Source organism: Chiloscyllium punctatum, chromosome 41, assembly GCF_047496795.1.
Source record: "Chiloscyllium punctatum isolate Juve2018m chromosome 41, sChiPun1.3, whole genome shotgun sequence".
NCBI classification, from domain to species: Eukaryota; Metazoa; Chordata; class Chondrichthyes; order Orectolobiformes; family Hemiscylliidae; genus Chiloscyllium; species Chiloscyllium punctatum.
The window spans coordinates 54,460,641-54,748,998 of NC_092779.1; the positions used below are offsets into that span (position 1 = coordinate 54,460,641).

At 40.7% G+C, this 288,358-nt stretch overlaps 1 protein-coding gene across 4 annotated transcripts; it reads left to right on the forward strand.

The window, feature by feature from the left end:
• Positions 1-42,592: 42,592 nt before the first annotated feature.
• LOC140465081 (endonuclease/exonuclease/phosphatase family domain-containing protein 1-like) lies at positions 42,593-197,854 on the forward strand. 4 transcript variants are annotated; one of them, XM_072560933.1, is made up of 9 exons: positions 42,593-42,704; positions 50,851-50,953; positions 95,411-96,989; positions 127,263-127,314; positions 161,815-161,925; positions 177,637-177,771; positions 181,707-181,851; positions 187,885-188,079; positions 196,740-197,854. In XM_072560933.1, exons 3-9 carry the CDS (start codon positions 96,127-96,129, stop codon positions 196,937-196,939), a joined length of 1,701 nt encoding a protein of 566 aa, XP_072417034.1. In that variant the 5' UTR covers positions 42,593-42,704; positions 50,851-50,953; positions 95,411-96,126; the 3' UTR covers positions 196,940-197,854. The 4 variants fall into 4 exon arrangements, with proteins under 4 accessions (XP_072417034.1, XP_072417038.1, XP_072417036.1 ...); XM_072560937.1 differs by having other exon boundaries at positions 181,725-181,851; XM_072560935.1 differs by lacking the exons at positions 42,593-42,704; positions 50,851-50,953 and adding an exon at positions 51,067-51,151.
• Positions 197,855-288,358: the final 90,504 nt, after the last annotated feature.

Genomic DNA, 288,358 nt, shown 5'->3' on the forward strand with positions numbered 1-288,358 from the left:
TCAACACCCTACCAGCCAGTTTCTCTGTTCTACTTCATTGTAAAGAGGCCCTACTCATCCATCACCACGTGCCTTTGGTTGAACTTGTTCTCACTCTCAGCAACTTCAACTCCACTGCTTTCTAAATAAAGAATGGTGCCATGGTACCAATGTGAAACTGTTATGCAAAACACTGTGGAATGTTCTTTTCTAGTCCTACCTCTACCCTTTTTATTTTCTTTCTAGAACATTGGCTGTATTATCATCTGCTCTTGAGGTGAACTGAAAAATATTATGGACTTAGTCTCCAATTTTTGTCTTTTCCACTCCTAAATCTGATCTCATCATACGTTTTCATTTCTTTTCCCTGACTTCCCAGTGGGGAAAGAGGAGGACTTGGAGATATTCCCTTATGCACTGTGAGGTGCTGGGACTACATCAAAGAAAACCATAAGAAAAGAAAATGTTGGTAAATGACATCACAGGATAGTTGTAATTTGCTTGTTGAGTGACTGCTGTTCGGGATTGTTTCAATGACAGTAAGTTGGGGGGAAAAAAGACTATTTCTAAACTAGCACAGGGAAGGGAAGGATCCAATCTGTGAGTGTAAAAATATTCTATTTTCCACTGGTTTTAGGTGAGGGGTTAAAGTAACTAACTTACTACCTTCTTAGATATGGTGGGGCAGCTCAGCTGAGTCAAGTAGAATGGCATGGATGCTTATTATGACCTGTTAGTGTGTAGGAAGTATCACTGGCTTCATAAATTGAGTTGCAGGTTTTGGAACTCCCAATGGCTGGAGCCACTAAGTTGCATCTGAGAGATAGAGAACTGTGTAGCTAGCACATTCAGACGGATGGCCACTGCATATTGGGGGCAAGCGTGAAGAATGGGTGACCGCCAGCAGGATAAGTGAAATGAGCAGGTAGTGCTGGAGTCCCCAGAGGTTCTACTCAGTAACTGGTTTTCCATTCTGGATATTGGTGAGGAGGAGTTCAGTAAGCGACAGCCTGTGGCACCATAGGTGACCCTGCTGTGCAGAAAGGTCGTACCAATAAGCAATTCTTTAGGAACGTACAGGTGTTTCTGTGGACATCAACTTGACTCCAGAATGCTAGGTGGAATGCATAGATGGAAACATTATGCAAGAAGGAGGTCTTTAGGTTCCTAGAACAGTCAAGAAACTGGCTTTAAGGGCGATGGCACCTGTAATCGAATAGGTTATATCTTAACAGAGCAAGAATTAAGTTACTTGCGAGATGTTTTGAGTTAAACAAACTCAGCAGAGGTGTGGTGGAGGCAGGTTTAATTGAGGCATTACAGATGGTATTGGATGACTGATTTTATTTAAATAATATGCAAGGATACAAGGAAATGGTAAGAGATTGGCACTGAGTTAGCCCAAATAGCCGACTGCCCCATAACAATTTTATGGTAAGAATAACATATGCTGAATCCAACATTTTCTAATTTTCCATGTCTGCAATTGTGCATGCCTTGCATATTAATGTATTGAAATTTTTGAAGCATTGCAGTATTCTAATATTTCAAGTTCAATAGTAGGAAAGCTGAATTAAAATCCTTAAGCTGTATGAACCGAAGACATGGTTCCATGATTGTTAACTTTAAAATAGGTATACTAAAAGCTTTAACTGATATAATTATGCGCCATTATCTGTGAAGTTTGGTGTAAGAAAAGACTTTCAATAACAATTTTCACTTATATAAGCACCTCTTTAATATATCAATATATGTAAAAGCACTTTAAAGAAGTTTAAATCAAAATTGACATTAAACCAAAGGAGATATTGGGATGGGGATCTAAAATTGTTTTTATTTACAAGAAGAGGAAGAGATGTATTCTTGTTTTTTTTTGAGAGAAGAGGTGGGGTTGAGATCGCAATTGCAGAGCTTTGAGCATAGAATGTTGAAAGTAAGAATGGAAAGATTGCAGAAATGGGGACTGCACAAGAGGTCAGAGTTGCAGGAAAAAAAGGTTTTGGAAGGTTGCAATCTGGATGAGCTCAGAATGATACATATCCATTCAAGAGTGTTCAGAATCTCTTCGGCATAGGATCATAGGAAGTAGAAGCAGGAGTGGGCCATTCGACCCTTTAGTTGACTTCACTATTCAATACGTTCATGGGTTATCCAATTGTGGTCTAAGCAGCACTGGCTGAAATCCTTGATTCTCTTGTGAAAAATCTGCTCAACTCCTCCTTGCATTGATTTAGTAACTTAGCCTCTACTGCTTCCTGTGGAAGAGGATTCCAAATAAACCTTTGAGAAAAGAAATTCCTTTCACATCTGCCATAAACCATAAAAACAAGGTTCCTGCCTCATTAGGTAAATATGGAAAACCAAAATCTCTCGATATTTGGTCAGTTTAAAGCTTGAACTGTGGTAAAGGGCCACAAATCTTGTGCCTTTTGAACGAGCGAAAATCCAGATGACTTTCTCAACTGGATCCTTGCTGGAAAGTTTATGCAAGGATTGGATTTTGGTTGTGATTCTTTTGATAACTGAGTAGCCCATAGATAACATCTGGGCTTGTGATTAAAGAATGGTAGCATAGAGCTTTACAAAGTCACTGCCAACCTTTCAGGAAATATTGAGGATAAGAGTGAGAATCTGAGTCCCTGGCTCTGTGAAGTAGCGGTGTTAATTGCTAACCACTGAGCCACACTACCACCCGCAAAGATACCACTTATGACAAAAATTTCTCATTGTTTTAAAATTGTCAGTCAATCGAACTCATTTAGCTTTTGAGGGAGCAGGTTCCAGCTTTTAATAGAAACATAGGAAAATAGCAACTCAGAAAAGAAGTAAGTTACTTGGCCATTCAAGCCTGCTCAATCATGGCTGATCGTCTACCTCAATGCCATACTCCTACTTTCTCCCCCTTCCCCTTAACATCTCTAAAATCTAAATAAGTATCTATCCCTTTCTTGAATGCATTCAGTGACTTGACCTCCACAGCCTTCTGTGATAGAGAATGTCATTGATTCACTACTCTGTGAGTGAAGGAATATTTACTCATCTCAGTCCTATGCAATCTATCCTGCATCATGAGTGTGTCTCCTGGTTCTAGACTCCTCAGCCAGAGGAAATATCCTCCCTGTATGTAGTCTGTTCAACCCTGTTAGAATTTTATATTTTTCAGTCAGATCCCCTCTCATCCTAAACTCCAGTGAATACAGGCCCAGTTGAACCAATCTCTCCTCATACAAAAGTCATGCCATTCTTGGAATCAACTTAGTGAAGCTGTGCTGCACTCCCTCTATGGCAAGTGTATCCTTTCTTTGATAGGGAAAACAAACTGCATGCAATCCTTCAGACATGCTCTCACCAAGGTCCTGTGTAACTGCAGTAGGACATTCCTACTTCTGAACTCAAAGCTCCTTGCAATGAAGGCCCCATTATACCATTTGTCTTTCGAATTGCTTACCATACTTCGTGGTCTACTTTCACTAACATGTGTACAAGGATTCCCAGATCTCTTTATATATCCAATATTCCCAATATATCATCATTTAAATAACACTCTTCCCTTCTGTTTTTCACATCCAAGTCAATAATTTTTCATTTGCACACTCACTTGTCTTAATAACTCCGAAATCTACTTGCATCCTCCTCAACACATAATCCTAACCAATTTTATACCATCAGCAAACTTGATAATGCTACATTTGGTTCCCTCATCCATGTCATTTATATATTGTGAACAGCTGGGGCCCAAACACTGATCCTTGTATACTCCACTAATCACTGCCTGTCACTCAGAAAAAAGATCAATTTAGTCATAGAGTCACCGAGATGTACAGCATGCTGACCATGACTTCTATACCAAAGACTGATACCTAGAACAGATGCTTTTTAGCAGACCATGAAAAGGGACAAATCATTCACAAGGGCTTTTTAGGTATTTTCATGACATGGGTTTCCTGGATGACTAAAGCCAGCGCTCCTGAAATATGTAAGCATATGTAGTTAAGCACGGTGTTCCATTCTTAGGCAAGTGCTAACTCATTTTTCATGAGATTCTTCAGCCAGTTACTGGAGAAGAGTTGGTTCCCATTGTCTTCCTCAAGGCTAATCTTTGGAGTACCTTCTCAGAGAAAGGGAATCGTCCAATCTAAACCTGTGGAACTGCCAGCTCGACCAAACTTTTATTAACAGGGCTGGGTACTCCACCCGTATTTGCAAAGTACTCCTATTCAGTATAAATATTCAGAGCTCAATAAAGGCAACATCTCTGATATTGTGAGACTCCCTTATTACAGCACTGGTGCCAATTTAAATTCTGTGCTAAAAAATGAACAGATAGACAGGAAAAGACAAAATGATCTGCATCATGTACTCTTCTTAACCCACCTGAAACGTTTTGAAGAGCTAAAGGATTTTTAAGGACATATTGTGCTTAGAGTCATAAGGTATTAGAGCTGTACAGCACAGAAACAGACTCTTCAATCCAACTCGTCCATGCCAACCAAATATCCTAAATTAATCTAGTTCCATTTGCCAGCATTTTGCCCATGTCCCTCCAAACCCTTTCTATTCATATACCTATCCAGATGCCTTTTAAATGTTGCAATCATACCAGCTTCCTCCATTTCCTCTGGCAGTTAATTCCATACATGCACCACTTCCTGTGTGAAAAAGTTGCCCCTCAGATCTCCTTTAAATCTTTCTTCTCTCCAGTAGTTTGAGTATGCCGTCTTTGTTGATAGGTTCACCGTCCTGTTGTCTGTTCTGTATGTCCAGCAGGTTGGCTATTGTTTCTCTGGTTAGGGTTTTGTCGATATAGGTGAACAGTGCCGTTACATCGAATGAGACCATAGTTTCTTCCTTGTCTATGTGTATATTTCTGATGATGTCCAAGAATTCCTGTGTTGACTGTATAGAGTGTCTGGATCCACTGATCAGGTGTTTCTGATCAGACAACGGAACGAGGACATGCCGCAACCCAAAGGACTAGCCACACTACCATACATCAGGAGCACTTCTGACCTGACAGCCAGACTACTGTGACCACTAGGACTCATAACAGCACACAAACCAACAGCCACTCTCAGACAACAACTCACTAGGACGAAGGACCCAATACCCAGCATGAACAAAACCAATGTAGTGTACAAAATCCCATGCAAGGACTGCACAAAACACGACATAGGACAAACAGGAAGACAGCTAACAATCCGCATCCATGAACACCAACTAGCCACGAAACGACACAACCAGCTATCCTTAGTAGCCACACACGCAGATGACAAGCAACATGAGTTCGACTGGGACAACACTACTATTATAGGACAAGCCAAACAGAGAACAGCCAGGGAATTCCTAGAGGCATGGCACTTATCCACAGATTCAATCAATAGGCACATCGACCTGGACCCAATATACCGGCCACTACAGCGGACAGCTGGAACTGACAACCGGAAGCGGCAGAGACAAACCACTATAAATGCCGGAGGAAACATCACAGAATCGCTTCACAGGAGGCTCCCAAGCACTGAGGATGTCACCTAGACAGGGGACAAAATTTCTACAACACAAATTCCCAGCTCGGCGAACAGAACCACAACAACCTTATTATTGTGGTGTAAAAGAAAAACTGAGGAGACCAAATTAATTTAGTTTGTTCTCAATAGAGATGTAGGTGTGAACTCCCTTATTAATTTCTCAGCAACTGTTAGAAGCAAGAATGATTGCCAGATAAAATGTTGGCATAAAGACTGAACCTAATCAGTTACTATTGAAATTACAACAGAAATAATTCAGGTGAAGGTCTATAAAATTGCTGACCCATCTCCAAAGTTTTCTTTTTTCACATGCCAACATAAATCAAGCCAAGTCCCTTATCGCTAGTGAGGCTTGACTCCAATTGTACTTCAAAACACACCCAGGCATTCCAATGAAAGAAATCTCAACCTGCATAGAATCTGACTGCAAAATAGGTGACTGTATAGTCCATTGTGCTCGTCTAATATTTTTCAAGTAGAATGTACCACTTCCATCAATGAAAGTCCATCTTGCCAAAGCAGTATTTTGGCAGTTTATTTAATACCTAAAATCTACTGAGAAGATTGCCAGTTGATATCCAAAGAGTCTCTGCCATGGCTCAGTGAGTAACTCTCTCACTTCTGAGTGAGGAAGTGACGAGTTTGAACTCCTACTTCAGACACTAACTGCATCATCTGGACTGACTCTTCATTGTAGCACTGAGGCAATGATGCATTTTTGTTGGTGCTAACTTTCCAATGAGACAATAAAATCAGACTGCTTTTGCATTTCAAAGTTCTACACTATTTCAAAGAATAACAAAAGAGGTCTTCCTGGAGCCTTTGTTTTTTTTATAAATGACATCACTAAAATGGTTATGTAAGAAAGGGATTTATGCACCACATTGTCACTGTGAAGGAGATTTCAGCTGATTGACACAAAGGTCAAGTGTGTGAATTGGAAATTTGGTTCAAGTGGGAATTCAGTGCAAAGGGTGTGCACTAGTGCTTTAAGGCTTACTGCAAGAAGGAAATGGTAAAAAATGTGAGGTAAGTGAGAGACGAGAAAAGGCGAAGATCAAGGGGATGACCCAGAGTGAGACCAGTGGCAAAGTAACATCACAAACCATAGCGTGATGTAAATCAGGGAAAGCAGCTGACTGGTGAGGAGGATTGGTCAATATTGTTATGAATCAGATGCCTCCTTCAAATATGTCAAGGCAATAGCCTAGAGCCTATTTTTTTTCTTATTTAAAGGCAAGTGTAAGGTGCTGTGCTCCAGATATAATTCGATTGGCATATTGCTTGGTTTTAAGCAAAATCTTTATTCTTATATACGGTTAAAATACAAACCAAAGAAAGAAGAATTTGTATATAATTAACTACATTGGAAAACTTAACAGGATAATAGATTATTTAATTACTAAACACCAGTTGTTCCAATATAGCAACATCACATAAACACACCCTTGGCAAAGGCAAATTCAGTGCAAAGGGAGTCTCAAATGCAATGTTTCTCCAGTCCAGAAGAAAAGTACACAAAGAGAAGATTCTGGCAAAGAAAGGGAGCTCCAGGTTTTTGCTGTGGGTGAGAGAGATGTATAACAGCATCCACAGCGACTTCAAAACCTCAATAGCTGTAACCTAAACTAAAACCCTGGTTCTGTGAGAACCTGGCTCCACCCATTCATGCTGTTTTTATTGTTATAACTTAAAAAACACCCAAGGCCTCACAAGCTGTTTCCTTCACTGGCTTGGAAGAGACATCTTTGTACCTCTGGCTCATATGTCTTCAAAGAAAAAGACAAAATACATTTCTCAAAGCCATCACAATCTTTCTCGACTTCAAAGAAAGAGTAAGGTCTTTAAGTTTCCAGTATTTACTTTCGTTTTCTTAAAAATAGCTGGTTAAGTGTAAGATTGATACTGGTTATTTACTTTCATAGAAAGTATCATTTCAGTACAATGTAATATGGAAACCAGGAGCTGGAGTAGGCCATTTAGCCCATCAAGCCTACTCTGCTATTCAATATGTATTGACTGATTAGCCAACTTAGTATCCTGTTCTTGTTTCCTTCCAATATGTTTTGACCCCTTTAGCCTTAAGAATTAGATCTAATTCCTTCTTGAAAGTATTCAATGTTTTGCTTTTACCTTCTTTCTTGTGGCAAACAATTCCACAGGTTTACCACTCTTCGAGTGGGGGGTGGGGGGGAATGGGGAATGGGTGAGGGGAGGAAGAGGGAAAAGGAATAGAGAGAAGGAAAAGAATGGGCAGGGGCAGAGAGAATGGGAAGGGAGAGGGGAGGGCAGGGGAGAAGGACAGGGAAAGTTGCGGCAGGAGGCAAATGAAGAGAGGTGAGAAGGAGGGAAGAGAAGGAGAGTGAGGAGTGAAAGGTGAGGAAAGTGAATGGAGGAGGAGAATGAAGAGGAGGAAAAGGAGTCATGGTGAAGAAGGAGGCTGTGAGGTTGAGGATGAAGAAGGAGGAGAAGTAGGTAGAGGACCAAAGGTTAGGCAGAGAGGGGCATTTGTGACTGTAAAGGAATCCAGTGTAGCTAACTTACAAATGAAATAAGTATGATAGTGGTGATTGGATGGGCAGTGTGTTGCTGCTGTAGCCTGTGGAAGCTGCTGGACATCAAGCTGACCAAGTGTGAACCCATTCATAGTAAATGCTTGCAGCAGGAGGAACCTCGGATCCAAGTTGAAGATCTGGAGTTTGATTGGCAGATGTTGCACCACCTCAGGGAAGGGGAGGAAAGTGGCCTGAACACTGTCCTTCACAGGGCAGTCACATTCATTAGACAAGCTAATTTAAAATTAGGGACAGATGGGTGTGACTGCAGGTGAGGCAGGTAATCGCAATTCAGTAGATTGCATTTGAGAAGCCTCAGCTCCTGTGACTGTCCAACATTTATGAGGTTTGTGCAAGGAAGGGGTGAGGGCTACAAATTGTTCCCTGCAGCTATAAGTGAGAGTCCTGAAGCTTGTGTTGGCACCCAGTACCAGGATTAAAGGATTTCTCCATGGGCCTGAAGAGGAAGCTGGAATGGAAGGGAAGGGATCCAGTTGTCATCATCCATGTTGGTATCAACAATATTGTTAAGAACAAAGAACAAAGAAAATTACAGCACAGGAACAGGCCTTTCGGATCTCCATGCCCGCGCTGATCCAGATCCCCTATCAAAACCTGTCGCCTATTTTCCAAGGATCTGTACCCCTCTGCTCTCTGCCCATTCATGTATCTATCTAGATACATCTTAAATGATGCTTTCACGCCTGCCTCCAGCATCTCCGCTGGCAATGTGTTCCAGGCACCCACCACCCTCTGCGTAAAGAACATCCCACGCATGTTTCCCTTAAACTTTTCCCCTCTCACATTGAACTCATGACTCCTAATAATGGAATCCCCCACTCTGGGAAAAGGTTTTGTGCTATTCACCCTGTCTATACCTCTCATGATTTTGTCGATCTCAATCAGGTCCCCCCTCAAACTCCATTTTCCTAATGAAAATAATCCTAATCTTCTCAACCTCTCTCCATAGCTAGGACCCTCCATACCAGGCAACATCCTGGCAAACGCCCTCTGCACCCTCTTCAAAGCATCCACATCCTTCTGGTAATGTGGCAACCAGAACTGTATGCAATATTCCAAATGTGGCTGAACCAAAATCCTATATAACAGTAACATGACCTGCCAACCCTTGCACTCAATATCCTGTCCGATGAAGTAAAGCATGCCATATGCCTTCTTGACCACTCTATTGACCTGCGTCGCCACCTTCAGGGTATAATGGACCTGAACACCCAGATCTCTCTGTATATCAATTTTCCCCAAGGCTTTTACATTTAGCATATAGAATTAGATCTTCCAAAATGCATCACCTTGCATTTGCCTGGATTGAATTCCATCTGCCATTTCTTTGTCCAACTCTCCAATCTATCTATATTCTGCTGCATCCTCTGATAGTCCCCTTCACTATCTGCTACTCCATCAATCTTAGTTTCATTTGCAAACTTGCTAATCAAACCACCTATACCTTTTTCCAGATCATTTATGTAAATCACAGTCAACAGTCGTCCCAGCACAGATCCCTGTGGAACACCACTGGTCACAGGTCTCCATTTTGAGAAAATCCCTTCCAAGATTACTCTCTGTCTCTTGCTGCCCAGCAAGTTCTCTATCCATCTAGCTGGTACACCCTGGACCCCATGCAACTTCACTTTCTTCATCAGCCTACCATGGGGGACCTTATCAAACTCCTTACTGAAGTCCATGTATATGACATCTACAGCCTTTCCCTCATCAATCAACTTTGTCACTTCCTCAAAGAATTCTATTAAGTTGGTAAGACATGACCTTCCCTGCACAAAACCATGTTGCCTATCACTGATAAGTCCATTTTATTCCAAATGTAAATGGAACCTATCCCTCAGTATCTTCTCCAGCAGCTTCCCTTCCACTGACACCAGGCTTACCGGTTTATAATTACCTGGATTATCCTTGCTATCCTTTTTAAACAAGGGGACAACATTAGCAATTCTCCAGTCCTCCAGGACCTCACCCATGTTCAACAATGCTGCGAAGATATCTGTTAAGGTCCAGCTATTTCCTTTCTTGAGTCCCTCAGTAACCTGGGATCGATCCTATCCAGACCTGGGGACTTGTCCACCTTAATAACTTTTAGAATACCCAACACTCCGTCCCTCCTTATGCTGACTTGACCTAGAGTAATCAAACATTTATCCCCAACCTCAACATCCATCATGTCCTTCTCCTCAGTGAACACCGATTCAAAGTACTCATTAAGAATCTCACCCATTTTCTTTGACTCCAAGCATAACTTTCCTCCTTTGTCCTTGAGTGGGCCATCATTTTCTCTAGTTACCCTCTTGCTCCTTATATATGAATAAAAAGCTTTGGGACTTTTCTTAACCCTGTTTGCTAAAGATGTTTTATGACCCCTTTTAGCCCTTTTAATTCCTCATTTCAGATTGGTCCTACGTTTCTAATATTCTTCCAAATCTTAGTCTGTTTTCAGTTGCCTACACCTTATGTAAGCTTTCTTTTTTCTCTTAGCTAGTCTCACAATTTCACCTGTCATCCATGGTTCCCTAATGTAGCCAGTTCTATCCCTCATTTTCATAGGGACATGTCTGTCCTGCACTCTAATCAACCTCTCTTTAAAAGACTCCCATATCAAATGTGGATTTACCCTCAAACAGCTGCTCCCAATCCACATTTCCCAACTCCTACCGAATATTAGCACTCTTCCTTTAGGGCCACTCTCGCCTTTGTCCATGAGTATTCTAAAACTTATGGAATTGTGATCACTATTCCCAAAGTAATCCCCTACTGAAACTTCAACCACCTGGCCGGGCTCATTCCCCAACCCCAGGGCCAGACTGGCCCCTTCCATAGTTGACTATTTACACACTGCTCTATAAAACCCTCCTGGATGCTTCCCACAAATTCTACTCCATCTAAACCTCTAACATTAAGTGAATCCCAGTCAATGTTGGGAAAATTGTAATTTCCCATCACCACCACCCTGTTGCTCCTACACCTTTCCATAATCTGTTTACATATTTGTACCTCTATCTCATGCTTGCTGTTGGGAGGCCTGTAGCACAGCCCCAACCTTCTTGCCGCATCCTTTCTATTTCTGAACTCTGCCCATATTGCCTCACTGCTTGAGTTCTCCATAGTACCCTCCTTCAGCACAGTTATGATATCCTCTCTGATCAATAATGCAACTCCTCTACACCTTTTACCTCCCTCTCTATCCCATCTGAAGCATCTTTATCTTGGAATATTTAGTTGCCAATCTTGCCCTTCCCTCAACCAAGTCTCAGTAATGGCAGTAACATCATACTCCCAGGTACTAATCCAAGCCCTAAGTTCATCTGTCTTACCTACTACACTTCTCACATTAAAACAAATGCATCTCAGACCATCAATCCATTTGCTTTCATCATCTGCTCCCTGCCTACTCTTCCCCTTAGCCATGCTGACTTCATTATCTAGTTCCTTACAGGCTTTATTTACTACATCCTTACTGTCTACTAACTTACTCATTTCATTCCCAAACCCTCACCACATTAGTTTAAACCCTCCCCAACAGCGTTAGCAAAAGTGCCCCCAAGGATATTGGTTCCAGTTCTGCACATGTGCAGATCATTCAATTTGTAACAGTCCCACCTCCCCAAGAACCAGTTCCAATGTCCCAAAAATCTGAACTCTGCACTATCTCTCAAGCCACTCATTCATCTTGCCTATTCTTTCATTTCTACTCTGATGAGCACGTGGCACTGGTAGCAATCCTGAGATTACTACCTCTGAGGTCCTATTTTTAACTTGGCTCCTAACTCCCTAAATTCTGCTTGTAGGACCTCATCCCATTTATTCCCTATATCACTGGTGCCTATATGCACCATGACAGCTGGCTGTTCACCCTTCCCTTTTAGAATGTCCTGTAGCCATTCCTGACCCGTGCACCTGGGAGGCATCATACCATTTGTGAATCTCGTTTTTGACTACAGAACTGCCTATCTAATCCCATTACAATTGAAACAACCATGACTATAGCCCATCCACTCTTTTTCCTGCCCTTTTGTACAGCAGAGCCAGCCACGGTGCCAAAACCTGGCTGCTGCTACCTACCCTGGGTGAGCCATGTCCCCCAGCAGTATCCAAAATGGTATAGCTGTTTTGGAAGGAGTTGACTGCAGGGGACACCTGCACTGCCTTCCTACTCTTTCTCTGCCTTTGGTAACCCATTCCCTTTCTCCCTCAGCAATCCTAATCTGTGGTGTGACCAATTCGCTAAACGTGCTATCTACAACCTCCTCAGCATCGCAGATGCTCCAAGGTGAGTCATCAGCAGCTCCAGAGCCATCATGCAGTCTAACAAGAGCTGCAGCTGGATTAGTGATGCTGGAAGAGCACTGCAGTTCAGGCAGCATCCAAGTAGCTTCGAAATCGACGTTTCGGGCAAAAAACCCTTCATCAGGAATAAGGGCAGTGAGCCTGAAGCGTGGAGAGATAAGCTAGAGGAGGGTGAGGGTGGGGAGAAAGTAGCATAGAGTACAATGGGTGAGTGGGGGAGGGGATGAAGGTGATAGGTCAAGGAGGAGAGGGTGGAGTGGATAGGTGGAAAAGAAGATAGGCAGGTAGGACAAGTCTGGACAAATTATGGGGACAGTTACTGAGCTGGAAGTTTAGAACTAGGGTGAGGTGGGGGAAGGGGAAATGAGGAAACTGTTGAAGTCCACATTGATGCCCTGGGGTTGAAGTGTTCCGAGGCGGAAGATGAGGCGTTCTTCCTCCAGGCGTCTGGTGGTGAGGGAGCGGCGGTGAAGGAGGCCCAGGACCTCCATGTCCTCAGCAGAGTGGGAGGGGGAGTTGAAATGTTGGGCCACAGGGCGGTATGGTTGATTGGTGCGGGTATCCTGGAAATGTTCCCTAAAGCGCTCTGCTAGGAGGCGCCCAGTCTCCCCAATGTAGAAGAGACCACATTGGGAGCAACGGATACAATAAATGATATTAGTGGATGTGCAGGTAAAACTTTGATGGATGTGGAAGGCTCCTTTAGGGCCTTGGATAGAGGTGAGGGAGGAGGTGTGGGCGCAGGTTTTACAGTTCCTGCGGTGGCAGGGGAAAGTGCCAGGATTGGAGGGTGGGTTGTTTGGGGGCGTGGACCTGACCAGGTAGTCGCGGAGGGAACGGTCTTTGCGGAAGGCAGAAAGGGGTGGGGAGGGAAATATATCCCTGGTGGTGAAGTCTGTTTCGAGGTGGCGGAAATGTCGGCGGATGATTTGGTTGATGCGAAGGTTGGTAGGGTGGAAGGTGAGCACCAGGGGCGTTCTGTCCTTGTTACGGTTGGAGGGGTGGCGTTGTCTACATCCCGCACCTCCGCCCTCAGACCCCACCCCTCCAACCGTAACAAGGACAGAACGCCCCTGGTGCTCACCTTCCACCCTACCAACCTTTGCATAAACTAAATCATCTGCCGACATTTCCGCCACCTCCAAAAAGACCCCACCACCAGGGATATATTTCCCTCCCCACCCCTTTCCACCTTCCACAAAGACCGTTCCCTCCGCGACTACCTGGTCAGGTCCACACCCCCCTACAACCCACCCTCCCATCCTGGCACATTCCCCTGCCACTGCAGGAACTGTAAAACCTGCGCCCACACCTCCTCCCTCACCTCTATCCAAGGCCCTAAAGGAGCCTTCCACATCCATCAAAGTTTTATTTGCACATCCACTAATATCATTTATTGTATCCGTTGCTCCCGATGCGGTCTCCTCTACATTGGGGAGACTGGGCGCCTCCTAGCAGAGCACTTTAGGGAACATCTCCGGGACACCTGCACCAATCAACCACACCGCCCTGTGGCCCAACATTTCAACTCCCCCTCCCACTCTGCCGAGGACATGGAGGTCCTGGGCCTCCTTCACCGCCGCTCCCTCACCACCAGACGCCTGGAGGAAGAACGCCTCATCTTCCGCCTCAGAACACTTCAACCCCAGGGCATCAATGTGGACTTCAACAGTTTCCTCATTTTCCCTTCCCCCACCTCACCCTAGTTCTAAACTTCCAGCTCAGTAACTGTCCCCATAACTTGTCCGGATTTGTCCTACCTGCCTATCTTCTTTTCCACCTATCCACTCCACCCTCTCCTCCTTGACCTATCACCTTCATCCCCTCCCCCACTCACCCATTGTACTCTATGCTACTTTCTCCCCACCTCCACCCTCCTCTAGCTTATCTCTCCACGCTTCAGGCTCACTGCCTTTATTCCTGATGAAGGGTTTTTTGCCTGAAACATCGATTTCGAAGCTACTTGGATGCTGCTTGAACTGCTGTGCTCTTCCAGCACCACTAATCCAGAATCTGGTTTCCAGCATCTGCAGTCATTGTTTTTACCAAGAGCTGCAGCTGGACACACTTCCTGCACGTGAAGGAGCCAGGGACATCAGCCACGTCCCTGAGCTCCCACGTTGAGCAAGAGGAGTATAACACAGTTCTGGGATCTCCTGCCATTTTTACTCTTAAGCTTAATTTATTCCAACTATAATTTCAAATAATGGATAAATGAAATAAAAAGAATTTTATCAATCACACTACTGACTAGCACATGATAAAAAAGAAAAACTTTACCTTATCAACACACCACAAAGTCTTTTTCTTTTGGTTAGAGGAGGAGGAGGACGGGTGGGAAACATCACACGTGTAGTGTCTCACGTATAGCCATTTTCCAAATATATCAGTTCACTCACCTTCCCAGCGTGCAATTCAACTTCTCCCACTCAGTTCCTCCTTCTCACCACTCCCGCTGCTGCTGCTGCAAAACAGAGGCTGATGATTCCACAAGGTAAGTATTTAAATGTGAAATTTACCTTCCCAGCAGCCTCCTGGCTCTCACTTTCACCACTCCTGTTGCTGCTGCAAATGGGAAAGAATTGGACAGTTAGGAGTAAGGTAAAAAACAGAACCTCCAAAGTAATAATCCAGAGATTCTTAACCACTGGCAAACTGACATAGGGTAAACAAGTCAAGGAGTTCAATGCGAGGCTCAAAGATTAGTGTTGGTGGAATGGGTTTTAGTTCATGGACACTGGCACCAGTATTGGAGTAGAAGAGAGCTGTTCCAGTGTGATGGGCTTCATTTGAAACATACTGGGATCAGTTTCCAGTCAAATTAAATAACTAGGGCTGTAGAGAAGGCTTTAAACTAATTGCGGATGGGAATGATTTGGCAGAGAGGAAACATAGGCTTACAAAGCAAAAGGATGTGATAGCATTCCGCGTAGCTATTTGTATAATGATACCCTGAATGGTACAGGAAGGGACAAAGTGTACAAATAAGTGGCAAAGCAGCTCAGTGGTTATCACTGTTTCCTGACAGTGCCAGAGATCTGGGTTCAATTCCTTAGGTGACTGTCTATATGTAATTTGCACGTTCTTGTCATGTCTGCGTGTGTTTCTGCCGGGTGCTCTGGTTTCCTCCCGCAGTCCAGAGATGTGCAGGTTAGGTGGATTGGCCAAGCTAAGTTACCTCATCGTGCCCAGGATGTGCAGGCTAGGTGGATTAGGTTAGGGGGCTGGGTGGAATCCTCTTCAGAAGGTTGGTGCAGACTTGATGGGCTGAATGGCCTGTTTCAGCACTGTAGGGATTCTCTAATATAGAAAAACATCAGTAAATAGGGTCAAAGGAGAAAGCAAATTTGTAAAAAGGCCAAATGAATGCCGTTTTACTTGAACATATGTCGTACTTGAAACTGCACAAATTGCACAAATAGAGGTTAATGGGTATGATGCAATCAAAAGGGAAAGAAGCAGAAGTAGACCATTCTGTCCATCAAGTTCACTCCACAATTCAATGACTAATCTGATAAACCTTGAACTCCACCTTCATGCCTTTCCCAATTATTGCTTAGTCGTTATGGAGACATGATTACTTTAAGGTCAAAGCAAAGAACTAAATATTCTAGGGTATGTAACTTTTCAAAAGGACAGGTAAGAAGGAAGGGGTGGTGGGTTATTTTTGTTACGATATGATGGAGAAGTGTGGAGGCAAAAAATAATCTTGGATTAGAAGATGTGGAATCCATAATAGGAAGAATCACTGGTAGGGGTAGTCTAACGGTAGACAGACAGTAGGAGACAGATTAAATCAGAAGATAATGAAGAAATGTGAAAAAGCACTATAATAATTGTGGGTAACTTTAACTTTCATGTAGGTTGGGAAAGTAGATGGGCAGAGACACTCCTGAGAAAGAATTAATGCAGTTTATATTTAACAGCTTCTTAGAGCAATGTTATTGATCCAATCAGGAATTAGGCTATTTGTATTTGCTAGCGTATAATGAGGCGGGTTTAGTAAATGATGTCAGGGTAAAACATTCCCCAGAAAAACATGACCATAACATGGTACAACTTAGAATTTAATTTAGAGTGAGAAACTTGGTTTGGAAACAACATTGGTAAAGTAACTAAGGAAAGTTATGAAGAAAAGAAAACAGAGCCAGCTGGAGTAGACTGGAGAAGGAGTGTAGCAGCAAAGGTGGCTGAGGAGTAATGGCAGATGTTAAAGAAAATAGTTAATGGCTCACAACAAAGATATATCCCAGTGAGAAAAAAAAGATTCTAGGAAGGGAATAAGCCAATTATGGTTAACCAGGGAAGTTAAGGATAGCATTAAATTGAAAAAAAAACAATATTGCAAAGATTAGTGCTAAGCCAGAGGATTGGTAAAATTTTAATTCAACACCAAAAAAGTGATTCAAAAAAGGTAGAAATAAACTTACAAATATACCAAAAGGGACAGTAATAGTTTCTTTAAATATATATAAAGGAAGAGAGAGGTCAAAATGTACATAGCCATTTAAAGCAAGAGGCTGGGGAAATAATAATGAGAACCAGGAAATGGCAAAGGATTGGATAAATATGTTTTTTCAGTCTTCACTGTAGAAGACACTAACAGGATTACAAAAATACTAATCAATGGGAAAAAGGGGAGAGGAAATAAATGCAACAATTATCACTAGAAATAATGTCGTTTGGAGAATAATGGGGTTAAAGATATATAGGTCCTAGAATACACCCTTGGGGATATTGATATATGGTGACAGGGATTGTGGTAGTAATCTTCCCAGAATCTTTAGGTTCTGGTAAATGTTGGATGATTGGAAAACTGACAATGTAAAAACTTTATTCAAAAAAAGGAAAAAGACAGAAAAAATAGGTAGCTACAGGCCTATAAGCTTACCATTTATTATTGGGAAAATGTTGGAGTCTATTATAAAGAATGTAATAGCAGAGCATTTAGAAATGCATAATAAGGTCAAGCAGAGCCAACATGACATCATTTTAAAAGAATTCTTTGAGGAACTAACAAGCAGAATACATGAAGGGAAAGCAGTGGATGAGATGTATTTGGATTTCCAAAAAGTGTTTAATAATGGTCCACACAATAAGGTAACAACCTATATTATTGGAGGAAGTATATTAGCATTGATTGAGAATTGACTAACTAATAGAATACACAGAGTTAGGATAAGGGAAGGAGGGGCATTTTCCCACTGATAGCTTTTAAGTAGTGGTGTACAACAGAGACAAGTGCTGGGACTACAATCATCCAAAATAATTGACTTAGATGAGGAGAGTGAACAGCCAAGTTTGCTGATGACACAAAAATAGGTGGGAAGGCAAGTGATGAGGATGACATTAAAGATTCAACAGAGGAATATAAACAGGTTAAGTGAGTGGATAAAACCTCAGCAGATGAAATATAATACGAGAAAATGTGAGGTTATTTTTACGACATGGAGGCTGAACCCCTCTGATAATTAAACTAATACCTCAGAAAACTTCGCCTTGCCTTGTAATCTACTAAAAGTGTGAGAGTGAAAGAAAACCCCTGATTTCCACTGTTTACAGAAAAAAAAATTTTTCTAACTCTAACAGTGAACACTAAACAAAAACTATTAACAAACCTTTTTTTAAAACTAATCACTATCTGACCCCAACTCTATAAAAATGCTGCTCCAATAATACAATTACTAAACATAAAATTAATCTCTCAAAATCCATACAATCTCTTATCTTGTCTTCTTTCTGGTCTTCTGAATCTGTTGCTTTCTTCTGTCCTTCCAGATCTGCTGTTTCCTTCCATCCTTCTGACATGATAGGTTGAATACCTACTTCTGTGCTGTAATCATTCTATGATTCTATGACTGTCTAATTTACACTTGACCTGTAGATGAGACCCTCTTCTATAATTACTTCCAGCACCTGCTACTGCGAGAAGGCATCTTTCCTTTGAGAGGTGCAACGATTTTAAGTACGTGAGATACTTAAAGGGCTGCCGACAGAGGTGTAGCCACTTTTCCATGCACTTAGCTGATTGTGCCATGCAGCTCTATGCTAACAGGCAACACCAAGTCAAACTTGTAGCCCTGTATGTGATTTGATGCACTATTTCATGTAATCATTTTACAATAGCTCAAATACACCGTACATAAAGCAAAATCAATCTACTTGAAAATACTACAATCACATATTACAAATAACACAGTCGGGTATGTTTTTTTCTGCACGCTTGGAGTATCCCTTGTCTCATCGTATATAGCTTATTTTCTATGTAACTGACCACTGATGCAGTCATATGTTTTCATCAACTAATCATACAACACTGGTGCACACTATTCCAAACCTGAAATAACAAGATCTCTTATTCAATACATTTCTTTTATCTTTCATGTGCAGGATAATTAGCAGCATCATTACATGTCATTCATGTGGATTTTAAGTAAGGCAAACAGGATGACAAACCCTACAAACAAAACAGTTCTTCATTTCGGTAACACAAACAGTTTAAATTAAGTCCTTGATAAATATTTTGTGAGTGACTGCATTTGCCCTGCAATGAACTGCTGATTAAGAGAATAATTAGTAAAGAATGAGAGGGGAGGCTAGCATTTGAAATTAGCCAGCCCCTGCAGACTGAAAGTCGCAGTTTATTAGGCAATATGTCGTATTATTCCGACACATAAAAGGAGAATCGTTTGGTCATTGGCTCCACTGCTTTCCATTCCCATTTTATCTGAATTGGGAATGCTGTGCAGCAAGTGTTGCACATTATCATCTCATGTTAGAAGATGGAACATAAAACATAGAACAGGACGGCACAAGAATGGGCCCTTCAGCCTGCGATGTTGTGCCAAACATGACACCAAATTAAACTAATCCCTTCTGCCTGCTATTGGTCCATATCCCTCCATTCCTCGCAGATACATATCCTTATCCAAAAGTCCATTAAATACTCCTATCTCATCTGCCTCCACCATCATCCCTGACTCCACATTCCAGACTTCTATCAATCTGTGTAAAAAACCTGCCCCTCACACCTTCTTTGAACTTGCCCCCTCTCACTTTAAATGTATACCCCCTGGGTATTAGAACCCTCTTGCTCTTCAAGCTGGATCCATAGGCATTGAGTCGTGAGCATAGTGCTGGAAAAGCACAGCAGGTCAGGCAGCATCCAAAGAGCAGGAAAATCAATGTTTCGGACATACGTCCTTCATCAGGAATCACCATTCCTGATGAAAGGCTTATGCCCGAAACGTTAATTCTCCTGCTTCTCAGATGCTGCCTGACCTGCTGTGCTTTTCCAGCACCACCCTCTCGACTCTGATCTCCAGCATCTGCAATCCTCACTTTCTCCATAGGCGTAGAACAAATTACATCACATTTAATTTCATCATCCTGAAATGCGATGATACAGCTTTACTAAGAGCTTTATTGTTTATAAATTCTGTGTTCAAATAGTAGTAAGTTTAAGACATGAAGATCACTCCACAATAGGTTGTCTGCGCGAAGTCCACATGTTGAAATTTTAATTTAGTTTGAAAAGTACAGTTTCTTTGTAACAGACCCTGTAAGATAGATGATAACTTGAGATCTGTTTGAAGGAAGTTTCTAATTATTCAGGCATTATTCCTTGCAGCTCAGAGGAGAAGGTTACTGTCATTTATTACAATACAATCCACAGAATAAAAATACTACAAGTTAAAAAGAGCTTCCACTTTAGTGAAAAGTTTAGTTTGTCAAGACTCATTTTTGCAAAGATTTATGCCAAAAAGTTTAAGTACATAAAAAGACAAAACAAGCAAAGACACCTTAATATATTTGATGCTTCCTTTCTTGAGGTTGGATACAATAGTTTCCTGGACTTTATTGTTCAATATCAATGGTAAATTGCAAGAAATAGTTCTGCTAAATTTGTTCTCCTAAAGCAAGTGTCCGGACATTGAACTGAAATAAATTAAAAAGATGCCATGTTATTACAGCACCAATTACTGGCCAGGCCATCTTTGGGGTCCTGCATTCACTTTTGGTTCTCCACCTGGTGAAATAGATAGTGAAATTGGGAAAGGTCCAAAAGAGGGAGTTACTAGAATAATCGTTTTCTTAAAGAACCCTGACAACATAGTGTTCAGTCGTGATGTACTGGCCATTATAACATTGGGTGGAGGAATGGGGAAGGGCAGCCTTTTCTGACTGAGCTTTTCCTGCCTTTCAATCTTGTATATTTGTAGATGACATTATTCAATATTGGGCAGTTCCATTTTACACTATGTGCCGAACATGCTGGGCACTCAGAATTTCACCAATGCTCCTAAGACAGCACCTTCTAAACCTTTAAAAGATGTCATGAAGATCGGTAAAACTGGCTCATTCGAACTGGTTGTAGCCAAATTTAAGATCGGCAACAGCAATTTCTTAACACAATAACAACAGGAGCAAAATCAGAAGTTAGATGATGTCTTTAATGTAATATAATTTTTATTACAGGAGCATTATCAAACACTGACATCTGAAATAAAAGCAAATTACTGCGGACGCTGGAATCTGAAACCAAAAGAGAAAATGCTGGAAAATCTCAGTAGGTCTGGCAGCATCTGTAAGGAGAGAAAACAGCTGATGTTTCGAGTCTAACTGACCCTTTATCAAAGCATCTGAGACTGAGCTTAGGCTTATTTCATTTCCTTCAGATCTTCAGCACCTACTATATGTTATCATCTTAATAAAACTCCTTTTAGTTTTGACATCTTCCTTAACGTAAACAGAACATCAGAAGAATAGGTTTACCTTCCCTATCATTCATTTCGTGAGTGTGAATTGGGTTATAGTGGACCAAGATTAACATGGAAATTAAACTTTATTACGAATTTTACATACATAGTTGGAACATAATTTTTAGTTTTATATGTAAAACACTCAGTTTGAGAAGCTGCTAAAGAGAAATAAAAGCAACTGCAAATCAAAGGGTGGCCAAATGTTAGTGGATATATGAAAACATTAAACAATGGGTCGACCTTCCCTGAGCTTCTCGGTGGTGACTGGGAGTGTACGGGTATCTCAGTAAAGGTTTTAAATTATCCATATGGTTTCTCTCAACAAAGGATGCCGGTTTGGGAAATGGAATAATCAGTTTATGTCTCTATCTGGGACATCCTAGATGTTAGCGAGTTTTGAGAAGATTGGAACATCCAACTCGAACTCTATCAACAAACATATTGAGTTAGACCCCATCTACCACCCCATGAGAAAAATAACAGGAAATGACAGCACCCCAGGAAATGACATCACCAACCCAAAGAAACCCAAACATATAAATAGAAAGCAGGAATTATCAGCGTTGCTTCGCCTGGAGACCCACTGAAGACGTTACCAAGTACGGTGATGAAATGTCTGGAAATGAACCTTCCAGCTCGACAAGCAAACCTACGTTCACATCCTAGATGTGTTACTTCACCATGGAAATTTCATTAGAGTGACTTAAAAAGCAGTAAAATCATGCATATTTTATTTTCCATGACCATCTGTATAGTCTGCGTTTTGCAGTCTCTCACAGTCCTTCTCTTTTCCTTTTGCTCCCTTGCTCTATCTCTGAATTTATTTTTGACCTGTGGCATTTTCCCTCATTCTGCAGAACTGCTCTATGCTTTTACAGAAAATACTGGAGATAGTGTCTACCCTATGAATGCTTTTTTTTGTAACAGACAGGTACCATTTGGCAGTGGCTTGGCACTTCAAGGCTTTGTTTCTGTGCATGCATGCTCCAAGCTCTACCGACTAGTGGCATTGCCCATAGATACTATCATGTGGAGGTGCCACTGTGGGACTGGGGTGAACAAAGTTAAAAATCACATGACATCAGGTTATAGTCCAACAGGTTTATGTGGAAGTGCAAATTTTCAGAGTGGTGCTTCTTTGTCAGGTACCTAGTGGGCAGGATCATAGGACACAGAATTCATAGTAAAAGATCAAAATGTCACCCAACTGATGTGATGTATTGAACAAACCTGGATTGCTGTTAAGTCTTTAATCACTTAAAATGAGGGTGCCGGTTTCGATTGATTAATATGTAAATCCTAGTACTTCTTTCAAATCATAGTCCCAAGATAACGTAAGGTTTTATCAGTATAAAAGAAAGGTGTCATCTCAGCTCAGACAATGCATTAAAAGTGTGAGCTTTGAGTCTGTCAGTATCCCAACCTTGAGTCAGACAGGTTCTATTTCCAAAGTAGGAATTTATAAAATGCCACATTGACAGATTGTATGACATTTTGATCTTTTACTATAAGTTCTGTATCCTATGATCCTGCCCCACTAGCTACTTGACGAGGGAGCAGCTCTCTGAAAGCTCGTACTTTCAAATAAACCTGTTGAACTATAACCTGGTGTTGTGTGATTTTCAACATTGCCCATAAACACAGCCTTAAACCAAACAGTATGATGAATGTAATCACCAATTTTGACTCCTAGCCTACAGATATCTGTCAAAGTCTGTTGTTTGCATCTAATTTGGTAAAAAAATTGTATCTTCCTAATTTGGTTTAATTATCACAGACTGACAAAATTGGATAGACTTTTCTTCAACATCCACATGCAATATTTGTTCTCCATTTGGTGTGAGGAACGTTACCAGTTCTGAGGACCATTGCGGCAGTTCTGTCACTGATAATATGATCCTCATTTTTTATCACGTTGTCTAACTGATATTGCATCTTTTCCAATAATGGATAACAATTTTTTTTCTTGAAAGGTAGAGGCGAATGGGTTTAGCATCTATTTTTAGGGTATTGTGGTGTTCTTGGTTTAATTTGCTTTTGTCTCTGGAAAATGTTGGAAATCCCTGGCAAAAGATTTATCTGTTCTTCTCTTGGAGTACTGTGTTTCCTCTGTCCTATAGACCTAGATAAATCCATACATTACTTCTCAGCAGTAAAGTGTACAGATTCTTCAGTATGTAGAGAGTCCATTGTGACTGAGTTTCTTGGTGAATTGACAATGCACCTGAAGTGCTGCACCCCTGGATCTTCATGTTTCACGCTCACAGGTAGAACATTAATTGACTTTTACTGCAGCAACCTATGATCCTGTACTGACACAATCACCCTGTGTTAGATTTAAACTCTGTTTCAAACACTTGTACCTTTAAGATGGTGAATCAGAGTCTTTGGTGGCTGTCTTTGGCCTCGTCTAGAAATATTGGTCTACTGTTTTGTTAATCATCCTCAATTTTTTGGATTTTTAAAATTCCAAATAATTTCTCTTTGTCAGGATTTTTCCATTGGTAGGGCATTTCTGTGGTATTGGAGGTGATGCTGCTTTGTAGTATTTCTTGAAGCAATTGATTGATTTATTGTTATGTGTACCAAAGTACAGTGAAAAGCTTTGTTCACGAGAAGTACAGACTGATCGTAGTAAGCAAAGATGCACAGATCAGTGGTTGTAAGAGGCATACAGGCAACATCATCAAAGACCTATCGTAGCCTGGTAATAATCTCCTACAACAGCTTCTGTCAGGCAGAAGATACAGAGTCCTGAACACACACACACACACACACACACACACACCACACACACACACACACACACACACACACACAGACACACACACACAGACACACACACACACACACACACACACAGACACACACACACACACACACACACACACAGACACACCAACAGGTTCAGGAACAGCTTCTTCCTGGCCATTATTAGACTGATGGACTCTCTAATCTCAAATAATGCTGATCTGCTAATGTCGATCATGTCCAGTTCCTGAACCTGTTGGTGTGTGTGTGTGTGTGTGTGTGTGTGTGTGTCTGTGTGTGTGTGTGTGTGTGTGTGTGTATGTGTGGTGTGTGTGTGTGTGTGTGTGTGTCTGTGTCTGTGTGTGTGTGTGTGTGTCTGTGTGTGTGTGTGTGTGTGTGTGTGTCTGTGTGTGTGTGTGTGTCTGTGTGTGTGTGTGTCTGTGTGTGTGTGTGTGTGTGTGTGTGGTGTGTGTGTGTGTGTGTGTGTGTCTGTGTGTGTGTGTCTGTGTGTGTGTCTGTGTGTGTGTCTGTGTGTGTTCAGGACTCTGTCTCTTCTGCCTGACAGAAGCTGTTGTAGGAGATTATTACCAGGCTACGATAGGTCTTTGATGATGTTGCCAGCCTTTCCACAGCAGCGAGCCATATAAATGGAGTCTATGGATGGAAGGTTGGTTTCCATGATGGTCTGGGTACAGCAGTTACTGTATCAGGCCATTTTGCACCCAGATAGTATGCTTTCTATGGTGCATCTGGACATGCCAGATTTCCTAAGCCGCCTGAGGAAGAGGCGTTGTTGTGCGTACCTGACCATCGCATCTACATGGAAAGTCCAGGACAGGTTGTTGGTTATCCTGACTCTGAGGAACCTGACCATCTCCAACCTCTCAACCTCCGCTCCATTGATGTAGATGGGGGCATGTTTTCCTCTTTTCTTTCTGAGGTTAATGATCAGTTCTTCCGTTTTGCCGAAGTTGAGACAGAAATTGTTCTTGTTTCACCCTGTCACCAAGCCCTCTATCTCCTTTCGGTATTTTGATTTGTTGTTGTTAGATATCCGTCCTACTACAGTGGTGTGGTCAGCGAATTTGTAGATGGTGTGCTTTCAGTATTTGGCAACAGTCATGTGTATATAGGGGGTCCAGTAGGGAACTGAGGATGCATTCTTGTGTGGGGTGGGTGGGGTCTAGTGTTGAGTGTTATTGTGGAGGATGTACAGTTAACTATCTTCTCTGCTTGCAGTCTGAAGGTCCGGAAGCTGAGGATCCAGTTGCAGAGGGTGAAGCTCAGACCAAGGTCACGGAGTTTTGAGACCAGACTGGAGGGGATAATAGTATTGAAGGTGAAGCTGGAGTCAATGAGCATGAGTCTGATGTAGGTATCCTGATTGTCCAGAAGTTCCAGAGATGAGTGCAGGACGAGGGATATGGCATCCGCTGATCAGCTGTTACATCAGAAGGCAGATTGTAGGGGATCGAGACAGGCTGGGAGATTAGAGTTGATGTGGGTCATGACTCAAAGCACTTCATGATTATTGAGGTCAGAGCCATGCGTGGTAGTCATTAAGGAACATTGCATGTGCTTTCTTAGGTACAGGGATGATAGTGGTGGCCTTGAAGCAAGTGGAACTTTAGCATATGGGAGGGAGAGGTTGAAGATATCGGTGAATATCTCCAACAGTCGGTCTGTATAGGATCTGAGTGCTTGGCCGGGAACACGGTCTGGGCCCATCGGTTTCCTTGGGTTGACTCCCAGGAAGACCGATCTGACATTCATAGTGGTGATCGAGGGAACAGGTCTGTGTGGGGCTATCGGGGCAGACATCACCACACCACTGACATTCTGCTCAAATCGAGCAGAGAAAGCATTGAGTATGCCATCCCAATCTCCAACATTCGATGCACTCATGTCCACCTGTTGGGCTCTTTTTGTGCTTGTGGGTTTACCCTGACTCACACCTTGAACAGTCTAATATGGTCAATAATCTTGATTCCTCCTCTTTTGCAGTTTTGTCCAAATTTCCACAGGTTGACAACACCATCTTGAGTCGAAAGTGTGGTGCTGGAAAAATGCAGCAGGTCGGACAGCATCTGAGGAGCAGGAGAATTGACATTTCAGGCAAAAAGGCTTTTGGCCAAAACGTTGACTCTTCTACTTCTCGAATACTGCCTGACTGTTGTGCTTTTCCAGCATCGCATTCTCGACTCTAATCTCTAGCATCTGCAGTCCTCACTTTCACCTAACACCATCTTGAGGCCTACCCATCCAAGCATGTTTCAAGAAACTCATGGTTTCCTTGAAGAGTACAATTATACTGAGCCCTAATATCTCCTTTAGTAGCACATTGACACACCTGTTCCAATATGAGGTCCTCTTTAGACTGAAGGAAATTTATCTCTGACATCTATAATGATGCAGTCTCGTTGAATGTATCCTTTACAATTCCACATCTTCAACTGCCTGCATATCTGTGTAAATCCATTAAAAATGCCTCAATTGATCTTCCATGTCAATGATATTATTGATTTAAGTCACGCTTTCTATTAATATTTTTTATTCGTCACTGCAGTACACATCGAATGCTTTAATTAATGCTTCAAAATTGGTACTACTTCCTCACATGCTTTTTCTTACCAGAAAGTAATTTGCTATGGGAGCTACAGCAGATATAAATGTGTTGACTTGATGTCTCTATTCCTGAGCATGCAAGCCTCTATCAGTTCTGTCGTGCTGATAGCACAGCTTCAAGAACTCTAACTTCTAGTCTTGATGTGGTGCCTCTGTAATTTTGAAAAGCTTAGGCAATAGCAATATCTCAGCAGGAGCTGCCAACCCGATTAATTACCGTATCACGTTGATTTGGTCGAGGTATTTAAATCTATTTTCCCACTTTTACTTCAATCTTTGGATTAACTGTGTTTGATCTCTGGAGTCTTCCTAAAGTGCTAGTTAGGCTTCAGAACTTTCCAGTGTTCTTTCCTTGCCTTTAGAACCTTCCTGCTTTTTCTGCTTCATGTTTGAAGTTTTCTGGTGTTCCTGCTGGTAATGTGGCATCTTCCTGTTTACCCCCTTTTGTCTCGTGGGATGCAATCAGACTTCAGATGGAAGCCTTGAAATTTTCCTTGCTGCCATCATGCTTTCTGCTATGTTTTATGCATACCCTCCTTCAGGCCTTCTTAGGTACTTCTCTTTAGTTTCATGGGTTGAGTGTCTCCACATACACACCTACAGCCTGCTAACTTTTACTGCATTATTGATCCTCTTGATCTCTAGTGTCCCTAGATCATTCTTACTGTAGAGTAAGACTCTCTCACTCTCCTCAACACATGGCTTCATTCACATTCATACACAGAGATTACTGAGTACAGCTCTGCAGAGTGGTGTTCAGGATCATTCTGTTTATGTGTTTCTTCGCATCTCCTTGATCTCTTCTAGGTTCACAGAGTCACAGAGACACACAGCATGGAAACAGACCCTTCGGTTCGACTTATTCATGCTGACTAGTTTTCCCAAACTAAATTAATCTTGTTTGCCTGCAGTTGGCCCGTATCCCTCTAAACCTTTCCAATTTATGCACCTGTGCAAATGTCTTTTAAAAGTTGTAATTGTACTCACATCGACCACTTCCTCCAACAGCTCATTCCACATATGCACAACTCTCTGAGTGAAAAGAGTTGCCTCTCAAGATCCTTTTAAATCTTTCCCTTTACACCTTATAGCTATGCCCTCTCATTTGGACTCCCCTCGCCTGGGAAAAAGACCATGGCTATCCACCTTATTTGTGTCTCTCGTAACTTTATAAACCTCTATAAGGTCACCCTTCAGTCTCCTATGCCACAGGGAAAATGTCCCAGCCTATCCAACCTCTTCTTATAACTTAACCCCTCCAGTCTCAGTAAAATCCTTGTAAAACTGTTCAGCACTCATTCCTGTTTAATAACATCCTTCCTACAGTAGGGTGACCAGAACTGTACACAGTACTCCAAAAGCGGCCTCACCAACGTCCTGTCCAACCACATGACATCTCAATCCTATAGTCAATATTCTGACCAATGAAGGCAAGCACACCAAATGCCTTCCTCACCACTCTGTCTACCTAAGATGCCACATTCAAGTAACTATGTACCTGCACCCCCCCTCAGTTTCTCAGTTGGACAATACTTCTCAGGGCCCTACCATTAACTGTGCAAGTCCCGCATTGGTTTGTCTTATCAAAATGAAACATCTTGCAATTATCTATATTTACATCCAAATCATTTATCTAAATGACAAACAACTGTGGAGCCAATGCCAATCCTTGCAGAGCACCACTGGTTCCAGTCCAAAACAACAGCCCTCCCCAATACCCTCTGTCTTCTACTATCAAGCCAATTTTGTATCCAATTGGCAGGTTCTCCCTGGATCCATGTGATCCAACTTTATTCACCAGTCTACCATGTGGAACGTTGTCAAAGGCTTTACTAATGTCCATGTAGACAACGTCTACTGCTCTGCCCTCACCTATCTTCTTGGTCATGTCTGTCAAATTTGTGAGACACAATTTCCCATGCACAAAGCCACACTGATTATTCCTAATCCGTCCTTGCCTTTCCAAGTACATGTAAATCCTGTCCCTCAGAATCCCTCCAACAACTTACCCACCACTGATGTTAGGTTCACTGATCTGTAGTTCCCTGGGTTTACCTTGCAGCATTTCTTTAATAATGGCACACCAGCCACCCTCCAGTTTTCCAGCACCTCTCCCATGGCAACCACTGTTACAAATATTGCTGCTGGGGCTCTGTAATTTCTTGTCTAGCTTCCCACAATGTATCAGGCCCCTTGAATTTATCTACCTGTACGCATTTTAAGACTTCCAGCACCTTCTCTTCTGGTATTATGGACTCTTTTTAAGAAATCATTATTTATTTCTCCAAGTTCCCAAACTTCCATATCTTTCTCCACAGTAAATACAGACACGAAATATTCATTTAGTATCTCAGTCAATCTTTGCCATTCCACACATAGACAGCCTCACTGATCTTTATGGGGCCCTATTCTCTCCCTAGTTACTTTTTTGCCCTGAATGTAAGTGTAGAATCTCTTTGGATTCTCCTTAACCTTATCTGTCAAAACTATCTCCTAAACCCTTTTTGACCTCCTGATTTCCCTCTTAAGTGTGTTCCTACTTTTCCTACATTCCTTAAGGGATTCACTTGATCCCAGATGTCTCTCCCTGACATTTGCCTCTTTCTTTTTCTTGACCCCAGTCTCGATATTTCTAGTCATCCAAAGTTCCCTGCACCTGCCAGCTTTGCCCTTCACACTAACAGGAACATACCGTCACTGAACTCTTGTTATCTCACTTTTGAAAGCTTCCCACTTGCCAGTCATAACTTAACCTGTGAATAGCCTCCCCCAATCAACTTTTAAAAATTTCTGTCTAATGCTGTCAAAGTTGGCCTTGCTCCAATTTAGAACTCTCTTCTGCTAATGTCAGAGTAAAATCTTCAGCTCTGTCACCAGCATTTGCATATTCCTTTGTACTAGACAATGAAGTCTCCAACTTTAGTTGGAAGTGTTTGATTGATCCTGCAGATCTGCCAGATTTCCATCAAGTTGCCTGTTTCTCAGACTGGCAAGTGTCTATCGACAATATGAAGATGTCTCTATTGTCAAAATGGTGATGGCACAGTGTGGGTGCATCATTCAAACTGCTCAACACTGGCTGATATGCATGGTTTTTAAAGTCATCCACAATGTTTCCACTGCAGCCTGACAGAGTAGTTTCTATGGAAGTAAGTGGAATGCTATTATATAGAGATGCCAGTATGGACCTCTTGGGCCAAATAGCCTGTTTCTGTGCTGGTCTTTCCATATAAGTTTATGTCTGCTGTTCCTTGTCCTTAATGATTTTAAAATCACCATAGAAATGGTCTGGTTGTACAGAAATTTATAGCTAACTATAACAGTACACAATAAATCATGAAAAGGAAAGTTACAAATTTAAAACAATCAAATCTATAAATACAGCAATAAGCAATTATGATAACGTACACTGTTTTTTGTCCTGAGATTGATTGGGTGCAATATCATGTTGTGAAAATCTAGTTCATAATTCATACATTTTAGAATATGTTTTCAATTTTATAAGATAACATTTAGATTTAATGTTGAAGTATTAAATATACTTTAAATGATTAAGAAATTGATAAGCAACCCTTTAGCAGGGGTAGTTCAAATAGATCCAAGTAATTTCAGTTCAAAGTGCTTGTTTACTGAGGTCAGATATAGAAAGGAGAGAGCCCACCTCTGGACCTTTTCCGAAAGCTGGGATGTGTATGGGTATCTCAAATGAAAGTAACACACCCAGGGAGTCCAGACAGAGTGCAATTAAATCCATTAGAAATGTAAATGATTTTTATTCAAATAATCAAAGAGTTGTGTCGAAGGCAGAAAAACTTATATTTCTGTTTGAGACCATTTCAAAGCAGGTAATGCTCTCATTGAGATGCCAAGTTTAAGTTATCAATATCTTTGTTCTGAAGGCAGACATATCTGGTTTTGCCTTGGGTGTAGAGAGCAAACAGAAGGTGATTGTCTGTCAGTGCCGCACACTAAACAGAGAAAATATTAACAGTCATGTTGGAATGCAGATAGTATTCAAACTTAATTTGTCTTTTGTAAAGGAAGAAGCAACTACATGATTTGCCTAGTTTGCAGTTAGAGAAAGCTGGAGAAAGTGAGGTCTGCAGATGCTGGAGATCAGAGTCGATAAGCATGGTGCTGGGAAAAGCACAGCCAGTCAGGCAGCATCCGAGGAGCAGGAGATGAAGAGCTAGTGTTCGAAATGTCGACTTTCCTGCTCCTTGGATGCTGCCTGACTGGCTGTGCTTGTCCAGCACCACACTTTTTAAGTTAGAGAACGATATTAATAGTTGTCTTCCTAGGGTCTTGTTGCAGAAAGTAGTCAGGAGAGTTGACTTAGAAGCTATCAGAATGCATTGAGGTGTCTTTGGCAATTGTGAAATTTAAATAAAAGTTGGAAGGTTGAACAAGAACAACCTGGTCTAGGGGTTCAGAAAAGATTAATGAGGACATTGCTAGGGTTGGAGGGTTTGAGCTGTAGGGAGAGGCTGAATAGGCTGGGGATATTTTCCCTGGAGCGTCAGAGGCTGAGGGGGTGACCTTATAGAGGTTTATAAAATCATGAGGAGCATGGATAGGGTAAATGGGCAAGGTCTTTCCCCCGGGGTGTGGGAGTCCAAAACTAGAGGGCATAGGTTTAGGGTGAGAGGGGAAAGATTTAAAATGGACCTAAGGGGGAACTTTTTCATGCAGAGGGTGGTGTGTGTATGGAATGAGCTGCCAGGTGAAGTGGTGGAGGCTAGGAAATTACAACATTTAAAAAGCATCTGGATGGGTTTATGAAGTGAAGAATTTGGAGGAATCTGGGCCAAGTGCTGGCAAAATGGAACTAGATTTATATAGGATATCTGGTTGGCTTGAATGAGTTGGACCGAAGGGTTTGTTTCCATGCTGTATATTTCTATGACTGTAAAAGCTGAACACTGAAGAGAATTGAAGTGAGTTTCTAGAGGAGGTATCACCACTTGTGTGTTGGTCCCTAAAAAGGTCAATGAGCTTTCAAAATTTTTACACGTACTTAGGAATTCCAGGAGAAACTAAAACAAAATAGAATGGACTTCATGTATAATTAATAATAAACTAGTATGAACTATTATTAAATTGATTTGGAGACGCTGGTGTTGGACTGGGGTGTACAAAGTTAAAAATCACACAACATCAAGTTATAGTCCAATAGGTTTAATCGGAAGCACTAGCTTTCGGAGTGCTGCTCCTTCATCAGATGGTTGTTCGGTATTGTGCAATTATTAACATTATTAAATTAGAAGCATTTGCTTTGTTTAATCCTTCTTATAGGAGAAAGTGAGGACTGCAGATGCTGGAGATCAGAGCTGAAAATGTGTTGCTGGAAAAGCGCAGCAGGTCTGGCAGCATCCAAGAAGCAGGAAAATTGACGTTTTGGGCTTGAGCCCTTCTTCAGGAATGAGGAAAGTGTGCCAAGCAGGCTAAGATAAAAGGTAGGGAGGAGGGACTTGGGGGAGGGGCATTTGAAATGCGATAGTTGGAAGGAGGTTAAGGTGAGGGTGATAAGGTGAGGGTGATATGCCGGAGTGGGGGTGGGGGCGCGGAGAGGTCAGGAAGAAGATTGCAGGTTAGGAAGGTGGTGCTGAGTTCGAGGGTTGGGACTGAGACAAGGTGGGGGGAGGGGAAATGAGGAAACTGGAGAAACTCTGACAAAGTTTTAATCATGTCTCCTGACACTTCCATCTTAAGGTCTGTATTGAGTTTTGTCTGATTGCACTCCTATGAATCACCATGAAAAAATATTAAAGGTACTAAAAAGTTGGAAGTTAATGTTATTTTGATTTTTTAAAAACCCAAAAACTATAGCAAGTTTCAGATTTGCCTCTTTTTTGCACCTTGAGACTTGGAAGGGCATTGACCAACTGAAACTTTAATAAATATTCACTGAATCATGTTTACATTTTGAGGAGATTGAAACATTCTTGAAAATTACATCCTGTAAGTTACATAAGAATGATGTCCGTAATACATAATCATTATTTGTTTAAGAATATCAGACACATTTGATTTCCTTCTAACATGCATTCATTGATCAGTTGGTTTGGAATTTACTTTACCAACCTTCAAAGTTTCCAACATGAATAAATTATCATGCCTTTTGACTTCCACCTAATGCAAAACAAATTATATTGATAATTATACCAAAGCTGGAACATTTTGTAGAGGCTGTGCTCCTGCCTTTCCTCAGCTGACAAGATGACTGGGGGATGAATACAACTCCATGTGGCCAGTAAACCCCGAGCTTACACAACATGTGTAGGGAATAGGGGAATGGGGTGGCGGGTGTCAGAGAAGTGAGCCCAATTGAACAGAGACCACACAAGTCAGAGCAGGTGAAATTGACAAACAGTTTCTTACCAGTGATATGGCTGGAAGTGAAATTGACTAGGCTGACACAGGGCTGACAGTTTGTACATGTAGATTAAGGGTTCTCTTCCCTGAGCTGAGAATCAAACCAGGTTTTATAGGAATAGTGTACAATGATGCCAATTAGAAATAGGGAAAATACAAAGGTCTTGATAATCAAAGTATTTAAGATGGTGATAATCACAAAGCAGTTATCAGAAGAATGTCCTGAATCTAGATACAATGAAGCATCCTGGCAGCATCAATCATCTCTTAATGGGATCAGAAGATTCCAGCTCTCTTTGAGGACAGGTTTTAGATTAGATTAGATTAGATTCCCTACAGTATGGAAACAGGCCCTTCGGCCCAACAAATCCACACAGACCCTCCGAAGAGTAACCCACCCAGACCCATTTCCCTCTAACTAATGCACCTAACACTATGGGCAGTTTGACATGGCCAATTCAGCTGACCTGCACATCTTTGGACTGTGGGAGGAAACCAGAGCACTCAGAGTAAACCCACACAGACACAGGGAGAATGTGCAAACTCCACACAGACAGTCACCTAAGGCTGGAATCAAACCTGGGTCCCTGGTGCTGTGAGGTAGCAGTGCTAACCACTGAGCCACCGTGCCGGTGAGAATGTCCCTTTTCTTGGCAGTAAGGTGTTTCCATTGTTGCTCTCCTGTGAGTGAAGTATTCTGGTGCTGCTCCTTCTGACCTGTCCTTTGTGTGGCTTTGGTATCACTGGGGTATGAGACTGCCCTTAGGGTTTTGGGACAGTTGTGTTGATCGGCTCCAGGAAGCCTATTGTCAGTTTGTCTTGGGAAGTGTATTCCCTGGTCTGCGAGTGACTACGGTCATGTCTGGTTTCATTTGTCAGCCTGTTTGGTCAAGGCTGAGGCATCTGGGTGTCTCTTGTATCATTTGGACAGGCTTGACTTTCTGTGTTCTGTGTAGCCGTACTGTGGGTTGGCAGGGTGGCAGCACAGGGGGTTGTGGTTCTATAGGTATGTTATTTCAGAGCAGGGCAACCTAGCCCAAAGAAGGGCTATCCTGAAGAAGGGCTTATGCCCGAAACGTCGATTCTCCTTCTCCTTTGATGCTGCCTGACCTGCTGCGCTTTCCCAGCAACACATTTGTAAGCTCTAAACCTAGCCCAAAGCCAAGCTACCAGGATTCACCTTGCCATAAGGTGTAACTGGAGGAGGGCCTGATATGACCATTGATTGGTAAAATTTCAGTGATGACTTGCATGGCACATCCTATAATGTCACCAATCTCGTGCTCTTCTCACCTGTCAACCTGCTCCCATGTGATGGAAGGATGGAAAGGATATACAACTCTCACTCTTGTGTTGAACCTATTGCTTTTAAACTTTGAGTATCGAGGCTATTCTTCTCCAATAAATTAGGTTATCTATTTGTTCACTCTTCTCTGTTTAAAGACTTCCTTTTTTCAATCCAATAACCTTGTTTCTATAGTAACATTTCTTTTTTCTATTTGACCAAGTTGCATTATGTTGTGGTCATTACTCCTAAATACTCACTCAATTTCAGTCATCCATCTGATCCATCACATTTTGCATAACTGGATGTGATATTGCCTGTAATTTTGCTAGAGGAAGGAACATTTTACAAATTCAATTCTTTTTTTCTCCATTTTCTTACTCCAGTTCCAATCTCTGAGTGGTAGTTCTTGAACAATAATTTTATTACTTGTACTTGGTATTTGTATTTCTTTAATTGGTCTAGAAACATTCTCTTCCATTTCCCTCTGTTAATCTGTGGATTTAGTTGAATCTTGTGTGACAATTCTAGCCTCAGGGTTCTTATATTGGCTTGTTTCATTTATTTATGATGTTAATGAAATGAAGAATTTAGCTTAAAACAAGTCTGGTTTGTTTTTAAAGCAATTAAAATCATTTTTGGAATTAATTTACATGCTTCAAATGAATAAACTATTGTGATAGCTTTAGACCAGTTGCTGGATTCACTTAAACTTGCCTTAAAAGTTTGAATTCTAATAATCCATGTATGAAAGGTAAGCACAAGAGCTTGAACTGCAAGGTATATTATTAAACCTGCATCGGTATCACCAGAAGAGGGAACAATCTCATTCGCTGTTAAATCTATCCCTATGTTCTTTAAAAAGTTACCCATCCTATTACTGAGGTCATACTAATCTGTAAGAAGCACACAGATATTCTCACAAAGTGACCATGTTTGACTGTATAACTGCAATTTGGCTTCTTGCAAATACCCATCTTGTCATGACTCCTGCATGTAGCCTCCTTGCTGTCTGCTCATACATACCTGCCTACACACTCTGCCCCCTCCCCTGTCACCTCCCCCCCCCGCCACCAAACCCCCATCTTGCATTAGCAAGCCACATCCAGACTCAGTTATCATCAGTCACAATGTACACTCCATTATTTTACAGAACGTCTGTTGCTGCCCACTTCAAGCCTTACCACCAATCATAGATCCAGCAATAACACTCAATGACCACCATTCCCCTCACCTTGCAGTTCTGTTCTACAAAGAGAAAATCCATACTTATGTGGATTCCTTCAGGGAAAATATATAAAACATTCAAATACACAGGTTAAAAATCAATAACAATCTGTCTTACTTATGTTGATTCATAACATTTCCCACTCCATTCATTAATATGCAAATACAAACAGAATGCTGCACCAACTCAGCTTTGTCATGATGTCAGATTGCAGAAAGCGTTCTCTCTTATTCATCTCCCTTATTTGTCACTTTTGTATTTATACATATTGAATGATGACCATATTGTTTTCTGTATGTTAGTGCATGTAACAAATCCCACGGGAATCAAATATTAAGAGGTCATACAGTCACAGAGATGCACAACATGGAAACAGAACCTTCAGTCCACCTTGTCCATGTTGACCAGATATCCCAACCTAATCTATTTCCATTTGCCAGCACTTGGTCTATATCCGCTAAACCCTTCCTGTTCATATACCCATCCAAATGCCTTTTAAATGTTGTAATTGTACCAGCCCCCACCACCTCCTCTGGCAGTTCATTCCATTCACACACCACCCTTTGTGTGAAAAGAATTGCCCCTTAGGTCCCTTTTAAATCTTATCCTATCTACCTGTGACTCCAGTTTCAAGGAAGTATGAACCTGCACTCTAGGTCTCTTTGTTGAGCAACATTCCCCAGGATCTTACCATTAAGTGTATAAGTCCTGCCCTGATTTGCTTTTCCAATATGTAGCATCTTACATTTATCTAAATTAAACTCCATCTGCCAGCCCTTGGCTCATTTATCTGATCAACATCCTGTTGTAATCTGAGGTTACCTTCTTCACTGTCCACTACACATCCAATTTTAGTGTCATCAGCAAACTTACTAACTATACCTCTGACGTTCACGTCCAAATCATTCATATAAATGACGAAAAGCAGTAGACCGAGCACTAATCTTTGTGGCACACCAATGGTTATAGGCCTCCAGTCTGAAAAGCAAACCTCTGTCTTCCATCTTCAAGCCAGTTCTGTATACAAGTGGGTAGTTTTCCTTGTATTCCATGTGATCTAACCTTGTTAACCAGTCTACCATGAGGAACCTTGTCAAACGCCTTACCGAAGTCTATATAGGTCATGTCCATCACTCTGCCCTCATCAATCGTTTTTGTTACTTCTTCAAAAAACTCAATCAAGTTCATGAGACATGATTTCCCATGCACAAAACCATGCTGACTGTCCTTAATCAGTCCTTGCCTTTCCAAATACATGTAAATCCTGTTCCTCAAGATTCCCTCCACCAACTTGCCCACCACCGATGTCAGGCTCACCAGTCTATAGTTCCCTGGCTTTTCCTTACCATCTTTCTTAAATAGTGGCACCACATTTGCCAAACTCCAGTCTTCCGGCACCTTAACTGTGACTATTGATGATACAAATATCTCAATAAGAGGTCCAGCAATCACATCCTTAACTTCCCACATATTTCTAGGGTACACCTGATCAGGTCCTGGGGATTTATCCACCTTCATCAGTTTTAAGACATCCATCACCTCCTCCTCTATAGTATGGATATTTTTCAAGATGTCACTATCTATTTCCCCACATTCTGTACCTTCCATGTCCTTCTCCACAGGAAACACTGATGCTAAATACTTGTTTAGTATCTCCCCCATCTCCTGCAGTCCTAGACAAAAGCTGCTTTGCTGATCTTTGAAGAGTCCTATTCTCTCCCTAGTTACCCTGTTGTCCTTAATGTATTTATAAAATCCCTTTAGATTCTCCGTAACCCTATTTGACAAAGCTATCTCATGTCTCCTTTATTGCCCTTCTGCTTTCCCTCTGAAGTATACTCCTACTGACTTTATACTCTTCTAAGGATTCCCTCGATCTCTGCTGTCTATACCTGGCATATGCTTCCTTCTTTTTCTTAACCAAAACCTTCATTTTTCTAGTCATCCAGTATCCCTACACCTACCAGCCTTGCCTTCCACCTTAACAGGAATATATGGTCTCTGGACTCTTATTATCTCATTTTTGAAGGCTTTCCATTTTCCAGCCATCTCTTTACCTCTGAACGTTTTGAAAGTTCTTGTCCAATACTGTCAAAATTAGCCTCCCTGCAATTTAGAACTTTAACTTTTAGATCCGATCTATCTTTTTCCATCACTATTTTAAAGCTCATAGAATTATGGTTGCTGGCTGCAAAATACTCACCCACTGACATCTCAGTCACCTGTCCTGCCTTATTTCCTAAGAGTAGGTCAAGTTTTGCAGCTTCTCTCGTAGGTACATCCACATACTGAATCAGAAACTTTTCTCGTGTTAATTCTTATATTAACACTTAAATTCCCCTCCATCTAAACCCTTAACATATTATCAGTCTATGTTTGGAAAGTTAAAATCCCTTAACATTACCAGACTACTATTCTTACAGATAACTGAGATTTCCTAACAAATTTATTTCTCAATTTCTCACTTACTGTTGGGGAATCTATAGTACAATCCCAAAAATGTGATCATCCCTTTCTTATTTCTTAGTTCCACTCAAGTAATGTCCCTGGATGTATTCCCAGGAATACCCTCCCTAAATATAGCCGTAATGCTATCCCTTATCAGAAATGCCACCCTCTCGTCTCTTGCGCCCCCCCCTTTCTATCCTTCCTACAGCATTTAGATCCTGGAACATTAAGCTACCTGTCCTGTTCATCCCTCAGCCACATCTCTGTAATTGTTATGATTTCCCATGCCTGAGTTCATCTGCCTACCCTATTAGGCCTCTTGCATTGAAATAAATGCAGTTTAATTTATTATTCCTTTCCCATTCTCTGCTTTGTTCCTGCCTGCCCTGACTGTTTGACTTGCTCCTTTTCCCAACTGTACCAGTCTCAGACTGATCTTGGGTCCCAACCTCAACCTTACTAGTTTAAATCATCCTGAGCAGCTCTAGCAAATCTCCCTGCCAGTATATTAGTCCCCTTCCAACTCAGGTGCAATCTGTCCTCCTTGTACAGGTCTCTTCTACCCCAGCAGAGATTCCAATGATCCAAATTGGAACCCTTCTCCTCTACACCAGCTCCTCAGCCATGCATTCACCTACACAATGCTCCTATTCCTACCCTGACTAGCTTGTAGCACTGGGGGTAATCCAGATATTACTATCCTTGAGAACCTCCTTTTGAAATTCCTGCCTAACTTCCTATATTCTCCCTTCAGAATCTCATCCATTTCCCTTTCTATGTCATTAGTTCCAAGGTGTACAACAACCTCCTGCTGGTTCCATTCCCCTTTGAGAATATTTTCAACTGTCTCTGAGATATCCTTGATCAAGGAATGAAGGAGGCAACACACCATTCTGATTTCTCGCTGTCAGCCACAGAAACATCTGTCCGTGCCTCTGACTAGAGAGTCCCCATCACAATCTATCTCTTGTTACATTACAGCCATTCTCGGTACCAGAAACTTGGCTGTTCTTGTCACATTCCCCTCAGAGTCCATCACCTCCTACACTTTCCAAAACAGCATACAGAAGATTCTCGATTTTACAGCATTTGATTAACCAAATTACAGATCATCCCAACAAGATCGCAAGGTCCCGATGTGTGGCTAACTCTGTTATCCGGCATCGATTATCCGGCATTCAATTAACCAAGCAAAATACTCCCTGCTCATGTCCTTCAGCTAATCAAGGTTCCTCTGTACTTGTTTGAGATAAGGATAGCCACAGGAGACTCCTGCAGTGCCTGACTGCATCTGCAGTTTTTTTCCTTCCTATAACTGCATCATCTCCCCAGCTCCTGTAAATTCCTCATTGTTTTTAACTGCTTTTCCAAACAATCCATGTGATCATAATCATCAGTAACTTGGAAATTCTCCCTAATCTGCCACATCTGACATAAAGAGCACATCACCCTATTAAAGGCCATCTTTGCACCTTAACAGATCCAGAAAATAGCACAGTCTTACTCTCTAAACAAAACACAGCTCCAAGCTAACTTAGTGCCTATGTTAGCAATTTTTGAGAATTTGTAACACCGATGTTTTATATTTTGAAATTTTAATCAAGTGACGGATGTCAATAAAACATATAATCAAAATGAACCCCACTCTACTCACTATTGTAGATTTACAAAGAAAAAGCAAGGTTACAGTTAAAAACCATGCACTTATATCCTCCCATGCTGTGAGCTCTCCCACACAGGTTCCTCCAGGGTCAGCTGTGATTTTTGCTGTTTGTTAATTTTTCTTAGACGCACTCCAATGTCCAGAAATGCTTGAACTCAAACAGCAAAGGTAATAGTTGTGCAGATTCACTGCCGTGTCCAGCAGCAGAGGTTTCTCTCTCTCTCTCACTGACCATCTGGTCTCTGCCTTTTTCTCTTTTCATCTTTTTTAAAGTGCTGTTGTTTTGATCTTTTTTCTCCCCAAAGTTCCAAAACAATATAACAGCTTATAACATTAATTATTGCTCCTTTAATTTGTGAAAATCAGCTCCAACACCTGAAGTACTTCAAAAAAGGAGCAGCTCTTACAGCCACAGTTTTTTCTGGTCCTCCATCTTGGATTACCCAGAAGCCATTGTTGAGTCAAATATCTGGAAGTTTATTAACACCAAACTATGTACACTGATATGACATATCAGACTCACATATATTGTCTATGTACTATGTTTACTTAGATTACTGTTAGATTAAGGATGATTTTTTTTGTCTTTCAGGCAATAAAGGAATACTGAAGTTGGCAGAAAAGTGAAGTTGATACAGAAGACTGTAAAATAATGGGTGAGCCCCGTGATACTAATGAACAGTGTTCATCAGCTAATATGGGACACAATTGGAACAAGCACTGACCATATGAACTTACTTGAATATACAGTGCAAGTCATTTATAAAAGATTGCTATTCACCAGTATGAGGACAGACTCACCTCTCCCACTAAATGGTACAATCTCACAACAAAGACTATCCATAATCACATTGAACAGGTTTGAGGGGGCCATAAGATTTACTTCAGCTTTTAGTATTTATGCTTTTCTTAAGGAAAATTGTGTTTGATGAACTTGATTTTTTTTCAATGAAGTTACAAAAAGCATTGATGATGTTGATGTGGTTCTTATGGCCTTCCAAAAGCCATTTCCAGAAATGCGGCATAATAGCAAAGTTGGAACCCATAAAATAATAGTAACAACACGGACACAAAGTTGATTGAGAAACAGGAAATGGAGAGCTGGGTGAACAATTGCTTTTCAGACTGGTAGATGACTGGAACACATTGGTGTTCCCCTGGAGTTGTTACAACTGTTTTCCTTGACATACATTAATGATTAAGACTTGGATGTGCAGGGCACAATATTTTCAAATGGCATAGTACTTGGAGTTATAGCAAACTGTGGGGAAGATAGTGATACTTCAAAAGTATCATTTCCTCTGAGCTATGTGGCTGCTGGTAGGTTCCATGCACTCCAGTTGAAATGCCGTGCATTAGCTTCTGCTTCTCAAAGCCACTGCCATTATACAGACCTTGGAAGATCTGTTGTTCATAGTCAGGCTGGTAGAATGGGCAGATATGTAGCAAACAAAGTTAAATACAGAGAAATTCATTTTGGTAGGGAAAACGTAGAGAAGCGATACAGGGAATGCACATACTGTTGAATTTGACAGGGCAGGTAGGGAAAGTGGTTAAAAGGGGTTGCATGATTTCTCTCACTGCTCTCTGAAGTCACCTCACTATCATGTTTCTAAGGTGCCCCTCTCGCTACTGGCAGAAGCACTCATGCCTTCTTTAGAATAGATGCATGTTTGATGGCAAACATGGATACGATAGACCAAAGGTTTTTTTCCTTGCTCTGAAACTATATGCAGAGTGTTTATTATTTAGAACTGCCTTAAAAAAAAATGGTTTGGAGACACCGGTGTTGGACTGGGGTGTACAAAGTTAAAATTCACAGAACACCAGTTTATAGTCCAACAGGTTTATTTGGAAGGGCCCCGAAAGTTAGTGCTTCAAAATTAACCTTTGGGACTATAACCTGGTGTGTGATTTTTAAGTTTTAAAAAATGGTGGAGATAGACCGTGTTGAGACTTCCAAAATGGAGTTGAATGAACACCCGAGAACATCTGCAGGTGTCAAAAGCTGCCAGACAGTGGGACTAGCTGAATTATCCTTGCTACAACTGTAAGGGCCAAATGCTGGAACTATTTTTAGTGAATTTGATCTGTGGGTCTTCTTTGCCTTGCAATTAACACCAGAATTGGACGCAGTAGTCAAGGTTCATCTGACTTCAGGATCATTTCATCCTGCCTTCCTTCCTCTGCCTTTTATAGAATTGTTTTGGCTGTGCCATTTACACTGTCATGGACGAGTTGATAGCTTCTCTGCATTGCTCTTTGGGCATATTAAACATCCAAACTACCGAGGTCTATCCGTTTTATTTTTCACAATATTCATGGCATGTTGTTTAGAGGTTTCATCCTATGTGCTGCATTTCGCAGTTAGAATCAGCCCAGGGCATCTATTTTGCCTCCTCTTCGAAAGAGATCTCAAATTAATCCCACTTCTTTTCTATTTATCCAAATCATTTAAGTGTATGGACGATTTGAGCTATAGTGAGAGGCTGAACAGGCTGGGGCTGTTTTCCCTAGAGTGTCAGAGACTGAAGGGTGATGTTATAGAGGTTTACAAAATTACGAGGGGCATGGACAAGGTAAATAAGCAAAGCCTTTTCCCTTGGGTCAGGGAGTCCAGAACTAGAGAGCATAGATTTAGGGTGAGAGGGAAAAGATATAAAAGAGACCCGGGGAAACTTTTTCACACAGAGGGTGGTACATATGTGGAATGAGCTGCCAGAGAAAGTGGTGGAGGCTGGTACAATTGCAACATTTAAGAGATATTTGGATGGATATATGATTAGGAAGGGTTTGGAGGGATATGGGCCGGGCGCTGGCAGGTGGGACTAGATTGGGTTGAGATATCTGGTCAGCATGGACGAGATGGACTGAAGGTTCTATTTCCATGCTGTACATCTCTATGTTGACTTTAATCTGCTGTTCTTAGTCCAACAGGCCATGGTATTAAATATTCTACACATCCCCTCTTCGCTCCAGTGTTTGTTTGGAGTATTTTTGACGAGTAGAGGGCGACAGAGTATGGAGAATGCAACGGAGAAAGGCGACGGGCGGCGGCTGGATGGGCAACTCACTGGAGGCCGTCCCTCACCGTAGAAGGGAGGCTGGAGCCGGCCAGGTGAGAGCAGTGGCGCTCGGTACCTCCACCTACAGCAGAGGGAGAGCGATCAAAGTGCACACCTACTCGACGGCAGGTAACGTAGGCTTTCACTTGTTTCTGAATCGGAAAGCATGTGATGTGAGGGCCCCCCAAAGGTTAGTGCAATCTTTTAACTTCATCGTGGAGTCGAGGCTCCAGCATTTACTGAACACTGTGTATTGTGATTCGTTTTTGAAAAATTGCTTCACAGTGGCTCCTTCCAATTGTGACAAGAAGAAAAAAAGCCGAGGTAGAAAGGGTGCAGAAAGGATGGCTTTGGATTGAAGTATTTCTCTTGACTGGCCAGAAACCTACTTATATGGGAGTGAATGGGTTTTCCTCACCCAAGGAACAAGTAAACCCTGAATTAATTGATAGTCACAAATATTGATTGTAATATCCAGCGTAAACGTGGAGCAACAAACGCCGTGTCTATAGGTGGGATTAGTTTTTGCATTTATAATTACACTAGGAACAGGCTGCAGTTTTAGTGCAGAAACTTAAGATCTGGCGCCAACTTTTCCTTTAAATAAGGAATTATTTGACGAATAAGTAACTGAGCGGTAGCATTAGAATTGTCAGCTGTCCAAGATTTCCCTAGACACTCTAAGAGTTAAATATTAAGATTTTACCCCTTTTGTCGCGGGCTGTTAGTAACTATAAGGGGATTTTCGGTTTAAAATTGTGCCTTTTCATTCCTTTTATTATATTGAAAAAGGACATTAATGAGAAAAGGCTGTTTGACTTGATGCACAGGAGGAAATATGATGATTCCTTCAGCAATATGTCCCAACGAAAAGTCTTAAGGAGAAGGTCTAAGTTTCACTTCAAAGACTTGACCACCTCCAAAGATGTTGCACTGGTGGCTGATAGGCACTCAATGTTACCTTGTAAGTTACAGAGAATTTTCTCTGTGGCCATAAAACCAGTGAGATTACTTATTGCCGAAACTGGAGTCACGGAGTTTCTACAAGTAGACTTTCTCAGAGTCCTTTCATTTTTGTTTCTCAACATCAGTCTGCTGGCTGGATCATTTGTGTTCCCACAGGTGCCAGGGTATGGTTGGAACACTGATGCACTATGGAACAGTGTGATGCAGGCTGGTGTGGAAGTGCTGGTGTTGAACTGAGGTGGAAAACTCAGAAATCACACAACAACCAGGTTATGGTCCAACAAGTTTATTTGAAATCACAAGCTTTTGGAGCATTGCTGTTTCGTCCTGACTTCTGAGTTTCCCCACTAGGCTGATACACCAATGAAGGGCAGACTGTGCGTGGCAGTAACAGAGATCCTTACTTCCGAGTGAGGGGATAAACAAAGACTCTCTCTACCCTGCTGGTTGGATGTAAAAAGCAATCTGTGACATTATTTCACTGCTCCTGCCCTAAAGTTCTATCCTCCAATCCAACTTCACTAAAGCAAATTATGTGTGAAAATATGTCATGTTTTCTACATTGTCACAGATACTTCACTTTAATTTACATAAATAGTGGTGAAGTAGTTTGAAATACCCTGAGGATAAATATTATGAATGCTGCCAAACAAATGTGAGTCTTCTGGTCTTTGAGTGTCAGTAAAAACATAAGTTATTCTTCCCCCTCCCTTTTTATAAACTTAACCTTTCATACCCGGAAGATGATTGAAATATTAGCTGGAATATATAAAGGATTCATTAACTATCTGATCTGGGAGGGTGCTGTGTTTGATGAAAACACAAGTTAGAGAACTGAACTGCAATGGTTGTGATCATATTTCTGATCAACACTCGCATTGAGCATTAGTAATTGGGAATTTGGTTCTGGATTTTCTAGTGGAGGAGAATTTGCAATATTCCTTTATGGGAGAACATGGAAAAATTGTGCTCGGCATTGGAGGCAAAGAAAATGAGATGGATGAAGAGAGCACATTAGCCACGGAAACTTGGATTCTTGTTGAAGGTGTTCCATTTGACTAAGATTTTGGAGAAGATGCCTGATGTAAAAGACCAGCATCAATTACATGTTACATAGATAATCTGTCTTTGTAGGATAATGTATGTGCCTTTGGGCAATTAGGGTTGGGCAATAAATGCTGCCCTGGCCAGCGATGCCCTCATCCTGGGAATGAATTAAAAATAACAAAAGAAGTGTAAGTAAACAAAAGGTATAGGATAGATAAAGTCAGTTTAAAGCAAATGCTGGAGAGGCCGAAAGATCTCAAAGTTTTTTGCTGCCGAATTGGTGTTTGAATATTGGTGTTAGAAACAGTTCTGAGTGCCCCACTTCAGAAAGAATGGGAATATATTGGAGTGAGTGCAGACGAGATTGGAAGAATGGTTCTAGAGATGAGAAACTTCAGCTTTGAAAAGTTTGGAGAAGTTGGGACTATTTGTCCTTAGGGACGAGAAAGTTAAGAAGCGATGTAATTAAAATTTTCAAATCATGCAGGTTCTGGACAGAGACTGTTGTCACTCACAAAAGGATCAACGAAGGCACAGACTAATGTGATGAAAGAAACCAAGTGGGTTCACATCTGGAATGTGCTGCCTGCAAGGGTGGTGGAAGTGGGGCAGATTTAATCAAGGCATTCAAGTGGTGGGGGTTGGGGGGGGGGGGGAGTTAGATATTTAAATAGAAATAATGTGCCACGGTAATGAGGAAAGGGTGAGAGAACTGCATGATGTTCATTTGGAGAGCTGGTGTAGACATGGTGTCTTGAATTACTTTCTTCTTTATCACAATAATTCTGTGATGTTTTGAAAGCTGGAAGGATTATCCTGATTCTCAGGGAGATTTATGCCATTATAATGATGAGTCTGTCATCAAAACCTTTGAAGGGCTCAGAGAGGACATTATAGATTAGGTGACTTTCAGTATCAATTAGGGAATTTTCCTCATTAATTAATAGACTATCATTTTTATGGTCATCACTCCAGAAGATAACAGTGATTGTGATTTTGCTGGCATCTCACTTTTTAAAATACTAACTGCCTCTTAGGTTTAAATATCATGGCATAGATAGTCTGGCAGCACTACAATTTGTAGCTTAAAAGAGAAATTCCTTTTCCTTTTTAAAACATTGCTCAAAACTGTTATCGTTGTGTCACATGACTACCAGGATCACTGGAGGTGAGCTAAATGGATCCTTTTTTTTGTCTAACGGTACCTGTATTGCTACACTTATGGTGTAAGTCGGCATTTGCCACAGTAGGCAAATCTCTGCTAACATTTATGTGTACAGAGATGTGCTGACTCTAATCAGGAAAATGGTCAGTCAGTATGCAGTTTTTGTGATTATTATAATATTTCAATGCAATCCAGTACTTGTAAATCTGATATTGATAGTTTTGTAGATTTGACTTCTATCTGGAGATTGTAAAATGATGGAAATTGTTCTGTCAGAGTTGGCGGTCATGTAAAATGAGTGTTATGGATAGACAGGATTTATTAATATCTTCTGATAATTTTGATGCTTTCCTTGTGATTGTACATCCTGTTTAAACAGTCAGCCAAGATCCACATTCCAAAAGCCATAAAATGAGTAGCGGAACCATGCAAATCACAAAGGTCCTAAGTTCAATCACTGATTACGTTGACAGGTGGATTTTGAACCACGGATGACAACAAAACCACTTTGCAAACTTTTTCAAATGTTCAAGCATTTTGTTGCATAAGGGTGGCAAGTAGAGAGGGAAGGCTTACACTGGATGGGCATACAACGTAAATCAAGTCAATTAAAGTGATAGCACACAGACCTTTGAGTCTGAGCTTGCCAAATCCCATTTCAGAACCAGAAGATAGAACTGAGGCTAATTTGAGTTCAATGTTCAGGGTCCAGTTCTGGTCAGCCTGTTATAGGAAGGATATTATTAAGCTAGAGACGGTTCAGAAAGGATTTACCAGGATGTTCTGGGTGTGGAAGGTTTGAGTTATAAAGAAAGGCTGGAATCTTTTCACTGGAATGTAGGAGATTGAGAGGTAACCTTCTAGGTGTTTATAAAATCAGAGGTAGAGACAGGGTTAATGGTAACTGTCTTTTCCCTAGGATGGGGGTTTCAAGATTAGAGGGCATATTTTTAAGGTGTAAGAAGAGAGATCTGAAAAAGACTTGAGGGGCAACTTTTTTGACATAAAAGGTGGCTTATGTTTGGAATGAACTGTAGAGGAAGTGGTGGATGCAGGCACAGTTACAACATTTAAAGACACCTAGGTAGGTACATGAATAGGAAAGGTTTGGAGGGGTATGGACCAGAAGCGGGCAGGATTAGTTTAGTTTGGGATTATGATTGGAATGGACAGGGAGGACCAAAGGGTCCATTTCCAGGCTGTATGATTCTGTGACTATTTTTGCAAGCTAAGACCCCTTCTGCCTTTTCAAGTGAAGATGAAAGAGTCATAATGTTTTATTCCTGAGATATCAGGGATACCTTCTAGTTTGCTGGAAAGCATTTGTCCTTTTTAACCATTACCTCCAAGACAGATTAAGTAACAGTTCTTCCTGTATGTTAGTGGGATCTTGTATAGAGCTGAAAATGTGTTGCTGGAAAAGCGCAGCAGGTCAGGCAGCATCCAAGGAACAGGACAATCAACGTTTCGTGCATAAGCCCTTCTTCAGGAATGAAGAAGAGCTTCCTGAAGAAGGGCTTATGCCCGAAATGTTGATTCTCCTGTTCCTTGGATGCTGCCTGACCTGCTGTGCTTTTCCAGCAAAACATTTTCAGCTCTGATCTCGGGATCTTGTTTAGTGCAGGTTGGGTTTGCCCTTTGGGCCTTGAGGGGCAAGATGTCATGTATATACAGATAGGTGTTTAGGAATTTCACTGTCAGGTCCAGGTGATTGGATTGACCTCCCATTGAATATATGGACACGCTAATCTGAATTTTCTGTGAGTCAGAAAGTTCTTTTTCTAGTGTTGATGCAAGTTACACATTTGGACCCCATGTGATTCCTATCATTGCAGATTCGAAAGGAATTACTCAGGAAATGGAATTTTCCACAGGGCAATTCTGCTATACAAGGAGCCCTCCAAAAACCTCCATTTAAATTGGCTAATTTGGAGGCTTCCAACTAAATTAAGTAAAATTGTTAACCAGGAGAAGTTATGCTGTTAAATATAAATACAACCAACTGGTACCCTACTAATCTGCCATCCCACCCATCTGGTACACTACCCTCCCAATACCTGAGCATCACAATTGACTTACGTACTTACCATTTCACAGCAGCTGACCACTGTGAAAAGGGGATGTGGTTTACCTCTCTTTGACTTTTCTGCTCTATGAAATAATTGACAGTATGTAAGTATTGCTCTGCATTTCTGAAGGAGTCCTGAGCGGAATGTCCTGTCAGAAATGTGGAGCTCCCTTCTTTCATTTTCAAAAAAAAGGAAGGGTTGGAATGGTAATCTGTGTGAGATTGTCACTCCTTGATTGCCATGCTTCAGAAAATCCAGCCCACTATTGCCAACCATTGTGGCTAAAACTGCTTTGTAGCGATGCAGAAGTTGATGTGTGAATGCTTCCTCGTGATTCATAGAAACCCTGCAGTGTCGAAACAGGCTATTTGGCCCAACAAGTCCAGACCGACCCTCCGAAGAATAACCCATTGCGACCCATTCCTCTACCCTATTACTCTACTTTTCCCTTGACTTCTGTACCTAACCTACACATCACAGGATACTATGGGCAATTTAACATGGCCAGTTCACTTAATATGCACATTTCGAGACATCCTTGAATCTTCTGTGTTCAAATTCATCCATTGAAATTGCTTTCTGCATTTTAAAAATATAACATTCTGACACACCATTTGGGTGGCATGGTGGCTCAGTGGTTAGCACTGCTGCCTCACAGCACCCCCGGGACCCAGGTTCGATTCCAGCCTTGGATGACTGTCTGTGTGGAGTTTGCATATTCTCCCTGACTGTGTATGTTTCTGCTCTGGTTTCCTCCCATAGTCCAAAGATGTGCAGGTCAGCTGGAATGGCCATGCCAAATTGTCCATAGTGTCCAGGGATGTATGTACTGGCTGGGTGGATTAGCCATGGGAAATCCAGGGTTACAGGTTCACTCCCTCCCCAGCTACATCTGGGATTCCTCTGACACCCTGCAACACATTGACAGCTTTCAACTCGCAGGCCCTAACCACCTTCTATTCACCATGGATGTGTAATCTCTTTACACCTCCATCCCACACCAAGACGGCTTGAAAGCTCTTCGCTTCTTTCTCGAAGAGAGGCCCAAACAATCTCTATCCACCACCACTCCTCTGCCTGGCTGAACTTGTTCTCTTTCTCAACAACTTCTCCTTCAACTCATCCCATTTTCTCCAAATCAAAGGTGTCGCAATGGGTACCCGCATGGGTCCTAGCTATGTCTGCCTTTTCATGGGGTATGTGGAACATTTCTTGTTCCAGGCCTACCTGGGTCCCCTCCCACAACTGCTTTATTGGTACAAGGATGACTATTTCGGTGCAGCTTCATGCTCTCGTCCTGACCTGGAAAAATTCATAAACTTCGCTTCCAGTTTCCGTCCCTCCATCACCTTCACCTGGTCCATCTCCAACACTTGCCTTCCTTTCCTTGACCTTTCGGTCTCCATTTCCGGCAATAGTCTAACAAATGATATCCATTACAAGCCCACTGACTCCCACAGCTATCTGGACTACAACTTCTCACCCTACGTCCTGTAAGGACTCTATCCCTTTCTCTCAGCTCCTTCGCCTCCACCACATTTGTTCCGATGAGGCCACTTTCCAAAGTGGTGCTCTTAATATGTGCTCCTTCTTCTCCAACCGTGGCTTCCCACCTACAGTTGTTGACAGGGCTCTTGACAGCGTGCGGTCCATCTCCCGCACCACGACCCTCACCCCCTCCCTCCCCTCCCAAAACAAGGATAGGGTCCCTCTTGTTCTCACCTTTCACCCCACCAGCCTTCACATGCAAAGAATAATTCTCCGCCATTTTCGCCAACTCCAACACAACGCCACCACTAAACACATCTTCCCTTCTCTTCCCCCATCTGCATTCGGTAGAGATCGTTCCCTCCAGAACAACCTAGTCCACTCCTCCATCACACCTAACACCTCTCCCATTACACACAGCACCTTCCTATCACACCTAACACCTCTCCCATCACACACTGCATCTTCCCATCACACCTAACACCTCTCCCATCACACACTGCATCTTCCCATCACACCTAACACCTCTCCCATCACACACTGCATCTTCCCATCACACCTAACACCTCTCCCATCACACATGGCAACTTCCCATGCAATCGCAGAAGGTGCAATACCTGCCCCTTTACCTCTCCCGTGCTCACCATCCAAGGCCCCAGACTCTCATTTCAGATCTGTACGCAATCAGGTCCCGGACCTTCCCGTGGCTTGCCACTTTAACACCCAATCCTGCTCCCATACCCACATGTCTGTCCTTGGCCTGCTGCAATGTTCCAGTGAAGCTCAACGCAAACTGGAGGAACAGCATCTCACCTTCTGACTAGGCACGTTACAGCCTGACGGTCTTAACATTGAATTCAACAACTTCAGATGATTATCCCATCTCGACCCCTCTGTTTTCATTCTGCTCCATAATTTTATTTCATTTATTTTATTTATTTTTTATATATTTTTTTCACTGTTCTGTATCTCTTATTTCTTGATTGTCTCTCTTTCTCTCGCTCCCCACACTCTCATCACCTTTTCCCCCTCCACTTCCCCCTTTGCTACCCTTCTCCCCTGTTTTCCATTTAGCCTCTGCTTCACCCTCCACCCCCCACAATCCCCCACAATCCCCCACATATTTTGTAACAGCACTGGCTTTAGCCTTGGTCATTCACAGCTCCTAATCTCCCTATAATCTCTCTATGCACTGTCATTATCACCTCTTTATTGCTACCTTTGCTTCTGGAGCCATGAATCACCTTTTCTCAGCCCAGTATAAATACCTCCCTTTTTCTAGCTTTGACAAAGGGTCAGTTAGACTCGAAATGTCAGCTCTTTTCTCTCCTTACAGATGCTGCCAGACCTGCTGAGATTTTCCAGCATTTTCTCTTTTGGTTACAGTGATAGGGTTGGTCTGGATAGGATTTTCCTCAGAGTTGCTGTTGATTGGACTGAATGGCCTGCTTCCACACTGAAAGGATTCTATGAGGTCAGATGTTTTGAACTGTAAAAATCAGCAAAGAAATGTTGCATGATATGTGCCTCTGTTTTATAGAACTGAGGCGCTTGAATCTGATGGAAGGAAGAACCAGATTCCAGTATCTTCGTGCAAGTAACAACTTACTCATGTTTTCTTGAGCTATTTCTCCATTAACATGGTGAGTTTAAAGGTGAATGACCTATTGTGAGATTTGATTAATAACTAGTGTTTAGTTTGCTAACCTCATGATGCATTTTGTGTGTATGTACAAAGTTCAGTTTTAACAGAACTGTTCTTTAAAAGACTGATAGTGATTTGCATTATCTGAAAATTGGTCTTTTATGCTGCAGAGAACAACAGTGCCTTGTAGATGTGGGTAAGGACTTAAAAGATTCTAATTTTTGACAGTTTCAATCAGGGTAAAGTAAATTTTATTTGCTCAATGTTCCCATTATATTTGTTTCTATATTTTTTAGTCTGGCAGATTCACATTTCATCTTTGATCCGCCTGGCCTTGTCTATTCTGTTACTGAGAATTCAGTCAAAGAGTTATAGCAGCTACTACTTGCTACCACTTTGCAGGCACAATGGGCTGAATGGTCTCCTTCTGCACAGTGAGTTTTGATATTCCATGGTTCAGGTCATGTGCCATCTGAACCTATATTCATTCTCAGTTTGCAGCTCTAAAGTGTAGTACATCAGTGGTTTCTAACACCAAATGTAAGTACTAATGGTTTGTAATAGCTTAGAATTGTATGAGTATATTTCAATCCTTTTAAAAACAAAATTTTAGTCAACTTTTTCTACTTTATTTTTTGCCCTGCAATACAGCCCTGAGGTGTTAACTTCTGGAGAATCAATATTACAACTATCTGATTATTGGTATTTGCAATCTCATCAACAACTGACATTTCAGTAAATGATTTTTCTTTGGTTTCATGCAGTTTATTTTACAGCAATTGCTGCATCAGCTTGTTTTGGAGGACAGGTAATTTGGCAGACATAACATCTTGGGTAAATGTGTTCCTCACAGAAAGTCCAAAGCTGGTTTATTAATTACCGATTAAGTGCTATATCTTGGTATAATAGATCACAAAAATAGTCACAGTTGTTTTGCTGGCTTTCTTTCAGCACATCTTTTAGGCTTCAGAATAATAAAATACTATGCTGTAGGTATGGGGAGGATCACTTAGAAACAAGCATATATCAGACCAGTGTTGTTTCTTAAAATGTCTCCATGTATTGGGCCACACTTTTGGGGTTGCAGTGTGTGCACAGAGCAGAAAGACCTTATCACATGGAGTGATGTACCTGAGGAATACATGACCGGCATTGTGATTGAAACAAAGACCATCAAATGTTAAATAACAGTTTAGATAGGTGGTTTTAAAACAAAAGGTGAGAAAGGAAGATGAAAATAGAACAGATGGATTAAGATAGGGGCTACTGCTTGTGTGAAGGATAAAAGGTGACACTGGATGGTTGTGTCAAGTGCTCTGTTTCATTTCTATAATTTCAGTGTAAATAATTATTTAAAATATACCTTTTGGTTTTGAGTAACTTAATCTGGCACTGTTGAGGAAATAGTAGTGCATCTTGTACAATGGTTAGGGTGCAACTTGAGGAGTGAAAATGCCTGCTTAAAGGAAATAATATCTTCTGTATCTTTCAACAGCTCAGCAATGGAAATTAACCTATTTTTTTCAGCATCTTGATGGCTGGCAAGAATAGTTAGATTGAGGAATACACTTTATCTTGTTTACTGCTCTCTGCACTTTGAGATACTGGTCTGAAGTATCTCAGACTATGCTATATGCTATACTTGAGGCTGCTTGTGCCTTTTCCTAAGTAAGGCTTTTCAGCTCCTGATGTACTGTAACTCTCCTTTGTTCACATCTGTACATGACACATTCTCCAATACAGTTTCAAACATGCATGATGTACCAGGACCTTACATGGCAAGCACACTGTGTGTGCAGCAAGCAAACGGCCATGTCAAAGGGGAATGGTGTCTAGGAGTTGAGGCACTCCTCAGTCAGGGGCGTGGATCCAGGCATGAGAAGGCAAGGGGAGCTTCTGAGGTCAGTCTGGGGGACGTTTGTCTTGTCAGGCATCTGGTTAGGATGTTCAGTCCATGCCTCTGCAGCCTAGCGAATGGGTCACAGGCAGCCCTGTGGCTACATCATGCCCAGTCTGGAGGCTGTTGCTTATACAGTTGGTGTGATGAACAGACATCAATCGGGGGTATGGGAAGTTCTCAGCCGGGCTCTGTGGTTAGGACGATGAGCCACAGTTAATCCATTAAGTCTGTCCAACAAAGGTAAGAAGTAAAGGGAGAGGGAGTGGAATGGGAAGATAAAGGGGTACGCTGTTGCATTGAAGGAAACTTGTGTGATTGGGGCTGCAGGCTGGGTGGTTGGGAGCAAGACAGTTGTGAAGGGTGAGTGGATGGCAACTGCATATGTAAGGGGGGGGAGTGGCAAACAGTAAACCATGGATAGGAAAGGGTTAGGCCTGTGGTGGGCTTCATCCACAATAATGATTACATAGCTTCTGGAGGTGGGGGGAGGGGGGAGGGGGAGATGGGCAGCTGCAGGCTAATGTAAATGGATTAGATAGGGACCTGGGAGATATGAAACCTACAGGGTTGATGGCGGAGTGGGAGGGAGGTGATGTGCGTGCTATCAGGAAGGAGTGCAGGTGTTGGGGTTGGGCCTGGAAATTACTGTCTGAGGGGCACTCGCGGTCACCTACCATTGTCTTGGAAATTGCAACCAAGCAAAGGCAAAGAAAATGGCTGCAACCACATCCAGAGTGAGCGGTGTAAGTGGCTCACCCTGTCCGAAAGGTGGCTGCAAATCCCAGTGATGTGAGGCCCTTTAAAAGGCAGCACCATTACACACAAACTCATACAGTATAGAGCGCACACACCTGTGGGCTAGTAATCCCTGGCCATCCTTATTGTGTCCTATACACTCTCCCTGCCCCAAAGTTTGCTGGCTGCTATATGTAAGAACAATAACTTTGGCTATTGAGGCCTCCTGGCTCAGAGGTAGGGTCATTACCACAGTGCTTCAATAACCCTTTAATGGATCAGACCCACACTTAAATAGTTCCATCTGCAGAACTATTGTCCACCAAACTCATCTCCATGACAGTTAAGTAACCCCACATAGTGTCATAGAGTTGTACAGAATAGAACTAAACTAGTCACACTTGCCTGCATTTAGCCCATTTCCCTCTTAAACTTTTCCTATTCATGGACCTACCCAAATGTCTTTTAAAATTTGTAACTGTACCTGCATTTACCACTTCCTTTGGCAATTCATTCCATGCATCACCTCCTGTATGACAATGTTGTCCCTCAAGTCCCTTTTAAATCTTCCTCCTCTCCCCTCAAAAAAAGAGCTCTCTAGTTTTGAACACACACCCCTAGGGAAAAGACATTAGCTGTTCATCTTATCTATCTCCCACATGATTTTATAACCTCTATAAGGTCACCCCTCAACCTTCTATGCTTGATATCCAAAACAATTCCTTCCACCACCATCAGCCCCCTTTCCTTATCATCAGGGTGGGTTCACTGCCATTCTGCTCCTGCCTCAGCGAAAATTAATTCCTTCATCTTTAATTCCATCAGAACAAATTCTCAATATCAGCCTCACCATGTGATTGAAAGAAGCCTGTCTATGTGATTGAAGGGCCAATCTTAATATCACTCTGTCTTGGGATCCTTCCTGGGACTTACATTTTACTTCTCTCATAACCTTTAAAAGGAAACCAGATTAAGAACTTGCTGAAACCACTATGGGTGAAAGTGCCAAACAATACCAAGGATGCAATTGAACTTTTGAAACGTAAAAGAAGTGTGTAAATGTTTAGTGCAATTTGTTTGATATTTAGGTTTAAATGGAGAAGAAGCTACGCTGGGTATTGACATCATTTTCACTGTCTGCGAAGCAGCCAGATCCAAATCAAAGAATCCATTGTTTAAAATGTGTGGCATTAATAGTCCAGGCATGCCTTGTGTTTTTTGCCTTTCTGTTTAGTTGATCAGGAGAAGAGACCAAGCAGTAAGAAATTTGGAGCAAAAATCATGCTCGCTTTATTTTCTCTGCTTCCCAAAAGTTGGACAGAGTTAGGGTGAAAATTAATTAGTTATTTGGAAATGATGCAAATACACTTTCTAGAAAAAGAGAAACTACATTTGCATAATGTTACAACAAATATGTGGTAGAAATGTTCTATATTTAAAGAAATGCATTCTTAGCAATTTCAAAATTAAGCACAAATTAATGTTGGGTCACTGGACAGGAAGAATGGGGAGTTAACAGTAGTTAATAAGGATATCGTGAATGAATTGAACATATTTTGCTCTTTCAGGATGCAAAAGCATCCTAGTAACGACTGTAAATTGGGAAGTAGAAGGAAGAGAGGAACTTGCTGAAATGATAATCACCAGGGAAGGGCAAACTTGTGGATCTGCAGTCATTGGGTCCTGATGGACTTCATCCTAGCATTTTAAGAGATTCCTAATGAAGTAGTAGGTGCATTAATTTGATTTTCCAAAGTTCACTAGATTATGGAAGATTCCATGAGAATGAAATGTAGCAAATTAAACATCTTTAATCCAAGAAAGAAAGAAGGAAGGCAGGAAATGATAGGCCAGTTAGCTGGATGGCATCAGGGGAAGGTGTCAGAATTGATCATTAAGGAGGTTAAACCTTGGTATTTGGAAAAAATTCCAGATAATTGGGAAGCGGCACCATGGTTGAAAGGGAAACCATGTTTAACCATTCCTTTGGAGTTCTTTGAAGAGGTAACATGCTTTTTGTATAGGGGAATCTGACATACCATACCTGGATTTCCAGAAAGATTTTTTTACAAGGTCGACATTACAGGTTAATGAGCAAAGTAGAAACACATTGCATAAGGGATAACATGCTGGCATGAGAGAAGATTGGATGGCAGGCAGGAGACAATATGCATAAATAGGTATTTTTCAGTTTGGCAGGATTCGACAAATGGAGGGGTTTGTGCTGGGGCGTCCACTTTTTACAATTTACATGAATTACTTTGATGAGGGGAATGAAGATAGAGTAGCTAAATTTGCAGACACTGTAAAGTAGATAGAATATGTTGTGAAGAGGTGGCAGACCTATGTAGATAGATTGTGTGTGGGTAAAAAGGTGGCAGGTGGATTGTAATGTGGGAAAATGTGAAGTTGTTCACTTTGGCAGGGAGAATAAAGAAAAAGCTGAGTATGAATGGCTGTAGAATTCTGAGGTGTAGAGAAATCAAGATATTCTAGTGTATGAGTCATTAAAAAGTATGAAGGTACAGCAAATAATTAAGAAGCCTTATCGAACCCGGGTCCAGTTCAACCAGAATGATGATATCTGGTAAAGCAGTCAAGGAACTAGACAAATCTCAGTCAAGGCACTGGTCAATCATCAGGTGGGGCTATCTTTTCAAGGCAGTCATTGAGGTGATCCATGTTAAATTTCTGTTCAGTAGGAACTCAAAGGGGTTATGAGAGGCTGTTGTAAAGGTGGGGATGCTGGGGAATCCAATTGTAGGAATTAGAGGCAGCATGCAAAGAGGATAATAATTGCAAGGAAGGCAACTCAACATATAAGGGTGGGAGGCGAAATGTTACTGTAGAAGGGTGGAGTCATCTGTCCCCACCCCATTGCTTCAATGAAGAGACAATGCGTGATTATATTTTCATGGATATGCTGTATGTCTAGGACTCTGAGTAAAATGGGGAGATGATCAGTTAAATGGGTTACTTATCTTTGTTTTATGTATAATTTTGGTTAGGTGATAATATGGGGAAGATGAAAGCCAACGGGATTGACCAGGAAGGAAAAAAAGAGGGAGAAAGAAAGTTTAAGGGTTTCCCTTGATTGAAAGGCCGAGCCTCCATCAAGTGTGTCTACTGTTGCCTTCCATCCTCATCAACATCACAAGTCATAGAATCATAGAGATGTACAGCACAGAAACAGACCCCTCCATCCAACTCGTCCATGCCGACCAGATAGCTTGGAGGATTTGAGCTATAGCGAGAGGCTGAATAGGCTGGGGCTGTTTTCCCTGGAGTGTTGGAGGCTGAGGGGTGACCTCATAGAGGTTTATAAAATCATGAAGGGTATGGATAGGATAAATAACAAGGTCTTTTCCCTGGGGTGGGAGAGTCCAGAACTAGAGGGCACAGGTTTAAGGTGAGAGGGGAATGATATAAAAGGGACCTAAGGGGCAACTTTTTCATGCAGAGGGTGGTGCATGTATGGAATGAGCTGCCAGGTGAAGTGGTGGAGGCTGGTACAATTGCAACATTTAAAAGGCATCTTGATGGGTATATGAATAGGAAGGGTTTAGAGGGATTTGGGCCAAGTGCTGGCAAATGGGAGTAGATTATGGAAATAAAATAGCTGCCACTACACCAGGAGTGGGGTGGGGGTGGTGGTGGAGTGAGGGTTTCATCCTTTGAGGGAGGGACTCCACCTCTGTGTGGTGAGGCCCTTCAAAGATCATTGGCATTAAACCTACACAGTACAGTTGAAAGTTATCACCTAATGCTCTTGCTGGAACTTACACATTTACTAACTTGTTCCTGGCCTCAAGCACTCTCAACTACATGATTCAACATTACAAATCTAGAACACTACTAAAGGCAGTGAGGCGCACACAATGTTTTGTGAGCTGGAAAAAGCCCCCACGTTGCCAAAGTCACAATCACTTTCCAAAGTTCCTTCGCCAGCACAAGGTACAGAAGCTGCTCACTTCAGACCTTGGATTATTAAATGTTCACGCCATCACTCTATATGCAACAAAGTCTTTCTTGGGTACAGTGGGGGTTGGGGTGATGGGCAGGGGAGAGAGATCCCCAATACTGCTGTCACACATGAAATCTGCTACTGGATATGCAGCAAGAGGCTTGAGCAATAGATGTATGACTCATGGGGAGCAATGTGCAATGTCCATGAGGATGCATCTCACCAGTCTGCTTGTTGGGACGCAAGGTCTTGAAGACAATGTCCAGATGTTGTTTGTGATGCTGCAACTACTGAATGATCACATGACAGTGGAGTTACATTGTGCCTGATATTGGCCACATTGGCTCTACTGGGAAAGGTTCCAGTGAGCCATACACAGAAGCAATGTGGCCTCTGCACTGAGGGCTGCAACATAAATGGATGAGGAGCATGCGCATTCACAAATGTAGGACCAACATCAACCTGCAGCTGATGGGACCCAGTCCCAAATGCAGAGCTTTCAGCCCCAGGTGCCCTCATGTTGGGGTGAAAATACAGGAGAGCCACACTTGCTAGTCTTTTGAGGGCGCCATAGTGTCTCAGTGGTTAGCACTGCTGCCTCACAGCGCCAGGGATCCAGGTTCAATTCCAGCCTCAGGCGACTGTCTGTCTGTGTGGAGTTTGCACATTCTTCCCATACCTGCATGGATTTCCTCTGGGTGCTCTGGTTTCCTCCCACAATCACAAAGATGTGCCAGTCAGGTGAACTGGTCACGCTAAATTGCCCATAGTGTTAGGTGCATTAGTCTGTAGTAAATATGGGGTAGGGGAATGGGTTTGGTTGGTTACTCTTCAGAGGGTCAGTGTTGGGCTGAAGGGCCTTTTTCCATACTGTAGGAAATCTAATCTAATCTAATGGACTGCTCTATGAGAAAGAGAGAGAGAGAGAGACATTACACTCTGTCCAGAGGTAGAGGTCATAACATCTTGTGATGTTGCCCAGTGTATCTGTGTATCTACAATACACCATCTCCTTCCTCTGGGGTCAATGAGGGCTGGAGCAGTCGCATCAGCTTTCCATGCAGGTCATGTTTGGAGCTACGCAGTGATACCATCCAGACAGAGGATGCTACTTGATCCTCAGAATCTCTGCTTCAAACAACTAGAAGCTGCACGAGCTGTGGGATGGATGATGGGGATCTGTGAGAACTGCAGCATTGATGTGAGTAAGAACCTGAGGACATTCCTGTGGACCTGGTGGAACAGCAGCTTCAGTATCCTGCAGCAACAGCAGCAAGGTCCACAACAACACCAGCAAGGAATCCTTTGTGAACCTGATTCAATGGAATGGAGTTACATTTGGTCATTTTTCACTGTCTATAGATATCCTAGTGCTGGAGAGGTCAGCATCCCCTGTGTAATCATAATGCAGCTTACCAGTTTCATCTTTCTAAGCTGTTCATGCTGTTTAGTCAATGTTAATGTTACAAATGGATAGAAGGCCTTAAAGCATTCAGTGCTTGCTCATTGAAACCTGACAGTTTCATGTTAGTGTGAAAGCTATTGTTCAGACAGCGTTAGAACATCATGTGCTGAGGATGTCTAACCTCTGAACCTTCATTCATGTCGTTACAGCTAAAATGACATTCAGTCCTTCAAATCATGATGAAAAGTGAACATTTATTTCCTGATGTGATAGTGTGTTTAAAATGATATCACCATGCCATCTGTGTCCTCATAAGGCCATCTTTCTTTTCTTCCCATTATACCTGAGTGCAGTCTGGGTGAAGATTGCACTGGCCAGGGTGGTAACTATAGACCAGAATGGCAGGGTCAGGTACCGTGGTCTCCTCTGCTGGTTCTTAAGAAAAAGATTGTCTCTACTCTGCACCACCTGTCCAACTCCCTGTCAGCAAAGCAGGAGGCCAAATCCCCTTTCTCACCATTTCTGTGGTAATTGGTAACAATAGGAACTGTGAGGGGCAACTCCTGACTAACAGCACTTGACCTAGACAACAGCTGTGTTTTAAAGATGGCACTAGAATTCTTTGAGGTTCTGGCATTAGTGAGTGTCAGAGAGATATGTGGTGCCTCTATAATGAGGCAAGCTGTGAAGAATTTTGAGATAATGGACTTCAGCTCAAAAAGAGAAACCCTCCATGAAACTCCCTTAAAATTGACACAGCCCATTTTCCAAAAGCCAATGTTTCCTCTAGTTGCTGAGTGCAAGACTAAGGCACAATGTTTTTATAATTATGGGTCATCCTTTTAGGCAGAGGTGAGGAGAATATTTTTTAGAGTTATGGCTTTGGAACTCTGTCTCTCAGAGGCAGAGGAGATAGGGTTCTTAAATATTTTTACAGAGTATCTGTTCCCAATGCTTTCACAATGGCATCTACAGCCATTGGCATATGCACCTGACGTCTGTGATGCTGCATTTGCCTTAATCTGGCCGCTGATGTGAATATATGGTGGAGCCTGTGCTCAAACTGAAGTAAATCTGTTTGCTGTTGCTTTAGGTGCACAGTTGTCCTTCCAACAAGGTCTTACTTTAAATTGTTTCAATGGTCACCCAATCGCAACTGTAAAACTCTGAGCATGGTGGGTGTAATTTTGTATATGCACACAATGGTACTCTAGCCTGCAGTGCCATTGGCCACGAACACATCCGTAATTTGTAAGATGGAGGTAGATAGATTGGGGGAAAAGGAGATAAAAGTTCCCTGATGTCCCTAGACTTGCTTATTTGAAAAGACAAAAACTGAGTGGAGATGAAAGCTGGTTATCCTTTGGGCTCAGGGAGGAAAATAGAAAAGGAAGTTTCGCATTTATGCAATGCTTTGAACGATCTCAGGATATCCAAACCAAAATACAAGAAAAAAAATGGAACTTCACTCAATTTTAGTTTATATGTTTATAGAAATACCTTTCCATTGCAAATGTACATATTGATTAAGTAAATTAGGATAACCTGGTTTAGGATAATTTCTTTCAGAATTGCCAATCTTCAGTTCATTTCTCAGTTGGAGTTATATGGCACTTGTATATTCACATTCAAACCTCTCTATTACTTAATTAACTAACGAGATTAACTTAGAAGTCTTTGTACAAAATTAAGAAAAAAGACTTGCGTTTATTTAGCATATTTCACTATCTTAGGCCTTTCCAAAATCCTTTACTACTAAAAAAAGCATTTAAAAGTGTATAGATTTTGAAATGCAGAAAATGCACCTGCTAATTTGCACACAGTAAGTTTCCACAAGCTGCAATGAAATAAGTCGCCAAATCAGCCACATTAGGTATTGGAGAGAAATAAACATTAGCCATGACTCCAATGAGAATAATCTGCTTTCCAACATAATGTTTGGCTGAGTGCTTCAGTTTCGCATTGCTTGGAAAGACAATTCCTCAACACTAAATTAGAGATTTGTGTACCCAGGTTTCTGGAGTGCATCTTGAACTCGTAATCTAATGCTTTGTAAGACAGTTCCACCTACTAAAGCCACAGTTGATACCTGATGTCATTTAGTAGGAACATGGCTGAAGATATTGGTGCTTATTGCAAATAATCAGTTTATTGTGAATATATTTCTGTAGTTATATAATCCATAGCTCACCTGTGGTGGTTAATAAATGCCATGGGTGATTTGGTGATGGGAAAAAAAAACATTCAGTTGTGTTTAAGTGCACTTCTGAATATTTTTTAAAAAGTTCATACCTTACCTAAGGCCTCATGAAATGATCCCTTTGGCAAAAGAATCATGTTATTCCCAACTATGAAAAAAATGAGCAACTCACCATTGACCAGCTGTAAACTGTCAATATGGTATTTCCATCAATCAGTTAGTTGGGTAACCTCGTCATTGTATTTAAAAACAAAATATTTTGTAGCTGGCCTTGAAAATTTAACCTGTAAATATTACGTTTATAGACTTTGGATAATTGTTTTCTGGGAAGAATTGTTGATAGTGACTGTGTGCAATGAAGAGTTCAAAATAAGTGATCTTAAATTAATCTAACTAGTTGTCAGCTTCAACCTCCAATCCTTTCTCATTGCTGTAATGTATTAGCAACCAGCTCACATGATTCATCATATTTTCAAGCAGAGATTAATTCTTTAATCGACAACCAGACTTGCATTTAAATGGAAATGATAAACATGATAAAGGATGGGCTTTAAGAATTGTGTTCTATTTGATGAACTGGAACCCGACAGAAAAGGAAAAAAAAAGTTTGTTTGGAAGTCCATTAGGTTAAAGAGTTTATGTACTTGCAATTGTACAAATCTGATGCTAATCTGCTTATGTCAGTAACCATAGGTCACAGATCGAGCAAACAGTGACTTATGATCAGAGTGTGTTTTGTTAGGCCCTGTCACAATCTGTCATTTCACTTTTGTTAGCCATCTTTGGTAAAGACGGCCTATTCCAGCTGCAATTTCTTTTTTTTTGTAGTGTTGGTATTGAGAATGCATCCTTTTTTCATGGTCTCAGAATGCCAGGATATTGGTGGATACTATCCCACTGTGGATTTTTCTGCTGACGTAGGATTGGATTATATAGTGTGATGAAGAGACAAATTGCGTTTTTAGCAGCAGAGTGATAGTGAAGGGATGTCATGACTCAGGCATATTTTCAAAGATTCCATTGACTTTAACCAGCATGGTCTCAATGCAGTGAGCAAGTTTAAAGTCAACCTGAAGATAGTGAGAACTACAAATGCTGGAAAGTCAGAGTCGATAAAATGTGGAGCTGGAAAGAAGCACAGCAGGTCCTGCTGAAGGATCCTGCCTGAAATGTCAACTCTCCTGCTCCTCTGATGCCCCTTGACCTGCTGTGCTTTTTCCAGCTCTATGTCTTATCAGCTCTAAAGACAACCTGAAGCTCTCTGATGTATTAAAGGTGTGGATAAGGGATGATGGTGTCTCTCTGCGTACAAGGACATTGGAGAGGAAACGGAGATGAGAGATGGGAAGATGGTGCTATGGTGAATATTTAGGAAGGAGGGTAATGGCACATTTGAGCAATTTGGAAATAATAGTTAAGCAAAAGGAGCAGATGACGATCTCAATGAATGTGTTTTGTCAGGAGGCTATTGATGAAGTAGGCCATGTGGAGGATATAAACCTGTTAAGAATTGATAGAGGGGTGGGCAAAAACTGCAGCATGATGAGAATCAGACTGGCGGAGCTCTCTGTGGTTCGGAGAGTCACCACAATATCATAGCCCATAAACTGTGATTGTCACCAAAAATGGGAAAGTGGTAAGGATGGCATGGTGGCACAGTGGTTAGCACTGCTGCCTCACAGCGCCAGAGACCCGGGTTCAATTCCTGACTCAGGTGACTCTCTGTGTGGAGTTTGCACGTTCTCCCCATGTCTGTGTGGGTTTCCTCTGGGTGTTCCGGTTTCCTCCCACAGTCCAAAGATGTGCAGGTCAGGTGAATTGGCCATGCTAAAATTGCCCGTAGTGTTAGGTTAGGGGTATGGGTGGGTTGCGCTTCGGTGGGTCGGTGTGGACTTGTTGGGCCGAAGGGCCTGTTTCCACACTGTAAAGGAATTAATCTAATAATTGGATTGGGGAAGGATTCAGGTGTGGAAAGAGAGCCCTCACTCTCCCCTCTGCTTCTAACTACTTCACTGTTTTCACCTCCACCATACATTGAGATTAGCCCTCTCCCCACTCATATATATATTATAGTAATTAGTACTTTCATTGCCGCAACACAATGTAATTACCATCCTAAACCCCACTCCCCCCAACGAAAGGCCCACAGAGTAATTAGCTCATCAAGTTTCCCCCCCTCTTTACATACATAGTAACTAGACTCCTCTGTTCCCCCACACAACAGGTGAGCATGACCAGAAAGAATTTGAAGCTGCTGCATTATAGTCCAGCATTGATTCTCAGTCAATGTCATTGCATTGATTCTGAGTCAATACAGTCCAAAGTCATTGCACTGACACAGGTGAAAATTGTAAGGTAGCTGAAGATAAGATAACTAGTTCCTGGATTTCAGAATTTGTGTCTAGGAAGTTTACAGGATGTGGGACAAAAGACATTCCAAGGAAATTTCGAAATGGACACAGAAAACATTAAAAATACTGTACAATTGCGTAAACTGAGACAGTGGCTATCACATTCTGGATTCAACATTGTGTTAATCAATTTTAGATCAAAACTTCTGCCCCTTTTTTTTCTATTTTTATTTTTATGATTTGTTTTGCAACTAGATGGCAGCTATTCAGCCAATTACACTTCATTTTGGCACTTTGTTTTTCATAATTTCTCCTGCCTTACACCCTATGTCAAATCTTCCCTTTTGTCCTTGCTCACTCCTGCTATCTTTCACTAGCTATGTAGTGCACATTGCTGTGAAATCCCTTTCAGTTCCTGAACACTCCTCCTCCTCCTCCCTGACCCAAGGTTTCACCACAATTCTCTCTCACTCTCACGCTCTCTCACGCTATCACACTCTCACTCTCTCCCCTTCACACACACCCCAATCTCCAGCAGTCGCCATGTCACAGACCATAAGCGGGTCTAGTTGGATCCCTGTCATAGATTGAGCTGAAATTGTATTGGTGGGGATGTGGGTGGGAATGCTATAACTCGACTCTGCTTCTAGAAGATTCAATCATGTTCCTGCATTTCATTCTCCCTTCCCATTTTTCCCTTCTGCAAGTTTTGGCATATTACAGTGCAGATGCAGACAAGATCAGGCGCCACTTTGCTTCTCCCCAATGTCATGGGTGAAACTTTGACTCATGGCATTTTTAGTTAAAGTATCAAGTATTGGCTCTGTAATTACCTTATAGATGTGATTTAATTTTTAAAAAATCACTTTAAATTGACTGAGTTAACCTCAATAATGTGTTCTTCAAAGCTTTGCTTTTTTTTTGAGAATCATTTCACAAATGCTGTTCAAATCCTGTAATGGAGATGAAAACCATAATTAACTGAGTGACTAAGTAAGAAGAATATGGATAATTGAGAAACATTTCCAATAAAAAGGTTATAGAAACTGCCACTTTGCAGAGAAAATTGCTTCCATGTTGTGAATCGTGTACAGATGGAGATTTGTGTTAAAATGCATATTAATTTTCTTACTGATAATGATGCATCCTTATAAATTTGAAGAAATGGCTGAATCTCTCTCCTTCTCTGCTTGGATCTTGTGGCTGTAATGGATGGTGAAATTGTCTGTAATTGCAGTCATTATGACTGTGAAATTGGCAGCAGTGTGGCACCCACACATGTGTAATTGAAGGAGGAAATCCAGAAACTGCTCTAAGTGATTCTATGCTGTGATGAAGTCTTCATGAACAAAGATCAATATACTAATATGGACTTGAGCTGATTGTTGACATTTTTCTGAATTAACTTTGCTGTGAAATGTTACAGCTTTACTGTGTTGACATTTTCATTTATACATGATCAATGTGGGAGGAATTTACTAGTATTAGGTAGCCTAGGTTATCTTTTTGTTCAAATTTTGTTCGCAATTATTTGGTTAAAAAGGTGTGTTCAAATCTATCTGGCCTTTTCACACTTTAGTCACATACTGGAATTGTTCAAGAAGGAAGCCTGAGGGGGAAAAGCACATTTTATGCTATATACGTATTGCTAGTGGGAATGTGACAGTGAAGAGAAGTCAGCTAGCCACCTTGTCAAAAGGCTGACTAGAATGAACATTTACCTGACCTAGTGAAGGTAAGGGAGCTGATGTTGGACTTGTACGTGCCTACTCTTCAGTAAAAATGAAATCATCCACTTTCACTGTTTAAAGAGATGACCTTCAATTAAATGTTGTAAGACCTCCACTGCATTTCCATTGACTATGAAGGATCCATGGCAATTTATGCATGCAAATAATTTCAGTCAGGCAGTTTTGATGAATGACATCACCCAGAATACTGTGAGGGCCTGTATTCACTAAGCAGTGGATGTCATATACTACAGGACTTCTGAGTTCATTTCCCTACAGCAATGGAGAGCTCTGTCCTGTAGGTTCACTTGCTTTCCAAAGTGCCTGATTCTGTCAATGAAACTCATATCCCATTGAAAACTCAGAAAGATGCTACCATGACAAATATAAACAAATATGTGCAAACATTTAGTATGATGATTCTCTACCCAACTGCGGATTCTGAATGCTGATATATATAATCAGTGGGGAAGTGCTCATGATACTTTTGTCCTCAGGTGGTCAGACTTGCGTGATTCCAATTGTTAAATTGCATCAAGTTGCTGCATGGATATTGAACCCACTGAAACTATGGCTGATGACACCAATAATGAAAAATATGACTGTGCAGGTGTATGTGCGCCACGTGGTGGAGAGGATGTTCAGCAGCTGAATTGCACCACGTGAGTGGACAGGTTAGGGGGAACCTTCCAGGACTTCACTGTCAAAATAGAGAGGGTTGTGACAGTCTGTTGTGCAATTCACAACTTTGTCCTGCAGGAAGGACTCACCCTTAACCAGCAAATCATATACTGGCAGAAATGAATGCAAGACAATCCTGACTGTGATATTGCTGGTGTGATGAACTCGAGGAAATTATTGCTGCAAAGTGAATAATAGTTAGAGAACTGCTGGTGACTCAGAAAGGAGTTTGAAAAGTCATCATAAGACAGTTGTTGATGTTATCACTGAACTTTGTACAAACATTCAAGTGTTCAGTACAAAATACTTAATATAAATTGAGTTAGTTAAGCTATTGTGAATTGCACAACAGACTGTCACAACCCTCACCACTTTCACAGTGAGGTCTTGGAAGGTTCCCCCTAACCTGTCCACTCACGTGATGCAATTCAGCTGCTGAACATCCTCTCCACCACATGGCTCACATACACCTGCACAATCATATTTGTCATTTATTGGTCCTGTAATAGGGTATCATCAGCCATAGTTTCATTGTGTTTATATCCATAGGGTTCACAAGTAAGCAGACCTGATTAAGTGATTAAATCAGTCTAGATTACATCTGACAGAGATCACTTGGACCTGGTTTCAACTAGGAGCTTCTAACTTTTTATTTATTTTTAAATTATAATCTTGGTGTTTTTTGAGTGTCAGATATAAAAGCATCTGCCACGATCTAGGACTGAAAAATGTCTGATATTTCCTTTTTCCTTGATACTCTGAATCATGTTTAAAGATGCCCATTGTGTCTGTTACGTCCAGGTATGTATAGATCGTGATCACATGATTTTACTAACAATTTTGTGCGCTGTACAGTGATCACATTTATCATTCAAAAATATACTGCAACATTAGAGTTAAGCATCAACTGTTTTGGGAAGTCCAACTGAAATATAAAATATTAATCGTTCTCAACTTTATGATTTCTGCTTTTAAATGTACATTGTAGCATAAACATCTTGCAGTTTAATTACAAATTGTATAAATTTACTTTACTGCTCAAAGTACATTGGTAGTAGAATATAATCAGGGATTCTTGCAACACATCTGAATCTGGGCTGGAACCCAGAAAAGCAGTGTCTGTACCATGTGAATAACCATGGGCTATCATTTGGCTTATTTGAGTCATCTCAACCTTTTGAAGTTTAATGATGTTCAAAAAAAGGTCCTGAATTTATCTCTTCTAGCTTTAATTACTACTTCCCCTCAAAAATGGTACAAAAACGTCAGGGTTCTTTGATTAAAAATTGGCTTTAAATATCCTAACCATCATCTTGTTGCTCATCAGGAAAAGCCACTTGACCAAGTGGGTGGCATGCTTTTTGTGACAGAACACAAAACCAAAGAATTTTATATTTATAAATCCTTAGTTTGATCTTGTGTCTGCCTTGTGTTATTCACTCATAGGGTGTGAGTGTTGTTGGCTGGGCAGACGTTTTGTTGCCCATCTCAAATTAGCCTTGAGAAGGTGGCGGTGAGCTGCCTCCTTGAATTGCTGCAGTCTGTTTGTTGTAGGTAGATCCAAAATGCTGTTCAGGTGAAACTACCAGGATTTTGATCCAGGGACACTGAAGGAACAACCAATATATTGCCAAACCAGAATGGTGAACAGCTTGAAAGGAAACCTACAGGTGGTGGCAATCTCTTATATCTGCTACCTTGTCTTTCAAGTTGGAAGTGGTCATAGCTTCAGAAAGTGCTGTCCATAAAATCTTGACGCATTTCTACAATACATCTTGTAGATTGTAGCTGCTGAACATTGGTGGTAGAGGGAGTGAATGTTTGTGGATGTAATGCCAATCAAGCCAGCTGCATTATCTTGAATGATGTCAAGCTTCTTGAATGTTGTTGGAGCCATACTCACCCAGGTAATCTCGGAGTATTCCATAACACTTTTGACTTGTACACTTTCTCTCTTCTTGGAGATGGTCAGTTCTCGGTTCTTGTGTATTGTAAATGGTATTTGCCACTTGTCAGCCCAATCTTGGATATTGTCCAGATCTTGTTGCATTCGGATATGGTCTGCTTCAGTATCTGAGGAGTCACGAACGGTACTGGAAGTTGTGCAAACATCCCCACTCTGACCTTTTGATGGAGGGAAGGTCATTGATGAAGCACCTGAAGGTGATTGGGCCGAGGACACAGCCTTGAGGAACTCTTGTGGAGATGTCCGGGAGCTGAGGTAATTGACCTCAAACAATCGCGACCATCTTTCTATATGCAAGGTATGATTCCAAACATTAGAGAGGTTTTTCACTGATTCCCATTGCCTCCAGTTTTGCTAGAGACAAAAAAAAACTGCAGATACTGGAATCCAAGGTAGACAAGCAGGAGACTGGAAGAACACAGCAAGCCAGGCAGCACCAGGAGGTGGAGAAGTCGACGGTTTGGGTGTTACCCTTCGAACTGCTGAGCAGATCTCATCCTACTTCGACTCCATCCTCTCCCCCTTGGTTCAGACACTTCCCACCCACATCTGTGACACCAACTACATCCTCCATCTCTTCAGTAACTTGCAGTTCCCCAGCCCCTAGTGCTTTATCTTCACTATGGACATGCAGTCCTTATACATATCCATAACCCCACAAGGATGGCCTCCAGGTCCTCAGTTTCTTCCTCTCCACCAGACCCAACCAGTCCCCCTCCACTAATACCCTCCTCTGTCTCACGAACTGGTCCTCACCTTTAATAACTTTTCCTTTGACTCCTCCCATTTTTCCACCAAATCCAGTGAGTGGCCCATGGGCACCCAGATGGGTCGCAGCTACGCCTAGCTCTGTCTGGCTATATTGAACAGTACCTCTTCAGTACCTACATAGGCAACTCTTCCACTGTTACATCGATGACTGCATCAGTGCAGCATCCTGCACTCAGGCTGAACTGGAGCAGTTAATTGACTTCACCCACAACTTCCACCCCGCCCTTAAATTCACTTGGTCCATCTCGGACATCTCCCTCTCCTTTCTTGATCTCTCCATTTCCATCTCCAGTGATAGTTTCCAAGTGGTCACTTACTACAAATTCTCAGCACAATTACCTAGACTACACTTCCTTCCACCCGGTATCCTGCAAGAACTCCATCCCGTTCTCCTAATTCCTCTGCCTTCATCGCATCTGCTGAGACGTGGAGACATTCCACTCCCAAGCATCTTGGGTGTCCACCTATTTCAAACAATGTGCTTTTCCTCCCTTCGCCGCACCACCTCCATTCCCTGTTCCACTGCTTTAAACCCCCCCCCCCCCCCCCCCCCCAAGCAACAAAGACAGAGTTCTCCTTGTCTTCACCTACCACCTCAATAGTCTCCACTTCCAACGCATCATCCTCAAACACTTCTGCCAACTCCAACTAGGCCCCATAGCCAAGAACATCTTGCCCTCCCCACCCCGCTCTGCCTTCCGCAAAGACTGTTCCCTTTGACAGTTCTTGGTTCACGCCACTCTCCCCACCAACTCCCCCAGAATCCCTAGGTACCTTCCCCTGCAACCAGAAAAGATGCAAAATCTGAAGGCACACCACCCCCCTCACCTCCATCCAGGGCCCCAAACACTCCTTCCAGGCGAGTCAGAGGTTCACCTGCCTCTCTTCCAAACTAGTTCACTGCATCAGGTGCCCCTGATGTGGTCTTCTCTACTTTGGGGAGAGCAAACGTAAACTCGGGGACTGTTTCGCTGAGCATCTCAGCCAGGCCCACAGGGGCTGGCCGGACCTCCCAGTCACTGCTCGTTTTAATTCCTGTTCCCACTCTCTTTCCAACATGACCATCGTGGGCGGCATGGTGGCACAGTGGTTAGCACTGCTGCCTCACAGCGCTAGAGACCCGGGTTCAATACCCGCCTCAGGCGACTGACTGTGTGGAGTTTGCACATTCTCCCCGTGTCTGCGTGGGTTTCCTCCGGGTGCTCCGGTTTCCTCCCACAGTCCAAAAATGTGCAGGTTAGGTGAATTGGCCACGCTAAATTGCCCGTGGTGTTAGAAGCAGGGGTAAATGTAGGGGAATGGGTATGGGTGGGTGCGCTTCGGCGGGTTGGTGTGGACTTGTTGGGCCGAAGGGCCTGTTTCTACACTGTAAGTAATCTAATCTAATCTAATCTAATCTAATCTTTGGCTTCCTCCATTGCCACAGCGAACCAAACTGCAAATTAAAGGAACAACACCTTATCTTCCACCTGGGCAGCCTACAGCCCAGAGGACTCAACATTGAGTTCTCCAATTTCAAATAACCTCCCTTCCCATCCACCGACTCCCTTCCCAGCCCCTCCCCCTCCCTTTCTCCCTGTCACCGAACAGATTCATTCCTCCCATTGACCAACCAGGTTGTACCCTCTACCTGTCTTCACCTATCCCCACTTCACCACCCTGCCCCCCCACCACCTTTATCTGCAGCTCCCTCCCCCTACACCCACCCCGAGTCCTGAAGAACAGTTACACCTGAATCGCCAACTTCTCCACCTCCTGTTGCTGCCTGGTTTGCTGTGTTCCCCCTCCCTCCTGATGTTGCCTGGTTTGCTGTATTCTCCCAGCCTCCTGATTGGCTACTCCAGTTTTGCTAGATCTCCTTGATGTCACACTTGGCCAATTGCAGCCTTGATGTCAAAAATGGTTACTCTCTTTTGACCAGGTTTGGACCAAGGCTTTAAAGAGTTTCAGAGCTGAGTGGGTCTGATGGAACCCAAACTGAACATCTGTGAGCAGGCTATTGTTGAGCACGTGTTGGTTTAAAACACTTACAGCAACAACCTTCATCACTTTGCTATTGAACGTAACTGTTTGGATATAATTGGCCACGTCGAATTTATCCTGGACAAGACATAACTGAACAATTTTCTGTATTGGCATGTTGTTGCCAGTGTTGCAACTGTACTGAAACAGCTTGGCTAGGGATGCATGGCTGGTTATTAAAAGCATAGCTGGTCTCAGGGTGCTATTTAAGCCATTTCTAGAATATCATGTGGAATGAATTGAATTGGCTAAAGAGTGGCATCTGTGATGTTGGGGACCACTAGAGGAGGCTGAGAGAAATCATCCACTCAGTACTTCTGGTCAAAAATGATTAACTTTGTCTTTTGATGTGCTGGGTTCCCTCTATCATTGAAGAAACACAATAAGTAGAGCCTCCTCCTGCAGTGAGTTATTTAATTGCTCATCACCACTCACGACTGGAAGTGGCAGGACTGCAGAGCTCGGATCTGATCTTGTTAATTTATCTGCCAACTTGCCTCCTGCCCTCACCTTCTCATGGTGCATCTTTGACTCCTCCCTTCCCTTCCTTGACATCCGGGCAGGCTATCAATATCTAATACAAACCCACCAACTCCCACGGATAACTGGACTACATTTCCTCACACCATGCTTCCTGTAAAGCACTCTATTCCATTCTCCTAGTTTCTCCCTCTCCATCACATCTGTTCTGATGATGCCACCTTCTGCAGGGCACCTCAGAAATGACCATTTCTTTCCTCAACTAAGGATTCTCCACCACTGGGGTTGACCTTTGCGCTTCAGTCTTCAGCTCTTCCCTCCTACAACAATGATTGGGTCCCTCTAGTCCTCACTTACTACCCCACCAACCTTCGCATCCAAAGGATTGCTAGCCACCATTTCCGCCATCCCCAGCAGGATCTCATGACCACATATATTCCCATCCATTCCCTTGTCAGCATTCCACAGGGGCCTTCCCTCTGGGGCACCCTGGTCCACCCCTCCTTCACTCCCAACATCTCCCCACACCATCACAGAATCTTCCCATGCAGTTGCAGAAGGTGTAACACCCGCCCATTTATTTCCTCCCTCCTCACTATCCAAGGCTCTAAACAGACCTTTCATGGGAAACAGCGATTTATCTGTACTTTGCTCAAGCCAGTCTTCTGTATTGACTGCTCACAATGAGGCCCTCTTTACTTTGGGGAGATGAAATGCAGACCGCTTTGCAGAAAGTCCATGTTCTCTCCTTAAAAATGCCCTCAAGCTTCCAGTTGCCTACCACTTCAGCAAACCTCTGTTCCTATGCCAATGTTTATGTTGTAGACCTGCTGCAGTGTTCCAGTGAGCCGCAGTGCAAGCTCAAAGAACAGCATCTCATCTTTCCCTTGGGGACCGACAGCCTTTAGGACTCAACGTAGAGTTCGACAACTTTAGAGCCTGATTCCTTCCATCCATCCATGCTTTTTACCCAATCCTACGTCCTGATCCTGTCCTTTTATGGGTTGTTTTCAGCAAGCCTACTATTTCTGTCCAACTCTTGGTTCTCGTTCGCACTTACCCAGCTTCTCTTCTATCCTGGCTTGATGTCAATAAACCCCCTATCTGCCACTCCCTTTCATATGTCTCACTGGGCTCCATCTCCACCTATCCACTCATCTCTTCACCTGAGGTATGGTGTCCAAAATCACTTACAGTACTGTAAATGCGGTCTGACCAGAACTTTATAAAGCCTCAGAACTACATCCCTGCTTTTATATTTTAGTCCTTTTGAAATAAATGCCAACACTGTATTTGCCTTCCTAACTACTGACTCAACCTGTAAGTTCACCTTAAGAAAATCCTGGACAAGGACTCCCAAGTCCTTTTGAACTTCAGATTTCTGAATTTTCTCCCCATTTAGAAAATAGTCCATGCCTCTCTTCTTCCTATCAAAGTGCATGACCTTACACTTTCCCACATTGTATTCCATCTGCCACTTATTTGCACATGGTTCTAACCTTTCCAAATCCTTCTGCAGCCTCCCACCACCTCAATATTCCCTGTCCTTCTTTGTATCATGGGCAAACTTAGCCAGAATGCCCTCAGTTCCTTCATTTAGATTATTAATGAATGAAGTGAAACGTTGTGGACCAAACTCTGACTGTTGTGGAACACCACTGGTCACCAGCTGCCATCCTGAAGTGAACAATTTTATCCCCACTCTCTGCTTTCTGCCAGACAGTGAATCTTCTATCCATGCTAGCAGCTTGCCTCTAACACCATGGGCCTTTACCTTGCTCAGCAGCATCCTGTGTGGCACCTAGTCCAGGTGATTTATCCAACTTCAGACCTTCCAGTTCTCTCACACCTTCTCTTTGGTGATGGCTACTGTACCCCCTTCTGCACCCCGACTCTCTTGAATTTTTGGAATATTACTTGGGTCTTCCACCATGAAGACTGATGCGAAGTACTTATTCAGTTCCTCAGCCATTTCTTTATTCCCCATTATTACTTCTCCAGTGTCATTTCCCAGCGGCCCAATGTGCATTTTACCTCTTTTTTGCCCTTTATGTATCCAAAGAAATTCTTGCAATCTTCCTTTTTATTACTGGGTAACTTACTTTCATATTTAATTTTCTCCCTCCTTATTTCTTTTCTATTTATTGGTCTTTGTAAGCTTCTCAATCCTCTAGCCTCTCACTGTCCTTTGCCACATTATATACTTTCTCTTTTGCTTTTATGCTATCCCTGACTTCCCTCGTAAGCCATTGTTGCCTCATCCTCACTTTCGTATGCTGCTTTTTCCTCGGGATGAATTTTTGCTGTGTCTCCCGAGTTACTTCCAGAAACTTCTGCCATTGCTGTCCCGCTGTCTTTCCTGTAGGCTCCTCTCCCAGTTAATCCTGGTCAGCTCCTCACTCATGTCTCTGTAGTTGTCTTTATTCAACTGTAACACCGTTACATCTGATTCCACCTTCTCCCTCTCAAATTGCAGAGTAAATTCAGTCATATTATGATCACTGCCTCTTAAGGGTTCCTTCACCTTAATCTCCCTTATCAAGAATGAATTTTCTGCAGCTTAGTATAAGATTTTGAACCGAATAAAGGTTAGAGCTGAGTCAGGCGACTGACTGACTGTGTGGAGTTTGCACGTTCTCCCCATGTCTGCGTGGGTTTCCTCTGGATGCTCCGGTTTCCTCCCACAGTCCAAAGATCTGCAGATCAGGTGAATTGGCCATGCTAAATTGCCCGTAGTGTTAGGTAAGGGGTAGATGTAGGGGTATGGGTGGGTTGTGCTTCGGCGGGGCGGTGTGGACTTGTTGGGCCGAAGGGCCTGTTTCCACACTGTAAGTAATCTAATCTAATCTAATCTAAAAACAGAAAGTGCTGAAGAAACTCAGCAGGACTGGCAGCATCTGTGGAAAGAGAAAACGAATTAACATTTCAAGTCCAATATGAACTTTCAGAGTTAGACCTGAGTATAGTTTAACTGATAAAGGCTAGGTGTAAAAGTTTAAAGAGATTTTGGGGCTAAGGACACAGATCATTAAAATGTAGAAATGAGATACAATGAATAATTGCCTGGATTTTCCTGTTAACAACATCCCCTAACAGTGCATGTAAAAGCTGTACCATGTCTATAACCTGCAATGGGAACTTCCAGTTCTAGGACCTAGTGTCAGGACAATCAAGATCGTATTTGTGTACGGCCCATTATTAATGGAGCCACATTCCCAGTGATGACATGAGCTGAAGACACATTCATTAAAGGCAATTTTGAACTCCACAAGAGGTGTTTTCTTTCATAGGTGTAAATTGTAATATTGAGAAACATTTTATGACCGTTTCAAAACTCAAATATTTAAACAGTGTTAAAAGTTTGCCGGAGTTTGCTGATACCCAAAGGACAAACCAAATCATCTTTGTCTAAGTTTTCCCCTAGGTTAAAGCGCTCTCAGCTATCTGGAGGAATACACAACACTGTAGGATGAATATCAATGACCTTCTGTATTATGCCAGGGTAAGTTCCATCTTCTCTCTGACACCTCATGCTCACTCCACCTCTGCTACTGTTCCCACCTCCTACAAAGGCTCATGCTGTGTCACTTTCATTCATGCCTGCAATCCTTTCCTCACTCACTGTCACGTGCCTTCAACAACACGAACCCTGTAAACCTGCTGTGCTGCCTCCTCCCTTACTTAGGACCTTTCTTCAAGTGCAGCAACAGTATTAGCTGGGACACGTGCTTCCATCTCTCGTTATACTGGCTTCTCTCACAGTGCATAAAGAAAGCTGCCCATGAATAGTTAGAAAGAGTCAAGAAGGTGCCTGTCATTCAACTCCTGACCACTTAGCAGAGGTTCCTGACTCAGACCATTGCGAGCAGGGCACAGACTGGTATCAGAGGTTGCCTTTACCTTACTGTGCTAGGATCCATTGAACGATAGCTATCCCCCTTGACTTGACTGTTGCCTCCTGATAATATGTCAAGTTTCCTAGCTTTGTGCATGCACAAAATGGTGGTATGGTGGCTCAGTGATTTGCGCTGATGCCTCACAGCACCAGGGACCCATGTTCGATTCCAGCCTTCGGTGACTGATTGTGTGAAACTTTCACATTCTCTCCCCGTCTGTGTGCGTTTCTTCCAGGTCCTCCCACAATCCAGAGTTGTACAGGTTAGATAGTTAGCCAGGCTAAGTTGTCCATCATGTCTAGGGATGCCTAGGCTAAGTGGGTTAGCCATGGTAAATGTGAGGTTACAGGGATAGAATAGGGGTCTATGCTTTTCAGAAAGTTAGTGCAGACTCAATGGGCCAAATGGCTGCTTTCCACACTGTGGGGATTCTATGATTCTAAATGGCACAGCAGGACAGCAGTAATATGAACCTGGTCTCTTTGGCTGAGAGTAAGGCAAGGATGTTGTGAGCATCTGAGTAGTGAGTGAGGGTAAGTGAAGAGCCCAGAGATACAGCCTGGTCCTGACTATAAGCTGGGCGCGTGTCCCTGACACACTGTGTTCTTGCTATAGCATTGGAATGATAATTGGCATTGCCCCCTGAGGTACAGTATTGAAGAGCTGAAGTGTCCTATAATTACATCGCAGATATACCATGTTGGAATCTGATATATGTGCACCAATGGTCAAAGACATGGGGTGTAAGTGGCTGGTGTTCATGGAGCATGTCCTGAGATATTGGGCCCAGTTTCCAACATGGAGGTCATTCAGACAAGTGGCAAGCTGAATCCACCCGGATCTTGCTTTTGGTTTTCTTGTTTGTTGAGCTTGGTAAGATGGGAGATTGATTATTAATGAGGCACTTTGGGATTCCAGAAGATGCTTAACAGTCATTAATGATTGTCAATTGGGAGCTTACAACTATCGAGCGAGAATCTTGCTACGTTGCTTATAAAACGCGGAAGAGATGGAAAAGTTGCTCCTGACTATGAGATGGGCCACGCTACACTTGTCTATTCTGCTACATATCTCACCATCTGCCATATTGCTCAGACCCCCATAAGGTTTCTCCCGTTGGACCTTTTGAAGTTTGTTGGTGCCAGGGGTAAAGGGAATAAACAGTTTACAAATTAATAATTATAAATAAAAGTCTAGATAATGATTTGGAGGAAATGATATATCCAGTCAGTATTGTAGAATGATCTTGTACAAATTATTTTTTCTTTCGTTTGACAGTGTTATTTTGATACAAAATACTGCTAGGAATATTGAATTCAATGAAGTGCCCATGTATTTATTCATCTTTCTATTATAAAAGGGATTTAGGCGGTGCCAGCTTTTGATGTACAACACATTTTTTGAGTTTTCTACAATGACTTTGGGTTTAGTCAAGGAAAGTATATTGTATAGATTTGTTAATGATTAAGAGATGATATATATTCCTTTTGCCTGAGTGTCTGTGTTTTTATATTTGGATCAGAAGGAAATACAGATGACTTGCAGAAGTAACAGATGTTTGATGACTTGAATGGTATGTTGCATCATGTAAAAACCAGTTTGTTATAATTGTCAGCAGTTAATCTCCTGACCATTTCAGGTTGCAGTGTCAGTGAAATGATTATTTTCAAGTCTTGATACATTAGACTTTAACAAGTTCAACAAATTTCTACTTTTGTTCTTATTTCTTGTATGTGAAAAGTTTAAAAACATTGATCTTGTGGTCTGACATAATTGGTGGCTTGCATTACTTGTTGTGAAAGGGTGAACTTTAATTTATTTACAGCTCTCCAGAAATCATGTGCTCTGCAGCTAATAAACTGCAGTCTGGATTAACGCTCCCTTGCAAAGGCTGACATTAATATGAGGATGGCGTGTGTGCTTTGAATGAAAAATGGTTGGATCTTCATCGTATTGCACATAGTGGAGTGATTGAATCACCATCAGTGCTGTGTGTGTTGAGAAGCTATTTCAGAGAGTCATTTCTGGCAATGATCGGATCTAGCTGATATCTTAATCATCTCCAGGACATCTTGAGTTGTTTGTTCTGAAAGAAGGTATGAGTTATATAAAGATCATGGTAGCAGCAAAGTTCTGTGTATCTGTTCATTTATCATTTCACGGCCACTATACCTCAGGCAGGGGAACCTTGCCTCATGGTTCACACCCACTCATCTGTTGAAACCCTCTTTGTAGGCAAGGATGTTTTGACTGGGTAGCAGCACCATGCTCCTAATCGATCTTTCACCTCTGTAGTGAGTACAGCATTAAAGCAAAAATACTTCTGACTTAATTGGTGCTCACTGAGTTGAAAGGCAGATGGAGAGAATGGACTAAATCTTTTTTCGTTTAAGTGTCAAGTTTCATGGAGGTACTTCTCTCTGTGAGGCTTAGTGTATTTTCTCGCTGCATTTTACCAAGCCTGTATCATCAACTACCTCCCCTGTGTCTGTGGCGCCCCTCTCATCCCATTCTAGCCACTTTCTAGTAGCACATGCAATATCTGGAAGAACTCACCACTACTGAGATAAACCAGAATTGATTTGGCATTCCTTGTGTCATCTCAAAAGGCTGTCCTGCACGTGGATAAGCAAGATTAGTCTGGATTTCAATTAAAAATGTTTGACAATAGATTTTCTCAGCAAATTAATATATATTTAGCTCCAGCTATAGAAAGGTAGAAATATTGTGTGCTAATCACTAGATGGCTCTGCCTACGAGCCATGTAACCTAAATTGCACAGTTTCTGTTTCATGAATTACTCCTGTGATTAGTCCAGGTGGAAACCCTCTGAGCAAGTCTTGAGGGCACAGAATTCTTGTTGCATGAAGGGAAAGCACCTCCTCATAAGTGATCTGAGATAAGGTGAGCCAAAAACCAAACAAATGTCATCAATCCAAGTGCATGGAAACCGGTCTAACACCAGACTAGGGCTAGGGAGACTGGTGGCTGCTGCAATGTGGAGAAACAAGTCAAATAATTTTTGTGTGACTCAACCAAACCTGTTATCCAGTGAAATGTGCTCATCTGGAAGATGAGAGTGACGAGTTTTATAGTCAATATTCTGAGAGAATTGGAAGGTTGAAAAAATAAGAAGAAAGGAATAAAAGGAGATACTGATAAGATTAAATGACGAGACTATGTGAAACACATCCACTAACATTGATCATTTAATTAGAATGGCCCGATTCAGTGTGGTAGATTCAATGTAATTTATGTAGTCCCTTTTAAGACTATGCTAAAATGGCATTGTGAAGTTGGATGCCAAAATCTTGGTCAAAGAGAGCAGTTACAAGCAGTGTCTCAAAGGAGTGTCTTAGCTGAGGGACTACCAGCTGTCAAGGCCGAGATAGCTGAAAGCTTAGCTGTTAACAGTAGGTGATGGAATATGGCAACATGCAAAAGACCAGATTTGGAGAAGTGCAGAGATCTGACCATTGAAGGGTGGGGGAAGTTGCAGAGGTAGTCTGATAAGATTTTCACTTGATGCTGAAGATATCAACACTGCAGATGCCAGTTGCAAGACTAACCCACAACTTCAGACCTTTAGCTTAGTAGTTTAGATCATCAGTGTACTTTTGCCACTTTTAGTCCGCATGGATATTTCTCCCCTTCTCCCTGATCCCAGCCCCAGAAGAAACCTGAATATCAAGTTGAAATGTGATCAGATTCTCAGTTGTAAATGCAATAGATACCACCACCTTCCAGTTCTGATGAAAGGACATGAACTGAAATGCTAATTCTGTTTCCCACAGAATCTGTCTGACCCATTGATTTACAGCATTTTCTGATTTTATTTCAGATACCTTGCATTTGTTTCATTTTAAATGTATTCTTTCATGGAGTCTGGGTGACACTGGCAAGGTCAGTGTTTATTAACAGCGCCTGAACTGAATGGCTTGCTTGGCCATTTCAAACAGCAGTTAAAAATAATCAATATTGCAGTGGGTTTAGAGTCACAAATAAGCCAGGTAGGGGAAGAATAGCAGATTTTCTTAAACTGTAAAGAGCATTAGTGAACCAGATGGATTTTTAGAACAATAGATGAGAATTTCACGGTCACCTTTTTTTGAGACTAGGTTTATGTTGCATATTTTTGTTAATGAATTTTAAATTTGAACCCATGTCTGGAGAACTATAGCTTCTCAATTACTAAACAGTGTCTTTACTACAATACCATTATGTTCTTCATTTTTTGTTTATGCACATTAGAATTAATTGTATTCACAAACATGAAGGAGCTGCAAATTATTCCATCATGTGCATCCATGGTTTGCATTTGCTAAATTTGCGTTGCAGTTCAAACACTGAGATTTGGCACGACCATCAGCGTTTTGTACAAAACAAATGTTGCCCAAATCAGGTGAGCTCTTGTGATTGTTTCTACGGTTCCTTGTTCTTCTGCTTGAATTTATTGTTAGAGTTGCTTACGATTGGCCAGGACAGATGAAAGGAAGTGTGATGATGATTCACATTGTAGTCAAAAGTTTCTTCAAAGTGCACATTCCCACCATTATCCTTAGGTGGCCATCAGTCTACAATTGTGAGCCTGGATGATGACTGGAGGTAGAGTAGGGCATCAGGATAGGCAGCTGTTTTATGCCCCAGTAGGGGGACTCATAGATTGGTGGAGAAAGTTACACCACTCTGTGTAGAGTAATATTTTCTGTTATGGATATCACTATAGCAATGCAGTTACTATTTTAAACTTGGCAGGATGCAAGAACAGGATATAAACTCACACCCCTCCACTCTCTGCTGCAATGTCTGTTGGTTTGTCAGCATGAATATTCATCATTGCAGTTGCCCTTCCTTCACACCTCTTCCTTAAATTTTCTTTCTTTACTTTCAGTCTGTCTAGGTTCATCACCACCAACGTCCAGTTAAGCAAGGCTTATTGCTTCCACTGTCTTATTAATTTATTCTTTCCATGGGATATGTGTATTGCTAGTATTTATTATCCACCCTAATTACCTTTTTGAGAAGGTGACGATGAGCTGCTTTCTCAAATCTCTGCAGTCCTTGGTGTAGGGGACAAGCAAGGTATTAGCAAGGGAGTTCCAGGATGTTGACCCAGAAATGCTGAAGGAATGATGATATAATAGTCAGGATAATGAGTGGCTTGGAGGGGGCTTGCACGTTCTGGAATTGCCAAGCTTCTTCTACACTGGCCTTTCTATGTGGTAGTGATTGTGATTTTGGTAGCTATTGTCAGAGGAGCCTTGGTGAGTTGCTGCACTGCATTTTCTAGGTGGTACACACTGGTGCCACTTTTCATCAGTGGAAGAGAGAGAAAATGAAGAAAGTAGTGAAAGGGGTACCAATCAAGTGAGCTTTTTTGTACTGAATGCCATTGAGTTTCCGGAGTGCTGCTAGATATCCAAGCATCACAATACTCCATCGTTCTTCTGACCTGTGCCTTTTAGATGGTGAGACAGGAAGTGGAAATGAGGAATGAGTTACTTGTCACTGTATTACCAATCATATATCTTCTCTTACATAAACGGCATTTATAAGGCCCTTCTATGTAGTAATGTTTCCAGTCATTGGTAACCCTCAGCATGTTGCTATTGGGAGATTCATAGCAGGAGTAGATCATTTGGCATCTCAAGCCTGCTCTGTTGTTCCATTAGATCACACTGCTCTCTCTCCAAATAATTTAGTTTCCGTAATATCTAGCAAATATACTTCTTGAGCATACTTGTTGACTAGCCTCCACAGGGTTAGGAATTGTAAAGAGTGAGTGGAAAAAAAATTCTCCCCATCTCATTGTAAATTAACTCCCTGGTTTTCTGAATCCCTTGTTCTAAAGCCATATCTTTTCTGCATCTACTCTGTCAAGCCAGTAAGAATTTGTATTCTTCAATAAGATGACAGCAGAAAATGACTCGTTATCCTTCTAAATTCCTCAGAATATAAACCCAGCTATCTTTCATTCTCCTCATCGGTTAATGCCACTATCCCAGGACTTGGTCTAGTAAACCTTCATTATGTAAAGAGATGAAAACTGTACACTGTTCTCCAAGTGCAGTCTTACCAAGGCTCTGTACCATTGCATAGAGATTTCTTTACTCCTATACTCAGATATTCTTGTAATGAAGGTCAACAAAGCATTCACTTTCCTCATTGCTTGCTGCACTTGCATATTAGCTTTCAGTGACTTCTGAACATGGACACCTAAGTCCCTTTGGATATTAATACTTCCCAACCTCTTACCATTTATGAGATACTTCCAGTTTGGAAAAGTTTACATTTTTCAGCATTATACTACATCTGCCATGTTCTTACCTACACACTTCACCTGTCTAAATCCCCTGAAGCTTCTTTGAGTACTCCTTGCAATGTACATTACCATCTTGTTTTGTGTCATCAACAAATTTGGAGTCATTATATTTAGACCCCATATGCAAATCATTTATATAGATTGTGAATAACTGTGGCCCAAGCATTGATCCTTATGGTACCCCATGAGGCACAGTCTGCCAACCACAGAATGACCCATTTATTCTGACTCTCTTTTTCTGTCAGCCAATCATACATCATCAAACTTTGCTTACTAACCTCCAGTGTAGGATCCTATGGAAACCCATCTGAAAATCCAGATATACCACATCCACTAGTTCCCATTGATCTATTCTGCTGGTTACATCTTCAAACTGTATCCACATTTGTCGTTATGAATCTTTTCCTTTCTTTATACCTAAAGAAGCTTTTACAAAGACTATAATGTTGATATCGAGGGGAGATAGCTTGATTCTTTTTTGTTGGAGATGTCACTAGTTACTCAAGAAGTCCAAGCTAGTATGGTCCAGCATAAGGACATGACCTACTTCACCGTCTGAGGAGGTAGAATGGTGCTGAGCATGGTGCAATCACCAGCAAAAATCCATAATTCTGAGTTTTTGGTGGAGGGAAGATCATTGATGAAGCCTCTGAAAATGCTTGAAGATAAGAAATAGGAACAGAAGTAGGTCATTCAGTCCCTCAAGCCTGTCCAACTATTCAATAAAATCATGGCTGATCTGCAGAAAGCCTCAAGACCTACTTGTGCCAATATATCATACCCTTCAATTCCCTGATATTTTTAAAAAAAAACTATCCTTTTCTATTGTTAAATACATTAACTGATCTCGTTATCACAATTTATGAGAGTTGAGAATTCTAGACATTCATTATGCTGTAGGCAAAAACATTCCCTTGCCTTTCAGTTTTAAATTAGTGTCTCTTTATTCTGTAATTGTGTCCCCACTTCAAGATTTCACCACTAGTGGAAATATTATTAGTTGGGCCAAGGATTCCTGCAATGATGACCAGAGACAGAGACAATTAATCTCCAACAATCACGGACATTTTCCTGTAGTGCTAGATATGACTTCAACCGGTGGAGGTTTTCCCTTTTGATTCCATGGTGCTACAATTAATGACGTTCTGACTTGATGTCAAAGGCTTCCAATTCATGAGTTCTTCTGTTCATGTTTGATCCAGGTTAAATGTGGTCAGGCATTGAGTGGCTCTGGTGGCACCTACATTGAAGAACAGTAAGCAGTTTATTGATATACTAGTACTACTTGACTGCACCTTCAAACACCTTCTTTGCCAGTAATCAAGAGTAGACCAATAGAGCAGTGATTAGACAGTTTGGATTTGTCTTACTTTTTTATGGAGGAGACAAATCTGGGCAAGTTTTGACGTTGCCAGGTAGTTGTCAGTGTTGCTATGGTACTGAAATAGTTTTATTAGTACACATGGCGAATTCTGGAATACAGTTTTTTTAGATTAGATTAGATTACATACAGTGTGGAAACAGGCCCTTCGGCCCAACAAGTCCACACCGCCCCGCCGAAGCGCAACCCACCCATACCCTTACATCTACCCCTTACCTAACACTACGGGCAATTTAGCATGGCCAATTCACCTGACCTGCACATCTTTTTGGAGTGTGGGAGGAAACCGGAGCACCCGGAGGAAACCCACGCAGACACAGGGAGAACGTGCAAACTCCACACAGAGAGTTGCCTGAGGCGGGAATTGAACCCGGGTCTCTGGCGCTGTGAGGCAGCAGTGCTAACCACTGTGCCACCGTGCCGCCCCAGACGGCAATAACAGTTCTTGTTATTGTTGTTGTTGAATGTTGTCAGGGCCTATAGCGTTTGAAGTATCCAATGCTTTCCATCATTTCTTGATATTGTGTGGAATAAGTGGAATTGGTTAGTGACTGGCATCTGTGATGCTGAGGAGGAGGAGGACATGATGGATCATCCACCTGGAACTCCTTCCTTGTTGCAAATGTTTCATCCTTGTCTCTTGTGCTGATGTGCTAGAATCTCCTCACTGAGGACGAAAATATATGTGAAGCCTTCTCTTCCTGTTTGTTGTATGTTCCTCATTCATAACTGGATGTGGCAAAATTGGAGTGTTGACTTGATCCGCTGCATGTGAGATTACTTAGCTTCTATTTAGGTATGCAAGTAGTCTTCTGTTAAAACTTCACCAGGTTGACACCTCATTTTTGTGTCCGTCTAGTGCTGTTCTTGTAAGCCCTCCTGCATATTTCATTGATCCAAGGTTGATCCCCTTGCTTTATTGTAATGGTAAAGTGGGGGATGAGGTTACAGAATGCAGTTGAATGTAATTCTGCTGCTGCTTATGGCCCACAGTGCTTCTTAGATGTCCAGTCTTGAGTTGCTAGTTCTCATCGAAACACATTCAATTCAACACAGTAGTAGAGCCAAGCAATATGTGTAAGGTTATTCTCAATGTGAAGACAGGATTTAGTCGACACAAGAGTAGGAGCAAATTACTGCAGATGCTGTTGTCTGTACTGAAAACAAAAAATGCTGGAAATCACTGGGTCAGACAGCATCCATGGAGAGAGAACAAGCTAATGTTTTGAGTCTCGATGACTCTTCATCAGAGTTGAAGTGAAGTGTGGAGAGGACAGTCCACACAAGGACTGTGTGGTGGCTACTTTTATCAATGCTTTCATGGGTAAATATGTCTGTGGGAATGAGATCAAGTTGATGAAGAAGATATCTTTAGCAATTCTCAAAATGCCTTTCAGAAGAAAAGTATAGAGTTTGTATTCTAATTAAGACTTTTGTGATTGAGAAATACCTCTGTTAAAAAAAAATTAAAGCAATGCTTTGTGAAGCTTTAAAACTGGTTAGCCTTCTAGGTGGCTTATTATTGTTGGCAAGATATTATGTTTAATGATCAAGGAACATCCTTTATTGTGCAGTGATACTGTTTGTTCACTTTTTCTCCCCCTGCTTCTGTTTGCATTCCTGACTTTTTGTAGCAAACTAACCATGACTGTACTCTAGAAAGTGGAACTTGAGGTAGTGACTAACGTTCCGGAATCAATAACATTGGATTGTTACTGTTAGCTCTGAATGTTTACAGTAGTGAATAAATGTAGTACTTTGAAGGCATCTGAGATGTTAGCTAATGGTTCATTGTCAAGCATTGGACTTGGTTGGAATGCATCATCTATTGCATCCGCTGCACCCGATGTGGCCTCTATATTGGGGAGACAGGTCGCCTACTTGCGGAACGTTTCAGAGAACACCTCTGGGACACCCGGACCAACCAGCCCGTAGCCCAACACTTCAACTCCCCCCCCCCCCCCCCCCCGCCCCACTCCACCAAGGACATGCAGGTCCTTGGACTCCTCCATCGCCAGACCATGGCAACACGACGGTTGGAGGAAGAGCGCCTCATCTTCCGCCTGGGAACCCTCCAACCACAAGGGATGAACTCAGATTTCTCCAGTTTCCTCATTTCCCCCTCCCCCCCCCACCTTGTCCCAGTCAAATCCCTCGAACTCAGCACCGCCTTCCTAACCTACAATCTTCTTCCTGACCTCTCCGTCCCACCCACTCTGGCCTATCACCCTCACCTTGACCTCCCTCCACCTATCACATTCCCAACGCCCCTCCCCCAAGTCCCTCCTCCCGACCTTTTATCTTAGCCTGCTGGACACACTTTCCTCATTCCTGAAGAAGGGCTGATGCCCGAAACATCGATTCTCCTGTTCCTTGGATGCTGCCTGACCTGCTGCGCTTTTCCAGCAACACATTTTCAACTCTGATCTCCAGCATCTGCAATCCTCACTTTCTCCTTGGTTGGAATGCATACAGTCTGTTCTGCTATAATGAGATAGTTGTGTTCCGTTCACCTCGTGTTATAGGAAATTGCGCAATAGAAATAACAACAGGGCCTATGGGAAAAACAGGATTGGGACGAACCACCAAAAATATCAGTAAAAATTGAAACAAAAATAGTAGTTAGTCCAAGACAAATGATAGCTCAGTCTAAGTAAATGTTAAAGCCATATATTTTAATGAAATAATACAATAAATTTATCACTTTAACGGTTTCTGAGTTTGCTGAGTTACAGTACTGTATTAAGAGAGGGGCTGAGGGTCATCATCAGCATCATCATTACTCTCAGGTACAGTTCTGGGTGCAGGATTACGGTAAAAGAAAATATTTAGACCAGAAGTGGGTGGCTGTGGCTCATTGTCCTCAGACTGTTTCTTGGGAGTTGGATTAAAAAGGACATCTAGTTTTTGCTGCTTTGCCATCTTTCTTCCTTCATGAAGAAGTTGTTCATAGGGTCTCAGATACAACTTAATGCCACAAACTGCTATCCTGCTGCGTTCTGCATTGTAGTCATTGCCTTCTAACAGCTGCAACTGTTTCTCAACTTCCCTCAGGATCGAAGACAAAAGAGAAGTGGAGAGTTCTCATGGGGCTGCATCCTGGAGTTCTTCATCTTCATCTCCAGCTTCAACTTCCCTCACAGCAGCAAGTTGTTGTAGATCAGCTGTGGAAAGATTTTTATAACAGGACTCCAGCATCTCCTCAATATCTTCAATCTCTACTTCTGCAAATCTAACTTGCTTTGCAGGAGCAACATGACATTGTCTGATTGCTGGAAGCTCCTCTGATGGTTCAATGCTTTTAAAATCATGAAGAAAATCTGGGAGCAGCTTCTGCTAAATTCTATGCAAGCAGTCCTTCCTGACATCACCCCAGGCCTCCACAATGATGTCAATAACATTCTTAATGTTAAAGCTCTTCCAAAATTGATGAGCACTGTCCTCATTATCCCCCTCCGTATGGCCAGCTTCCTGAATGTACACCTTAAATAATTTTTAAAAGCTGCTATTGTCCCATAGTCCATGGGTTGAATGAGAGGGTTTGTGTTCAGAGGTAGAAGTAGCACTTTGATGTTTTCAGAAAGCTCTCCGATGGTGGGAGGATGGTTTGTTGCATTGTTCACAATGAGGAGAATCATGAAATCCAAATCTTTTCTCCTGCAATAATTTATAAAAACATCCTCAAAAACGTCAATAATAAGGTCATAAAAAACTTGCCCTGTCATCCAACCTCTTTTGCTTGACCTGAAGTAAACATCTAGAGTGGACCTAGACTTGAACCTTTCAAGGCCTGTGGGTTGGTAGAGTGGTATACCAACACAGATTTAAGCTTAAAGTCTCCACTAGCATTGGCGCTCAACGACACAGTCATATGATCCATTGCGACTTTAAAACATCGAGCGTGTGCTTCATTTTTAGAAATGTAGGTTCTGGATGCATTTACTTCCAGTAAATGCCTGTCCCGTCCAAATTGAAGATTTGATCTGAGGTATAGCCTTCTTCCTCAATCAATTTTTTTCACCACGGGAGGAAAAGACAGCACATGTTCCTCATCTGCCCGGGCAGCTTTGTATTATGAAAAGTGGTTCTTAAATCCAGCCACTACTAGCACTAAAGACAGGCACATCTGCAGATATTCACCTCTTGTTTCCCTTGGGTCGTCATAAATTGATAAGGTTTTCTGTTTTATGGTGAGAAAGGTGGTCCCAGATTGCTTTTTTTGATTGATCTTGTATCCATGCACTTAGAAGCCGCTCCATCTCCTCAAGTTCCTTTGCTTGTGATCTCACAGACTTGCTAGCGCTCAGACTTGTTCCAGCAATGCAGCTTGCTTTAATTCTATCCGCATTGTCCCTAATGGTATGTAACACAGACTCCTTTATTCCTGTTGCATGCACAATATTTCATGCCCCTCAATTATGCTCAAAACACTTTATAACATCTAGCTTCTGTTCAAGTGTTATCGCCTTCCTTTTACAGTCACCACCCGTGATTTCTTTCACTTGGATGCTTCCTGTCAACATTCTTGCAACTTGGTCCTTCCATATTCATGGAAAACACAGTGAGATTTGCAAAATAACAGGACCTAAAATTACTGAGCGCATCACTGTGCCTTTCACAAAGCTCTTGAGCCAAAAGCGTGTGAGCCAACTGACCATGTGATGCCGACACGGAATCTAGTCCACTGCGCCACCTAGTGCCAGGATGGAATCGTGTAATAGCCAATGGGAGTTCATGTTGTAGAAAATCCGTTCACCAATTCACCAATCACATTACAGCCAAATTGTGTTGATGAAACACATTATAGGAGAACGACCTGTACAAATTTTAATATCATACATGCCAACAAGAACGATCTCTTCTATTACCTTCTAGACACAGCAGTTAGCATACATTCTTGAGACATAAAAGCAAAATATTGCAGATGCTGAAAGTCTGAAATTAAAACAGCATCTGTAGAGAGAAAAAAAGTGTTAACGTTTCGGATCTGTAACTTCTTCTAATGAGAGGTCACAACAGAAATGCCAACTCTCCACAGATGCTGCCAAATCTGATAACTACTTGACTGCACAGTCACTCAATGGTTAGCATTGCTGCCTGGGCTACTTCTCTGTGGAGCTTACACATTTGTCTCCATGTCTGCATAGGTTTCTTCCAGGTGCTCTGGTTTCCTCTCACAGGGAGAAAGTGAGGACTGCAGATGCTGGAGATCAGAGTCATAAAGTGTGGTGCTGGAAAAGCACAGCAGGTTATGCAGAATCTGCGGAGCAGGAGAGTTGACGTTTCGAGGATAAGCTCTTCACCAGGAATGTGGGCAAGCCCAAGGGGGCTGAGAGATAAATGGGAGGGAGGTGGGGTTGAGGGGAAGGGATCTGGGAATGAGATAGGTAGATGCAGGTGGTGGGAGATGGTGACAGGTCAGAGCAGAGAGTGGAGCAGATAGGTGGGAAAGAAGATGGACCGGTAGGACAGTTCAACAGGGCGGTGCCAAGATGAAGTGTTCGATCTGGGATAAGGTGAGAGGAGGGGAGATGAGGAAATTGGTGAAATCCACATTGATCCTGTGTGGTTGGAGGATCCCAAGGCAGAAGATGAGGCGTTCTTCCTTCAGGTGTCAGGTGGTTAGAATCTGGTGGTGGAGGAGCCCCAGGACTTGCCTGTCCTTGGTGTACTGGGAAGGGGAATTGAAGTGGTCAGCCACAGGGTGGTGGGGTTGTTCAGAGTGTGTGTCCCAGAGATGTTCTCTGGAACATTCGGCAAGTTGGCGTCCTGTCTCCCCAGTGTAGAGGAGACCACATTTGGAGCAACGGATACAGTAGATGACGTTTGTGAAGGTGGAGAAAAATCTCTGCCAGATATGGAAAGATTATTTGGGGCCTTGGATAGAAATGAGGGGGAGGTGTAGGGACAGGTTTTACACTGCTTGCAGGTGCAGGGGCAGGTGCCGGGAATATAGGATGGGTTGGTGGGGTGCATGGACCTAACAAGGGAGTTATGGAGGGAATAGTCTCTGCAGAACACTTCAACTTCCCCTCCCACTCCGCCAAGGACATGTAGGTCCTGGGCCGCCGCCTCCGCCAGATTTTAGCCACCTGATGCCTGGAGGAAGAATGCCTCATCTTCTACCTTGGGGACCCTCCAACCACATGGGATCAATGTGGATTTCACCAGTTTCCTCATCTCCCCTCCCCCTCCTTATCCCAGATCCAACCCTCCAACTTGGTACTGCCCTCTTGATCTGTGCTACCTGCCCATCATCTTTCCCACCTATCCGCTCCACCGTCCACTCCCACTATCACCTTCATCTACCTATCGCATTCCCAGCTACCTTCCTGCTGCCCCAGCCCCATCCCCCCTCCTCTTTATCTCTCAGCCCCCTGGGCCACTCTACATTCCTGATGAAGAGCTTACACTCAAAATGTCGACTCTCCAGCTCCTCTGATGCTGTGCTTTTCCAGCACCACATGGTCTTTCCTCCCACAGTCCAAAGATGTGCAGGTTAGGTGGATTAACTATTCTAACTTGCTCCATAGTCTCCAGAGATGTGAACATGATAAATGCAGGGTTATGGGAATAGTTTATGAGGATGTGGTCTGGATGGGGCACTCTTCAGAGGATCAGTGCAAACTTGATGGGCCAAATGGCTTCTATCTGCACTATAGGGATTCTCTGACTCTTGTGATTCCTCAATATGCTCATCTGCAAATCTGTGGGCTTCCTTTTTACCAATGGAGCATCTTCATCAAGTGTGAGAATGTTATCCCATTTGTCCTCTCCATTCAACTAGAATATGTCTATATGTTAATGTAAGGTCGAAGCAAAAAGTGCAAAAACTACTATGTTCCTTTTCATCTCATAAAATGGGGAAGTAGTCAGAAGAGAATGCCTTTCTTTGCCTTTGCCGCTGCGGCTGATTACAGACAACTGATCCTAATTATATTCTGGAATGCAGAAGCTGAACTAACAACCGTTGCTCTGAAATACACAATATCAGGAGGGTGTCATTGTCTCTGTGAAGCTGCTTGGGATATTTTCCACATTAATGGCACTATATAATTTAAGTTGTAGAATCCTAAAACACACCTGAAAGGAACACCTTCACTACGTAGACTGCAGCAGTTCAGGAAGAAAAAGGATGCACTATGTTCACAGAGGCAACAAGAGGTTGGAAATAAATCTCAATCCTATCTGCAAGAATATTCCAAAACTAAATAGAAAATCGATTGGAGGACTTTGTTTTGATTTTCAGAACTTCAGTCTAATCTGCCCTGTCATCACTAGACAGAACACGAACACTTAACTGAATGTTTACTCAGGTCTTCCTTTGCATGTTGGGTCAGCGTCGGAAAGGGACAACAAAAAAAAGGATAATGACTTTTAATGTTCATGTGGATGTTGCAAGAAGCTAATTGAACAATTTTTGGTCACAATGAAGGTGTACCATATGGCATTGTAACATAATGATACTTCAATGTTTGACTTCAGCTATGAAAACAAGTTAGAAAGAGAACTTGGAGCCCTGGATTATAGATCATTGGGATATTTTCAAAAAGGAAAATTGCAAAGTTGGTCAATAAATGTTTACCGTGCAGTATAAAAATGGAGACTGCTTTCAGTTTTCAAATGCTGTGGTTAAGTAGAGGTTATAGACGGTACTGACTGAAGAATGTATTAAGAATAGGGAACAAAGTGGGCGAAATGGAGTAATGTTACAGATCAGTTGCGCACTCAGTGAATTGCAGGAAAAGTTTGAAAGGGCCACTTAGTGTAATAAGGAAAGCTGCAAAGGGTTCCGTGGGGTGAATCTTAGTATTTTTAAAAGATTGGGAAAATTCTGTGCCAAATATATCAATGAGAAGAAAATGATCAGATGCAAGATGGATCATCCTGGAAGACGAGGATTATACCAATAGATGATGTGTAATTTGGCGGAGTTGCTGAATAAATAACACAGTAATTTAAAAAAGAAAGCAGCATTCGAAAGGAGTGAAATTTGAATTGTGTAAAAACAATAAGAGTGTGAGTTAAATGGAGGCTATGTAAAAGTTAATTATGTTTAAGCAGGTTAGATACATACTAGCACATTATTTGCATAAAGCCAGGTACCAATGTGAGCTGTACTACTATGTAAATGAGTGATAGGAACCTCTCAGAAACTGGCATGAGATTTGCTTGAATTTCCTTGGATGGATGGTTGTGGGTATGACCTCCTGAACGTAACAATGGTGATTACATACAGCTTGGTGCAGCTGCTGCTGAGGCTCATGGGAAAAAAGGCGACTTTCTAAGGCCCCTTCTGTCAAGAGTGCTCAAAGGGTTTGCAACCTGTTAAAACAACCTGTTTTACACACCAGAGAATATTTGGCATTAAATTTAAGTACATTGTAAACATAACCTGTAATGTCAAAGAACTGATGTGGTTTTCACTTTACATAACGATTCATTTTAACATTATATTATGTGCTTCCACAATTTTATGAATATAGTATACATTTTGGGGATAAAAATGACCTCTCCTGCTATAATTAGACTCAAACCTTTATTTGCCAATTTTTGTCATACTGAAGTTGACAATGGAGTTGGTCATTTTTAAAACGTTCTGTAAAACGAGCATTGTATGTTTGTATACGTGGATAGATTTTTACTTAGGCTTGCCAACATTGTTTACAATTCTTAACCGTGGTTTTCAAATCTTACAAAAAAGGGGAAATCCCATGCATACTGTAGCACACTCCCTGGGGTCCTGTCTTCTTTTCTGAAAACATACTAGTTATCTAAGGAAAGCTGAGTCATTTTTGCAGAAAACAATTTTATTATTTATGCATGATTGTGTAACAATGTTCTGAAGAAGGGACCCAAAATGTTAATTATGTTGCCAGACCTGCTGAGGTTTTTTTTCAGCAATTCCTGTTTTTGTTTGTGTAAACGTGTGTTGTGGATTGACAGAAATGCATTAACTTTGGAGAATCGCTGAGATCTCTCTTGTAGACATCCAGGATCTGGGAAAAAGGAGCAGTTTGGATTAAAGGCAGCCCTGAATGGTGCTAGACAATTAAATGGCTAACGAGAAGATTGTCCATATTCTTAATGATGAAGGAGCCAAAAGACAAGGCTGAGGGGTTTGCAACCCATCTTCAACAAGTACTGTTTGATCCAACGTTTTGTCTTGAAGTCCTCAGAACGGCAGATGCCAAATTTCATACAATTTAATTCATTCTAAGTGCTGTCAAGAAATGGCTGAAGGCAGAATGGTTATTACAAAGACTATGGGCTTCAGCAATATTTGGGCGATAGTGCTGAAGATTGTGCCCCATAATTACATGTACACATAGCCATGTCCTACAGCTAAAATGTTAACATCTACCCAAAATTTATGGAATTATGGAAAATTTCCAGCTTTACTTAGGCCTCAAAAGATCAATGAACTCCAATCTGGCAAATAATTGCCCTTCGGCGTCCACTCAGTCATCAACAAAGTGATGGATGGTGTCATCTACAGTGCACTCAAACAGCACTTACATGTCAAATAACCTGCCCACTGTTGCACAGTTTGGATTCTTCCAGGGCCTCTCAATGCCTGACCTTATTGCAGCTTTGGTCCAAGAAGGCTAAAGAACTGAGTGTAGTGTTCAATGGTTTGATTGATCTTGTTTGATTCCATTTGTCTGTTCTCTAATCAATGCAACCGTGCTGGATTGCTAAAGCCTTTGGGTAGAAGGGGAGAGCTAATTAGAACAGAGAACCTTCTCAGAGAAAAGACTAGGTTCTGGCTGAATCCATTTGTGTACTGGATCCTACATGTTCTGAGGTGTTTTAAAGCAATGTTAATTGCCCAATTGTAGATTTAAAAGAAACTAACTAGTGTCACCTTTGCATTGCTCTGAGATAAGTCAGACATCCAAGATTTGCAACAAACCATAAAATATATAATTCTGAACTGAGGTGAGAGTGATTGCCCTTAACATCAAGGCAGCACTTCTGAATATTGTGTCAAGGTGCCCTGGTAAAATTGAAGTCAGTGCGAATCAGAATGAAAGTTCTGTACTGATTGGAGTCATACCTAGCACAAGAAAGATGATTGTGGTTAGTGGAGATCACTCATTTCAGACCTAGAACTTTGCAGGAGTTCCTCAGGCTAGTGTTTAGCCCTAATCATGTTCAATTGCTTTCTCAACAACCTGCCTTGCCACAGCATGTCAGGAGTGGAGACATTTGCTAATTATTATCCAATGATTAGTCTCAATAATGGCTCTTCAGATACAGGAGCAATTAGGGCCAATGTGCAGGAAGATCTGGACAACAGTCAGGCTTGAGCTGATAAATGGCTTGTAATTTTCAAGCCATTCAAGTGTCAGGTGGTACCTATCTCCAACAAGAGAAAATCAAATGTGCAATTCCAACTATTCAGAAAGAGAAGGTCAGCAGATGCAAAGGAAGGCAATGATTTTGAAGTTCCCCTCTAAACTGCATGCCATCATGCCTTGCAATTATGTTGCCATTTCTTCACTATCATGGCAAAGCTGCTGAAACTTCCTTAATAGCAATATGGGCATACTTGCACCAGATGTACTGAAGATGTTCAAGAAGCTAGCTCATCATCACCTCTTTAAGGATAAGGTAGCGTTGGCAATTTTGCTGCTTGTGCTAGTGGCACCCCCACCCCCCATCCCACAAAATAATTTTAAAAAGCATTGGAGTAAGTGATGCTGTTACACCTTAAAGTTGTCTGAATAGTGATAGCTATGGGGAATTGTTTGTCGATCGAGGAGTTAAGATCCTATTTTATGTTTTGTTTGGTTGAGCACCCATGCTAAGTACCTTTTTCTTTAATGTTACCCTGTTTTGCATTGTTCCTTTCACTATTGGTCAGTTAATGAAGCCTGTTGCATGATTTTGTTCTGAGCCATTTCATGGCAGTATGATGTCAGGCTGTGAGACCCAGTTAATGCTGTTTGAAGCAGTCTGTGTTACCTCTGGTCACTGACCCTTTGTATGGCTTCTCCCACCCCCCAAACTGACCCTTCTACCCATCAGTGAAACCTCGGCTCTCTGACTCTGACTCTGTTGCTCACCGCTTCCCTCTCCCGAACGCTCACTATGCTGGGACCCCAGATAGATGACAGCAGTGAGGCTATCCATGCTTCTGCACTATAGAGACCTGCACTTACACAGTCCCAAAGCTCTGATACTGACCATTCGTGGAAGGACAGAGGCCCAGATCTGGTCTGATCTAAAGCCAGAGCTGTGAGGTTGTGACAGGTCTAAAGCATGCTGAAAGACTGAGCTGCAATAATCCCTGATCTTGTGTCCCCAGGTTGTCATGTAGCTGTTGCTGCTGCCTCACTCACAGTGACGGTTCTGAGCAGGACATGGCAAGTGGCAAAGTCAAGATGTGGGAGGTTGGACGAGATGAATAGGTGAGAGAGTGAGCCTTGGAGCAGCAGAGGCTGCAGTTTGGATGGTCAGTAAGATAAAAGGTTACAGAGTCATAGAATCACACGGCATGGAAACAGGTCCTTTGTTCCAACCAGTCTGACTGTGTTCCCAAACTAAACTAGTCCCACTTTCCTGCATTTGGCCCATATCTCTCCATAACCTTTCCTATTCATGAAGTTATCCAAATGTCTTTCAAATTTTGTAACTGTACCTTTCTCTGGCAGTTCATTCCACACACAACCACTTTCTGTAAAAAAAAAAGTTTGCCCCTCAGGTCCTTTTTAAATCTTCTTCCTCTCACCTTAAAATATGCCCCGTACTTTTAAACTCTCCCACCTGAGGGAAAAGCCTGTTGTCGTTCTTTTTTTTTCTATGCCCCTCATGATTTTATAAACTTCAATAAGGTTACTGCTGTACCTCCTCCGCTTCAGTGAAAAAGGTCCTAGTCTTTCCAGTCTATTTTTATATCTCAAACCCTCCGTTCTTACCAACATCCTGGTAAATCTTTTCTGAACTCTCTCCAGTTTAATAATATCCTTCCTATAACTGGCTGACCAGAACTGCACACAGTACTCCAGGAGTATTTTTAATATATATTTTTAAAATGTATTTTGTTTCAGTGTTTGTTATTTACCACATCAAAATGTAAAAGTGTAAAATTACTTCAGCTTACCAAGGATAACATTTTAACTTTTTTTCTGTGGAGGTAGATCCGACTGACCTGAACTCCAGTTTTAACACTGGTTATAATATAAAAACCTAATTTACTTAGGTTGTTTCACTTAAATTTACGGTTTTCAGGAATGCAACTGCAACTTTAAGTGAGTGTTTGTTGTTCTTTATTTTTCAACTGTACTTTATATTGCTGAATAAATTTTGGCAAATGCTTCATTTCTCTCACTTGTAAGATTATCAAAGATTGGTGATGTGGCATTTCAACCAGTTAATGCATGATGATAGGTATTTGCAAATTTCACTAAAAATACTCATTGTTAGTGATCTGAACTCAAACCTTTATTAATTGCAATTAAAGTTATTGTGATATAGAGAGAGTTCTGAGAATGGGGAGATTCGAAGAGGCTGTTTCAGGTCTGTGATTCTTCACATGAAAGTAATGCACTTGGTCCCATTTTAGCCGAGATTAAGTTTCATTAGGTCTGAATCTGCACATGCTGTAGCTGCAGGACATTAACTGGCTCCTGTCTGTTTTTACAGAGGCCAGGAAGCTGCTCCGCTCCCCCAACATACCAGCTAAGTTCGAATGAAAACAGCAATTACAGTTCATCTTGGAAAGTGAAGGAAGGCATGGTTTGAATGGCTGTCACTGGGTGAGGATTTTAAGAAACATCAACGGCTAAGGGATTCATAGAACGGTGCAGAAACTCTGTGTCTTAACAGCAAAGCTCCTGTTGTTTGGTTGTGAAAATCTGCACTCTGTAACCAGATCTGATACCATGTGACTGGCCCTGGAGCTATTATGATTTGTCAACTGGAGGCACTGAGCTCCACCTACTTGAAATGATGGGCATTTATGAGTGAGGCTAATACTGCACAGTGATTTGACAGCAGAGCTGGCACAGTGCCTGCTTTACATCTCTGGATCAGCAGCCTAACGCAATAAGGATATAAGCGGCTTATTGAGAAACAAACACGCTGCTGTGGAGGAAGTGGAATTTGAAAGAGAGTGCATTAACTGTCTTGAGGAGTCTAATGTGCACTGTGTGGTTAGCTTGGAACTGATCGTGCTGCTTGGGGTAACTACAGGACAAAAGTACTTTCTTGTTTGTAGTAGTATCACGAGTAGACGCAGACAAATGTGACCGTTGAGTCTCAAAGCCCTGCATGAGAGCGGCTATTAATTGCACAGAGAGAGAGAGAGAGAGTGTGAATGACTTTTATTTCGGAATTTTGGTGCTCATGTTTGATTAACAATGGGAGGAAACCTAGGCTGCCACCGTTCAATCCCCAAAGATCCATTGGAGATAGGCCAGAATCGCAAGTTCAGTGCAGCATGTAACTTCAGCAATATCCTGGTGAATCAGGAGCGACTCAACATCAATACAGCCACTGAAGAGGAGCTTATGACCCTCCCAGGGGTTAACCGGATGGTGGCCCAGAACATTGTGGAGTACCGGGAGTGTATTGGCGGGTTTAAAAAAGTTGAGGATTTGGCACTGGTGAGTGGCATCGGTGCTGCCAGGCTGGAGCAGGTTAAGCTGGAGATCTGTGTGACGAACAGTAAAAGCATTGGCTCGGCTCAGCACTCGCCCAGCTCCACGCGGAAGGATCCCTACTCTGAAACGCTCTCCTCTGCCAGTAGGATCAATGTTAACACTGCTACAGTGGCCCAGTTGATGAACCTGCAGGGGATCAGTGACAGGATTGCACGAGGTATTGTGAGTTACCGGAAAGAGTGTGGACCATTCGAAACAGTTGATGACCTGCTGAAAGTAACATCTGTCAGCTCCTCGCTCTTAAATGCAGTCCGGCCTCGCATTGTCGCAGAATGTTCACGGCCCACGTCCACCCACACGGCCAATGGCGGTATTGATTTCACAGCCAAGCCTCGGCCTAGCCCCACTTCGCTCAGCCTGCAGAGTGAGGACCTGGACCTTCCTCCTGGTGGGCCAACTCAGATCATTTCAACCCGGCCAAATGTGGAGGGTTTTAGCGGACTGAGAGATGGTGAGCGTGTCCTAAGGGTGGCCACTTGGAATCTGCAGGACTGCTCCATCGAAAAGGCCAATAACCCTGGGGTGAGAGAGGTGGTGTGCATGAGCCTTCTGGAGAATAGGTGAGCTTTGATTTCATGGTCTTTTCTATTTGGTTTTCAAAGACTCCATGCATGGTCCTCTCCTCCAATATTTTGAGATGTCTTGCTTGTGTTTGTTTTCTTAGACGCTTAAAACCATTTGGCTTGTCTAAGGCTTGTGGTTTTAATGAGCTTATTTTCCATTGGCAGCCTTCCAGGAAATGTTTTTTGTATATTTCATTCATTGCATTTCTGAAATGGTGCAGTTCAATGTACAGTAATATACAATTGGTTGAGTCACCAAATCACCGAGCATTCGGCTGGGCTGTAGATTGCAGTTGTTCGGCTATTTGCTTGCAATTAAAAAGAATGTTGAAAACTGACATTGCCCATTTTTGTATTTTCTCTTAGTTGAATGTGAACCAAGTTCAACAGTAGGGGCTATGAGGAAGATTTAACTTTTGATAAAGCAAACTTGTACTGAATTCCTCTCTTCCTCACTCACCCTCAGCCGAATCAAAAGGGGGTGGCTGTCCTTGTTCTGCATTCCTTCTGGTGGGTATGATGTCTTCAGAGTGTAAGCTCCCATTTCAGAATTCACTTGGACTCTCAACCCAGCCAGTTTCAGGCAGCTAAAGGATTTTCCAGGCACATTGTGGAGTCAGAAATGGACACCATTCCTTGCGTCTGGATCAGTGGTACAAAGTCCAGAGCAAGAGTAAACCATTCACCCTTGTGAACCTGTTCTGCCTTTCATTAGGTCACACTTAGCTTTCTAATAATTTTATCCACCCAACTTTCTTTCATAATCCTTAAAAACTTTAGATCTTCTCAATTTCAGTGTTGAAAATGGAAATTGAGCCAGTCTCAGTGAGGCAGTTCTGGAGATCTAGGTATCCTCTCCCCTTTGTGAAGAAATAGTTCCTACATCAGTCCAGATTAGCATAACTCTAATTTCAAGATTGTGCCATCCATAGTTTCCCCTGAGTAGATACTGTTGGACTGCCTCTTTAACCAGTTACATTGCATTGACTGTAGGTAGCCCTGGAGTGTTGTTAGGAAAGGATTTTTGGCCCAGTGATAATGAAGGAATGGTGAAGCAGTTCCAATTCAGGATGGTATATGACTTAGTGGGGAACGTACATGATAATGACACCACCCCTCCACCCCACCCCACCCCAACCACCACCACCAATCTGTTGCCTTATTTTTCTTCTTTTGATGTCATGATTTAGCAAGTGCTGTAGAAGGAGCCTTGGTGAGTTACTACTTGTAAATGGTGCAGACTGCTGCCACTGTGCATCCATGGTGTAGCATGATGGATGGGGTGATTAAGTGGGCCTCTTTGTCTTGCATGCTGTCAAATGTCTTGAGTTTGGTGCAGCCATACCTCAAGATAAGTGCACCATCACGCTCCTGACTTGTGCCTTGCAATTGGTGGACAGCCTTTGGGAAGAGAAGAGTTGCATTACTCGCTGCAGGATTCCTAGCTTTTGCCCTGCTTTTGTAGCCACAGTATTTGTATGCCTGGTCCAACTCAACTTCTGATCAATGTTAACTCACAGGAGGTTGACTGTGGGGAATTGCCATTAAGAGAGTCCGATTACACAGTGGTAGTTTTCCTACCTCTGTGCCCGAAGCTCCAGGTTCAAAGCCCATGTCAGGACCTTTACGGCAGCAAGGTGGCTCAGTGGTTAGCACTGCTGCCTCAAAGCACCAGGGACCTTGGTTCGATTCCACTCTCTGTGTGGAGTTTGCACATTCTCCTCTGAGTCCGTGTGGGAAACCTCTGGTGCTCTAGTTTCCTCCAACAGTTTGAAGGTGTGCTGGCCAGGTGGATTGGCCATGCTAAACTGCCCAAAGTGTCCAGGAATTATAATTAGAATCCCTAGAGTGTGGAGACAGACCCTTTTGGCCTAATAACTCTACACCGACCTTCCGAAGAGTAACCCACCCAGACCCATTCCCCTACCCTTTATTTACCCTGAATAATGCACCTAGCCTAAACATCCCCAAACACTATGGGCAATTTAGCATGGCCAGTTCTCCCAGCCTGCACATTTTTGGACAGTGGGAGGAAACCGGAGCACCCAGAGGAAACCCACACCGATACAGGGAGAATGTGCAAACTCCACACGGACCGTTGCCCGAGGCTGGAATCGAGCCCAGGTCCCTGGTGCTGTGAGGCAGCACTGCTAACCACTGAGGCACTGTACTGCCTAGGCAGACTAGGTGGATTAATTGAGGGAAATGCAGGGTTACAGGGATAGGGTAGTGGGTTGGGTCTGGGTGGGCTTCTGTTTGGATGGTCATTGTGGACCTGGTGAGCTGAAAGGCCTGCTTCCACACAGTAGGGATTCTATGATCCCTTTGACCATAAAAGATATATTTGTAATGTGGCCAAGCATGTTGATTATCAGTCTGTAAAACCTTCCAGTTTGCCTGTTGGCGGGTGGTAAGAGTGGAAAAGCTTCCTAGTCAGCTGTCCTGCAGTAAGTGACAGTAAACCACTGCTGTACTTTGCCCATGAGCAACAGACCGATCCAATGGAAGTCTATACCTGAACTCTCAGATGAGAGTGGGAGAAAAGGTAGATGAAAGAGAATTAACTATTGAGGAGAGATGGTTAGATTCTCTTTTGTTAGAAATGGTTCTTGCCCCCTGGAACTTGTGTGGCATGAATATTCCTTGCCCAGGCAAGAATTTGTTTCAGTGTTGGTATGGGAGGATATGAGCTGCTTCAGTACCTGAGGAGCTGTGAATGGTGCTGAACGTTGTGCAATCATCAGCAAACATCCCCACTTCTGACCTTGTGATGGAGAGAATGTCATTATGAAAGAACTGAATATGGTTAGGCCTAGGACAGCAACCTTGAGGGTCATCACTCTGACCTCACCTCTAGGATTCAGCTTTCTTTTGTCTGGGTCAAGGTTGTAATGAGTCCAGGAGTGAAGTAGCATTGGCAGAACCAATCTGCAGCAGTGAGCAGGCTACTGCTGGATAATTCTCACTTGATAGCATTGGCAGTGACCCCTTGCATTATTGTGTTGATGAGAGGACTGATGGGAAATTAGCCAATTGGATTTATGCTGCTGCTTCTATACAGGATGTACCTCGGCTTTGCTCTCTCTATTCTACTCTGTTGTTTTAGCCTGCATCTAATCCTGCATTGTAGCTTTACCAATTTGACACCTAATTTTAGGTTTGCCTGTTGGAACATCCTTTTGGAATTTTCACTAAACCGAGTTGGTCTCTTGGTTTGAGGGTTATGCTGATTCATCCTGTTATAGATTTGTTTTATTATTCATTTCATAGGATGTGGGCATCACTGGTTAAGCTGGTATTTATTGCCAACCCTAATTGCGCAGGGTCAACTTCATTGCTGTGGATTTTGAGTCACATGTACGCCAGACCAGATGAGATTGGCAGATTTCTTTCCTTAAAGGGCATTAATGAATCAGATGGATTTTATTTAACATAGTTACCATTAGGAAAGCTTTTGGTTTGTCTCTTAGCTTTTTAATAGTGCTCAAATTTCAGCGTTGAGCACAGTGAGATTTGAATCAATGTCCCTTGAGGTTCAGAAATATTAGTTCAGTGACTTTACAACCATGCCACTGCTTCTCCACTATGTTTGGTGTTCCTTCTAAGCTGTGCAGGTGTATGGCTGCACAACCATTGAGTTCTGATCCCACGGGGAATAAATCGGCTGTGCCTGACTAGCAATCTCTTTAAGATGTCACAACTAAAAACCGTGCAGGAACTCTAATGGGACCAGACAGTGCAACAAACAGGTCATGTACACCAGAAAAGCAACATACTGCACAAACAGGACATGCACACAAAGAGTAATTAGCTGATCATTGATCATCAGTCCTGTGGGATTAACTTGCCCTCATTAGGATTTGAACATAAGGTCCCTTGGCAATGCTATATATAGTCCAGGAGGAAAATTATCGAGACATTAAACATGATATTAGGTGGGAGATTAAAAGCTCTAAGGCTAGTTATCAAGACCTATTCACTGGAATGGTGAATGGGATTTCTGTTTTCCTATTGACATGTGTAAGCACTGCACCAGGTAGGATATCATAGAATCCCTACAGTGTGAGAGCCGGTCATTCAGCCCATTGAGTCCACACCAACTCTTTGAAGAGCATCCTATCCACACCCACTCCCCTACCCTATCCCTGTAAGCCTGCATCCCATGGCCTAACCATGTAACCTGCACATCTTTGGACTGTGGAGGAAACCAAAGCACCCAGAGGAAACCAATGCAGACATGAGTGGAAATGTGCAACCTCCACCCAGTCACCTGAGGGTGGAATTGAACCCAGGTCCCTGTGCTGTGAGCCACCATGCGGCCTATGATCTGGTAGACCGTTAATGGTGGGAGTATGGGGCAGGGCATTGGAGGCTGGAGGCCATACAATGAACTACTTGACCAGAATTGGTAGCCCACTGAAAATGGATGGATCGTAAATGTGGGATGATTTTGCATGTTCATTGAAAGCTGCAAGTTAATGCAACTCATGATGTTTTAGCTTTGAGAATGAATGACAGGACCAATACCTTATGAAAAATGCTGCAATATAAACTTTACTTATGCTTGCAACGTATCAGTCATGTGTGCATAAACACAATGGAGCTGCTATGTTGGGATTTTTTTGAAGGGATTGGGAGAGAGGGGAGCTGCATTAGCATGACAAGTTCTGCATGCTTTTGTTAGTGTGTAAGTCATTTCTCAGTTCAGAGGTTGTAAAGAAAATTATATGAAGGCGTAAATTATACAATAAATGTTATCTCTTGTAGTGTTTGTATGGCTTTGTTTACTCACCCCACAAAAAAGCAGCGTCACCTTAGCTGCAACTGTCAATCTCCTTTTTAAAAAATAAATGTGTATTTAGTTATTTATTTTCAGTCACTTCAGGGGGCTGAATGAGCCTTAATCTAAACCAGAATCTTTCTGACCCTGAAGTTTAATGCCCAGTGACATGAAAGTGATATTTAAACAGACTTGTGCTTGAGATTTAATTGTCAAGAAACTAGCTTCCTAATGGTACTCTGCTGAAGCAACTGAAGGGAGTCTGGTCACTTAGACCATTTCAAACTAGTTGCCTGCTTTGAGGGGTGTGGCAGACACTGCTGCCAAATCTGATGCTCAACATTTGAATGATTTTACTTGGATCATCACATACCAATTATCCATCATACCTGACTAGCTTGTTTAATGCAAATTCTCCTTCCTTCATCAATACGGTTCCCTTTTATATAGCACAAAGTACATGCCCATGTTGTTGTGTCCTGACTTGTTTTGTCATGTGTAATGGGAGGACAACTGCAAAGTTAAGCTTGCCAGTTTCTTTAAGGCAGCTATTTGAAAGAGCTGGTTTGATACAGAAACCTTGTTGTTCCTGCAGGGTTGCCCCACTGGCTGAGGTCTGGAGCTTGACTGTGCTTAGCTGAAAATCAAAAAGCAACTTAAGCATTAGTAGTGTTCAATTCTGAAGAAGGTTCAGTGGATTTGAAATGTTAACTCTGTTTTCTCCCCACAGATGCTGCCAGACATACTGAGTTTCTCCAGTAATTTCTCAGATTTCCAGCATCTGCAGTTCTTTGTTTTATTTAAGCATAAATATATCAGGTAAGGTGGTGAATTACAAAGAGAATGCATTTAAATTGGTGTAGTGAAAATCAGGAGGTGACCATGAAGAGGAGTATAAAAAGGCTAATGACTAATTGAAGGAGGCTGGAATGTAGAGTAGAGGAACTTCAGCTCTGTAGGGTCACTGTCAGATCCCCTGTTAAGTGTAGTTTCCCTTTTGGCGCATTAACCAATATTAGCCTTGGAAGGTGTCCTGTATAGATTTATTTTATCTAAAGGTTAGTAGAGTTTACATTATGAGTTAAATTAAGGCAAGAAGTTATGTAAACTCCTTTTGAGGATAAAAATAAATTTAGTCTGATTGAGGTGCTTAAAATGTAAAAAGGACTTGTTAGGAAAATAACTAGTTCATCTGATGTGGAAATCCAGGAAAAAGAAACATCTAAAAATTAGAGCTAGGCCACTCTGAAGAGAAATTGGGAAACACTTTTGTGTCTTAGAAAGTCTAATAGCAACTTGACACATTATTCCTCAAAAGGGAATGTGATGATAAGTCAGTTGCAGCTTTTGAATGAATTTTGTTCAGTAAATGATTTAAATTATATAGAGCCCAAAGGCGCCTTTTGGAGATCTGGTGCAAATTAGCAATAATCTAACTGAATGACAGAGCAGGTGTAAGGAGGTAAATGACTGACTCCTGTTCCTGTTTGTGTGGAAAAAAAAGATTGTGCAGACTGAGAAAGTGCCTCCAAGACCAGCAGCTTCTCCCTGAAGACTACTCCCCTTCACAACCCTTTTAGGCTGTGCATAAATCTGTATGTTGAACTGCCATTACATAAAGGTTTAACCAAAAGTGGAAACTGTCTGAAGTTTAATCGCTAGCGTAATTTCACTTTCAGCAACAGAAAGCTTTTCATTGTTCCAGTGTAATGGAGGTTGCCAGATGACGATGTTTTTCCCAGCCTGTTTCACAATGTTGGCACTAAATCTGGTTAAAGCGAACTGTTTGCTGAGAGGTCTTTGGCAACAGGGAAAAGTTGGCAGATCTGAACAGTTCACAACACAACGTTCTGCCCTAAATGTTGGACTGGTGTATGGTGAAAATAGTAGTGTTTTTTGTGGATTGAAGTCTGGAGCTCATTAGTTTAATGAAGTGCAGCAAGTATGAATCGATCTTGACTCCTGCACATGCTTGTGCTGTTGATATTCATTTTTTATGAAGTTTAAAAAATTTATAATGTAGAGTATTACAAAGTTGATTCTTCTGTTCACATTGTCTGCTCATTGCTGCTTGTGGTATCTACTGTGTGAAAATTGGCTGCCACGTTTCCCATCAGAAAAGTCAATGCACTTCAAAAACATTTCATTGACTGTGTATCAACTTAGGATATCCTGACAATGTGAAAGGTGTAATATTATTGCAGGCCTCTTCTTTCTAATGACTATTCCACTAAAAAACCTAATTGTGACAGAAATGTGGTGTTAGAAGTAACGGTATTCAGATCCTTTTTGACAAGTAAAGTAACTTCAGAAACTGAACAGCAGGCGAGAAGTTGTGGTTTGTTACTAAGTGTCAAAAATACTTGAGTCTTTATGTGGGGGTCTCTTCTTGCATGTATGTACAAGGGTCATATCACCTCAACATAAAATTATTTTCAAGTTGTTGTAGAACCCAATAGATTTTGCAACGTTTCTTGTGTCAGTGCCAATCAACCACTTAATCTGTGTCCATGTACCCAACAATTGTGCACAAATGGAGTGAGCAAATCAGAAATGACTGGATCCAAGAGCATTGTATACAGCACATTACAGCAAATGTACTAGTAAGTTGAAAATTGACCATTAAACCAATGGCATGTAGAATTGGAATCAGATTGGCAGGCTCGAGTATTTTGTGTCCCACTCCAATACAGAAGTACATAATCTATTCCAGCACTTCACTACACAACTGTGACTTGGTTATTGTGAAAAGTCATTACATATTGGAATCTGTGTTCATTTTTATTTCTCATTGACATTTAAAAATTGTGAGCTTTTTTTGGTAGTGGTGTATTAAACAAAGTAGACCAGTGTTAGCCGGTATATAGGGTTTCAAATGGAATTTTCCCAGACAAGCATTTTGCAAATCATTTCCATTCAGCTGGTTTTAGAATATGAAATATGTTACATATGGGAATGACATATATTTTAATTGAGTCAACTTTATTGTGTTACACATGTTCTGGAAATTCTATTGATCCAACTACAAGTTAAGGGAAGAGTTTGTCCATTCAACTTAATGTACTTAATGACCAGTGAACCATATTCATCTGATGCTTCAACGTGGGACTTCAAGCTGGTTTTGTGATGTACTTTTCCCTAGTTCAGCCAACAATTTTACATGCAGTACGAAGTAAAGTTGATATCTGTGTGGAAAGAAAATCTCAATTGAAAATTAGCCACAGGCAGACTTTATTTAATTTGTTCTGTCATGGGAGAAACTATCAGTGAATATGTGTAAACGAGCTCTACCCACTGTTGTCAATCCAGTCTAGCTCCATGCGGTCTGCAGCATTGGATCATAGTTTGGAATCCCACTTTAATGTTTCATGCCCAAAGTTAAGACATTAATCAGGAATGAAACACATTAAATTTAAAGATGACCTGAAGAGAAACTTGCTCTTCTCCAATATCAAGTTGTCTGATTTAAAAATTTGAAAAGGTGTTTCATTATCTACACTTTTTCAAGATGAACTGAGAATGCAAAGCTCCTAGAATTAATTTATAACACTGTAGTACTTGTGGGTAAGTTGGCTTTGTTAATTACTGTTCAGGAAGCTTACATGTGCTAGTTCTTTTCCCTGTTAAAATGCCCAGAAAATATTATGCTTCAACTCCGTTAACTAAAGGGAATAAGTAAAGGGGCAATGAGGTGATTTTGTTTATTTAACAAGAGCTTTCGTTAGATGGGAGGGTAATTTGTGGAGTCATTTGAATGAAATGAATAAAGAGGGAGTTACGCTCTGTTCAAGGTGGGTGCCATGGGATTTTTCTGCCTCTGTTGGGATTACTGATCTTTTGGAGCCTAATAATCACAATTTATAATACATCATGATATAATGGATTTTGTGTGAATTCAGTATAATTTAATTGTAAACTCATTCAGATATGTGTCTTCTCTTTTTAAATTTAAAGGCACCCCTTAAAATTGTCACACAACACCAGGTTATAGTCCAACAGGTTTAATTGGAAGCACACTAGCTTTCGGAGCGACGCTCCTTCATCAGGTGATAATGGAGGGCTCGATCGTAACACAGAATTTATAGCAAAAATTTATAGTGTGATGTAACTGAAATTATACATTGAAAAATTGATTGTCTGTTAAGCCTTTCATCTGTTAGAATACAGTGATAGTTTCAAATCTTTTTTGTGATTTACACAAAAGTGAAACTATCACTGTATTCTAACAGATGAAAGGCTTAACAGACAATCAATTTTTCAATGTATAATTTCAGGTACATCACACTGTAAATTTTTGCTATAAATTCTATGTTACGATCGAGCCGTCCATTATCACCTGATGAAGGAGCGTCGCTCCGAAAGCTAGTGTGCTTCCAATTAAACCTGTTGGACTATAACCTGGTGTTGTGATTTTTAACTTTGTACACCCCAGTCCAACACTGGCATCTCCAAATCTTAACATTGTCAGCTTTCTGCTGCTGTATCACCATCTTCTGTGTGATTTTTCTAAATGTCAGAATAACTGGGGAAGGAAAAGGGGACAGGTGAACTCCAGACGTAGGAAACCTTAACGATTATATGATCTGACTCAATGTGTGCAATGGTTTGAGGGACTTGTTAACATTGAAGTAATAAGATTGATCTGATGTTTGAATTATTTTCATGAGGAAATAGAAACAAGTGCTTTTGCTTTCCCACTTGTCCCTCCTAATATTAATGATAGATTAATAGAGAACCAATTAATGGAGACATTTCATATTTGGAATGGTCTCACATTCAGAACTCTCCATCACCTCCCCCTTCCCTGCCTCTTCCAGTCCTGCAACCTTAAACTACTGCAATCTTTCACTTTGTATATCACAGTCCTTTCACCCCACTTTCAACAGCTGTGTATTCAACAGTCTAGGTCTCTCCCACTGGAATTTTCTCCTGAAACTTCTCAATTTGTTTTGAACATTTTAGTCACCTTCCTAATAACAACTTCTTTGGCTTTGTGTTAAAATTTTGTGAAGTTACATTCCAATGAACTACCCTATGAAGTGTTTTTCTACATTAAAGGTGCTACAGTATCTAATTGCAAGTTGTTTACTGTGTATCAAAATAAAGATTGAAATGCTGAAATCAATCGAGCAGTTGGATCCCCTGGCAGTTGTGGGTTTCGATGGAACTTTAGGTTAAATGGCATTTTTGTCTTTACTGAAAATGTTAAACTTGAAATATAGTGTTAGTTTTCTGTAAAGTTATCAGCTTCCTTCATGGCCACATGAAGTGGCACCACTTACCTGTATCACATCTCATTTCTTTATTGACAACAAAATCTTCAAGTTGATGTCTTGAGCTGCAGGAAGACAGATTGTCAGAAAACACCAGTACTGTCCGAGGCAAAATATTTAATAAGTTAATGAGATCTCCCTAACTGTTGGAGAGAGATATTAAAGAGGAGTCTGAGTCCCACGTTCAGCAGCGCAAATTGATCTTGACTTGGAACTCCTTACCAATGCAACATTCCTCTTTAAAATCTCTCTCCAACACTAAAATTAACAGCACTAGACAAACTGAAACCCCTCTAACATAAAGTTCCTCAGTTGTGCATGGACAAGTGAGAGGGAATAGGTGCAATGCAGAGTAGAAAAATATTTAGATTCTCCTGCTGTATTACATTTAATTATAAAATATTTGATTGGCACATTTACATAAAATAAAGCACATTGAATTTCTGGTTGAGACTTTTGGACTTGCGTTCACTCCAATAACAGTGTTTTGCATTTATATAGTGCCTTGAACATAGTAAAATATCACAAGTATTTCACAGGCATGTAGCAAACATAATCTGACATAGAACATGCAACCTGTGAGCAAAAGCTGTTGAAGGTGTCAGATTTAAAGGAGTGTCTTAAAGAACCATTCATTCAATATGTTTGTTTATGCTTGTTCGCTGATCAAACATTTTATAATTGAATTCAGTACAGCACTGAGAGTACCTAAGTAACATTCTTCTACACCGTATTTGTTTATTTCCTCTCCCTTGTCTACAGACAACTGGGCTCAGTGGAAGAGGCCACTTTTAAGCAGTGACTTTGAGAAATCTGGACAAAATTACTCATGATTTCTTTGAATTCTGAGTTTGAACATTTCCTTTGGATCCTGACCCAGTTAACCGTGCATATGTAGTTTTATTTTAACTTCAGTTTAGCTAGTAAAACTTTTATGATGATGCAATAGAACATCTCTCTCTCAGAGCATTGGAAACATTTTAGAGTTACTGGGAGGGAAGTCTTGTAGTGTCCTGAGCTGTGATTTCCTTTTCACTTACAGTAGTTACTTAACAGATGAAGTGAATACAGATTCAAATATTTAAAATAAAAAAACAATTGTCATCCTCACGGTGCTAACTTGCAGTGGGTTTTCTACAGTGACCAATTATCCTCTGAAGCTACGATCACTTGATGATTCATTGTGGTTATCCTAGGTTACTATATGTCAAAGAATAATTTGCTGATTTTAGAAAATCATAGTGATGTATGGGTGTGTCTCCTCTTCACAATTGTACCATAACTGTTTGTCCAGATGGAAGGGAGGAGATGATTTTAAGTTCTCTATTGCAGGCTTTTGTGCTTGATCTCTCTTTCAGATGGTCTGCTGTTTTGTTATTGTAAGTAAGTTTAGTAACAAATTGTAACTTATTCACAAAGGAGTTGTGAATGTACATGGGAACAAATTCTTAAAAAGTGGCACTTGTTCATCGCAGATTAATGATCGAATTGTGCATAACATGCAAATTAAAATGTAAATAGATGATTGCTGACTATTTCATGGCCCTGCCAATCTACCTTTTTGTTCAGAATTCACTGGCACAACATGACACATACTACTCAGCAGAACTTTCAAAACGTGCAAACCTTGGCAAGGGCTGCAATTGCATGGTTAACAGCTTAAATTCACGTCTCTTGTCCAAATTATCAATCAAACTTGGCCATGTTTTTCTGTTTTTTTTTCTGAGTCACTGGGGTTAAAATTTCTATCCAGTAAAACTGAGGTGTACTTTCAGCTCTTACATTGTACTGACTGAAGAATCATTCTATCTCTGTTTATTTGAGCTCACCTATGGCAATGCGGACCCCGACCTTTTTGAAGCAAACTAGGAATGGTCAAGCCAACCAAGTCCATAACTTGTGACTGACTAGAGAATGAAATACATTATTGGAAAATGCAAGTCAATTTCTTTCTTTAAAGCACAACGCTGCTTTTTAAAACTCATATCAAGCTCAAAACATTAACGCCATTTTCCTTTCCACAGATGCTGCCAAAACTCCTGAGTTTCTCTAGCATTCTGTATTTGAGTCAAATACCTTACCCAGACTTGAGCCAAGGTGTAAACAGCTGATTGAAATTGTTTGAAAACCCTGCAGTGTCTTTTTCTTAGATGTGTATGGATGAAGTAAATACTGATTTGAACTATAAGTTTAGTAGACCAAACTCAGCAAGTTTGTAGGCTATAAGCAAATGCTGCAATTGCATTTCATGTCTATGGGACAGGAGCGTGGTCAGCATCATGAATGAATGCTTGTGCTAAATAGGGACAGTGTTAAGTGGTGGTGTCTGTTTGTGTGGTGTCAAATTTGACCATGTGGACCCATATTAATTTTTTGTCAAATTGGCATGGGGGCTTCTTCAGTTCCATTTGAAATTTTCCTTCCATGTCACGCAGGTATTTGAGACTGATCGCTTTGCTTGTTCCAGAAGATTTTTATTCTGTTCACAAACTCCACTTCACACATCGGGGTTTGAAGGTTCATGGCTGATCTACCGGATTTTGGAATGGGCACCTTATGGTGTTAGATTTTGTTCTGAAGTTGATCAAGTTTCTTTCCAAAATTTTCTGTTGAGTGGTAGCCATTCTTTTAATAATTTTTTTTCCCTTTGGAGGAGAAGGGGGAAGAAGTTTACATTCATGTACACTAAAGAGACCCCACTCTGGGAGCAAGTCACCACCTGACATCACCTAGAAATAATAGAAAGGAAAAGTTTCATTTATATGACACCTTTTAATGATCACATGACATCCTGAAGTGCTTTACAACCAATTAAATACTTAAGTTCTATAAATACTTATAATGTTGGACCCATGGTGACCATTTGCATACGGTAATGAGATACTTGTTTAGAGCATCTATTTTAGATGTTGGTTTGGGGCGAATTATGGTCTGGGACACAGAACTAACCTGACGTTTACTAAAATGTTAGTGAGATATTTTGCATACACTTGAAAGGATATAGAGAGCCTTGAGTTAATATCCCACCTAAATTGTGACCCCTGAGTGTGCAGCGCACCTTCCATTGCATTGAGAGTGTCCACTTTAGCTATGCATTCAAATCTCTTGGAGCGACGATGAATCTATGACCTTTTTGTCACTGAGAGTACAGTGGTTCCTCTGGATCATGGTTTAACACCATAGGACTGGTATTTTTGTTTCAAATTACAAAAAGGTCAACAGAAATGAATGCAGAGAATTTCCCACTGTAGATCTATGAATAGATATTGAGAAAGATTATAAGTTGAGTCCAATTATGAGGAGAAGCTAAATCTCGCATCTGATTGCAGCAACCCAGGGCAAATAAGATTGTACAGTTCTTGAACATTATCTCAAAGTCATATCTGCAGTGATGAGAGATTTTTGAATGAATTATTTATCCTATTAAATAGGAGGACAAACCACTTTGTATGGGCATTAACTATGGCCAGAAGGCGAATGTGCATTGTATTGATTTTTCTGAATGGATGACAGAGTACAAATCCCAGGCTCGACTGCTGTTGTTTGGTTGATGGTGAAAGCTAAACACGATGTATATGTGTGTGATTTCAGTCGTGTCAGTGTTACATGTACAGCTTAGTCTGCAGACCCTCTAACACACATAAGCTAGTTTTTTTTTATCTTGTACTATGACAGTGAATTTAACATGCAGTTAGATTTCACACCTGAAGTTACTATCTGGCTCTTTTTCCACAAGTAACTGCATTTTTTTCACCCTGTATCTGTGGGGGATACGTTCCAAGGCCTACCGTGAATGCCTAAAACCGTGGAGTGAACTCCATCATTTAAATGGGAAATTTTATCTCCCCGGCAACCTCCTAGAATTATTTCTGGAATGTTCCAAGTAATATTTTCAGGCCTACAGTAAACCACGGAAACTGATTCCGTGGATATGGGGGTGGTTCTACTGTATTTCCATTTGATTTTTCCTTCCCTTACTTTCTCCTTGCTTTCAAATGTGGTGGACAATTTCATAGTCTTGATAGAATTAGAATGACAGAGATTGACAATCATTAGCATGATTGGCAGAGTCAGAATCATTGGTGACCTTTAAGCGGCAATTGGATAGGTACATGGATGGGTGCTTAAGCTAGGACAAATGTTTGGCACAACATCGTGGGCCGAAGGGCCTGTTCTGTGCTGTATTGTTCTATGTTCTATGTTCTATTGACACTGAATTGGTGGGTGTAGCACTTAATGATGATTGTGAATTTAATCTTTGGAGGGAATCAATGAAGCCATCCTTGACTCAGACCAACTTGTCTGCTAAAGCTAGAAATCAAGGAAGATCCACTTTGTATTTTAAATGTTAAAATGAGCAGAGCCAAATGTGTCAACACAAGCTCGTGATTAGTACTGAGGATGAAGGTGGCGGTGATAACTAGTCTAGTGAAGAAGTCCTATATGAGATTTAAGACCTAGAAATATTGGGTCTGATATCTCCAAAGGATGCGTAATTTTTTGAGGCAAGTTTATTTTATATTGACTGTGCTAGCTATTACAGGGGTGCCTCAGGAGAGGTGGCACATGTCTATGGCCACAAGTGCAGCAGCTCATTTGACAGCTGTACATTGTGCTGTGTTTATTTTGCATTGGGGAACTAATCCCATGAGAAAAATAAACCCATTTAATAGCTCTAGGAACCAGAGCTATCACGTAATGCATTAGCTTTTCTAGTGTGAAGTCTTAATAGAAATCACTTTCAGTAATGGAAAACATTGCTGGAAAAGAATGGATGTTTATTTATATGCAGTATGTCTATAGAAGCTAATAGATGAAAATGACCGAGATCCATTTAGTTTGCCTTCTACCATCCTCCTACTTGCATTACAAGTGTTGATGAAGAATCATAGCAATCCATCTTTATTAATTAGTCTGCAACAGATTGTGTTATCCGTAATTTAGTTGAAAACACTCCTGCCACTGAATCAGAAACTTCTGTGTTCAGTCATTGCAAGCACAAAGATGTAGATTGCCATTGCAATGTTAAAAATCACACAACACCAGGTTATAGTCCAACAGGTTTAATTGGAAGCACTAGCTTTCGGAGCGCTGCTCCTTCATCCAATGGTTGTGGAGTACACAATTGTAAGACACAGAATTTATAGCAAAAGTTTGTAGTGTGATGTAACTGAAATTATACAGCGAAAAATACCTTGATTGTTTGTTAAGTCCCTCATCAGTTAGAATGACCATGTTAGTTTCACTTCTTTCATATGTAGATCACACAACATTTTTTAAAAGTTTGTGATTTTTAAATTTGTACACCCTAGACCAACACTGTCATCTCCAAATCACCGACCATTGCAGTGTGATACTGAAAGACTGAGTCGTGCAGTATTGGAGGTAATTTCTCTACAATTTCATTAACCCTGCATACTTCAGGCTAATATCTGCAGCCTCTACCTGCAGAAACATTCACAGAAAATGACCCATATAACAGGGCTACAAGAGATAAGGTGGATGGTGATGTGCTGGGTATTCATCTCGTTGTTACCTACAAAATGATCTTAACTTGACAGCTGAGGACCAGGACTGCCCTGACCAACCTTCTGACAATGCCTAAGCCTCTGGATTGATACCAGATGTGACTCTTGACTTACTATGCCTGGACCCTGACAGGTTGTCTCCTTAAACTTGACTGATGACTACTCCCCTTCGCCCATGAGATATGGCTGTTTGCTTGCAGCACATGCAGTGTATTTGATGGGTTCTGCGGCTGGCACATGGTGCAAACATGAAATTGACAAAACACACTGCCATTCCGCAAATTCTTCACCTCTGTGACTGATGCCCGCCAGCAAGCATGACCAGCTGCCGTGTGTGTGCTAAACTGCAAAGCCTGACTGAGATGCTTGAGCTTTTAAGCTATGGTTGAGGGAGCAAGGCACTAAAATGCAAGGCAAGGCAGGAATGCTGTGAGCATCCAGGTGGACAGGCAAAATGAGTGTATGCTAAGGGAATAAGTGAACTGCCTGAGATGCAGCCAGGTTAGGTCTGTGGCACAAAGTGTATTTGAAGCAACATTTCAATGAGAGGGGTCTGTGCACTCCACAGTGCAGCACTGAAGTTGAAAACTCTACTCTGGATAGATCAGAGATGTACCATGATGATGCAGAGTGGCAATGGATTGATTCTATAAAGATATATTTAACCACAATCAAAGCATTTTAAAACTCATCCAATTATTTTCTTTGGCATCCAATGTGTAGGGTTAATCAAATTCCTTCTGACTATGGCATCGTTTTAAGATTCCCACTCTGAAACAGATTGGTGCTTTCACTTTTAGGATCATCCTTCCACAACAAACCATCATCCTTGAATTAGATACTGATTAGTTTGAAAGATTTGATGAAACTTTTGTGTACCAATAGCATTCCACGATTTGATGACAATAAAACAGGGACAGAGCACATATTTATAGTTGTCTTGAGAAGGTTTTTGTTCTATCAACTATCCACCCACTGCTGAGAGCCACCCCTCTCTCCTTGCTTCCTACCTTCTGTCTTCCTGTCCTTGGCACTCCTCCCCTCCTCCCCTCCTCCCCAAAATCTCTTAAACAGCAGATGCCTTTTTCATAGCGATCACTCAGCAGAGGAGTCTAAGGCCCAGCAACAGCCACATCTCCTGGCAGGCAGTGTCAGCCTGGTGTCCCAACTCTGAGAAAACCCACCCACAGCCAGTCCAACTACCGGATTTCTCACCTTGGGATACGCTGTGAGAATCTTTCCTGGAAGCTTTTCTACTTTCAGATGAAAATGGAAAAATACTGCCCAAGTCCTGTGGTTTTCTTCAGAATACCAGCTTGGTTATTGGGCATATCAGCATTCTTGAGTGTTTGTTCCACATTGTCAATGTAGAACAATGAGTTCTTGATGGTGAATCAATGAAAACTGGTCATTTTGGCATTGGAGGTTTTTGGTAGTCTTTGAAAGGTCTTGGTGTTCTACTACAACACAAAATATTTTCAATCCATAAAGCAGCTATGCCAATTTGTTGATCTGAAATCTCTCCTTGACTTGGCTCACTTCAGTGCAGAAGTACGCATCATGTTTTCAGATGGCAATGTAACTACTCTGGCAATTTTCAAGAAGCAATCTGATCCTTGCTTCTCAAGAGTAGGTAGCAGCGGGTGGTCCAAGTTGACATAGCTCATTTGGTCTTGGCACCTTCTTGAAGATGGATTCGTCATTTTTCCATTCTCATACCAGTTTTTTTTGCTAACACTGAGCACCCTCTCTTCAACAGTTACTTGATGTGATAGCAAATGTTATGACTTTTGGCTTGAAACCAGCTTTGTATTTCATTTGTTGGAAGACTAATTTCTTTTTGTTGTTTGCCATGCATTGTGCGCTATGTGGGCATGTCCTAAACTTGCTTGTAGTCTTTTGCAGGCCACTAGTAACACTTCATTGGTCCCTTGCTCCAAGTTTGAGATGCCAGTGAGTAAAATGTGCATTTGTTGGGTGAAAAAATTGAGCTGAATACTAATGAGTGGAGGGTGTTATTGTCTACAATGGGGGCATGAGGCTGGTGGTGATCTAGTTATGTGCTGATTATTTACAAAATCATGATTTTTGGGTCAGAACTTCGTCAACTTATACATCATGATCTCCAGGACTGCACTGTAATCAATAGCAAAGGGCTAGTCAACAAAATCTATTTGCACAAAGTCAATTTAATCAAATCAGCACCAAAGAAATAATTGACGTTTTTTATACCAGACATCTTCCAGAGAACTCTTGTTTTAAGCAAAACTTAAAACTTTTTTGTTTGTTTTTTTTCAGAAAAGCTAATCTTAAACAAATGCATTTAAAATTGTTGGCTTTTTTTAATATATGTAATAAAAACAGAAAAAGCTGAGTAAATTTCAAGATTAATCATTAAAAATTGCAAGGCTAATTGAGCATCAACAATGGCAGGACATCATGAAGTTAAAGTTGTGAGCTTTAAAATATTAGATTTGTTTGCAATTGAATGAGGTTGATAAGTTTTTTTGAATGTCTTCTCTTGTTCCATAATTGTTTACCATCGATGCTTTTGGTGGCTAATCTGCTTTATTTACTTTGTGTTTAGACTTACTTTTTTCAACTCAACATTGCCAAGTTGACATGCATATTGTCTAACAAAACTTGACAAGTTTTGAAATGTACATTGATAAACCCTTAAAAAAATTAAGTTATTACAAAACAGCTTCACTCGCACAATTTATGTCCCAGTATAACCTAATGCCTTATTGTAACAATAAACACTTCACCTGTAACCCCATCCATGACGAAACCATTCAGTTGAAATCGAGTCATTCATTGTGATATGCTTTAAAGCAATCTTGGTCTGTTTAACTCTTCCTCATTGACATTTGGAACACCCCACGTATAGTCCATTGGGAGGATTGACTAAGCTCAATTACACTTTTTCTTAAAATAAAGTGCAGTGCTACTCTTCTTTTGTTCAGTTAATTTGTTGAGGTGTTGAACACCAAGATCATATCAGATATGAAAGCAAATCACACAAGATACCCTGGAGGCTTGTGGTGTGGCTGGCAAATTACATGGTCTCAGAAATGTTCCTGGTCGCTACTATTCTTGCTTTGTATTTTGCCTAAGTATTATAATTTGGAGATGTCGGTGTTGGACTGGTGTGTGCAAAGTTAAAAATCACAACACCAGGTTATAGTCCCACAGGTTTAATTGGAAGCACACTAGCTTTCAGAGCGCCGCTCCTTCATCAGGTGATAGTGGAGGACACAATTGTAAGGCACAGAATTTATAGCAAGAATTTTCAGTGTGATGTAACTGAAATTATACATTGATAAATACTTTGATTGTCTGTTGAGTCTTTCATCTGTTTGAATACCATGATAGTTTCACTTCTTTCACGTGTAAATCACAAAACCTTTTTTAAAAGTTGCATTCTTAGGTTATCTGTAACAATTGATGTTAGCTAGACAATATGTTGCAGGTGTTAGCCACCTGTGTTCTCTGTCTATGCCATGATGTTTAGATTGATTCTAATCTAAAAAGTGAGATCAGAGTTTTACAGGAATTCATGCAGTTTTTGAGCAAAGTACAATGTAACTCTGCAAGTACAAATTCACCCCACAAAATATGTGTGCATGTGGGTCTTTGTGTCTGTCTGGGTTGGAGGTTGTGAGTGTGAGAGAGAGTGCATATGTGTGTGCAGTGAGTGTAGAGTGTCTTAAGTCTGTGAGGGGGTGCATGTGTGGGAGTGTGTGTCTGGGGTGGGGGGTTGTGAGTTTCTGTGAGAGAGTATCAATATGTGGAGTCGAGATGTAAAAAGCCCATATTGGAAATATATCACTGTTCCTTCACTGCTGATCAAAATCCTGGAATTTCCTCCTTAACTTACTTCATGTGGATTGCAGCAGTTCAAAAAGGCAGTTTCCTATACCTTCTGTAGGGCAACTAGAGAATGCCAATAAATGCTGGCTGGTCAGTGGTGCTCATATCCCATGAAGGTTACTTTTCCACTTTCTTTGAAAAAAGAAATGTGTTTCATGTTGTGCAAGTGAAACAAAATGGAAGATCGTGAAATAGGTTAGAGGATGAGGAGATCGTGGATCAAGGATGTCACAGAACAAAAGATAAAGGCAGAACTGGCATTGTGCCACAGTGGCTCAGTGGTTAGCACTGCTGCCTCACCGTGCCAAGGACTCTAGTTTGATTCCTGTCTCGGGCGACTGTCTGCGTGGAGTTTGCACATTCTCCCTGTGTCTGTGTGGGTTTCCTCTGGATGCTCCGGTTTCTTCCTACTATCCAAAGATGTGCTGGTCAGGTGAACTGGCCATGTTAAATTGTCCATAATGTTAGATGCATTAGTCAGAGGGAAATGTGGGGGAATGAGTCTGGGTGGGTTACTCTTTGGAGGGTCGGTGTTGACTTGTTGGGCCGAAGGGCCTGTTTCCATAATGTAGGGAATCTAATCATCTAAAAAAAACTGTCTGAATTCCTCTAAATAGCATCTTGCTGCGTGCTCACTTTAATTCTATGATATTGCTATTTTCTTGCTTGATAGATGTTTAATACTGCCTCCATTATATAGAGTATTGATGTGTTTGTGTGTGTGTGTACAGGGAGAATAAATTGCATACAAGAGTAAGCATGTAAAAGTATTCAACATTGAATTTAATATATAAATACAACCTATTTCATCACGTCACTTTCTGTCTTCATTGAGGAGTGTACATTCATTGAGGGTAAGTGGGTGAAAGTGCTGCATTTGGAGCAATTCCAGTTGGAACCTTGCACAGGGCAGTGTCACTCAGCTCAATTTCAATATGAATGTTCAGAGTGTAGTCCTTTGAAATTCTGAGAGCAGTGCAGCTTGTCTTTGATGCGGATGTATTTATTTGCTAAATCACAGACAAATTTTATTTTATTCTCATAATCAGTGTCATCAAGCAACAGATTTGAGTAAAAGATTCGAAGTTTCACCAACAGTTGGTTGAAGTATTGTGTTGAAGAATATTCAGCACCATAATGGATGTTATTAAATAAATAAAGTGCTGGAAATACTCAAAAACATCACTGAGGAAGAAATAGAGTTAATATTTCAGGTTAATGCTTTTCACCAGAATGCACAAAAGATTCCTGCTGAACATTTCTTTTGTATTATAGAAAGAAATTTTGCATTTTTTGACACTTATTCCACCAGACTGGCTCCTGAAATGGAGGACTAATGTATGAAGAGAGATTTAATTGTCTAGGACGATAGTCATTGGAGTTTTGAAGAATGAGTGAGTGGGGACCTCATAGAAGCGTATAAAATTCTAACCGGATCAGACAGGATAAAAACAGGAAGGATATGCTAGATGACTGGGAAGTCTAGAACATGGTTCCTGGATTCATACAACATGGAAACAGACCATTCGGTCCAACCAGTCCATGCTGGCCATAATCCCAAACTAAACTAGTCCCACCTGCCTCTGCTTGGCTCATCTCCCTTCAAACCTTATTCATATGCTTATCCACTTGTTTTTTAAACTTTGCAACTGTACCCGTACCCAACTCTTCCACTGAAAACTCATTCCACGTACAAAACCACTCTGTAAGATAAAAAGTTGCTCCTCAAGTCCTTTTTACGTTTTTCTCCTCCCACCTTTAAAGATATGTCCCCAGTCTTTCATAGTCTTAGAATATGGGATAGGCCATTTAGGACTGAGGTGAGGAGAAATTCTTTCACCCAGAGGGGGGCTGAACTTGTGAAATCTCTGCAACAGAAAGCAGTTAAGGACAAAGCATTGAATATTTCAAGAAGGAGTTAGATATAGTTCTTAGGACTGAAGGGATCAAACGATTTGGGGTGAAAGCAGGAGCAGGGTACTGAGTTGGATGATCAGCCATAATCTTACTGAATAGTGGAAGCAGGCTGAATGGCCTACTCCTGTTTCTATTTCCTCTGTTTCTATGGTGTCAGGATGTCCTAAAGCATTTTACAACCAATGAAGCACTTTTTGAAGCATGTAATTCAAGAAATGTCGTCAATTTGTGCATGGCAAAATCCTACACGCAGCAATTATTGACAGAAAACTTGTTTATTATATTCCATACGTATGCACAAACAATGCCTAACCAGCTGACAGCCTAACATTACAAAAACCAGATGTGTTTCGCATTTGTTAAGCTTTTTGAGGGCCATCAGCTGCACCCATGGCATGTGACAGCATGTGAACTAATGACATATTGCTATTATTGCAGTGTTGTATTTTTCTGGCTTGTGCAGACTTGCACAGAACTGGAACTACAGTGGTTATCCCACACCAACTGAATCACACACACACAGCTAGTGATCTCTGCAACAACCCGAATACAGCAAACAGGAAGCAACACTCAAACCTTTAGAAGTTTAAGGAAGCTACTGGGCCAGACACCAAAGTTCTAATGGTTTGCAGAGTGTAAATCATCATTAATTATTTATAGGAAGTGTTTGCTTTGTATTTATTACCAGGCTACAATATATCCATAACACTACTGTTGGTCAGATAGAGGACAGATGGGTAGATAAAATTGTGCAATTTGGTTTAAGTTGTTTGGCCTTTATTTACTATGCATACGCTGTCTCTATAGTATATAGTCCGATATCACGTATCACACCTGGCGGCATGGTGGCTCAGTGGCTAGCACTGCAGGCTCACTGTGCCAGGGACTCAGGTTTGATTCCACCCTCCAGCGACTGACTGACTGTGTGGAGTTTTCACGTTCTCCCTGTGTCTGCGTGGGTTTTCTCCTGGTGCTCCAGTTTCTTCCCACAGTCCAAAGATGTATAGGTTAGGTGGATTGGCCATGCTGAATTTCCCATAGTGTCCAGGAATGTGCGGGTTAGGTGGATTAGCTATGGGAACTGCAGGGTTACAGGGATGGGGTAGGGGATTGGGTCTGGGTGGGATGCTCTTCAGAGGGGTCAGAGTGGACTTGCTTCTACATTGTCTGGATTCTATGATTCTACACTTATCCCATTATCACCTTTTTTATTTGCATTTTAAAAGTTCACTTTTAGCCAATGAGTGTCCCAGGCTAAAAGCTAACATTTATTGTTCTTTCCTTGGATTGGCATTGGTGTGCACCTTTTTGAACTGCTGCAATATAAGGTGAAGGATCTTTAATAATGCCATTCAGCTGGGAGTTACAAGATTTTAGCTTAATAATGTTGAAGGAACATGAAAACTTGTTCATAATAGTATATGTATCCAAGTTAGGAACTTTGGTGATGCTGTTTCCAGATGGAATCATGACCCTTTGAAGTGGTAACTGTTGTAGGTTTGTAAAGTGCTGCCAAAGGAACATTGTGAGTTTCTGCTATGCATCTTCCAGATTGTGCATACCAGCTACACTCGGGCTAATGGTGGAGAGCGATTAGACAGCAGGATGTTTTGGCAGTTAATGAACCGTGTCCTAGGTATTTCATGCTTCTGGATTGAATCTCATCTCTTGCGGCTGTAAAGACCATTTTTTTTTTTGAGTGGCAGTTCCTTCCACATTTGTAACAGATAAATAACATTAACCTGAATTGCTCCTACTCCCCTTTTGCCTGGCTGTCTTTCTGATACCGGATTCTTCATCCGTTTTTGATTGCTTGCCTCCAGTCAGCATTGAGAAATTTCTATGCATTTAGTCTTGGTCAACTTGAGACCTTGCTTGCAAAGTGTCCTTTTATCACAAAGGTGAGCAAGCTGTTGGTTTTGTGTCAATGGCAAGTTTACCATAGAACACATCTTTGTGAATATGGCTGTCATTCATTTTCAGTTGTCCATGCTTTACTACTGTAAAGGAGGATGCTGAGAACAGGAGTTTGGTACACATGAAGCCTTGTATTTTCATTAGTTTGCTGTGGTCCACACCCAACCCTCTCAACTTTGAAACTGCCTTGTCTATCCTGATGCTCATTTCAACAGGGCAGAATTATCCTTGATCCAAGTTGTGTGAAGCCTCTGACAGTTTGCCGAGTAAGTTTATCATTGTTGATGGAAGGTGGAGTCAGTAGATAGCACATGTATAACAGTGAGTTCCATGTGTAAACCATCTGAGAACTAGTGAGCACATTGCACTCTCAAACCACCGCCTGTGTTCCTCAGTGTAATGTTTAGCAGGTCTGAAATATCTCCTTCTGTTAAATCTTCTGTTCATGCCTCTCTTTTTCAAAAGTGACATGAATGGATTCATAAACGTTTTTTCTTTTTAATCTCCTCTCCTCCCCTCTTCCTTTTTGTCTCCTCTCAACATCCCTCCCCTTGTCCCCACTTTAACATTTCAGTCCATTAGCTTTTGGGAACCTTTTTTGGTTTTGTTTTTTTTTCAGCTGTGGCATCAGCTCTTAGCTTGACATTCCATATGTTGGCACAGGGGAAAATGAAACAAATTTTGCCTTTGACAGAGCAGTTTGTTTTAATGTTATTGGCCAACAACCCGTTGGTATAATTGTAGTTGTTTCCATATAGACCGTATGGATAGGGTAGGGTTGGGAGAGACAGAATATAGAATGGTTCCAGCAAGTATGATGAAACTGTTTCCTTATTTATTCAGATTATTTGAAATAATCTGATTCCTCTTGGAAGAAAACAATCCAATTTCTGCAGTATTCTAGTGTTTGCAATTTAATTTGAGCCGTCCTTATTATATAAAGGAGCAAGTTCCCAGTTCATTCCTCTCCCAAATGAGAGAACATTCCGTCTGAGTTTTCAGAAAGGAAGTAGTTACAACTGTCAAAAAATGAAGTCCAGTCTCATTGGTAAGTCATTTAACCTCCTTGACTCAAGTACTTCCTGTAATTCTGGCTGAACTTTGAAGTTATTTTCCCCTATTAGTGAATAATTTTTTAATGTCTGGTAAATTCCTTGAAGCTCCCTTGATGAAAGGCAACAGACAAACTTTACAGTGTACTGTTTATCTAAAGTCATTTGTTCAAATAAACAGTGTATCTCCTGCCACCACACTGACACGAATATACACCTGAAATTGGAAGTATGTGCCAAATCAGCCCTTGCCTGCCTGTGGTACCACTGATGCCCGAGGAACTCTCACTACCCTCACTCGCCTGCTCACTGGTTCTGGTTGGCATCCACTCTCCTACTTGATGCACCCTGCTCACCTATTCAGCACCTCTCTTGTCACTCATTCTCTGCTTGCCTCCTCTCTGGTAATGCCACTTGAGACAGCCCTCCTGTCTGTCTTGCTCGTTCGCTCCCTTTCTGTCTGTCTTGCTCGCTCACTCTGTCAGTCTGTCTCACACTTTGTCTATTCACCACCTTGGCTTCTCGATCCCTGGCACAATGAACAGTGAGGATAATGTCAGTGAACAGGGTATGAGGGATGAGGGATGAGGAGCAGGGCACACATACAATCCCAGCATTTGAATTTACTTAAAGTATTTGTCAAATTCTCATTAATGGGCAATGAATGTACCACCTATAATTTTGATAGCAACAAATGCAGCATGAAAATAATCGTCTTTGGATTGCTATTGTTTTCGTAAATCTATTGTGTGAAGGAGTTGTAAATCATTTTTTCTTTTTATGGTAATGTCAATTGCCAGGCCATCTATACAGTATTATTCTTTGGCTTGCAATCCTTTCAATCTTCTATATGGAGCAAGCATATTGGGCAACATTTCATTGGAAGATTCTGAGCATGCATTAGTTTATATTTTCACCAAATTAGTGTAAATATTTAAGACTCCCTCAAATTGCTAAATTGAACTATGTGCAAAGAAAACCAATAATGAGTTGAAGACTTTGCCAACTGGCACTGTGCAGTGAACAAAACGAGATTTTCTTTTGTCCCAGAAAAAAAATCATTGTGTTAATTTACAAGAGAGCTCCAGTCTTAAAGCTGGTAAATCATACGCAACACGTAATCAGCATCCGGTGAAGCAAAACTTTGCAAGAAGCTGATCATATTTATTAGAAAGGTTAGCAATAAAGTTAGCACTGTCAAGCTCCTTAGTTCAGAACACAGGGCCGTCCTGGGATACTTAGGCTGCAAATTTGATTCCGTGGTCCCAGGTTAACTACTTGTACCATTTTATCTGCAAAAAGTTTCTTATGCTGGCTGTGCTGAGCAATATTTTGTTGTAGGCCCAGGGAACGTCCATCAGGATTAAGCAGATGATGACATAAAATGGCATACAACATCGGTTTGATGTCAGTGGGGGTAAATTTTGGGCCCACTTGACAGCTGTATTTACAAATATAGGGTTGGTGGGGGGAGCATGTGGCCTACCACCTATGTGTACAACCCCAAACTGGTGGGAGCTATGGCATCAGTCAGCAGCCCAACCTTGGACACATTGAAGTCCTCAACTGGCCAATTAATGGTCTGCTTCTGTCCCTGTCACAATAACAGGTGTGTTGGCCAGCTCACATTGTCACCATCCTGGGTGAAAAGACGGGAACGCAAAGTGTGTTGGTGCCTCCTTTTGGGGATTTTTGAGTACATTGGAATGTTGCCTCAAGATGTGACTGACCCCACCTAGTCACCAGAACCATGTTCCCATCTTCCTTCCCCATCCCTGAGGCCCCCTAATCCCTCTTCATTGATTTTGTCTGGATTTCAAAGATTCTGCACAAACCACTTGCTCCCTGTTGTGATTATAGTGATACATGTTCCCTTGGACCACAGCATCATTAGGAGAATGAAGAGAGGTGTCACAGAGTAAGACAAGAGGCTGGAAACGAGGGGAAGGGTTCACAATAGGATCATGTTCAGACGATCAGAGTGCAATTTAACTGTTCATCAGTGACTGTGTCAAATGTCTATATCCACAGCCAGAAATGCAGTCTCTGAGCTGGGGAAAGTGGACATTCTCTGGGGTGAGGGTGTCCAGAACTAGAGGGCATAGATTTAGGGTGAGAGGGGAAAGATATAAAAGAGACCTAAGGGGCAACTTTTCATGCAGAGGGCGGTATGTGTATGGAATGAACTGCCAGAGGAAGTGGTGGAGGCTGGTACAATTGCAACTTTTAAAAGGCATCTGGATGGGTATATGAATAGGAAGGGTTTGGAGGGATACGGGCCACGTGCTGGCAGGTGGGACAGATTGGGTTGGGATATCTGGTCGGCGTGGATGGGTTTGACCGAAGGGTCTGTTTTCATGCTGTACATCTCTTTGACGCTGACTGGAAACTTGTTGGATTGGGCAGCCAATGTTTGCAACAGCTCCCTTTTTACCAGTTGCATCATTTAAAGATCACTGAATGTCTATAATCAAAGCGAGCTGAATACATTCATCCTCTCTTGCCGGAAAGAAGCCGGCTGAATGAACTGGCAGCTTCCTGACTATTCTAGGCTTGTGCAGGCTCCACCATGCAAGTGCACGCAAATCATTTTGCAGATATCATATCTCAGCTCTGAGGTGCACTGCAACCAAAAGGGATTTCACCCTGCTCAATATTTAACTGGTGTGTGATCACATATATCATAAAGCAGCTTCCTGAATTGCTGTGCTCTTCCAGCACCACTAATCCAGAATCTGGTTTCCAGCATCTGCAGTCATTGTTTTTACCACATAGATCATAAAGCCAATGCCTGCAATCTGGGCAGCAGCATCAATGCATTTACTCAACATCAGTTTGATCCATCACCACAAGCCACAGAATGGCTACTGGGTGTCATGGGCAGCCTGTGTACCATGGAGACCATATTGCCCCACACAACGAGATCGAACAAACCATTTTACATTTCCACTGCCTGGGCCACTCTGAAGGAGCCATTTACTCCTCCATAGAGTGTGGAATCAAAAACTAAGATGTATGCATCACCTCACCATTGTGAGGTCCCCGGCCTTGGCAAGAGCTGATGAGGGAAGGACAAGGAAACCAACATTACCCCTCTTAACTAGGCTGACCACGATTAATTCATCTAATTGTGATACCTGTCAATGGAACCAAATTCCTGACTTACCATCAATTCCACATTTTACTATTCGAGAATGAATAAATGACCTCTACCTCCAGTGTGCTAACACCTCTGCAATCTTGCTCCCTGACCTGGGTCCAAGATTAGTGTCTCACCACATGCAGATTCACCTTTAGGCTAACCTCTAAATGCAGAGTTGTATCAGAGCTGGTAGTTATCAGTGTGAAAATGAATGACCACATTTCTTCCTCATCATTGATTTCCTCCTCATTGATTTCCTCCTCTTCCACCTCCCATCCTGCCATCACTGCTTGTCAAGGGTTGCAATTGAATGTCAGGAGTGAGAAAGGCTCAAATCATAGGATCCATACGTTATGGAAGCAGGCCATTCAGCCCATCGAGTCCACACCAATCCTCTGAAAAGCATTCCTCCTAGACCAGTCCCCGATACTGTCTCTGTAAGTCTGCATTTCTTATGGCTAATCCACATAGCCTGCATATCACTGGACACAATGGGCAATTTAGAAAGGCCAATCCACCTAACCTGCACATCTATGGACTGTGGTGGGAACCAGAGCACCAGAAGGAAACCCGAGCAGATACATGGAGAACGTGCAAACTCCACACAGACAGTCGCCCGAGGCTGGAATCTAAACTCATCATGCCGCCTACAATGTAGGGTTGTAGTGAAAGGAAAGGGGAAAATGAGACCTGCAGCCTAATAAATCAGGTAAGAACTGTGGAACAGGGGATGGGGTATACTTGGAGAAGAGTTAGCTATATGGGTACTGCCATCTTCAATTATTTCAGGCCCACTGGTCATGCTCTCAATCATGGCTAATTCACTAATGGTGAGCAATGTTTCCTGTAACAGGATAAGAATGCATCCTCTGCTGATGAGCACTGCTGTATATATCTGATTATGTACCAAGGTGTTTTTCAAGAAGGAAAGAAGTATGTCATTGTATTGGTGCAGTGTTGAAATAATGCACCTGACAGTTTGTACAAGCTGTGAGGTGTGGCTTGGAGCATCGTTACTGTGTGAGGGTGGGATGAAGCAATGGATGTGAGTATGAATTGTGGTTAATGTTCCTCAGACTGAGACTCCTGCATTGACTTCTGGTTGTCTAATTGCCTGCAGAAAGTTAGTCTTGAGGGACCCTCTGACTTTTATTCATAGATAACATTTCTCCTCCTTTCCACCTCCGCATCAAGGCTTCAAGTACAAAACTGGAGAATTTTTTAGCCATATTGTCTGCCATGTTGTACTACTCTTTGACAGCTGTAGAATGTTCCAGTACCTGCTTGAATCAGCAATTCCCTAAAGAGGTGCTGACTGGCTTTAAGTCATGCTAGTCATGTAGTTTTGCACATCAGAAGCAGCAAACAAGGACTAATCATGCAAAATGGTCCTTTGCACTTGTTTTTAGGTGTTATTGAATTTTGCAGCCTTGGTCTTTATGGTATTATGGAGCTGAGACCCAATCAGATGTCCATACTTCTGACTCTCCTGGAGCAAATGTTTAGCCACTGACCCAGCACCCTGACATAAGGGCAAATCAACCAGATTCCCACTGCTGATTTATTATTCAAAAGGCCCTGCAGGAAATGTGAATGTTGGTCCTTTTGTGCTTCAATTTTCTTTTACACCATGTTGGTGTTACATTCCAAAGCACCCACAGTTTACATGATTGGTAGTGAATCAAATTTTGGATCATTTTCCTTATTCTGTCTAACATAATCTTCAGTTTTGTAACTGTCAAGGTCCTCTGTTTTCTTCTGTTTAGAATATGTTTCCGATGCAGCTTACGAAAGTAAAAATGCTCTCCGTGCTGAAGATCTGAAGGTCATATACAGATATACAGTAGGCTCTTAGGGTACAAGTCCATAGCTCTCCAAAAGTGGCAACACAAATGGATAAGGTGGTAAATAAGGCATAAGATGGAGGCATTGAGTATAAAAGTTGGCATGTCACGTTGCTAGTGTACAAAACTGTGGTCAGGCCACATTGGGCAAGAAACTACAGGAAGGACTTGAAGGCTTTGGAGCGGGTGCAGAAGAGGTTTGCCAGCATATTGCCTGGATTGGAGTGTGTTAGCTATAAGGAGAGGTTGGACCAACTTAGATTGTTTTCACTGGAGTGTTAGTGGTTGAGGGGTGATCTAATAGTAGTGTATAAACTTATAAGGGGCATGGACAGGGTGGTTAGTTGAGGTATCTTTCCCAGGGTGAAAATATCAAAGTAGGTGAGAGGAGGAAAGTTTAAAGGTGATGCGTGAGGAATTTTTCTTGCACAGTCTAGTAGGTGCCTTGAACGGACTGCTGGGGAGGTGGGAAAAGCTGATACAGTAGTAAAGTTTGAGGCATTTAGATAGACACATAAACAGGCAGACAATAGAGGGACATGGACCATGTACAGGCAGACAGGATTAGTTTAGAATAGCATCATGGTCGGCACAGAAACAATGGGCTGAAGGGCCTGTTGCTGTACTGTACGATTGTGTTCTAAGGTCGTACTTGCAATGAGGCAAATTTAATAACAATGCTTCCGGTCTGCTTTTTGGTGCAACCTTTCTAATGATGACAATGTTTGGAGCAATTTTTAAAATAGTATGTAAAGGAGTCTGGGTATTCCTCGGGGGATTATTTCCACAATTCTCCTTTTTTTTCCCCCCAGGGATTGCATGTTGGGTGGCACGATAAACCTTAGGAGCCTTAAAAATGCCTAAATAAATGTTGTACATATTCAAGACTTGTGCTGGCTGAAAGAATTTAACTGACTGAGGTTTTGATTTTTCCTGTTTTCCAGCATCAAGTTATTGGCTGTCCAAGAAATTATTGATCGTGAAGCTCTAGAAAAGGTAAAGGTGCTTATTTTAAAAATAAAACTGTTGCCTTTGAGCGTTGTACAATCTTAAGGAATAGGTCAATAAATGTGTGTGACAGATACTGGATGATGGGACTTTTATGGACAACCAGTGACTCTTTTGCCAGTATCAAGTAAACCGACAGATAATGGGAATAAAGCTGAAGTGATTTATGTTTACCTGATGACCCCTTTGGGCTCATTACAGACATGCGTATTGTCTGAGCATCCCTGAATGCATCTTACAGCTAACAATGAGTTAAAGGAGATTAGTTAGTTCTGACTGTCCTTCACTGATTTCCCTCGTGTGACCTCTGTTTTTATAGAACTGCACTGGTTTCCTTGGGAATAGGAGGTCTTGCGACTCAACAAAGTCTTCAAAGTCCTCTTGATCTGAGAGAACAGTTTTGTGAGGAATGGGACAGAGTGTTCTCGTCAATGTAACACCCAGCTTAGGTGCATACATGTTTGTTTAACTCAGATCATTTGAGAAATGATGTACTTGCAACTACTTGTATTAACTAGAGCCTCCTTCATGTGGTATAGGTGCATAAATATTAAGGGGACCTCTAAAAAGAAAAGTTTGTATTTCAAAACTGCATTTCACAAAGTCAGGACACCATAAAGTATTTTACATCTAATAAAACCAAAACTTAGTCAATCTTGGCCATGCAAACAACACCAGTATTGGGCTGGAGACATGGAAAATAGAGGTTCCCTTAGCATAATGGCTTTTATTTCAAGTTCTGTTTAATCAAACTTAAGTATTTTAATGGGTGTTTTTTTGTGCTGGCGATAATTTGCTGATGGCCAGTACAATGCGACTTGAGTATCATGACAATGCTGTTAGGTTGATTGACAATTTTGAAATCACTGTCGTGTCATTAAATAGATGCTTACATCAGTACCATCCTATAAGCAGTATCACAATGTATTTCATAACTCATTGCATGTAAATCTTATGGCACAAAATTAAATGTGGTCTGGGTTTTGTATTTAATTGCAAACAAAAGATTGTGGCATTCAAAATTTGTTGTATGGAATCCAAGTGTGATAAACAGTGTGGTAATTTCATACCTTTGGGCTATAATACTAACTAGATACTAACTAGAGTATTTGGAATCGGTGCAGAAGGGTTTGGAAGTTTCCTTCGAATGATTAGGACCTCAGATTCTTTCTTTACTGTGGAGTTAAACTTGGTCAATGTAATGTCTGCTCTGATGCATGTTTGTGTATATTCCTGGGCAAGCAAAGGAACTTTTCACTGGTCTGTTTTCACCACACAAACTTGGTTCCTTTTATTTCAGAACCAGCTTTGATGTTCTGGGGCTTGTGAGTTTTAAAGCAGTGGTAGAAGTAGACACTACTGTGCTTTCATTTTAGTTTGTTCCTTTAAATTGGAGCATTTGTTGATTTGAAACCAGTGTAGCCTCCCCGCAGTAGGATATAGAGATTCTCAATTATAGATTGTAATAAATGTTGCAGTGGGGGGTGTTCTCAGGGTAGGAAGCCAATTACCTGAAAATGTCAGTTTGACTACATGTCCCCTTGAAGTAGCTTGATATTCAAACAATACTTGCCTTCAGACCATAGAAGCTATAAGGATGGTAGTGTTTAATAGCATTCCAAGCTGCTATGCAAAAGCAAGCCTGATTAAAATCTGTACACATCTACACACACACCCACTGAACTTCAGTGACCCAATTAAAGCTAATGGTCCTCTTCGTTATTGGTGTGGCATTTTAAACTGTTATTGGACAGTTAATGGTTCTCTTACAAAGTGTAAAGCTTTGGACTGTCAGGGAGACCAGAGTTTGTCTCAGTCCATTATATACACAGGTACATACAGACTCCTCATTCCTTGATTAGTCCTCGTCCTCTTTTCATACATTTGTCATTTCCTTTCGTATGTCATTTAGTTCACGAAGTATTTAGTTCTCAACTAATATTTCATTCATCCACATGCAGATATTAGTCATTCATTGTAGATGCATGAAGTGTTCATGAGTAAGTGCACATAAAACTGTCAGGGACTTTCTGATTTTCTTGACGTAGAAATCCGATAAGGGGAAAGGAAGAATCCTATTTACAATTAATTATTTAATCTTCTAAATTCATCCTCTAACAGGATCAGATTAGCATTTCGATTCTGCTTTTACCCTGTGGATGTTATCTGTTTTAAAACAAGATGTTGTCATTATCAGCACACATTAATATACTTTTTAACTACAGGGGACAGTTTGCCAAATCCAGCAGCCTTGGGACTGAAACTGTGCCAGATTTCAGATTTCCCAGATTTTGGATTACCAATGAACTCCTTCACACAGTCTTCCTGAGGACAGAGAGACAGATGGCTGATTTTCTGATTCTCTTTCCTGAAAGCAGTTGGGAATGTCGCAGTCGAGTGTTCCTGCCAGTGGGAGAAGCAGATTGACGTCTGGAAATGGGAAGGGACGGGGGGAGGCAGATATTAAAGCATTGCAATGGACTTAGTTCCTGTGTGTGCACACTTCTTGCTGATTCTATCTCTGTCTCTATGGCCTTGCACTTAGTTTTTCTTTTGGAGCACACTATCTAGTTTTTGGAAAATTCCGGTCCTTGGATAATGGGTTTGAGACACTGTACCTGTATTTCAGTATTTAATATATTCCTCATTAGTAATAGACATAAGGAGCTATCCTGAAGTCTTAAGGATCAGTTCTCCATATTCTACAGACATTAAGTGGCACAGTATCAGAAGCTTCCTGACCTGATCTATGCTCTACATTTTGATCTCGCTGGTGTCAGCTGTGTGGGTGTCAGCAATGTCAGTGCTGTAACTGACTTCTTCAAAATCCTTAGGTAAGGAAGTCAAAATCTCTGCCATGGCTCAGATTTCTCATTGGTAATAAATTACTGCTATTAATAAAGGTTGAGTGCATGTGTTTGTGGGGTTATTTCCTGTCTATCTGGAGAGAATAGAATCAGGCTTAACTATAATCCCTCCAAGTTAAGACTGTGTTTGCAAAGACATTTTCAACTTCCTGACTAAAGCTTTGTATAAATAAAATGACACTTGTTTAAGGTAGAGGAGAGTTGCTGGATTCTTTGTAAATCTATCACAACATGTTTCAGATTTATATCAAGGAAGCCAGTGGTTATTGGGCTACAACCCCATGGGGGGCACAATGGCTCAATGGTTAGCACTGCTGCCTCTCAGCGCTAGGGACCTGGGTTCGATTCCACCCTGGAGTGACTGTGCAAACTGCAAATAACCATTCTTTTCGTGTCTGCTTAGGTTTCCTCCGGGTGCTCCGGTTTCCTCCTGCAGTCCAAAGATGTGCAGGTTAGGTGGATTAGCCGTGGTAAAATTGCCACAGTATTGGGATGTGTAGGTCAGGTTGATTAACCACAGGCATTGCAGGGTTACAGGGTAGGGGTGTGGGTCAGGGTGGAATGCTCTTCGGAGGGTTGGTGTGGACCTGATGGGCCGAATGGCCTCCTTCCACACTGTAGCGATTCTATGATCTTGTGGAATGGCTGAGTAGGTTAGAATGACTGATTAGCTTACTCCTTCTAATAATTGATGACCCAGAGAACTCAGGAGATGACAGACAATGATAATAAGTATAACTTTTTGATGGCGTCTTTTGAATGATTCAGCAACTTGCACTTCCATCGTGCATTCAGTGTTCTAAAACAGTCTGGAATGATATTAAACTAAAGTTAAGACTGAGCCAAATACATTTTTAGGTGATTTAAAAGCATGATCAAAGAGATATTTAAATTAGGATATGGAAGAGTTCTAGGAATGGAATTCAGTGTTTAAGGTTGGATGGGTCAAGCCACAATTGCCTGTCACTCAAAGGGGCATAAGTTGTGTACAACGGCATTTGCAGAGAGTTGTGGGGTTTGACGTTACAAAGAAATGGAGGAGAGGGTTATGGTGGCAACTGGGGGATTTGAACACGACAATGAGAATTTTAAAGTTTAAGTCATCGTTAGCTACAGCTTCAGGCAGAGTTAGGATTTTATGCACAGGACAGCTGTTCAAGTCTGTCAACTTCTTTGTCCCCCAGTCTTCTGCGTTTGGCAGAAGCAAGCTTAAAGACTTCAGAAGTTGTGGGGGAAAAAAATGGAAATGGTTTATATATTTCAGCCTTGTGTCAAAATGTCTGCAGCAGATTTCCAGATCAAAATCAGGAATCATAGAATGATAGGAGATACCACCTAGTTAGAAGATCTCTGAACTTCTGCTTCTTGACCGAATCCTCAAACTTAATAAAAATTGAGAGTTTAAGATATGCAACATCATTAATGTATGAAAAATCCAAGCACTTGTGATAACGAAAAGAACTGCCAATCACCACAAATTACTAAAGAATTGAATTACCATTAGCTATTAGCTTTATTATCACATGTACTCAAATGAGTCGCCATTTATAGTGCCATCTTTGTACCAATCAGCCATTAGCTGTCAAATCCTTTCGGTAGGAAGAAATTGCTGGAGTAGTTACATTTACATATATTAAACTTTTCACAGAAACTTAGGACTGACCTCTCTTGGGTTGATTTATAATCCTAACATATCACTCAACCTGAAAATTAAAAAGGGAACAATTGTGGAATCTCAGGCCTGTAAATAGTTTTTTTAAAAAATCTTCAATGTTTCTTCCTTTTCTCTACCTTTTCCTTAAACCAATTATTCTTTCCCTCTCAGTATTTCTCTTACACGATTTGACAAATCCCCCCAGTTTTCTCTGTCACTTGCTCTGCTTCTCTGCCCTTAAATTTACCTGTCTTTCACCAAGAATCCAGGAGCCACATTGGTCTAACCATTGCTGTTATCAATTCACATTTCACAAAATTATGCCACAAGTATAATTGTAGCACATGATAGGGGCAATTTATGGCACACATCACTAGAATTCTTTTTCGAGTAAATGTTGAGCTGTTATACCCAGGAAATGTAAAAGATTAGTGTAACAAAACTTTAATGTACACTTTTTTTTAAGGCATGAACTTTAGTGTACATTAGAACATAATCCAGACATTACCACAATAGGATAGGTCTTTTGTGAATAAATGGGTATCCTTCATTTGTCAGTTTTCAGGTTGGCCTGAATTGTACTAAAGCAATGTAAGTTAAATTAAATGTCAAGGAAGTTATAGGATAAGCCAAAATGTGTAAAGTTCATAAGAATAAAGAAGATAGCATCAATTGGCCAGGTGCTAGAAATTCAGGTGAGATTTTGAGTGGTGAGAGAGCGCTGGAGCAGAATACAACAGAAGATTCTGACTTAAGATTATTGATGCTGGGTAGCAGAAAAGGAAATGTTTTTCATTTGCTCTATCATTACTCAGTGCAGATGTGGTTTTAAGTTGCGAATTGTTGTGACCTGTGGACAGTGAAGTGAGTGTGCAGGTTGTCATTTGTATAATAACTTCAAGATAATGCTGTTATTTCTTTGAAATATCATTTATAACTCACTAGTTTTAACACTGTGTGCCTCTATGTCACTTGTTGTAAAATCTAAATATAATTTAAAGCAAAGACAGTGGGAAGAGCATCTGTCATTGCATCCAGATTGTACCAAGGGTAGTGTAGGCTAAGTGGTATGAAATATTTTTAGAATTGAATGACAGTCAGAACGAGAAATGCAAAGCACCAATGTGATAAATTATGGAAATGCGCAAACTGACAACGGGCCAATTTAGGACTGATGTCATGAATGATGGTACTAATAATGGATTTCTAGATAAGATATTGGGACTAAGACTCAAATTGTTCAAAAACAGTTGTAAGCTGTGATGGAAAAGATTGTAATTTTTGTTTCTTGAAATGCAACCACTAAATGGACTTTAAAACAAGTGAATACATTTCAGAAGTGCTCAACTAACAGTGAAGCACTTAAGATATTATTGCATATTTTGTCGCCCCGTCCCCCACGTACAGAAGTCTGTGTAATGAGCAGCGGATACTTTTTTATACTAAATTGAAAGCAGTACAAGTGAGCCAAAGGGGATATATAAGAAAGATTAGAAAGTGTAGAACTAGAAGTAGGCCATTCTGCCCATCAAATCTCTTCCCCCATTCAATTAGATCACAACTGATCTGATCATCTTCAATTCCACTTTCCTGCCTTGTATCCATAACCCTTGATTCCCTTATTGATTTTAAAACTGATCTATTTCAGCCTTTAAATAAATCTAACAACTCAGTCTTGAATATATTTCAACAATTCAGCCTCAGCAGCACTCTGCAGTTAGGAATTTCACAAATTCACTAACCTCTAAGAGAAAAAAAAATTATCCTCCTCTCTGTCTTAAATGGGTGACTTCTTATGCTGTGATTATGGCTTCTGGTCCTAGACTGTCCCTCACGACGAGCCAAACGGTACCTATCTATCCTGTTGAAGCCATTAAGAAACCTCTGTTTCAGTAAGGTTGCATCTCATTCTTTTAAACTCCAGTAAATACAAGCCCAACCCACTCAACCTCTCCTCATAAGAAAATTCTCCATATCCCTTATCAATCTAGTGAACCTTCTCTTGATTGCCTCCAATGCCAGTACAGAGGTTCCCCTGTTCCCGTGGGTGATACATTCCAGGACCTACCATGGAAGCCCAAAACCACGATTAGGGGAGCGAACCCATTCATTTCAATGGGAAAATTATCTTCCCTGCAACCTCCTGGTCCCTGGTTTCCTGTAATATATTCGGGACGAGGTAATCTGTGTAGGTAACAAACTATGGAAAACAATTTCTTGAATATGGGGGTCGCCCTGTATATCTTTTATTAGATGATGGACCAAAACTGTTCTCAAAATTCCAGGCATGGTTTGACTAATGCCTTGTATAGTTTTAGCAAGACCTTTTTTATATTTTGACTTTCCATTCTCATTGAATTAAAAGCCAACAGGCTATTTGTTATCCCTATTACCCGCTGAACTTTAGATGTTAGCTTTTTGAGATTCATGCACAGGGTTAACCAAATCCCTTGGTGCTGCAGTTTTCTGCAGTCTTTCTCAATTTATATAATCAACTCTTCTATTCCTTTGTCAAAATGTACGTGTTGGAGGAACACCCAATCTGGGTTTAGTCTCCCTAGTGAAGAGAAGATCACATCGTGGTCAGTAAATATAGAATATAAATAAGTTATTTGGAAGAGGTGTTTGAAGTGGGAAACTAGCATAGGAAGACGCTCTGGGAAGGGGTGAGAGTCTGGGAGATAATTGAGAAATGTCCAATGGGGTGCAGAGGGAGATGCCCCCTTTAGGTATATTTGAAGAAATCAGCTGTGGGTGTGATTGGTAACGTGAGTCTGGAGATGATGGAGATAGTGGGGGATGTACTGTCTGGTGGATATTGTGGCTCTGGAAGGTTGGGAATGAGTGAGAAGTGTAAGAAATGAAATAAATGTGGTTGAGAATCTGTTGCCATGGGCCATGTAGATTGGGAGGACAGGTGGTGGTGGTGTTGGGATTCCTTGGTTGAACTATAAAGATGACGACGACATATCAGAAGCAGTGGTATTTCACATTGCAACATCACAATAGATGCGAGGGTCACTGAACAAGTAGGAGGACAGAATAAATTCCCCACAAGAAGCGAATGGGGGGTGGGAGCAAGTGGAGCCAAGGTAGCTGTGCAAGTCATGCAGTCGTAGAGATGTGCAGCATGGAAACAGATCCTTCGGTCTAATTTGTATGCTGACTAGATATCTTAACCTAATCTAGTCCCATTTGACTGCACTTCACACAAATCCCTCTTAAACCCTTCCTATTCATATAGCCATCCAAATGCCTTTTAAATGTTGCAATTGTATCAGTCTCCATCACTTTTTCTGGCAGATCATTCCATACATGCTCTGTGTGAAAATGTTGCCCCTGAGGTCCTTTTATATCGTTCCCCTCTCACCCTAAACCTATGCCCTCTAGTTCTGGACTCACCCAACCCAGGAAAAATACCTTTTTATCCTGCCCATGCCCCTCATGATTTTATAAACCTCTAAGGTCACCCCTCAGCCTCCGACACTCTTGGGGAAATAGCCCCAACCTATTCAGCCTCTCCCTATAGCTCAAATCCTGCAACCCTGGCAACATCCTTGCAAATCTTTTCTGAACCCTTTCAAGTTTCACAACATCATTTCGATAGGAGGGAGCCTAGAATTGCAAATAATATTCCAAAAGTTGCCTAACCAATGTCCTGTACAGCCTCAACATGACCTCCCAATTCCTATACTAAATGCTCTGTCCGATAAAGGAAAGCATACCAAATGCCTTCTGCACTGTCCTATCTACTGTGACTCCACTTTCCAGGAACTATGAACCTGCACTCCAAGGACTCTTTGTTCACCAACAAGGGCCCAGGGCCTTGCCATTAAGTGCATAAATTCTGCTCTGATTTGCCTTTCCAAAATGCAGCACCTCATATTTATCTAAATTAAACTCCAACTGTCACTCCTCAGCCCATTAGCCTATCTGATCAAGATCCTGTTGTATTCCTGAGGTAACCTCCTTTACTGTCCATTACATCTTCAATTTTGGTGTCATCTGTAAACTCACTAACTATATCTTCTAAGTTCATATCCAAATCTTCAAATCGGTGGACTTGTTCTAGAATTTTCTCCTAGCCCCCATATTTCTCATAGATGTTTCTTTCTGTTGTCTTTTTGCTTTATTCCCATCACCATCCCTGTTCCTGTCTCGAAAATCCTACTTTAAAGGAGAAGGGAAATCTTGGGATTCAGAAGTTTTAGAATTTAATTAGTTTATTGATCTGTTCTGTGAAACACCTTCAGGGTGGGTGGAACTTGAACCGGATCTTCTGGATTAGAAGTAGGGACACCACTACTGCACCATAAGACCCAAACTTTCAGATTTTAAAAGGGTTTGTGAGGTGGTTGAAGAGGTACCATCCATGCACCCACCAGTCTCTGTGTAAAGAACCTACCTACCTCTCCCCTAAACCTTCCTCCAATCACCTGAAAATTATGCCCCCCATGATAGCCACCTCCGCCCTGGAAAAACATCTCTGGCTATCCACTCTATGTCTCTCATCTTCTTATATACCTCTATAAAGTCACCTCTTATCCTTTTTCACCCTAGTTCCCTCAACCTTTCTTCATAAGTCATGCCCTCCAGTGCAGCCATCATCCTGGTAAATTTTCTCTGTACCTTCTCTAAAGCTTCCACATTGTTCCTATAATGAGGCAACCAGAACTAAACATAATATTCCAAGTATAGTCTGAACAGGGCTTTATAGAGCTGCAGCATAACGTCGTGGCTCTTAAACTGGCACCCCCCTGCTAATGAAAGCCAACACACCATATGCCCTCTTAACAACCCTATCAACTTGGGTGGCAACTTTGAGGAATCTATGGACGTGGACCCAAGATCTCTCTGTTCCTCTACACTGCCAAGAATCCTGCCTTTAACCCAGTGATCTGCATTTAAATTCGACCTTCCAAAATGAATCACTTCGCGCTTTTCCAGGTTGAACTCCATCTGCTACACTCAACCCAGTTCTGCATCCTGTCAATGTCCCATTGCAACTAACAATAGCCCTCCACACTCTACCACTTCAAGTTTCGTGTCATTGAAAACTTACTAACCCACCCTTCCAACTCATTTATAAAAGTCGCAAAGAGCAGAGGTCCCAGAGCAGATCTCTGCGGAACACCACTGTTCACTGAGCTCCAGGCTGAATAATTTCCATCTACTACTGCCCTCTGTCTTCTATGGGCCAACCAATTTTGTATCCAGACAGCCAAATTTCCCTGCATGCTGTGCCGCCTTACTTTCTGAATGAGCCTACTATGGGGAACCTTATCAAATGCCTTGCTAAAAGCCATGTACACCACATCCACTGCTCTACCTTCTTCAATGTGTTTTGTCACATCCTCAAAGAATTCGATAAGCCTTGTGAGGCATGACCTACCCCTCACAAAGCCATGTTGACTATCTCTAATCGAACTATGCTTTCCCAAATAATCATAAATCCTGCCTCTCAGAATCCTCCAATAATTTGCCCACCACCGACGTAAGACTAACTAGCCTGAAATTCCTAGGGTTATCCTTTATTCCCTTTCTTTAACAAGGGAATAATATTTGCCAGCTTCCAATCATCTGGTACTACTCCAGTGCACAGTGAGGGCACAAAGATCATTGCCTAAGGCGCAGCAATCTCTTCCCTCACTTCTCATGGAAACCTTGGGTATCTCCTGTCTGGCCCAGGGGACTTGTCTGTCTTCATGTTTTTCAAGATTTCCAGCATATCCTCTTCTTTCTTCAACCTGGACTCCGCGAACTCATCCTATCCTGAAATGAACTTCCATTTTTCAGGAACGTCTCATTAGGCATGCAGAATTATTTCTCCGGGTCCCTGTTATTTTCTTGAGTCTTTGCATTAACTGGCTGAACTGGAACATTGCAGGTTCAGTGCAGTGTGTATACTCTACATGTTGATTGCAGCCTAAATGAGAATTGTTTCTCCATTCCATTTTGTAAGGAAATGGAAAAGTCACCAAAGTTCCTGCTACATTATCGTGACATAGAGATCTGTGCCCAACCTGTGTTTATCCAGGAGGATTTGAGGGGGGTTGCCTCTTATCATCACCACCTCCCACCCCCCTTCCCCAACCATCTGACCTCACAGCTTGCAGACACTAATGCAAATTTAGATCAAATGGAGCTGGTGAACCAATGTTAAATAGGGAAAAGAATCAGCAACTATGAGGGGAAAAAATATTTTGTCTCAAAGCTGACTTGACCCAACATACAGTAAGTATGGGTGAGCTACTGGAATAAGATTTCCTGACTAGCATAATGTTGTTTTTAAACTATCAGTTTTTTGAGCTCAATAATACCTTACACAGATGTCCTATTCCAATTGATGGCTTGTTGCCCTGTTATAACTGCAATCCCAGATATTGGTTAGAGAGGGGGAGTTACATTACTTTTGTGTCTGATTCTAGATAAACGCTAAGATTTTGGCCACTCACGTACCTGACTACAAACTTGAGTACGTAATCCAGGCTGAATTTCAGTGCGTTACTGAGGGAGGAATGCTATATCGTTACTGATCCCATTTTTCAAATGAGGCTTCATTGAAGTTCCAGTCTACCTGTTGAAGTAAATGTAAAATATCCTTTGGCATTCCTCAAAGTTGACAGACAAGTTACCAGTTTTCTGGCAAACAGTCCTTTTTTAACCAATGCCAGGTCACAAATTAATTAGCAATTTTGTGGGAAGTTGCTACATAGAAACTGCCAATTATACTTCCCTATGGACTGGGTTTTACGTGGATGGGGGGTTGTTGCCTGCATGCCCAGAAGAAGTGTTGATCACAAACCAACTTTAAAAATGGCGACTTGGGTCAATCAGCAGTGCTCTTACCTCTGGGCCAGAAGGCCGGATTCAAGTCTCACCTGCTTGTAGAGGCATGCAGTGATATTTCTGAACAGGTTGATTAGAAAATATTTCAAAATGCCTACTCGGCCAGTAACCCTGCCAAGTTAACCCCTCTCTTAGTGGAAGGAATTCGTAGCCCTTAAGATTAACCAACAACTAGAAGTCTCAGCAACACCAGAAGTGAATAATAACCATTGTTGGCATTGCATACCGTCTCTGTGAAGAAAACAGAATGGATCCCTAACTCTGATAATCCAGGCCTTTTTGGGTGGGGAGAGTTCAATACACAAAGGAGGGGGTTGGACTGGTGGGTTTTGGGGAGGCAGTAATTGGGTGGGGATGATTTTGGAGGATGCCCTTCAATGTGCTAAATGTTTTGACTGTGACAAAGAAACCACATTTGCATTCTTGCCCACCTTCTGCTATCCAGTACAGAAGACAGACGGTGGTGGTGGAGGGTTGCCATTAAGACTGGAGGCCTGTGACCTGTGACCAGTGACCTGCCACAAGGATTGGTGCTGGGTCCCCTGCTTTTCGTCATTTATATAAATGATTTGGATGTGAACATAGGGGATATAGTTAGTAAGTTTGCAGATAACACCGAAATTAGAGGTCTCGTGGACAGCGATGAAGGTTACTTCGGAGTACAATGGGACCTTGATCAGATGGGCCAATGGGCCAAGGAGTGGCTGATTGAATTTAATTTAGATATATGTGAGATGCTGTAGTTTGGAATCCAGGAAGGACTAATACACTTAATGGTAAGGTCCTAGGGAGTGTTGCTGAACAAAGAGACTTTGGAGTGCAGGTTCATCGTTTCTTGAAAGTGGAGTCACAGGTAGATAGGATAGTGAAGAAGGCATTTGGTATTTTTTTTATTGATCAGAGTATTGAGTATAGGAGTTGGGAGGTCATGTTGTAGCTGTACAGGACATTGGTTAGGCCACTTTTGGACTACTATGTGCAATTCTGGTCTCCCTCCTTTCGGAGTGATGTTGTGAAATTTGAAAGGGTTCAGAAAAGAATTACAAGGGTGTTGCCAGGGTTGCAGGATTTGAGCTATAGGGAGAGGTTGAATAGGCTGGGGCTCTTTTCCCTGGAATGTTGGAGGCTGAGGGGTGACCTTATAGAGGTTTATAAAATCATGAGGGGCATGGATAGGGTAAATATAAAAAGTCTTTTTCCTAGGGTGGGGTAGTCCAGAACTGAAAGTTTAGGGTGAGAACAGAAAGATATAAATGGGACCTAATGGGCAACTTTTTCACGTAGAGGGTGATGTGTGTATGGAATGAACAGCTAGAGGATGTGGTGGAGGCTGGTACAATTACAACATTTGAAAGGAATCTGGATGGGTATGTAAATAGGAAGGCTTTAGATAGATATGGGCCAAGTGCTGTCAAATGGGACTAGATTAGGTTAGGATATCTGGTCAGCATCGAGTTGGACTGAAGGGTTTGCTTCCATGCTGTACATCTCTGACTCTGTAACTCTATATTATGACAGTGGAGGCAGTTTGAGATCCTGGTTTTTTTAATCCACTTAATAGGCCATTAACTTAAAGGCAGGCAATTTAGTGAGCACCTGCTTCACCTCCAAAAGCGTGTAACATAGAATTGATAGTGAGTTGGAAAACTATGGGCTGCCCACTGTCGTATCAGTTAATTTTCATTTTCAGTGCATAATGTTCTAACAATTTTACCACCAATGTCTGATTTGTGTGGCATTAATTTGGAGCAAATATTTATGGTGCTTTCGTAAGAAGCCTTCCATTTTATTGCACAAAATACAAGGTTTTCACCATTCTATACTTAAATTCCAGCTAGATATAGATTCATTTTGCATAATGTCCTTCTTTTGGCTAAAATTAGCATTGAGGTGTTACTCTTCTTTAAAACTGTAATAATACATTAGTTAGTTCTCCCATCCTTTTACAGTAGAACTGTTGCTAACAATCAGGCTATTTTTGGTGACAAACTGGCACTGTAAGTGATTATGCTATTGTCAGGAGTGAAATCTTTCTGCTGCTGATTCATGGAGCCTTTGGCACTAACTATAAACAGCTCATGTATAGAGCATTTCGTACCAAGTTGCCAACTTGCATGGGCATTGGAAAGCTACTTGGTTGTCTTCCAGGGCAATAATGACAGTACATTGCTGGCCTGGGCTGATCTACCCAGCACTGGGAAGATCCCAGCCTGCTGAGAAGTGATTACTTTGCAGTAACTGGAACTGCCTGACATATTGGCATATGTAGAACTTTTGAATTTAACTTTTGGGGTAATGCCAAGCATGCTTGTTTCTCAGTTCGGTTCTTCCTGGTTAAATCTGTACGAGGCTATCAGTGGGGAATGTTTAGAAGTGCTGTATTATTGAATGCTCCTTGCTCCTTTCTGCAAGGGGCATTTAACCCAACATTCAGGCTGCCCCCTGCTCAAGTGCTCAGGGGCATTTTCTGGTATTGTGGCTAGCAATTATATTTAAAGCAACCTTTCAAGAAAGCAAAAGCAATTTATTTTAATGAGGCAGCACAAAGGAAGGTAACTCAGTCCTCTGGGTGCCTCTTTGCCAGCGCCATCCTGTTCATTCAGCTATCCTGCTGTTTCTCCATAGTCTTGCAGTTTTCTCCCCTTTCTACTGAATTCTGTTTTGAAAGTTGATATCCACTGTGCTTCCACTACCCTTTCAGGCAGTGCATTCCGGGCTAAGGCAGCCGATTTGGTTGGCACCCGATCCACCAGTATTCACTCCCTTTGCCAACGTGCAATGACAGCAGTGTGTGTATTTGCAAGATATGATGTTATATCTCACCAAAGCTCCCTTCACAGCATCTTCCAAACCTGTGACCTCTGGAAGCAGCAGATATTTAGGAACACCACCATCTGAAAGATTTCCCCAGGTCACATACACATTAAATAAATAAGAAAAAATCATAATTTATTGGATTAATGTTTTGCCCTAACGTCTCCTTTGGTTCCTTTCTTTTGGTTACTAAGCCTTCTTCCTTTGTAGAAGCTTCTCCTTATTTACTGGACCAAATCTCTAAATGATTTTGGAAAACCTCTTGTAAATCCTCCCTTTTCTTTGCTCCCCTATAATCACTTAAGATGACTACTTCAACTTATCTTGTCTCATTGCATTATTGATGACTTTCATGCCTTGTACCTTAAAGTAATTCTCTACTGTCATCTCTGTCAAACTGTGATATCCTTCCTAACGTGCAGTGCTTAGAATTGGCCACATTACTCCAACTGAGGCCTCACTGACGTCTTGTTAAAATTTAGGATAACTTTTTTTTTAGTACTCTGCCTCTACATAAAAGGCCAAGAGCTGCATATTAATTTTTAACAGTTGCCTTAACTTGTACTGCCACCTTCAAAGATTTCTCACACCTCTAGGTTTCTCTGTTCAGATTAAAATTTTAAAAATAGTCTTTCTTGGTTCTTCCTGCTAAGATGAATTGCTTCACACTACTGTCGTAAATTCGATGCAGTCTTTCAAAATTATTTGGTCATTTCTCCAATTGTTGTTTGTATGAGCTTGCTGGGTGCATTGTTTCTGACATGTCAATGACTTATAATTCAAAAGCAATGCATTGGCTAATATATAGTAAGTGGCTTTTTGTGTTGCAAAACCTATGTGAAGAATACTTGGGTGTGTAATCTGAGTACAGTTCCGTTTTAAAAGAAATGTGTCAAGTATACTGTTTTACCAGCAATAATAGGAGCATATTGCATACCAGTCGTTTGCTACTGCTGTAGACATTTTAATTCTTTCTGTAGGGTGGTAGCCATGATCATAACCCAGTTCAGTTCGGAAATATTCCAATAATCTGTTTGAACAGCAACAGAATTCTGATCCCTGCTCAACTCAGTGACAGCTGTTTTGAGATTAACAGAGCAGATTGGAAGAAGGATTAGATGTCATGAAGTACGTCATCAAGATACATGCTTTGGTGGTAGCAGTCTTGCCTCGGAATCTGACATTTAAGTTCCACTTCAGAGATTTCAGCAGTTGTTGGAGTTACTGGATGAGATATTAAACCTCTACTCTCTCAAGCGGACAGAATTGAATCCACTGCACAATTTCTGTTGAAAGTCCTAGTCAATATTTATCCCTCAACTAACATCAGTATAAGAGATCACCTGGTCACTTCTCTCTCTTGAGGACGTTGTTTTATGCAAATAGTCTACCGTACTTCCTAAATTGGACCAGTGCCCATGCATTAGAACGGTGCATCTGTCACCAAAGGATTAAAGATTGAAAGTACATTGACGCTGCCAGAAATCTGACTGTGCTTCCCTGAAGCCATTGCTGCCTCTGAGTCACAATCTCCAAATTTTGTCTCTCAAATCCAATTGGGGGTGGGGATGCTCGTGACCCACAGCTAGGGAAGTCCTATTCTAAAGCATACAGAATGATGTCATTTAGGAAGTCTAACAGCTTTCTTTTTTGAAAAAAAAAGGTTTTAACAACAACATCTTCCTCTTCTTCAATTCTTCCCCGCTTGCCTCTTATTCTTCACCCACCCAAAGAGGGAAAAAAGTCAAACTTGTAAATGACATGTACTGGTGTGACTTGGTCTGTATACCTCAGTGCTCCAGTATGACCAGAATGTTCATTTTTAAATATTACTTTTTTTTAACTGATTTTTATATGGGTGGAACTCAGAAATAAGGGGATAATCCCCTTGATAGGATTGAACTATAGGCCCCTAATAATCAGCGGGAAACAGAGGAGTAAATATGTATGGCCATCTCCAATATCTGTAAGAATAATAAGGTTGTAATAGTAGAGGAGTTTAACTTTCCAAACATAGACTTTGACTGCCATAGTATTAAGAGCTTGGATGGAATGGAATTTGTTAAATGTGTTTAAGAAAATTTTCTTTATCAAAATGTAGATGTACCTACTCGAGGAGCAAAACTTGACCTTCTCTTGGGAAATAAGGTAGCACAAGTTCATAAGATATAGGAGCAGAATTTGGCCATTCGATCAGGGCTAATATACTCCTCACCCCCATTTTCCTGCCTTCTCCCCATATCCCTTCAAACCATTGCCAATTAAAAATCTGTCTAACTGCTCCTTAAATTTACTCACTGTACCAGCATCCACCGCACTTTGGGGGAGTGAATTCCACAGATTCACAACCCTTTGGGAGAAGTAGTTTCTCCTCAACTCTGTTGTAAATTTGCTACCCCTTATCTGAAGGCAATGACCTTTCATCCTACAATGCCCCACAAGAGGAAGCATCCACTCCATGTCTATTTTATCCACACCTTTTATCATCTTGAATACCTCAGTTTGATCTCCCTGCATTCTTCTAAATTCCAGAGAGTATAGGCCTAAACTGTTCAATCTCTCTTCATACGATAAACCCCTTATCTCTGAGATCAATCTAGCAAACCTTCTCTGATAAACCTCAATTGCCACTACATCGTTCCTCAAATATAGGGACCAAATCTGTCTCCAGGTGCGGTCTCACCAATGCCTTGTATAGTTGCAACAATGCTTCCTTGCCTTTTATAGTCTGTTCGTTTCGCTATAGAAGTCAACATTCCATTCGCTTTCTTCATTACCTACTGTATGTTCAAGTTAGTTTTTGGTGACTCATGAATGAGTGCACCTAGATCCCTCTGCACTGGAGCGCTCCAAAGTGTCACCCCATTTACATAATAGGTTGCCTTCCCATTTTTTTGACCCAAAAATGCAAGACCTTGCAATTAATCAAGTTAAACTCCATCTGCCACATTTTGGCCCACTGTCCTAACCTTTCTATATCCATTTGAAAGGCTCTTATTTCCTTGTTGCAATTTATCATCCCACCTATTTTTGTGTCATTCACAAATCTGGCCATAGAGCCTTCTATCCATGTATCCAAGTCGTTAATGTAGATTGTAAATAGCTGAGATCCAAGGACTGAACACTGTGGCATCTCACTAGTTACATTTTGCCATCCAGAAAAAAACCAATTATCCTTACTCTGTCTTCTGTCCATCAGCCAGTCATCTGTCCAGGCTAATACATTACCCCTAAAACCATATCATCCATCCTTGTTAATTAACCTCCTGTGTGGCACCTTATCAAGCCTTCCAGAAGTTCAGATATATTGCATCTACAACAACTGCATTATCCACTTTGCTTGTTACTTCTTCAAAGAACCCTAGCAGATTAGTCAAGCATGATTTGCCCTTCATAAAACCATGCTGACTCTGATGGATAGCGTTCTGACTTTACAAATATCCTGATGTTGCTTCCTTGATAATTGATTCTAACACTTTCCAGCAACAGATGTTAAACTAACTGGTCTGTAATTTCCCACATTTTGCCTCCATCTCTTTTTAAACAAAAGTATTATATTAGCCATTTTCCAATCCACTGAAACCTTTCTTGTGTCCAAGGAATTTTGGGATATTGTAACCAGTGGATCTACTATCTCCGCTACCACTTCCCTTAGTACTCCAGGATGTGGGCCATCATGTCTGGGGCACTTGTCTGTCCTCAAACCTAATAATTTGCTTAGTACCTTTTCCCTATTGATGCTGATTGGTCCAAGTTTTACCTTACTTATTGCTTTGGACTTGCCTGTTCCAAGTGACTGAAGTGTTAATGGGGGAGTACTTTGGGACCAGTGATCATAACTATTTTAAAACTAATAGAATTATGGGAAAGGATCGGCCTTGTACAAAATTCTAAATTTTGGAGCAAGGCCAACTTAAATGGTATTAGACAAGAATTTCCAAAAGTTGAATGGGATAGACTGTTGGCAAGTAAGTGAGAGACTTTCAAAAATGAGATAATGAGAGTTTGAGGCTGTATGTTCTTGTTCGAGTGAAAGCTGGTAGGAGTAGGGAACCATGATGACTAGAGATATTAAAGATTTGGAGGACTAGAGGTATTAAAGCACTGATCAAGAAGAAAATGGAGGCATATGTCAGGTACACAGCTGGGATCAAGTAAATCTCTTAAGGAGTGTAAGGGCAGTACGGGCTTTCTTAAGAGGGAAATCAGGAAAGCAAAAAGGAGACAGCCTTGGCAGGTAAGGTTAAGGAGAATCCAAATTGGAGCAGAAGAGTAACTAGGGAAAGAATAGGGCCCCTTAAAGATTAATGTGAAAGCACAGGAGATATTAAATTAATATTTTGTGTCAGTATTTACTATGGAGAAAGACATGGGAACTAGGGGAAATAAATGTTGCTGTCTTGAAAACTGTCCACTTTACAGAAGAAAGGTGCTAAATGTCTTAAATGCAAAAGGGTAGCTAAACCCCTGGGACTTGATCAAGTGTATCCAGGACATTGTGAGAAGCTAGGGAAGAAATTGTGGGGTCCCCAGCAGAGATATTTGTATCATCTAATGCCATGAGTGAGGTGCTGGAAGACTGAAGGATGGCTAGTGTGCCTTTATTTAAGGCAGGTTGCAATGAGCACCCTGGGAACTATAGGCCAGTGAGCTTGGCAAGTTGTGGGAGGGGATTCTGAGAGACAGGATTTGCATGCATTTGGAAAGGCGAGGACTGATTATGGATAGTCAGCATGGCTTTGGGCATGGGAAATTGTGTCTCAAACTTGACAGAATGTTTTTGAGGACATGACCAAGAAGATAGATGAGGGCAGAGCGGTAGACATTGTCTCCATGGACCTTTAGTAAAGCCTTTGACAACATTCCACATGGTAGACTGATTAATAAAGTTAGATCACATGGGTATCAGGGAGATCTTGCCAGTTGGATGCAAAATTGGCTTGGCGGTAGAAGACGGAGGGTATTGATGGAGGGTTGCTTTTGGACTGGACGCTTGTGACCAATGGTGTTCTGCAAGGATTGGTGTTGGATCCATTGTTGTTTGTCATTTATATAAATGATTTGAATGGGAATATTAGAAGGAATGGTTAGTAAGTTTGCAGATGACATAAAAATTGCTGGTATGGTGGACAGTGAAGAAGATTATCTAAGAGTTCAACGGGATCTTGACCAGCTGGGCCAGTGGGCTGAGGAGTGGCAGATGGAGTTGAATTTAGATGAATGTGAAGTAGTGCATTTTGGTAAGACAAACCAGGGCAGGACTTACACAGGACTTAGGGCCCTGGGGAATGTTGTTGAACAGAGAGATCGTGCGGTGCAGGTTCATAGTTCCTTGAAAGTGGTGTCACAAGTAGACAGGGTGGTGAAGAAGGAGCTGGCATGCTTGCCTTCATTGAACAGGAGTTGAGATCTCTACTTGCAATTATACAGGATGTTGGTGATGCCACTTTTGGAGTTCTGGTCGCATTGTTGTAGGAAGGATATTATTAAATTGGAGAGGGTGCAGAAAAGATTTACAAGGATGTTACTGGGACTGGAGGGTTTGAGTTATAAGGGCAGGCTGGATAGGTTGGGGCATTTTCCCCTGGAGTATAGGAGATTGAGGGTGACCTTTATAAAGGTTTATAAAATCACGAAGGGCATGGATAAAGTGAAGAGCAAAAGTCTTTTTCCATGGGTGGGGAAGTTCAGCTAGCAAGCATAATTTTAAGGTGAGAAGAGAAAGATTTAAAAGGGACCTGAGGGGCAACCTTTTTACACAGTGGTTTATATGTGGAATGAACTGCCAGAGGAAGTGATAGGTGCAGGGACAGTTATAACATTTAAAAGATATTTGGAAATGTACATGAATAAGAAGGTTTCAGAAGGATGTGGACCAAACACAGGCCAATAGGACTGGTTTAGTTTGGGAAACCTGGTTGGCATGGACGAGTTATACCAAAAGGGTCTGTTTCTCTGCTGTATGACTCTGACTCGATGATGTCATAATTGGTCTTAATGATGATGTCTGAGTGATGAATATTGATCAGGATATTGTGGAGAACTTACCTATGGTTAAAAATAACACTATCATGTCACTTGGGTTAGAGAAGAAGAGTCATTGGGGGGGTTGCTTGGGGGAGGGGTGGGTGGGGAGGTGTTGAACAAATGATGGAACCGTTATAGAGAGGCAAGTAGGAAAAGGCCTGTTTGTAGGAAATATTACCCTCGCAGACTGACCCAGCAGAGCAACCCAGCAATCTTTTGAGGAGCTGTTCATAAGCAGGCTGCTGCTACTTGTGGAGGCTGTCATTCAGCCGCATCCCCATCTGCATCAAGACCTGAAATCCACTGCTAGAGATTACACAGTCAAGGTCAGGGCAGGCTGAACTTCCTTCTCTGCAGCTCCTTAAAAAAATTACACAAGCAAGTTGATAACATCAGTCAGAATACAGGCCATGCTGGCAGCAAGCAAGTGCCAGACTTTCTTATTGAGAAAGATGTCTTCTTGGGCTTGTCTGTGGTTACTTGCAAAATCTATCACTGGTGTATCACTACTTCGAAAGAAAATATTCCAATAATAGCCCATTTCTTATCACTTGGTATCAAAAGCAAAAGAAAAACACTTCTTCAGTCAGTACAGGAAATGCAATTTAAATATTGCTTTTTATTAAATTAAGATATCCAAACTGTAAAATGTATAATTAACAGCATCAAGAAAGGCAAGTTTTTAAAATCTGTTTATAGAATGTTGGCATCACAGGCAAGGCCAGAATTTATAACAGATCGCTGGAGGAGCTGGTGGTGATCTGCCTTAAACTGTTACTGTGCAAGTTCCAATTCGTATTGTTCCAGATGACATTCGCCCAGTGATATTCCCCAAATTCACACACTAACATCATTTCTTACACTGTGTTCCTCAACCCCTACAGTGCTCTTTACACTTCATGTATTTCATGTCACTCATTTCTCACTCAGACCAGAATCAAACTCTTAAACTGACTGCTGTTTCAAGAAATGGGGCAAGGCATCGATAGCTACGCTAATCTCCTTTACTCTCTACAGCTGACCTCTCAATCATCACAACAACGGAGAGATTCTGTATCCCAGCAATGTCCAGTGTAGGTGGGTAGTCGCAGGATTTAGACTCGGCAGGCATGAAAGAATATATTGCCAAGTCAGAACAGCATGTGACATAGAAGGCAACTTGAGGTCATAGCATCCCATTTGTCTGCTGTTGTTGTTCTTCTGGGCAGTAGAGATTGTGATTTGGAAGGTGCCCTTAGACAGTACAGACCAGGTTATTGTACTTCACAAGAACTACTTTTTTGTTTTTTGCAAGTTCGAGCTACAGGTAAACAGTTATAAACCATCAGTATATAACACTACAGATTGAAACACTAATCTGCTTATAAACTCTTCCTAATGTGTGCGCACACACAGAAGGACATGGACAGAGAAAGATACATGAATGAAGGATAAAATGGAAAACATTTCTGTATTTTTTTATTCGCAAGATCTGTTGAGTTGGTTCTTGCTGACTGGAAGGTTCCTTCCCAGCTTTGCTTTTGAGTGCTTCCAGTGGTTTGAAAGAGGCACAGGATGGCTGGTTCACATATAAAAGTACTTCACTTACCAATTGTTATGCCACAGCTTACAACTGCTGAAGGAAAGATACACTATTTTTCTTCAGACTTAACATTGGTTTTTACGGCAGAGAGCAGAGATAGCTCCTGCGCTGGTGGAGATCTGATCACTTCTGTGTATCTTGTTCTCAGCTAGTGGGTTATCTGAGAACAAACCAGAGGGCAGATGATGTGAAAGGGAGTGTCCCCCTCCTTCCTGCCATCTTCATTTAGGTCAAAAAGGTACACCTGGCAACTCCTACCTCCTGCTCACACCGACTGTGGCTTGGTATGGGCAGCACATTATCCCAGTTTTAAGACTAAGATATAGGAGCAGAATTTAGGCCATTTGACCCATTGAGTGTGCTGCGCCATTTGATCATGGCTGATGTTTCTCAACCCCATTCTTCTGCTTCTCCCCATAACCCTTGGTCTCCATACTAATCAAGAACCTACCTATCCTATAATTATATTTATACTTAAATTATATCTTATATAACTATTATAACTTATCTATCTCTCTCTTAAATGCACTCAATGATTTGACCTCCACAATCTTTTGCAGCAATGAGTTCCACAGATTCAGCACCCTCTGGCTGAACAAATTTCTCCTCATCTCAGTTCTGAATGTTGGCCCTTCACTCTGAGGCTGTGCCCAATGATTCTAGTGTCTCCTACTAATGCAAACATCTTCCCCACATCGACCCTATTGAGGCCTCTCTTTGTACGTTCTAGTGAGATATCTCCTCATCTTTCTAAACTCCATCAAATACAGACCCAGAGTCCTCAACTGGTCCTCATATGGCAAACCTTTCATCCCTGTGTTCATTCATCTTAACCTCATCTGGACCTTCCCAACATCAGCACATCCTTCCTTAGAAATGGGACCCAAAACTGCTAGCACTATTCCAAATGCAGTCTGCTCAGAGCCTTATACAGCCTCCGCATTGCATTCCTGCTCTTGTATTCTCGCCTTCTTGAAATCAATGGTAACATTGCATTTGCCTTCCTAACTACCAGCTGAACCTGCATGTTAACCTTCAGAGAATCCTGAACTAAGACTCCAAAGTCCCCTAGTGCTTCAGATTTCCAAAGCCTTTCCCTATTTCAAAAATAATCTACACCTCTATTCTTCCTACCAAAATGCATAACCTTGCACTTTCCCACATTGTATCCCATCTGCCAATTCTTTGCCCACTGTCCTAGCCTACCCCAAGTCCTTCTGCAGCCTCCTGCTCCCTCAACACCACCTGTCCACCCACCTGTGTCATCTGCTTAGCAACAATGCCCTCAGTTTCTTTGTCCAGATAGTTAATGTAACATGTGAGTAATTGTGGTCCCAATACTGATCCCTATGGAACTCTGCAAGTCACTGGCTGCCATCATGAAAAAGAGTGTTTTATCCATACTCTCTGCTTCTGCCAATCCTCTATCCATGCCAGCATCTTTCCCCAGTAGAGAGTTCCTGACATGAAGAAGGATCCTGAATGATATGCTGAAGGTCCAGACAAGGTTTAGAAGAATGAACACTGATGAAAGGTTTGTCATATGAGGAGCAGCTGAGGACTCGAGTTCTGTACTTGATGCAGTTTAAAAGGATGAGGGGAGATCTCATTATACATTTCAATGAGAGGCCTCAATAGGGTGGATATGGGGAAGATGAGTGGGTAACTGGTGACTCCAGTTCACTGCTCGCTCCCCAGGACCTTCATCTTGGATATCTGGTGCCAACATCTCCGGGAACAGACCATGGGTAGCAGCCACAACCACACCCTGTCCTCAGATATTGGCATCTGATATGTATCAGCCAAACTGCATTAACATGGTCCATCTCCAATCAATTTACAGTATGTTTCTACACTTCAAAGTTACACTTTGGAGCACACAGGCACTATTCATTGCAATGCTGTTGCAAAGACTCTGCTCGTGCAGGGACAGTTACTCAGCTCATGGTGTGTATGTGGGAGCACTTCAGTGTTCTTTGCTTGCTGTCTTAGTGCCCACCCACTTTTCACCTGGATCTCACTTGCCATGTTTTTTTTTTGTGGATTTCCCCTGAAGCCAGAGTTTAAGGGTGTGCAGTACCTTTTGTCTTACTTGGCCCTGCAGACAGGAAGCCAGGCAGCGTGTTGTGCTTGTTAGTCAAGGGTTGGACAATTTGGAATGTAGCACATTCCTGTCTCAATGTCACACCAACTGCATGCTCCAGCAAACACCGTGTATGTGCATCAACCAAATGGCCACATCTCAAAGTCGAAGAGTTCTATTAACTCTGCGGGCTGACATGCAGTCCACGAAAGGTCTTGTTCAATTTTGGGCGGGGTGGGGAGGGGGGGGGGGGGGGGTGGGGAGGTGGGGTGGGGAGGTGGGGTGGAGGGGGAGGTAGGGGGAGGAGTGTGGGTGTTCAGGGGCCACTTGAGGCGGTCTTGGTCAGGATCTTGTCCTCGTGATGGGTGAGGAACTGAATGTCAGGCACCCCACCTCCTGCTTTTGCTCTTTCTACCCACCTGAGGGACATTTTCTCGTGAAATGAAAGAAGGGGAGGGACTGAGTGAGATGGAAGTGACTGGAACAGCATTTAGTGCTGGTGTAGGTGGGGAAAAAGTGGGATGAGGTGTCCTGAGTGTGAGTAGGAGGTGCAGAGGCCATGCAGGGAAAGTAGTCTGGGAGTTTGGATGGGTGAGATGAGTAAGGGATGTTGCAGGCAACATTGAGGTGGACAATAGCACGAGAAAAGCCACTAGCCCTCCCATCAAGAAACTTGGAGAAAATGACATTTAGCCAATTTCTGATAAGATTCAGTCCTTTGTCTACAAATACTATTATTCATTAAAATGTGCCCCACTAAATGCTTTATAAAATTAAGTGTATTTATTTACACTGCAGGTTTAACCTCAGATGGGTTTTGCATCAAGTCTACAATCGTAGTATAAATGGATCATTAAATATTCTTGTTAATTGTATCAAAATACACTTGATAGCTTTATCCATGTTGTTTGCTGATCCAACAGTTTTGGGCAAGGTGTCTCATCCCAGTGTACCTTTCCAAATAGGTAAATTCATAAGTGCTAAATAATAGTACAGTCTTTGCTTTAAAGTAATGACATCTGAATAATTCCTGCAGTTTTTGATCTGGAAATGTAGCAAGGAAGGATGTCAGATAAATTGTGAGCTGCAACAAGTTGCCAGCTCATTTTTGCATTCTTGTTCAAGGATATTTGAAGGAGACCTATTCAATTATGCTCAGTACCATTATCAACTACTTAGTGTAGAACACTGCAAAAATCACGTCTCTGAGTATCCGACGGTTCTCTTAATTGTTCGGATTACACAGCTATCCTATTGATGTAATATAAGTTTGATTTGCGCTGAGGTTTATAGCCATAATTAGAAGGCTGTTAAAGGATGAAGTGAATTGGATTTGTGGTATCTATTGAGGAATTACAAATGTTGCAGCATCTTTAGCATTCAAAGCTTCATAAAGATTCTTCCCCTTCGGGGCCGTAATTTATTATTTGTTGTGGCTTTATTTGCAGTTACAACTTCATTGTTTAACTTATTTTCTTCAAGGCCATTGCTCTAGAAAATTTGCTAAAGTGAGACTGATGTTTTTTTTATGGGATGCTTCCAAGAATCCCAAATTCTATGATCTAATTGCTAAATGTTTTTAAATTTTGCGAGAGTGAGCCCATTAGAAGATTCTTGTATCTTTATATCTGTTCTGCTTTGTTTAAAAAAGCATTTTTATTGATTAATATTTTTCTCCTCCGAGTTGGACTTTCCTCATTGCTTGATTGCAAAAGAGCAAATTTCCTACAGATTCCTCAAGTCCAACCTGTGTCAGTCTTGAATCAGTGATACTTTGGTCTCTAAGTCAGAATTTGTGCATTTACTTCAGACCAGTAAACCTGAATGTGAAATCAAGACTGACTTTACTGCAGTACGCAGGGAGTGCTGTGATCTCAGGTCATAATAAATAATTCCATGGCATTGATCAAAGGAAAATAAGGGAGTTCTTCCCAGTAAACTAGCTATCATTTATTCATCACCCAACTAAAAGCAAATGACCTGGTCATTTATATTACTGCCATCTGTGAAACCTTGCTTTGGACAAATTAGTTGCTACTTTCCAATAACACAACATTGTCTTTACTTAAGGATTTCATTAGTTGTGAAGCACTCCTCAACATCCAATTTTCATGAAAGATGCTATGCAAATGTGAATGACAATGGCAATTTAAGTCAAGTTACAAATTGATAAAACATTGGACTTTTTAATAAATTGGCACATATTTCTGCCATAGCAGTTTGAAAAGAAATGAAGGACTTATGTATATATACTGCACTTTTCTTATGCCAGAGTATCTCCAAATGCTTTACAGAAAAATGGCCTACTTTTGAAGTGTAATCACTGTAGGAACTTATGAAATGCAGCAACTAATGGTCCTTTGAAAACTTATCACACAAAAAAAGTTAATTATTACATGTGGATTGAAGAATAAATATCTGCTTGATAGGGATAACTTTGTGGCTTTTCTTTGGGATCTTTTACATCCGCCAAAGTGTGCAGCCAGGGTTTTGATTTAATATTTCGTCTGAAAAATGCCACTTCTGACAATGCTGCAGTTCCCCAGTAGTGCACCAGTTTTAGTATTCAAGTCCTCGAATGAGTGAGTCCCATGAACCGTGGCTGATAAAAGGATTTCAGTAAAGAGAGGATTTGAATTAGAATCTCAGGACTGAATTTATGGTTTCTTGGCTGAATCTGAATTATGTTGAGTTTTGTGGATGGATAACCACTGGCAAGGCCTTGCAAGTTTTAGCACCATATTTTACCAAACCTGCATCATTAACAACCTACTCTTCTCCTCTGGTGTGCTTCACATCTGATTCCTGCCCTGTTTTACCACGCACCGTTCCCAGAACAACTCACTACTCAGAAGAAATCCCAGAATTCACCTTGTACCCACCCATCTTACAAGCCCATTGTGAACCCAGCGAAGCATGGTCAGCCTGGAGATACCGTGAATGGTTTCTGATATTTGCCCTGGAAATGGCAGACAGGGAGATTGTTCAGTCCATTGTGACTCTATACCTTGACGTGCAGCATTGAAGTGCAAAATAATCCTGTAAGTGGATCAGAGATGAGGGCTGTTAGAGAAAGGCACATGTCAGATGAGAATGTTGATGTCCATGGATGTGATTTGGAGATGCCGGTGTTGGACTGGGGTGTACAAAGTTAAAAATCACACAACACCAGGTTATAGTCCAACAGGTTTAATTGGAAGCTGTTGGACTATAACCTGGTGTTTTGTGATTTTTTTTATTCATGGATGTGGGTTGCATGTAGCATGTTAGCCCATGGGCGGTGCCTTGGGATGTTGGTATCCATGTCCAACATAGAGGTCCTTTGGAGTATTGCAGCAAGCTGAATTCGCCAGGTGCCTGTTCTGGTTTCCTTATCCAATTTTAGACCATAAGACTATAAGACATAGATGTGGAAGTAAGGCCATTCGGCCCACCGAGTCCACTCCACCAATCAATCATGGCTGGGCATTTCAACTCCACTTACCCGCATTCTCCCCGTAGCCCTTAAATCCTTGTGACATCAAGAATTTATCAATCTCTGCCTTGAAGACATTTAGCATCCTGGCCTCCACTGCACTCCGCGGCAATGAATTCCACAGGCCCACCAATCTCTGGCTGAAGAAATGTCTCTGCATTTCTGTTCTGAATTTACCCCCTCTAATTCTAAGGCTGTGTCCACGGGTCCTAGTCTCCTCGCCTAACGGAAACAATTTCCTAGCGTCCCACCCTTTCCAAGCCATGTATTATCTTGTAAGTTTCTATTTGATCTCCCCTTAATCTTCTAAACTCCAATGAGTACAATCCCAGGATCCTCAGCCATTCCTTGTATGTTAGACCTACCATTCCAGGGATCATCTGTATGAAATTTTCTCAATGTCTAGCTTGCTTAATGTATTTAGTAAGATAGAATGCTGAATATTGATGAGGCAAGTTGTTTAAACTATTTTAATCACTCTCAATTGGCAACTCACCTCTGTCTAATGAGAATTTTGCCTCATCACCTTGAAAAGCTTACAAGATGGAATGAGAAATGACTGAGTTAGAGATGGGCCTCACTCTGGCTTCTTGTCTGATTCCACCACAAATCTCACCATAGCTCATATCCCTGAGAGCCCTATAAGATTCTTCCTTTAATGTGAAGTTGTTCTCTTCTCAGGTAGAGCGAAGTTATATGTTTAGAAGTAAAATACTCTATGCAATCCTTTCTATAGATTCTGAAGTTAAATAAGTAAAAATGAGCTTTCATTATAAATTGTTGTTTAGTATCTATAAGCTATATAATTCTGTAACACTATAAATTGTTGTATCGGTTAAGAGCAAGTTCAAGGTTAGTTGTAATACCTTCCATATTTGAATAAAAATGGATAGGAAAAGATGCTCTGGTCATCAAATCTGATCCACACAATTATCGAGGGTTTCACATTATAATATTTGCACTTTCCAGCCCTCACAAAGTCATACAATATCAGAGACCTAGACCAGTTGCAGTTAGAAGTGGGATAAGATCTAGAAAATTTTTCTCTAATCCCTTAAGTGATCAAAATTAGCCTAGGAGACCACTCCAGTCCTGCTTCACGTTTTACTGTAAGAACGGTTTGTATGAGATGATCACTCCCAGTTGGAAACACTACCAGCTCTTTCTTGAAGGAATCAATCACATTATTGTTCACTGTGTGAGCTCGTAAGCTGTGTGAATTCCAGAGATCCCCCAATAGATTTCAGTCAAGGTTTCTATGCTGAGATCGGCCATTTCAATATGATACTGATTGGCAGCTGTAGATTAGCAACCCACACCGACCAGCAAGTGGAAGGATTTTGGAAAATTCTGCATTTTCTGCAAAAGTCCATGTGTTGAGGTTAAATGCACTTTCTCTTATAGTTTGCTGCATTCACTGAAGATTCACATAAACCCTGCCCAATAGCTGTGTTATGATTCACAGTCAGTGTATCAATATATTTAAGATATATGCTTTTGATATATCATGTGATATATTAGCATGTGACCTGAAACTGGAAAGATCTCATGCCATTTTATTTGGGATAACCTGCAGCACAACATACTATTGAAAGTTGATGTCTTTTGTAACCAAATAGCTTAATGTGAGCTCAGATGTAATGTGAATAGGATATCTATATATTAATGAGCTGCAGAGACCTGTGTCGAATTTTTCAATACCATGATATCCATACCTGGTTTCTTATGTAATGAGGGATAACATCAGCATTGCCACATTACATAAAATATCTTGCTAGCAGAAAGACCACACCTCAAGTTGGTATGATTTGACAAATATTCAGTATGTATTAATATCAGATCCTGTAATCCAACACTGAGTTTCATTTAATCTTGACAAGAAGCATTGGTGTCTAGTTGTCCATGGGCTGCTTTTTTGGAGTCAACATTTATACAAAGATTTTGGATACATTTGGAACAGGTGTTACTTGAGTTCGTACTCAGTTAGCGACGGTCTAGATCAGTTAATATTCAGTTTGCTGAAAATCTCAATTTGAATTTACAGTACAGTCTTGGCAGTATGCTTGTGGTTAAATGTGAAATGCCATGTGTAGGACAGTAACTGTTGTTAGGCTCAACTGACTTTAATTTGGAAGAATATGTACTGAAGTTGATGCCCTTGGGCTCAATTAAGGCTCACTTACACAATCCCAACACTGGGTCATTCCCTGTTATTTTGGTTCACTTACACAATACTGAATATTGCTGCTGAGCTGAAGTGCATGTTATCACCTGTGAAGGGTTTTCTTGTGGAGATATGCACTGACTGGTTGCAGATATTCAGAGTTGGCGTATTGTATTCTGCTCCTGCTGCAGAAGGTTTATATGGTTTTTATTTGTCAAGAAATCTGCCTGACACTGATTCTGAAGCCACGTGTTCAAATGAGAAGACAGCGCAGGTTACAAATATAAAACTGCAGAGGTCAAAATCTCCATAGAAATGTTAAATAACAAGATTTGGTGCAAATGGAGTAAGAGTAGCTTTTACTATTCACCAAACAAATAGTTCTGAGAGGATTGACAATGAAAATTTCTAATTATCAGATATCTGATCCAGCATGATATGTCATACAGGAAGATTTGTTGTCTCTGAGCAAAGCAAATAGCACAGAGTCTCTAACTTCAAAATAATCTGCAATATTAATTTTCTTTTGAGGGAATGACATCTTACATTTCAGTTTTATTTTAGCACTAGAGGGTTTGCCAGAAATTATCTATTGCACCATTCAAACCCAATTGCAAGAGCTCTAAATTTTTCATTCATTCTTTAGAATTAAATTCTAAATTCATGCCATGACAGTGATATCTGCAATATTGGAAAGTGCTGAAATAGGTCATAATCAATTAATTAGCTAATCCTTTTTTTTAAATAAAGAGCATTTTCAAGAAGGCAACCTGTAACTGGAATACTACAGGGATCAATGTTAGGGCCACAGTTATTTACAGTGTATATTAATGACATATGAGGAAAGTGAAGTTGGAGGATGGTGCAAAAATAAGTGGGAAGGCAAGTGGTTAAAATAACTCAAAATAGACAAGAAATGTTGGGAAACATGGGAAATGTGAGGTTATACACTTTGGCAGGAAGAAGAGGAGCTGAATGTTATTTAGATGGAGAAAGACAGCAGAAAGCTACAAAAAAAAAGGAGATTTTGGGACCTTGTGCATAAATCTCAAAAGTTATCTTCCAAGTTCAGCAGGTAATTGGAAAGGCAAATGGAATGTAGGCCTTTATTTCAAAGGGAGTGAAGCATGAAAATAAAGAGGTCTTGCTAAAACTATACAAGACAGTGGTCAGACCCCACCTGGAATACTTTGAATAGTTTTAGCCCCCTTAAATACGGAAAGATATATTGGCATTGGAGAAAGTTCATTATATTGATCTCCAGTATAGAGGGACTGCTTTATGAAGACAGGTTGAGTAGTTTGGGCCTGTATTCATTTGTCTTTAGAAGAAAGAGTGGTGACTTTATTGAAATACACATGATTCTAAGGGGATTTGACAGGAAATATGCAGTTAAGTACTTACTGGAAAGTCTAGGGTCAGGGTGTAGAATCTCAAATTGAAGGATCGCACATTTAAGACAAAAACGAGCAATTTCTTCTTTCAGAGTGCAGTGAATCTGCAGAATTCTTGACCATAGAGAGCTGTCAAGGCTGAGTCATTAAGCATATTTAAGGATGAGATGGACAAAATTTTAATCAGGAAGGGAATCTAGCATTATGGGGAAAAGGAGTGAAAGTGTTGTAGAGGGTGATCAGATCAGTTGTCATCCCATTGAATTGCACAGCAGACTGAGTGGGCTGAATGGTCGTCTTCTACATCCTATGGGCTTATTCAGATCTCCAGCATCTACAGCACTTTCCTTTAGTTTGATCATGATCTAACCTATTAAAATAAGATTGGCCACCTGTGTATAACTCTTAGAGCTTTTATTTTTGTATCAAGCACATCTGCTGATTTAAGACCAACTTGATCAAAGTTCCAATTTGCTTTTCCATGCTGCTACAACACAGCTACTTGCTGTAGTATGTGACCTGAAACTTAATTGATCTAATCTGATGTGCAAAGGACCAGGATGGGAAATATGCAAGTTGGGTAAAGGATACTTGCCTTTCACTGTGAGTTTTACTGCCATACAACACACACCAGAGAGGCAAAGTGACAGCCTTGTGGTGTTATTGCTAAGCTGTTAATCCAGAGACCGAGGTAATGTCCTGGGGACCTGGGTTCAAATCCCACCACAGCAGATGGTGGAATTTGAATTAAATCAAATTTTGGAATTAATAGTCTAATGATGACAATGAATCAATTGTCAGAAAAACTCATCTAGCTCGCTATTCTCCTTTTTATGGAAGAAAATTGCTGTCCTCAACTGGTCTGACCTGCATATGACACCAGACCCTCAGCAACGTGGTTGAGTCTTAAACCCAACACGGGCCATTAGGGATGGCAATAAATGATGGCCCAGCCAGTAACACCCTCATCCCATGAATGAATAAAAATAGACACAACTACAGCAAGGCAGTCAAGGACACTAAATTTAATTTGTATTAAAGTAGTAATGTCAGAAACATTATGGGCAAATGTAATGTGATTAATGGACAATTAAAAAGATAAAACAAACAGTTTAACAGAAGAAGATTGAAGACTTCTAAGATTGTGATAAGAATGAGGCATTAAGAATTTAGACCACAACTTTGTTGGGAAGATTTATTAATCAGCAGTCCTAAAGTTTTGATGCAAAATCGAGGAAGCATACATCTCATATGATTTAGTTTGTGAAGTATGGGAAAGTATCCATTTTGCCCATGAGAAAGCAGAAATAGTTTATTTTGCCTGCAGAAGGTGAGAAACCATCGTTTGACTGCAAAAAGGCCATCAGACTCTCTATTTAATAGCATGAATTAATATGACAAATTATAGAACAGTACAATAGAGTTATTCTAATAAAGTTTAACATTTTGTAGGATAAATTGATACAGCATTGCTACATCAATGTCATATTGATATAGCATTGAAGCTTAAAGATTAAAGCTTTAAAAAAACTACAGAATTCCAATATTGCAATTTAAAAGCTCACAAAACAATGAAAATAAAGTGGTGTTGCTATTTATAGAAGTAGACGTCTTCCAAAGGAAGAGATTAAACCAACATTGACTGAGTACAGGATTAAAAGCTTTAAAGCCCAAAATACAGCAGCATTTGGATACTGCAGAATTTAAAACCTCTTTAAAGGAAGATGAATAAATAATTGTATTAAGAAGTCAAAGTAGGAAAAATAATACCGCCACAAAGATTTAATATCATAGATGGGCCAAACAGAGCACAGGTTTGGGGATCTTCAAGAAAACATTTCATTGCAAGACATTCATCGGGGTAATTGGTAATTCAACTGACTTGAGTTTCACAGGGCCAGGTTTTGTCAATGGATAGCTCAGTAATTTTAGGCTTGATATTGAGGTTAGTTTTACTGTCTAAATAGATCAGAAACCATAGCTGAAGAAACAGAAGTTACATGAAGCTACATGGTCCTGGAATAACTCTTAACATTAAATATACAGTATAAATAAAACTGCAATATAAAATATATCATATTAGTAGACATTGCATATAATCAGTCTCTTTCTTGAGCAGGAAGGCATATTATGGTCTTAATTGTATTCCAAAAAATGAAGAACTTGAACAACACGAGTAAAAGCTCCTTTGAGATGGAGCATCCTAACTTTGCTCACAAGGTTAGGGAAACTCAACACTGGGTACATCTGGCAAGCCAAACTATTATGTTTCTACACATCAAGGAACATTGCACATCTCTTAATGACCCATGTTCAGAAACACCAGAATAGCCACCACATCCTTGGTGACATAACTCTTTCTAATGGGTCTCTCAAAATATTCATTAACTTACACTTCAGCACGGCAATAGTGAGGGAGAATTCACCCTTAAAAAGAGGAATTGGCATCAGCACTCTAATGCAATGCCAGCTGATGGTGGTTGGTTGCAAACCAAAACATCACCCACAAAGAAATAAAAATGAATGGCTTTATTGTACACAGGTCAATGGATTACATAATTATGTGTAGACAACAAACTCTTTTGGAATAGCTTCACTTGAGTTGGCAAACCTAATCCAAACCTGTGGATCATAATAATTTGGCTGTGTCTCAGTTGTTGCATTCTTGTCACATAGTTAGGAGGTTAATGGTTCAATTCCACTCCAGAAATGTAAACATAAAGTTTAGGCTGACACTGCTGTGTGGCAGTGAGAGAAATGTGCTGTACTTGGTCTAAAAAAAAATGGTCTATTTTGGATGAGAGATAAAGCCGAGGTTCTGACAACTCCCTCAGGTGGATGTGAAATATCCCATGCAGGCAGTTAAGGAAGAACAAGGGAGTTCTCCCTTGTGTCTTATGCCTCAACACCATTACTAAAGCAATATCTGATAATTTTCTCATTGCCATCTGTGGGAATTTGCTGTGCACTATATTAGCCGACCCATTTTCGACATGATAACAGTGACTACATTTTACAAAAGTTCTGCATTGCCCGTAAAATGTTTTCGGGCATCTTGAGATTGTGAAGTGTAAATGTAATGATCTAAATGGAAGTCTTTTCCTGTTTTGGATTGAATATACTGGTTCATCAATTAATCATGTCATCTTTTATTGTTTGTTCATGAGTATCACGAGCTAAGCCAGTATTTATTGTCCCTCCCTATTTGCCCTGAAGAGGTTATGAGCTACGTTCTATCTGGAATAATTAAAATGTTTCTCCAGTAAATTGTTTAAATTATTTGTTGACAAACAGCTTATGGATAAATTAAAGCTAGCAGCTATTCTTTCTCTAATAGTATTGTGACTGTAGGATCTAGGACAAGTGCAATTCATTCCACAACAATTTTCATATATTTATGCAGATGGAGCAGTGTTAACTGTTTTTTTTTACATTTTTAGTATGCACTCAGAGGAGTTAGGTGTAAAATCAGAAAAGATCAACTATTTGGAGTTTTTAAAAACTGCTAAAATGCAGCTTTAATGCAAATGCAAAACATGCTCAGAGACTTTGTCTCCAATCAAAATTTCTCTTTTGCAGTTCTGTGCAGAATTGAATCAGCCAATGCTGCCAAATGTTCGTAAGTGGAAAAGTCCCAGAGGATGTTGGAAATGTGCTGTATCCGAGAAACCATCTGTACAGATGCATGAGGTATGCTCCCTGCAATGCAAATCTTAGTTTAAACATAAGTCATTGACTCTTCAAAACTTCTCATATTTTGTTAAAACATGCAGTTTTGAATGGATTGAGAAACAGGTAGTTTTATGTGGGACACAATAACGATGCTTTCTGACTAAAGTTTGGCAATGCCAGTGAATCAGGTCTTGACTAAATCAAGGGATGTTTCTTGCTTCTTTATGCCAGTAACTGCCAATTTGATCCTGAATCATCAGCATTTACTTCTGATTGGCAATGTCTCCCAAAATCTCCCAATTGATGTTCATCTTGTTGACTCCTGGTACCATTCTGAATGTGAAATGCAGGTTTGTGCCAAACATTAGGATGTGTTTATTTATGTACATAAGTGTTGCACAAGGTGAGAGGTGATTACGATCTGCTGTTCTTCTTTTTCCTCCACTATCTCCAATTTTGTGTTCAAGCAACATTAGTTCAGTATTATTAAAGGAATACTCATTAGTATTTCAGTTCTAGCCTAAAAGTCCTTTATGCAAAGAACTTGTATTTATATAACACCATTTACATCCTTGTGATATCTAAAATATTTCATAGCAAATAAATTACTTTGTGATATTGAACTTGTACCGAGATGGCATCTTCAATACCACAGCACTTCCTCAGTACCCCCCAGTGATTCATCAGCTTGTGTCATGCAGCTCAAGACTTGCAGTGGAATTTGGTCTCAAGATTATTCAAGACTGACCCATAAGATACCAAAACACATTTACTAGAAAATGTGCTTAGCAGTAAGAGAAATGTTAGTGATTTGCTCCCAATCTTTGATACCTGTGCCTATCTCTCTATTTTCGCTTCTGCTTTTGAATTTTACTTCTATCTTCTTTACTTCTCCAAGACTACTTTTTCTACAAATGTACATCATAGAAGTAGAAGTAGACCATTTGTCCCCAAAAGGATGCTCCTTCATTTAATAAGATCAGAGTTTTTCAGATTGTATTTTGAATTCCACATTCCCATCTACCTCCAATAACCTTACATTCCCTTGCCTGACAAGAATCCATCTTAAAAAAAATTCAATAACTTTGTCTCAGAAGACAATGGAGGCAATTTCACAACCTTCAAAATAAGAAAAATTCCTTCTAGCAAAGTCTAACCCCCAACTCACTTAGAACTACACTTTGAAAATTGGAGTTCCAAGCTCTCTAAATGTTTCCCTCCATTTTCACAATATTTCCACAGGTTCTGATTTGTTTAATTGCACTAACACTTTGAGCTTTGCCCTAGACCGAATACCTTCTCTATCACCCAGCTGTTCTACTCCATCCAAGGAATGTAGATCTTCATGGATATGGTTTAGTCATCCATTGCCAGATTTGCCAAGGCCATGGAAAGAACGATTGGGACTTGCTCTCATAAGTTAAAATTGCTTATATGAATCATTGATGAATACATTCCACACAAACTTTCTCCAAAGTTTCCTGCTGCCTTAACCCTGAACATAGCTTTCTCTCATTCCTGTGCAACTCTCCTCATCGAGAGAAGCACTTGTAATGGTTCCTGCTCCCATATCATTACCTACAATGTCTACTAAGGCTTGATCCTGGCCTCAACCTATTTCCAAGCTACCAAAACAGACATTGCAGGAAAAACTCAACAGATCTGGCAGCATCTCTGGAGAGAAAGCAGAGTTAACATTTTGGGTCCAGTGACCTCCTTCAGAATTGACGAATGTATCATTTTAATTAAAGGTAGATTAGCAGGAGGCTGGAAAAACACAACAAGCCAGGCATCAGGTGGTGAAGTCAAATTAATGACTGAAGTAAGGAATCGTACACATTGTCTCATTTTATTGTTGTTAATCTGGAAAGAGGTGGTACTAACTGGGATAGGGAATAGATTTCCTAATTAATTTTATATACCAAATAATCTTAATGTTTAATAATGATCGAACTTGATAAAAATTAATTAAACTTCTGTCAAACATATCTAAGACTTGGAGATGCTGGTGTTGGACTTGGGTGGACAAAGTTAAAAATCACACAACACCAGGTTATAGTCCAACAGGTTTATTTGGAAGCACTAGCTTTTGGAGCACTGCTCCTTCTTCAGTAGTTGTGGAGAAACATATCTAAAGTTTTTCTTCCAAATCTTTGTCACTTTTATTCTTCCCATTATAAATTATTTTATCTGCATATAGTGTCAACCTTGATTCAGTGATCGCAATCTCACCTCTGACTTGAGCACATGATTAATACAGGCAGGTGTATCAATGCCGTACTGCTATTGACTTCAGGTGAAGTCTCTAATCTCCTCAACCTAGAGATGTGCAGTAGTGACTTTTGATTCCAACTTAGTGGCCCACGTGAAATCTGGTGAAATACATGGTGTCATATTTGTAATCAAAGGATGAATGGCTTTGTTTGATCTCCTGTGACCACCTTCATGATCATTAGGCATTCCAAAACGCATCATAGAACAGAATCTTAGAAAGTTTATGGTGCAGATAAAGGCCATTTGGCACGACATATCTGATCCATCTGAAACAAAATGAGCCACCAACCTCATCACACCTTTCACCCTTTAGTCCATAGCTCGGCACTTGAGGTGCATATCCAGATATCTTTTAACTGGATTATGAGTTTCTGTCCTCACTATTGTTTGAGGCAATATACACTATATCTCCACCATCCTCTGGGTCATATTTTTCCTGATCTCCCTTTTTATATTTCCATCAATCATTTTAAATTTTGCCCATCAGTTGTTGGACCTGTCTGCTAACATAAGGAGTCTGCTTTCACCCACTTTCTTCAAGCCCTGTACCTTCAGGGATCTGTGGATATACACTCAAGGTCCCTCAAATCCTCTACAAATGTCAATATTCTCCCACTAATTATGTATTGATTTGCCCTGTTTTACTTCCCCCATGTGCATTCACCTCTCAGTTCTGTGTTGAATTCCATCTGCCACTTTACTGTACAGAAAAGTAAGTACTTTTTTTGAGGTTTGGCCAATGTATATTGATAATGGAAATGAAGCACCCAGTTTCTATGCAGCTAAATCACACAAGCAGTATTCAGGAAATGCCATGATTGATTGCAGGTATTTTATTTATTATCTTTGATGAATGAATGCCAGCAGCTTGCTTGTACTTTTTGAGAAACTTAATCCCCATCTTCCTTGCCTTAGGGCAATTGCAGGAAAGTTATAGAGGCTTGGAGTTCTGGAGTTGGACAGAATGGAAGTAGACCCTTTGGTCTGATCAGACCATGCTGACCATAATCCCAACTCAATTAGTCCCACCTGCCTGGGATGGCCAATGTCCCTCCAAACCGTTCTTATTCATGTACTTATCCAAATGTCTTTTAAATATTGTAACTCTACCTGCATCCATCCTTTTGTCTGGAAGTTCATTCCACACATGAACCACCCTCATATTATTTTTAAATCTTTCTCCATGCACCTTAAAAATATGTCCCCTAGTCTTGAAATCACCCATTCGAGGGAAAAGACACCTGCTATTCACTTTATCTATGTCTCATGATTTTATAAACTTCTGCAAAGTCACTCCTCAACCTCCTGTGCTCTAGTGAAGAAAAAAGTCTCCTCTCTTTATAACTCAAGCCCTCCATCTGCCACTCCTCAGCCCATTGACTCAATTGATCACAATCTGTTTGTAATCTGAGCTAACCTTCTTCACTGTCCAGTCTCCCAACAATTTTGGTCATGAGGAGGTGCCAGTATTGGACTGGGATGGCCAATGTTCAAAAATCACACAACACCAGCTTATCATCCAACAGGTTTATTTGGAAGTACACACTTTCAGAACGCTGCTCCTTCTACCTGATGAATTTTGGTGTCATCCGCAAAGTTACTAAGTATATCTTCTAACTTCTTATCTAAATCGTTTATATAAATGACAAAGTGGACCCAGTATCGTATGCTACTACATGTTTTATACTATTCAAGAGATTCATTTGAACGCAGTTGTCTACAACTAATATGATTCCTTTTTATTCTTGACTAGAAACTCAATATCTTTATTCACCCATTGTTCCGTAATCCTAGTAGCCTTACTTTTCACTCTTACAGGAACATAATGACTTTGAACTCATGTTATCATACTTATCAGACATCCCTTAACCTGCAAACAGTCTACTCCAATTAATTTTTGAAAGTTCTGGTCTCACAACATTAAAGTTTGCCTTATTCCAATTAAAAACTTTTTATGGAAGGCTTCTCCTTTTCCATAACTATTTTAAACATTGAATTATGATTGCTAGACAGTCACTTGCCCTGCCTATTACCCAAGAGAGGGTCACATTTTGCTCCTTCTCCAGTAGGAAACTTACATAATTGATAAAGCAAATTTTCTTCAGTCCATTTAACAAATTCTTTGCCATCCAAACCGTTAACACTATGGTAATCCAGAGTCAGAGTGTGGTACTGGAAAAGCACAGCCGGTGAGGCAGCATCTGAGATTCTCCTGCTTCTCGGATACTGCCTGACCTGCTGTGCTTTTCCAGCACCTCACTCTGATCCCCAGCATCTGCAGTCCTCACTTTCTCCATATGGTAATCCAGTCAATGTTTGGAAAATTAAAATCACCACTTATTGCAATCTTATTATTCTTACATCTATCTGAGAGCTGTCTACATAGATAGTTCTGGGATAACGTGCATTCTGGCAGAGTGATTTGGCTATTACATTGCTGAAGAATTAAGGAATGGTATTTTTGGGAACGCTTACCTGATGAAGCCACAACCATCTGATGAAGGAGCAGCGCTCTGAAAGCCAGTGCTTCCTATTAAATCTTTTGGACTATAACCTGGTGTTATGTGATTTTTAATTTTTTTACATCCCAGTCCAACACCGGCATCTCTAAATCATAATTACAGCAGTAATGCTTTCCTTTATCACAATCACCACTCCCCCTCCTGTTTTGCCTCCCTTTCTAGCCTTTCTGTGGCATCTGAAACCCAGAACATTGAGCTGCCAGTTCTATCAATCCCTCAGCTAAGTTTCTGAAATAACTATGACACCCAATCCCATGTTCCCAAGCATACCCTGAGTTCATCTTCCTTATCTGTAAGACCCCTTACATTGAAATAAATGCAGTTTAATTCTTCAGGGTTAGTTCATTTTCTGACTTGCTCTTGTCACATACTCCTGGAATACAACTAGCATATTATCCCGTAAGGATATTGGTCCCTTTCCCGTTCAGGTGAAACAGAGATCCCCATTACCCAAGAGCTTGAATCCCTGGACATTACACTGTCTCTTCAGCCATTGATTATCTTCTTTATCCTTTTATTCCTTCCCTTATTTGGCTTGGCACTGGGAATAAATCTGCAATTATTACTTTTGAGGTTTTTTTTAAATCTTCTACTGTCTGTGTGGAGTTTGCACATTCCCCTCGTGTCTGCGTGGGTTTCCTCCAGGTGCTCCAGTTTACTCCCACAGTCTAAAGATGTGTAGGTTCGATGGATTGGCCATGCTAAATTTCCCATAGTGTCCAGGGATATCCAGGCTGGGTGGATTAGCCATGGGAAATGCGGAGAATGCAGGGAATACAGGGATGCGTCTGGGTGGGATGCTCTTTGGGAGGTCAGTGTGGACTAGATGGGCTGTTTGCACACTGTAGGGATTCTATGAACCTGGACAGTATCATAGATTCACACTCACTGCCGCAGAATCTCCTGTCTGTGCCCTTGACCGGAGAGTCTGTATAACAATTGTTCTTTTAAATTTTGTCAAACCCTGGCTAAGTTAAGATTCATGTGGATCGTAACTTTAATTAGAGAGACCAGTGGTTCAGGCTGAATGTTGTTTTTTTTTAAATAGATTGACAACTTTTGTAAAGTCCAGGCAAAGAAACCACAAAATAACTGACTTCTGTTTTTCTCTCTCCAAGAGAAAATATGCTCAACATTGAAATTGTTTTTGCTGCATGTTTCCTGCCAGCAGTCCACCTGACTTCCACTATATTTTTGACCACCTCTTCCTCTGTGTGATTTAGACTCTTGCTGAGTCACTGATCTTTTGTAAACAAGTTTATGTTGTTAAGTGATCATGCCTCTTTTTCCTATGTGAGGAGGGAAGTTGAGTGAGGGACAGACAAGCCCCAGTGGCTCATTTCATCATCACTTTGATTACCTGGTTTATGTCCAATCTGAGATGACAGCTTCTTTTCAACTTTCTGCTCAGTAATAAGTTCTTGCTGCTTCCTGTGCTGAGGTCTGTTGTTTTGAATAGCTTCCCCATCTCAGTGGTCAGGGCAGGGAGTCTGCAGTGAGATATAATTCAAGGCTTGTTCTCTCTGGTGATAACTTTTATTTGACAGTTGCTATTGTAATTTAAAATGCTTGTAGCAACGCAAGCCGGGAACATTTCTGTGCTTTCACTTCCTGTGAATCATAATTCTTAGTAATTGTTTTCAGTTACCAGAAATATGTCAAAATAAGGAGAACAATATGAGTGTGCTGAGGTAATAATTTCAAATTTAGGTGGGACTTAACTTTTGGTGAAACCATCTCCTTAAGAATGCTTTCTTAAAAAGAAATTTGTCGAATGTGTCTGGAGATCTTAAGAACGTAAGAAATAAGAGGACAAGTAGGCCATTTGGCCCCTCAAGCTTGTCTTGCTATTCAACAAGGCCATAGCTGATCTATTTCAAAAACCTATCTACTTCCTCTTTAGCATTTTCACCGTTCACAAATCTCTGGGGTAGAGAATTCCAGACATTCACAGATCTCTGGGATAGAGAATTCCAGACAGTCACTAACCTCTGGGAGAAGAAATTTATTTTTCTCAGTTTTAAATGTTTGTACCCTTATTCTGTAACTATATCTCGTAGTTCGAAATTCTCACACTAATAAAAGCATCTTCTCAATCTCCCAGAAAAGCCCCGTCAGAATCATGGCTGTTTCAACAAGAGCAGCCCCCTTTCTTCTAACCTTTAATGAGGAAAAAGACACGACCCTCTCTCCCTCGTAGCCCTACGCACGGAGGGAAAAAACACCATTTCGACAGGGACAACACATCTATCCTGGGACGGGCTCAGCAAAGACATGCCAGACAATTCCTAGAGGCCTGGCACTCCAACCACAATGCCATAAACAAACACATAGATCTAGATACCAACTATCAACCCCTCAGAAAACAAACAGGAAATGACATCACCACAAACCCCAGGAACCCCATCCAGGAGAAAGATATAAATAGAAAGCAGGAGACAACAGCTTCACTTCACTTGGAGGTTGCCACTGATGATGTTATCTAGCCAGGTAATGAAACGTCTGGATATCAAACCTACAGCTCAGCGAGCAAACCTACACCCTAAACCTCAACCTGAGCTACAAACCTTGCAAAAAAGGCAGTTTTAGCAGTTTTTGATAAGGTAACCCTGTCTTCCCATGAATCGGCATGGCGAATCCCTTTTGAACTGCCCCCAATACCAGTATATCATTTTTAAATACAGGGACCAAACTACATGCAGCACTCCAGGAGTGGCCTCCCCAACCTGTTTAGCTGTATGAAGACTTTCTGTTTTAAAACTCCAACCCCATAGCAATGAAGTCCAAAATTCTATTTGCCCTGTTCATTACTTTCTGTATCTACATGGTAATGTTTTTGTTTCATGTACAACACTACCCAGATCTCTCTGTGGTGTATGCTTTTAGAGTCTAGATTAGAGTGGTGCTGGAAAAGCACATCAGGTCAGGCAGCATCCGAGGAGCAGGAAAATTGACGTTTCGGGGCAAAATGAAGGGCTTTTACCCGAAACATTGATTTTCCTGCTCCTCGGATGCTGCCTGACCTGCTGTGCTTTTCCAGCACCACTCTAATCTAGACTCTGATTTCCAGCATCTGCAGTCCTCACTTTTGCCTGTACGCTTTTAGAGTCAATCTATTCAAGTAACAGACTGTCTTTTGATTCTTCCTACTGGAGTGCAGTGATCTCTCACCTTCCTACCTTAAACTCCATCTCCCACATGTTTACCTGCTCATTCATCCCGTCGATATCCTCTTGCTGATTCCTTATGTCCTCACCACAACGTGCCACCTCCCACCCCTACCTATTCTTGGATCGTCAGCAAATTTGGATGTGCTGTGCCTCCTCCTTCAAGTCATGAATGAAGATAATAATTAATTGAGGCGTTATCTGGTACCTTTTTGTGCAGCACCTCATTGACCCATTGAGACTAGTGATCATAATTCTATTTGTTTTAAAATAGTTATGGAAAAGGATAAGCCTTTCATGAAAGTTACATTTCTTAACTGGAGTAAAGCAAATGTTAATGGTATGAGACAAGAACTTTCAAAAGTTGATTGAGTAGGCTGTTCACAGGTAAGGGGATGATGTCAGTGGGAGGTTTCAAAAGTGTATTAATGAGGGTTCAGTGGCATTATGTTCCTGTTAGAGTGAAGGGTAAGGCTGGTAAGTAGGGAACATCGGATGAATAAAGATAATGAATCAAGAATAAGAAAGAATCATAGTTTAGATAACTGGGAGCAAATTAATCTCTTCAAGAACATAGAGTGTAAGGTTATTCTTAAGCGACAAATCAGATGGGCAAAAAGGGGATATGAGATAGTCTTAGCAGATAAGGTCAAAGATAATCCAGAGGTTCTACAAGTACGTTAAGAGCAAAAGAGCAACTTGAGAGAGAATAGACTCCTTAAATATCAACGAGTTCATCTGTGTTGAATCTCAGGAAATGGGAGAGATTCTACAAATGAATATATCGCATCAGTTTTTATGGTGGAGAAGGAAATGAAGGCTAGAAAACTCAGGGGAATAAATGTTGATGTTTTGGAAACAGTTTACATTACAGAAGAGGAAGTGGTAGAAAACATGAAGGTGGATAAATCTCCAGGACCTGGTCAAATGTGTCCCAGGATGTTGTGGGAAGTTAGGGAAGAAATTGCGGGGCATATTTGTATCATCCATAGCCATGGGTGAGGTGCCGGAAGACTGGAGAGTGGCTAATGTTACACCTTTATTTAAGAAAGGTTGTAAGGAGAAGCCTGGGAACTATAGATCTGAGAGTCTGACATTGACGGTAGGCAAATTGTTGGAGGTGATTCTGAAAGGTATGATTTATATGCATTTGGAGAGGCACGGACTGATTAGGGACAGTCAGCATGGTTTTGTGCATGGATGCTGTGTGTCTCAAACTTGTTTACGTTTTTGAGGAAGCAACCAAAATGATTGATTGGGGGCAGAGCAGACATTGTTTCCATGGACCTTAGTAAAGCTTTTGACAAGGTTCCACATGGTAGACTATTTAGTAAAGTTAGATCCCATGGGATTCAGAGTGAGCTTGCCAATTGGATACAAAATTGGCTTGATGGTAGGAGACAGAGGATGGTGTTTGAGGGTTGTTTTTCACACTGGTGGCCTGCGACCAATGATGTTCCAAAGGGATTGGTACTGGATCCACTTCTGTTTGCTATTTATGTGAACTATTTGGATGAGAATAAAGAAGGTATGGTTAGTAAGTTTGTGGATAACACCAAGATGGATGGGAGAGTGGACATTAAAGAAGGTTATCTTGATCAATTGGGTCAATGGGCTGAGGAGTGGCAGATGGAGTTAAATTTGGATAAATGTGGTGTATTGCATTTTGGTAAAACAAACAAGGTCAGTACTTATACAATTAAAGTAGGGCCTTGGGTAGTCCCACTGCAGCCCCCAGGTCCTCTCCTCTGCCCTGAACCTCTTCAGTCACGTCGTGAAGCAGACTTGCTACCACAGCCACATCTCCTTCCTCAGTACCTGCCTACGGAACCAACTGATCCCACATGGACTCGGGACTACATTCAGACCAACATAATTTGGATCTGAACAGGCCAACCAGTACAGATTACAAATTCAAAACCACCAGAAACTGTTCTCCTTCAGGATCCTTCGCTCCACACTCGCAGCCATATGCTGCCACCTTATCTCTCGACAGTCAGCCTTGCCTCAACTGAGGGCAACACTCTCCCAGAACTGCAAAGGACCCCTGCTGTATAACATCCTCAAAAGATTTCACACACCTAACAAATGCTTTTTCTACACAATATCGAACATCAAAAACTGTAAGTACAACAAACGTTGATGTACCCACCTCAATAATCGGGATTCCCCGACCATTCCAGAAGCATCCCCCAGCCTCAGGAACTGCTCAGACACCATCAACCATGACGCCATGCCAGCCACCATCACCGCGGGGAACTCTAACATCATTTCCTCCCTCGCTGCTCGACAGCCCGCAGCTACGGCTTCTCCATGAGTGCCGGCCAGGCACCCGCTGCTGTGACCGCTACAAGATCTGCTGCCGCCGATACCAATGCAAGGCCCAACCAGAATAACATTTCCAACCCCTTTTTCTGCCGCAGCCAGTTCTGCCCCACTAATCCCACTCACCTGAACACCACCAATACCCCCCTCCCCCTGTGGATCCCACTGTCGCCAATTCCACCCTCTTCCACCCGAACCCAGGGTGAGCATCACTTTGATAAATGACATCACCCCTATTCCCGCCCCCCCCCTCCCACTACTACACCCACTCCAGTTACAGTCTCCACCCCCATTCTCCACTCCAGCCCTATACCAGGTCCTAGCTTTTAGCTCCAGCCCTGCCGAGTTGTCACCAACTCCCCCCCCCCCCCCACCCCCCCCACCCCCACCGACCTCCCCATCACTGAGGATGAACGATCAGACCTTAGCAAAGGCCATACCTTCATCCCCCTCCACTTCCAGATCAACAAATTCAACACACGTTGCGATATCGAATATTTCTTCTGCTGCTTCTGCCTCCAAGCTTGCTTTTTTCAATCCGGTCTCCTGCCTACCTTCCAAGGACCCCTTCACTCTCCTCCAACACCCTCCATTCACCTAGACACCCCGCGCTGGCCTATTACCCGCCCTTTACCTCTTTATTTCTAACTGCCGGCAAGACATTGCCCACCTCAACCTGTCCACCCCCCTCACCCACTCTAACCTCTGACCCTCACAATGTGCAGCCCTCCCCACCCTCTGCTCCAACCCCAACCTCACCATCAAACCAGTGGACAAAGGGGTTGCAGTGGTAGTTTGGCATACTGACCTATATATCGCTGAAGCTAGGCGCCAACTTGAAGACCCCTCCTCCTACTGTCCCCTCGACCACTACCTCACCTCCCATCACCAAATCATCATCTCCCAGACCATATGCAACCTCATCACCTCAGGGGATCTCCCACCCACAGCTTCCAACCTCATAGTTCGGGAACACTGTATCACCCGGTTCTATCTCCTACCCAAGATCCACAAGCCTGGTTACCCAGCTGCCCCATCGTCTCAGCCTGCTCCTGCCCCACCGAATTCATCTCCACCTACCTCAATATTATCCTACCCCTCTGGTCCAGGAACCCCCCACATATTTTCAGGACACCACCTACACCACCCTCCACCTTCTCCAAGACGTATGGTTCCCTGGCCTCCAAGCCCTCCATTTCTTCCATTCCTGATGTCCTCACCAGTACCCTTCCACTGACACTCTAATTTGCTTGGCTGAACTGGTCCTCGCCCTCAACAATTTCTCCTTTGAATCCTCCCACTTGCGCCAGACAAAAGGGGTAGCCAGAGGCAACCGCACGGGCCCCTGAAATGCCTGTCTCTTTGTCAGCTACATGGAGCAGTCTATCTTCCACAGTTATACTCGCATCATTCCCCATCCTTTTCTCCGCTACATTGATGACTGTATTGGCGCTACCTTGTGCTCCCACGAGGAGGTTGAACAGGTCTTCAACCACCCCAACCTTAAATTCACCTGAACCATCTCACGCACTTCCCTCCCTTTCCTGGACCTCTCCATCTCCATCAACGGTGACCGACTAAACACTGACATCTTCTACAAACCCACTGACTCCCACAACTACCTGGATTACACCTCCTCACACCCTGCCTCCTGCAAAACTGCTATCCCTTATTCCCAATTCCTCCACCTCTACTGCAACTGCTCCCAGAAGGGCCAATTCCAACGTAGAACACATCAGATGGCCGCCTTCTACAGTTTCTCCTCCCACGTGGTTGTTGGTTCCCTCCAGCATATCTCATCGACTTCCCACATCCCACCCTCAAACACCACCCCTCCAATCGCAAGAAGGACAGAACAACTCCCCCCTCACCCCCACCCCCACCCCCACCCCAGTCCTCACCTTCCACCCACCAACTTCCGTATACATTGCATCATCCTCCACTGTTTCTGCCACGTACAAACTGACCCCACCACCAGGGATGTATTTCCCACTCCACCCCTATCTGCTTTCCGTAAAGACTGTTCCTTCTATGACTGCCTCATCAGGTCCACACCCCCCAACAACCCACCCTCCCCTCCTAGCACCTTCCCCTGCCACTGCGCCCACACCTCCCCCCTCACCTCCATCCGAGGCCCCAAAGGAGCCTTCCACATCAAAGTTTCACCTGCACTTCCACACATGTCATTTATTGTATCAGTTGCTCCCAATGCTGTCTCCTCTACATTGGGGAGACAGGATGCCTATTCACAGAGCGCTTCAGAGAACATCTCTGGGACACCCACATCACCCAACCTCACCACCCCATGGCCGAACACTTCAAATCCCCCTCCCACTCTGCCAAGGACATGCAGGTCCTGGGCCGCCTCCATTGCCACTCCCTTACTATCCGATGCCTGGAAGAAGAGAGCCTTATCTTTTGCCTCAGGACCCTCCAACCCCATGGCATCAATTTGGATTTCACCAGTTTCCTCATTTCCCCTCTCTCCACCTTACCCCAGATCCAACCTTTCAGCTTAGCACCGCCCTCATGACCTGTCCATCTTCCTTCCCACCTATCATCGTTACCCCCACCTCCATCCACATATTGCGCACTCAGCTACGTTTCCCCCTCTTCCCCCACCCCCCCAACAGCCCCACCTCCCATTTATCTCTCCACCCCACAACGTCAATTTTCCTGCTTCTCGGATGCTGCCTGACCTGCTGTGCTTTTCCAGCACCATACTCTCGACCCTTGTAGAACAGAGAAACCTAGGGATTCAGGTACGTAATTTGAAGTTTGTGTCACATGTAGACAGGATGGTTAAGAAGGCATTTAGCACACTTGCCTTCATTGCTCAGACCTTTTAAGTATGAGAGTTGGGACATCATGCTCAGGTTATATGGAACATTGGTGAGGCCTCTTCTGGAGTACTGTGTCCAGTTCGAGTCACCCTTCTATAGGAAGGATATTAGCAAGCAGGAGAGAATTCAGAAACGTGCTGGTAAGGTTCATTCCTACTGTTCATTCCTAGTTGCCCTTGAGAAAGTCAAAGTGGAAAAGATGCATCCATAATGCTGTTTGTACGGGAGTCCAGGATTTTAATCTATCAATGATTATGGAACAGAGTGTAGAATTAGGTTTATTGTCACATGTACTCAGTGTGTATTAGGGAGAACAGTGAAAGATTTACAATGTTGCCCTGCAAGGCACCATTTTAGGTAAAAGTACCTAGGTACAAAATAGATGGATAAAGAGAGTAAAATTACATTACCTTACAGTTAATTGTAGTATAAGTTAGGAAAATAAGAACTAAGGTTAAAAAGGTAAACATTAGAGCTTTCTATAAAGGGCCTGAGGTAGGTCAATGCAGAGGGCTTTCACACATGGTCGGACCGGGCTCTCAAGCTGCTGAACACCTGCACCAGTCCCAAATCCAATATCTGTCCTCACTCTGGGCACACTTACCAACCCACTCCTCTCTGGGCCTCCAGCCCACTGACCGCCCCTGGTCTGGGCCTCCAGCCCACTGACCGCCCCTGGTCTGGGCCTCCAGCCCACTGACCGCCCCTGGTCTGGGCCTCCAGCCCACTGACCGCCCCTGGTCTGGGCCTCCAGCCCACTGACCGCCCCTGGTCTGGGCCTCCAGCCCACTGACCGCCCCTGGTCTGGGCCTCCAGCCCACTGACCGTCCCTGCCATACTGATGTCACTGTAGCTCCAAGGTACTTTTTTTTAACAAAACACTTAAAAGACTAGAAGAGAGGAGAAGAATGAGAAAATAAAGATAAAGCAATAACAAACTGAATGAACAGTCCCCGGATGCTGCCTACTCTGTTATTGTTATCTGTTTTTTTTTAAATACAGAGGAACCTCAATTATCCGAATGAGACGGGTGGGGAGTATTTTGTTCGGATAATTGAATGTTTGGATAACACAGTTTAACCAAGTGTCGGGACTTTGCGATTGTTCATATGATCTGAAATTCGGATAATCGACGTTTGGCTATTTGAGGTTCCTCTGTATATGTGATATATATCCAGGCCACAATAGTGTTTGACTGAGGGAACTTGAAGGTGATGGTGTTCCATGCTGTGTTCACAACGACTGTTGCCCTGTGGTCACAAGATTGGAAGTTGCAGTTATGATGATGCTGTCACTTTAAAAAGGTTATTTTGTCCATTTTTTAAAAAGAGGTGCCAAAGAATTTAGTTGAGCAATAAAAGAGAAGTGGCCAGTCCTCCCAGATCAGGTTTTTTTATATAGCTGTAACAGTCACTAGATGTGAGAATCCAGGAGAGTTTCAAGCTTCAGTAAAGAATTCCTCTGACTTCCTTCTGAAATCTCTCTCTGGATGTTGTTTTATCCTGCCTGTAAGAAGCTGTGTTTGCATTTACTTTTTTGCTAAGGGGTATGTTTATAAGATGTCACTACATTGGAACAGTTAATTAGTTGAGTTGCTGTATCTGGTCAGTTAAGCTTTCCACTAGATAAGTTATTGTAAATTCCATTTTCTTTCATTTGTGTTTCAACTGTAGTGTTTAAATAAATTCTGTTTTGCTTAAAGCCGAGTGGTTTGTCCAGCTGCACCACACCCACTTCATGTCTGCGTTTTAAACTAAGTATAACGTAGGATCTAGGCCTCCTTTAAAATATTTTGAGATGTCTGACTTGCTCCATAACAGTTAATGATGTTTCATGGGTTTCTGCAATGTATGTTATAATGCTGTCACCATGATACACCACGTTTACAACATGTCAAAACCAAGAGGGTAAATCAACTTTTTTACTAATACACACTGAATCAATCCCTGACTGATGCTGAGTTAACTGACCTTGGAATTGACTGTAAAAGGGACAATGACATTTGAGAGAACCAAAACATTCTGTTCCATTCCTGGTCACCTATCCAGTGAGTGCTATAAATGTCAAGTTAGAGTGAAAAGCAGGATTGTATTTATCTGTGAAGCATCTTTTCTTACTTCTCCACATCAAATGTCAACAAACAGCGGTATCTCTGCCCTCTTTGTCTGATGCAAAAAGATTCCCTGCCAATCTTCTTGAAAAAAATGGCAGAGGAGTTCTTTCAGTGCTCTGGCCATTGTTTATCCTTCAGCTATCATCACTGAAACAGACCATGTAACTATCATCACTGAAGCAGACTATGTAACATTACGTTATTTACATAATGTGCAAATTAGCTGCTATATTTCCTATATCATAAGTGTCTAACTGCACTCAAAAAGGTTATTAATCATTGTAAAACATTCTTGGATGTCTATAAATCTTGAAAGAAGCTGAGTAATTGCAATTTATTTTCAGACTTTCACTCATTCTCCACTCTGAAGTTGACACCCTCGCAGTAATCAGCAAGTTCAGATTGCAAGAGAGCAAAAACTAGATTAAACCAATCTCTGATTGGACATGTGAATATCTCATTTTCCAAATGTTGCTTTTCTACAGAGTGGAGAGTATGCGGGTTATCTTTGGGACAGCAGTGCTGGAGTCGAACTGAAAACTGCCTTTCTTCTGGAGAACGCACACACCAATGGAAATGGGAAACCCTGTGTCTCCAAGCCTTACGTTGCATGTTTCAAGGTGAATGACCTTTTTCTGCCTCTTCAACAGCCTTGCCTCTGTGGTATTCTTAAAACAATTATGTTGGTTTCTTGCATAAATGTGAGCAAAGTCAAACCGCTGCACATGAGCAGGTTGACAGGTAACTCAGGCAGGGAATAACTTGTTCCTCTGAGATACAAGTATCCAAGAGGCAATTTGATTGAAACGTATAAAATCATTAATGCTCTTGACAAGGTGAATATGGAAAGTATGTTTTCTCTTGTGAGAATCTAGAACTAGGAGCCCATAAGACAATTCGATATAGGAGCAGAGGTAGACCATTGAGTATGTTCCACTATTCAATGGGATTATGGTTGATCTGATAATCTTGAATTTCACTTTTCTGTTTTTATCCCTTTAATTCTCGAATCCCTTAATGATTGGAAATCTGTCCATTTTAGCCTTGAATATGCTTAACACTCCAGATTTGATACCCTCTACAGTAAAGAATTCCACAACCCTAAAAGAAAACAGTCTCTTCAACTCTGTCTTAAATGGGTGACTTCTTATTCTGACATTACATGCTCTGGTCCTACGCTTTTCGTCATGGACAAACAACCTCTCCATATCTACCTTGTCAAATCCCCAAAAGTCCCCTGTCATTCTCTAAGCTCTAATGAGTACAAACCCAACGTATACAGCTCCTCATAATAAAATCCTCCAGTTTTGGGATCCACATTGTGAACTGTCTCTGAACTGCCTCCAATGCCATTAAAGTATTCAAAGTCTTTACTTGCACTGCCTTTTAAGGAAGAGTCAAAGATTGTGGCGCTGGAAAAGCGCTGCTGGTTAGGCAGCATCCGAGGAGCAGGACTCTTGATGAAGAACTTATACTCGAAACGTCGATTCTTCTGTTCCTCAGATACTGCTTGACCTGCTGTGGTTTTCCAGCACCACTCTCTCTGACTCTGATCTCCAACATCTGCAGTCCTCACTTTCTCCTTTTAAGGAAGAGTTCCAAAGACTCATAACCGACTGTGCGAGGGACATCTCTGTTGTCTTTGGGCAACCCTTTATTTTTAAACAGTAACGTTTAGACCAAGGCTACTTAACAAAAGCTCATGGTGTCGACAGTGGTTTATTAGCATGGACAGAGGATCAGTTAACTAATAGAAGACAGAGAGTGGCTAAAAAGGGAGAATTTTCAGGATGACACAGAAGGAATGCACACAACCAGCCTGTAAATCCTTCCAATATTCCACACCATTTCCAAAGGGAAGAAGATGTCATGATTTGCAAACAATCCTGGAGGAAGTGGGTACTGCAGATGCTGGAGATTAGAGTCCAGATTAGAGTGGTGCTGGAAAAGCACAGCAGGTCAGGCAGCATCCCAGGAGCAGGAAAATCGACATTTCGGGGAAAAGCCCATTTCTGTTGAGTGGCGGTGCAGGCCAAATGGCCAGACAACTTATTCTCGTTTCTATGTCTTGCTTTCTTAATGTACCATATACAATAGCTACATACTGAGCTTGCTAATAAAAAATATATCTATCTACATATTAATTAATTGAGAAGTGGCTATAATAACAATATAAGAGCAAGCCTGGGATATAGGAGATATTATCTCATTCACTTTCCATGAAATGAGAGAAGAATTATCATAAGTCGGTTGTAAATCAGTAAAGGAAACTGGGAGGAGTTATCCAGTATGAATGGGAGTTATGCCTTTACTTTTATGCTTCTAATAGAGGAATGACGCTATTGGCCTATGCCAATGTTTAAAGCTTTGAAACATTTTCTTTTTGATCAATTATGCTTAGAAATTCAAATATGGTTGTGGAATGTGATGTTTTCCAGCCAGTGCTTTAACCCCCACAAGCTATCTCATCCAGTCAGTACATCATTCCCTTTCTTTCTTCCTCATGTACTTCTCCACCTTCCTGGGAATAAAGTTGAACATCACACAACACCAGGTTATAGTCCAACAGGTTTAATTGGAAACACACTAGCTTTCGGAGTGATGCTCCTTCAGGTGATTGTCACCTGATGAAAGCTAGTGTGCTTCCAATTAAACCTGTTGGACTATAACCTGGTGTTGTGTGATTTTTAACTTTGTACACCCCAGTCCAACACCGGCATCTCCAAATCATTCCCTGGGAATAGATTTCCAATGTCCCCCTCCACGATTCATATTGGTAAAAAGAAATTCTCATAAATTCCAAAATGGATTGTTAGTAACTGTCTTATATTTACAGTCCCCAAACAAACTGTTTCACCACATTTTTATGCCAAATCCTATACCTAACTTTAAAACCTCTACTAGGTCATCCAATAGTGTTCTCATCCCTGGAGAATATAATCCAAATTGTTTTGTCTTTTTTAATCCTTTCATGGGATATAGGAATTGCTGGCAAGCTCAATATTTTTGCTTATCCCTAGTTGTTCTTAAATCTAGGCTATTTCAGTGCCAGTTAAGAATCTGCCATATTATTGTGGAGTCACATGTAGGCCAGACCAAGTAAGGATGGCAGATTTTCTTCCCTAAAGGATGTTAGAGGACTAGATAATTTTTGCAGTAATCCATGATAAATTTGTGGCCACCATTACTGAAACTAACTTTTTTAATTTCAGTTTTCATTCTCTCCATTTAGATCCTAGCAACTGCCTGGGTGGGATTTGAACCAGTGGTTTCAGGGTATTAGTGTGGGACTCTGGATTACTAATTCAGTGAAATTACACTACAACGCCATCTGCCCTGAGACTTGTATTTCTGTTCCAATGTCATTCTCTTAAATCTGTTTTGTACCTTTGACAGCACTTCTTCTTTACTGTTCGTATGGAAAGGAAATGCTAAATCTACTCAAGGTGCTAGAAGTCTTTAATGCCATACAAACCTAACACAGAACTCAAACTGTTGCTGTTCATGGCAGGCATTTTTACAAAATGAAAATTGTATCCAATCATACTTACATTGGTATAATTAGTAAATGCTTTATAGTAAAGCAGGTCCACATTAGTAAATATAAAACTACTTTGGGCCTGTGTCCCACAGTGGAAGAAGCAAACTCTTAGATTTCAATCTGCCCTCAGTTTGCTGACCCAGTCTGTTCACATGGAGTAGCCACTTGCATGAGACAACTGGAATGGCCTTAAAGCGACAACTGTTCCATTTTGTCGGAGAGGGGAGAGACTGGAGTAGTGCAAGGTGGTGATGAAGTGAGGGAAACTGACGTGGAAGGAGAAATTAATCGTATCCAAAATGTCTGTCTTATATTGCCTGAGAAATGCATCAATGAAACTCATAGCTGTTTTAGGCTGTGACTACAAACCTTTTATATACCACCTCCCACAACCTCAGGACATCACAAGGAGCTTTGCAACTAATGAAACAGTTTTAAAAGCGTAATCTCTTTTATTGTAGCAAAGGTGGTCTGTGCACAGATCCCACAAACGGCAATTTTCTTTATGACAGTTGTGTTGGATGAGAGATGAACATTATCAAGAACACTTGCAGCAATTCAATTCTTGTCATGGTACCTTAACATCTTTTACTTCAGTTTGAGAGAACAAAGTGAGTTTTGGGTTCAATGTCTTGACTAAAAGGCAGCCTCTCTGATACTTGGGTGCAGCATTGAAGGGAGCATTGCATGATCAGCCTGGAGTTTTTGCTTTAATTTCAGGAGTAGCATGTGAACTCCCATTATTTCAGATTAAGCAAGAGTAATACCATTTGAACACTTGAATTAAAGGTTTTGAGAGAAATGAAAATAAGAGTCTCCAAAAAGTTATTTTTGTAGTAGTGTATGAATTTGTGAATTAGTGACTTTTTTTTGTCTGACTGTAATCTCCTTGTGCAGAAACGTTTATAAAGGTGAGTCATTTTCAGAGTTTGTTTTCTCCCAGCCATCGAGAGGGAGTTTCCAACCCCGATTGAACATATCCACGTGCTTCCAGTAACTATCCCATTCTGTTAGGTTTGTTTGTTTCTGCAGGTTGGAACAATGAATGTTACCCTGGTAAATATCCATCTGAAAGGAGCAGTCCCTACGGAAGAGAAAACTCACACTGATAGCCATCATGTGTCACTGTTTACAGACACTCTTCAGGCAACCCTGAAAGGTAAAACATTGCACTCTTCCCAAAACAAAAAGCCCTTCACTAAATTTGGAGTAATTTCTTATGTGAAAACTTGGCTGTAGTGCAGCAGCAAGTTGGGTCTATACTGTGAAGTAAAGGATTGACTGTACATTTATTCCAAGAATAGTTGCTGAGCACGTGTGTAAGGAGCTTTGTCATTCCAATCACGTAGAACTGGAGCCTGAATCTTTAGGGTTTCAGAAGATATGCCTAGTACTTTGGATGTTGTGTATCTGAAATAAAGATAGAAAGTGCCTGTCAGCATCTATGGTGAGAGATACAGGTGAACATTTCAAGTCTAATATCACTGTTTGGAACTCGATGACACTGCCAGACCTGCTAAGTTTCTCCAGCTCTTTGTTTTCATTTTCTCTCCTTACCATTCTTTGTGTACAGTTATGCTTAACAATGTTCATGTTCACTTCAAAGAATGTGGACCTGATATTACAATTGTTATTTCTTTCTCAATTCCTTGCGCTCCTTTCCTAAGGATGCGATGGTTGATTCTTGTTGATTCCTTCCCACCTTTCTGTACTTATCTGTACTAAACATCTTTATTCACAGGGGTACTATTATAGAATGCTATGTTAAGTACGACAAATTTGTCAGTCTATACACATAATTTCTGAGCTATTTAGTTAACTTTAATTGACAGTTAATATTGCATCAACTTTGAAGGATTATTTCAGAAAATGACCAGGTCACTACACTAATTCAGTATTCAGCTTTAAATACAGTATTTTTGGAAGCTATTTCTGATGTACAAAGCTATTGTACCCTGCATTGGCCATAAAACTGATCTAATTTTTCATTTATAGATGGCCAATATTACCTTTAAACCTGAAGAACAGTTGAATGCCCTTGGCGTTCTGGCCAATATTTATCATTCAAACAACATTACTATTGTTTTTTGCTTGCTCCTTGGCTGCAGAATTTTTGACAATAGTGGGGAATGTCACCTTTTAAGAATACTTTTTATTAACCATAAAGTGCTTGAGTGAAGCCCCTGAGGTTATGAAAGATGTGGTAGAAATGCAGGTCTTTTCACAGACTTGGTATAGTTCAACAGTGACTACGCCAGCATTGCATTATTTGCACAGGAAGGGGGATAAAAAAGCTGAGTGCATGAGTCTCCAGTGAAGGTGTAAGATTATTTTTCTTACAAGGATGCTGGATTGCCTACACTGCCAAGCAATTGACATTTAATGGGTAATTTCTGGTATTTTTGATCAGCTGCAGTTAAACTGTTCAAGCCGAGAATCATTTCACTTGGAGAATCTCAAATACTTTGACATGAAATCAAACTATTTGTCAAACTTAATTTATTACATAGACTTCACTGCTACAGGTATTCCACCCCTAAGATGTGATTTTGCTTTTCTTTTAAAATGTTTTTTTCTTTAACTTAATTAACACCACCATAGACGGATATAACTCCCTGTTATATAAATTACTTGGATGAGAATTTAGGAGGTATAGTCAGCAAGTTTGTAGATGACACAAATTTGGTGTTGATAGTGGACAGCGAATGTGGTTACCTAGCTATACAGCGAGATCTTGATCAACTGGGCTAGTGGCCTGAGGAACAGCAGATGGAGTTTAATTTAGATAAATGCAAGGTGGGTAGGTCTAACCAGGGGGTGACTTACAGTCAATGGTAGGGCCCTGGGAAGTATTATAGAACAAAGAGATCTAGGGGTATAGATTCATAGATTCTTGAAAGTGGAGTCACAGTTAGACAGGATGGTGAAGACTGCTTTCAGCGTGCTTGCTTTCTTCGCTCAGACTATTCGAGTTGGAATGTCTTGATGCAGCTGTAGAATACATTGGTAAAGCCACTTTTGGAGTACTGCATGCAGTTCTGGTCACCCTGCTATAGAAGTGATTTTATTAAAATAGAAAGAGTGCAGAAAAGATTTACTAGGATGCTGCCTGGATTGGAAGGTTTGAGTTACAAGGAGATGCTCAAAAGGCTGGGACTTTTTTCCCCTGGAACAATGAAGACTGAGAGTTGACCTTATACAGGCCTATAAAATCATGACAGGCAGAGATAAGGTAGAGAGCCAAAAGCTTTTCCCCGTGGTAGGGGATTTTAAAACTAGAAGGCAAAGGTTAAGATGAGACGGGAGAAATACAAAAGGGTTCAGAGGGGCAGTCTTTTCACATAGAGGATGGTGAGTCTCTGGAACAGGCTAACAGTGGTGGAGGGGAGTACAATTTTGTCATTTAAGAAAGATATGGACAGGTACATGGATAGGATAGGATAAGTATGGAGGTATATGGATCAGTTAAGAAAACTGGGTAGCATGGACAAGTTGTGTTGAAGAACCTCTTTCCATGCTATAAATCTCTATGACTCCAATTGTAAATTTTATAGTTTGTTTAGCCCCTTTTTCAATTCTCTTAAATGTACCAATTTAAACATAACCAGTAACAAAGTATTTGTTTTGAACAAGATATTTTATTACCTAACTATTCCTGACAGTTGTTAAGAAAACAAAAGTAACATATAACTATAAAAAATACAAAGGTTAAAAGTCAATATTGCTAAAAATAGATGAAAGTAAGGTCAATCTATTAAAATTATAGGCTTGTTAGTTATTCAAATATTCTGTCTGAGGTGAAGAGATCGAAAACTTGAAAGTGGAATTAGTAATTGTGTTGACTTCTGAAGATGGAGGTTGCTTCCAAAAATGCTCTTGAGCAGAACAAGTTCTCAAAGGGAGTGAAGGCTCCTTTGTTTCTTTTATGACATTTCAGGTGATGGTATCTTGGTAGTCTAGTTTGGTACACAGCAGATCTTAACTGGCTTGCCTTTGTGTCCTTTCCCTGTTGAGAACTTATGCAGTCTGTCAGAGACCATCTTGGTATCTTTCAAAACAGTCCTTTAGTCTGTCTTCAGCAGATCAAAGTTCAAAATGACTGCTGATAACATTGATGAATCAGTTCCACAAAGTAGCATTTGTATTGCTGGAACTCCCTTTAGGAGTCCTTCCAGTCTCCTGTTTCTTCTTTCTCTGAAGCATTGAATTCTCTTTATAAGGGCCTATTGTAACAAATACAGAGAAACTCAGCAGCTCTGGCAGCATCTGTGAAGAGAGAAACAGAGTCAACAATTCAAGTCTGATATATCATGATGTAACACTTCTTCAAAACTCAATGGACCTATTGGGCTGATTATGTTGTTCAAGGGGTAATTGAATTCTGAGTTGATGCTGAGGTAACAACCCAGCCATCTGTTTTTCCAGCTGAAATGAATCAATAAGGATAGTCATATGACTCTGGGAGTCACTTTGCAGGATTCTCTATTTAGATGAGACTAGCCTTCTGTACAGAAATATATATGACACTTACACAGTCATGACAAAACTCTCAATTTATAACTGGTTAATTAACCAGGCAACCACAGTAACTAATAACTTAGACAGGGGTCCAGCAAGAGCTGATTTACTGTTAACTACCACTAAGGTTCGGGCTGGCTCCACTACTTTTTGTCATTTATATAAGTGATTTGGATATGAACATAGGAGGTATAGTTAGTAAGTTTGCAAATGGCACTAAAATTGGAGGTGTAGTGGACAGCGAAGAAGGTTAGAGCCAAGAGAGTATGGTGACGGAAAAGCACAGCAGGTCAGGCAGCATCCGAGGAGTAGGAGAGTTGACGTTTCGGGCAAAAAGCCCTTCATCCTGATGAAGGGCTTTTTGCCCGAAATGTTGACTCTCCTGGTCCTCGATGTTGCCTGACCTGCTGTGCTTTTCTGGCATCACACTCTTTTGGCACTGATCTCCAGCATTTCTAGTCCTCACTTTCACCCAGCGAAGAAGGTTACCTCAGATTACAACCGGATCTTGATCAGATGGGCCAATAGGCTGAGGAGTGGCAGATGGAGTTTAATTTGGATAAATGTGAGGTGCTGCATTTTAGAAAGGCAAATCAGAGCAGGACTTATACACTTAATGGTAAGGTCCTGGGGGGTGTTGCTGAACAAAGAGACCTTGGAGTGCAGGTTTATAGTCCCTTGAAAGTAGAGTCGCAGGTAACTAGGATAATGATAGGTATGCTTTCCTTTATTGGTCAGAGCATTGAGTATAGGAGTTAGGAGGTCATGTTGTGGCTGTACAGGACATCAGTTAGGCCATTTTTGGAATATGCTGTGCAATTTTGGTCTCCTTCTTATCGGAAGGATGTTGTGAAACTTGAAAATGTTCAAAAAAATTTACAAGGATGTTGCCAGGGTTGGAGGATTTGAGCAACAGGGAGAGGCTGAATAGGCTGGGGCTGTTTTCCCTGGAGCGTCAGAGGCTAAGGGGTGACCTTGTAGAGGCGTATAAAATCATTAGAGGCATGGATAGGGTAAATAGACAAGGTATTTTCCCTGAGGTGGGCGAGTCGAGAACTAAAGGGCATAGATTTCGAGGGGAAAGATATAAGAGGGACCTAAGGGCAAATTTTTCACGCAGAGGGTGGTGCATGTATGGATTGAGCTGCCAGAGGAAGAGGTAGAAGCTGGTATAATTACAGCATTTAAAGGCATCTCGATGGGTATATGAATAGGAAGGGTTGAGAGGGATATGGGCCAAGTGCTGGTAAATGGGAATAGATTAGGTTAGGGTATCTGGTCAGCATGGATGAGTTGGACCAAAAGGTTTATCTCCATGCTGTATATCTCTCTGACTGTATGACTCGTTATGATAAAGTTTTAAAATATCATTATAATCGCTATTTTCAAGTATGGTTCTAATCTCCTCCTGAATAAATGTTGCATTGAATTTTATTCTCAGTTCAAAAACATTTAAATAATTGATTTCTTTTTTAAAAAGTCATACATTCTGCCTGTCCAGCTGCAGCCAACAGTTCACAACTTTGTTGTTCAGTCGCTGTATTCCAGTGCCTGCTGTTGGAGCATTGCAAAGACCAATTGGATCTCTTGCACTGAATTACATACCAAGTTGCTAACAGCCATCATTCATTCAGTTTAACAACCTCCCGACACAATGTTTGTTTGTTTGTTTGTTTATTAGGAGGACTGAAGACATTTTGTTTAGCTTGTGTCAAAAGCTTCATTTCTTTGGCACTGAATCCATTCATCTCCTTTAGATGGAACCAGATTGTTTGAAATAATGAAATAAATAATTTTGAGAAATGCTTAGACATGCACAAGGCTTACAAGGTTACCAGTCATGTGCTGGAAATGAGATTAGAATAGTTAGCTAGTTGTTTCTGACTGGCAAAGATGCAGTGGGCTGAAGGTCTTTTCCACTGCTGTAGTTCTGTATGACTCTATGTATGTAGCACCTCTCAAGACCTCAAGATATTCCAAAGTATTTTAAAGTCAACTAAGTACTTTTGAAGTCACTGTTAACATTTTTTAAATTTAACCTAGTCTTCTAATCCACCTGTTCTGAGGTATTACGCTGCACCTCTGAAACAGGTGTGACTTAAACCTGGGCGTCCTGCTCCAATATTCAGTACATGAGGGCTTGTTAAAATGTTAATATCTTCAACTCTGATTGAAATCCACATCTTGCCAATCACTGAGATAATTTACTTTCACCTCTGTAACACTGGTCACATCATTCCCTATCTAGCCTTCTCTACTTCTGACGCTCACCTTTGTCAATTCTGAGTTACAATTGCTGCTGGCTTCCCTAGACAACTTCACCTCATACAAATAACCTGTGCTGCTGTCTTGTGTTGCACTGTGGGAGAACAATGACTCCATCAAACCAACATGACCAAAAAAACAGTTTGTTCCTTCAGGCCAGGAGCAGGGAAAAGGTTATATCTCCTAAAACTTCTGTTATGAAGAAGAAAATAGTAATACTGAGTCAAAACCAGATTCATGGATATTGGTGGTAGCTCTTTGCTGCTGAAGAGACAGAATTCTCTTTCTTATTGAATGCACCATAGATTGAAACTGTTCCACTGTGATTGACTGCACCCTACTAATAAGCCTGTCTCCTCTTGATGGAGCTGTTAATGACAATTGTTGGAATTATTTGTTTCATTTGTAGGTGAAAAGGATATTGCTATTTTGGGAGACTTCAATCTGTCACCTGATGTGAATGATTTTGACCTCCTAAGGAAAGAGAGATTCTTTCACTGTGTTCCAGCCAATACTTACACAAATATTAGCACTAAGAACCCCCAAGGTTCAAAGTCTACAGACAACATCTGGATCAGTCGCTCACTCAAGAAAACATATTCAGGTATGCATCAAATCTAATGAGGGCAATTTGGTGGCCATGCAAATTGTACAATTTGTTCTTTTTTCCTTAGGTAAAAATTGTACAAGTCACAAGTAGATATGTGATTAAATTAAATTATTTGAATGCTCCTTTTTAACTAGCATTTTACAGAACTTCACTTACAATGTAATGCAGTGGTATTTGGTGACTTGGAATAGGTGAACCAGAGTCCAGTATGCTTTATTTGTTTGCTGTTTGTCATGCATGTAAATGCTGCATGAGAATACAAATCCTCTTAAAACCATTCCACTCACCTTTCTCTTTACTCAGTGACGCAGTGAAAACTATAATCCAATTAAGAATCCAAAATCTGTGTGCAGTATGGTGGCTCAGTGCTTAGCATTGTTCCCTTATAGTGCCAGGGACTAGGGTTCAATTCCAGCCTGGGTACTGTCTGTGTGGAGTTGATACATTCTCCCCGTATCTGCACGGGTTTACTCCAGGTGCTCCAGTTTCCCCCCACAGTTTAAAGTTTAGGTGCATTGGCCATGTTGAGTTGCCCATAGTGTCAAGTTAGATAGATTAGCCAGTGTAAGATACAGGGATAGGGTGGAGGGCTGGGTCTGGATGGGATGTTCTTCAGAGGGTCAGTGCAGATTTGATGGGTTGAATGGCCTCTTTCTGTACTGTAGGTATTCTATGATTTCCCGTGTGGAAATGGTGCAATCAATTTTTCCCATTTGTAAATTCCTGTGTCTGTATTTGTAATGGAAGTTGTAATCTATTCATGTAATGCTATAAATTACACCCTACCAGAAGTGCTGCTGTAGATCCCATAGTTGTCCATCTCCATGTTGCTTATACTTCAGAGAAAATCCATTGGTCTAATCAACTATATTTCTCAAATGCCTGACATTTTGTTATTTAACATAAAATACTTATCATAAAAGGAGCAGTAACATAAAAGAAGGCCAGAATGTATACTTTAAGATAATGGTTAAAAATTACATCTGGATTACTCAGCCCATCCTTCACTTCAGGGATCCAATCAGTCTTCACTCTCCACCATGTGATGCTGATGCTGATGGATATCTTCTACAGTGCTGGTCAAAAGGTTCATAATATCATCTAATACACTACTTCAAACACACAAAATTACGTACATATTTATAGAACATTTTTTCTTTGTAAATTCTTTGAAACCTTATGTTTTGCTTCCTATTATCTGAAGCTGCAGACTTGCTAAAATGCCATTTACTGCCCATCATCTGGTCCTTAAAGTTAATCATTTATGTATGAACCCAAATGATAACCAGTGCTTCTAAGATTATGATTTGTTATGTTATATAAGGGATTAAAGGGATATGGGGCTAAGGTGTATAGACGTTGAGGTGTTGATGTCCAGGGAGGGCAGAGTAGGCTCCAAGGACTGAGTAGCTTATTCTTGTATATTCCACAGGGTTTTCGTAGGTGAGGCTGATTTTTATCCTGCCAGATATCCACACTGCATGTATTTCTGGCAACATGGTTTGAATATTATCAGCAAAGATCCCAGATGATCATTTAGTCATCACCTTTTGCTAGAAGCATTGCAGCATCCTCCTTTTCTTATCAGATTCTGCAAAGGTTATTTTCTCAGGGGATTTCAGATACACTCACTGTAATGACTGGGTGGGGAAGTAATGGCTCAGAATAGGTGTTAACCATGCTCTGTAGATGAATAAAGAGATATTTGTCAAGGTATTACTTAAATTGACAGTACACCATTCATACAAAACAAGTAAACTTTGGAAAACAATAATTTGCATTTTTCACGAAATGAGAAAACTCACCTTGCATTGCAGAACCATTATCAGAGGTATATACAAATTATGAGCAGGAGAAGATCACTTTGCCCGTCAAGTCTGCTCTGCCATTCAAGAAGATTGTGACTAATCTGATTATTCCAAATTTCCATCAACCCCCAATCATCTTTTGTCATAGGTGCATTTTGCCTTTGAGAGTTCACCTTTAAGGACTCCTTGTGCTGTGTATATATAACGCTGTGACTCTGGCAGATAGTCTGCTACAATGTCTACTTAACTTTTTAGCGTGTTAATTAAACAAACCTACTGACGTTATCGGTCTCTGATGAGAGTCTGATTTAAAACAATATCATTAACCTAAACAGGGGTAGAAAAAGACATGCTGATGAAACCTATTGTACTTGAGCAGTCACCATGGAAGTTAATCTACAGGTCGAGCACATGGTTGAGATTGATAAATCATGTTATCGTTCATGAGACAATCCTGGTTATCTTTGTTTGTTACAGCACTAAGATTGTTGAAAATACAGCATGGTGGTAAGCAGACAAATCCCTCTTAAGCCAGTTTAGCTCACTTGAGAAAGGCAAGTGATCAGATTGTGTGTTGATGATGCTGAACAAAGCAATATCAAAGGCATATGATCAGGATGTCCACAAAATTCCCTCGTTCAGATGTAGCAGACTCCTAATAGAATTTAAAATGCTTTAAATGTTTTTCTGAGCTATGGTTTCTAGATTTGGATGTGCCTAATACAGAAAAATAGGCCATTAAGATTTGCTTAACAGCTGGGAATGCAGTTCTACATAGAGTCACCACATCAGGACCATTAGCCCAAGAGTTAAAAGATCCCAAATGGTGTGGATCACATTAGAAAGCTAATTAAGGATCAGATTAACTTTCTATATTCATTGATTAAAATTTATATCATTTAGACAGAAGCTTACAGGGTCACTGACCACTTTATGAACAATTGCAGAGGAAAAGGCTCATCTTTCTGGTAGGGAGCTCACCAGCAGAACTGTCGAGTTGGTGGTCACATCCAACAACAAGTAAGTTTTCCAGAAAGATTTGTTAGACAAACAAAAAGCTTATAGCATCAAAGAGCTACTGAAGAATGGACACAAATATGAAATGATACTCAAAGGTCAATGAAGCTTACAGATCCTAACTTTGAACTCAACACTTGATACAATACTTTGAAGACTCAAACATAGCAAGCCATGTGAAAGCTGTAGTCTTGTGCATGCACCAAGAAATGCTTAGCCTCCAATCAAGTTTGCAAGGCAGGAGGCAAAAATGACCATTTCAATCAATATACTAGAGCAAACACTGATGTAACTACAACGAAGGGTGCACCAACCCCTAGAAGATGTGAACAGGGAGTATCCTCAAGTTGGAATAAAGACGATTCTGCCAGGGATGAATACTGATCACCAAACTGAAACTGGTGACACATACAATAAGAAAGACTGCTGAGCACTTATTTCACACTGAATCATGTGGAAAACGTTCACATTATCACTATGACTAGGAGTTTGCCAAAATTCAAGTTATTTGTCTTCCAGAAACTATAACATTGACATGAGGCAAGTGCCAATTTCCTACTCCTGTGACTTCCAAATAAAAGTATACCAGACATGGAAAGCCCTCATGAAACCTATAAATGTAGATCCTTCAGCATACAAAAGTTCACCGATTCCATGTTCGGGAGCAATGGTGCTGGAGTGTAAGTATAATCAATCTTCCTGGGTGTTACAGATGTTCTATATCATAGACACCGCTCGGTCAGCTGTTGCAGATCTATCAGCATGTCATGACCTAACACTAGTCACAATCAATGGAAGGATTGATGCCATGCGGGGTTTACTGGCCACCATGGTTTGTGAATGAGTCAGCAGAAGTCATGACATTTTTTATTCCATTCTCAAAATACTGTTTTCACCAATTTCACTTTGGTCTCTGAGTTAACCAAGGTTTCTTTTAAGCTCATATTGGTTGCAATTTAATCCATGTTCAAGGATCTATCTGTATCGATGACATTGCTGGGTTAGGTAGAACAAAGCAAGAATATGACCATAATCTGCACTTATTGCTCCAAGTGGCAGACATCGAAGTTGTTCAGCAGTCAAATATAACAACAATGTCATGGATCATCTTTTTGATTTTCTTTGTTCCAGTATGGGCTTATATCCTGATCCAAGTATTATAGAGGACATAAAAGTCATGCCAACTACTGAGACAATTTTGATCTTCAAAAATTTCTAAGTCTCTAATTTCCTTCCTGTTTTGCTCAAAGATCTTCATTACTAGTGGAATTATTGAGAAAGTATATTGCTTTACTGTTGCATGAGGACTGCCATGGTGAAATAGTCACCATCAAAGGCATCAAATTCTCTGACCCTGGAAATACAACATATTTGAAGATGCCTTGCTGAGCATGTCTACAAAAAGCAAATTGTTTGCATCGGCTTCAAAAGCTTTCTCATGAGCACATTCCACTCACTCTGATATTGAGTGAGAACCATTAGCTATAGTTTTGAAGTTACGTTTTGTATGCCTCTGTAGTCTGCAAAAGATTTGTGGAAGCAACTGATTGCAAATTATTTGGAGATGATGTGGTGAAAACCATTGACCAGTGTATTGCCAAAACATCAGTGTTTCCTGATTTTAAAAATCCAAGGGTATAACTTTGAGATTCAGTATAAACCAAGTAACCTGGTGGTCACACTCCGCAGACTATCCAATCTGGTGAAAACAGAAGCTATATCCTGGGATCTGCAAGTTGATTTCATTGCAATAACATTTTAAGATGTTCTCCTACTGACTTAGTACCTCTCACTGAATTCAAAAGTAAGGCACAGAAAAAGATTCCATGCTATAGAAACATTGTTGAAGGATGAGTTCATTCAATTCAGCATGTCCATGAACACGTGAAACTTTGGCTTTTTGGGATGAGCAAAGCATCTCCCAAGGTGTCATTTGTAAAGGAAGGAAGGTTATCATGCCAAAATGATTATGACCTGATACTGTTCAAAAACTTCACTCATGTGGGCATAAATGGGATAAGAAGACTTGTAAGACAGTTAGTATGTTGGCTTAGTATTGGCAGTGATTTCTCTACTTGTTAAGAACAGCAAGGTACATTAAGAGTATATGCCAAATCAGCACAAGGAACCATTAATACTGTATGAATTCCCTACTCAATCCTTGATCCCGAATTGCATTACATGGTTCTAATGTTCATGGAAATGACTTACATAGTTCTTGTTGACTACTTTTACCCCATCATTTGTCAATACGTCAAGTATAGCTATTACATACAGTGAGCTGCATTTTAGATTATTTGGCATCCCTAAAGAGATTATTAAATATAATGCTACACAATTTATAATGCCAAACCAAGACATGTGAGAAAAATGGATTATTGGCCTCACTGCTTCTTTACATTATCCAAGGTCCAAGATCTAACTGATTGGAGGATGAGATTTTTCACTTTGTGAATCATACCATGTCAATAAATGAAGCAAGACCTGCTTATTAAAACTTTGCATTTGAAAGCATCACCACTGGGTGTAATTATTCCATCACTGGCAGAGTTCATGTTTGGCACACCAATTTACTATTATACCCAAAGTAAAGATGATAAATATGCCCAATAAAAATGTAGAATTGTCAAAGTTACCATTGGGACAGTAAGTTTTCATTCAAAGAACCTGAGAACATACATAGTGACCAGCCAAGGTGAAGAGAATACTCAAAACCAAGATCACTCAGTCAGAACTAACGGCAAATTAGGTCTGTTCTAGTTTCCCAATCATCCCTAGTCCTGTTGTGTAATGAACAAGATTCCAAATACAAATAGAAATGACAAACAATAGCATTGACGACTCCTGGCAGTTAATGGCACCACCAAACAATGTCAGCATCCCAGAATACAAGTATAACATCTACTGGGTACCACAATACCCTATTATGAATGCAGTGTTTTGGAAAATACAGTTTTTGTTCTTTGAAGACTAGTTTTCATTCTTTCTAATGGAAGTGGGCAAGGGGACAACAGTCATTCAGTGTCGGGAGTAGCTGCTCATAGTTATTGGCCAGGATGGCTTAGGCAGGAAATCTCCTTTCCCCGTGCACCCCCTGATAAGATCCTTCAGTATCCTATATAGTTGTATCTTACTCTTGCAAACATCATGAGATACAAGCCAAGCCTGTCCATCCTTTCCTTCTAAGACAAACCCACCTCACCAGGTATTAGTCCAGTAAGCATCATGGCAGCACAGTGGCTCAGTAGTTAGCACTGCTGCCTCACAGCGCCAGGGACCTGGGTTCAATTCCAGCCTCTGTGCTCCAGTTTCCTCCCACAGTCACAAAAATGTGCAGATCAGGTGAATTGGCCATGCTAAATTGCCGATAATGTTAGGTGCATTAGTCAGATGGAAATGGGTCTGGATGAGATACTCTTCGGAGGGTCAGTGTGGACTTGTTGGGCCGAAGGGCCTGTTTCCACACTGTAGGGGATCTAATCTAGTCTCTGCACTGCTTCCAATGCACTTGCATCCTTCCTTAAATAAGGAGCTAATCTGCACATTACTAAAAATGTGGTCTCCCCAATGTCCTGTGCAACTGAAATATAACTTTCCTTCTTTGTATTTAATACTACATGCAAGAGACAGTAACATTTTATGAGTGATTCCTAATTATTTGTACTGCATACTAATCTTCTGTGATTCATGCGCTTGGATATTCAGTTCCTCAGAGCTTTGCAATCTCTCTTTTTGAGAGAAAGAATTCTGCCAAAATGTATCATTTCACATTTTACCACAGTATTCTCCATTTGCGGGATCTTTGCCCACTCACTCAGCCTATCTTTACCCCTATGTAGCCTTCTTATTTTCCCTTCATATATTACTTGCCTTGCGTCATCAGTAAATTCAACAACGATACCTTCAGTTCCTTCATTCAAGTCTTTTGTAGAAATTGTGAAAATTTGAAGCTCCAATGGTAATTGCTATGGCACAGCACTTCTTACACATTGCCAAACAAATATATAATCCAATTATTATACCTTTTTTAAAACTACGTCTGCTTTCATTGTGTTACTAGTTTTGGTCCACTTTAATCCCTTCAATTGAATGTAAATTTATGACTGCTGCCGAGGGAGACCCCTTCACTGTGAAGTCATCAATTAATCTCATTTTATTACATGATACTAAATCTAATAAAGCCTAATTTTGTGAATTCCTCATCCAGTCTACCTTTGCTTGTCCAAATTTTCAGTCTATATGTAGATTAAAATCACCACATGATTGTTGCTATACCATTCTGACAAGATCTCAGTTTCTTCCTTTATCCTCTCTTACCGTGTGGTTACTTTGGCGCCGCATATATTGCTCCCATCAATTACTTTTTATCTTTATCAATTTTTAATTCTACCAGGATCATTTCTTTTTCCTGGAGTTAGGTTGTCCCTCTCTATTGAGCTAATATCATCATTATTTAATAGAGCCACTTCTTGACCTTTTCATAACTTGCTGTCCTCCTCAAATGCTATATATGTTTCAATATTCAGGTCCCATTCCAAGTCATCTTGCAGCTATATTTCTGTGATGGTTTACAGTTGGTATATACAGCAAACTTTTTATTAAACACCCCTATGGGACCAGGAGTGTGCTGGTTGAACAAATATTCTGGATAATCAAGAGGTACATATAACTGCAGTAAATCCAGACCAAATAAAGGCTTGGGACAACAACATCCCTCAAAAAAAATCAATGTAAAAACATCAACACCCATCCTAAAATCAGTATAAGAACACAGTTACATATATTTTAAAAAAACATTAGAAATTGAGGGAGACAGAGACTCCACGGTACTTATGCACTCAACCAGGGAAACCTGAAGCTGGTTGGAGATGAAGTCGGTTTGTTCAGCTAATGCACCCTCCCACACGCAAACTGAGTGTAACACTGAAAGGATCTTCCCTAAAACCATGCTCACCTGGTTACAAGCAGCGCACTTCACACTGTGACTTCCCACCACTGCCACCATCTCTGCCCCCAATGCCCTCAGATATGGCTGCTTGGTGTGGCTGCAGCTGCCATTTCCTCTCCCTCCTTGTCTTTCTGGAGGACAATCCATGAAATCTGTTAACATTGCCGCTGTCTGATCCTCTTGGTCCTTGGGCTAATCGGTTTTCTCAGTCAGTATCTCCTTTGCTTGTTTGAGTCTTCCTTCTACACTATCCCTTCACAGTGCCAGTGGCAATGTCAATGCCTGTGTTCTCAATCTACACCTGCAGGTTTGTTGATCCAATGTAGAGCATAAATACTCAGACATTATGGTACATTGTAGTATTTGAGGTATTTAATTTTTGCTGGTTTTTCAAAAGTGCCAATTGATAAGGTAACAGTTAAATAAAGTTTGCTGTATTTTTGTGTGAGGTACTGGTTAATCTGTTTTGTTTTGAATGTTGTGTGCATTCAGGTGCAATAAGAGCTGACATTAAACTATATCAGCAGGTTTAAGGATGAGTGATTAATCATTTGGTCAAAGAAGTAAGTTTTAAGGAATTTGGTTAAAAAGAGCAGAGGATATTTAGAGACATAATTTACCTCCATGTTGTATACTTTCATAAATAGTACTGATAATATTTGGTGCAAAAATAACTTCAACTGTTTGAGTTCAATTTTATTTCTGATTTAAATTTGACTTTGACAAGCAGTCTGATATTTTTAAGCTTTACCTTTTTTGTTCAAAATTCAATATATTGCCATATCTTACAATGTCAGGTTAAGAAGAAAGGCTTCCTTTCTGTCTGTCTGTCTCTCTCTCTCTAAATATGTTTGCAATTTTGTTTTCCCTATGTTATGCAGGTCATTGGGCTGTTGTTAGGGAAGGTCTCACCAATCCCTGGATTCCTGACTGTTGGTCATGGGGTGGAGTTGCATCTGACCACTGTCCATTATGGGCAGAATTCTACATAGACAAAGACTTAAATAGGAAAGTGCCATTTGGAAACGGCAGTGCAGTGACTGTTGAGCAAGCCGATGGAAGCATGAAGGATGAACGGTGACACACAAAGGCTGCGTACCATGTTGTTACTGGACATTTATGTGTCAATGAAGCCAGTTAGTGACTGAATGTGAAAGCATCTAATCTGCCTTTTTTAACGATTAAGTTGTGATGTGATTTATTTCTACTACAATAAGTATGTAATAGAGAAATGTAGTCAAATGTTCTTTTTTGGTGGGGAACTGGAGTAAGAAGAGACTTTTAAATTGAAAGAAAGATACTTTATGCCAAATGAAATGGCAATTTAACGTAATGTTATTAATATACCCTATTTTGAAAAAGAAAATGGAATTGTGTTTAGTTTCTTCCTTCTGTCTTTCCAGTTCAAAAAAACTTCAAGGTACTGCACTATTCAATTCAATACCACTGATGTAGCTTGAATTCGGAAGCTAAATACAAAAACTACAGTTGCTGCTGGTATTTTGTGCTTTGGATAACACATTATATAAAAGGTTCAATTTGTACATAAACCTTCTCAAAATAGTAAAACAAAAAAATTTATTTTGTGATTATTGCACAGAACTTTAGGATATATTGTTCCTATTAGCAATACAAAAAGAAAAAAAAATCTATTTGTACTGATCTTGTATTGGTACAGTACTTTATGGAGAGTGAAAATGTTTGGTACGCTAAGATTGCGTCTGTTGCACATTAGTAACATACTGCTGGGGCAATTCATAATTTGCTTGAACCCAGGGAGTTTTAAGGGATGAGTCTGCATTCTGCAGTAAAATGGTGCTAGCACAGTGTAGCTAGATCCACAGTCTGACACTTGAGCATTGACTGTCTCCAGTGCGCCTGTGACTAGAATACCAAAATGGTACCATTTATGACTATTACTATCATTACAACTTGTAATATGAGACTGTATGTTACTCTGAAATTGCACCTTTGATTAAAAAGCTAATAAACTTAACCAATGTGAGCAAATTGTTGATGCACCTGTCATTGTTGAAGATATGAAGATGATTAAAATACTTGTCTGATGCTGATTACAAAATGTTACCATTTAAGCATCAAAGTGACCTCTTTATTTCTGAAAGAAAGTGCTCTCTTTGTCTTGCACAGCCTAGTGTCAAAAACTCAACGTAAGTTAGGAATGGGTTGTGACTGATTGATTAAAGCTGTTGATCCAGCAAGAAAAAGAAAATTGAGCATCATGCTTACTTTATACCGAAAATATCAAAGAATTGAGCTTTAGTTGAAGGGAGAGTTGGCAAGCATTACAAATGCCATGAACTTTGCCCAATATTAAAAGGGACTTTTTTTCTAATTTTGTATTGTACAATATATTGAAATATTGTACCCCTTATATAATTTGAAAGCAAGAATGGAAAAACAAAAGCATTGAATAAAAGGCAAAGCAAACACTCCTGACCATGTCCTGTCCACCCCTTGGTTTGTATCCTGTCTCCCACTCCCAGTCCTTATCTTACTCTTCCCCCACACCCTTGACCCTGTCCTGTCTTTTCCCTTCTCACCCTCAATGTCCCAGTGTCCTAACTTCTCCTGGTAGACACACAATCCTGATGCTTTGTTGTCCTGTTTCATCTCTCAGCAACCAAGGCTGCTTCTCTTCAGTCCTTGAGTGTGGGGTCTCTGTATATTCAAATGTTGTGGACGTGCCAGTCTGCAGTACTCCCAGCTTGAATTGAGCCATTTCATATTGAGTGATTCTCTAATAGATAATTGTTCCCTTGAGGACACCATTGTTATAAAGTCTTGTCCTACAGAAATACTTGATATATTTTGTCATTGTTTTGATGGCCCATGCTGAATTAAATTTGCATCCAATTTTGGATTTAATATGTGATATCATTCGGAGAGTAGCACAGTAGCTAATATCTGGTGGGTTGTTCTTAGCCTCCTTAATAAATTGGTATAGCAATTGAATGAAATGCCTCAAAATTAGCTCTAACCTTTTATGAGCATAAAATAAGTAAAATTTCCCTTCAGTTTGTTAGCACTCTTATTCTTAAGACTTATTTCTGACATATCTCCATTTTACAAATGCCATCTAAACAGAGGAAAGCTACGTTATTGATAACTACAGAGGCAATTGTTCTTTGTATCATACATGTCCCTCTGAATGTGAACATTTCGAAGTTTAAATGCCTTATAAAAAATTCTGCTCTTCTATTATTACAACAAAGGTGAATAATCTCACAGTTCTGTACAGTAAACTGCATCTTCCACTTTGTTGCCCATTCACTTGGCCTGTCAAGTCTGTATCATGGGTGTTAAGATTGAGTAGGTTGCTCTATTACCCTTTAGGAACTGATCTGATGACATGTATATGCCAGGAGTGCTACCAATGATGTTGAGGAAAGGTACAACAGAAATCACATCACTACAGATCTCCCTTGTTGAAATGAGGTTCAGATGCCTTGGAAGATCTGGGAGTGCCTTTCAGTATACATCAGCAGAGTTGTCCAGAATGGTTGTGGTCTACTTCATAGAGCATAGCACTGCAGACAGCACTAAAGCTGTAGGCAGGAGAAGTGCAGGCAGTTCAGCTTCCAAGAGGGAGAGAGAAGAGAATGAGCTAGAGGAAGAGGAGCATAGTACTGAGAGAGAAACCTGTGACAGCCTCATCAATAATTTACAAACCTGATGTCATATTGCACTGTAAACCTAACCCCTTTGGATCTTGCAACCCATCAGAAAACATTCCAACAACTATAAACAATTCCAGCACAAGCATGCAGTTTGCAAATGTTCATCTGGGGACACTGTTCCTATAAAGCTTTGTTGTCTCCTTTGACACAATGAACACAATGAAGAGTACAAAATAATATAATGCAAAGAAGGTATCTCAAACAGCCAAGTGAATTCAAACTAAGAAGTTTTCTTTAATCCTATGTGGTTCTACCCTTGTGGCTTCAGAAGCTCTGGAGACAGACTGTTTATTTCTCTGATGTAATGAATGAGATATCTCTGGAAATCCTCTTGATTCCAGGGCCTCTAGGGACTCCATCAAAGACTGTCCTATTCACAGATGCAGACTTGGCCAATATGGCAGGAGGACACAGTTGTTGTCTGACACAGGAAACAATAGGTATAAGAATTGGGTATACCTTGAGAAGAGTCTTCAACCTCAATCTGATGGTCTATCTGAACTTTGCCTCCGACTCTCTTAGTCAGAATGTTGCTGTATATAAGTGAGTTGTTGAGCAATGATAAAGACGAACATTGCAGAACAGGAACAAGCCCCTCAGTCCACCAAGACTGCATCAACGCAGGATGCCTTTCTAAACTAAAAACATTTTTGCCTCCATGTGGTCCATCACACACTGTTCCCTGTCCATTCCTATATCTGTCAAGATGCCTCTTAAACATTGCTATTGTATCCATCCACATCACTTCCTCTGGCACTTTACCACCTGTGTTAAAAAAGCACTTGTTTCTCATCTTTAAACTTACCCCCTTTTACCTTAGGACTATACACTCTAGCTACCTCTACTCTAGTACCTAACAATGTGTATACAGTACATGAGTGCTGGTGTAGGGTGTTTGTGAATCACGTGTGTTATGCTCTCAGGTAATGGTAACACTGGACCAATCAAATCCCATAGTGGAGCCTGACCTGATTGATGATAAGTTTTATTTCTCTTCTTATTTTGTTATAGAGGTCAGTCACTCAGGACATTCATGAGAAGCTACTTTAACAAAATGAAATAACATTTATTATGTACAAAACATAAACTATATTACACTAAACAAAAACTAGTGTAACAATTACATTAAAATTATCAGAAAAAAGATCTATCCCATTTACCCCAGCAATAACCAAACCCCAATGAAAATTCACCCAATTTTCATGCTAAATTTTCTTGCTCAGCTAATGTGGCTTTAATTTGTTTCCTTTCAGCAAAGTGCTGTCATTCATTCGAGAGGACAGAGTGTAATGTATCCAAATTTTCTTTTGGTTAATGTCTCTTCCCAAGACCTTTTAAAATAAGTTTCCAACTCAGGTCACATATTGCCTGCATCCATGTTGACTCTAGCCTGACCAATTTTGCTATTCTTTCTAAATGTTCAGTTATCACACCCTTTATACTGATTCTAACTTCTTCCTCAATATGGACTTCAAGATAACAAGTCTGTAGTTCTCCCCTCTCCCTCCTTTAAATAGCAGAGTTATATTTGTTACCTTCCATTCAACAGGAATCTTATAACAGGAATTAACTTTACTTCTAGTTCTTTTATATGATTCTCCATTTTGATGTTCTTTGACTTTGATGCCATTGCCTTGTCTGGGTATTTGTTTACTATTCTCCACTTTACTCATTTTTCTTTCTGTCCCTTTATGTGATGTTCAGTAAGGGGCCACATAAAAGGATATCGCATGAGAGGAGCTCACTGTATCATGGATAACATTTTAGCATGGATTGAGGATCAGTTAACAGGCAGAAGACAGTGTCAGGATTAATGGGTCTTTTTCAGGTTGGAAAGACATGACTACTAGAGTGCCATAAGAATGAATCCTCGGGCCTCAATTATTTATCATTAATATTAATGACTTGGAGGAAAGGACAGAATGTAATGTATCCAAATTTGCTCATGATACAAAAATAGATGGGAGAGTATGTTGTGATGAGGGACATAGATAGGAGTGGGCAAATACTTGGCACTAGCATACTGTGTACAGATATGGTTTCCATATTCATTACATGATATTTTGTCATTGGAAACAGTTCAAAAGAGATTCACTAGGGCTGACACCTGAGTTAAAGGGCCTGAGTTATTAAGAATGGCTAAACAGGCTAGGCCTTATTCATTAGAGTTCAGAAGAATGAAGAATAATCCTATTGAAATATACAAGGTTCTGAGGTGGGAATATCAGGGCGTATGTTGAGAAGATGTTTCCACTAGTGGGGGAATCTCAAACTATGAAACATAATATCAGAATAAGGGGCCATTCATTTAAAACTGAGATGCAAAGGAATTTCTTCTCTCAGATGTAGTGCGAGTTGTTGAGGCTACATCACAAAGTATTTAAAGAGGGGCGAGGTATATTTTTGAGGAATTGACAGCTAGGAGGAGCTGGCACGAAAGAGGAGTTGAGGCCTGGGGTAGATCTTATACAATGGTGCAACAGTCTTGGGGAATGAATGGCCTATTCATTCTATTTCTTATGCTCTAATGACTTATAGGCAAAAGCCACAACATCCAACTGGTCAGTTCATCAGCAGGTACTTTAACAAGAGAAAAGGTTTTGATTTCTCTGAGGCTGAGCTGTCTGAGCAGATAATGGAGCAGGTTATAATATCAAAGTTTATTAATTTTCTTTCAAAAAAACCTCTTCTAGAGAAAGAAGTGTCATGATATCAATGCACTGCCAAAATACAACTTAACGTAGGATGCCATTGTAGTTGGACAACAATATCTGGAAGCATTGGTTACCATTATTACCATGGTAGCAAGGATGCAGAAAGTTGTGAGGAAGTGCAGTCTGTTGCATCCACTGTGAGGTTGTTCTGTGTTCTACATCTTTGCAAGTCATGAGCTGCAAAAGAACACTGGGCTCATCCATGCAAGAAATCTGATTCCAAAGATATAACTAGTGGTCACAATGGGTCGTAAGCAAGCAAAATTAAATGTGCAGCATGATGGCAATGCATACAAAGAGTGCACCATTGACGGACATCAATTCAAAAATACATGGTGTTAGCAGTAAGACCAACTAGAGTCAAGATTCAGAGTGAAAAAAAACCTTCAACTAGAAAGCTAACAAGTTCCCATCATTGTGAACATGACTCAAATTAGGTGGCATTTTTTTGTTCAGGCTGAGTGTGGGGGGATAAGCAAGAGGGACTTCCACATGTGAGTGGGGCAGTTTATCCTGCATGATTCAGTTTGTCTCAGCTCATCAAATATTCACTAGTGGGTAAAATGCTAAATTGGGAGAAAGTGAGGACTGCAGATGCTGGAGGTCAGAGTCAAGAGTGTGGTGCTGGAAAAGCAATGCAGGTCAGGCAGCAGCCGAGGAGCAGGAGTATCAACGTTTTAGGCATAAGTCCTTCATCAGGAATTCCTGACCGGCTGTGCTTTTCCAGCACCACACTCTCGAAAATGTTAAATTGTGCTAGTGGGTGGACAGGAAGTTCTGCCCCCACTGGTCACAGGTGAAACTGTATTGCACTGCAGAGTAGATGCAATTTCATCTGGTAACCCTGCCAGAATTCCAACGTTAACATGAAAGAGAAGCTTAGGAGCAAGCTAGATGATGTCAAACTCAGTAATAATATCCATCATACACATCATGTACAGTTCTATCATGCTGATAGCCTGGTGTGAAGGGTTTGACTTATTAAGAACAACTAAGCAGGTTAGACCTCTAATCCATTCTCACTACCCTCATGCAGATCCTCCGTTCTGACAAAGGGTTATTGAACTTGAAACAATAATGCTGTTGCTGCCTAAAGAAGCTGTCAGATCTGTTGAGTTTCTCTAGCACTTTCAATTTTTATTTCAGATTTCCAACATCTACAGTTCTGTTTTATTTTACATTTCTACCATGTATGCACTAAAGACAGATGGCACAATCAGATGGTGTGGGTATGATCAGACCTAAGTTGTCTAATCCCTTCTTTGAAGAGATGCTCACACAAAATTCCAACATTAGAAAAATTGATTTCCAAATTCACAGGAGTTAAATTGTTTGCCAAGCTGCAATGCCAAGCAATGATATCAATTGGCTTGTTTGGCAAATAAATCTCTGAAATGGCTACTTTCAGAAAACCATTTGGAAGGTGTTGCTTTTGAGTATTTATCTTTCTGTCTATCTGTTCAAGAAACAAATAAACAGAATTATACCAAGTATTCTTGAAGGCGTATATATGATATTGAGGTAACAGGCAAAATCAGAGAAGATCAAAGCTAAAATTCTGCAGCTCACTGAGAAGATCATGACTAAACAATAAGAAGTGCTAAGTGAATGCAAGTTGGGACAACATTTTTGACTATCTGTTCAGGTGATGGAATCCATCCTGACCCAGGCAAGGTTGAAGACATGTGCCTACTCCCAAGTAAAGACCTGTGGGAATATGGTAGAGTTTTTAAACTTCCTAGTACAATGCATAACAAATGTTTCTAATAAAGAATCACTATTAAGATAGTTCTTGAAAGAAATGTCCTACATGTACGGCAGGTGAACCATCAATCAATCAAACCAGAATTGTCGACAGAATCTTAAATGCTAGAACACAAAAAGACAGTCCTAGAAATGGATGCATCCCAGAATGGGCTAGGAGTGTGCATCTGCAAGAAGGCAAGACATTTATATTTGGATCCAAAAGTTCATCAGAAATGCAATCCAATTATTCCAAACATAGACTGTGAAACACCTGCTCTAATACTTGGTAACACAAGATTCCATCTGTGCCTGTTCGGTAAACAATTGACTGCAAAAATTGTGTGGCTGTGCCTGTATTTGTGATAGTATATAGGTGTTTTGCTGTATACCAATGACGATGCAACTGCTGTCAGCAGGTCCAAAGTTGTCACTTGGGCTGATTTTATTGAGATCATTGTCAGTATGTATTAGATTTCCAATGCTCAACTTTGGCAATGGTTTGACAGCCTTGTCAAAATGAAATTTGGCTTTTTGTCATTTCAACTTGATGTCTTCACTCACACCTATTACCATGTCTGGCTTCAGAAACTTCTTTGCTATTGAAAGAACAGCTTTGGTGCGACTTGAAATTAGTCTTTGCACTAGACTACTGCCAATGCTTCCATTAGCTTTGTTTCTGCACTCCAGGATTGTTTTATATATATCTGAGCCAAGTTTGTTAAATATCTTAATGATTCCTTTGGTGACTTTCAGTGTCATCTTAGTTTTTCAATTTGGCTGGGGATATGGTAGCAATGATGTGTGGTGTTGTATTTACCAATCCTTTATGAAACAGTTGAATTCTTCATTAATGAGCTGAGGGCCATTGTTGCTCATCATTGTGTCTGGAATGCTATAACAATGGAAGTGTGGTTTCAGGCATTCTACAGTCTCTCGAGTAATAGTTGAAGTTAGATTATCTACTTCCATCTCTCAATAGTCAGAAGAGTAGACCAAGTGACAAGATAATAGTTTCTGCAAAAATAAAAACATCTATTTCCATTGATCCATGGTCTGTGCAGGACATCATCTACCTTCAATGGTTTATAACTTGGTACTCATTACAAACACTGCACTGACTGGTTATAATGAACAAACCATTTAAGATAATTATTTAGCTTCATGATGTGACTCACTTATGCTTGCTGGAAGCTACAAATGTTAATGGGCAGGGTTCAGCTCTCTGCAGATGAAAATAAGCATGTCCAGGCCTTGCAATTTTTTCAATTTAAATAACTTGCCTAACAACTGATGCATTCTCCACGGTAACACCTTGAACAATAAGAATTGACTTGCCTTTTTTGAATATGAACAAAAACTTGGTGGAGAATTATCCCTGGAGTATTCCACAGGGAACAGCTTCAATTGCAGTCAGCATGCCAAACAACTGACACCCTTTCTCACATGCAGTATAAATTGCTGTTCCCTTTGAAATTTGATGTTCTTCATTTGTCCAGCTACATACAAGATGAAAGGCTTTGAAAGCATGCTTCTTTTATCAGCACTTAGGCATATATTTAACTTTTTGAATAATTTAGCTTGTGATTTTAAAATCACTGTACGGCTCTCCTGAGGCTTTGATGCTGCGCTCTTTGACATACTCACCATCTGTGAACAACTTTCCCTACTTCACAATCTCAAGCTGCCACAAAATTGGTACTTGTTTAGCTCCCTGATGATTTCATCACACTTAGCAAACATGTTCCGAGATCTCACTTCATGAGCTGATTCAGGTGGAAAGGACTGAATAGCCTCTTTCTGCACCATAAGACTTCTGTGATAGCTCTGCCTTTCTCTGTAGCTCCTAAACTGCATTACTTCAGGCTTCTTTGGCATAATAATTTTTGGCTATGCTTTTGGCATTGTGCATTCTCGTGAAAAGTCTCACGGGATTTGATTCTTGTTTTTGCTGACTTTTTCACAGCAAATGAGTCACACTGGGAGGATTGCCAATTTTGGGTGGAATGTGAATGAATTCAGCTTGAAATTCTCAAATGCCTCTTCTGAGCAACAGCACTCCGGAATCAAGAATCCCAAAGATTAATTCAAGTGAAGAAAATTATCCTCACCTCTATTCTTTCTTTGCATCCATTTACAAAGCAGTCTCAAGACAGGGGTCAGAATAAGTTTGATCCTTCAATGATTTATCTGCCTGCACTTAATCACCATCAGAATTTCCACAGCAGCAGAGTGGTCATGTTCTTTTGTTGATTAAAATGCCAGTATGCACAAGCTCACCAGCACAGTATCAAGGCCCTCAAGAGCACTTCCATTACTGCTATAATTGGTGGGCCACTTCATCCTATGATCCAACTGACTGAGTGCATCTGAATAATCTGCCTGCTGTTCCCGTGCCTGTCCATATATTTTTACAAAATCATTAATGACTGAGAAAATGGGATCAGCTTCTGCCTGGGACTAAGCAGCTGCCTGGTCTCCAGCAGTCCTTGGTATTTCAGAGACCTGGGTGCTCCTTCCTTGATTAATTGCAGAGTTATGTCAGTGATGTGTTCCCCAGAATGTGGTCCTGTCATTGCTCTGTGGCAGAGTGCACTGAAAATCAAACCCCACTACTTCTAGAGCCATGATAAATGTGAAGCTTTGATTAAACCAACAAGTTGTTCAATTTACCTAACATCCAATTCAGGTTAAAAGAATATGCACATATGGCTTCTTTCATTTTTTTTAACCAATGGTAAATTGGATTGTTAATTTATACCTCCACAACTTAAACTCATCGATCCTTAGCATTTGCATACACCAACAAACAGATACAGAAAGGGATAGACAAGGCATAAGCTTTGTGGGTGTTGATGAAAAATAAGTCAGAAGCACAATTCTGGCACCAAAGCAGATCACAGACATTAATGAGCTGTTTTCTTTCAGCTTTCTTTCGACTCCTTTGATTATTTTTTGCTCATGTGCAAGGTTGTTCATATGCGGTTCTCTATCTTTCATCCACTAGTTGAGGTTTTGTTCTTTCAGTACCTCTGAGGGTGGTTTTCTGTTCAACAGGGGATTTCTTATAGAGAAAGATGAGGAAGAATAGTTAACTTTCACTTCTCCAGACAAAAGGAAAAGACAGTGAGGAGAGAATAAGTTGTCACTGGTGACAATGAGTGAGCAGCACAGTCATACTCCTGGGGTTAGTTGGTCAGTGAGGCCTCTCCAAAACCAATTGAGCAATTATGCTGTTCCATTTGTAGGAATGAGGAGTCTAATGTTTGTGATCTACCCACCAGTCATGGACCTGTCAGCCTGTGTGGGCTAGTACTTCCTGCAGTGAAACAAAGAGAGGGATTAAATATGATGGAAGTGGATGAAAGATCAGTTGATAATGACACAGGATAGATAAGGAATTATCACCTGTGATTGACTAGGAAGCACAGAGTGCAGGAAGTTCAGTGGTTTGGGAGAATGAGCTGGGGGTGACAGTCATTAAGTTGACAAGACATATCCAATATTGAGGGTTGTAATCCAATATCCTGATAAGATGTGGGTGCTGTGATAGTGCTGGAGTAAGTTGTGGCCCTGGGACCATGAGGTAGCAGAGAGAACATAATTTTCACCTTTGTACAGCACAGAATATCACTGCCATTCTTCATGCATAGAAACATAGCAACAGGATTAGGTCATTCAGCCCCTTCAGCCTATTCCACTGTTCTGGTCCAGCATCTTCTTCCATTTGTGGAAAAGAGTTTTAAATGTCTACCACCCTTTGTGTATAGAAGTGCTTCGTAACATATCTCTGGAATAATCTGGCCCTCATTCTCAGACTATGCCCCTTAGTTCTAGAATCCCTAAACAGTGGGAGTAGTTTGTCTTTAACTACTCTTGTCTTTCCCTGTTAATGTCTTTAAGACTTCATTCAGATCACTCTTTTACTTGTAAGTTCTAGAGAAAACAAATCAAACTTGTGTAATCTATCTTCGTAACTGAACCTCTGAAGTCCAAGTATTCTGGCTTCTGACTTTGATGGGGAATTATATCATTATAGATGGCACCACAATTATGTTGCTTAAATTGGATGAACACGAGAATGTATTCAAAATATATGAAGATGTGAGATTTTCCAAAAGAGGTAGTTTATTTATTTCAGTTTAAGTCATGCAAAATCCCTGCTGCTCACAGGTATGGAAAGTATGCATGTGTGTTTGTTGGATGTAAAACAGTACTGTATTAGGTACACAGTTAGAAGTGGTCACTTGGATACAGTACATGCGGACATCCTTGTCCATGGGATTACACCTTCGCAAAAAGAGGTATCTTTAAGAGAGTAGGGAGAACACAAAAAAAGTCAATTCTACACCCAGTCAACCCAACATTGCTAAACAATTGCATGCATCAATTTTCATTATCTATTGGCAGTTGAGAGTGACTTCCCAGGCACTTTGGACTTAATCCAATGCAAAGTTAAAAATCACACAATGCCAGGTAGCCACGTGACAAAGGAGCAGCACTTTGAAAGCTTGTACTTCCAAATAAACCTGTTGAACTATAACCTGATGTTGTGTGACTTTTAACTTTGTCCACCCCAGTCCAACACCAGCACCTCTACATCATTAACCATAAACAGTGAGCTTCCTTAAACAAATGCAAGGGGTATCATCTTTTGAAACTCCCACTGGAAGCTATAATAAAATTATTAGTAATAATCTTCATTCTGATTGGATGGAGTCATCAATAAATGATATTCTGTTTGCATTATTTTCTGAATGTGTTACAAATTGACTTCACCTTAAATCTACAAGACTCCTTGCATCTTAACATTAGCCCTCCACACCACTCTGATCCAGATTTCATTTTCAACAGTTAAGCAATGACGCTCACAAGTGATGTTGAAGAAAGCTTCCTACAAAGGTTTATGATCTCTGATGTTCATTTTGACATTTATTTGAACCCAAGAGATCTCCAGGCATCCAATACCAGTGATATTATCAGGCAAGGTTAGTGTTCTCATCAGTCAACCAGAAAATGAATGCATAAATGATCCTTGTCTTGCAATTTTTTTTTGGTTTAAAATAGAAGCTGAAATGTCATGAACAAGAGTTTTTAAAAATCGTTTTTATCCTAATGGTGATATTTGGAAATCTGACCCCCCCCCGCCCTCCACTTTCTTATACTTTCTCAATTCAAAGCAAAACAGATAAATACATGAAATAACTATTCAAATACTCCTCTGTGACCACCAGTGTTTTACAGGGATCAGTGCTGGGTTTATTTTCGATTGTCTTTATATAAATGATTTAGATAAGAATGTAGAAAGCATAGTCTGCAGGTGACACCAAGATTGGTGGTATACTGGACAGTCAAGAAGCTTATTAAGATTACAAGGAGACCTTGATCAATTGGGTTAATGGGCTGAAGAATGGTAGATAGAGTTTAATTTGGATAAATGTGAGGTATTGTATTTTGGTAAAATAAACAAAGGGAAGACATATACAATTTAAACTACGGCCTTGGGTAATGATGTAAAACAGAGAGACCAAGGGGTTCAGTACATAATTCATTGAAGTTCGCTTCATATATTGATAGGGTGAATAAGACGATGTTTGGCATGCTTGCCTTCATTGCTCAGACCTTTGCGTATAGGAGGTGGGACATTATGTTGAGGTAGTACAGGACTTAGGTGACACCTCTTCTGGAGTACTGTATCCAGTTCTGGTTTCCCTATGGTAGGAATAATATTATTAAGCTGGCCAGGGTTCAGAAGAGATTTACCAGATGTTGCTGGTACAGGAGGCTTTGAGTTATTAGGAGAGGCTGGATAGGCTGGGACTTTTATCACTAGAATGCAGGAGGTTGGGACGTGACCTATAGAGTTTTATAAAATAATGAGGGATATAGATAAGCTGAATAGTAAGTGTCTTTTCCCTAGGCTGGAGGGTTTCAAGACTAGGGGGAATATTTTTAAGGTGAGAGGAGAAAGATTTTAAAAAGACATGAGAGGCAATTCTTATGCACAGCAAGTGATTAGTGTGGAATGAACTTCCTGAGGAAGTGGTTGATGCAGTTACAGTTACAACATTTAAAAGACATTTAGATAAATAGATGAGTAGGAAATGTTTGGAGGGATATGAGCCAAGTGCAGGCAGGTTGGACTAGTTTAGTTTGTGATTATGGTTGGCATGGACTGGTTGGACCAAAAGGTCTGTTTCTATGCTGACTCTATGACTGTGAGCATTTGCATCCTTCCAATTGTAGCCTCTTGAGCATTCCTGATTTTAATTGCTTGCTGCAGTGTTAGGGGTGCCTTCGGCTGCCAAACTCTATTTTTGGAGTTCCTTCTCACTGTCTTTGCAACTCACTTTCCTCCTTTAAGACTCTCCTTAAAACTACTCCTGTGACCAATTATTTGGTCATCTGCCACAAAATCCTTCATTGGCATAATATCATACTTAATTCATAATGGCTTTTGGGCTATTTTATTATGCTAGATGTTATACAGGTACAAACTATTGTTATAAACCCAGTCATATCTAATTTAACAAATGTGTGACTTCAGAGATTTTTACAGTGGACCTTGTAAAAATGTAAATTCTCAAAATTTTACTTTAAATTTCTAATTGAAAAAGAAGAAGGAATTCAGCACATGTACTCTATGGAAATAATGGTATTATGGAATTTTCAATTTACTGCAAATAAATGGACATGAAATTGCGGTTACATTTCAAGGAATAATGACAAATGTTAGTTGCTGAAAATTCTGGGCTATTGTTGCAACCTGTTCATAGATGTGATTTTACGTACAAATTGAATGCCTGTCATAGATCCTACATCTTCTCTTCAATCAAAGATTTACAGCCCCCCAGAAACTATTTGGCTTTTCACACTCAAGTTTCTGAAGAAGCTGTCCACTTGGGTTCAGTCCTCTTCCTAATTTCAAGACCTTTGCTTAAAGAGATTATGTGAATAAATATTTTGAAAATATATTTTTAATGAGCTATTATGGATTTTATTTTCATTGTCTCTGATAGAACACTCTATGTTGCAGCAAAACTGTGTAAAAGAAATTCCTTTTTTCTAATCTGCCCTTATTTTTTAATGTGAAACATTATCAAGACAACTAATTAATTAACCTTAAAACTGTGCACGTTCAGTGTAAATCTTGAGTATGAATAAAAATAGCGGTTGAAGAGTAGGAATCAAATGCTCATTAGGGATATACTAATGTAAGGTACTGAGTAAGGACCTCACTGCTCAGTGCTACGGCCACTGCCTTTTATAATTTGGTGAAGTAACCTGGATTTGAAAACTGGATGCCAAGTTGTTAGATTTGTAGATAATATCAATCCAAGAAGGACAATAGAATAACAAGAAATTAGAAATTTTAGAATGCATTGTAAATGATATGCATATAAAATCTAATGGAGACAAAATGATGTATAACATTTAGAAAGAAATAAATACACAAGAATACTAATTGAAATATTTATGAATAAAGCTAAAATAACCAGGAATCTTAAAATCATTTATGTTAAATATGTTCACCATTGCAGCCTACTTTCAAAAAAGCTAGTAGAGTGGTGCATTATATCACAAAGTAGCAAGAAAATTGGAGGATGTAATGATCAAAATGCATTGAATTCTAGTCTAACAACTTAAATAGTCCCAGTTGACAAAAGAAGCATTGAAGTGCAGTGGGCAGTGAAGGGATGAGTTGTGAGACTTGGTTCTGATTTGGAGAAAAGACTAGAAAGAGGTTCTTCTGCAGTTGTACAGGGCCCTGGTGAGACCACACCTGGAGTACTGTGTGCAGTTCTGGTCTTCAAATTTGAGGAAAGACATTCTGGCGATTGAGGGAGTGCAGCGTAGTTCACGAGGTCAATTCCTGGAATGGCGGGATTACCTTACACTGAAAGACTGGAGCGACTGAGCTTGTATACCCTTGAGTTTAGAAGACTGGGAGGGGATCTGATTGAGACATATAAGATTATTAAAGGATTGGACACTCTGGAGGCAGGAAACATGTTTCCGCTGATGGGTGAGTGCCGAACCAGAGGACACAGCTTAAAAATACAGGGTAGGCCATTTAGGACAGAGATGAGGAGAAACTTCTTCACCCAGAGAGTGGTGGCTGTGTGGAATGCTCTGCCCCAGAGGGCAGTGGAGGCTCAGTCTCTGGATTCATTTAAGAAAAAGTTGGATAGAGCTCTCAAGGATTGTGGAATCAAGGGTTATGGAGATAAGGCAGGAACAGGATACTGATTAAGGATGATCAGCCATGATCATATTGAATGATGGTGCAGGCTCGAAAGGCAGAATGACCTACTCCTGCACCTATTGTCTATTGTCTTTGTGCGGCCTACAAACTGATATTGTGTTGACACCACTATGCTTCACAAAGGATCTCTTTTAACTGTGTACTGACTGTTTATGAGGCTTATTCCAGTAGTTGATGTTTTTGACATCAACACTTAATCTGAAGCTGCTTGTGGGAATATTTCATTAAACTTCCTTTATAGACCATTACTTAACATTATGAGGTATTGAGAAATTATAATAAATGTTCAAAATGCATTTAATAAATCATGTCACTTGCTGTCTTGTTTTCATTAACTGGATTTTCTACTTTGCAAAATAAAGTCTTACTTATAATGGAAAATACAAAATCATCTATGGTCAACAATTCTTCATTATTTTCCTGGGTCAGAATAAGTAGTAAAATGATTCCTGCACTTGCTCAAATAGCCAATTTAACAAGTGTAAACGCGCTTTAAGTAATGCAAGCCATTACATTACAACACTGTGGAAGAATGCGGCCATTGAACAACATGAATAGTTCCCTCTCTACAAATTAGCATGTATTTCTATTTGCCTAATATATGTTAGCTTCAAAGTATCCAGAATCAAATGGAAAATATTGCCATGGTAGCGAATTAGATAATATCAAGTTGTATCCACAAATTCCTCAGTTCTGGACAGCACAAGAATAAATACCAATGGATTAATGTTTAGGTTTCAGCAACCACAGATTTACTAAAAGTAAATAGTTTAAGTAAATGATCCAAAGAATAGGTTTAGACTAATATGAAAACATAACAAATAGGCCAAATTTTATGAGGTGAGAGGAGTGCTTCAGAGACTGGCTGGACCGGGGTTCTAGTTCACCTATTTAGAAATATTGGACCCTTTCAATATCCTTGCCACTAATATTATCAGGTTCTTGCATCCATTTTGAAGATGGGGATAATGAAAGAAAATGACCAATTATTTTTCTTACAACTTTCAAGGGTAATAAGATTATAGGCTGGAAATTAGATGTTAGGTAAATTGCCCTACTCTTCTGGATTAGCTACAGTAAAATGTCACACTACAATACCATTCCCTGGCTATCTACCTACCCATTGTGTGAACGTGTTCTATATTTTTTGTTCCGATCTGATAAACCTCAGGCATATGTATTATAAAATCCCTTTTTTATAAGTGTCTCACCACGATGAATAGCACCAGGATGGTTACAGATCTTCATATTCCCTGCCCTTCAAAGAGTTTAGGGTTTGGTTTCAGCTGAGCTAGATACTCACTAGCGCTTTACACAAGCAAATGTTGCTTGTATGGTTGCAACAACTGGCACCTCACAAGTTACTACAGCAGCTTGTAAAGTTTTGTGGAAAGTGTGTGAGAATAAAAGATTTTCGGTGCAAGTCAAAAATAGGTACAAATTGCAATATTATAAGGTTATTTGACCTAATAATTATGTAAATTTTAAATAATGTCTTATTGTCATAGAAATGTATAGTGCTATGAACTAGACTTTACCATCTGAAGGTGCTTAATAGTTAAAGTCACATCTCCCATTTGTCTGAAATTATGGTCGAATCCCCCCTGTGGCATAGGCCCCTGAGCAACCACTTCTCCCCCTAAAGTTGATGTTGGAAAAAAAATTGAAAATTGTAAACAAGAGAAAGCGCAGCTGGTGTTTTTGCTCCATGCTAGAGCTTCTCACACAAAGGATAAACATTTGAAAAATCATAAATCCAAAACTTTAACCAAAAATGTAATCTTTCATCCTTTAACTGTGAAAATATAAGTGCGATCAGAAAGTAACAAGAGATAAAGCATCCTTGTGGTTGCAATGGGTGAATTAACGCATTGGGTAAAATGCTGATACTTGGGAATTTGCAAGTGTAGGTGTAGTTACCAGCTCTGCTCAAGAGCATTAGCTTTGCCCAGGAGTTTTAGATTTGGGAATATGTCAGCCCAGACTTTTGACAGCAAGCAAGATCTCTGAATATGAATATTACTGAAAGGTCTGCTAGTACACCATCAGAAATTTTAACCGTTATTGTGAAGCATGTCATTTCAATGTTTATGTTAAAGAGGTGTGTGGGGAAAGATTTAAAAGGGATCTGAGGGACAATGTTTTCATATAGAGGGTGGTGTATATATGGAACGAGCTGCCAGAGGAAGTAGTAAAGGCAGGTACAATTACAACATTTAAAAGACATTTGGACAGGTACAAGGATAGGCAAGACATAGAGGAATATGGGCCAAAAGCAGGCAAATGGGACTAGTTTCAGTTTGGGAAACGTGATCAGCACAGATAAGTTGGACTGAAGGGCCTGTATGACTATGATTCTATGCCCATACTTCGGCTGCAAATATAAAATTCTGGAATAATGAATTTATTTTCTATTAAAACTATAATTTTGCCTTTCCTTTTAATGGCACCCATTGTTCACTGATCATTTTAAGTTTTTTTAAACTTTGGCTTGGCTTTCATTCCTATTGATTGATAAAGTATCAACTAGTTCTGATGCAGAAAATTACAACATTTAAACCAACAAGGCTGACACGTTGTTACAAATTTTGACTGAGATACAAGGAGGATAATAGATTTGTATATTTTATTTGACTTTACTTTTAATTTCCCTGAATATTACTTTTGTTTTGATAAAATAAGTGCATAAAATAATTGATTTTAAGATTTTATAGTCATTAATGGTCATTTTAAAATTGTAGCATTATTTAATCTTGACTTTGTAAACCCTAATGATTTTTTACTTGAACCATTTGCACAAATGTTCTTGGTTTTATGATTTCTGGTGCATGGTAAATTTCATGCACCAGCTAAAGTGGAGAAATTGTTTTAAGATTGGTAGGTATGGAAGAAGATTTTGAAGATTTGGAAGTATCTTTCACTATCAATATCCTGGAACCGCTTCCTTAACAGCATTGTGAGTATAGCTATGCCACTTGAACTGTGTTATTTCAAGAAGTTGGCATACCACCTGTTTCTCATGGACAGTTAGGATAAATAGTAAATGCTGACCTTGCACTGTGATGGCTACATCTCATGAACAAATTTTTTCAAAGTTACAATAATTCAGAAGTGAATATATGGATAGTTTGCACAATGTGTTTCTTGAAAAATCTATTAATTTGTAGTGATTTGAAAAGATCATTTACTAGAAATTCCTCCACACATTTGGACCCAATGATTTATACTTATTGTAATCACTTAGTTATTATCTCAACAATTAACCTAATCCCTAATCAATGGAGGTGATACTGAGATGAAAACCTGATAGATCACTGTCGCATTGCATGCATTCAGTCTCCAGATGACCTTGCTGGATAAGGATATGCAACATAAGCACCCACCAATATAGATCTAGATAGGTAGTGTATTACTTGCAATTGACTTAAATGTCAGGGCCAGATTAAGGGCATCACCAAAATCCTGTTGGGATCTTCCTCTTGCTTCAACAATGCCTACCTCACCTTTTGGGGCTGCTGGCAGGATGACACAGCAGGTCATGGACAGCCATACATCTATTCTGCTTGTTGTCCTCAATTGCACAGTTGTCCCAGAGGCAGCTTCTTAAACCAGTAAAATTGTGGTGGTGGCCAAGTATCACCAGCAGGGGTTGGGCTCACTTTTGCCAACTTCAAAAAGTCTTCAGATGTAGTAAGATTGCCAAATGAGTCCTGGATGCTTTTGATAGTTCATGTGCAATAAATAAAAAAGGGAGGAAAACCCACTACTCAATGTGGCACAAATGACATGAGCACCATCAGTTACTATCAATGCTGTTTTTATTCCATTTCAGAATTAAAAATAACTGAACAGGACATCATAATGTCATTATTTTAATGAGTGTTCTTTGTTGGTTTAGTTGATCTCAGCATGAAAAAAGTTTTCCAAGTCATAAAATTCATATAGTGCAATGTGCTTTCATGGGTCATTGGCATATATTTAGCTCTTTTTATGAAATGTTTAGAGGATATGTAAATTTTTACATTTTTTATTCAAATTTGTTCACATGGAAGTGGGTAATGCTGCCATTGAGAAGGTAGTGGTGAGGTGCCTTCTTGAAATATTGTGATCTGTGTGGTGGAAGTACAATCAGCTCTCTTTTAGGGAAGGAGTTCCAGGATTTTGATGCAGCTGCAATGAAGAAATAGCACTATGGTTTCAGTTGTATGTGCACATTGCATGAATTGCAATTAAATCACCAAACACTATTTGCTATTCTGTTACTGAAAGATTATTACATTATTTAATGGAAAATTCAATAAATATTGGAAGCAAAGGCGGATACAGACCTGCAGTGAGAATACAGAACAATTAGTTTTTGACTGCCCTCACAAAGGTCTGGCTCAAACAAAATGGCCAAACTGTTTGCTTCTGTGCTTTTGATTTCTACTTATTTGGATGATGAGATTAATCTCAATGTGCTGAGAGCAATTAGGATCCAGATGTCAGCATTGCACCCTCTAGGGCCCTCTTGTGGCACAGTGGTTGTTTCACTATTCCCTAGACCAGGAGGCCTGGGTTCAAGTCCCACCTGCTCTAGAGGTGTGTAATAACATCTGTGTACAGGTTGATTCGGAAAATAAAATAGGATTGCACCTTCCATTTCAGTCCAGTTTTCAATAACTTAGGTTCCTGTTGTTGCACCTATCCATGATGGCTGTTGTCATGACTCTGGGAATGATTGTTTACATCAGTACAATCTTGGATTTAGACATAGCTGCTAGATTGCACAGATTCTAGTGAGGACAAAAAATATTTAACTTTCTCTTGTACTTGCATTGCCATTTTTAAGGACTAGGGCAGACCACACAAAACATTTTTGAGCAGGCAACTCAGACCATAACTTTGCAATTTGTTTCGGTAAGGATTCTGGGTAATCCAAGATGGAGGACTGGAAACATTTCTGGCTGTAAGAGCTGCTCCTTTTTTTGAGGTATTTTAGGTGCTGGAGGTGATTTCCTTGAATTCCATGAGGAGCAATTATTGTTTTATATGCTGCTGCAATGTTTTGGAACTTTGGAAAGAAAAGTCAAAACAACAGCAGTTTTAAAAGGGAGAAGAACAGACAAAGGAAGGACATGGTGAGGACAGTGAGAGAGAGGGAGAGAGAGAGAGAGAGACAGACAGACAGACAGACAGACACAGAGAGAGAGAGAGAAAACAGTTACTTCCTTCGCTGCTTTTGAATTCATGTGTCAATAGACATTGGAATGCATCTGGGAATTTTCACAACTAATCTTGGAGGAACTGGTTGTGGGCACAGTTCACAACATAGAATCAGATAAGTTATTTGTTGTTTTAAGTCTGTCCAAGAGAAAGGCTGTATTAGTAAGTACGGTGGGTTCTTTCTTGATTATATGTTTTTGGAGATAAGTCTCTTGATTAAACTTAAAATATAAGCCACAGCTATTAATTTATCCTGGTGCAGTATTTTGTAGAGGAATAAGGCAGTGTTATTTTCTGGGCCTGAAGATTCTGAAGGGAGCAAAAATGGCCTTTGCAGTGATATGTACTTCTTGTCAGATGTGGGAGTTTAAGGGTTCTGCGGATTATATCTGCCATAAATGCTGTTGGATACAAATCTTATCAGATCGAGTGGATTGGTTGGAGAGACAGATAGAAGCGATGAGGAATTTGCAACAGCAACAATATGTGATGGATGGCAGTTATAGGAAGGGGGGAAAGTCTCAGATACAGTCACATAGATGGGTTAACTCCAGGAACGTTGAGAGAGGTAGGCACCTAGGGCAGGAGTACTTTGTGGATATACCCATTTCAAACAGGTATGCTGTTTTGGAAAATGTAGGGGGTGATGGATTCTCAGGGGAACATAGCACGGACAACCAAGTTTCTGGTATTGAGACTGGCTCTAATGCAGTGAGAGGTACGTCGGCTTCCAAGAGATCAATTGTGTTAGGGGATTCTGTAGTCAGAGGTACAGACAGACATTTCTGTAGCCAGCAGAGAAAAAGCAGAATGGTGTGTTGTTTCCCTGGTGCCAGGATCAAAGATGTCTCAGTGAGGGTGCAGAATGTTTTCACGGGGGAGAGGGGCCAGCAAGAGGTCATTGTCCACATTGGAACCAACGATTTAGGAAGGGAAAAGGTTGAGATTCTGAAGGGAGATTACAGAGAGTTAGGCAGAAATTTAAAAAGGAGGTCCTCAAGGGTAGTAATATCTGGATTACTCCCAGTGCTACGAGCTAGTGAGGGCAGGAATAGGAGGAGAGAACAGATGAATGTATGGCTGAGAAGCTGGTGTATGGGAGAAGGATTCACATTTTTGGATCATTGGAATCTCTTTTGGAGTAGAAGTGACCTGTACAAGGAGGACGGATTGCACCTAAATTGGAGGGGGACTAATATACTGGCAGGCAGGGAAATTTGCGAGTACTGCTTGGGAGGATTTAAACCAGTAAGGTGGGGGGGAGGGGGGGGGGGGGGGGGTGGGACCCAGGGAGATAGTGAGAAAAGAGATCAATCTGAGACTGGTACAGTTGAGAACAGACGTAAGTCAAACAGTCAGGACAGGGGCAGGGACAAGGTAGGACTAATAAATTAAACTGCAATTATTTCAATGCAAGGGGCCTAACAGGGAAGGCAGATGAACTCAGGGCATGGTTAGGAACATGGGACTGGGATATCATAGCAATTATAGAAACATGGCTCAGGGATGGGCAGGACTGGCAGCTTAATGTTCCAGGATACAAATGCTACAGGAAGGATAGAAAGGGAGGCAAGAAAGGAGGGGGAGTGGCCTTTTTGAAAAGGGATAGCATTACAGCTGTGCTGAGGGAGGATATTCCCAGAAATACATCCAGGAAAGTTCTTTGGGTGGAACTGAGAAATAAGAAAGGGATTATTATTGGGATTGTATTATAGACCTCCTAATAGTCAGAGGGAAATTGAGAAACAGACTTGTATGGAGATCTCAGTTACCTGTAAGAATAATAGGGTAGTTATGGTAGGGGATTTTAACTTTCCAAACATCGACTGGGACTGCCATAGTGTTGAAGGTTTAGATGGAGAGAAATTTCTTAAGTGCGTACAAGACAATTTTCTGATTCTATATATGGATGTACCTACTAAAGAAGATGCAAAACTTGACCTACTCTTGAGAAATAAGGCAGGGAGGGTGACTCAGGTGTCAGTGGGGGAGCATTTTGGGGCCAGCGACCATAATTCTATTCGTTTTAAAATAGTGATGGAAAAGGATAGACCAGATCTAAAAGTTGAAGTTCTAAATTGGAGAAAGGCCAATTTTGACAGTATTAGGCAAGAACTTTCAAAGCTGAGGGAGGCAGATATTCGCAGGTAAACGGACGGCTGGAAAATGGGAAGCCTTCAGAAATGAGATAACAAGAATCCAGAGAAAGTATATTCCTGTCAGGGTGAAAGGGAAGGCTGGTAGGTATAGGGAATGCTGGATGACTAAAGAAATTGAGGGTTTGGTTAAGAAAAAGGAAGTATACGTCAGGTATAGACAGGATAGATCGAGTAAATTCTTAGAAGATTATAAAGGAAGTAGGAGTATACTTAAGAGGGAAATCAGGAGGGCAAAAAGGGGACATGAGATAGCTTTGGCAAATAGAATTAAGGGGAATCCAAAGGGGCTTTACAAATATATTAAGGACAAAAGGGTAACTAGGGAGAGAATAGGGCCCCTCAAAGATCAGCAAGGCGGCCTTTGTGTGGAGCCACAGAAAATGGGGGAGATACTAAATGAATATTTTGCATCAAGTATTTACTGTGGAAATAGATATGGAAGATATAGACTGTAGGGAAATAGATGGTGACATCTTGCAAAATGTCCAGATTACAGAGGAGGAAGTTCTGGATGTCTTGAAACGGTTAAAGGTGGATAAATCCCCAGGACCTGATCAGGTGTACCAGAGAACTCTGTGGGAAGCTAGAGAAGTGATTGCTGGGCCTCTTGCTGAGATATTTGTATCATCGATAGTCACAGGTGAGGTGCCGGAAGACTGGAGATTGGCAAACATGGTGCCACTCTTTAAGAAGGGCAGTAAAGACAAGCTGGGGCTGGGTCTATAGGGAACTATAGGAACTATAGACGAGTGAGCCTGACCTTGGTGGTGGGCAAATTGTTGGAGGGAATCCTGAGGGACAGGGTGTACATGTATTTGGAAAGGCAAGGACTGATTAGGGATAGTCAACACGGCTTTGTGCATGGGAAATCATGTCTCACAAACTGGATTGAGTTTTTTGAAGAAGTAACAAAGAAGATTGATGAGGGCAGAGCAGTAGATGTGATCTATATGGACTTCAGTAAGGCGTTCGACAAGGTTCCCCATGGGAGACTGATTAGCAAGGTTAGATCTCATGGAATACAGGGAGAATTAGCCATTTGGATACAGAACTGGCTCAAAGGTGGTGGTGGAGGGTTGTTTTTCAGACTGGAGGCCTGTGACCAGTGGAGCGCCACAAGGATCGGTGCTGGGTCCTCTACTTTTTGTCATTTACATAAATGATTTGGATCCGAGCATTAGAGGTACAGTTAGTAAGTTTGCTGATGACACCAAAATTGGGGGTGCAGTGGACAGCAAAGAGGGTTACCTCAGATTACGACAGGATCTGGACTAGATGGGCCAATGGGCTGAGAAGTGGCAGATGGAGTTTAATTCAGATAAATGCGAGGTGCTGCATTTTGGGAAAGCAAATCTTAGCAGGACTTATACACTTAATGTAAGATCCTAGGGAGTGTTGCTGAACAAAGAGACCTTGGAGTGCAGATTCATAACTCCTTGGTTTACAAACTTATGAGGGGCATGGATAGGATAAATTGGCAAAGTCTTTTCCCTGGGGTCGGGGAGTCAAGAACTAGAGGGCATAGGTTTAGGGTGAGACGGGAAAAGATACAAAAGAGACCTAAGGGGCAACTTTTTCACGCAGAGGGTGGTACATGTATGGAATGAGCTGCCACAAGGTGTGGTGGAGGCTGGTATAACTGCAACATTTAAGGGGCATTTGGATGGGTATATGAGTGGAAAGGGTTTGGAGGGATATGGACCGGGTGCTGGCAGGTGGGACTAGATTGGGTTCGGATATCTGGTCAGCATGGGCAGGTTGGACTGAAGGGCCTGTTTCCATGCTGTACATCTCTATGACTAAGTGTACAGTGAAAATTACCCATAGGAAGTTAGCTAGGTAGAACAGAATAAAGAACCCGTACAGAACTCAGTCTATCTTAACTTGACTTAATTATGCTGTTCCGAGTATACACAACAGTCCCAATAAGCAAAAACCTTAAAAAAAAAATTTAAAAAGAATAAATGCTTACAGGTTGATGTTAGAAGGGCAGAAAAAAAGAGAAAGCTTGTTTCCATATAGCTTACTATTGAACTTCCAACTATTTCTGAACTGAACTGCTCAGCTAGAGAACTGATCACTCCCCTTCCATTATACAGGTCACTCCTAAAACATGACCACTTTGGCCTGAAGTCTCATCTATTTATGTATAAACAACAGGCCTCACAATACCCTTTAATCTCTGATCCAAATCAATCTAATCGGAACCGGGAGCTGGTTTATGACCCCTCTGTATAAAACCAAGGACACAGTATCCTTGAGAAAAGGAACAGCTTTTAGAAAAAAGGGACCAGCTTTGTGACAACCAGCTTTGTGATACCATTACAAATTTTGTTTGTGGTCTACATACAATTATATTCTTGAGATAAAAGATTCCGATTGTTTAGCATACCAGCCAATTCATATTCAACTAAGTTAAGCAGCTTTGCAAGCATTTCCTGTATCTAGGAATGTTGTCCCTGCCCCTGCATTAGAATATGAAGTTATGCCATTAACATGCCAACCAACAATACTGTCCCCTCTTGCAGATTAAATATTAGTTTTCTCCTTGAATTTGCATTCTTGAAAAATGTCCTGCTAAGTGCAAGTAGAAAAGCTATAATTTGGAAGTATTCTGTACTTTTGTGGGAATGGCCAACAAAATTTGACATGACATTGTAAAAATGGTTCCAATTATATATGGTTCCAACAATTTATTTATATAGTGCCTTTGATATATTGAAACATCCAAAGACACTTCATTTAAGCATTAGTAACAAAGTTTGACAGCAAATTATAAAAGTGACATTGTGTGCCTGGTACATGAAGTTGGGAAGGACTTCATCCACGGATACATGCACAGAGCAACTATCCCATCTTGTGTGCCTGAAAGACTTTAAAACATTCAAAATGAAATGTCTATTATTAGAACCCTCACTGATTGTTTTGTTATTTTTAGTTGTTTTTTAAAATCAATTTTGGTTTCAAACTGTGACTTGTGAACTGAGCTGAAAATGACCTTTGAACTGTGAGCAAGAACTTGTGTTAAAAAAATGAACAAACAACCAGTGGTTCTTTGTGAGGCCAGACATTGAAGTTAGATGCAGATTGGTTCTTGATTGAAAGATTCTACAGATGTTTCAACACCAGAAGAGAGCAGTTTGTTTAATCAGATAGCAGATGCTTGTCATTAACATCCAGCAAATCTGGGAGAGACCTTCTGTTGTAGTAGATGGCAGATATGAATGCCAACTGGCATCTGTGGGGAAATGGTCAGTCTTTCTGGCAGAGGCTGGAGTTTGAACTGGGTTTTGGACTGTGTTTTCTGGGAGAATGCGTTTGGCTGTTGATGCTATGGCATGAAGATTTGAAAGCTCCCTTCCTAATCTCCTGTTATCATTTATTGGAAACTCAGAGGGTTATATGTATTATTGACTTCCCCAGAGTGAGCTGAAAAGGTAGTCCTGATTGACAACTTCAAAAAGATCAACCAAAAAAAAAATCAGCTATGCCTGTGGAGAGACACATTGTGAAAACCGCTCAAACAGTCTGGCCAGTTTTGTTATTTTATTTATCCCTTAACTGTGTTTGTTTGTCGGTCTGTCTTTTGACTGATTGGGGCTGAAAATAAAGGTTATTGGGTTTAAACATACACCAACTAAATTATTTTGTTGTTTAAATTCATTTTGATAAAGTTACTGTATTGTTAATAAAATTTTGAATATTTTGTTTAAGTTGCAAACTGATGTTGAGAATTGATTATTTGCAGAATCTGGGATTGGTTATTTTAAAAAGTATGGGTAGGAACTATTGGGTTAAATATTGAGGATCTTTGAATATTTTAATTTTACTGTGAAGCAAATTCAGAGGAAGAAAGGCTGGTTTGGTTTGGCTGTCTTTGTGTTGTAACATTAATGAGCTGTATGGGTTCCTAGCTTGACTATTGTTCCACTGACAGAAATATGACCTCCAGATGCTAAAAAGGGTTGGACTGTTGTCACTTGTTTGGGGAGTGGAAACTAGATTGTATTTAATTAAAGTGAGCATTGCATTTGCATGGTAAAAGGAATTATAGTCTAATTTTATTGCTTGGTGTGTGTTGTAATTTTTAGACTGACACTGGTGTCACTAATAATTCCACATTATCATTTGCTCGTATTGTAATTCTGCCAGGAGAGACAGTGTTATATGGTTAACTTGAAATATTTGGAGAGTGCAAATGTGAGTGCTTAAACATTTATGTCAACTACAAGAAACTATAAAATGCTCTCAGATATAACAGACATCTTGTGGAAGTGTAAATGCTTCTTTTTAACTTCGTATGGTTTCAATCCCCAGTGAGGTGCTATCTTCTCAGCAGAATATAGTTTTCTCACAATACTTCTCTCAAACAGAGACCCTGAAGTTATACAGAAATGTTAACATTGCTGAAGAAGACAAGCATATTTTTAACAAACCTAAAGATACTGCATAAATTGACACTAGGACTACATTCTGATCCAATGCTGATTGTACCTCTATGTGACAGTTCAAAATCATAAGCATGCTTTGAAACCATAGCAGTCCATTTGTCACAAGTCTATAAAAAGCTGTATGATAAACAAGACTGCTATTGTACTCAATACAGTACTTTAATTCTTTTTGCTTAGAATGCATACATGCCAATTTGCATTTGTCATTACAAACATAGCAAGTAAAGACTTTAGTCTTTAATAGACCTGTAACTTCTCTGGTTCACCTGTCATTTCAGATATTTAGAAGTTAAGAAAAAAATATATGTTTGCACCTAACTTTCAATCGATCTTATAGTACATCCAATGTACAGTCCTTTAGGATATTGATAGTTTGATTTCTGTAGACCAACTAAACATTAATTTGGACATGCCCTGTTACAAGAGCAGAATCAAATCATTAGTTGACTGAGATGCCACCAGGTGTTTTTCTGTTTTCCACTGTTACAAAGTACAAAAATAACACAATACAGTCAGTTCTGCTATAACACGAAAATCCTGTTCTTGTGCAAGCACGTGTTGTAAGAAAATCGCACAACAGCTGTGTCATTTAAACGAATGGGGCCAGAATCATGTTATAGCCAACATACACTTTAAAAGTTCATGCTTTAGAAACAGTGTCCCCAATACATCAATTGCATTACAACAAATTCGTGTTAACAAAACCCATGTTATAGCAGAATGACCTGAATATTGGTTGATATTGAGCTAGATGACTTGAGTAAATATAATCCTTGCAGTCAGTAAAATATGACTACTTTCTTGCCACTTACTTAGTTTGAGAATAGAATTTAATCCTTTCTGCTAATAATTTTAAATGTTTAGATGTCCTACACATGCAAAATTATGGGTAGTTGGTGGGGGCAGATTGACCGTATGACAAATTGACAGTTAACAGCTAGGTTTTGTTTAAATTTTAAACCAAGCACCTTGATTGGTCAGGGCATTGTACTGGGAAATGAACTAGTGAATAGTTATCAATCAGCATTAATGTCTATGGCAACACCTCTACCAATCAGAGTTCACCTGCCAAAAATCAGCACTCTTTTCTCATGTGGTATAAATGTTTTTTTTCCTTGATTTTGTACTCTTGTAAAATGTTCTAATGAGTGCAAGTAGAAAAGCTTTGACAACATGTCTTTTTTCAACAATACTCAAATTTTGTACAACCAAATGACTAAAAGTGCTGTTCACTATTTTTGTGGGAGTGTCACCAAAACTTGAAATGACCTTGTAAAAATGGTTCCAATTACATATCAACAATTTATATTTGTACACCATCTTTGATATAGTGAAATGTCCCAAGGCACTTCACTAGAATATTATTAACAAAGTTTGATAGTGAATGAGATTAGAAGACAAAACAGTAAATGACCAAAACCTTAGCCAAAACTATAGATAAGGAGGGTCATAAATGAAGAAAGATGGGTAGAAAAACAGAGAGGTTGGGGAGATAATTGTAAAGTGAGAATCTTGACGGTTGAAAGCATAGCTATCAATAGTGGAGTGATTATATTCAGAAATAATCAATAGACAAGCTTTGGAGGAAAGAAAATAACTTAGTAAGTTATAAGATCAGGGGAGATTACAGAGTGGTGAAGCTATGGAAAGAATTGAAAACAAGGATGAGAATTTAAAAGCAAGGGATCTCTTAACTGGGGGCCAATGTAGTTCAGTGACTTAAGGATGACAAGTGAATGAAATTTGATCTGTGTAAAAATATAGACAGAAGCATTTTTGGATGACCTCAAGTTTATGAAGGAAAGAAAGCGGAAGGAGTTTGGTTAAGGATAATACGGAGGTGCTGGTGTTGGACAAGGTCAAAAATCACACCACACCAGGTTATAGCCCAACAGGTCTATTTGAAAACACTGCTCCTTCATCAGGTGCAAGTGAAGGAGCAGTGTTCCGAAAACTAGTGTTTTCAAATAAACCCATTGGACTATAATCTGGTGTTGTGTCCTTTTTGACCAAGGATAATAAAGGACTGGATGAGGGTTTCGCAGCAATAGTAGTTGGGCGATGTTCTGAAGATGGAAATAAGTCATATTGATGGCACAGATAAATTATTGAAAATTCATTGCGAGTTCAAATTTCACACCAGCATTACATAGCTTGTTTAGATTCTGACAGTTGCTAGGGAGACAGATGGAATTGATGGCCAAGGAATGGAGTTCGTAATGGGAACAGTAGATAATGAGCAAAATCTTCTGCTCTCACTGGTGGTGAGCTCGGACTAGGAAGGGCAGATAACTAACAAGATGTTGGTGCATCCGAACCTGTAGCCTCTGCCAGACAACAGTAAAAGGTAGGAAAGCCCATCTTCAACATTCCTGCTCTTATGTGGTGAATTAATGACCTTTTCAGGGACTCCTCTCACTGCTCCTGGTATTAATAAAGCTGCAGGCTAGTCTGTCACCATGCACTGTGCATGGTAGCTGAAACCATGCATTCAGCTTATCATCTTTGAGGGGAAGGACCTTAATCAAAGATGATCAGTCTCTGAACCAGGGAGTGAACATCAGGAAGATGTGGAAGGCTGGTAAGATCCACTTCCTTCCTCTTGCTGCTGATCTTACTGCATTGTTATCCCCATGACCTCATCCTGCAAAGTTGCCTCCCACAATCCACCAACCTAACTGTGGCTTGGTTCACTACATGATCCTGTGATTCTAGGCTGTGTCCTTACACAAGCAGCCACAACCTCCCAAGCAGTAATACTGAACACCAGAGGAACTGGCTTCTGATTGACGGGTGACTCTTGGTAGACAAGACAACAATCCCCAAGGTCTTGATTCCAGGTTAAGTCCTGCTGGTGGTCTCATCACTACCTGATTGGCTTGTGGCCTGGGGACCTTTCTGTAAAAAGGCAGTGTGGACCTATCAGCAGCTGTCTAACTGGGAGGTGAGGTGAGACCCCAATACCTCCATAAATTTCTATTTTAATGGCTTTGGTTTTTCAACATTTAGGTGAAGGACATTTCTACTCGTCTGAATGTGTAACAAATAAACTGGTCATTTAGAGACAACAGGCAGGTCAAGAGAGTTAACAATAAGAAATAACTAGGTGTCATCACAAGTACATGTGGATAAATGTTTTGCTTGTGAGAGTGCATTTATGGTCTGGGGTAGTGTCCCTATCTCTAGTCCAGGTGGCCTGGGTGCAAGTCTCACCCGTTAGAGATGTATAATAACTTGGGCTTTATTAGAAAATATCTAAAAAGTGCATTGTCGACACACTCAAAGCCTTTAAAGAGAGCTAGGAACCATAGGCTGGAATGTATTATTTTCCCCTCCAAATCCATTTTAATTCAATCCCATCTCTCTATCCCTACCTTTCCCTTTTATTATTGGCTGGGCAGTTCTTGTAATGCATTAATTTAGTTGGTGACATGGGTGACTTGATGGTGGTTTATTTTTTAAAAAATGCTTTGTCCCTCTCCAACTCCTTTTTCGTTTAGTGCCATCCGTCTTTTCCTTCACTTCCTTTATTTTTGTTAATGTTGCACTGACACTGGTGGGCAGTACTTGTAGCTTGTTATTTGTTTTAATCAAAGAAAAAGCCTGCAGGGGAGGTCACCATTTGTGGATAAGTAGTCAGAGGGGGCCTAAGATAAATCGTTAGTGTTAACAGTGTATAGGAGTGAGAAGGAAAGCCTTTTCAGGTGATCCTCTGGTTATGACTAGATAGATAAGAAAAGAGCATTGTTAGACAAACTGGACAATGGTAGAGAATTATATGACCAATTGTCAAGAGTTACAGTCAAGTTGAGAGGATGAGAAGAGACAGTTTACTTTTTCCACACGCAGTATGTCATAGAATAGACTCCCTCCAGTATGGAAGCAGGTTATTCAGCCCATTATACACCAATCCTCTGAACAGCACCCACCCAGACTCAAACCCCACCCTATTCCTGTAACCCTGCATTTCCCATGTCTAATCCATCTAGCCAGCACATCCCTGGACACTAAGCACAATTTATATGGCCAATCAACATTACCTGCACATCTTTAGACTGTGGGAGGAAACAGAAGCACTTGATTATTTTTGTATTTTCTACTGTAAATACAGATTTCAAAACTTGTTAAAAATTATTGCCAATTCTTTGTTTCCCATTATTAATTCCCCACTGCCACCCTCTAAGGGATCAATGCTCAATTGATCTACACTTTTCCCTTTTATATCTTTTACTGTTGGTTTTGTATATTTCATTCTGGTTTTCTCTCATAGTTTAATTTCTCAGTTTTAAGTTTGTTTGTGTGTTCCTTTGCTGGTTTCTAAAATTTTCCCAATCCTTTGGCTTATAGCTAATATTTGCATCATTGCACATCTTTTCTTCCCATTAAGTTACTCACAGTTGGAGATTTCTTCCAGAAGACTATTTCTTTCTCAGCAGAATCAATCTTTGTGAGTTATTAAATAATTCTTAAAAGTCTGCCACTATTTCTCTACCATCTTCCCATTAATCTGTTTTCTCAGCTCCTTTTAGAGAGCTCTATCCTCATATCCCTGTGATTAATTTCAAATTTAAGACTAACTCTTGAGACTTCTGGTTTTAATCTTACATTTTCACCCTCAAACTGAAGATGAAAATTCTATCATGTTATGTATGATCATTCTTGCCTCAAGTAATAATATTATTAGTCCAGTCTCATTACACATTAGAATAGTCTATCCCCTGATGGTTTCTTTGAACATTCTAGAATCAGTCTTGAAAAATCTGTGATTTCACTCTTCAAGCTAACATAGCCAATGTGATTTGTCCAATCTATGTGAAGATTAAAATCATCCATCAGCATTCCAGTACCTTTCTTACAAGCCATAATTATTTCTTGAATTAGTCTCTGGTCCACAAGTAACTAGTTTCAAGAGGCCCATAAATAACTCACACCAGCATTTTCTTTACTGTTTCTTGTGTCCACCCAAAATGATTCTACATTTTGACTGTCTCATCAAAGATCAATTCACACATTTATACCATTCTCATTCTTTATCAACAGAGCAACTCCATTTCCTTTTGCAAATTCATTATTCTTCCAAAAGGGCACATACCTTTGAATACTCAGAGCCCAGTAATCACTATGCAAGGTGTATCTGTAATGGCAGTCGTATCATACTCATATATTTCTACTTTCACTGTCAATTTAATATACTCTGTTACAAATGCTGTATACGTTCAGATAAAGAGCTTTTAGTTCTGTCATAGAATTGCTACAGTGCAGAAAGAGGCCATTTGGCCCATCAAGCCCACACTGACCCTCCGAAGAACTTTCCACCCAGACCCAGCCACCTACCTCCCCCTCACTCCCACCCCCACAGACCCACATTCACCAAGGCTAACCCACTTGGCTTGCACATCATTGGATACTATGAGGTAATTTAGCGTGGCCACTCCACCTAACCTTTGGAGCACGGGAAGAAACTGAAGCACCTGGAGGAGACACATGAAGAATGTACAAACTCCAAACAGACAGTCATCCAAGGGGTGGAATCAAATCCAAGTTTCAGTGCTGTGAGGATGCAGTGCTAAGCACTGAGCCACCGTGCTGCTCCCAAGACCACATTTTTGAAAATTATTTTTCCATTTGCTGGCATATAGAATCATAGAGCTGCACAGCATGAAAACAGACTTTTCAACCCAACTCATCCATGCCGACCAGATATCCGAAATGAATCTAGTCCCATTTTCCAGCTTTTGACCCATATCCCTCTAAATCCTTCCTATTCATATAGATGCCTTTTAAATGTTGGAATTGTACCAGCCTCCACCAGTTCCTCTGGAAATTCATTTCATACATACACCACTCTGTGTGAAAAATTACCCCCCAAGGTCCCTTTTAAATCTTTCCCCTCTCACCTTCATCCTATACCCTCTAGTTATGGATTCTCCTAACCTGGGAAAAAGACCATAGCTATTCAACCTATCCACGGCCCCCATGTCTTAAAAACCTCCATAAAGTCATCCCTCAGCTTCCGCTGCTCCAGGCGAACTAGCCCCAACATTTCCAGTCTCTATTCTTTGGATTTTACACTTTGTACCTTCCCATGTCACTATCCTGTCCTATTGCTTCTTTTTTTAACCTTTAACATTCCAAATCCCTCATCATGAGAATACCCCTCCCTCTACCACTTAATTTAAAGCTTTCTCCACTGCACCATTTATAAAATTCATCAGGACACGAGCTACAGTATGGTGTAGGTAGAGCCCATCCTCTGTCTTTCCCAAATATTGGTGGCTATATCCCATGAATTGAAACACATTTGTCCCACACCAATCTTTGAGGCACCTATTCAATGCTCTGATCTTATTTACCCTATACCAGTCTATTTGTGGTTCAAGCAGTAATCCAGGGATTATTACTTTTGTGCTTCTGCTTTTAATGTCGCCTTTAACTGCTTATATTCTCTTAGCAGAACTGTTTTCTTCATCTTACATGTGTTGTTGGCAGCTATTTGAATTGAAATGCAATCATATAAAAATGAACTTCCTAGCTTGACATAGCTATGTGATCTCTACCATGGGGTACTTAATGGGGGCAGCCCTGTTACAACCAGTTCCAATAAAGAAACTGTACATACAATGGTGCACTCACTGAATACATAAAAATTATAATTAAAAACAAGCGCTTTGTTACAATAAGTGATTTGATATCGCTCAGAAATGGCATTGTCAGTATTTCTGTACCTTTATGCAAAACTGTACTGCCTGCACAGAAAACCTCACTACATGTAGTTACGAACAAACCTTATTATTTTTAGGGATTTTATTGTTTGCCAAATTATTGCTCTAGTAATTCTGATATAAACCTGAATTGGCTGCTGGTGATATCAATAGATGAACATTGAATACGTCTATAAGATAATGTTCTACCATCTATTTTAAGTGGCTAAATATTGTTGATGCATTAGAAAGGACAGGGGACAGATAAGAATGTGTGATTAAATTAAAAGCAAACAAGGACAATAATCACCTCAGCAATTCAATAAGTTATTTGCTTGAAAATACACTGTCCACAAGCCAGGACTGGGAGTGGCTTAGACTGCTGAAGGTACTGCAAACAAAAAAAAAGCACCATATAATGTAAAGCACAATCTTACAGTTAATCACAGAATAAAGGAAAGTGCACAGGCAACTCAAAAGAACGATCATTTTGAGTTATGGTATTGTGAAAAGGGCCACCATCTAGGCTCGACCATATCCTATTTACAGCACTGTAACATGGAAGCAAAGAAAGTGCAGTAATATGCACTGAACATGTAATATGGTGTCAGAAGTGGAGCTGAATTTGTGAGTTGAAGCACTGAAACAGAAACACAATTACTAAAAGAGAACCAAAATATACAGTACTGCTAAAAGCTAGTGAGAAGATGATATTTACAAAGAAGTAGGAAGAAATTGAATCACTGGGTGGCCATAAACATTCCTCTCCTGGCTCTGGTCAAAACAAAGTGTGCTATGAAACAGAATGATAGTTTTGCCACTCACAATGGTAAAACTCTGAGATTGCAACAGAGTTGATTAACAATCACAAGCAGCTACAAGTAGCTACATGTGTATGACTGTTGGTGACATTGTTACACAATGTATTCCACCCTAAATGTCTCTGAGAACAGAAACAACACACTGCAAGAATTTTAGAAGCCGTGAAGGCAACTTTAAACCCCAAGCAAACATAATTTATGAAAACTATGCTTTACATATTAGAGCTCAAGGTGAAAAAGAGCATATTGATAGATATGTAACCACACTAACAAAGCTCACAGAATATTGTGAATTCAGAAAGTTTATCTCATCATAATGACAACACAACTCCTAAAGACAGAGAATTCGACTCCTGTAGGAGTCTTAAGCAACTGCAGAATCTTTGAACGTGCAAATCAAAAACTACAGCACATACAAGGGAAACAGGAAAATGTCTGAAACGGAGGGAAGCAGCATAGACTGCTATATTATGTTGATAAGACAGACATATCCATGTCTAAAGGTAGCCTATAACTTTCAAGTGCAACAATGAAGAAGAAAAAAATAATCCACAGAAGGGCATGCAGAAAGATCAAGGCCAAAGGACAAGTGACAAATATTGCAGCAGTCATCACACAAAACAAAAGAAAGCATGTACAGGATGGGGAAAATAGTGTTTTAACTGGAAGAAGCTAGATCACGTTGCATGCTGGAAAGAAGATCAATAGACTTATAAAGGATGCAGAGATAATTATTGGAGACATGTCAGGCAGTAATTCTGACTAATCAAACATAGGCACTGGATAGATGTTAGACTGACGATTCAGATGATTCAATCCACACCTCACAGCAGTTGGCAACACAAGTCTAAAGGAAAAAAATGGTTTTTAGCAATTACAATAAAGACAACAGAATGAGAGCAGCAAACAATTGAGCTTTGCAGTCCTGTATAAAGCTACACCATTTGGCAATCCAAAGACAAAATCAACAAAGGTAAAGTTGAAGCTCTGGTGGATTGATGCTTACCTAAAGAGTAAAAATTAATCTGAGAACCCAATACAATGACCAGAATAAAGACATGGAAATCCAGACTAAGGATGCAAAGTTAATGCCATTCATTTCAAAGAGATGTATGCAGAGGTTTCACAGACCATAATCGACTGATGAATACACAGACCTACAGTGCAAGACAGTGCAGGAACTCAAAAGAAAGACTGAAGTCAACAAATAAAAACATTGCCTTGCTGAACACAACTAATACCACTGAAAGAAAGAAATATTTAAAGCAATAATATAGATCAGCAGAGTCAGCTGAGAAGATCTTCAAACAGTTGCAGAGAATGAATGAATGAAGTTTGAATTAATGATTTTATTGTCATGTGTATTTTACAGTGAGAAAACTGTGTTTGAATTGAAATGTAATAAAGTACAATATCCTTCCTAGCTTATTATAGTCATGTGCTTTTTGACTTCTGAGGTAGTCACTGCATCCTACGACCAGTTCTAATAAAGACAGAGTAGAAGCAACAGCATACTCATTAAACATGTAATAGTACTCACATGAACCACAGCAACTGGATCCTTCCCAACCCACTCCACATTCCTTTCCAGCCAGTGAGGATATTATTAACTCTGGCACCAGGCAGACAATACTGAGTCTTATGCTGTCATATGCTTAGAACAGTACCCACTTGCCTAACTACACTTTACCCTTCTACAACTACATTTCTTTTTCTTATCACCATTGAATGGTCCCCATTGCTCAGTGCTGTGGTCAGTTTCTGAGCTTCCTAGTAATCCCTGCTTTCAACCACACAAGCTGAAAGATCAAACATGATGGCCAAGTACAAGGGTTGAGGTTCCCCCATTGCTACCCCTGGATCTACGTGAATGCTTTCCTCACAGTAACTACTTCCTGTCCCTGACCACAGAACTAAATCTGAGGAACCCAGTGTAAGGGATGTGACTGCCTCCTTGAACAAGGTGTCCAGATATCTTACCACCATGTCCCTGTTGTGTTGCAATGTGTGAAGCTTGGACTTCACCTCAATGTCTGCTCTGAGTAAAGTTCCTCAAGCGTAGATACTTATTACAGATGAAGTTGATCATTTATACACAGGTGTCAACCTGTTTCCAGATGCTACAGTTGCAGAAGGTTAACTTGTTCTGTCATCTTTATTTTGTTTTATTTAACTAATTAAGTTTCAAGCTTAGAAATATCACTCAGATATTATGTATAATTGTTAGGTTATGGAATTTAACTATTACAATGTAAAATTAATACAACAATTATACCGCATAATCATTCATACTGTACTACACTAAAGGTATCCAATGTCAATGGCTGAGATCCTCCCTGAATCACTGAATCCCTACAGTCTGGAAGTAGGCCACTCAGCCCATTGGCTCTACACCGACTCTCTGAAGAGCATCTCACCCAGACCCAACTATCCCTGTAATCCTGTATTTCCCATGGCTAATCCACCTAGCCTGCACATCCCTGGACACGATGGGCAATTTAGCGTGGCTAATCCATCTAGTCTGCACATCTTTCGACCACACAAATATGGGAGAATATGCAAACTCCATGCAATTGCCTCACAGTAGAATCAAATTTGGGTCCCTGACACTGTGAAGCAGCAGTGCCAACCACCGAGCCACCTTCCTTGCACCATTATATGGGACCTAGATAATTCTTTGGGACAGCTATAACTGGTTGTCCCATGTTTACCACCTCCCTGGTCTACCACAAATATCCTGTGCCAGTGTGACAGTCTCATTAACCATCTGTAATGAGCTCCTGCAGCAGCTCATTTGGTCTTTGATAAGGAACGTGTTGGGAAACAGGATAAATCTTTAGTATCCCTGCCTTCTCTGTCCCTGTATCTGGCAGGACCCAAAAATCTAACCTGATATTTCCGATTATGAGGGTGAGGTGAAAACCAGGGCTGTAATTATAAGATTGCTCAACATTGAATGCAATATGGAATACCCAAAGAATGGTGGAATGTAGAAATGAGTTGTTGAGATGAACTGCACAAATGCACAAATAAGCAAGCTAAATAAATCAGTGCAGACATGTAGAAGGTTATAGTGATAGGGCTAAGTGATGAATAGTGCTTCCATGGAGCTTTCACTTGTATGAATCAGTTGGACCACAGTGAATATGCAGCACATACATATTTCATGTAATGTCAATAAATGGAAGGTGACTTTCGCTATTTTTTTCGTCCTGGATTGCAGTCTTCTTAATGGTTAAGAGTCTTCAATTTGGAGAATAATTGAAAGAAATTTACAGTTTCAGAATTTTACATGATTAAACAATGTAAACTTGACAAGGGATGTTAGAAATGACAATGTTCATGTGTACAGTCTTTGCTGTTTTACTCTGTTACTGGCCATTGAATTCGTTGGATTGTTGGTGTCTGTTAATTAAGATAGGCTTCCAAATTTATTAATCCTACAGTTGAATATAACCTCCTCAAGGGCATAAGTTGGTGCATCCATCACATCGCAGCCAGAGGTAAAAGGCTACACATAAAATACAACTATAAACATTCAGGCCAATGCAACAGCACGTTGGTGACCACAATTCTGTTTGTTGTTTTTGTCTATTACTCAAGACAGAATTTTTTACACATTCTGTTGTATTGCTATGTTGTTAGTTGCATAACTACATGCTTTTCGCAAATCAGGTTTTCGTTATTTTTGAGAAAGTATCAGTTTTCATCTCAGTAACATAAAGATAATAAGTTAATTATGGAACCTGTTATATACAGTACATCAACTTTCAATTAGAAATTAATTGCTGCTTTAAATGATATTAAATACAAACAGCCAACTTAGGTATGATTGAATATGTTTCCAAACCTGAATGATAGTCTCACTTCTATAAATATTTTAGTTGTTTAGAAATCTCAGTAACTGGGTCAATAGAAAGATCACAATTGTTTTCAAATCAATAACTGGAGCTGATTGTGTGCTCCCCCTCTCATTTAGAATGCCAGTCGCAAAGGAGAGGAGGTACTTATAAAGCCAAGGATTGGATTTCTGTCCAATCCCAACCTGGAGAGCTGCCAGCTAAGCTGACTGTTGGCAGCTCTTGCACATTCAAGAGCACCAGAAGACAGTTGTGGGTGCTGCTAGGATTGCAAGCAGTTTTGTGAAGACATGCCATGAACACTGGAGACATGATAACTTGGGCTTTTTTTGGACAGGGAGGGATGCGGCATTTGGGGAGAGGGTATGGGGGTCTGAGGTTTAGAGGCTATGTGTGGAGACACAATGTAAAGGGTGAATGCTCCTCTGACCTGCACAAGTCACCTCTGAAGGAGGTATCTCCTTCCTTCCTGATCTTTCATTGACTTTGAAAAAATAGCTTTTCCACTCTCACGCAGCATATTGCCACAGCGGAGGTCATTAAATTGGCAACTGAAGGACTTCAGTAGGTCTAAGGGCAGTTGGGCATTGGATACCATACCCACCCATTGCTTGTTTAATAGGGATGACTGAGGATAGGCAGGAAAGAGGTAGACAACTGGTCCATATTATTTTTTATGTCTGTCTGCCAGAGGATGAGGATGGGGGATGGATGTAAAATCTCCCCCCTTGAGTTTGCAATCTGTCAATCCATTCACTTCCATGATCTTGGCCAATTACTTAGACGCTGAGCCTGCTCTTGCATGAAATGACGTTTTTGTACATCCTGTCAAATGGCAAATAATATTTTAACTGATCTGCTTGGAATCACAGAACTGTTACAGCACAGATGAAGACCATCCATCCATTACTGACCATTCATCAAAGCAATTTACCTTGTGTCACTTCTCTGTCTCCTCTACATAGATCTGCACCGTATTCCTTCTCAGATATTAATTCAATTTCCTCTTGAATGTCTTGAGTTAACTTGCCTCCACCACACTATCAGGCAGTTCACTCAAGATCCTGAACATATGCTGTGTGAAATGTTTCCTCATGTTGCCTTTGCTGATTACCTTGAATCTGTGTGCTCCAATTCTTTATCCTTCCACCAATGGGAACAGCTTCATCAATGTATTTTGTCCAAATCATTCTTCTGAACATATTTCTGAAAGTCCAAGGCATCATAAATTGAACAGTTGTGCAGGGTAACTGACTGTCTTGGCTGGAACAAAGAAAACATCTTTAAGACCTGCTATTGAATGCTTAAATCACACAATCTTGTTACATTTAGCTACCATCTTGGGTCTCATGTAGAGGAGCTTCCCTTCCATAGCAATGTTTCATTGGCTGTTGCTCCTTCACTGCCCAGGTCGGAGATTTGGGTTTCAATTTGGCTAGCTGCCCTTTCAGTTGGTAGGCCTTCCCGTTTATCCAGCAGTGGTCAGCTAATGATACACTAGTGGCTGGCTTGTAATAATCAACAAGTCCTGGGGTGGAATGTGAACCTCGTGCCTTCTGGCATAATGACAGGAAAGCTACCCAATGAGCCACTTGGGGTCCACACTAAAACTGCTCACCATTCCAGAAGACTAAATATGTAGTGAACACCAGCTCCATATAAGTATGGAAGTGCAAAGAGGCCCTCAAGATAGTTATGAAGCACCAAAAAGCAGCAGAATCTATCTCTGGAAGTCCCAGAAGGAAGTGTGATCCAGGACAAGGTGAGATATGGGTAGAGGCTAAGGCTAAGGCACAGGTTCTTCCCTGCCTGACAATGTCTCCTTGGTCACTACTCCTTCACTGTGTTCACCTCACTGCTAATTCACCACCCGGCCACGGTGCTGTTTGGGTAGGCGTACTTCCTGGAGTTTGGAGATGGTAGGAGGGCAGGGCTGCTGCCGTGTCTGTTCCTGCTGTTCCCACTCACTGTCACAGGTTCCAAGCCCACAGCAGCAGCCAGGCATGTCCTCTCATCTCTGGGGTGGAACGTCTCCCTGGGGAGCACACAGAGCTGCAGCCAAAGAGATATCACCAGGGAGACGAAGCTTCACACATTTCCATCACCCTTAAGTTGCATCAATTTCCTTGCCTGACAAATTTCTTTTGAGATCTGTCTTTAAAATATTTAATGACCTCCACTCCCATTGTGTTTTGAGGCAGAGTATTTCAAATTCATACATCCTCAGAGAAAAATAACTTTTCATCTCTGTTCTAAAAATGTGCCACTAATTTTAAAAGTGTCCCTGAGTTCTGGACTGACCCACAAGAGGAAACATTCTTTCCATGCCCAGCTGGCATGGCATGCGTGGAACTGCAGGAGATGGGGGAGATACTAAATGAGTATTTTGCATCAGTGTTCACTGTGGAGAAGGTCATGGAAGTTTTGAATGTGGGGAAATAGATGGTGACATCTTGAAAATTGTCCATAATACGGAGGAGGTGGTGCTGGATGTCTTAAGAGACATAAAGGAAGATAAATCACTAGGACCCGATCAGATGTCCCTGAAGAACTCTGTGGGAAGCTAGGGAAGTGATTGCTGGGCCCCTTGCTGAGATATTTGGATCATTGATAGTCACAGGTGAGTTGCTAGAAGACTAGAGGTTGGTTAACGCGGTGCCATTATTTAAGAAACGTGTAAGGAAAAGCCAGGGAACTATTGACTGGTGAGCCTGACATCTTGGTGGGCAAGTTGTTGGAGAAAATCATATATTTACATGTATTTGGAAAGGCAAGGACTTAGGGATAGTCAACATGGTTGTGTGTGTGGGAAATTGTGTCTTACTAACCTGATTCAGTTTTTTGAAAAGGTAACAAACAGGATTGATGAGAGCAGAGTGGTGGACGTGATCTATATGGACTTCAGTAAGGGATTCAACAACTCTCATGGTAGACTAGTTAGCAAGGTTAGATCACATGGAATACAGGGAGAACTAGCCATTTGGATACAGAACTAGCTCAAAGGGAGGAGACAGAGGGTGCAGGATTGCTTTTCAGACTGGAGGCCTGTAAGCAGTAGTGTCCCACAAGGATCAGTGTTGGGTCCACTACTTTTTTGATAAATGGGACTAAATTGATTTAGGATATCTGGTCAGCATGGACGAGTTGGACTGAAGGGTTGTTCTGTGCTGTACATCTCCATGACTCTACGACTGTTTATACATCTCAATCTTATACACCTCAATCAAGTCACTTCTCACTTTTCTAAACTTCAGTGGAAACAAGTCCTACTTCTACAACCTCTAGTAATGCTCCTCTCAACCATCTTCAATGTATTTACTCTTCTTTAAATAAGGAGACCAAAATTGCACACAGGACTTGAGATGTGGCCTCATCAATACCCTTTATAATGAATGATAACATCCTCCCTTTTATGCATATTTCCTGTTGTAATACTTGCTGTACTTGCATACCAATTTTTGTTATTCATGCACTAGAACCCTTAAAACCCACTGCACCCAAGAATTTTGCTGTTATAGACATGTAATTACTATTCTGCCTTTTTAGTCTTCTTACCAAAGTGAAAATTTTATATTTTCCTACATTACACTCCATTTGCCAGATATTTGCCCACTCATTCAACCTTTCTGTATCTGTCTGCAACCTTTTATGTCTACTTTCACTTCTTACTTTCCTACCTACTCTGGTAGGTACCATGCTTTCACTTTCCTCATCTAAGTCATTGCTGTAAATTGTCCACTGTTCAGAATGCAAAACAGACCCTGACAGGACTCTTCTTGTCACATCCTGCCAATAAGTCAAAGCCATGAATGTATTCTGTGTTTCCTGCCAGCTAGCCAATCTTCTATCAATGCTAATATGTTACCTCTACACCACGAGCTTTTATTTTCTGCAATAAACTTTAATGTGGACAATTATCAAATGCCTCTGAAAACCTAAGTTCTGTGCAACTATTGCTCCCTTTTATTCACAATCCTATCTTAGCATTCCTTGTTGTTCTTCTTAATTCTTCTTATCTAATATTTCCACTACTTTATTCTTTACAACCATTGAACAACTTCATTTTGAATATTTTACTCCTCTTTGCTACTTCTACATGCTTATGCCCATCCTTATGCTTATGGAAATCTTGATTTGGCCCTTCCCGACCACTTGAGTAAACTTTCCCACAAAGTCTTTGGTCCCAGTCCTGTTGAGGTGTAACAATCCCTTCTTACCAGAACTGGTCTCACTGCCCCAACAATCTAAAGCCTTTCCTCTTGCACCATGGCTCAGTATTATTAACTGAAATATAACCAAATCTTTCAGTCTGGAAAATTTGGACTGGTGAAAATCCTTCTACGCTTGGCACTAAGTATCAATATGGAATACTTTGAGTTCACGTATAAGGAGTAAATATCCTTCTACTCTGCCACGATTCAGACACAATTCGAAGCCATCCTGACTGACTAGGGGTAATAAAAACAAAAAAAAATTACTGGAAAAGCTGGTCAGCAGGTCTGGCAGTATCTGTGGAGAGAGAAACAGTACTCTAACATGTGCCTCTTCTTCAGAATTGAAAGGAGTTGGAATACCACCATTTTCTCAATTCCTTTCAGTCCTGAGCAAAGAGTCATACTGCATTTGAAACATGAACTCTGTTTCCCTCTCCACACATGTGGGGGGACCCACTGAGTTTCTCCAGAACTGTTTATTTATCCTTCAGATTTCCAGTATCCACAGTATTTGGGTTTTATTTAATTTGGTGGCACAGTGACTCAGTGGTTAGCACTGCTGCCTCACTGCACCAGGGATCCAGGTTCAATTCCACCCTTGGGTTGCCTGTCTATGTGGAACTTGCACATTCTCCCTGTGTCTGTGTGGGTTTCCTCACAGTCCAAAGTTGTTCACGTTAGGTGGATTGGCTATGCTTAATTGCCCATAATGTCCAAGTTGTGTGGATTACCCATGGGTAATTCAGGGTTACAAGGATGGGGTGAGTCTGGGTGAGATGCTCTTCGGAGAGTCAGTTGGACTCAGTGGGCCTGCTTCCACGCTGTAGGGATTTGATGACCAGAGAACCATTTTTACACTTACCTAGGTTCTCCAAGTGAGATTTTTGCATTGTAGCCCTATTAGCCACTTAGAACTGGACTGAGTTTATACACGATGGTTTCACAAAGAACATTCATAACCACTTACACAGAGAGCTTTATATGTTGTGTATGTATTGGCTATCCAATGTGGACGCCCTGTTCTATTTTCAGCATGTGAGAGAAATACTAACTGCTAAATTTGATCCTTGGAAATTTGATCTTGGACAGATGACTTGTTTGAATCTTAAAATGATGCAACTTCTGCTTGTTTCCCATTGCACACTTGTGGAACATTGTCATCAGGAATGAGCAAAAATGTTATAGATGCACGTAAGTCAAGTCCTCCCTGACCTATCACCTTCATCCCCTCCCCCACTCACCCATTGTACTTTATGCTACTTTCTCCCCACCCCCTCCCTCCTCTACCTTATCTCTCCACGCTTCAGGCTCACTGCCTTTATTCCTGATGAAGGGCTTTTGCCCGAAAAGTCAATTTCGCTGCTCCTTGGATGCTGCCTGAACTGCTGTACTCTTCCAGCACCACTAATCCAGAATCCACGTAAATCAAATGCCCATACAAAGTTTAAAATCGTCATTTGGTATTTTCATGATACTCGTCTTTATAAACTTAATGCTTTGTTTTTCTTTTGAAGGAGATGTTAGAAAATTAAACTTGTTCTATTATTTATTCTTTCTAAACATAGAAACTTGTACTTAATCCAGTGAAGGGGAAGGTGGCAGTCAGCCTTACAATCGGTTTTCTGTTCAAGAGCTTTTTGATGTTTTGTGGATCTTAGCTCAGCCATCCATCTCAGTTTTCATTTGTAATAACTGAGTATTTGAAGAAAGGAGAAAGAGAGGGTGGCAGGACAGAGAGAACAGGAGGGATGAGAGGCATTCCACAAGTAAAGGTAGGTGAAGGAGAGGGAGGAAAGAAGGATGGAGAAAAGAGAGAAGGAAGGAAGAAGGGCAAATAAGAGGAGGGAGAGTTGAGGGGAGGTAGGGGAAGGGAGAGATAAAAAAAGAAAACTTGAAGGGAAGGGTAATGCCCAAGACTGAGGGGACTTAAAGAACAAGTTAAAAAGCTTCAGTCTCTTAGATGTTTCATACAGAAAGGAGGCTTCACAGATAAATAGACAAAAACATCTTTCATCACTTCTTGCTTTACAATCCATTAAGTGGTTTTGAAAATCAGTCACTGTATTTCAGAAGTTTAGCAGCCAATGAGTGTGCAATCACAAAAGAGCAGTTCACATGGAGACAAAGTGAAGCTGTTGCTCAAAGTCATCAAAACAGAGTTCAGACATAAAGTCAGAAATGTTGAGGGAGAGAAATTCATAGGAGAAGAAAGGCAGAGAGAAGCACAAGAGAGAAGGAAGCAAGTGACAAAGATATAGTCATGATGATAGTAAAATAAAATATACGAAGGATAACAAAAAGAGATAAATTGCATGTCTATGGTACTGTTAATATCCTCTGGATATTCCAAACATTCTTCACCATTAGTGAATTATTTTTGACATATCACATAGCAAATATTGTAATCAAGTTGCACACAGCAAAGTTGTACCAACAGCTGTGATTTATTTTGGTGGCATTAACTATCAGATACATAGTTCCCAAAACTACGTATCCGATAAAACTATCCTGGCACTCCTTTCCTAACAGCACATTTGCTCCATTCTCCTAGGAATGGGAAATAAATGCTGGCCTTGACACTGATGATCACATTCCATGAAGAAATAAAAACATGTTCCTTTATTCATTTTCTTCCATGTGTTTATGTAGCTTCCCCTGAAGTGCATCTATACTACCTTCCTCACCTACTCATGGCAGCAAGTTCCACCTTATAACTTCCTTACTTAGAGAGTACATTCTATGAATCCCTAGTGGTTTTATTTGTGATTATTCTATGTTTTTGACCCCTGGTACTAGTTTTACTCACAAATAGAAAGATTTGCTCTACGTTTTACAACTTCCCTCCTTCCATTCATATCTCTTATTTTCCTTCCTGCTTCTGCTGTAAGATTAGTATCTGCAAGAATTCACAAAAATAAATAGATCAGTTTATTAAAAGAAAACTATTCCAGTCCTTTGGCTGACCAAGTGACTTCTTGCTCATAGAATGTGCCTGTAATCTGAACTACATCGCTAACGGCATTCAAGCAATGTGAGCCATAAGACTGCAGATCTTGCTCATTTCTTTAACCGTTAAACTAGCACAGCTCTCCTAACAGTAAACTCACACAGATGAAATACAGAAACCTCTACATTTGAATTTCTCACCACTTACACTTACATTTAATATATTTAAAAGTTCTTCACTATATTACAAAACTCAATCACGTCACTGGGTACAGATGCTAACTACAAGATTCAAACATGACTCCTACCTGGTGTTAAATGTCTTTTATTTTGATTTACATTTAATACAAGTCACTTAAAATTATTTGCCCTCTTATCTAATGTATAGACAGTCCAACTAAACCTTTATTATGTTTTAATGAGGTAGTTTATTCATTTTTATGTTGTCACTGCCTTTGATTTGACACATTGCTTTTCCAACACTGAATATGGACTATCAGATATTTCCTTCCACTAACTACTGGAAAGACTGAAGCCTCTCTATTTTTGCACCTGTCACAAAATCTGCTCCCTGCCAATTGGTTCCACCACTCTCCAAGGCAATTGACTAAGACTGAACCAGACTCTATGCAAGATTGGTTTCCTATTTGGACCCGAATTAAACTTCAGATCTTTTATTCCTTCCATCCCACAGAGTATTTCCACCTGTGTAACATCAACCTTCTTCGTTGTCTTGCTACTGAAATAATCATCCATATCATTGATAACTCAAGACCCTACTACAGTATTTCCAATGGTCTGGCCTCTGTTGTAATATCTCTGCCTTTAAGTCAGCTAGATGATGTTGTGACATGTGGCACTCTGGTTTGAAAGATTTCCATCTTATTTGCAATTAGCAGTTTGTAGATTAGTTAGTTAGACAAACAGCCAGTCTGTTTAGCCAGTTTGCTAGTCAGGTTGTTAGCCAGTCAAATATATATATAATGCAACAATAATATACATAACCTTATAATGGAGACTGTTCCATGCAAATCTGAAATGTCATATTTGTAGATATAGCTAGTTAATAAATATCAAGATATCTGTTTCAATACAAACATGAACTTCTGTGGTGTAAGTTACATGGGCTAACATACAGAGAAAAATCACATCGTAGCTGCAGCAAATGGGCACTGAAGATGGTGACGAGCAAGTGGAGCATTAGAGCTAGTCACAGCAAGTTGGTACAGAAGGCTGGAAAGGAGTTAACAGTAGTGAGGATTGTGAAAAGTTATTTTGCTAAGACTCACCCATCATCTGATTGAGTTCAGAACTGAAGTTCACATCTTAGAACAAAAGCTGAGGGCTGAAACTATACTGAAACATGGCAACTGTAACACAGGAACAGTCATGAGAAAACTTTATTTCTCTCCTCACAAAAAACAGGAGGTCACAGTGTGTCTGAAAATGAAACTGCAGTTTTCAAGAAGCCCAGAAAAGTTTTTATCTAGAAAAGCAATTTATCAGCAAAATACAGCTAAAAATGTTAGAAGAATATTTAAAAATATAGTTAATGTTTATCTGTTTACAGTCATCAGTTGATTCTGCCTTTTCTTTTTCAGAAATAGCAAAACAGTAAAAAAGGTATGCATGACATTAAACTGACACATTTTTGGCATGAGCACCATATACAGGGGTTACTCAGCTATTTAACAAAAAGAAAACATAAAAAGATAGATGAAACAAAAAGCAGAACTAGGAAGAGAAACAAAAAGAGAAGAGCCAACAGACTAAGAAAGGCATTACACAGTAACACAGATCCTGATCTATATTGGCAATTTTAATGACCATAAATCATCACAGCAAAGATGGAAAGCAAACAACTGAACAGGGATTGGTACTTAAGTGACATTCGGTCAGAATTATAGTTATTCAAAGAAAGAATTAATCTTCACTTTATGGATCAACAGATAGCTGATAAAGAAAGAAAGGCAAGCATATTATTTTGGGAAATAAATGTTTGAGAAGAATAAAATCCTCTGATATTTCTAGCAATGACTGTAAAGATCCTGCCAAAATATTTCCTTTAGTTTAGATTAGCTTAAGGTCAATTTCAGGCTTGAGTTCATGTTATGTTGCCAACAACCAGGTGAACATAACTACCAATTCCTAGACAGATGTCAGCACCAAGATATAGAATGTGGTTTCACCAAAGCTAATTTAGCTGAAAGGCAGATGGAACTGATCATTGTCTCTACACTTATCAAATTTTTAAAAAGGTATTACTGGACAAACCTAATGAGTAAATCATTGTTGCACGGCTAGAAGAAGGCCACAAGTTCAAAGCAGTTATAGTAGGAGAGCAACATCTAGTGGAATGTAACATAGCAACAATAAGTTTTTGACTTTGCTGATCCTGTTGATTACTCTAACAGTTGTTACAAAATGTCCAATTCTTGTATGAGATGTGGATTGTCTCTTCCATTAGGTGTCCAGCAGTTTGAGACTCACACAAACTTTGTTCCCCAAGAAGACATTGGACAAAAATGAGAAAGGTGGCAAAATGCTTAGAGAAACATAAAGTACAACACAATTCTCCACAGCAGCATGTGAAGAAGAACCACATTTTAAAGAACAATGGCCAAAGTCATTTCCAAACTCCCACTTGTGACACATAAAGCATGACAATGAAGTCCAAGGGATAACTGCAACTTTGTAGCTTAAAGAGTCCATGTGATCAATTTGACACATTACATAGATGCCATCAAAAGAGCTGAAGTCTTCACCTTCATTCAAATGAAACACATCAAACAGCATGGTCAGTGAGTGCTTCATGCCAAAACTGGCACTAGTGCAAACACAAATATCATCACTTCATGCATCTTACACAAATGATGAAATCCACACACAATATACTAACTGTTTACAGTGGATCTGACATCCCACTCATTGACATTATCCACCTTAAATTTCAATACGTCTCCTCAGATTGGACAGTTTCCATCATTGATACAGTATGACCTTCTATCATTGATCCACTAACATACATTGATCCACATATCATCATGGATCACAAAATAATAAATACATTCATTTGAATGCCAAAGGATCCCGATGACAACATTAAGTCTGTCCATGACATGACTAATATTTAACCAGGATAGTTTGAATCTATTTGCAATGCAGGAAGAAACTTTAAGTATGATGCTCAAACCAACATTGAGCATTTTCTTAGGTTTGATATTCATATTCAGAATCAGCTCAAACTTGAATTGGACTCCCTGGTGCAAAACAAGATAATTCATAAAATTGAACATCGCACTGAGTGGTGAATCCGGATTATTTATGTTTTGAGGAAAGATGACACTATGTGCCTGATTAGATCCAAGACGACTGAACATTGAACATTGTCTTAAAAGGTGTCCACACAAGATTATTAAATTGGACGAGCTTAATCCCAAATTTTCAAATGCCAAGCTCAATGCCAAGAATGGATATTGGTCCCTGCATCTTTCCCTAAAATCACTGGAATTAACAAGTAACAACTTTGGAACACCTTTCAGTGGATTATCATTTGGATTATCTGATAGTCCAGGATACATTCCAAAAATATATAGATTGTATGTTGACACTGAGATGACATTGCAGTTCTCAGTAAAATTAAATCACATAAATCTCATGGCTGGGGCAAAAAAAGAATGCTCTTGTTTGCTGCTGCAAAAGAAATGTCAAATAAATTTCTTCAGATCAATCCACTCTTCAAATAATATTAGACCAGATACTATCAAAATAGGTACACGCAGGAGATGCCTAAACCACAAGACAAAGGTGATTTACAGTTTCTTCAATGTTCCATCCCTATATGTGCTACATTTTATGACCTAAGTATGTTTGAGATTTGCTTCATAACATGCAATAAGGAAGTAAGATAATCAGGAATGATCTATTGTACATTATAATCCCTTCAAATTTACCACATTTGAAGAGACACATTTCAAAAAAGGCCTAGGAGTATATCTAGTATGGGATGACAAGGCTATTCCATTTGATTCTTAAGTCGTAATGACTAAATATACAACTTGGAAAAGGAAACTCTCTCTCTGGTTTTTGGAATGCAAAGATTCCACAATAACCTACTTGGAAAGCACTTAGTTGACAACAAACTGTTGGAAATGATGTGTTGAAAAGCACTCACATGTGTACCTCCTGACCTACAATGGATTCTTGTGAAAATCCAAAAGTACGTTACAAACAGGCTTTTAACAAGAATAGAGTCTAAGAGTGTTGGAAAAGCACAGCCAGTCAGGCAGCATCCAAGGAGCAGGAGAATCAATGTTTTGAGCATAAGGCCTTCATCAGGAATAAGGCTCGTGGCCCAAGGGGGCTGAGTGATAAATGGGAGGGATGTGGTGCTGGGGAGGGGGGGGGAAGGTAACTGGCAATGCAGTAGATAGATGAAGATGGGGGTGAAAGTGAAAGGTCAGAGAGGAGGGTGGAGCACATAGGTGAGAAGGAAGATGGACAGGTAGGACAGTTCAAGAGGGCAGTGCTGAGATGGAAGGTTGGATCTGGGATAAGGTGGGGAGAGGGGAAATGAGAAAACTGGTAAAATCCACTTTGATCCTGTGTGGCTGGAGAGTCCCAAGGTGGAAGATGAGGTGTTCTTCCTCCAGGCGTTGGGTGATTAGGGTTTGGTGGAGTGGGAGGGAGATTTAAAGTGTTCAGATGAAATGGTGAAGGATGATACATTGTATCCGGAGGTTGCTGATTGGAAGGTGGTGAGGACTGTGTGTGGGGGTGCAGGAGTGGGTTCTGAACTTGTTGTTCCACCATTTCCACCACCTACAAACAGATCCCATCATCAGGGATATATTGTCCTCACCACCTCACCTGCATTTCGGAGAAACCATTCTCTCCACAACTCCCTTGTTAGGTCCATGCCCTCCACCAACCCACTCTCCAACCCTGGCACCTTCCGCTGCAACTGCAAGAAGTGCAAAACCTGCACCCACAACTCCCCCCCCCTCACTTCTGTCCGACACCCCAAAGAATCCTTCCACATTCGACAGAGATTTACCTGCACTTCCACACACATCATCTACTGAGTCCATTGCTCCCAGTGGTCTCCTTTACACTGGTGACAGGAAGCCAGCTTGCAGAATGTTTCAGAGAACACCTCTGGGATACACGCTCTAAAGAACCCCATTGTCCAGTGGCTGAACATTTTAACTCTCCTTCCAACTCCACCAGGACATTCAAATCCTGGGTCGCTTCTACCACCAAACCATAACCACCCAATGCCTGGAGGAATTACACCTCATTTTCCACCTTGGGACATCCAATCACATGGGATCCATTTGAATTCCACCAGTTTCCTCATTTTCCCTCTCCCCACTTTATCCTAGATCCAACATTCCAACTCAGCACCGCCCTCTTGAACTGTCCTACCTGTCCATCTTCCTTCCCATCTATCCGCTCCACTCTCTGCTCTGACATAGCACCATCACGCCCACCTTCATCTACCAACTGCATTGCTAGCTACCTTCTACCCAGCCCCACATCCCTTCCATTTATCTCTCCGCCCCCTTGGGCCATGAGCCTCATTCCTGATGAAAGGCTTATCTCGAAACATCAATTCTCCTGCTCCTTGGATGCTGTCTGACCTGCTGTGCTTTTCCAGCACCACACTCTTCGACTCTGATCTCCAGCATCTGCAGTCCTCACTTTTTCCTTTAAAGAAGAATATTTAGTCTTCCAAACCGCAGTAAAAACAAAGGTAGTTTACTATGCCTACTAATGGATATAATCAAATCTGTCTACACATTTTATCCTCTCCGTGTCAATCTCCAAAAAAAAAGCAAAACAGATGCTGGAAATCTTAAATTAAAAAAAAGAAAGTGCTGGAGAAACTCACAGATCTTGTAGCACCTTTAGAGAGAGAGAAAAACAGAGTTAATATTTTGAGTCCAGTATGACCAGACTGAAAGGGTTGGAAAATGGTACTTTTTTAATTCTGCTGTAGACAGAGTGGAACAAGTGGAATAGATGGTTAGGGTGCTCAGTGCCAAAGTAAAGGGTTGCCAATGATGGTGAAGGGGAGCTACAGATGTAAAATGGATATAGTTGAAAGTATGAAAAGGAGAAAATGGGACTGCTCTGCTGAGAGCAAAGGAACAAGACAAAAAACACACAACTGGGTGTGTGATGTGTGGGAGGGGTTGGAGGATGTAAGAAAAATCAAGAATACAGAGGTCATGCTCTGAAGTTTTGGAATTCAATATTAGATCCTAAAGGCTGTAAAGTGCCTTAGCACAAAGTGAGGCGTTGTTCCTTGAGCTTACATTGTGCTTCAAATGAGCCTGACAGTTTCTTGCCTTTTCAATAAACTATTGTGCTCTCATACAAACATTTCCCTCCTGGGCCTGCTACAGTGTTCCAGTGAAGCATAACACAGTAAGTACCATGTATAGGATTAAACATCACATGAAGCTTCTAGAAAGAACCAGCTCCCAATAATCATGTGATCTTGTGTCACGTTCCCTGATGATGTAAGATATTCACATTTTCACATTAACATTTTACATTGCAGGAAAAATAGCAAAGTAGACAACAGCAGAAGCTTGAGGTTGGGAAGTTTTTAAAGTTTTTAAAAGTTTTCAAAGTTAAAGGTGGTAAGTTTTCTTAAACAAAGTGCTTGCATTTATATAGGCACTTTGGCTTTAAATGGGAGGATCACATATCAAATTTCCACGTTTACGATGATATATTACTAGGTGGGGATATAGAACATAGAACATAGAACATAGAACAATACAGCACAGAACAGGCCCTTCGGCCCACGATGTTGTGCCGAACTTCTATCCTAGATTAAGCACCCATCCATGTACCTATCCAAATGCCGCTTAAAGGTCGCCAATGAATCTGACTCTACCACTCCCTCGGACAGCGCATTCCATGCCCCCACCACTCTCTGGGTAAAGAACCCACCCCTGACATCTCCCCTATACCTTCCACCCTTCACCTTAAATTTATGTCCCCTTGTAACACTCTGTTGTACCCGGGGAAAAAGTTTCTGACTGTCTACTCTATCTATTCCTCTGATCATCTTATAAACCTCTATCAAGTCACCCCTCATCCTTCGCCGTTCCAACGAGAAAAGGCCGAGAACTCTCAACCTATCCTCGTACGACCTACTCTCCATTCCAGGCAACATCCTGGTAAATCTTCTCTGCACCCTCTCCAAAGCTTCCACATCTTTCCTAAAGTGAGGCGACCAGAACTGCACACAGTACTCCAAATGTGGCCTAACCAAAGTCCTGTACAGCTGCAACATCATGAGTTGTGATAAGGTTAGAAAGAGGCTTCAAGGCAGTTTAGACAGGCTGAGTGAATGGCCAAAGAAACATGGCAGATATAAATATAATTTGGAAAAATGTGGAGTTATCCACTCTGGTATGAAAAACAGAGAAACAGATATTTCTTAAATAGCAAGTGATTAAGAAATGTTGATGCCCAAAGGGACTTGAATATCCTCATTCATAAATCATTGAATGCTAACATTAAATTGCAACAATCAATTCAGAAGGCAGACATTGGCTTTTACAGCAAGAGGGCTTGAGTGTAGGAGTCAAGAAGTTTTACTATAATTGTGTAGAGTCTCAGTGACATCACACCTGGAGTATAGTGAACAATTTAAATTTTCTTATCTAAGGAAGAATGTACTTGCCATAGAGATAAAATAAAGTTTGTGAGATTAATCACTTTAATAATAATATTATTCTATGAGGAAAGATTGAGGAACTGGGCCTATTTTCAATAGATTTAGATATTAATGGTGTCAATGGATATGAGGAAAGCATGGGAAATGCTATTGAAGTTGAAGGGTGGAGCAGGCTGAAGGGGCTAAATGGCCTATACCTGCTCTCATTTCTAACATTCCAATGTTTCACATCCTCAAGACATCTAAAACTGTTTTATAGCTAGTTATCTGTAATGAACTATCACAGTTGTCATTTAGTGAAAACCAGCAATCAGTTTATTCACAGTAACAGTCCAGAAACAAGAATGAGACAAATGACCAATTAATTAAATTTGTTGGGGGTGTTTGAGGAAGATTAATGAAAGTATTTTCTCTGCAAAGAGTGTTAAATTGTATAAATTGTCAAAAAAGTTAAGTCACTGAGTAATAATTCTGAAGGGGCACCGTGGTCTGGAGCCAGACAAAGATGTTTATGATGTTGACATTAATGAAGTCAGCCAGTAATGAACCATGAAGGTATATTTGTACCTTAAACATAAACAACATGAAAAATCCTCATATACATTATTTAGATGTCAATCTGTGGTTTTGTAAAACTATCCACTGCCAGCACAGCAAGATTACATTAGTGAAGAAGGTCCAACATGTCAAAGATTCAACAAGATAACAGCCGTTGAAATTGCAGTAGGCATTAATTTATATTGACACTGATTTCACGAAAGTCGAAGTTAAGTACCACATATATTTGTTTGATTATCAACAATTTTCCTCCTCAGTGACCTTCTCATAATGCAAATTCTTAACATTCACTTCAACAAGTAGTTAAACATGAGAAGTAAATTAATTCACAGCTTGTAAGTGGGCTCCCCAAAATGTAACCCGGAACATTCTGATGAATTAAGTGTACATAGTGACAAAATCTGGCTCAAGTGATAGCACTCTAAAGGTCATGGACTCAAAAACCACCAAGAGAAATACAGCACATTATCAGCCGGACATTGCAGCATAGTACCGAGGGAGCGTTGAAAAGGTCATCTTTTGAATGAAGTACTAAATTTAAACCTTACCTGTCCATTTAAGAGGATACAACAAATGCTGTCCAGGCAAGATTCTATCTGAAGAAATGAAAGAAAGAGAATATTCTTAGTGCTGTTGTCAACATTTCTCTCGCAACTAAAATCACCAAAACCAAAAGGTGAAATTTAACACCATCCTCCAAGGCAGGTTCAAAAGGTTTGGGCCACATACTCAGATTGGTGATTGTTGAGTAAGAACTCAGCTGCCTTCCTGCTTCTGCTCCAATTAAATCTGAGGTGCAGAGACACGAGGACAGTCTTCCTGAACTACCACCAATTGAGAATTTTATTCAGCAATTAGTGCCAACTCAGAATAGTACCCTGCCATTTGCTGGTTTTCAACCAGTAGTGGATGGGTCAGTCACCACCAAAAAGCAAACCCTACCATGTTTGCTTGCAGGGCCCTGGGGGAAAAGGGAATTGTCCCTTGAGCAAAGACGATCGGTGTCTGATCAAGGGACTTGGCACTGGAGAGCGTGGGAAGTCAGTTGCCTCTGTTGCAAGTCCCCTCTCCACCTAGGACTTCAACCCTGTAACTCCCATCTTGCTCTCTTCCCTATGGCTAGTATCCCACAGTGATCTCAGACAGCTTTCTGGGTGCACTGTTGACAGGGGCCATCACTCTTGCTAGTGATGCCTGTAACTGCCTCTGGCAGGCAGATATTAGGAGGCAAGATATTCACCCCATTGGTCCTTAACTCTGGAGACGGTTTGCTGCAGCTCCACCCCCCCCCCAATACCTGCAATTTATTTCAGAGGACTTTTCCAAAAGGAGGCCACATACAACTCTGAAACAAACACAGAGTGCAGGAGAAACTCAGCTGGTCTGGCTCTATGGTTGTGCAAAGCTTCTAGACAGCATTGAGCAGTGTCAATGGTGGAGAGTAGTATTTTCCATTTAAACTAGCCACTAAAGGGAAAGGGTGTTGGCTTAGTTAACAGCCTTCTACTTTACTGTGAAAAGCTACACATGTTTAAATATCAGAAATTATTCCAGCAATTTGCAGCAACAGAAAATTGTTTTGGGAGTTCCAATTTGCTATTTTCATAGCCTGATAACCAAATTCCTAGAGAAATTTGCATTGATATAGCACTCGACTTCATAGAAATAGATTCTAGAAAAGCAGACAATAAGCCAAGTAGTACGGTGTTAAGGGAGATAACAAAAAGCCTGATTAAATTGGTCTTGAGGAATGCTTTTAAGCATGGGCAGAAAGGAACAGGCAGCAAAAATTAAAGAGAATGTTTCAAAAAATAGGAAGGTGGCCAACTGGGTTGAAGGGAATGATCAAAAGATAGGAGTTAGAGGAATGGAGATGAGAAATTAGATTCAAGGGAGATTTCAGAGAAAAAGTGGTCAAAACAAGAGGTTTTGTAGGTATCAAAGTTTATGCTATTTATTAATGGGAGAAGCAGTGAAGCACTGTAGATCAGTCAGCAGTGGGTGACGAGTGATCAGAATATGATACAGAAAAGTAAGCAAAGCTTTCACGTATCGAATCTTTTGGATTCCATGATCTCCATTTCAAAATACTGTGGCCCCTAAACAACAAGACTGCTTATTCTAGATTGGTGTCAGATATGACTGTCATAACGTTTTAATATCTCACAGTCAGGAGGGCTAGCAAAGTAACAGTGCCAATTATTTCAAATATAATATTCCAAATTATAGCATTCTTAAGAGCTTTTCTGGCACTATAGTAGTGCATCTGCATTTGTGCCAAGAGACCTAGGTTCCAGTTCCACTTGCTCCAAAGGTGTGTCATGACACATTTGAACAGGTTAATTAAAAATATCTAAAGCAGAACTGGTGATATATGGACTGATACAGGGAAAACCAATGGCCATTGAGTTGTTGTTATGTCCTTTAATGGCAGGACACCTGCTCATCGCATCTGGTTGAACTTGAAACTATTCAATTGTCAAATGGATCACATCATTTTAATTAAATAATTAGTACAGTCAGGCTGGCAGTGTCCAAAACCAAGAACAATTGTTCAGATTTAAAGATTGAGCCTCCTTTAAAAACAGGACATTTTGAACAAACAGGTCTATGTAAATGTTGAGTAGCAATAAAGGTGTTCTTTCTGCAGGATGGAATGTTATACGTGTCGGAGCAACATGGCCTTTGCCATGATGTGCGGTGGGATTGGGTAACGTGTGTGACGAGACCCATTGCACTATGGGAGAGATCTTCATTAAGCAGATTGATTTGCCAACTGATGGTACAGTTCATTCTGAGTAGTTCCTACCAGGAGTAATGAATAGAACAATAGTTAAACAAGATCTATCTATTTGCTAAACAAAGTTTGGGAGAAGATTTGTAGCTCGGGTGCTCGTTGTTGTGGTTCTGTTCGCCGAGCTGGGAATTTGTCTTGCAAACGTTTCGTCCCCTGTCTAGGTGACATCCTCAGTGCTTGGGGGCCTCCTGTGAAGCGCTTCTGTGCTGTTTCTTCCGGCATTTATAGTGGCCTGTCTCTGCCGCTTCCGGTTGTCAGTTTGAGCTGTCCACTGTAGTGGCCGGTATATTGGGTCCAGGTCAATATGTTTGCTGATAGAGTTTGTGGAAGAGTGCCATGCCTCTAGGAATTCCCTGGCTGTTCTCTGTTTGGCTTGCCCTATAATGGTAGTGTTGTCCCAGTCGAATTCACGTTGCTTGTCGTCTGTGTGTGTGGCTAATCTACAAAAAAAAACGGACAGATAACCAGGTCTGACCCACAAAGAATGAAACCTGAAAGCAACAACACCCCCAGATTCTATGGACTACCCAAAGTGCACAAACCAGACATCCCACTCAGACCCATAGTATCACTACCAGGGACACCATCACACAAACTGGCCAAAGAACTACAGCAGAAACTGAAACACCTGATCAGCGGATCCAGACACTCTATACAATCAACACAGGAATTCTTGGATATCATCAGAAATATACACATAGACAAGGAAGAAACTATGGTCTCATTCGATGTAACGGCACTGTTCACCTCCATCGACAAAACACTAGCCAAAGAAACAATAGCCAACCTGCTGGACAGACATAACAGACAACAGGACGTTGAACCTATCAACAAAGACGGCATACTTAAACTACTGGACTTGTGCCTCACAACACACTTCACATTCAACAACCAAATATACGAACAAATCAACGGAACACCCATGGGCTCACCCATCTCTGGACACATAGCAGAAGCAGTAATGCAAAGGTTAGAACAAACAGTCTTACCACAAATTCAACCCAAACTCTGAGTCAGATACGTGGATGACACCTTTGTAATAATTAAAAACACAGAAATAGAGAACACACACCAGATCATCAACGCCACACTCACAGGAATCTGATTCACTCGAGAGGAAGAAAAGGACAACCAACTCCCATTCCTAGACGTGATGGTACAGAGAACACCGAATGGAGAATTCACCACAAAGGTTTACAGGAAAGCCACACACACAGACCATGTCCTAAACTATGAAAGCAACCACCCCAACACACACAAACGAAGTTGCATCAGGACACTATTCAAAAGGGCCACAACACACTGCAGCACACCAGAACTACAAAAAGAGGAAGAGGAACACCTATACAAAGTATTCGCCAAAAACGGATACCCTCGCAATTTCATCAACAGATGCCTAAGGGAGAGACAACGGAACAAGGACATGCCGCAACCCAAAGGACTAGCCACACTACCATACATCAGGAGCATTTCTGAACTGACAGCCAGACTACTGCGACCACAAGGACTCATAACAGCACATAAACCAACAGCCACGCTCAGACAACAACTCACCAGAACAAAGGACCCGATACCCAACATGAGCAAAACTAATGTAGTGTACAAAATCCCATGCAAGGACTGCAGAAAACACTACATCGGACAAACAGGAAGACAGTTAACGATCCGTATACACGAACATCAATTAGCCATGAAACGACATGACCAGCTATCCTTAGTAGCCACACACACAGACGACAAGCAACATGAATTCGACTGGGACAACACTACCATTATAGGGCAAGCCAAACAGAGAACAGCCAGGGAATTCCTAGAGGCATGGCACTCTTCCACAAACTCTATCAACAAACACATTGACCTGAACCCAATATACCGGCCACTACAGCGGACAGCTCGAACTGACAACCGGAAGCGGCAGAGACAGGCCACTATAAATGCCGGAAGAAACAGCACAGAAGCGCTTCACAGGAGGCTCCCAAGCACTGAGGATGTCACCTAGACAGGGGATGAAACATTTGCAAGACAAATTCCCAGCTCGGTGAACAGAACCACAACATTTGCTAAACACCTTGTTTAGCCCACCTTGTTTACAACCCAACTGACCTAGTTACTATTCAGCCTTCTATCTATACTCAACGTTGTGAAACTTGACAGAGCCAGCATGTGGTAGATTTACCTGACTGTTTGCTCCAATCAACCTCCATGTTGAAACTGAGCCACCAACATCTCAGGGCAAGCTCTATGGACATTGCCATGCATCCCACAATCATAGACATTGGCATCTGACATGTGTCAGCCCCTAACAATCCTCGAGGCACATTTCTGATCCACTTACAGATGCCTCTGTACTTTAATGCAGCACCTCAGGCTGCACCAGTAACTATTGCTGTAATGTTGCATCAAGGACACTTTGCACTCAGGGACATGCACCCAGTTCATGTATTGCATAAACATGTAGCTCCAGGTTCTTTGCTTGCTGAAGTAGCACTCCCTCACTCTGAGCCTTTAACATCCTCATGAAAGGGGCAGATATGGCCTTGATTTAGTTTCTCATCTGAATTACAATACCTCCAACAATGTCACACTACCACAATACTCAAAGTTGCCAGTCTAGAACATGTGTTCACATCCTGGAGACAAACTTAAATCCACAACCTTCTGAATCAGAGGTCAGAGTACTACCAACTGCAGTTCATGAGCCTTGGCGGGTAGCAGAGACAGAACGAATGTGTGATATTGGAAAGAAGATGCTAGAGCTTATTCTGGCAGATTGAATTCAGATATTGACCTCCTACTAACAGTGCTGGGCTTTCCTCCATATAGCTGAGACTACAGAGACCAAGGGGCCTGACATGTTGTGACCTTCACTACTGATTCTGGAAGGAGGGGGTGCCACATTCCAATCTTCATTCAGAGGTCTGTGAGGATGCCTCCACTTCCTCATAAGAACTCAGCTTTTAATATTACAACACTCTGGAATCCCTTCAGCCTCAATTTCAGAATGAGCTATTTGTACTAATTTATTTAACCCTGGATCTGCTTCCTATGTCCCAATTAACAAAGGTATGCCAATCACTTCTTCAGAATTGTCCTCATTCTCAGATAGAATTCCAGGTGACCTAACATTTCTTTGTGGCAGCACTGTGACCTTTGGTGATATTCCTCATTCTCAGATGGAGTTACAGCAGACCTAACATCTGTTTGTGGCACTACTGTGACCTCTGGTGATAGATCTTGTTTAACTATTGTTCTATTCATTACTCCTGGTAGGAACATACTCAGAATGAACTGTTCCATCTCTTTCACCTCAACCAGACTTTCCATAATTATAAGTAAAGCTGTAATGTTCAATCCTACTCAATAATTTCCCAGAAGTAAAACAACTCCATGTGCACGTCATTTCTTAAACTATCATTCGTCCAAACAAATCACACTCATATTGAACTTTGTACAATTGAAGCAGAATCATAGAATACTATAGTGTGGAAGGAGGCCATTTGGCCCATCAGGTCCACACTGACAATCCAAAGAGTATGCCCCCCGTCTGACCCATCCCCCTACCCTATCCTTGTAACCTTGCATTTCCTATGACTAATCCACTTACTCTGCACATCCCTGAACACTATGAGCAATTTAGCATGGCTAATCCACCTAATCTACACATCTTTGGACCGTGGGAGGAAACCAGAGCACCTGGAGGGAATCCATGCAGGCATGGAGAGAAGGTGCAAACTCCACATAGACGGTCAGCTGAGGGTGGATCAAACATGAAGCTGCGAGGCAGTGTACTGTCCACCTACCATGTTTACCAACAGTAGACTTTCAGTGAACTCTCTGGAGTGAACTCTCTTCCAGTAAGAGAGTTGGAATAGGTCTGTGTTCAATCGAATAATTATGGGCTTAGATGGCTCCTTTGATAAAAACCCTTTGTATCTCTCATCTACCCAATGTGTTTCTTTTGCATTCACAGCAGCATTGTTTTTCGCACCACAGTCCTAGAAGCTCCAGTAAGTTCCATGGGTTTCCCTTGCAATTTCCAACATTTCAAATGGATCTGCCCCCACCTTATTACAATAGAAGCACATCATCTTCCAGTCTTCACTTCGACTCTCAGTACTTTCCTTTTTGATCTGAGGAGATTTTGGGTCATTCCCCAGCTATCCATTCTTACCCTAGCTACTTGCCTTCCTTTCACTCTCCCATTTTTTTTTCCCCTTTGAAATTTATGAGAGTGACAGAAGAAAGGCTTAGTTTTATGGATTAGCTCATAACTGTCAACCATCAATGTTGCCTGCCTAGCAGATGCAACCCTTTGGTCCTCAACATGGGTTCTTAATATGGAAGGTAGTGAGTTTTTCCATTCCTTGAGGAGAATAAAAACCAAAGAGTTTCATACGTGATTTCAGCTTCTCATGCTCATATCGACCTATCAAAATTACTTTGCTTACTCCATCAAATTCAATATAGATTTGCCTTAGATATTTCGTTAAATTCTGGAGCCTTTACTTTTATACCTCAGGCATTAACTTGTATGTAGCCAGTATAGATTTTTTACTCACATACTATCCCAAGAAACATTCTCTGACTGTAAAGCATACATTTCCTGTGCTTTACCAGTTAATTTGTTCTGCATAAGCAATATCCAGTCCTCTTTTGCCCAATTTATCTGGAAATGGAATTAGGTTGAATTGTTACGTGTACTCAAGTACAGGAGTAGAGTGAAAAGTGTACAAAGTCATCATTCTCCAGCACAATTTTTACGTACAAAGTGCGAATAAAAAAAAAACAGATTAACTACAGGTTGGCTGATATACACTTAGATTACTTACAGTGTGGAAACAGGCCCTTCGGCCCAATAAGTCCACACCAAACCGCTGAATTGCAACCCACTCCCCTATATTTACCCCTTCACCTAACACTACGGGCAATTTAGCATGGCTAATTCATCTAACCTGCACATCTTTGGATTGTGGGAGGAAACCGGAGCACCCGGAGGAAACCCACGCAGACACAGGGAGAATGTGCAAACTCCACACAGAGAGTCGCCTGAGGTGGGAATTGAACCCGGGTCTCTGGCGCTGTGAGACAGCAGTGCTAACCACTGTGCCACCATGCCGCCCATCTTATAAAGTCTCAGGCCTACTGGTTAAGAACCACAGTTCAAAGCAAGTGCTGAGGATCAAATATGCTGGCTTTCTTCAAGCTTCAGGTGTTTGTCACTGCCGAGAAAAGGGACAGTTTCTATTCTTGCCAAGGTTGGATGGCTTCTCCCTCAAACATTCACTACCCAAGCTGAGCAGCAAACTGGGAGTCAATCACATTGCTGTTAACAAGCAGGAGACCTTTGTCATTGATAATTGGTCACTAATCTACATATCAAATAGACTGAAGCTCCATTTATACACAATCCCCAGTTTCATTTTGTCTATAACTTGAACAAGCAGCTGTGTAAACAGCACTTACAATGAGTGTCAGGTTAATTATTTTCAAGCAATGCAACAATCATTTGTGAATAAAAACATTCCAGGCCACAATTAAAAATATAGAATAAAAAGACTCAGTCTTTACACCATTGAAAGGAGGGAGGAAGAGGAAGAACAAACAATTTCGGATAAGGTCTGGCAGAAGAGACTAAGTCTCTACAGTGCATAAATAAGCCATTTGGCCTGTTGAATATACATCAACCCTCAGAAGAGCACCCCATACAGACCCAACCTCCCCCATCCTAACCCTGTAAACCCACATTTCCCATGACTAACCCATACAGCCTGCACATCCCTCGATACTACGGGGTAATTTAGCATGGCCAATCCACCTAATCTACACATCTTTGAACTGTGGGAGGGAACCCATACAGACACGGAGAACAGATAAACTCCACACAGAGTTTGGAGGCTGGGGTTGAAAGCGGGCCCCTGGCACTGAGTGGTAGCAGTGCTAATCACTGAGCCACTATACTGCCTAATTACAAATATGTTCTGGAATAAATGTTAATGGAGTGGTAAAATTGGTTGTAAATACACAAGGAATTGTCCAGAATGAATGTAAATGCCAAAACAACGTAAAGCATGATCTGAAAACATGAAAAACAAGATTCTAATCACACATGGCAAAAACATTCAAAATGACGGATAGAGATCATGATCTGAAATTGTTTAACTCAGTGTTTGCACTAGAAGGCTGCCTTTTTGGAAGATTAAGAGCTGAAGCTTTGCTGGAACACTGTCCTCTAGCAGGTTGAGGACAATGTTGTGAATGAGAATAACGTAAAGAATTAAAAGGATGAGGCATTGGAAGCTTACAGTCATGCTTACACCAGTAATCACCTAATCTGCAATTCATCTCCCCAGACTAGATGAGACCATATTCTGGTTAATAAAATTCAGAAACTAAATTGAAAGTAATAAAAAAGAAAATTAGAGTTTAAATGCTGTGGAGGAAGCAAGTAAAAGGCCAGATACTAATTTCCTATGCAATTGCAAGAAGAGAATTGTAGGAATGGACGATGTGTTTGGGGTGATTGAGTCACACAGAAAGGTGGCATGGAATGAATGGTCTTTCAGAATTCTGCATGGGGAGGAGAGGGAGATGTGCCTGTTATGGTACTCATGAGATTTGCTTCTTGGATAAGAAACTATTGGGACTTTATCTGAGTTTACCAGAAGCTAGAGTTAATGACCAAAGGATTAACATCACTTATTAAACAGGTTGCCTTTTTAGCTGTTTGGAAAAATAGGTCAGAAATAGCTTTATTACAACTTCTTTGAAAAAAAATCTCAAGAAAAATCTACAATGTCAAGAGCTACAGACTTATAACAAACCTTCCAACATAGCTGTTTGTCAGATATTAGCTTTTCATCAGAGTTCCCTTCCAGAGGATCAGGCCAGCAACTCTGACTTATCATCCCCAAAGTTAATGTCTCCTTTAGATGAATGCTGGTGAAAATTAAGGTAAGCATTATCTCATCCCCTTTGGTGCCATTCACTGGACATCCAGCATCTGGAAGGCAAACACCTGGGAATCCTCATCTAATTGCAATTGCAAGTACAGATGGCTCATGTCCAGCTTCACGAAGGACAGCCCCTCTGCCAGCTCTGCATATAAATCCTCAATGTGAGGGATTGGGTATTTATCCAGCTGTGAAAAGTTGTTTACCATTTGTTTAAAATCCCCATGAAGGAGTGCTGCCCATTCTGCAAACTGGATTGGTTTTATGTTTCCTTCACCTTCTAGCCTTCTGATTTCTGCCTCTATTTTTTTCCCTCTATATATAAGGCAAATGTTTTAGATTAGATTAGATTAGATTACTTACAGTGTGGAAACAGGCCCTTCGACCCAACAAGTCCACACCGCCCCACCGAAGCGCAACCCACCCATACCCCTACATTTACCCCTTACCTAACACTACGGGCAATTTAGCATGGCCAATTCACCTGACCTGCACATCTTTGGAGTGTGGGAGGAAACCGGAGCACCCAGAGGAAACCCACGCAGACATGGGGAGAATGTGCAAACTCCACACAGAGAGTCGCCTGAGGTGGAAATTGAACCCGGGTCTCTGGTGCTGTGAGGCAGAGTGCTAACCACTGTGCCACCGTGCCACCCACTGTCACTGGATGGACCTGGCAGAATCGTGGAATTGCTTCTGGGTCAATATGCAAAATGGCCTTGGCTCATTTGATAGTGCCTAGACCTTCCCAAAAAATCTACAGATATTTAATTAGGACTACACTCAGGCTTTCTAATCAAAAAATGTTGAGCCAATCCAGGTGAACCATTCTCAACCAATTTTGTCCCACAAAGCTTTGGCCTAAGCCTTTTACTACAATCAACGGTAACTGAACCAGCTGCTTATCACAAGAGACCGGAACTGAAGTTGTACCCTTAATCTGTAAAGTTGCCCCAGTATAGGTTCTCAGTCTAACCGAGGTCTTGCATAAACTTAAGAGTTGAAGTCCAGAGAAAATTTTGTTAAAGACTGGTTCTGCGATCACTGAAACAGCTGCGCCGGTATCAACTTCCATTTAACCAGATGTTTATTTTGATTGGCTCTGATTTGGATGTTGCTAAGCAATTTAACTGTTCCAAACCAGATGTAGGTGGACTTTCCAGGGTATGCACTCTCTTGGATATCGGCCTTTAAGTTCTCTTAATCCTTTTAAAGTCTTGAGTCTATACGAGCAACAACTACAATGGGCTGTCAGCCCAGATCCTGAAGAAAAGTTTTTTGTTTTTTAAATATTTTTTATTGAAAAATAGATTTTTAAAAATATTACAACAAAAACAAAACAATACAAAGAAAGAACACCAAAAGAAGTAAAAAATCCAAACCGCCCTCAAGTACAAAATTAAAAAATATGAAAAAACCCACTAACTACTTAACTAAACAAATAATAATTAACAACAAACTAATAAATAATAATAATATAACTCAGCAAAACAAAACACTAACTCTCGAATATCGAGAGCATTAACTTTCACCTATTCATACGTTAGCAGTTCCCCCTCTCTGGATATTGGACTTTGAAAGCACAATCGTTAAGGCTATATAAAAGCCTTTATTAGTGTGGCAGACAAATCTGTGTCCAGGTAGTCCAAAAAGGGCCGCGATGTCTCATAGAAATTCTCAGTTTTGTCATGGAGCACACTTGTAAGAAAATCCAAACGGGTTATGCTCCATAACAATCTTACGCCAACCCGTCAAGCCTGGGGGATTTTCGGACATCCAACCTAACAAGATATTCTTTCTTGTGCCTAAAGTGAGGATATTGAACTGGTTTATCTTCTGCACATCCTACAGGGAACACATTGTGCAGGCCAAAAAGAAGAGAGATCGGGTCCTTCTCCACCCTTACACCCAAAATCCCCTCCATTGCACCTGCCACAGTGCTTCGTATGTTTGAAGCCTACCACAGGACTAGAGACAATGAGTAAGAGAACCTGTACCATCCTTGCACTTGGGACATGTTGAAGATAACCTGACAGAATCTTATACTCCACAACCAACTGATAAAGGAGCAGCGTTCCGAAAGCTAGTGCTTCCAATTAAACCTGTTGGACTATAGAGTCATAGAGATGTACAGCATGGAAACAGAACCTTCGGTCTAACCCATCCATGCCGACCAGATATCCCAACCCTATCTAGTCCCACCTGCCAGCACCCAGCCCATATCCCTCCAAACTCTTCCTATTCATATACCCATCCAAATGCCTCTTAAATGTTGCAATTGTACCAGCCTCCATCACATTCTCTGGCAGCTCATTCCATACACGTACCACCCTCTGCGTGAAAAAGTTGCCCCTTAGGTCTCTTTTATATCTTTCCCCTCTCACCCTAAACCTATGCCCTGTAGTTCTGGCCTATCCATGCCCCCTCATAATTTTGTAAACCTTTATAAGGTCACCCCTCAGCCTCCGATGTTCCAGAGAAAACAGTCCCAGCCACTTCAGCCTCTCCCTGTAGCTCAGATCCTCCAACCCTGGCAACATCCTTGTAAATCTTTTCTGAACCCTTTCAAGTTTCACAACATCTTTCTGCTAGGAAGGAGACCAGAATTGCATGCATTATTCCAACAGTGGCCTAACCAATGTCCTGTATAGCCGCAACATGACCTCCCAACTCCTGTACTCAATACTCTGACCAATAAAGGAAATACCAAATGCCTTCTTCACTATCCTATCTACCTGCGAGTCCACTTTCAAGGAGCTATGAACCTGCAGTCCAAGGTCTCTTTGTTCAGCAACACTCCCTAGGACCTTACCATTAAGTGTATAAGTTCTGCTAAGATTTGCTTTCCCAAAATGCAGCACCTTGCATTTATCTGAATTAAACGCCATCTGCCACTTCTTAGCCCATTGGCCCATCTGGTCCAGATCCTGTTGTAATCTGAGGTAACCCTCTTCGCTGTCCACTACACCTCCAATTTTGGCGTCATCTGCAAACTTACTAACTGTACCTCTAATGCTCGGATCCAAATCATTTATGTAAATGACAAAAAGTAGAGGGCCCAGCACCGAACCTTGTGGCACTCCACTGGGTTGTGTGATTTTTTAACTTTGCCAATATTGCCTTCCCTCCATCAAATTGCCCTTCATGCTTTAACAGTATTGATAACTATTGGGTTATGGCAATATTCCTTAACTGTCCTTATTTTGTCCAAAAACAGCAAGCTAGTAAGGGAGCCTTTTGCCTGAGATATCTAACCATATTTGAAGATGGTCCCCACAAGCCCAATCACTCATGTAAGATAAATGCAAGATTAGTTGATGGTTTTTAATGGCCAGAATTTCCTCTCCATCCAATCTATGAGGCAATTGCAGTTTAGCTAATTTAATAAGGGGCTGCTTATGATGACAAATAAAAGAACTGAACCAGCAGTCTCCTGAAAAATAATTGAAAATTGGGGGAGCATCCATATAGGGGGTACAACAAATGGGGGAGAATATTCATCTTAATAAGCGCTATCTGACCTAACCATGAGACCGGAAGCACCTCCCATCTTTGAAGGTCTTGTTTGATGTTGTTGAATAATTGAACAAAATTAGGTTTAAAGAACCGATCAAGAACTGGAGTGATGAATATGCCCAAATATATAAAACCCCCTTGTGATCATTTAAATGGGAATTGAGATTTGCCCTCAAGACCTAGCACCTTCATAAAACCACGCATAGGCATAGCCTCTGATTTTGCAAACTTAACCTTGTACCCCGAAAAGGTGCCAAACTAGCTGATGCATTGTATCAGGAGAGGAACCGAAACTGCCGGAGTTGACAAAAAAAATGAGACTATCATCCATGTACAATGAAAGCTTATGTAATTTTGACCCCACTTCTGGAGCCAATGTGTTGGGATCCGTGTAAATGGCCTCTGCCAATGATTCAATCACCAATGTAAAAAGCAATGGCAAAGGGGACAGCCCTGCTGGCTGCCCCTATAAATGTAAAAATTGCTTGATTGTATCCCATTGGTGATGACTGCGGTGAGAGGGTCACAGTACAGAACCTTTATCCATCTTATAAAGGCTTCGCCCAAGCCAAACCACTCGAGTATAAAAAGGGATGGCCACTCAACTCAGTCAAATACCTTCTGTGCATCCAGAGAAACCATCGATCCCTGTATTGACTGTTGTTGACACGCTTGAATGACATTAAGCAGCTTCATAACATTATTGGAGGATCTGCAGCCCTTTATGAAGCCCATCTGGTCCTCTTTAACAATAAAAGGTAACACAGTCTCCAGCTGCAAAGCAAGAATGTTAGAGAGGATTTTAAAGTCAACATTTGAGAGTGAACTGGGCCTAGAAGAAGCAGTCCTCCAGGATCTTCCCTTTTTTAAGGATAAGCAAAATATTGGTCTCTCTGAGAGATGGCGGGAGATGATCAAGACTGTATGAGTCATTGAACATGTTCAGCATCAGGCCTGATCATATGCTTGTAAATTCCTTATAGAATTCATCAGAACTGCATCAGGACCAGGCGCCTTTTCACTCTAAGTTGCTTCACAGCCTCCTGCACCTCTTGCTCTGATAAGGGGCATTGAGAAAAACTCTTGTTCAGGTGGTCACATGCAGGAGCTCCAGATCCTTGAAAAAGGATTCCATCTTGGTCCACCCTCCTCACAACCTTCAGATTGGTTTAATTCAGAGTAGTTCCCAGACCTCTAATCAACGTAATGGCTTGAGGGGCACTCCTTTTCCTGGCAAGATATGCTAGGTATTCGCCTGGCTTGTCACCATGCTCATATAACTTTTGCTTTGAGAAGGTAAGCTCCTTCTTTGCTGTTTGTGTGAGCATGGAATGCAATGCAGGCCGCAGCGCCGTAATCCTCTGTGGCTTGACCAAAAAGGGCTCGTCAAAATAAGCTTTCTCAGCTGCCTTCAACCAGGCTTTAAGGAGACGCTGCTACTCACCCTTTCTGCCGCTTCCTATTGGCACAGTAGGAAATAACTAACCCCCTGGCATAGACTTTGGCAGTTTCCCAAAGAATAAACAGGCGACTAACCGAGCCTGGGTTAATGTGTAGGAATGCCTGAAATTCCTTAGAGAAGTATTCCACAAACATATTATCCTTAAGATTAAAGGAATCCATTTGCCAGTGCCTTGGGCACATTATAGCACCCTTAATCTTAAACAACAGGTATACTGGAGCATGATCGAAGATGGTAATATTACCAATCATACAAGATGCTACCAAGTTCAGAGTTGCCACAAGGATTAGAAAAAAATCAATCCTGGTGTGACATCTGTGTGGATTGGAAAAAATCATAAAATCCCTGCCTGTAGGGTGGAGACGCCTTCAGATGGTCCACCAACCCTAACACCACACACAGATCCACTAATTGTTTAGTTTGTACAGAGGGTATCGGGGGGGCCTTTCGGCAAGCTGTCTATCATGGGGTCGACAAGACAATTAAAATCTCCACCTATAATAATATGCCGGGACTTGAGACTGATCAATTTAGAGAACACAGCTACCAGAAATTTGAGGAGATGGGCAGGAGGGCAATAATTATTTAAAAAAAAACATAATCTTTCCCACTTACCAGGGCTTTGAGAATTACAAACCTCTTTAACACATTCTAGTCACTTAAATGGGAGATTCCTCCTAACCAATATAGCTACTCCCCTACTTCTGGTACTAAAAGATTAAAAGTAAACCCGATCAAAGCCATTCTGCTGTAGTTTTAAATGTTCCCTATCATCCAAGTGTGTCTCCTGTAATAAAGCAGTGTCCATCTTTTCCTTTCTAAGACTCGAGAGTACCTTTTTCCTCTTAATTGGTGAGTGACTCCCCTTGATGTTCCAGGTATACCATTTAATCAAGTCATTAGCCATAACCTTCTGCAGTAACATTTAGATTCCAGAGAGGTGGAACTTGAATTACAAATCGCCGAGCCTTAGTGCCACAAGATCCATCGAACACAAACTAAAACCACTACAGTTAAGAAACCTACAAAAGCTATCAACGATAATGTACAATAAAAATAAAAAAAACAACATATAAAGCACCAATGGACCTGAATAGGGGAACTCACACCCTGACCAAAGAGAACATCTACGCATGCCAAAGCTGAACTTCCCATCCTACTGCCAATACTGCAGCCCAGGCAGTTAAATACCTGAATCGGGCATAAACTGGCCATAAGTAGGCATCTAGCCATTCCAAGCATTCTTCCTCCTCCTAGATAGTGTGGCACCACAAACCTAAGCAGAAAAGAAAGAAAACACACCATGAAATAACAATGTGAACAAAGAAATTTTGAAAAGTGGTAGTACCCCACCATCTTTTGGTATAAGTTAACTTAGAAGTTGAAAGTAAACATCCCAGCTGCCCCCGAGCATAGTTTAGACCAGATTATTACCAATTAAAAAAAAGGAAAAGAAAACCCCACTGGACTTCCTCCTTTTTAAAAAAATATATAAGTAGAGACATACCCAAACAGCACTACTATTTGTACATACTAAATTGTTCAGATTAAGTTAATTTGTCCACAAACTCTCCCACCTTCTCCAATAAATCGGAGATGTACAGCTGCATCTGAGGTTGACCGATGCACCGCCGAATACCTTAGGGTCCTGGATCCCGAACTACCTCAGTCGTGTGTTGATGGCATCATAGGATTTTCTTTTCAGGATCACTGCTGCTGAAAAGTCCTGGAAGAACATGATCTTAGAGCCCTTGTAAATGAGGGCTTTCCAATCCTTCTCCTGGATTCTGGAAGCTTCCACAATTCTCTCCTTAAATTATAGTGATAAAACGCACCAAAATAGAACAAGGACACTGATCCAGACCTGACCTCTGCACCATGACCCAGTGAGCCCTCTCAATCTTCAAGCTTGAGACTGATCAATTTAGGGAATGCATCTCAGAATTTCGGCAACTGGTTCTCAATAGATTCCACTGGCCGCCCACCTTCCTCACCATTCGGCAGATCGACAATCCAAATACTTTTTCTCCTGCCCCTGTTCTCGAGGTCATCAACCTGGTCAAGCAAATTACGGACCTGCATTTCCAGGTCCTGGATCCTATCCTTGGTGGAACTGGTATCAACTTCCACCACTGTGACTCTGTGCTCTACCTCATCCATCCTTTGCTCCAGGTCTCCCAGCTGCTGTTCATGCTTCTGCAGCGTAATAGAGATCGGGACCAGCTTCTCCTCTATCTGCTTTCCCAACATCTTGCAAAATTTTGCGAGCTCCTTCACCAGAACCTGGTAAGAAATAGAGTCCAAGGGTCCTGCAGGCTGGATCGTGGTCCCGGCTCCAGGCGTACCTCTTCCTTTCTTCAAACAATGAAGACCATGACAATGAAAACCAAGGTAAGTTGCTCTCAGACAGTCTCCAGGGTCTCCATGACCTTTTCAGAGTCCCAGGATATCACAGTGGTCCAAGTTACATGCCCCTGCCAGTCATCTTAACCTCGTCAAAAATCTTCTTACGGATTGCTGAGTAAAACCAACACTGTCTCATGGAAAGAGGAGCCTTGGTGCTGTATTACTTCTTAACTAAATTGAACATGCCTTGAAAAATTTTCGTGTCTGGTACCTCAGGGAAAAGTTAGGGTCCAAATAACCAAAAGATCTGTGGGTCCACAAGCTATAAGAAGAATTGCTTGTTGCTTTTCATCTGCCCCAGTGTCATTTGCCCAAAACATAATGCATTCTTTCCATACACTGGGTCCAGTCTTCAATGGCAGGATCAAATGAGTCAAGCTACCCAAATAACAGCGTGATGCTAGAAGTGCTTACCTCAACTTACAGGTGACTATTGAGAATTAATTTCTTCAGGAGCATGTTTTTCTCTTGTTGCCACTGAAATAACTCTATAGAGACTGGTATCTTGTAACCAAGTCACCCTTTCTTTATACATGGAGAGTCCTTGACACTGATCGAGCTTCCTCAGAGCCAGTTCTCAGTGTGAACAGAACCTCTGACAGTCTTTTCATATCTGTCAACCAGATCTCCCTGATTGGACTAGATTAACAGCCCCAATCAGGAAACTCATATTCTATGAAGTCCACCTGACTGATCTCCTTACTATCACGTTGCTTTACTAAAATGTTGCTTCGGGGAATTAAGTCAATCTGTATCTGTCTATACTAGCTGTAGCTCACTGTTGCAACTTTTATCATGTGTTTTAATGCTACATTATGAATTTAGTTTTCTTCACAGACTAGTTGAGGAGAAGGCAAAGAACTATCTTCAGGCTTAGACTTCAAAAACATTAATTATTATTCATCAATACTAAATACTGCTGGACTTGGTAACTACAGATTTACTGGTCTCTGTCTTATAGTCACAGTGGAAGAAGACTAATCTATCTTTATGTGCTCAAGTCCATGCTGCAGAACCCCGATTTTTTTTAGTGTGTATTTTAACTGTCCCCACACTATGGTATTAATATTCAGTGATGTGTAGCTCCATGATGTCATGACAAGGTTGTGTCAGGGTCTTGATGCCCTTACACAACATTACTTTTCAGCCTTTTATGTGGCCTGCAACATCTGCATATTGGACTCTGAAGCCAAACTCTCCTTGTCCTTTGGTTGTTGACTGAATTTCAGAACCCTGGTCTTGATGCTTCCAAACTTTGAAGACTTGGCCCCAGATAAAAGAATGGGATGAGAGATATGGAATAGAAAGGACTTAATTACAAAGAATGGGGATTTGAAGAGATACTGTCGTAATGAAGATAATTTCACCACAAATACTTTCTGGTTCTCTGTTGGTTATTTTACTTTAGCGTAAAAATAGAACATGCTGGAAAAACTCTTTAGGTTTGGCAGCATTTCTGGAGAGAAAAATAGTCAATGTTTTTAAGTCCAGTATGACTCTGAACTGAAAGAAATTGAAAACAGTGTTCTTTACACCATTCACAGAGGGAGAGGAAGGGCAAGTTGAACAAACTTGTGAGGAAACCTAACGCAGACAACACAAAAATAGATGGAAAGGCAGGTTATGAGAGGGATGCAAACAGTTTACAGAGAGCTATGGATAAGTAAGTGTGCAACGATTAGGCAAATAGAGTATGATGTGGGAAAACGCGAAGTTAAATACAGCTGCAACACAAAGGGACTGGGGGTACTTGTGCATGAAACAGAAAGCTAGTAAGCAGATTTCAGTAAGTAATCAGGAAACCTAATGGAATATTGACTCTTATTTCATGGGGGTTGGAGTACAAGACTACAATAACCATACAAGGTGCTGGGGAGACCACATCTGGAGTACTGCAAGCAGTTATGGGTCCCCTTATTTAAGGGAAGATATCATTTAATTGGAGGAATTTCAGAGTGGGTTCACTTGGATAATCCCTAGAATTGAGAGATTGTCTTATGAGCAAAGGCTAAGCAGATTGCAACTCTATTCATTGGAATTTAGAAGAATGAGGGGGTAATCTCATTGAAACATTTAGGATTCTTAAGGGGCTTAATAGGGTAAATGCTGAGAGGACATTTCTCTTTGGAGATATGTCTAGAACAATAGTCTCAGGATTAAGGAGGTGCCAATTTAAGCCTGACACAAGGAGGAATTTCTTCTCTCAGAAGGTTGTGAATCTTTGGAACTCCTTGTCACAGAGAGCTGTGGGGACACAGTCCTTGTGTATATTTAAGGCTTATGAGGAAAACACAAGAAAGAGGTTATGAGGAATATTACATCAGCCATGATTCTATTGAATGGCTAAGCAAGCTCGAAGGTCTGAATGGCCTACTTCTGTTCCTATTTCTCATGGTCTTAAAAGACAAAGGCACTGATAATGTTGTAAAGGAGTGATGGAGGTGTAAAATGGGTGTAAATGTAAATTTGAAAAGGAGAAAATGTGTCAACTCTGCTGAAAGCAAGGTCGACAAAACAGATCTAAGACACAGCTGGGGAAGGTGGGAATGTATGGAAAATGGAGGATAGATATCACACTTTGAAGTTGTAGAATTCAACGCTCTGCCTCCACAGATATTACTGGGCTTGCTGAGTTTCTCCAGCACTTGGTGTTTCTATTTCCGATTTCCAGCATCCACAGCATTTGTTTTTATTTTAAGTGGCAGTTTCTCTGGGTTGTTACCTGCTTACCCTCTCTTTTTGCAGAAGTCAGGCTACCGTATCTTCAGAGAAACAATAACGGGAAAAGAGTGTGACATCTCCTGAATTCAATTTAAATTTTCTATAGTTTGTCCCACAACACTGAAGTAATGAGTTGTACGATCATGAATATTATTAGAATAACAACACCACCATCTAGTGATTATTGAGATTGCAGACTGTCTGAATTTATCAAATTACAGAATACAGTATATATTTATACTCCAATAGAACATAGGAATTGCCAGTAAACCAATCTAGTTTACCATTCAACAACCTGATAGTCAAATGATACAATGGTAAAGGAATCAAGGACTGATTGAAGCAATTGGTCTCTATCAAATAATCCATAAATGACACAAGGAAAATATCAATCTTTGAGACCTTTGAAAAACATTATAATCTGTTGCCCCCAGATATGCTACATTTATTTAAATCATCATATATGCAACAGTGTCATGTCTCACAGTCAGTATGTCAGAATGATATTAACATTGTATCATAGCAGTTGGGAAAAAAGAAGTAATAAATTCACAAGAGGATTTGGATCGTTTAGGAGATTGTGGCAAAATTTGGCATATGGTGTTTAACGTGGATAAGTGTGAGGTTATCCTTTTTGGTCAGAAGAATAGAAAGGCAACTTGTTATCAAAATGGAGAGAAACTTTAGAATGCTTCAATGCAAAGGGATTCCGATGTACCAGTGCATGAATCACAGAATTTTGGCATTGATTGTGAAAGGAACAGAGTATAAAAGTAGGCAAGTGATGCTGCAACTGTACAAAGCATTAGTGAGACTGCACCTAGAGTATTGTGTGTAGTTTTGGTCCCTGCACATGAGGAGCATGTAGCTGCACTGGGGAACAGTTCAAAGGAGGTTTACTGAATTGATTGCAGAGATGATGGAGCCTTCAAGATATTTAAGAATTATGTAGATGAACATTTGAAATATGATAACATACAAGGCTGTGGGCCAAATACTGAAAATGGGATTAGAGTAAATGGATGTTTGATGACTAGCACAGACACGATGGGCAGAAGGATCTTTTTTGGTGCTGTTTAATCTCTATGAGGGGTTTGTCTAACGAAGCGAGACTGAGCAATTCAGGCCTATACTCTCAAGAGCTTAGAGGAATGAGAGGAGATCTAATTGATGTATATAAGATCCTCAAGGAGATTGACAAAGTAGACTGAGAGAGAATGGTTCATTGTGTGGGACAATCAAGAACAAAAACATAATTTCTTATTCCTTTCTGCAACTTACTTTCCCACCTATTTAAGTGTCATCTGAAAGTTTGACTACGGTACCTTCTGTCCCTTCATCCAAGTCATTAATACAGATTGTAAGTAATTGGGGCCAGAGGAGTGAATCTACCCCACTGGTTACATCTTGCCAACAAGAAAAAGACTCATTTTTCCTGACTCTCTGCTTTCTATTGGTTAGCCAAATCTCTATCCAGGCTAATAAATTATCTCTAACCCCATGTGATCTTACCTTGTGTATTAACCTTTTGTATGGCTCCTTAATAAATGCTTCCTGGAAATCCAGATGTACAACAGAGAACATAGAACAGCACAGGCCCTTGATGTTGTGTCAACCTTTTATCCTACTTTAAGATCAAACTAACCTACATACCCTTCATTTTACTATGATCTATGTGCCTATCCAAGAGTTGCTTAAATATCCCTAATATACATATTTCTAAAAATTCCCCATTATCCACTTTGCATGTTGCATCTTCAAAGAACTCCAGCAAATTTGTCAAATATGATTTAGCCTTCATTAAACCATGCTGACTCTGATGGATTGTGGTTTGACTTTCCAAATGTCTTGTCATTACTTCTTTAATAATGGATTCTAACAATTCCTCAATGACAGTAAATAAAATAATTTTGAATTCAACTCTTGTAGACTACAGAATTAATATCTTTCATTTTGCAAGAGATATTATAACAAAGCTGTAGGAGAAACAATGCAAACACTGGATAACTAATGAATGCATGCTCTGCAACAAAATTCTGGTTCAAAATCAAGAAGACATAATAATAGTTTGAATAATATCTAGTTTCACTGTAAAGCAATTGATATTTATTTTCTCCAGCTTTATTATTTCATTATATCTCCTGCTTATTTTTTCTTTGTCTCCTACATTAAGATGTTGCTTAAAATTTATGTCTTCCATTTGACTACCTTTCCTAACAGCCCCTGATATAGCTGTATGTAATTTTCTTTTGATAATGCTGGAACTGCCTTTGAATGTTCTACTACATTACTGGACTGTCTAAATGACATGAAGTTGCATGTTAGTCTGGCTTCAACATTGATAACACCTTCTTGATACAGACTACCAACTGATGAATATGAAATTTGAAACACTGAGTCCAATTTTCTATTCACAAAACTAGGACTAGTTGGGTAACAGACACCTTGAGAAAGTTCTCCTGTCAGTCAGATTTATCTCCTTATATTCTACATCAAGGTTCCTTTTTTTAAAATAAGGTTACTTTCCAATCCTAACTGTAAACACCAAATCTGGGGCACAATCTCATTAAAGCAGAGCTAACGAGAAACGCTGTGCAGGCTTTTTCCCAAGAAGGTTCATCCAACCACAAACTGATCAAACAGTAGGTGGGCATCAAGACCTTGTGGTAGGGAGAAGTCTATTAGGAGCTGCAATTCTTGTGCTCATCAATACCATACCTGACTGCTGCTGCAAGAGCACATACTGGAGGTGACCTAGGAGTGGGGTTCTGACCAAAGCCATAGAATCATAATTTGGGAGAATGGTCACAGGTTGGGGTTTTTTTGACAAAGGGAGTCAGGGTGATCAGTAGCCAAGGGCAGTGGGTTGGGTCTCAGCAAAGAACCCTTCAAAATGTCTAGACCCTTCAGGTACTCCGGTTTCCTCCCACAATCCAAAGATGTGCAGGCAAGGTGAATTGGCTATGCTAAATTGTCCAAAGTGTTCAGGGATGTGCAGGTTAGGTGCATTAGTCAGGGGTAAATTTAGGACAATAGGGTAGGGGAATGGATCTGGGTAGGTTACTCCTCAGAGGTTCACTGTAGACTTGTTGGGCCGAAGGGCCTGTTTCTATACAGTAGGGATTCTATGATTCCTATGACTGTCAGAGGTGACCAGCTGCCTGTGTGGTTTCACCTGCGTGGATACAGATCCACTTGCATTGGGTTAATCCCAACAACAGCAGGATGTGGAATTTGACTGCTTATTAATTGCCAATTAATTAATCAGTTGGCCGGAATGGGAATGTCAACCATGGGGTATTTCCTTTTAGAATTTAATTCAGGCAGAGGGCAGGAAGGCAGAAGGGTCCAGTCACCATCCCACCTCAGTCAATGTCTGCATGCCTCCAAGTTTATCACATGCAAGGCCAGAAGGTTCTTCAGAGGTAATAATAAAAAATCCATTGTAGATAAAATTATTTTATGCAAGAACTCTTTCGTTCTTTATATTCAGTCTCTTTATGTGGGGGCTAGAACATCGACTCTTTTCCAGATCTCTTCTCATGTGTCTTTGATATCATCACGTACGCTCCTGATATTAACACTATTCCACCACAAGCTTTATTGATAAACAACTATATTGATTTTTAAAATAAAAACTATTGTCTCAAGTTGAACTCCTTCTTTCAACCATTATTTATATACATTCAGAAAGCTGTTCACTCTTTTAATCTCTGTAATATTCTGTTTTTTGCAGCCACTGGCAATCAAGTTTCTAGCAAAAGAAGTTACCATTTTATTAGAACACCGGGCTTCAATAGTCTCTGCCTGTGCCATTATAATCTCTGCTCTCTCTTTGTCTGTCAATTTGACAAAGTTTATTCTTAGAAAAAAATGCACAAAAGTTGCTTTCATAATCCACGTCATTTCTTTGCAAAACTTTGAAGGTCAGAATTGTCAACTTTTTGTACTGCATTCATTTTAATGGATTTTTCTTTACTTTATACTCTACACTTTGCAAATTTGTCAAATGCCAATATACTGCAAAAATGAAAACAGTTTATTATCTCTCCCTAGAACAAAGAGATCTGACAGTTGTTTAAAATTGCATTGAATCTTGATGAGTGAAATTGTGGGGTGCAAAAAAAGACACTGTATATTAGCTGGACAGGCCTAATTAAATTTTAAAATTTATCAATCATCATCCAACTGCACTATCAGTCAATCTGCTGCTGAAACCCTAAGCTATACTGTTGTCCAAAGGTATAAAGGCCTAGAAGGGTTCATAAGGAAGCATGCCCTAATCACCATCAACTGTAATTTTATCATATGGACTTAGTGGAAGAGCAGCTTTGGTTCCTGAAGGAGTAAATCAAACCATCCTGGTTCTCCTCACAATCTGTGGAACAAAGTCTTAGTTATTAACATACAATAAACTATATCTTGTTTAAGACAAGATCATCTTTGTGTTAGACTAACAATGGTTTTCCTCCAAAGCACCCCAGCTCAAACACATCCTGCAGATTCCTATTCTAAAAGACAATGGTGGCAGCAAACCTACCAAATGTAAGTAATAATGAAGACAGCATATAAAATAATGGCCAGTGCTGAGGATTGCCCATACAATACATGCTATTACCTCAAGCTGAACTCTCCATTGCTCTCCTGGCCTTCCATCATCATTCTTCCCTAAAATTCAACTCAATGTATGCTTTTGTTGTATTGTATTTTTGGTTAACATGTTAACAGGGGTGGCATCGTGGCTCAGTGGTTAACACTGCTGCCTCACAGTAGCAGGGACATGGGTTTGACTCCAGCATCGGGCCACTTTCTGTGTGGACATTACACATTCTCCCTGTGTCTGTGTGGGTTTCCCCAAGATGCTCCAGTTTCATCCTACAGTCCAAAGATATGCAGTTAGGTGGATTGGCCATGCTAAATTGCCTTTAGTGCCTAGGGATGTGCAGGTGGATTCGTCATGGGAAATGTGGGTTTACAGGAATAGGGTGGGATGCTCTTCAGAGAGCTGGTGTGGACTGGATAATCTGAATGATCTGCTTCCACATTGTATAGATTCTGTGTAAATAGGCTTGAAATGGAACATAGTCTGAAGTTGTGATTTGTGAAGGAAAGCAAAAATTGATGGTTTTTTTTGTAGTTTCAATGTTGAAATAAAAATATCCAATTCTTTGATTGAAGTCTTGCAATTGTTCTTCAAATTTAAACTGACATTTGAAACTGGCATTTCTTATGTTTAGGAGTCAAAAGGAAGAGAAGTCACAGATGAAGCATGGCACATGTCCAATTGGGACAGTAAAGAAGAATGAGATATATTGATTTAAAAGTGATGAAAAAGGAAATAGATATCAGAAGGTTTTAGTTTAACTGCAGGACCAGTGTTCCCTTGACATCAGTGGTGCAATGTAATCGTGAATTTTTAAATAACATTGAAATTGAATAACCATTCCAGAGGGCTAGAATTAATTCTCCCTTTCCATGTCTTAGCTAGGTAAAGAACATTACATTTTATTAAAAAGAAAATTTGATCTCTCTTATTTTTGTTTTGACTTCGGCAGTATCAATTTCCCTTAGTTCAAAGTCTGAAAATTTCAGGATAAAGAGACAAGAATTTCAAAGAGAATATATTTCAATTTTCTGCTTGTGTTTTGTCAAGTGATATTTACTCTGGTCTGCCGTTGGTTGGAGTGACCTTTCTCATGCAATCTTCTGCTCTTAACTTCTTAAGCAACTAGGCCCTTTGGTGGCTTACCTGTGGAGTCACACAGTGGGAGAGGTTGAGTTGGTTGCCTCTATGGAATCTTCCGTCGTTCAAAGCACCCACACTGTTTTTAAAGTTTAATTGAGCACCACTTCAGACATTGCAAGCTAGGAACTGTGTCCATGCCTTGTAATGGTTGATGTGAGTAAGCAGGAAGAAGTTGAGGATATCCTTTATTACATCTGGGCAACCCCCAGCAGACAGCTCCCTGCTTCTTCCTCCTGGTGGAAAGATTTAGTCCCCTTCACATCCTTTTTCCTCTTTCCTAAGGTCACTAAACACTCCCAAGTCTAGAACTTCTTCCTTCCTTACCTCGGTCTGGGATTCCATTGGGGCCTTCATACTGGGAATCTTTGGAGATCCAGCAGCACTCTCAACTGATCTCTGGCCCAGCTGAGATTGTGGGAGCTGGCAGCCAATCAGATTTTATGATTGGATTCCCACACTTTGTTTATCATTAGATGTGATCAAACTAATCACTAAATCACCTATTCATGTATTTATATTGAGAATGTTTACAAATACAATGGCATTGATATAATATGCTAGTTTTATTCAGATGGTGTTTCTTTTGAAACATGAATAGAACTGGTGCTGCATTTTCTGTTGCAAATCCCATGATTTTTTTGCAAATTCAAGATCTAAAGTAATTATCAACATCAATCTGTTGCTGGTATGCCTGATCCATCATATTTATTTCGATCAAAAAATTGCTGTCACAGGAATTATGTTTTCCAAGATGACTGAGTCAGAGAGTAGCACCTTACAGAACTGTTTTACATAAAAAGAAACAGGTGCTCTTTGGTATCTTGGAGGGTTAAACAAGGCAGTTTTTTCTTTTAGATACTGGATATTCTACTAATCTCCCTTGAATTGTTGATCATGCTGGATGGCTTCAGTAAGCCCCTGTGGTTGCTTGACTGATAGAGCAGACTACTCAACTACAACTCGGTCGCTGGTTTTGATGGTTCTGTTTAATCAGTGTGTTCAGCAGACCGTGTGGCTGTCTGGTCAGTGAGGTCAGGCATATTGCACTGCTTATTCTTGTTCTCAGGATTTGATTGTTCTGCCAAATATTGCTGGAGATCATCAGCTGAAGTTTTGTCAGTGGTGACACAAATGAAAAGAACTTTCACTAATCCTATAAAATCTGTGTGGCTTCTTTTCTGCTCGTGCGACGAAACAAATCGCTTTTTTTCGTCAACATCGGTAATCTAAACAGACTCTTTGTCCTTTTGATTTCTGCAAGTTCAGTCATCTTTCTAAGTTTAGCCATTCATCTTTTAAAGCCTATAAAGGATGCTCTTTGACTGGTTGATAGCTATCAGTTGCTGAACCAGATGGAGTCAGTAGAACTCCATCTGCTATTTTCAGGATTTGAAGTCAAGGCACCTGTATAGGCTTAAAGTTGAGAAGCACTAATTGTGAAATACAGATGCATTCTTAATGGTTTTTCCAACTACTGACATTGGCTTCAGAGTCATCATGAGACTCTTCATTCCAGACATTTTAATTGAATCCAAATTCCACCATCTGTTGCAGCGGGATTTGAATCTGGGTTTCTAGATCATTATTGGGTTCTCTTGTTTAAAAGCATAGTGATAATGCCTCTAGGCCAGTGCCCTCCCTTAAAAGGGTTACCATCTTAATTAAGTAAGATGTCCATTAACAAAGATACTTTGTCATATTTAGTTTTGAAGGACATCCAGTTTCTCCTTGGAATACATTGCATAGCTCCTTCAATGAAAGCATTTCTTCAAACACAGATATCTCTGGTAATGGAAACAGATGATCTACAGTATGCAGCACTTTCTGTGTGTCCCACAAGTACTCCTGCTATTTTGGAACAGTTTTGAATTTCTGCACATCCTTTGGAAGTGGTCCATTTTTAAAAAGTTGTAACACATTCTGAATGTAAGTTTGCTTGCTGAGCTGAAAGGTTCATGTTCAGATGTTTTGTCACCATACTAGGTAACATCTTCAGTGAGCCTCCAGACAAAGCATTACTGATGATTCTTGCTTTCTATTTATATGTTTGTGTTTCTTTGGGTTGGCGATGCCATTTCCTGCGGTGATGTCATTTCCTATAGTGATATCATTTCCTGTTCTTTTTATCAGGGGGTGGTAAATCTGGTCCAAGTCAATGTGTTTGTTGATAGAGTTCCGGTTGGAATGCTATGCTTCCAGGAATTCTTGAGCATGTTGCTGTTTGGCTTGTCCTAGGACGGATGTGTTGTCCCAGTTGAAGTGGCATCCTTCCTCATCTGTATGTAAGGATATAAGTAATGTTTCCAACTTGTCAGTGCCAGATTGTGCTTCCTACAATTGGAATTTGCTTTTGCATTCAAAACCGGAGTCTCAGAATCAACAATATCACTCTCAACTAAAAAAGAATTCTATCATGACCACTCATCCCCGTGGAACCTCACACAGCTAGATTGCCAATTATTCCTCTCATTATATAATACCTAGTCCAGGATGCCCCATTCTCTAGTTGGTTCTATAATTGATCCAGAAAACCCATTTCAAACATTTCAGGAGTTTCTCTTCTATGAAATTGTTACTGATTTGATTCTGTATGCAGATTAAATTCAACCCATAAATATATCTGTATCTTTATTGCATGTCTCTAATTTGCTGTTTATTGCCTTCCCCAACTTTGCCCCAACTGTTTGACAGTCTATGTATAATCCTGTTGTTTTCTACCCCTTAGTGTTTCCAAGCTCAACCCATACAGATTCCACTTCATTGCAGTCAATATCCTTCTTCATTATTGCATAATTTGATCTTTAATCAGCAATGCTACCCCCTACATCCTTTTCCACTGTCCTTCCTAAAAACTGACTGACTGCCCCAGGGTATTCATTTACTCCAGTAACTTCTGCTTGACTTGTTGATCTTGCCAATGAAGAGATGTACATTGTGAATATTCACCATATCATGGCTTGTGCCACCTTTTGCAGCTTCCTTTCAGCTTATCATTTGTTGTTTCTTATTGCAACACAGCACAGAAGTGAACTGTTTTTGCAAAAACAGTTCACTTCAGCCTCATTGGCAGAGCAGTTTCAAGCCTGTGATTTATTTCTGCAAAATCAGTAACAGTTAGCAGAGATGGTGATGATACTGAAGATCTTTCTGGCACTTTAATTTCATACATCCACTTTTCTGCTTCTCAGTTTGACATACATTTCTGAATCTGTAATTTTTAGAATATGGTTTTGTCGGCATTCTAAAACACCAACTGATTTTGCTTCCTGACTTCAGATCACTTCAGTTGAATTGCTTCTGCTAATGTTATGTCACTGTCACCTGCAAATGCTTCATCAATGATTGACAACACTTATAACTGACTAGTTTTTCCTTTTCAGTGACATCTGTAGGCCACTCCAGGTTATTGAAAGAACTATTAATACTTCCCCTTTTGCTGGTTATATAACTTAGCTCACCACACAACATTTTTTACAGGTTTCTGTAGACACTGAGTTATTTTAATCCCTTCCTTACATAGTGCTTATTCCTTGTTGATCTCTTGCCTGACTAGGTTAACAATTGCACAATCAATCAACCACTGCATTCAAGAATGTACTGTCATGCTTAGTGCTTGACATTGCAGTGAAGATCAATTCAGTCCAATACTTTTTGTATCTTTGCTAATAAATCAGCCAAGCTCTGCTTGATTGGGGCATGTCTCACACTTGAGGTAATGGCAGACACACGCCCATACTTGTACTTTTACTCACTGCCATAAATTAATAGCCTTGGTCTTGCTATGATGGTAAAGAATATTTACAGATTCACAGGTAAGGAAGACAACTTTACTTAAAGGAACATTTTTACAGTGGGTTCATCTGGCCATGCAATCAGCAACATTACGTGACATTGCATCACTTCCTGTGATGTGCAGCTTATCCCAGTCAGGTTCAACTCTTTATATAACCATTCAGAAAATGTAATATTCATTGAAATTCAGTTGGCTCAAGTACAAGGGTCACCATGAATTAACAATGGTAAAGTCCAATAGTTCCTAATGATATATTCTATACCTGTGAACAGCCTGAGGAACGATGGATTAACTGTCAGAAACAATATATTCGGTAGTAGCAGTACCTGATGACCCAATGTTGACATAGCTATGAGAAAGATTGTTCCTTAGCATTCCAGAAAAATTAAAACAATCTTCTAGGACATGACTTGAATTTATTCTCTAATGTAAGTGGAAATACCTAAATCTAGGCCGGTGGCTGACAGATTTGGGGCAGAACCCATTTATGTTGGTTGCCATCTTGTGATCAATTCACACTGAAAAATAGATTATAATGTACCTCACAGGGATGTTGGAGGCAATAACATACCCCCCCCCCTCAGATATGAATAATCATAAGTTCCCACATAAGTATGACAGACACACTTCCTTCCTGCATCGCCCTCTCATACCCATTTCCATTTCCCCACCCAGATCCCTCCTGACAGCTTTACTTAATCACCTTAGCCATTACCTCAGCATTCCCCCTCTCTTTATTTTCACATTTTTAACTATCCGTTTTTTTTCTCAAATTGTCTCTCATTCCCTCACTCAGAGATTCTAGACAAACTAAAACAGATGAGGATCTATTTTCTGCTTCCAGAGATCTCTTGGAAAATACGCTCACATATAACCCAGAGCAAGTTCTAAAGAACAGACTGCTAAAGAGGCATATGTCCAGGCTGTGAGAAAGTCAGAATTTCTGAGAGAGGACTGGGCTGAAGATCATTTTGGGCAAAAGGAACTTAATAAGGGAGCCTGTAAGTAAGATGGGCTTTCTGTTATGATGGAACAGGAGGCAGTGTCTTTGTGTTATAATTCTTGTCATCCTAGCCACCATTATCACCATTCACTCTTTACCACAGATACACAATGACAGCAGTGTGTACCATCGAGAAGATGTAATGCATAACTTGTCAAAGCTCCTTTGAAAGTACTTTCCAAACTCTCAAACCACTCCCACCTGAAAAGACAGTTGCAAATTTTCATCCAAGTTACACACCATCCTGAATTGGAACCATATTGCTGTTCCTTTACTGCCATTGAGTCAAAATCATTAGCTCATGACTTGATTATTACAACATGCTCTTTGCCAATCTTCTATTGTTTGTGAACTTAGGTTGCCTAAATTCTCCTGTGTACTCATCAACCTTGTTGAATTCACCAACATTAGCTCTTGGTCAAGCAACAACACATGCTTGATGTCTTCCACATGCTTTCAAATACATTAAAACCTCTCTCCTTCCTACTTCAGTAACATTCTCCAGCCCTGTATCCCTCTGATATATCTGCTCCTATAATTCTGGCTGATTGACCATTCATAACTAATTTCCCCTACCATCACAGCCTGCACTTTGAGCTGCTCAGGCCCACAGTTTTTTTCAGTCTTTTAATTCATACTAATTTGCTGGATGAGGAGATATGCTGAAGTTCTGACATGTTCTTAACTATTGACAGAGTGTGCAAACTTCGTTGATGATGTAATTGAAGTCCAAACCTTTTAACGATCTACCCTGATGGAAAACTCAACTTAGAGACATTGTGTTAGAATATTCATTTTCTAGGATGTAAAGCAAATTAGGGAAAGACAAATATTTGAGGCACAGGATTTACATGGCTGGATGTTTCAGAATAGCTTAATTTACAGGAGAAATGTTTCAAATATAAAGATTCTCTAATTTCATCACATTGTTACATTGAAAGCTCCATGATAATCATTCTTTTAGTACAGATCTGAGTGAAAATGGTTTTAATTTTTCACAGTAGGCCTGTTTAGCAATTTCTATAGGTTAGTGTAGCAGCTACTGAATTGGATGCATTGAACAACTTCATTAAAAGAATGAAGACATTAGAAATGTCTGACCAGAAACAGTGGGTGAAACTGAATCATTACTAGTTCTTAAAAGGGAAGCAGAACAATATCTGCAAAAGAAAACAAAATAAAAAAGAAACAATTGAGGACATGGTAGGGAAATGGGACTAGGTGTTACAGGGCCAGCACAGGCACAATTGGCTAAAAGGCCTCCTGGAAAAGGTAAAATTAAAAGATTCTATAAGAAATTGTGCTATCAACTAATTACTTGCCAGTAAGCATGTTTTCCATAGCATGGCTCAGTGGACATATACCTCATGCAGTGTAGCATACCATATGAGCCATCTCAAAACCCTGCCTCTATTGTGAAGTTCTCCCCTCAAAAGGATCAGGATTTCAAATGCTGCTAAGTCACCCGTCTGTGGTAGATATATTCTTAATCAGTTTGTTCAAGGATATCATTACATGTCTCTGAAACAAGCTGATTCCTCTGTGGTAATCTAATATTTAAATCAGTCGTGCCTGTGGGACAATAGGATGTTCATCGTGGTTGTTCAACAGTCTAATTCACTAATTATAAAACATGCAGGGGAAGTGCTTGTGTGCTTCAGTGGTAGTATCACAATCTCTGCACAGTAAGGCCCTGGCTCAAGGTCCACCTAGTGCAGAAGTCTGTAATAACATTTCTAAACAGGTCAATTAGGAAAATGTCTAGTATGTATAAATAATTTGGACCTGGATTCTTTCCACAGCTCATGAAAACCTGGAGACTAGTGTACGAACTGGCATGGTGGTAGTAGCTAACCAAGCAGTCGTCTTCACTGATGAGATTTGTGCTTTTAGCTGGAGAAACACCAACAATTTCCCTGCGTATAATGGGGTTGATAATAAGTAAATATTTTCAATCGGTTTGTTTCCCAGTGACATTTCCTGAAAATTAGTTGAAATAATGGGAGGACAGAATCAATGCCCTTGTATTCTCAATTCTAGGAAAGATAAATGCTATATTTTTCTTGTATTGTGCTTTTCAGTAGTATATAAAGCTGAAATTGTAAGAATGTTCATTTTAATGAACGTCAAGAGAACATTCAATATTTAATCTATGAAATCACTAAAACAAAGACACTGATTAATGTGTGAGTAATTTGCAATTATTTAAAATACTTACCATCAGAACTCAGGGCACTATTATAATAAAGGATGAGGCAGCATAATTCGCAACTACAGAATAGATGAGTCTTAGGAATAATTCTATGAACGATGTAATGGAAGTTAGTTTCTTAAACAGGTATCATTATTGAAAAAACTGCCAGTGCAACAGTAGTGCTCTACAACATGCTGAACAAGCAGATTAGCTATTAATTTCAATCTGACTAGATCTGGCCCAGTTTGAAATGTGTTCCTTGGTGGAAGAAGCCGCGTCGAAGTAAGTGCTTTACCATTTAGGATGATTGCTGGAACACATAAAACAGTCTAAAAAAAATTGGAATTAGCTAATAAGTGGTTGAGAGACTGAATTTATAAAGGAGATGCCAATGGAAAAAAGGGGGGCATCTAATTTATCCAGCTTGTTCTGATACGAACGTACCACGTGATGGACCTTCCTGGCTCCACGGAGAGAGAAGGTGAGCAGGAAAATGTGAGAGGCTGCATTGAAATAGGTCACTAATGTATCCTATCATCTGGAACTTCCTCTGGGACATTCAACAAATTGGATTGGCTGCCCACTTCATAGAGCAGGGAACCTACTAGGGTGTTCAAGGATCCTATTAAGGAGAATTGTGCAGCCTTAATTTTGCCACCGAGACTGCAACTCTGGTGCAGAATACACAAACTTCCAGCTTACTATTGAATATTCCCTGAGCTGCTTCAGCAATGCCCAGCTGTTCCAGTGAGTCTTCTCAGACTCCAGAACTGTTGGCCCGTCCGCTTAGGCCTGAGAAATCAGGATCCCATCTATTGTCCTTAGGATAGAGAACACAGAAGCAGGATGACTAATTGCCTCAGGAAGATTGTGCCTTTGGATGCACTGCTGGCAGGAGCAGAATCAGGACTACCATTTCATCCTAATACCAGGGTTCCATAGCCCTCTGGAAAAAAACATTTTTGAAAGCTTCAGTGAAGAGGCTTAGCTGGTTTCGACACCATTCATTAGCAATGAGACGGCAGCTAGTTGGAAAACTGCAGACAGCTTACTGGTGTTTTCAAATGAACCGTTAGCCTGAGGCACAGAATCAGTGAATTTCCACTGTTATGTCTCAAATGGAAAAAAATAAATCGGAAGACTAAAATTATTAGAGGGAAGGGAAGACTTTTGTGGAAGAGACTGATTATTGAATTACATAGGAACATGAGTAGGCCATCCAACCTATTGAGTCTGTTTCATAATTTTAGATCATAGCTGACCATCTCACCAATTTCATTTTCCTGCACTATGTTCATCTCCCTTAATATCATTGATCTCCAGTAATGTATCAATTAAGCTTCCACAACCCTCTGGGTTAGAGAATTCCAAAAATTCACCACTGAGTGAAGAATATCCTCATTTTTTTCAGTCTACAAAAGCCTGTCTCTTATCTTGAGATTATCTCCACTGGTTCTGGCATCACCAGCTAGAGGAAACATCCCATCTATATTGACCATGTCCTGCACTGTAAGAATTTTATATGGTTGAATGAAATTGCTTCTCATTCTTTGAGATAATAGGTACAGTAGCTTCATCATTTATCATTTCAAAAACAGGCTTGATTATCCATCACACCATTATCCTTACTTTTAATTATCTACAAAACAGCTTGGTAATTGGAAGTACAATCGATCGGTTCCAACAATTGGTATCATGAAGTAGGTTCAATAACACATTTACTGATGGATGCAAGCACAATGGCTAAATATTTAGTGAACAGAGAATTAAGAACCATGCTTTAATTTTTAAAATATTTGTTGTAGTTGATGAAATTTAATCAGTATGAATTCCAATGTTGAAAGATAATGGTCAATGGTTTAAAGGATGGAGCCACTCAATGAAGGGAGATTTATTTATGAAAGTTTAATGATTGAGTTTTAACCAGTTTGGATTTAATTATGGATGTTGACTAGGTATATAACAAACCATAACATTATACTTTATAAGGAATAGGAACAGGAATAGGCTGATTGGCCCCTCAATCTTGCTCCGCCTTTTGCTTCCAAGATTATGACTGATCTAACAAATCCACTTTCTTGCCCTTTCCCCAGAATCCTTGATACCCCGCTAATCAAAAATCTACCACAGCTTTTCAAGGACTCTGCCCCCAAAACAGAAGAAATTCCTCATCTCAGTCTTAATTGACCCCACCCCTTAGTTCTGAGACTCTGCCCTCTAGTCCTAGACTCTCTCTCGAGAGAAAATATCCTCTCAGCATTTACTCTGCCAAGCCACTTAGAATTCTATAGGTCAACTCTCATTCTTCTAAAATGCAATGATTGGGGTTTAAACTTTGCTCAAAGCATAATTTATTTTAACTCTTTCCTGGGACAAGGCCACAACATTTGTAATTCACCTCTAGCTGCCTTTCAGAAGGTGGTGACAAGTTACTTTTTTGACGTGCTGTAGATAGACCCACAGTGCACTGCAGAGTGTTCCAGGTCTTTGGGATACAGCAACAATGCACGTATGATGATATAGTTTAATGTCAGGATGGTATGTGGCCTGGAGGGCAATCGTCAGGTAGTGGCATTCCCAAGCATTAGCTGCACTTGTTTTTTCACATGATTTAATGGCAAGTTTGACTGAATGAATGATTTGAAGGTTCTAGAGTTGGACTGAGGTGTAAAAAGTTAAAAATCACACAACACCAGGTTATAATCCAACAGGTTTATTTGGAAGCGCTAGCTTTCGGAGCGCAGCTCCTTCTTCAGGTGGTTGTAGAGTATACTCCATAACCATCTGATGAAGGAGCAAAACTCCAAAAGCGAGTGCTTCCAAATAAACCTGAGAGACTATAACCTGGTCTTGTGTGATTTTTAACTTTGACTGAATGAAGGCAGTTCTCTTGTAACGCCAGCTCTAGCTGGAGCAAGAACACAGGCATAAAAGCTCCACCTGGCAGTACTATGTCTCTGCCAAATGTCAGATGCAGCTGCCTTCCAACCAGAACGATATAATCTATTGAGCCAGTGAACCGGGGAGAAGGTCCTCAGAGCTGTCAGTACTCTCCACCCAATCTCTAAATTCAGCCCAGTGGCACACTTCCTCCCTTGCCCACCATGAGGAGCTCATGGCTGAACTGTTCAAAGACTAGTGTTACTTTCACCCTACTCTCAGATTCTCAGTCCCTGGTTCCCCGGCACAGATGGTAGCTCGGCCATCTGCAATCTGTAGGCATTATGTCATTATTACTCCTGGAATGTAGTGATGTCATAATACATTTGCAGACTCATTCTGCTCTAAGGACATCTGTCTCCAGTAACTGACAACAGTAAACCCAAATGCACGTACGCAGGGGGCCATTTTGATTGCCGGGGTACATTCAGATCAATTATTCTGTTAATGGACAAAGATTTAACTGATTTCAAGAATTGATGGCTAGAGAATTAGTTAAGAAAATTTGACTGGAAGGATGTCAGATGGAGTTTACTGTTGGCAGATTAATGGGATAAGTTTAGTTGGTGGTTTAAAGGATGGCAGCTTAATTGAAATTTTAATGGACAAAAATTTCAAGGGTGGATATTTAATTCATGAGGCTGCAAGGATAAATTAATTTTGTCACTGCCACATTTAAACTAAATTCTATATTGTAAAAATTTGAAGAATTTACAAAATGAATAAACTATAATAATTAATAGATACAATGTAATTTCTCATCATTCTATTAATAGTGTCAATATAATCAGTACTTACTGTACTTTAAAAAGATGACAAATGACATCCCTAGAGTAAACACATAAATCAAGACTGTAACTGCAATGGTTCCCAAAATTCCATTCATAGGAATTTGGCATTCCGTAACAGTAGGTAGACAATTAATATTATTTGTAAAATTATTGAAGAAATCTTTTACATATAAATTTTCACATGTAAATAACTATTCATATAAAAGTAAATATATTTGAAACGGATGCATTTCCTTTCATTATGTGCGAGTTAGACAATACAATAAAATGGCATGTAACTTGCAAGGTACATAGCACACCATGTTACTTTAATCAATAACAGAAATTGTTATGTGTCCTTTATTAGGGCTCAAACTAAACTCTGAAATAAAATCCTATTTAAACATGAGGTTATTTCTGAAACACCAAAATATGTTGCATGGTTGGAACATCGAGGAATTAAGGATCCACAGGCCACACAAATAGCAACTGTCTTGGTTCCTCAAGATTCTGTACTGAATTGCATGAATTATCTCCCAATGCTGCACCCATAGAATGTGTAAAGCAGAGAAATCACACAGGAGTAATGCTGGCTTTTAATAGGACTAATGTGTGCTAACAATCATTTAGTATCTACCCCAACTGTGTTTCTTCCTGGAAACCTATAAAATTCTATTCAAATGAAAGACATAAAAGAGATAGAGTTTGGTGGGGAGAGGGTACAAAACATTCACTGAAACGAGCATGCCAGGACTGAAGTTGGACTGACTGAAGGTCCTAGACAAATCACCCCCAGTGTTGTTGCTGTTCATAGTATCAATACTCACTGTTTTTTTGCCCATTGTAAATTGGTACAACTGAAATGACCATCGAGAAGTTTCCAAACTCCCAAAAACAAGACAATAATCTGTGAATTAAATTTGAAAATACAACTCTGAAATATGGAGATTGATACTTCAATTTAGCCCTGGGACAAACCAAAATTCCTATAGATTCGATTGGTCACTTTCTCCATCCAGCAGATTAATTTGTATTGGTGCTCAAGAGATGGAATAAAACATTAGTGAGCATCAACTGGTTACTGGAAAACAAAGTTCCTTTTGTTGGGTTCCCAACTTGAGGTGTTTAACAATCACCAATCATTTCCCAGCCTTATTATAAATCACA

Coding starts and splice junctions, on each gene's coding strand:
- LOC140465081 (XM_072560933.1), top strand. CDS start 96,127: ATGGGAGGAAACCTAGGCTGCCACCGTTCAATCCCCAAAGATCCATTG. Junction 161,926..177,636: donor CATCTGTACAGATGCATGAG/GTATGCTCCCTG, acceptor GCTTTTCTACAG/AGTGGAGAGTATGCGGGTTA. Junction 177,772..181,706: donor CTTACGTTGCATGTTTCAAG/GTGAATGACCTT, acceptor CCATTCTGTTAG/GTTTGTTTGTTTCTGCAGGT.